We start from the raw sequence: 270,122 nt of genomic DNA on the forward strand, positions 1-270,122 counted from the left end.
AACAAGGTGCAGGTAAAGCATAAGGAAGAATGCGGTATCAAGCACGCAGAAAGATTTGTCCCATGCAAAACGAGGGTTGTATACCGTATACCCCTGTCCTGTGGCAAAAGCTACATCGGACAAACTGGACGTTGTATAAACGTCAAACATCAGGATCACCACGCAGGAGAAGCCGCATTGGCGAGGGGAGGGCATGTGGCCGACCATTGTCGCCACTGCCGTGGTTGCACTCCTCGGTTCCGCGATACCACAATCCTGAATAACTTCGGGTCTAAACTATGAAAAGAAGTGTACGAGGCCTACAGTATCAAGAAGGAGTCCGGCTCGGGTGTCAGAAAAACCTCGGTAAACCTGTCTGATAAAGAGTAGTCACATCTAGATTGTATGATATCTCGTACACGCCCTCGCACAAGTGTAACGTGATGATCGTTTTTCACGTTACAATGTGGTTACGATGATTCTATAAATGTGACGCACTGTTGTAATAAAGCAGTTGATGTTCCGCGCTCTGTCCTGTTGGTTTCTTCCTCGTCCCTTGTCTTTTTTGCGTGCTTTCAAGATGCATTCTACTAATGGTCACCAACTAGCCCGTCTCTCCCTAATATACTGCCATGCATGTTCCTTCCGATTGCTGCAACTGGGAACACGTTCTTCCTCTCGTCACCTATGCTTAGAATTCTGCTGCTGAATTCGCCACAGGATTCTCTCCATATTTTCTCCTGTACGGCCGTGGGCCTTCTTGCACAATTGACACCATTCTACCGTACCGCCCTGACGCTTCCGAATTTACGACGCTTTCTCAAGCCGCAGCTTATGTCGAAGAATGCCGACAGCTTGACCGGTCCTTCACTTCTCACGCCCAGCAGCAGCAGAAAAGCACCCGTGGTCACTCTGTACTTCTTCCCGCTTACATTCCTGACTCTCTGGTCTGGCTCTGGGAACCCTCTCAGCTCTCGGTCTTTCCTCCAAACTTGTTAGCAAGTACGAGGGACCCTACCGCGTTACTAAGCAGACATCCCCCGTCATTTACCTCATTGAACCTTTTACGTAGTGCACTGATCACCGTCGCCGAGGACATGAAATTGCACACACCGTCCGCATCAAACCATTCAACGACCCCGCCGTCGTCATATTGGCCCAGGCCGCCAGGACAGCGCACGCCTTTTCGCCCGGGGGAAGTTGTAAGACAAGCCTTCTGCTCCGGAGCCTTCAGTGGCTGGCGTTTAAGGAAGAAGACAACAACAAGCGCTGAACGCTCCTACCCTCATGCGTGCTCTCGACTGACCGCTGCCGCTGGTCTGGATCTGGACTGTACCGCTAGCTGTTCGCGACAGAGCGCCGTGTAAGGCATTCTTCATTATATTAGTTATAATATTTTCTTGGGCCGTCCCTATCTTAACCTCCATCATCCAACGATCGCTTTGTGCTTTAATTTTTGTGTCTTCGAGCTTCACCTCCAAACGTAATAAGTATTGCCAGTACGTATTGTATTTTCTCTTCACTTTGGCTGTCCCAACGCAGCCCTTTTGGCTGCTCTCTACTCCCTCGATTCCTTTAGAATAATTTAAATTGCCTATTTAATTAAGAGTTAATTGAGCAGACCTCCAGCCCCTTATGATGCCGAGTAGACTAAAATTAGATGGGAAGACGCGTGATCGAGTGATAATAAGTCATATGACTAGCTCTCGCCGTAAAACGCTGCGAAAAACCTGGGGCGTACTGCAAAGTCTTTACCGTAGAGGCAGCTTCGAGGGGGTTGTTGCTTAACAGAGAAATGACCGTCGCATTCATACAGCAAACACAAAGTAGTGCTGCTCTTGCTCAAGAAACAGCAGTTTCCCGCAGATGATGCAGCAATCACTGAATGCGACCAGCGCTCACGCTCCTCTGATAAACTTCCTGGCTTCAGTGGCTTCGCTTTATTCGGCGTGTGGTCTCCTCACTGGCGATCACCACAGGGCGCACTCATCGGCATAACTGAATAGAATACTTGTCCGCCAGTGCAATGCGGATGGCTTCCGCCGTTTTACCAGAAAAATAGAGCGCTGTGACTCGTTCACAGAGTTCCTTTAAAAAAACTGCAAGTTCCATAAATCACTGTGTCTCCCAGGAAGCCCTTGAGCGACTTTCAGGACAGATTTTAAAGCCTTTGTAAAGCTGTTGTGAAGAGCTATGGTTCCGAAAATATTTGGCGTAGAAAATATTATTTACCGGAAAAGCGACATCTTGGAAAAGTGTGAAAAACTGACTCATGCAAAGAGAATTCCCTCATAAATGTTGTTGAAACTTCATATAAAGAGCGTCGAGCCACCAAATTTGTGTTAGCAGATGCAATTCAGCTTCAAAATAAATAAAACAAATGCGCAGTTATCACCTTAAATTGCCGCTATGAGGGAAAACTTTAATGCAACGATAAAGCGCGCTGCTCGCGTCGTTGTAGTAACAAGAGCGGATACTAGTAAGCGCGGGGTTCCGCATTTAACCTGACTGCCAACAAGAAAGTCGAAGTGCTCAGGGAGCAGTCCCAACTGTGCAGTTGTTGCTCAGCCACTTAGCACTCATACGCATCGCGAAGACTGGATTAAGAGCGACTAACGCAAAAAAAAAAACAAGGCTGATTTCCGCGGAATGCGAAGAGAAAACTTTTCCTCGTCTCAAAGCTATGCAGCGCTGCTATATACGTCGCATTTGCGCCCGCGATGTCGTCGGAAATTTACGGGCGCTTCGGTCTGGCTAATTAGGGCCGCCCAGCCAGCTCGGTTCCGACAGGACACACGAAAGCCGGACCGTGGAGAATATTTCATTTCAGCAGAAGGGGCGCCGTCAGGAGCGCGCGAGCTCCGTCTACGCAGCCGCTAGTGTTTTACGACGCGTCGCACGCTGCGCCGCTTAAAAACGAGCCGCCCGGTGGCTTCCTCGACGGGATCGTGGGCCGATCGGCGCAAGCTGCCTGTGGCACCCGAGTACGTTTGTGGCGCCTCCTTCCCAGTAGACGTGGACGCGGTACACTCACTCAGCATTTCGCTACTTTCTTGCCGCAGGCATTGGTCGCTGCTGCCTTACCTCGTCGGCGACAAGGTCGACGTACCACGCGCTCCAGCCAATAGACGGAGGGTGAGTGCACAGGTGAGGGCGTTTAAGTGGCTGCCTGTCATTCGCTTATACCGTAATTTTCTGTGCGCAGTGCGGGCTAAATTTTAATTTTTTCTCTTTGCGGAATATCTGCAAGTGCTTACCATGCACTGCAGATTACATATAGTTCACAGCTGTGTTCTCTTCATGGGGCTAACCGGCTTAGCGTATGTCTTCACATGGGTCCTCCGGACTGCATACCAGTCGCGGCCTCGGCATGAATTGGCCAAGGCAGGGAAGAAAGAAAGCGTAGCTTAACAAGGTGTGTGTTTGGGCTAGTTGGTGATCCATGTGCTTGTCGTAGTGTCACCTTTAGGAACCGAATAGACCGTTTAGGTACGACGCTGGCTACGACTTGCAGTGTAGCTGTGAGAATGGGGCACGTGAACACGACATCCTCCGAAATGCGGATCACTGATTTGGCTCCTCAGCTGTGCCCAGGAAATGAATGAATGAATGAATGAATGAATGAATGAATGAATGAATGAATGAATGAATGAATGAATGAATGAATGAATGAATGAATGAATGAATGAATGAAAATGTAAACATGGCGATCAGACAACTTCAGCTTCGAAAGGCAAGATATAGACAGCTGAAATTGAATTCTGCTCAACCCGTGGGAATGAAAATTCCTTTAAATCGAATAACGCATTGTATTCCAAGTGGCCGCCTATTCTTTTCGCCATGTTGAGGTGTCCCCAGAACTGTGTTGCTCGTCACTACTTTCGTATAGAATCGAGAGAATCGGGCGTGCATACGTGACCACTCTTTGGCACGCCATATGAAGGAGCTGAGCAGAGTTCATTTTGGAGCCATTTGGTGATCCATATTTAGATTCCGCCCATCTTTCATATTTGTCTGTCTCGTCTGAACTACGTGTGTGTTTTCTCGATAGAAATCTTAAGAAGCGTCGGTACCCCTATTGGTCATTTTTTTCGTTTTCATTGAAAATTTTATTGCGCACTGGCGCAAGATATGTCATCGGTGATTACTCATACTTGAGTTCTAATTCGTTAAAAGCGCCTTTTTCGCGACTATTACGCGGGCCTTATTATGTACAGCCTTTGCCAAAAGTAATAGGGCAACGATGGTTTGTTTCTGAGCAGCGTAGCCCATAAGCTCTGAATCGGTGCGAAGTAACGTGAACCCTTGTCCTCACGTTTTGACGCCTTTCGCTCTTTAGGGATGCCGTATAGGCTCCGTTATACGGTTGAGAAGGAAAAACCTGTTTTTCTGTTACTTTGGCAAGAGGGGTTCGTCTCCTTACAAGAACCCCACACGCACCGAAACTGGCAGGATTTCGTCAGAATCTGTACGTCTTTACGAGAAACTGGCAGCACAGTGCGTGCCGGCGTCCCAAACGTTCTGAATTACCCGTGATTGTGTCACAGATGGAGAGAAAATCCCTTCACTACGAGCAAAGGTCAGAGAGAGCCCTCAGTCTAGGGCCCCATTTGCATAGCCATCTGGGTGGCGCGGGCGATCTTGTTACGCTGGTCGTGCAGGGCTGTGCAGGGTCGTTAAGGGTCGTACAGGACTGGACGGCTTCTCATTGGGACATGGAGGGGTAGTTTATGAGGGTACTGAGGGAACATTGGTGCATTCCCATGTTGAACGGTGGAGAGTTGGATGTGCCCCGAAAAAGGGAATTTTTCGGGGTAGCATGTGGGATAAAGTGTGTGCCTAAGCGCAAGATGGGGGATAGGGTTAGTATGGATTTGGCGCCGGGAGGCCGCCTCCTCTCGTCCGAGTTTTTTGTGAGCTGATGAGTTTGTTCTGCGGGCGAGTCAGTTATGTTGAAGTATATGAGAATGGGTGAAAGGGATAGGCTTCGCCTCCTCTGGGTAGGGATGGCCTTCCAATGGAGCTCGGAGGATAAGTTTTCGGGCGGTCACATGAACGCGCCCATTGTATCATACATTCGGTGCCTACGTAGGCTTGTTTTATAGCTGTTCTGTTTTGGCCACTGGGCTATTTCATTATACGCTTTTACTCTTTTCTCCTGACAAAATTTCGATAGACATACATCGAAAGAGCGCTGTGCTGCATCTCCTTCGTTTCAGTTGTCTTTGATATAGCGCTTACAGTCCGGCAAACTGTGCGCCATCTCGCCTGAAAGAATATTCTGGCTAGTTCAAAACTCAAGTTCATTTCCTATAATAACGTTCTTGAATGCATGGTTAGAGTGAAAGTTTTCGTGAAACTCAGAAATTCACAAAAATTAAAAATGTCAGTGCCGGTTTTAACTGGGTGAAGCCACTGTCATGTATCAATAATACGCATTATTAAGTATTTATTTTATTTAAAAGCTTCTGGAATTTCATTCATTTCATTTGTTTTTCCCTTAAAGGACCGACGGCATTACATAAGAGGGCAGCAAAATCAAGATTTTTGTAACAACAATAACATATCAAAACAGAGAAATAATAATTTAATTAAGTATAGAATAATGATGTTATGGCGGCACTTTTGATGATTTTTTTAAAGTTATACACTGGAGCGCCATCGCGTAGTTGTCCCATTCACCAGCTGTACGTGAGAAAAGATAAAATTTGGACGAGGTGACATCTATTTGAGGGTGAGGGGGTCTGCAGCGATACTGTGGCCGCAGCTGGCAAAGGACAGGTTTAACTGGAGAGACATGGGAGAGGCCTTCGCCCTGTAGTGGGCGTAGTCAGGCTGGTGATGTTGATGATGATGGTGATGATGAGACGAGGGAGGTCTGCAGAACGTAAGTGTACGGCGTTGGGCTGCTTGTATAGTACGCTCATATTCGGAACAGCGCAGTCAGTAGGAAAGCAGCAGATCAGGAAGTACATGTACATTCAAACAATGGTTCTTTTCCCGAAGCGCGCTGACGAAGGTTTGTAATAAAATGGAAACAAAACCACCATCACAAGAACAGTGCGAAAGTGCTGTACAGAGAAATAAAAAGGCGGGGGGGGGGGGGGGGGATGGCAAGTGCTTCGCATGGCGAGGGAAATGGTGAAGAAGGGAAGATTATGCCCAGATGTTCTCGACAAGCTCGTTTTTTCAACGTGAAGTTGTTGCATTGCAAGAATCGAGCATTCCGTCGACATTTTCATAACAGTATATTTCAATATTCCACAGTTGTGTCAAATTGTCATATTTACAGTGAAAAATGCATCTCATTGGTTTTATATGGCAGTGTTAGCTACTGTGTGCCGGGGCAAGACAAAAGTTATAAGGAAGATTTTGCTGCTCATCGGAAGATTAGACGATTCCGATAAATGCTGATAACAGTATCTTATACTATTTCACAGGGGGCTCGCAATTAAAACGGATGTCCAAGAAAGCTGTACCTGAGTTTAAAATTGTGCAAAATCTCAATTAAAATAGGTGCTAAAGAAGCAACAGAGTCACTAGAAAGTAGGTTCCTACTACAGAGAAAGGACTAAATGCGAGCGCATTTAAAGACGAAACACGTATGCATAAACAAATAAAAGGCGTGAGTGACCGTGCAACCCAACACACAGTCTGTGAAAATTTAACCACATTGCAGACAATGCTGGCAAAGAGCGCAATGTCCCAAAATCGCCATCTTATCAGGCAACAAAGGCCAACTTGTTCGCAAAGTCATCGTATCGTCAGCCATACATGATAACGGCGACGAGTATGGCAGCGCCCTACCTATGAGTATTGCAGACAAGAAAAACCGAGTCGTGCGTACCACACGGCCCACAACATGGTCACTGCCGCCACGTGCCGTTTTTCTGCCGTTGTGTTTCGTCTTTTCATTTTAGCATGCACCTCTTTTAATGCGATAGCATTAGAGTTGTCGCATAAGGACCCTGCCGATGTCCGAGACGAAATTCGCTGATTTGTCGAGATAGGTCAGGTGACCTTGTGATGTCATCACAAGTTGCCCTGATAGGCCATCCCGATTGGTCGAGAGTGGCAGGTGACCCTGTGACGCCATCTCAACCAGCCCATTGTGGAGGTGGCAATTACATGTCAAGAAAGGTCTCGTGACCTTGTGACGTCGCCACAACCTGTCCAACAGATTTTCAGCAACCTAGTTTTTAGACAGAAACCTAGGTAGAGAATCGAAATTTAAAAATCTGGAAAAAATTTTATATATGCATGCGTCAGCACCGTCACAGCATAACGAATGTCTGCTATACTGCCGCTAGCAGTCTGAATATGGCGGTTTATGGAAAGGCAATTGCAAAGAAAGAGACGTAAACACACAGAGAATTTGCGACAGAAGCTGCGGCAAATATGAAATCTGATGCTAGCACATTCCACGTTTGAGGAGACTGTAGCGTTCCATAGTTTTTTTCTTATATTCAAAACGTTCATCTTCAGCCAAGACATATATTCTTAGTTCTGCCCCGTACTTCGCTTTTCTCTTTTTGTCTCTTTTTCGGCTATTATGAAATTTTTGACTCAAGACCAACCGTCTAAGTTCCAGCCCCTAGCACACTACTCTCTCGACCGCTGTGTGCGTCTTCGGGCATGCTTTTGACTTGTTATCCTGCGCCCCATTGTCGCTATGCGTGGACACATTTTAGTCTTTTCTCGCCCACTGAAAAACTTATTTTTCATTGGTCGCCAAGTAGATGAAGGAAAATTGGCGGCTGATAAATAGACGCCTCAAAATTGAAGCTAGTATTTATATGGAGACTGCATTTATATGTGTAAAATATTTCTTTGGATGTGGGTGCAAGAAGCCAGTGCTTAGTTTGTGTACTGGAGAAAGTCTTTCAATCTTCTCTCCTCTTATTTCCTGAGAGTCAAATCGGCAAGACCGCATCTTGGATCATGCCCAATTTTATCATAAATGCTGCAGCCAGATTGACTGCACAATTTTTTGAAGCTTGGAAAAAAAATCCACCTTGGCGCAAATAATTTCACACAGACAAAACAAAAGAGACAAGGGGACAACGGACTCTTTCTTTTTGTCTGTGTGAACTTATTTGCGCCAAGGTGGATTTTTTCCAAGCTTCAAAAAATGCTAAACCAACGAGCCCAGCAACATTCCTTACTGAGACTGCATACAATGCACATTTTCCGGGCTTTGAAGCACATGTATGAATTCAGAGGAACTTGGTCGGCTTTTGGAGCACTAACTATGAAAAGACATTAAATAGACACAGGACAGATTTTGCATTATTCTGTGCAATCGCTAGGACTTAAATATGGTGGCATGGCAGGGAACCTTCATGTGAGGTATTCTCATTGAGCTGGCCTGAAGAACTGCGCCTGCCCTTTGAATGTACAGGTTTTAGTATGTTGTGTGGTTATTCGATTCAATGCGTATAATCATTGAAACGAATGCCCATTCGACCGTAAGGTGAAGGTGTCGCTTCGCTCGGGACTTAGCACCCTGAAACGACGACTGTCTTCTCGGACAATCGTTGAACGTATCGTCTTTGCCAAAAGTAAACAGACAGATCAATTTATTTCATAGCCGTGTGGGGGAGCTCTTACAGCACCTCTGGACACCCATAAGGTCTCAAACGGGGATGACGGTGAAGGTTGTCCTTACCAAACACAGATTTGTAGGAAAGGGCTACCATAACTTGTCCCCGTTGCCAGGTTACTTCTCACAAAGGTGGCATCTGATAGTTCGTTGAAGGGACACTGAGGTAAAGTAGACCAAAATTCCATTTTTAGTAAATATTGATTGCATGGCTCACTCTGGCTATGATGATTTTTGTTCCACAGAAAGAAACGCATATATTGTTAACAAAGTTTGGTTTTAAAAATTTTCGCGTCATCTGAATCAGTTCTGGGTTGTCCACACCGAACACTACTCTCTGCTCATTGCTTAAAAGTGAGTTGCTGTGTAGCCTAGCTTCCTCGGCTCGTGTATTGTCATCGGTCGTGACGTCATCGTAGTTTCCTTGCTATACCAGTTGGTGGTGGCGAAACCTGTACTTCGTTTATATTTACCTTTCCTAGCCCATAGAAGCTCTGTATTGTGTGCGAGCAGCTTCTTCAAATTAGTTCTTAGTGTCCCTTTAACGCTTGAAAGTACGCGTTTTATATGATGACCTCCCTGTTGTGTACCTGTTAACGGCCCTTACTAGTCCTATAACTAATGCTGATGATGGTGATGCAACCGGATCTGCTATTCTCGGCCCGCAGACAAGCGCATCATGGGCGCAACGACGAACATCACGGCGGCACTTCTGAGGACTCTGCTGGCGCTGGCCACCCTGTACTGCCTGGTCGGTGCGCAGATGCCCTTTATGGGCATGGGGTTCCGACCTGGCATGTTCCCTGGAATGATGATGCCCGGAATGATGCCTTTCGGTGGAGGCCTCGGCCTGATGGGAGCGAGGATGCGCATGATGAGGTTTATGGGCTGAACATGACGTGCATAGGCGAAAATGCAGGCGGTTGCGAACACAGGCCAAATAAAGAGTTTGTGCTCTGAATGCGTCTCAGGCTGACATTCTTCAAATTTTCGAGACTCCCTTCAGGCTAGCTGTCATTTCACTTCGGTGCGGTGGGTCACCGACGGTGTGGTTTATACCTACGTGGTTGGCTCGTTAATTGGTTTGTTCATAGAAGGTTGTGGCCAAGTACTAAACTAAAGTGACCAAGTCCTGTTCTGGCGAGGGAGTGCGTTATCGGTTGTTTTCACCGAGATCAGGCCTCATTACGCGATTAAGTGAGATTAATAAGTTGGCAGGCAAAGGGTGGATACAGCTGGCAAAGGGCAGGGTTAATTGGAGAGACATGGGAGAGGCCTTTGCCCTGCACTGGGTGCAATAAGGCTGATGATGATGAAGATGATCGTTGGCTGGTGGGCGCATTAGAAAAGACTAATGGAGGAACCCATCGCCTTGTTTTGATTGATGTGGTATATTGATGGATTTTACCCAAAGCGACACATGATCTATGAAAGACGCAATGCCAGGGGGGGCTCTGGACTAATTTCGACCACTCGAGGTTTTTTGACTTGTACTGGCATCGTACACTCAGCACCTTTCGTTTTCTATGCGCTTCATTCGGGAATAACGGGTGAAAACTTCGGCGACACAAGTTCACCGTATGAGTGACTCGACAGGGTTAACGGGTCCTATGGTCGCTTAAGGTTCCTCTGGCGCACCCTTCCGCGGACTTTGACACACTTGTCCCCATTAAATGCTGCTTTATTGAACATCATCGACCGTATTATTGGATGTCACAAATTATTGACCACAATTAGCTTTGTGTTCCTGCAATATAATTCACCTACTTTGCGAATGTCAGGTGCTCGTACAACGTCTTTATTCCACTGAACGAACGTTCCTTACTGGTCTAGAGCAGGGACCCTCGAACAAGACCCAATAGGAGCGGTCGCCACACCAACCCCCCCTCTCCCCCTCCCCCCTTCCCGTCTCGAACTGCTTGCACTCTCATAAGATTTCCGGCAAAGCTTTCATTCTTGAACGTTAATAATGTAAAGCCAATGGGGCTGAGCTAGTTCACTTAGTAGCCAGTCGTAATGCACTTCGTTTCATGACTGTGTGACTCATGTTGACGAGCACGGTTATCAGAATTCAAACAGACTATACGCAAACTTTTTTGGTAGAATTAATCACTTCACGTTAAATATATCTTTATAAAGCTGCCCATTTCATTTGATGCTGTATACGTCTTAATAAATATACCTTTCAACAGTGCAAAAAAAATAAAATATAATGAAGAAGTATAAAATGTATTAAATAAATAAATCACTTTAATCTAAGTAACAAAACAAAAACGATGTCTTACCCACCCACTCGACAAAGAAAGTTCCGAAGTCCATGTTGAAGAGGCAGCGTGCCGGGCTCCAGGTCCAAAGCAAAGCGGTTAGATTCCGCTTGACCACCTTTTTTCTTTTCAGCGAAACTGCTTTTCTACGGCACGGCCCTCTCAACCAATGAGGATTTTCATGACACAACGACGCCGACGCCGTGTTTTCCGTCGATCAGGGCCTTTAGCACTAACGCGTTAATTACTGGCGAACTTGATATGATGGATTCAGACCTGCGTGTTTGGTTTGCAGGCACAAGCTACAGGCTACATGAGTGCAGGCTACAGGCGGAACGCTTTGCTACGTGACGTACGGTAGTTGATTTGTAATAAAGGAGCAATTAGTAATTGGCATCCACCGAAGCGTAGCCGTATGGCTGCTTTTGGGTGTATGCCAATGAGTAATTGCTCTCTTATTACAAATCTACTCAAACGTAAAAGTTTCCCAAAAAACATATGACCAACACTTGTCTCACTTCGAGATATAGATCAGTTCGCTCTAGCCTTACCATAAGCTTGCCCTCCACGTTAGCTCAGTTGGCAGAGTGACTGATCCGGTGCAGCGGTAGTCCCGGGTTCGAACACCGGAGTTAGACCGACATATTACAGGTGAGTATACTACTGACAGGTGAGCAAGACCGGCACAGCAACGCGGTGTGTCTAAAAATTAACATGCAGAAAGCTAACGTTCAACAGTACTGCGAGGGAACGCCAGTTCACAATTGGTAGCGAGTGCTGGAAGTGGTAAGGGAGTAGGCCCAATTAGGGCAGGTGGCGCAGATGTGCAGCGATGGCGTAGAGGTAGACCGTCCGCCTCGCGTGCAAGAGGACCGGGGCTCGAATCTCGATGCTACACAATTCTCCACCGGATTTGAAAAACAAAAAAAACTCCGCGTGTAGATGGAATTGCATAAGCAGGCCTGGGGTGCGGCCTGACCTCGGTGACCAGAACCGACAACGCACTCCCTCACCAGAACAGGATTTGGCCACCCTGGTGCAGTACTTGGCCACAACCTTCTAGGAACAAACCAATTAAACATCGGCCCTCAGTCCCCAGCGGCTGCGGAGCAACTGACCGCGGCGGCCGGCAGACCTATGACGCAGCGGAGGGTGGTAAGAATTTCTGGCTCCGGACAGGCCGCCATTGGAATCTGAACCTGGCAACGTTTAACGCTAGAACTTTATCTAGTGAGGCTAGCCTAGCAGTGCTGTTCGAGGAACTAGCGGGAATTAAATGGTATGTGATAGGGCTTATTGAAGTTAGCAGGACAGGTGAGGTGTATACAGTACTAAAAGGTGGGAACATGCTATACTATCCTGTATTAGCAGATAGACGAGAGCTAAGTGTGGGATTCCTGATTAATCAGGATATAGCTGGTGACGTAGAGGATCTGTATAGTATTAACGAAAGGGTGGCAGCTATTGTAATTAGGCCAAATTGGAGGTACAAGCTGAAGGTGGTGCAGGCCCACGACGCGTCTACATTCAGCCATGATGATCAGATCGTTAAAAGCCTCTATGAAAACGTGGAATCGGCAACGAACAAAGTAAAATCACAATACCTGTACTGATGGTCGATTTAAATGCGAAGGTGGGCAAGAGGCAAGCTGGCAACCAGGCGGTAGGCGACTACGGGATAGGCTCAAGGAATAGCAGGAGAGAGCTATTAGTACAGTTAGAAATAATTTACGGTTCATGAATACCTTATTCCACAAACGAGAGAACAGGAAGTAGACCTGGAAAGGCGGAAATGGTGAGGCTATCAATAAAATGGACTTCATACTAAGCTCTCAACCTGGCATCGTTCAGGATGTCGACGTCCTCGGGAAGGTGCGTTGTAGCGACCACAGAATGGTAAGGTCTCGAATTAGCTTAGACTTGAAGAGGGAACGGAAGAAGCTAGTGAAGAGGAAGACCATTAACGAGTTAGCCGTAAGAGGGAAAGCACAGGAGTTTAGGATAGCGCTGCAAAACAGATATTCGGCTTTAACTGAAGAAGACATCTTGCTGTTCATACAATGCACGATAAGCTGACATCAATAATTACTGAATGCGCAGTAGAAGTAGGCTGTAGGACAGTTCGACAGGATACCGGAAAGCTATCTCAGGTGACGAAAGATCTGATTAAGAAGCGTCAAAGCATGAGAGCGTCTAAACCTACCGACAGAATAGAACTAACAGAGCTATGAAAGTTAATAAATAAGCGCGAGGTAGCCTAGTGGCTTGGGCGCCCGTCTCGGCTGCGGGAGGTGGTCGGTTCGAAACCCACCGCCGGACACCCACCGGTAAAAATGGGTACAAGCAGCCCCCAGCCTGGCGCCCGGCTTTCTTTAGGAGTGTTCGCTTGGGAGAAGCTCCGTAAACCCCGCTGCGCCTCTCGCGGGCTAAGCCCCAGTTTCGAACGACCTCGCAGCCTGCTAAAGGTGGTACTCCTGTCAACGTGTTCTCAGCAAAGCAACAGGAGGCTCTCGAAGCTACCGCTATATCTTGACCATAGTCGACCGCTTCACTCGCTGGCCGGAAGCAGTCCCCATTCCTGACATCACCGCAGAGACTGTTTCGCGCGCCTTCATTTCTGCGTGCGTATCTCGATTTGGTTGTCCTGGCACTGTGACAACCGACCGTGGACGCCAGTTTGAGTCCTCCCTGTTTGCTTCCCTTAATAATATTCTCGGCGCCAGGCATTGCCGTACCACTGCATATCACCCGTGTGCTAACGGCATGGTGGAACGCCTTCACCGCCAATTGAAGGCCGCCCTCGCTGCCTGGCTCAATTGAGCCTCCTGGGTCGACTCCTTGCCCCTTGTGCTGCTTGGTCTAAGGGCCGTCATCCGAGGAGACTTACAGTGCTTAGCTGCAGAGCTCGTGTATGGAAAAGCTTTGCGTCTTCCAGGCGACTTTACATCCCAGCAGCTTCCAGCCCAGCCCCAAGAATTCCTCCAACGCCTGCTGGACTGCGTTAAAGACCTCCGGCCTACTTCCCCACGTCCGTCCCGCCACCATACCATTTTCGTACACCCCGACCTGGCCACTTCGACCCACGTTTTTGTGCGCCGCGACGCTGTCCGAGCTCCACTCACACCGGCTTACGACGGACCTTTCCGCGTTCTCCGCCGCACCCCGAAAACTGCCACCATCCTCCAAAACGGCCGCGAAGAGACCGTCAGTCTAGACCGCCTTAAACCGGCTTACATGGAGACCGCCCTGGAACGACTCCCAGCGCCGCCTGACCTAGTGCTCGAGTGCCATCGCCGGCACTCCGTCCGTTTCGACTTCCAGTCTAGGCGGGGTAGTGTTCCTGTATATGCTCCCGCAGGGACCACAGTTGCGCGAAGGTCCGCCATTTTGTTCGAAGTTGTGCGGGAAAGCAGCTCCTCGAGCGCACAGGCGCTGGGATCATGATGGGGCTGGCGTTTTAGAGCAGTTCGCTTTCTTTTTTAAAAGCTTACAAATGGCGCTCGATTGCGGGCATCCTTTTTTTTCCTTTTACTGTCTCAGTGCTCAGGTATCGATGCTAAGCCCATCATACTTCGTTGAAAAAAACGTCGAAGAATAATCTGATTTGCCGAAAATATCATACAGCATGACTGAAAGATCGCGAAATGACAGCGATAGCTCGCAGTACGGACATTATTAGCGCAGAAATGCTTAGAAATGAAAAACATGCCTGAGTTGTGCGATGAAGAGAAGTGCGGTAATGCATCTCCCTGCAGAACCACATTGAAATACATTATTCTATAGGGTTGCGACCGTCGATGTCGCATGAAGCTTGTGAGACCACGCTGCATACGATGTGAATGCGGGCAGTCTAAAGCTATGCATTTTGCACGCAAGTAAATCTATCCCACCAAAGGCACAAATATCGCAAACTCGCGCGCTTATCTTTAACAAAATATACGTATCATTTCTTGCTCTGACTTCTAGCCCTCCATTGCATTTTTCCTCTGCCATGGTCATCTTTTCAAGCCAAACACATCACGTGCTGTACTTCTTTAATATCCAAAAATTAGAGAAGCCTGCCTTAAGTCAGTGCAGCTGGATTGTGTTATACGAGTTTCCGATTAAGGATCTCGAAAAGTGATATCTCCTTCCGGTGCTGTTTCTTAATTGCTCGTTTTCCCATAAGCACTATAGCGTTTTCTCTTGACCTACTTGAATTATATGTACCTTCACTGCATTATGAAATATCTTTGTTTTTGACTGCTCTATGCTTTTAGTCAAGGAAAAATAATTATATGAATATCCATTTTCGCTTATTCAAGTATTTCATGCTATTTTTGTTCCCCTCTCCTCCAGTGTAAACATCCTTGTCAGTGGAACCTTAAGTGTTTTTTTAACAAATAAAATAGTTAAAAAGCCTAGGCAAAGCTTGTTCTCAAGCTGAGAGACTGGCCTCCCATTTCTGTGTAGTAGACTGGGACTAGAACAAAATTTCACATACAGTTTGCTTGTCAAACATTCTTTATTTCACAAAACAAACAATTTCTGCAAAATGCTGGAGGTGGCAGAAGAATAAGCAGACAGGCTGGTAGCGGCTGCACATGAGAAATGCTCTGTCACGTGCAGCCAGGTTAGGAACAGAACTGTTGTTCAAGTTGTAGCGTTGGAGGAAAAATGAAGATAATTTGTTGATGGCAAACATGAGTCGCCGCATGGAGTTTGAGCGTGCCTGCTGAACAATTTGTGATTTATATTGAACTGTAATTTTTATCAGACTAGGCACATAGCCAAATGATGGTCGCAACGCCGGAGGGAGGTATGAGACAATGGAGGTTATGTGGCTAAGTTAGTCATGCAAATACGGTAAAGTTGTGCTGTTTATTCTCTTACCTCGCATATTCAAGTTCCTTTCGGGGCTGCTTTCACGCGTCCCGTACGCAAAAGCCAGCGCAGTCGCTGACGTACGACTGACCGTCCGGACGGCACTGCGTAAAAAGCTTTGCCGCTTTCGGTACGGTTATTGCAGTTTGGAGCACTGCACCCCGTCATAGTTGGAGGCTGCCGTCACTGCACACTATCAAAATATATGCAACCGGAGCGCACGGAAAAGGCGGGAATACACCGCAGCCTACCGCACCGGACGCGTCCGATCACGATGGCAGCCGAGAGGGTACTGGGGCTGGCGAGGAACCGGCGTTGCGCCTGGAAAGTCGGCTCTTCCACTTCAAAATGGAACAAACGTCGTCTGCGGAATCACGTGACGGCCGCTCGGCGAATGGCGTCAAGAAAGGCGCGAGGAAGCCAGTCGCGCAACTCTGCTCCCTGCGGGAGCATATACAGGAACACTAAGGCGGGGGCCCTGTAGCACCCTCTCTTGGGCGGCGCCGACAACCCGGATAGCGCGCGCCACCCTGCGAAGGGAATAAAGACGGCACCTGGTCGTGGCTCGTGCAGCCACGGCTGGAGTTCTGTTCTGGAGTCGGCTCGTAGCAGTGGTCTCGTTTCCTTTGCTCCTGAGGCGCTAAGCCTACACTCTGAAGAACGGAGGTAGCCTAAAAGCAGTGAAGAGGCAACTAGGCATAGGTAGAAACCAGATGTATGCATTAAGAGACAAGCAGGGCAATGTAATTAGCAATATGGATTAGTTAACGTAGCTGAAGAGTTCTACATAGACCTGTACAGTAGCAATGTAATCAGAGCATTAATGAGAAAGGCAGCAGTGCACAGCAATGCGTCATCCCGCCAGTAACGAAAGATGAAGTAAAGAATGCCTTAGAAGCAATGAAAAGGGGAAAAGCAGCTGGGGAGGATCAGGTAACAGCAGATGGGTTAAAGGATGGAGGGACATCGTGCTAGAAAAACTAGGCACCCTGTATACGCAGTGCCTTATGACCTCAACTGTACCAGAAGCTTGGAAGAATGCAAACATTATCTTAATTCATAAGAAAGGAGACGCCAAGGACTTGAAAAATTACAGACCGATCAGCTTACTGTCAGTCGCCTACAAGGTATTTACTAAGGTAATCGCTAATAGAGTCAGGGTGACCTCTGACTTTAATCAACCAAATAATCAGGCAGGCATTCGTAAGAGATATTCAACAATAGATCATATTCACACTCTAATACAGGTGATATAGGAATGCTCAGAATATAACCAACCCCTATATATGGCCTTCATTGATTACGAGAAAGCGGTTGTCTCAGTGGGAACCTCAGCAGTTATACAGGCATTCCGGATTCAGAGTGTAGATGAGCCTTATGTCAAAATACTGGAAGATATATATATATATATATATATATATATATATATATATATATATATATATATATATATATATATATATATATATATATATATATATATATATATTTCGATAGTATTACGACAAACGCGACTGTTCGTTTTAAAGGTTTATTGTGCCAACAGTTTCGGGAATGGTATTCCCTTCGTCAGGGCAGGCTTACAATGAAACAGTCTTGTCAATATAAGGACACAAAGCGGGCGAGGATGTATAAACTCCGCCCTCAAAGCAAACTTGAGAGTGAGGGCAAGGGGCCGTATAATGGACCGCGCAGCAGCTGTCACAGGGGCAGTGGCTAAATTAAACACAGAAAAAACGCAGAGCAAAACGGGGAGGTGGAAATAGTAAAGGAGTAGAAAAGACAACGAATTTGAACAGCGATAGAAAAGGGAAAGGAGCGTTAAACACGGCTCTCGGCGCACCGGGAGGCCGCACTGCCCCCCCCCCCCCCCCCTTCCTTCTCTACGACACTCCCGCAAGACGCCGCCGAGTCCGCGCCGCCGCCCCGTATCAGGTATCCTGAGACGCTTGCTGGGGACGCGCACGAGAGACACTTGTTGCGCGCCGCAGCGGCAACCTGCAGTGGTGTCGTATGCGTATCTTTGCTTCTTTTCTTCGCTAGGCCCTTCCGTCGGGCTTTTTCTACCAGACATCCTGGCGCCCTTCTTCCCATAAATAAACTAGGCCGTTTCAACCCGTGTCCGGCAGTGCGCTTCCCGTGAAAAAGTGGCAGCCGTGGGGGAAAAAGACAACAAATATTGAGCGAAGCCCGAGTGCGTAATGAGAAGGCAGAGACGAATTTGGGAGAGAAAACGAAAAGGAAAAAGAGCAGAAAAATTAGTAGCACAAGAGAACTTTGAAAGAAGAAAATATTAACACACACAAATATATATATATATATATATATATATATATATATATATATATATATATATATATATATATATATATATATATATATATATATATATATATATATATATGAATAGAATGGGGCGCCAAACAAATACCAAATGGTTAATGAGAATGAATAAGGCGCGGAAGACATTGCACAGAATTCAAGAAATGTATCGCACGGAAGTTAAAAAAAAGAAGAAAATAATAATAATACATGTGTGCGGAAACCGTGAAAGGTTTGCGGCCCGCGGGGCTGCCGCGTGGTCCCAGTGGGCTAGGTGATAAAGTTAGAATATAGGTGTTTATTCCAGATAGAACATGGAAGCTTGCTGTAAGTTGAACAAAGGAGATTACTGACAAAATAAACAATGTAAAATAAAATGAACAGCTACATTCCCAGCCATTTAGAGCGTGGTTGAAGTTGTCAAGAACAACATCCAACGTATTTTGATTTATAATGCTGTCCAAATCCTATGACGGGTGAAATTTTCTACGTTGCCTCCCTCAAGCAGGAGAGCCTCCCAGGAGTAGCGTTCATGCCATGGGAGAACGTGCGAAACTTGTGAATGAGGTATGACTCCCTTTGTTCCCTGTAATAGGTGCTAGGGAACCCTGTTTTCGGAACTGTGGAGTGGCGAACGCAGGTGCTTGGAAAGGGGTAAGCTGGGTAATGATGACACGTGAGCTTTGTGGTTATTAAAGCGGAAGCGAAATGATGTCTTGGTCTGACCAATATACTCTTGTCCACACACCTCACAATGAAGTTTGAAAATCACATTGCTTGAGTCGCAGTCGAGGTCTTCGCTTATGTGAAACACAAAGTTGTCGAACTTGGACTTTGCCAGTTTGGTGTCTAAAATGTGCGGACAGACTTTGCATCGAGGTTTTCCGCATGGGTGGCACCCAGCCTGGGTAGAGTTCTTCTTTGTTTTCGCATTGTTTAACGCTCCTTTCCCTTTTCTATCGCTGTTCAAATTCGTTGTCTTTTCTACTCCTTTACTATTTCCACCTCCCCGTTTTGCTCTGCGTTTTTTCTGTGTTTAATTTAGCCACTGCCCCTGTGACAGCTGCTGCGCGGTCCATTATACGGCCCCTTGCCCTCACTCTCAAGTTTGCTTTGAGGGCGGAGTTTATACATCCTCGCCCGCTTTGCGTCCTTATATTGACAAGACTGTTTCATTGTAAGCCTGCCCTGACGAAGGGAATACCATTCCCGAAACTGTTGGCACAATAAACCTTTAAAAGGAACAGTCGCGTTTGTCGTAATACTGTACTTACACTTGTAAACTGGCGCATTGGAACCCCTACAGAATACAATATATATATATATATATATATATATATATATATATATATATATATATATATATATATATATATATATATATATATATATATATATATATATATATATATATATATATATATATATATATATATATACAAGAACTGCACAGCTACCATAGTCGTCCATAAAGCCAGCAATAAAATTTCAATAAGGAAGGGTGCAGGCAAGGAGACACAATCACGCCAGTACTATTCACAGCCTGTTTACACGAGGCATTCCGAGGCCTGAATTGGGAACAGTTGGTGATAAAACTTTATGAAGATTACCTAAATATTCTGCGATTCGCTGATGACATTGCCTTGCTGAGTCACTCAGAAGATGAACTGTAAATCATGATCGATGAATTAGACAGACAGGGGAGTACAGTGGGTCTTAAAATTCAAATGCAAAAAACCAAAGTACTGTTCAACATTCTAGCAAGGAAACAGCAGTTCACAATTGGCAGCGAGGTGCTGGAAGTGGTAAAGGAATACATCTACTTATGGCAGGTAGTGACAGCTGATCCGGATCATGAGAGGTAAATAACTATGAGCATAAGAATGGGGTGTAGCGCATATGGTAGGTTTTCTCAGATCATGAATTTCATGTTACTAATATCCCTCAAGAGCAAAGTGTACAACAGCTGAATCTTACCAGTAATCGCCTACGGGGCAGAAACGTGGAGGCTACGGAAGAAGGTTGAGCTTAAGTTAAGGACAACACAGCGAGCCATGAGAAGAAAAATGATAGGTGTAACGTTCAGAGACCGAAAGCAAGCAGAGTGGGTGAGAGAATAAACGCGCGTTAATAACATCCTATTCAGAATCAAGAGCAAGATATGGGCTTCAGCAGGGCATGTGCTGTGAACACAATATAAAAGCTGGTCCTAAAGGGTAGCGGTTTGTTAATAGAAGGTTGTGGCCAAGTACTACACCAGGGTGGCCAAATCCTGTTCTGGTGAGTGAGTGCGTTGTCGTTTCTGGTCACCGAGATCAGGCCGCACCCCAGGCCTGGTTATGCAATTCCATCGACCCGCGGATTTTTTTCTTCTTTTTTTTCAAACCCAGTGGAGAATTGCGCGGGACCTGAATTCGAACCCCGGTCCTCTTGCACGCGAGGCGGATCCTCTATCTCTACGCCATCGCTGCAAAAGGGTAGTGATAATAATAATTGGTTTTTGGGGAAAGTAAGTGGCGCAGTATCGGTCCCATATATCGTCGGGCACCTGAACCACGCCCTAAAGGGAGGGATAAAGGAGAGAGGGAAAGAAGAAAGAGGTGCCGTAGTGGAGGGCTCCGGAATAATTTCGACCATCTGGGGATCTTTAACGTGCACTGATATCGCACAGCACACGGCCGCCTTAGCGTTTTGCCTCAATAAAAACCCAGCCGCCGCGGTCGGGTTCGAAGCCGGGAACTCCGGACCAGAAGCCGAGCGTCTAACCACTGAACCACCGCGGCGGGTTGCAAAAGGGTAACGGATTGGATTCCAAGAGAAGACAAGCGCAGCAGGGAGTGGCAGAAGGTTAGGTGGATGGATGAGATTAGGAAGCTTGAAGGCATAAGGTGGGCGCAGCTGGACAAGGACAGGGTTAATTGAAGAGACATCAGAGAGGCCTTTTCCCTGCAGTGGGCCTAGTCACACTGATGATAATGATGAACCAAATGATGAACCAAAATACGAAAACCAGACAGGTTTTCGCAAAGGATGCTCGACATTAGTCCATATTCGCAATATCAATATGGTGATAGAGAAATGCGCACAATACAGCCGACTCCTAAATATAATCTCAGAAAAACAAGCCCAAAAAAGGACATCGGTAAAGAAAGGAGGAGGACGACACGGACAGAGGCGTTACAACTTTATTTCGAAAAAAAACTATAGCAACGTATTTGTACAGTTTCCTGTCGGGGACAAAGACGCACAAGCAGACCAAGACGATTTAGATATGATAAGGACGCAGGATATAAAAGGAGCGAGAGAAAGCAAGCAAAAAACTACAAAGCTCTTTACTACGACACATCAAGAAGAGAAATTAAGCAATAAACGACCATGATAAAACATGATCAAAACGTGATAAAAACATAATCTTGAAAGCTATGAACGAAAAAGGTGAAAAAAGTATGAAACGGTGAAAGGCCAAGAAGTAACACGGCAAAAACTAAAAGGATAAAATGACCAATGAAGATTAAGACCAAGTTTTAGTTGATATCAACTGAAGGTTGTGCGCAAAAGTGATTAAAGTGCGAAAAACAGTAGAGGTGGTGGAAAGGTTGCACGGCTAATGCCTCGAATTGCGTGTCAGATAGGGAAGTTCTTTTTCTGATAGTCAAACAGAAGCCTTGCTTATGCATTTGTCCTTTAACTATAGTATCTTGACAGCCTCAGTGATTTCATGGGGCCCCGTGTTTCTGTCCCTTGCTATTACTTGTGTTTCTTCAAATTGGGGGAAAACAGCCTGTTTTCACAGGGTTACAATCCCAACAATGGATACCAGTCTGGAAGCACATTTGAACACTTGCGTTGTAGTCATGTTCTTTTAGTTTTTCATTTAAACAACATCTTGTCTCAGCAATATCTTGCTTTCCACAAGACAAAGGAATGGAATAGACAACTGAATCCGTACACTGCATGAAACTCTGCTGTTGCCTTATATTACAATTACTCGTTTTTTGTCGTGGTTTATTGACCGATTTGCAAAGCTGGGAAAGTCTCTCAGGAGCACTGAAGGCGACTTCTACGCCAACTCATTCCTCAATTTTCTTCATATTGTGCTAAATGTAATGCAGATAGGATATAACTGCTGCATTCTTTTTGGTGGTCCTATAAGACGTAGGTGCGGAACCATGCTGTTTTGATTTCTTGAGCATTGTAACTAGCCTTTTCCAATTTCGTTGTTTGTACTAAAAAATGGTTTCAATTTCGTGATAATAGGATTTCATTAACAAGTTTTTAAAAATTCCTTGGGCTACATTTCTTTTCACCAACTGAGAGTGGGCTGAGTCAAATCGGTTTTTTGCCCCTTGGTTCATAAGAATCAGCAAAGGTGATCCATCTTGAAATGAAGACCCAATTCCAACAATCTCAAAAACCATTATTCAGCAGTTAATGCGTCAAAGTTAATGATTGTAAGTATTCTGAGAAAGCGGCCAATGCCGTTGAGATTTAAACTTGAAAAGTTCCCTGATTTCAGTCAATAAGTCAAAGAAAGTAATCTACAAATCGAAAACTCTGTCACTTTTGTGCCCTCAAAAACGACTATTCCATTCTTAGCTAAGTTTAGCTAAATGCATGTAGCTAAATACAGAAGGCCTGGTTCTTCTGAGATCATGGCTTACCAACTAGCCCAAGTATCCGTATATATTGTCTTTATTGATTACGAGAAAGCATTTGACTCAGAGGAAACATCTGTAGTCATGGAGGCGTATGTGTCGGCTTTATGGTGGAAGATGCGCCCGTGGGTCTGTCTGAGATGTTAGGTACGGTGAATAGTTTGAATCCGTGTATTGCGACTAGTCTTTCCTGAACCGGCTTCAGTTGAGCCACCTGTATGCATTGGCTAGAAAGAAGCTTTTTTTTTTACACATGCAGCTACATTTCCTCTATCATACACCTGGTATAGACTGGTTGTTATGTGTCTCGTACAGAATGAAGCGTGGCGGGTGACAAGTGATGCAAAACTATCGGAGAATTTACTATCGATAGTATCGATAGTTTTATGAAGCTATCGATAGTGTAAAAAACTATCGATAGTGCTGCTATCGATAGTGCTATCGATAGTGTAAAAACATTATCGATAGTGCTGCTATCGATAGACTAATGATAGTACTATCGATAGTAAGACTATTAATAGTGAGACCGTCGGCAGTAACGCTATCGGTAGTGACTGTCGATAGTAACACTATCGATAGTAACACTATCGATATTCTTCTTTCGTTGCCCAGCGATATTGCCAAAACATTTGCGATATCTTGTTGGTTTCATGGTTTTATAAGGGTTAATTCCCGAAAGAGACTCAGGCTTTGAGGGGTGCGTTGTGCAGTTCTCCGAATGATTTCGACCAGCTGTGGTTCTTTAACGTGCGATGAAGAATGCAACAAGACGACGCAAGAAGAAGAAAGAACGTTAATTCCTGTGCCTCATGATACTATGGCACATGCAATGTGCAAGCCTAGTGCATTTTTCTTCTACACGCCTAGCTATATGCAGGTTAACCAATTTTAAAGATAACTGCCGGCGTTGTGAGAGCTTGCTAGAGTTAACATAAAACGACTACTAGTTTAAAGTGAGACGCAAAAGCGGAAAAATTCAGCTTAAAATGTAGCTGGGACAGTTCGAAAGTATTATCGATAGTGCTATCGATATTATATCGATAGTACTATCGATATTAATATCGCTACCACTATTGATAGTTTTCTTTTTACCATTGATAGTTCGACAGTGACACAACTATCGATAGTATCGATAGTACTCTCTATAGTCTTGCATCACTACGGGTTACACACAAGAATGGTCACATATGTCCCGTTTCGCCCTCTACTATGCCTGTGTTGCTTGTCACTTGTGCCTGAATAGCTCACATCGGTCGTTTGCACGCTATCTCTAAACTTCTAAAGGTTTCGGCTAGTCTGCGCATCGAAGAAGCGCCTTGTTTACGGAGGGCAGCCAGAGGTTACCATGCTAAATTGTTTCTTCCATGAGCGCTTCGGTGATTTTTTTTTATTATGCGGCATCCTTTGCGTGCTTGCTTTTAAGCACGCAATGTTTTCGCTAGAAACGTCTACAAGGAAGTCAACTTTGGCCGCCAGGAAATCCAGCTTGAATTCTGAATGATAAGAAGGGGTCGTGAGGGTGAAACTTAGGGTTCCTTAAAGCTTTTGCGTCAGATGGGTATACCTTAGCTAACCTTGGTGTTTTCTTGGGGTCCGAGATGCTGGAACGTATGCCGAAAACACTACAGGTTCTTAAAATGCTGGTCCACTGATTTGAGGGGTGGTTCTTTGGATTGCCAGGCTCATCTTTGGTGGATTTGGGCTAGAGCCCAGAAGCGGGGTGTCTTTCGCGAAGCTGGATGGTTCTATGACAGCATTTCTCTTTGCTTCGCTGATGCTTTCCTTCGTCTTCCGGTTTTAAAAGCGTCAAAACGTTCACAGGCTCGCTTAGGTGTATGCGGTGCAAGTGTACAGTATTGTGCGTTTTTATCGTGAAGACTTTCAAAAGTTTCCCCGCCTCAACCACTGGCTCATTTGCCGTGAAACTGCACACAGAGCTTGCGTATTATGGTAACTTTTGCATCGTAGGAAGTTTGACAACGGTACTTACTTAGTTAAGCCGTGCATGATGCGAAAACATAATCGTCTACGTAGAGATCGGCTACCAAAACCCGAATAGGACAAATTGCCGGGCTAGTTGGTAATGATCCATTCTTGTTGACAGCGCGTTAAAGCACAGGGACAGAAGAAACACAGAGGACGACGTCACAGGCGCTGAACTTCAACTTTATTCAAGAATCATCGAGACACTGCATATATACCCATGACAGAGACGCCACCAAGCGGCGAAAGTTTTTATGCGCTCGTGGAAACAGAGATGATAAGGCAGGTGGGGCAAAATGACAAAGGCTAAAAAAACCGAAAAAATTTGAACAGAGCAGGAAAAGCAGAGCAAGAAGATGCAAAAACTTTACCAAGTCATTTGAAAGAAACACTCCGACCCGTGAAAATAGTGGCGCAGATGACAGACAGAATTTTGAAGACGGTTCCCGAAAACATTGAACCGAAATATACGCGTAAAACAAAAATCAAACGTGGCGAAAAAAGAAAAGCATAGTGGCAAGCAAAAAACCAACAATGAAAAAGCACAGTGGTGATTGGATAGGCAAACGAAAATTTAACGATACAGGTGAAGCCTACAATTAACGCGGCTAAACACAGAAGATAAAATGCACTGGATAGATAAAACGATAAAAACTGGGAGGATCATGAAAGATGAATCAACAAAAAACACGGCTAAAGCTAAAAGATGAGGTGCATAAAAACAATAAAAGCGAAAAGGAGAGAATAGTGGGAAAAAAATTTTTGTTTGCCTCCTTTGTAAAACCATTACTACTTCAAACAGGCCCCGATAGAAAGATTAACTCTTTTTTCGACAATGAAACCGAGGGTGCACGTACACATTCACCCTCGTGCCTCGCAATCTCGTTTGCTTCCACTATTTCACGTGTCAACTTGTTCCTGTGCTTTTTTATCACAGTGGCTTTTTCGAACAAAGGATGGCATGGATTTTGTGGGTCACAGTTTCGGCAGTGGACGGGCAGATTCCTGAGTGAAGTACCAGATAAATCGTTCTTGTGTTCCCTCAGCCTATCATTGATACATCGGCCTGTTTGGCCGATGTATACCTTGCGACAGGACAAAAGAATTGAGTAAACGACGCCTTCCGCGCATGCCGTAGAGGGATCCATGTGCCGAATGGTGCAACCTCTTTTTCTTTTCTCTTTTTCATTTACAATCATACAGAGCTGCGAAAGGCGCTGAGGGGCGGAAAAAAACGACGTCCACTCCAGCTTTGCTTCCAATTTTTTTAAGGTTGTGTGAAATTTGGTGCATGTAGGGGATAACAGCAACCTTTTTATATTGGCCTCATGAAATGCGTTCGCGAAGCTATCGACAATCACGGCGCCATAACCTTCCAGAATGAGTGTGGTGTTTCGGTGGATGGGTTCTTGGAATTGCTCTTTGTATACCTAAAATCAACTGTTACTGAATGGAATGGGTCACGTTTCATTCAAAAGCAAGGAATCTGTATAGGATCATGCATTGCCCCCGTGCTTAGCAATCTTTTTCTTGCCATGCATGACAGAGCACTCAGGAACCAATTTGAGCATTCAAGAGTTCAAAAAATTTTACGCTTCGTCGATGATTTCTTAGTCCTTTTAGACTGCGACAACGAAGCTTTTATTCAGGAAGTGCCTCAAATTTTTAGTGTTTTTAAGGGTACTGTAGCTCCACTCGAACTAACACACGAACTGCCGGACAATGATTCCTTGCGCTTCCTGGATGTAAAGGATTTTCTTCACGCCCAATCATGTGTGCTGGGAATTTGAACCGAGGGGCAAAAAGGCCATCCTACCTTCACCTGTATCCTTAAATTTTCTATTTGCCTATCCAATCACCACTGTGCTTTTTCATTGTTGGTTTTTTGCTTGCCACTATGTTTTTCTTTTTTCGCCACGTTTGATTTTTGTTTTACGAGTATATTTTGGTTCAATGTTTTCGGTAACCGTCTTCAAAATTCTGTCTGTCATCTGCGCCACTATTTTCACGGGTCGGAATGTTTCTTTCAAATGACTTGGTAAAGTTTTTGCATCTTCTTGCTCTGCTTTTCCTGTTCTGTTCAAAATTTTTCGTTTTTTTTTAGCCTTTGTCATTTTGCCCCACCTGCCTTATCATCTCTGTTTCCACGAGCGCATAAAAACTTTCGCCGCTTGGTGGCGTCTCTGTCATGGGTATATATGGGTACCGGACCTTTAAACAGGAAATTGTCAAAGAAAATATCTATGATAATTGTAGGGGAAGTTCTTTGTTGTTTGAGGCCAGGACTGGAGTTTTGCGGACTAAGACGTATAGAGTCAGGTACCAGGAGATAGACACTTTGTGGATTGCGTGCGGAGAGGAGGAGGAAACAGCTGAACACTTGATACTTTTCTGTAAAGGGCTTCACCCTACAGTGGAAGGCAGCGGGGCTGACTTACCCAAGGCATTGCGGTTTAGGGATAGTGAAGGGAAAGTGGATTTTAAGAGGTTAGAAGTAACCAAGCGAAGGTTATCTGATTGGTGGCTAAAAGCAAGACAGGAGTAAAATTTCACAAGACATGGCTAGGTGGCTTGAGCCACCGCCCGATGTAAAGGGTTCAGCCGTATCCATCCATCCATCCATCCATATATGCAGTGTCTCGATGATTCTTGAATAAAGTTGAAGTTCAGCGCCTGTGACGTCGTCCTCTGTGTTTCTTCTGTCCCTGTGCTTTAACGCGCTGTCAACAAGAATGAACCAAAACCCGCAGACGACGCTTTTTCGCTGGATGGATGGATGGATGGATGGATGGATGGATGGATGGATGGATGGATGGATGGATGGATGGATGGATGGACGGACGGACGGACGGACGGACGGACGGACGGACGGACGGACGGACGGACGGATGGATGGATGGATGGATGGATGGATGGATGGATGGATGGATGGATGGATGGATGGATGGATGGATGGATGGATGGATGGATGGATGGATGGATGGATACGGCGGAACCCTTTACATCGGGCGGTGGCTCAAGCCACCTAGCCATGTCTTATGAAATTTTACTCCTGTCTTGCTTTTAGCCACCAATCAGATAACCTTCGCTTGGTTACTTCTAACCTCTTAAAATCCACTTTCCCTTCACTATCCCTAAACCCCAATGCCTTGGGTAAGTCAGCCCCGCTGCCTTCCACTGTAGGGTGAAGCCCTTTACAGAAAAGTATCAAGTGTTCAGCTGTTTCCGCCTCCTCTCCGCACGCAATGCACAAAGTGTCTATCTCCTGGTACCTGACTCTATACGTCTTAGTCCGCAAAACTCCAGTCCTGGCCTCAAACAACAAAGAACTTCCCCTACAATTATCATAGATATTTTCTTTGACAATTTCCTGTTTAAAGGTCCGGTATGTTTCTAGTGCCGATTTCGTCAGCATCCCTGTTTTCCACAAAGCTCTCTCTGTTCCTTTAACCTTTTTCTTAACCGATAATTGCTGATTTGCCCCCTTACTGCTGTCCAGATATTTGCTTGTCAATTTTCTAGTTCGCTTTCTCTATTTCGTGTCAACATTCTTTATATACAGGTATCTGAAAACTTTCCTAGCCCACCGCTTTTCCTCCATCCTTCTCAATCGTTCCTCAAATGCTATCTTACTGCTAGCCTCTCTGCTCTCGAAAGACGCCCATCCCATATCACCCTGTACCCCCTGTTTGGTGTATTGCTATGTGCTCCCAAAGCTAACCTCCCTACTCCCCGTTGCCTAATTTCCAGCCTTGCTTGAACATCTGGCCTCATACACAGGACCGCATTCCCGAAGGTCAGGCTAGGGACCATCACCCCTTTCCAGATCCCTCTTACCACCTCATACCTATTGTAATTCCACAGTGCCCTATTTTTCATGACAGCTGCATTCCTACTAGCTTTATTTATTACATATTTTTCATGCTCTGTCAGATACTCAACACTGTTATTTATCCACACCCCAAGATACTTGTACTCATTCACTACTTTTAGCACGAACTCCTGTATTCTATGCTCGCCGCCCTCTTCATTAAATGTCATGACTGCAGATTTTTCCTTACTATACTTGAAGCCTAATCTATCTCCCTCTGTACTGCATATGTCTAACAACTTCTGCAGCTCTTCCTTGTTGTCAGCCATTATCACTATATCGTCCGCATATATTAGTCCCGGTAATGTCTGTTTAATCAATTCCCCTTGCTTGAAAAAAGATAGGTTGAAACCTAGTCCGCTCCCCTCTAGCTTGGCCTCCAAACCTTGCAGGTACAACATGAACAACAAAGGGGACAGAGGACATCCTTGTCTAAGCCCCCGCTGTATCTCTACAGGCCCTGATACATTTTTTTGCAATTTTATGAGCACTATGTTACCTCTATATATATCTTTTAAAAGATTAATTACTCCATTTTCCACATCCAATGTGCCCAATATGTCCCACAAATGCTCCTGAGTAACGTTGTCATAGGCTCCCCTAATATCCAGAAATGCTAGCAATAAGGGCCTATGTTCCTTTTCCGCAATTTCTATACACTGTGTCAATGAAAATAGATTGTCCTCCAACCTCCTTTGTTTCCGGAACCCATTCTGTAGTTCCCCTAACACCCCCTCGTTCTCCACCCAAGCCTGCAGTCTATCCTTTATAATTTGCATCACCACCCTGTAAACCACAGATGTCACTGTTATGGGGCGATAGTTACTTATGTCTGCTTTGTCCCCCTTTCCCTTATATATCATGTTCATTCTACTTAATCGCCATTCATCGGGAACTTTCTCATCCACTATCATTTTGTTCACTACCTGTATTAATGTTTGCTTGGATTTTGGTCCTAACTTCTTTATCAACATACTCGGGATACCATCTGGTCCTGTTGATGTGCCACTAGGAACCTTCTTCTCTGCCCTTTCCCACTCTCCTAAAGGGCGGCAGTGGCGCCATCTGTTTGCGGTAGCGCAAAGCGTCACAAGGCCGTCGAGGAGAGCGTTGCAAGGAGCGCGGGCCGTTTGAATATGCCGTTCCTGTCGTTTCGTCTTCTTCTACTGAAGCGCTTACAACATTTTCGACTAATTAAGCGGAAAAATATCAGAACAAATGATTTAACGAGGCTTTACCTTTTAAAGAATATTGTTTGCAATGCTCGCCTCGGCGGCCTTGTCGGGACGGTTTCCACTGCCCAAAACAGATGGCGCCACTGCCGCCCTTCAGCGAAAAAGCGTCGTCTGCGGGTTTTGGTTGCCGATCTCTACATAGACGATTACGTTCTCGCATCATGCACGGCTCAACTAAGTAAGCACCGTTGTGAAACTTGCTACGATACAAAAGTTACCATAATACGCATGCTCTGTGTGCAGTTTCACGGCAAATGAGCCAGCGGTTGAGGCGGAGAAATGTTTTAGTGTTCACGATAAAAACGCACAACACTCTACATGGCTTGCACCGACGTCATCAACAGGAATGCTGGGATACGCGGCCGCCATATTCATGACCCACCGCCGCTCCGTGCGCACTGGAGTGGTCGCGGTTAGGGTGCCTCGATGCCAGCGCTGCGCCGTAGTCGCGGTAGTGCCAGCTCGTGTTGTTTTCCGCGTGTGCGTAAGCGTTGCAGTCTCAGCATGGTCAACTGCACCGTTGTGGGCTGCTCCAATCGCAGCGACGTTACAGGGAGAAAGAAAAGGCCAACTAGCGCGAGGTTTTTCTCTCTGCCGAAAGTGATCGAAAACCAGTGCGAGCGAACCAAGACTCTGAGTGCGAAGCGCCGCAGCTTGTGGTTAGCACGCATAAAACGTGCTAATTTCAACCACGAAAGCCCCAATGTGCGCGTCTGCGGTGTGCATTTCATAAAAGGTGAGCCCACTGTATGTATCTCCGTTTTATAGAAAAAAAGCCAACACGACTACGTGGAACGCTTTGAAAACAGTGTGATGACCCCCATAATGCGCAGGTCCACACGGGACGGAGAGGCAAAGAGACACCGTATGGCTCAGTTTAAACAAACAGGTATATTCAGTAATTACACATGATTAAGATTATACATCAGAGGCTGGGGCGTCCGAGCTTACGTGCCGACGACTTCATGGGGGCGATGGAGTGGCTCCGGAGTTCGGCTCGAGCGGTTGCTGGCAGAAGCTGCACGCCGTCGGGCTTCGGCGCTGAAGGCCCTCTTGGCGAACGATGTCGTCCTGAGCGTGTATGCAGTAGAATTTCAATAGTCGTCCGTTTCTTCGAGGATGGTTCACAAACCCTTCCTCTAGTGTCGTTCGGCTTGGAAGATGAACAGGAGGCGAGCTTGTAGATGATGACAGCAGAGCATAATTTTACAACATACATATACAGAGAGTTAAACTGGAAAAAAAGCAGAACTGAATTTACAAAAGAACAAACTTTGCACTACTTTACTCATCGACCGGGCAGGTTAGTGCCTAAGTAGCATCACATTACATGCTAAGCATGGAGCCCCAGCTCAGACTGGACTGGACTGCATCCGTTTACATGCGCTTTTAAGCACTTGATTAACAAAGGACTAAGGGCGGTCATTTTCAGTGGCCCGCCCAAGGCATCAATTCTCCAATGAAAAATAACATGCGAGATGGGGACAACCCCTTGGGTTGGGCTTAGCCTCGAACCCAGATTCTTGTTAACAATACAAACTAAATAAACAACAAAAACGTCACCACTCTCTCTCAAGTGAGAGTATCCACAGGCTCTCCCTTCGGAGCTAATCCTTGCCTCAGGCATGCATACCGCCACCCACCATCGGTCCGCGTCGTTCGTCAGCCACAGAGGAGGGGCGAAAGCGCCCTCGATGCTGCCGCGCTACCGACGGCGGGACACAGCTAATAATCATGAAGGGGTTCGTCTGTCGCTCCGGGAAACCAGATTAAGGGTCGCCCCTGTTTTCCCACATTCTTGGCGAGTCTTGCCTGTCCGCCATGACAGGTGTCCGTCACGGCCATCCTGGGAATGCGCTTTTTGTTCACTAGCGCCTGTCTTTCCACATTCTTGGCGAGTACTGCCTGTCCGCCATGACTTGTGTCCGTCACGGCCCTTCTGGGAATGCGCTTTTGTTCACGAGGCACGGCGGGAAGCTGTGGGTGCCTTCCCGGCGATAGCCCACGTCGTAAGGGGAAGGAGGGGGGGCTAGGGCTTTTACTTGGGCGCACAAACATACCACCGCATCGTGGTCTCGCCCCCCCCTCACGTGTTGAGTCAGAGGGAAAGAATGTTGTCTTCGCGGTAGCGCATAGCGTCGGCTGTGGTACGGCGCGCTCTGGATCGCTGACAGTTCCCTTGTCCTGGAATGTGCACGGAAGGGCCGCACCTGGAACGGCCACGCAAATTGGGGAGGATAAAGCCTGTTTCCCCGCGGCGGCGGCGGCGGGTCCGGTCGTTCTGGTCGTCACTCAAAGAGCATGGCTGGGTAATTGATGATGCCACTGTCACGGCGGCGGGTCCCTTCGTTCTGGTCGTCACTCAAGGAATGTACCTCGTAGCACACACAAGGAATGTCACAACAGCTTTACGTCCGCAGGAGAACCGTCCAACCTTTTCGACGAGACAAATCCAGACTGGGCCCCGTCTCTCAGTCTCGGCCACGGGACCAGGCATGCTGATTCCGCGCGGCACGATCGCACAGCAAAAAGACTCGCTCACAAGCGACGAGCCGATGTTGAAGCGACAGCAGTGGCATCGGAGGCGTCGCCGCGTGCCTGTCCCGATTCCCCACAGCCACCGCAAGCCGAGGAAGTCAGCCCCGATGAAAATGAGACAGGTCAGTAGGCATTTTTTTTTTCATAGTAATGCATGGTCATTTGTTTTTGCTTACGATGCATTCCAAGGCCTTTGGTGCGTCGGTCCGCTTACCTAGTGCTTGTGATGCCTAGCCAGCATGCAGTTTCGCTGGCTGCCGCTCTAGTTTACGAGCTTATAAACTTTTTTTTTATACAGGAATCGCTGTTCAAACCGACATGACCATGCAAGACATACAGGCACTGGAGCAGCATTCTGTAGTGCTGAATGAACATCTGTACACATTGCAGAAAGAGAAAAAGCAGCTCGAGGTGACTGAAGACTCACTGAAAAGTTGTGAAGCAAAGGTGCGACTGTACACTGGGATGCCAAACTTTGCTGTTTTATTTGCTGTGTTCGAAGCACTAGCAAGCTTCATTTCACACAATGTCAACAATAAGCTCACAAAATTTCAAGAATTCGTTCTGTTCATGATGAAGCTAAAAGTAAATCTGCAAAACGCTGACCTTGCATTTCGGTTCAATATTTCAGAGGCTACAGTATCGCGCATTTTCGACAAGTGGCTGCACGTGGCGTATTGCAGACTTAAAGATGAAATAATCTGGCCCACACGAGATGCTTTGTAAAAGACAATGCCACAGGCATTCTACGACTCGTTTGGTGCGAATGTAGCAGTCATCATCGATTGCTTCGAAATCAAGATAGAAAGGCCATCATCGTATCTTCCAAGATGTGAAACATGGTCCCAGTATAAAGGTAGCAATACAGCCAAGTTCCTGATTGGGATTGCTCCACAAGGTGTTGTTACATATATATCCGAAGGCTGGGGAGGCAGGGCAAGTGACAAACATATCACCGAACACTGTGGGTTTTTGGACAACTTGGTGCCTGGAGACGTTGTACTCGCAGACAGGGGTTTCACCATCAGCGAAAGCGTTGGTTTCTACTGTGCAAAGCTTCACGTGCCAGCGTTTACCAGGGGAAAGAAACAACTTTCAGCAGAAGATGTGCAGAGCACAAGAAAGCTCGCAAACGTGCGAATACACGTGGAAAGAGTAATTGGACTCATTAGGAATAAGTTTATTTTTCTGAAGTCTGTCGTGCCAATCGATTACGTTGTGCGCCGGCCAGGAGATGAAGTCGCACCACTCGACAAAATTGTAACTGTGTGTTGTGTGCTATCTAACTTGTGTGCATCAATTGTTGCTGCACCAAAGGACGCCACTGGACAGCAGGCTTCAGCCTCAGTGGATGAGTGATTGTGAATCCTGCTTCAGCATGTCTGAATAAAGCACTGGACAGCAGGCTTCGGCCTCAGTGGATAAGTGATTGTGAGTCCTGCTCCTGCATGTCTGAATAAAGCAAACTCAGAATCTGCTGACGGCATTGTCATTTCTCAACGCCAGATTTCAGCGTGTCCCATATGGGCCACGTGTGTTCCAGCCTCAAGACGCACTTCCAAGGTTGAAACATGAGGCAGCTGTCCAAGTTGTGTTACAGGTTGCTTAGCCTTTGGGTCCTTTGCACTCTGGACAAAACCACAGTGTAGTTTTTGGTGCTCGCTTGAGTGCCACGCATGAAAAGTGGAACCATTTGTAGTGGCAGGATGCGTTGTCGCAAGCAACCATCTTTCCAGTTTCTGGTCCACGGCAAAAACAGTAGACATCACTGGGAGAGTTTACCACTGGACCAGCATGCTGCCTGGTGAAGTAGGTGCTGAAAAGCTCGGGCAGGATTGCATGAATGAAGAATTTTCTTCCAGCAGCCAGAATTTCCTCACAAAAGTGCCTGTCTTTCTGTATTCTCTCCACGTGCAACAAATTAGGTGTCCACACCACGAAGTCGCACCACTGAACATCACATACAGCCATTTGTGTCTGCACTTGGTAGAAATATCCGTGTTGTCGCCGTAGCTGGACTACACCATTGACAGTTTCCAGGCAGGAACCTGCAGTAGCCATCTCTGTAACGTCCTTCACTTCCCTGAGCGAAAATGGGCACTTAAGTTCAACAACACCCTTCCCACAGCATGCGCAACAAACAAGACCGTCTGGTGTTGCTCCAACAAACGGATATCTTGTACTCAGGTGCAGCCCCGACTTGGAGCACTTGAACATGTCGTGCTTCTCGGCTTCACTGGTTTGGTATGCCCTGAAGGCACGGGGCTCATTTTTCACTCCCCATGTGATGGCAGGCGTCTTCAGCGACTGCTTTTCAGGATAGCATATCAGTTTCAGCAGTGATATGCTAGGGTTATCAATGCTTGTGTGGCACACCCTTTTCATTACAGAAGCAGTCACCCTGCCCGCTCGGTACAAAAACCAATTAGACGAGCTGCTCTGTTGCCTTGTCAAAGCTTCAACGGCCTTTACGGTCTCTTCACTTATAATTATTGATGGCATGACATCATTGGCTTTCTTAACCAAAACATCCAAATCATGCGCCAACATTTCTTCGGAGTAGAGGTTTCTCAAACGGGCATCATGCATCGGTACAGGATTTTGAAAGTGTCCATCATATCCGGGGAGGACTGAAAAAATTGAAGGAGCAATGCCGGCATCCTGAATTGAGCCGTAAAGCTTGGTACGCTCCTGCTCTGAAAGTGGCGGGACATGAGCCCGCTCCTTGACTGGACCTGCCTCAAAGGAATTGCTATCAAGCTGCCGCTTTTTCCCTTTAGATGATGTGAAGTTTATGTCCTTGAGTCGCTTATATTGTACTTTTTCGACATAAGCGGGCAGCCACATATTATCCTTCTGGGTGCAACCTCTTGACTTCATCGTTTTGATGCCGGTCTCAACTGCAAACAAACAGGCTCGAACATGGGAGCATGCTTCCCCTGCTCCAGCCATACATGTGCAGTGCGCAGTGATCACAGCGCCATCCTTCTTGCACAAAATCCCCACTTGGAGAGGTTTGTGCCCCAGCCTCTGTGAGTGGTTCACCTGCGAAGACAACTAGAAAAAACGTCGGCTTTACTGACCTATCGTTTCAAAATTGCTGCGGTTCAGTTGCGCTTTGCCTAGGGATGTCGTCTTAGAACAAAACATTTGAGACGTTTTTTTTTTCAGAGTTGCGGTGCACGAACTTGTCTGTCTGAACCTGCTCATTTGCAATGCCATTCAGACTGTGCAAAATAAAAACAAAGGCACATAATGGGAGCTGCAACTCGGTTCTTTTAATCTGTGGGAGACTGCGCTGCCCAGCTCGGACTTGGCTGTTCAACGCCGGGTCCTCGAGCGAGCCACCGAGGTCATCACGAAGCAAAGTATTCTGATCACCTAGATTTGACCTCAAGTTCCGTTTTTCTGTTTGTTTTTTGGAACCGATAAGGTTTTTCCGCCTCCTTTCACGCTTTGCGGGCACTTCACGTGCTCGCGTACATATATACATAACCGAATGTCGCGCTTCAGATGCGCCGCACAGAGCGCTTAGCGCAAACGGCGTACGGACCATTCGTCACAGCTTTGCTCATACAGATTAACAAGGTTTGCAATCATCAAATGGATTCGTAATGCTTACCTCGCCGAGCAGGACAACTTTGCCGTCCTGTAATTCCTTGGCAGAAGGGTGCTTCACCCAGCCGCTTGTAAAATAATTGTGGGACTCCAAAGCTTTGTACGCTTTCATGTTTTCCAAAGTCACAAAGTTCGCGGAAAACACAAGATACGTGACGATGTCGCCGTGCGAAATCTCGGGGAAGCCACTCACATCGGCACTTGTGTCCTATCCGGGCCGCAGCGTGTATGGATCGATATCATCGCACAGTTTCAACTTGTCTTCGTAACGAAGGCGAATACTGCCGATGAGTTCAGAGTAATAAGCCGCGTTTAAAGGTTCATGCGGCGCCATAGCAGGCACAAATCGAATGAAGAAGAGCTGTGAACGGTGCCGGTGCCACGAATTTGAAAGCATCCGCGGCAGCACAGCACTGAACGAAGAGTGAGCGATTGGGTCACAAGCATGGTCGCCGGGTCAACGAGCAGGCGGATGTGACGTCACGTGCAAGCCATGTGTACTTCCAGGTGACTTAACTAAACGAATCCCGGAGTCGGTATCGCTATAGCTCTGCGCTGATGAATATAGTGTCTTTAAAAAGTCAATTGTGTCAGAGGTCACGAACAAATGCAAAATGCCATAATGAAAGTAGAACAGAAGTGCGAAATACCAGGCATGAATTGAGATGTTCGAAAAACTGCAGCGTTAAAAATCAGAGGGGAAAAGAAACGCAGCTCTTTCCAGTATAATGTTGATAACTCCCATATAAAACAAGTAGCGACCTATAAGCACATGGGTGTAACCCTCACCAGTGACCTTTGTGGGAAAACAGACATCACATGGATATGCTTTCCATCGTTTAAAAAGCTGTGTTTCCTAAAAACAAAGTGATACCGCACCCCATTTGATGAATAAACTTTTAACTTATCATAACTTTACCAGACCAAACCTTCAGAAAGCGTCCATCGTGTGGGACCCACGTTTAAAAAGGAATATCGAGCGCGTAGAGAAGATTCATAGAAAGGCGGTCGGGCTTATTTTAGCAAAAACAGACTGTCTTACTCCCCCACTAAGCTCATGATATCTAATGACATTCCAACATTAGCACTACGCAGCAAATATAATCGCTTTTTGCACAACCGCACATTTTGACCAGCAAGATAAACATGCGGGTACCTTTTTATGTGAAACGATTAAAAACACGTGTATCATGTTATTATCACTAACATTCTATAGGGTGTATTTCTGCAAAAACTAGCCAACAAAATGTAGTTTTTCCGCGCACCACTGATGACTACAATTTTCTCTCAGAGAAATTTTCCTGATGCCAATAAACTTAAAGAAGCCTTGTAAATGTACCGGTCACACTGATATTATTTTTGTATAGTTTTATGTATATGCGGTGTAAAGAAATTTCGTGCTTGTTTGAATTGTATTTTGTCTCTTCCCACTCCTGCTTAGCCTAAATAAGGCAGGCAGTCCTGTGAAATAAAGGAATAAATGAGGTTCACAACGCTAAATTTTGGCCACATCTCAGGTCTTGTGTGCACATGTATCGTGCTCTGAAACCAACGAAGTTTTCCTTTAGGCGTTTACTTTTAGCTGGCCAGCCTGTCTGCTGGCTCTCCGGTCGGCTTGCTGTTCAGTAAAGGGGGGGGGGGGGGGGGGGGGAGCGTGGGTAGATAGGTGCTCCGCAGTTGAGACAAAGTAACTCACACGACTGCGCCTTGACCAGCGGCCGACTTCTCTTGGCATGTGGGTCTTGTAATGATTCACAGCTTTTGGGGCGCACGTCAGCGCGCTTTCCAGCCTAGCAGCGTAGCGCAATAAGATGTTTCGCGATCGGTACGGAAGCAGCGCGAGGCCAAGCGACTGCAGAAGCTTCTTTTAGGCTACCTTGGTCCCTCAGCACTAGGTAGAGGGGTGGTAGATGTGCCGTCGAGGGGCAAATGAAGTCTACCGAGCCCATCCTCCAGAGCATGGAGCACCCCGCACACCAATACTAAACCGCCTCCTTCAATCGTCCACCACCTATCCGGAGGCAAGACCCCTCGTAGAAAAAAACCTTCGCCAACCACGCCAACCATGCGAGCACTTCACCCACCGCATGGTATCATCCTTATTGACAGCCTTGTTCTCTGGAAAAAGGTTTTGCTTCGAAGGTTACGCCTCCGTGTTACCCTCACCCCTCCGTTAACCTGGTATTGGCTGTCTCATTTTCATGCCCCCTTCGGCGTATTCTGCACCTACTGTCTGTTAGGTGGACACTGGACACCTGCACTGGACGTGTCCCTCTCTATACGCATTCTGTTAGAAGCACCTGCTTCAGTGCGGGCCGCGGCCACGTCGACCGCCGGATGTAGAAGGTTGGATCTCGTGGCCCCACCACCAGACGTTCCTGGCCTTCCTTCGGGAATCCTTCGTGTATCTATATATTTAGGGTACTACTTTACGCAGAAACCATATGGTCGCAATAACAAAAATTTAGGAAGGGGAGGCACTTAAGCTCCGTATTAAGGGTATGATGTGAAGGGTTCCTTTCAGCGGCAAGGTAGTGGCATAAAGCCCCTAAACTATTGCACTGAATGAACGTTCCTCAGCGGTTGAAAGGTAGCGCGCCCGGCTGATGACCTAAGGAACAACGGCTCCAATCCCGATTCGACTATTTTTCTTTCATGCACAACTGCTTTTCTTTCTTCAGAGGCGCTAAGTCATGGTACTGGAATGACGTTACGACTTCTAAGACCAATGACAAATTTGTGATGGTTGTGGTGGAGTGTTCGAATTGCCCGCGCGAAATCGTTTGGTTATGACGTCACTACCCAGTAGGCCAATCCGGTTTTTCTGCTAGCAACATTGCACCACAAAGACCACTCCAGGTTTTCTGCTGAAAGAGAAACGTAAAAGTATCGCCTCTTTTTATAAAAAAAAACTCATGATTTCTTTCTTTGGCACTGACGCCGCAATGTCACGATTGACTTTGCGTGCGTTTGCTGCATCAGCTTCATGTTGTGTTCAAAGGTGGTGCCGCTGACCTGAATACGTGTTATGCGTAGGAAGTTCACATCAAAGTCCATCGGGAAAGGGCGCACTACGAATAGGCCGTTCTACAGCTACCTCTGTGAAGACCCTCTGCAAAATGATAGGGGTATCTGCAGCTCACGTATCTCCCACCATAGTGCAACACCCTGAGGTCAACCCTGATCATGTGACCACAGGAGGCACAACCCCTAGAGAACCGACGCCCGGCAAACATTCCCATGTCCACCTCAACAACTTCAGCTTATGCAACGACGACGATGACGACCCCGGAGAAAGTATCCCAAAGCGCTGTCACTGCAAACATCGCCGAGCACATAGCCAAAACCTCCGAGACAGCGAAACGAGCAATAGCCAGCGAAGATTTTCTTGCCCACACGCTTCCTCATGGGTCCAGGCCCACGGTTGACCAGCGCATCCAATCGACAGAAGCGGGCACAAGATAGCCATAATAGAGACTTTTTGGGGGTTTCGTCGAGAAACTGGGCTGCATTTCTTCCCGTGACTTTATCTGCTACGTCCGCATAGCTTTCCTTGAGTTGTGCGCAGTGACACATTCGCTCAATGATGAAAATAGGCATGCGAGGGGGAGCAGTGCGCTTTACCCATCTTGAAAAAATGAAGGAAGAAAGAAGAAGACGTGCTGTTGCTCCTGGATACGATGGGGTCTCTATAGGTATCTTGAAGTCTGTTGAGGAAGTCTTTACCTCTGATGTTTTGCATATTGTGAATGTGTCCCTTGAGACAACATGGCTCCTTCATCAATGGAAAACTACGAAAACAATCTTACTTCTCAAAGATCCTAAGAAGGGTTTCGTAATCGATAACACTCGGCCAATTTCCTTCTTGTCTAATTTAGTAAAACTTATTGAACGCATTGTTCACAGCCGTCTTACAGATCACGTTATTGCATTACAAGCCTTCAATGCTCCTTAGATTGGGTTTCGTCGTTGGTGCTTGATCTGGACTGCTCATTTAGATTTGGAAAGCAGAATTAGCGTTGCAATGGAGAAGAAAGAGGTCGCGGCTTTAGTCACTTTCGATATCGCTAAAAAATATGACACCGTTGAGCATTTTATACTATTGAGAAAGTTTGACGAAATTCGACCGCTTTTTACATACTTGTATGGGTACAGGAATTCTTAAAAAGAAACGTTTCTTCTGTGGTTCCTTCAACTCCGAAACTTTTTCTCAGACTAGAGGTGCGCCTCGGCGAGCGGTTCTGTCCTCTTTTTTGTCTAACATACTTATGCGGGACACACCTATTCAAAGTGATATCAAAGTTTAGGCCCATGTGTATGCGAATGACATAGCCTTTTTTGCTTCTCCTAAAGCCATTCATTCACTATACAAGCTAATGTAAGCCTACCTCAGGGCCCTGGAAGTATGACTGGGTAAGTTTCATTGAACAAATCTTCCGTTCTCGTTTTTCCTGCAGCGTCTCCTCTTTATATCTGTCTATTGTATTGTGGCGCTCAAATCCCGCAAGTTGTATCCTTAAAAAGTACCTAGGTGTAATATACGACCCTCATCTAGACTGGCAACGTCATATCACAAGTATAGTCCTCAAAGGTGAGTGAGCTCTCGGTCGCCTGACGCGAATCAGCAATAAGAAATTCGGTATTCGCAGAGACACTCTCTTATTTCTCTATAAGACTTCCGTAAGACCAATTTGGAGTTCGGTTGCATTCTGTTCTCTGAGTGTCCTAGATACAATATTCAACCTCTGGTTCTTTTGGAGCGGCGTGCTCTACGGCTTTGCTTGGGTTTGCCAAAATCAGTGGAAAACTGTGCCCTCTTTCTGGAAGCCCGTGTACTGGACTTGAACTCTCGCTTCCATCTTCTCACAGTGCTCACCTTCTTGCGGGGACATGAGCATAACCCTGGAATGGCTCCACCAATTTTAAAACGAAAAGCTTCAGTACGCTATAGGTAAATCAGTCATCGCGTAAGTCGGGAAATGACCTTGAACAACCTTCAGCCCAGCCACGTTGGCCGTGTGTGGCCATATGTGGTACAGTTATGGTGTCGAAACCCTGAACTTGACCCATGACCTTTAGTTAACCTTTGACATTGGGTGGCCTTTGGGTTGGCCTTTGACCCTGAGAACATGCGATGGGGTAATGTGAATCCACGTGATAACATCCGATCGGCGTGCCGTAAGACAGTGTGATACCACGTCATAGCCACGTGGTCGTGTGGCCATATATACTTTTGTCCGTAAAGTTTCGAGACTGATTTATTTTCGTCTCTAGAAATAATTCCCCAAAACAAACGTTGGCGCATATGTGTAGCGCCATCTTTTCGGGCTAACCTGAATATTTGTGTTAATTCCTGTCGCAGCCGCTAGATGGCGCTACATGTACAAAAATACGTTGTCACTAGTCGTCTGCGCATTCTACTTTGAGTGAATGTGGAGAGATGGACGTCCACCTCGAACGGCGTGTAAACATAAAATTCCGCGTGAAGCTTGGCAAGACAACCACACAGACGAATCAGCTCTTTCGTGACGCTTACAGCAACGAGATATCGCGGGTGCAAGTTTTCGAGTGACACAAGAGGTTCGTTTCGGGGAGAACGTCGGTGGAAGACGACTCAAGGCAGGGCCGCCCTTCAAAATAACGTGGCTCGGATCAGGGAAATCGTACAGCAAGACCGCACCATTACAGTCCGCATGCTATCAGATGCTCTCGACATTAGTAAGACAACATGTCACCAAATTTTGCGTGAGAACTTGGGGAAACTAAAGCAGAGTGCTAGACTTGGGCCGCACTCCCTCACGCAAAACCAGAAGGACACGCGGGCATCAGTGAGCGTTGATTTGCTCTCCGAGGCAGAGCAGGATGCTGCATTCATCGACAGCATCACTGCTGAAGACGAAACATGGTATTTGCAATACTAAAAAGAGCTTCAAATGGGCCTAGTTGGTTTGTAATCTTCGATACTTTTATTGCGCTACTCAGAGTTTACACAAACAAGAACGGCACATGTGCCCTGTCTGTATGTGTCGTTCTTGTTTGTGTAAACCATGAGTAGCGCAATAACAATGTCGAAGATTTTCAATACGATCCTCAAACAAAGAGGCAGAGCTCTAAATGGCGGTCCACAAGCTCTCCGGCGTCGTGAAAGGTGCGGCGACAGAGGACCAAAAAAAAGACGATGCACCACAGGCGTGATGCACTGGGACACCGTCGCCCTGACTTATTGTCATCTGGACAATGGAACTTTCTCCACGATAACGCAAAGCCGCACACTGCTCTAAGCGAAGCCAAATTTCTGGCCAAGCACAGCATTCCTGTACTTCCCCATTCGCCATACTCGCCTGACCACTCCACATGCAATTTTTTCCTGTTTCCTCGTGCGAAGAGAGCCAGAAAAAGTTCGGTGGATGGAGAGTGTGGAGGCCATTCAAGACACCACGACAAAAGAGCTGAAAGCTAGCCCTACCAAAAGAAGAGTTTTCCAGCTGTTTCCATGACATCAAGAAGCGTTGGAAGCTGTGTGTAGACTGCAATGGAGACTATTTCGAAGGGGTGCTGCTCAAATGAGTTCAATGTTAAAGGCATTTTTTTAATAGACTCAGTCTCGGAATTTTACGGACAAAGGTCAGAACAGCTTTCGCGAGCGTGTGGCGGAACTGCCATGGTCGAGCCTCAGGCGCTTAGCAAGCGTGCTTGCTTTTCGCTGAATTTCAAGGTTAGCGAAGTTAAGCCACTGCCAATTTTTTTTAATGCCGAGCTTTGTTTCTAAATAAACATTGCCGGCTCTACAAACTGCCTCAATTTTTTTTTACAGAGCACCTGTTGTCTAGAATTGCAGTCTAAATCAGGTACGTGCAATGCGTTAGCAATGCGCAGGCTGCAGTAGCGGTTTTCTTCGACCATACGCTGCCGCTATATGCGGAGCACTTATCTGTCAATGTGTTAAATGGTCTCTTGGAGGAACAACTGTTCCAGCATCCAAGCCATGCTGCTATTTTCACAGATGCCTCTCAAGAAGGCGAAAAAGCAGCAGTAGGTGTTCATTCCCACGCACTGGATTGGTCTTAAATATTCTATCCGGGTCCCTGATTATACATCATCTCTTGCTGCTGAATTTCTCGCAATTGGTATAGCCCTTCAAAACGTTCCTCGCAATATTACTCAATTAATCATTCCTTGGGACTGCCTCTCAGTCTTGACAGCGCTTGAAAGCTCGGAAATTAGTCTCTTGTACCGATCCCTAATGTACTTTGTGCCCCTTCATGTGCAAGAAGTGTGTTTACAGTTGTTCCCAGGGCACTGTAGCATTATTTCAAATTCAATGTCCCATTTCTTAGCGAAATAAGCCATCAATGGGCCTGTTGCTCATGTCGTTCCGAACCTCACCCTGCTGACCACGACCCGTTATGAACGGTACCAAATGCACCAGTACCTGAGCCATGAGCCGCTCCTTGCTACAGTAGACTTTGAACACTTAAAATTCCCGTGGAACATTCGTTCATGCGCTTCAAGGCAATGTGAGGTTTCCATGACGCTGTTGCGCTGCAGGATTCCTCGTCTCATTAAATATTGAGACGAGGAATCTCTGGGTTCACGCCACCGCTCTGGGTTCACACCATCGAATCTATGTGCGTCGAGCGGCTACGTTGAAACGATAGATCATTTCATCCTCTCTTGCCGGCGGTTTGCAGGGAAGAGAATTCAGTTTTTGTAAAATCCTCTCGCTCATTTAGGGCTGCCGTTTACTCTTTCTGTCCTCCTCTCCTTCGGTGCAACCGTCAAAGGGCATGGCATTAGGCAGGTATGTGAGCTTCTTCACAGGTATGTCAACGAAACCGGAAGTATTTTGTGTTAACTTTGCGCTGCCTAACTTTTCTCACAAAATTATTTTATTTATGGTTATTCCTTTAAAATTTATTAATTTGCGCTTTGTTTCTTCGATTTTCATTCCGATTCCCTCAAGTTCTTTCAAAATTCGTTACTTATATTCACAGATTCCTCTATTTATATGTATCAGCCAATTGAGATAAACCTCGATGAATTTTCTCCTGTTTAGATCCGCACCAAACCCTGGCCAATCCCCCACCGTGGGGATGCGCCCTCGCTTTTGAGGCAACAACAACAACAACAACAACAACAATCAGACATTCGCCGGTGTACGAACTTCTATTTTGCTCATGCATGGAAATATGAGAATAATTCGAAAACGCGGGCTCGATCCCGACCACGGCGGTCATATTTCGAGGGAGGCGAAATTCCAGAGGCCCGTATACTGTGTGATTTCAGTGCCCGTTAAGGAACATCAGGTGGTGAAGATTATCCGGAGCCCTCTACTATACGGTCTCCCTCATAGCCAGAATAGCTTTCGGGCGATAAAGACCATAAAATCATGAAATTAAACGAGAAGATTTCTGAGGACTGGCAAGAGCAGGATAAAAATTAGTCATTTCCGTTGCTTCTTTGGCTTATTTTATTAGTGTTGTATTTTTGAACGCGTAAGCAGCGGTTCGGATACACTTTTTACTGCTACTTCATATAAGTCTATTTTTTTCGAGAAGCACTAACAGCACCCAAACTGTTTTCCATTTACCTCTGGATGTGTGTTTCCTTTTCTGTTGCATTCTTCGAGGCTTTTGAGTCATAATCGCCGCTTAAATCACTCATTCCAGATTAATATTCCACTCGTAATTTATTTCCTAAACCAACGTTTACCTGTACGCAAATAATCTGCTATTCCCAGCTTCAGTATACATATAATCAATGATCATGTTCTAGGATATTATCTATCACAAAGATAATGTATAATCTATCAATATTCTCTCATCTATTGTAACCTTTTAGGTTTCATTTGAAGATGTTTTTTATGCAAATTCACAATTTAAAATCTTTCATATGAGTGGGGAGTACTGTAGCGTTGCACATACACAGAACACCAGATCGCGCGTCGGCAAATGCCAGGTTCTCCTCTTAGCCCATGCCGGATAAAGATGCAGGAAGCTTTTCATCATCATCACCGCTGTGCCGTCGTTCGTGTGACCCACGTGTCGACAGAGTAGAAGAAAGAGAAGAAGGTGGGGTCGCATCACAAAAATCAGTGTGCGAAGAACGGGGTTAGAAGGAAAAGAACAAGTTCCAGACCTTCTAGGTGAGTGATCTTCTGATGTCGGGAGAAATCTTTCTTTTCCTGTGGTAGATCTGTGAACAACATTTCTCCAGGGCTAATGGTCCGAATATTGATTTATATCGCAGCAAAAACATGCCGCCCTCACCCCTTCGCCCACGGTTATGTCAATAAAGTGGGCCGCTGGCAGAGCAGCTGCTCGCCTCCAAACGTGCCCTTCCGGTGCGTCATATATGAATTGTTCCTATCGAGCGAAGATATGACACATGTACTGGGCACCGACCCACCATGCCGCACCTTCGGCTGGAATGAAGCCCAGAAGATGGGACTTTCTTTCGAAAAATTTCTTTACGCGAATAATAATAATAATAATAATAATAATAATAATAATAATAATAATAATAATAATAATAATAATAATAATAATAATAATAATAATAATAATAAATTACATGTAAAATGCATGAATGGGGATGACAGAAGCCAGCAGCCACAGAGGCCAAGGAGCAGCAGATATTTTTTTTGCAATTTTTGGTGTTGATCATTTTTTAATTTGTGATTATGATCAATGAATGGGGATGAGTTTTGCGGAAACATGCGATCGCAGGCATGCGTATCTTCCTCCTGACGTTCTTCCAAAGTAAGGTGCACAAATTACCGCTTTGCCAAATCATAATGAGTTCCGGTCCGACTGTGTCTTGTGTGCTGCAACAGTGCGCCGTCAAAGGAGAATGTCTCAAGTGTCCTTTCAGAATGTGGTGCCAACCACCGGCACTGTCGCGTTGGTTGGCCCACTGCAGGGATTCACAGCTTCATCTTCGACACAGTACGATGCAGTTCCTCCTGGACTTAGTCACGGTGGTGGCGCTGGGCGTGGCGGTGAGGGCATCGCAGAGGCCACACGTCGTCATCATTGTCGCCGATGACCTGGTGAATATCCTCAGCCCATGCTTTTTTTTTGGACGAGAATACTGTGCCGGCTGCCGACAAAATAACCACCAGTGAAATTTGCCGGCAGTTTCACCCCATTGGCTGACTCTGATCACATGAGGACACACAGCCAATAAAACGACACCGCGGTATTCTCTTCTTAGCTGTTTTGGTGGAAATATCATCATCATTAGCATAACCATATGCCTGACTACGCACAAAGCCCTATCCCATGTCTCTCCAATTAACCTTGTCCTTTGCCAGCCGCACCCTCTGTATGGCCGCAAACTTCTTAATCTCCTCCACCCACCTAACTTTCTGTCACCCCCTGGTACTCTTGCCTTCTCTTGGAATTCACTCCGTTACCCTTAAGGACCAGCGGTTATCTTGCCTTCGCATCCCATGCCCTGTCGAAGCCAATTTCTTCCCCTTGATTTGGACTAGGATGTCATTAGCCCGCGTTTGTCCCCTCACCCACTCTGCCCGCTTTCGGTGTCTTGACGTTACGCATATCATTTTTCTTTCCATGCCTCGCTGCGTTGTCCTTAACTTGAGCTGAATCCTTTTTGTTAGCCTCCACGTTTCTGGCCCGTAGGTGAGTACTGGTAAGATACAGCTGTTGTATACTTTTCTATTGAGGGATATTGGTAAACTGCCGTTCATGATCTGAGCGAAGATGAGATATGCTCTCCACCCCATTCTTATTCTTATAGTTATTTCCCTCTCATGATCCGGATCAGCGGTCACTACCTGCCCTAAGCAGTCATATTCATTTACCACTTCAAGAAACTCCCTACCAATTGTGAACTGCTTCCTTGCTACAATGTTGAACATTACTATGGTTTTCCGCATATTAATTTTTAGAACCACCGTTCTGCTCTGCCTGTGTAACTCATTTATTATGCTTTGAATTTCATCTGCTGAGTGACTCAATAAAGCAATGTCAACAGCGAATCGCAGAGATTATTTAGGTATTCTCCATTTACTCTTATCCCCAACTGTTCCCAATTCAGGCTTCGGAATACCTCCTGTAAACAGGCGCTGGCGACATCGTGTCTCCTTGCCTGACGTCCTTCCATGTTGGAATTTTATTGCTGTCTTTACGGAGGACTATGTTAGCTGTGCAGTTGCTATAGCAGTTACGATAGCAGAAACATTAATAGAAGAAAAAATACAAGGATGCCGTCCGGAGATCTGTCGATATATTCATTGTTATAGTGAAAACTTATATGAAAAAATAGCTTTCATAAGCGATTTGGTGCTCATGAACGCTTTTGCCCAGAATTGTTGGGCTTGATTCTTCCGGCTGCCGGCATCCATTTTCTTACCTTTTTGCCGGGTGGTTTTATCATCACCATCGTCATCAGCCTGACGAAGCCCACTGCGGGACAAATGCCTTACCCATTTTGTTCTAGTTAATCTTGTGCCAGCTGATGCAAACTTATCCGATCTAACTTCCTAATCTGAGTAGAACTTGTCGGGCCAGTTGGCCCATTATGAATGCAAAGAAAGAACTGCACAAACAAATCAAGGGCGGCGAAGAGGCAAAGACGGACTGCTCTTGTGTGCGTCTTTGCCTCTTCGCCACCCGTGCCTCGTTTGCGCAGTTCTTTCTCAACTAATCTGATCCGCCCACCTGATTTTCTCGCTACCCCAGATACGCTTACCTTTTCTAAGAATCCACTGCGTTACCTTAAGAGAACATCGGCAATTTCCTTCCTCTTTGCATTACAAGGCCTGCTGCCCACACACATTTCTTCTTTATTTCAACGTCATTAACTTCAAGTCTTTTGATGATTACTGCCGAAAAAATTTTAACTTGGCTACAATGTTTCTAGATGCGCTTGGTATGCCACAAAACTAATCGGGAGGGGTGCCCTTGTTACAGGAGTTTAAAAAGTCCTGTAGCAGATGACGCGTGCGCCCGGTTCCATGCTGCGTATTAGCCAACTTACCGGATATGACGTAGGTGCGATGTCCCGAGTAGCATCCTCAAGCCGGACCCACTGAAGTGACGGATTACGGATGACATGCAGGAAGTGAAATTCTGGAATCTCAAATGCGGCTTGGCGGTCCTAGCTTTGGGACTGCGGCAAGGTTATAGAAATTGTAGGCGTGATTAATATGCTGAAACGCTATGTAGCTGTCGGGGGCACAGACACGCCCGCTGTATAAGTAAGCGCACGCCACTTGCGTTTCAAAATTACTGTGGACAGTGGGCGTTGTGCGGCATATGGCGCCTTTTCGTTTCACTTGGCGTATTGGTGGGCTCACTGCTTGCTTCGGTCGGAATTAATCGAATGTCCGCGTCGGCTGTGGCGGTTCCGGTACAGCGTTGCTAGCTGCGACACAGCAACTGGACTCCTTCGAGAAGTTCTCAACACAGGGGAAAAAAGCGTCGTTGACTATATAGCAACATGCCGATGTCTTCGGAATTCGAACGTCAGAGCAGGAAGGCAGAAAGTTCGCACTAAGTGGGCAGTAATGGCAGTAGGCACGCTCAGTGGAAATCTTTCTGCTGGGAAGAACCTCCTCTGCGCGGCTGAAATATCCAGTGTAGAAGATCCAGTTTCCTTACTTCTATGAGCATATAATTTGCGCACGTGCCAGCGTATCCCCTGGCACGTGTAAGCCATAGAGAAACAGCAAAAAAAAACGGATGAAATTTCACGGCTTACCAACCTCTTGAAGCAGAATAAGCGCGCACCATAACCTCTGCATAATCCAGCTCTATAGCGCAGATACATCCACTGCGCATTGCCAGAAGGCTGTGGTTTGGTTCACCAGCTGGCTATCAACGGCGAGATCCGGAATAGCATGACTCACCCGCCACAGTGGCTCAGAGCTTATGGCGCTAGGCTGCTGATCCCGAGTGCGTGCGATCAAATCCTGGCTCCGATATTCTCGTTCCGAGGCAACAAAATACAAATCGCGCTTTGTGTTGTGCGATACTAGCGCACGTTAAAGAACCCCAGGTGGTATAAGTTCATCCGGAGCCCTCCACTACGGCAACTCATTATTGCTTGCTTAACTCCCTCTTTCATTTCCTCCCTCATAGTTTGCCTTTGCCTCCTTTGGCGTGGAAGTTCTTGTATCCGCACTAGAGATTCGCGTTCCGTACCCTACGTTTCCTTCTTTTGTTTTTAACTTTAACCACCACTGAAGCGCATGAAAGCTCGATGCGAAGACGAGTTCAACAACAAATCACTTCACTCGCACACTGTGCGATGTCTCTCTGGAAACAGCAATTAGAGCGTGTCCGAAGACAATAAGTCGATCACCCTTTATTTTATTTAATCCTTAAATGCCGTTACTCCTTAAACAGGCAGTGAACAGCATTGGTGAGATCCTGTCTGCCTGCCTGACGCTCTTCCTTATTGGAATTTTACTGCTGACTTTATGGAGGACTATGGTAGCTGTGCAGTTGCTATAGATATCTTCAAGTATCATAAGGCTCTTCTACACCCTGATTCCGCAATGCCTGCATGGCTGCTGAAGTTTGCACTTAGTTAAATGTTTTCTCGTAATCGATAAAGGCTATATATAGGGATATATCCTTTTAAATTAACACTCACCAGTCATAAAGGAAAAAAAATAACCGTAAGAGAATTGACGTTTCGGCACCACTACGGGTGCCTTGTTCACAATGGGATGAAAAACGAGACGGGCTGCTGCTTATGTACAGAAAACGTTACGTATCGTGCGGACGTATATCTCGGGTAGATTGCCCTGTGTCCTGTTAATCACTTGGCTTGTCATTTGTATGTGAAGGGATTCCTTGAGCAGACGAGTAGATAATGATTTTTCTTTCTCAAGTATGCGCGTGGAATCCCAGTCAATCAAGTGGCCCGTGTTTTTGCTGGTGTTCGGCGAGAGCGTTAGAAGTCACTTTTTTGTTTTTGACGTCACGCTGGTGTTCTTTGAATCATCTCCTGTAGTCCCCTCTTTCGCCTATATAGGCTGCACCGCATTCTTTGCAAGGAATTTTGTAAACTACCCCTGGGTAGCTGGTCTTTTCTAGCGGTTCCTTTGATCGTACCAAATGGTTTCTGAGCTTGCTGGATGGGACATGGGCAACTTGGATGTCGTAGTCAGCCAGTATCCGGCATAACGTCTCGCTGACACCAGGGGCATATGGGATGGCTGCACGTTTTTTCTTATTGGCTGCTTTTGCTTCGGATTGAGGGGCCGCAGCGTGTCGTTCTTGTGATTGTAGCACTTGACGCGGGTATCCGTTCTTTGAAAGCTCCTTTCTTATGCGGCGGACTTCACGAGTTCTTTTGCATGGGCTTGAACAAAGCTTGAAGGCACGATTGTAAAGCGCCGCGGCAACGGAGCGTTTCTGCCCTATTGGGTGCGCAGAATGGAAATTCAGGTACTTCCCTGTGTGGGTAGGCTTCCTGTACACGCTCGTCGTGACGCCGTTTGCTGTTCGTTCGATGAGGACGTCGAGGAAAGGGAGGCGCCCATTGCTCTCTTCTTCCATCGTGAACTGAACGCTCTCTTGAAATGAGTTCAGGTGCCGTAGAAATTTTTCCGCATCCTGTCGTCGGATGATGCAGAAACAGTCGTCGACGTACCGCAGGAAAAACCTAGGTGGCGGGTCGAACGACGCAAGCGCACGACTCTCTATCGTTTCTAGGGCCAGGTTGGAGCAGACTACGGAAATGGAGGCTCCCTTTGCTGTGCCGAAGATCTGCTTGTACATTGTCTTGTTGAACACAATGTATGTGTTTGACAAGCAGAATTTTAGGAGCCGGCACAAGTCGTCTGTCTCTACGGGCGTACGTTCTGGCAGAGACAAGTCGTTCTTCAGGGCATTCCTGCAACACTCGACTGCGAAGTCCACCGGCACGCAAGTAAACATGGACCTCACGTCGAATGACACCAGAATGTGATCATCGCCAAAAGTCGCAGTCTTCACTTTGTCAATGAAATGTGCCGAGTCTTTGACGTGCGTAGGCGTGTTTCCTGCCAAAGGCGCCAGTACCAGGTGGAGGTATCCCGACAACTTGTTCAGTGGTGACCATGTGAAGTCAACAATCAGGCGAAGTGGTACCTCCTTCTTGTGTATCTTGGGCACCCCGTATATAGCTGGCGCCGAGCCGTTGTGACAAAGTAGGCGATTGTAAAGATAGCCTTTGTCGGGGGGACGAACTTGAAAACATCAGTAAGAAGTTTTTGCACCTAGGACTCGATTTTCTTTGTAGGATCTCGCACCAGCTTGGCATACGTCGTTGTGTCCTCTAGAAGGGCGTACATTTTTCGCACATAGTCGGTGCGGTCTAAAACGACAGTGACGTTACCCTTGTCAGCAGGCAAGATGACGATGTCTTTGTTCATCTGCAGCCTGGTCAATGCTGTTTGCTCTGCGGGTGTGATAGTGCGAGTCTTGCTTTTAGCAAGCTTAGAAAGAGCTCCAATGGCCCTTGAGCGTGCTTCGCTTTGTAAGCTGGGGGCGACCTTGCGTATAGCCTCTTCAACAGCGCAGGTCATGTTAACAGCAGTTGGAGGAGCGCCAGTATTGAAGTTGAGGCCTCGGAGAAGTAGGCTGCGTTCATGCGGATCAAGCGTGTGCGAACACAGGTTGCATATACTGCCTGTCACCCCGGCCTCAGGCGGACTGGCCAACAGCTGCTTCAACTTGGCATTTTGTGCCATATGTTTCAATTCTTGATTCTTGGCGCCCTCGCTGTTGGCATGCAGAAGAACATCAAAGAAGTCCGCGGGAATGAGCTTTTCCAGGAACTGTTGGGCGCAATAAATGTCATTCTCCAGGCGTTTGATTGTGCATTTTGTCTCGAGGATCCTTGCCTGCAGTAGTCGCATTCAGCTTGAGCAATGGTTTGTCTTCCAGTTGGCGTACGCACGAGGATCGGTAGCCGCAGAGACTTGGGGATCAATCCATGTGATTTGCAACGAAGATTGAACTGGAGGTGGCTTTGGAACGAAGTCAGCCTTGTCTTGAGGTTGACGAATTGTCGAATCTTGGTAACAGCAGGCGGCCCATGTTTCTCGCGAAGAGCAACATAGTTGAGGGTTCGACGGAAAGCCGTCTGGCGAGGGAAATTCAGCATATCCTTTTAAATGAACACTCACCAAAGTCATAAAGGAAAAAAAAATAACCGTAAGAGAATTGACGTTTCGGCGCCACTACGGGAGCCTTGTTCACAATGGGATGAAAAAAGGAGACGGGCTGCTGCTTATGTAGGGAAAACGTTGCGTATCGTGCGGATGTATATCTCGGGTAGATTGCCCTGTGTCCTGTTAATCGCTTGGCTTGTCATTTGTATGTGAAGGGATTCCTTGAGCAGACGAGTAGATAATGATTTTTCTTTCTCAAGTATGCGCGTGGAATCCCAGTCAATCAAGTGGCCCGTGTTTTGCTGGTGTTCGGCGAGAGCGTTAGAAGTCACTTTTTTGTTTTTGACGTCACGCTGGTGTTCTTTGAATCGTCTCCTGAAGTCCCCTGTTTCGCCTATATTGGCTGCACCGCATTCTTTGCAAGGAATTTTGTAATTTTGTAATTTTGAATTTTTTTCCTTTATGACTTTGGTGAGTGTTCCTTTAAAAGGATATGCTGAATTTCCCTCGCCAGACGGGTTTTCGTCGAACCCTCAACTATGTTGCTATATATAGGGGTTGGTCATATTCTGCGCATCTCTCTTTCACTTCATTGATAGTGCGAATAATATCTATTTTGGAATATCCTTTACCAAGGCCTGCCTGATCATTTGGTTGATTGAAGTCTAAGGTTGCCCTGACTGTATTAGCGATTGCCTTAGTATGCAACAGACAGTAAGCTGATCGGTCTCTATTTTTTCGAGTCCTTGGCGTCTCCTTTTTTATGCCGTGGTAAAAACAGCGCAGCGACGACAGACACAGAGAAGACAGAAGAAGACGGACAAGCGCTGACTAACAACTAAAGTTTATTGGAAAAAACACAGGTATTAATACACTCCTAAAACAACCAGGGAACACGCCCCTCTTAACATCCTTCTAATCGTGCGAATCTAGATACTTAATCTCACATTCGTGAAGAAGCACTGACGGTGTGCTGACGCATGCATCACCATTCGCGTGGATGCGATACGCCTCACACAGTTCCCTTGTCAATTTATCCCTGTGCCTGCAAACAACTTTTGTCTCATGGAAAAGAGGGTTGCACATTTTTTTGTCGGGGGAACCTGGGATATTATTCAGGGGGCAATCTCTAAAATGTAATGCAAGGTTGGACGATGGGGGGCCATTTAACGAGGTATGATGCTGACGAAGACGGGTGTTCACACATTTTCCTTTTTTATGTATTAAGATTATGTTAGCGTTCTTCCAAGCTTCTGGTATGGTAGACGTCATAAGGCATTACGTTTTCAATGTGGCTAGTTTTTCTAGCCCAATATCTCCTCTGTCTTTAAACAGATCTACTGTTACCTGATCCTCACTAGCTGCTTTTCCCCTTTGCATTGCTCCTAAGGCTTTCTTTACTTCCTCTTTCGTTACTGTTTGGATGACGCATTGCTGTGCGCTACTCTCTGTATTATTAACGTTCTGAATACATTGGCTACTGCATAGATTGTGTATATAGATTTGTGTAGAACTCTTCGGCGAGTGTAACTATCTTATCCATATAATTAAAGACATTGCCATTCCTTGTCTCTTAACGCATACATCTGGTTTTTACCTATGCCTAGTTTTCTCTTCACCGCTTTTAGGCTACCTCAGTTCTTCAGAGCATGTTGGATTCTTTCCATATTGAACGTTGTTATGTCGGCTACCCCCCTTTTGCTGATTTATTAACATCGGTAGCTCTGCTAATTTTAGTCTGTCTGTAGGTTTAGACGCCCTCATACTTTGGCATTTCTTAATCAGATCTTTCATCTCCTGAGATAGCTTGCCGGTATCCTGTCGAACTATCGTACCGCTTACTTCCACGGCACACTCTGTAGTGATAGCAGTGAGATTATCGTTCACTGTTTGAACACTAAGGTCGGCTTCCTCAGTTAAACAGAATGAGAGAAAGAAAATGACGGAAATTTTATTCTTGTGTGCGTAGAAGAATTTATTCATCCCTACGGCAGAGGTTAAGTGAATGTGGATGAGAGGCTCTTACTATACGCTGTCCACGAGCTGACCTGCATGAATATGTCTCTTAGATGCCCGTGTTAATTGCAGTGTACCCGATGTTTCTTCTCTATATAATGAAGCCAGTTTGGCAGCAAAAATTACACTGTTATCTCTCGTGCCTAAGCGGTGCCGTGTGGGATGGGCGCAGGGTTGGGCAGACGTGGGTCACCATGGCTCGAGGCAGGTGCTGACTCCCAACCTGGACGCCCTGGCCGGCGATGGGCTGGCGCTGGCCCACCACTATGCGCAGTCCGCCAGCACGGCCTCTCGAAGCGCCCTGCTCACCGGCCTCTACCCCATACACACAGGTGGGCTGCTGCTACACAGGTGCGCCCTTCGGCCGCTTCGCCTCTGGCCCCGCTTGCCCTGTTTCACCGGGGAATGTCTCAAGTAATCCCTTTTGTTTTTGCTCTTTTTTGTAAATTCAATCCAGTTTTTTTTTCTCATTATAATAGAAATGAAGGCGAGGGCCCGGAGCAAAACTTGCCGCTTGACAGCTTGACAAAGTCTCGCATCCCGTTTGGCAGCTACATTTGGACATAACTGAGCAAAGTGGATCACTTCTGCTCCTGAACACAGGAGAAAACAGAGAGGGAAGCTCTTGTATCTTGATAATGATTAATGTGCAAACATGGGCACAGCGAACGCAAACGGGAAAGAAATTACAATGCTCACTGAAAGTTCAAGCAATTAGGCTGAACTTCTTTACCTTTTAATTCATGGCCACTTTAATATCAACACAAGACACTATTTTGCAATACACCCTAATGAGACATCAAGCCATCGCCATAGCATATATATTCCTGTGCCACGCTCTCATAATGATTGATGAAAGTGCAGCTTTTTTTCCTCGAGCTATTAAAGAATGAAACATGCTGCCTGATTTCATTGTAAAAAATGACTCCCTGGATGCCTGAAACCATACCTGGAGCGTAATACAGCAATATAATAGTTTTGCCTCTGCACGTGCGTTTTCTGATTTAGCGTTTGATTCTTGTTTCTTTATGTCATGTGTATCCTCTAGTGGTTTGTGTCGGATATCATAGTTTAAGAATTTACCTTCTTTTGAATGTGCATTTATTCAATTTTTCCGCTCCTGTAATAGCCTGAGAAGGCTGACAGTATCAATAAATGAAATGAAATGAAGAAGTCCAATAGTTTAAACATCTAACGGAATGAGAGGTAAAGATTGAATGCAGAAAAAAATATACTCTAACACGATCAGGAAGGCTGAACGGGTTGTTGCATGTTCCCAGAATGTAATATTTTGAAGAACATTGTTGCTGTGTACGACGTTGTCAAGACTTAGGCGTAACCTATTTTCCAATGTTTAATCATAGTATCAAGTCCCATTTTTTCAGCGCGGGAAAAAAAAATAAGGAAAAGTGTCAAGTACATAAAACAATGCAATCGGTCAAATTATGTTACGTCTTTCGCTCGTATCCTCGTTTTTTTCGCGCTTTTAAAAAATTGAATACATATCTTCATTCTGAGTTTTCTGTTCTTCTTAAACATAAGAGGTCCTGTAATTTTCCTTGCTCTGCTGCTGGGGTGGAGCGCATATGGCAGGTTCTCTCGGATCATGAATGGCAGTTTACCAGTGTCCCTCAAGAGAAAAGTGTGCAACAGCTGTATTTTGCCGGCACTCACCTACGGGGCAGAAACGTGAAGGCTAAAGAAAAAAGTTCAGCTTAAGGTAAGGGCAACGCAGCGAGCCATGGAAAGAAAAATGACAGGTGTAACGTTAAGAGACCGGAAGCGGGCAGAGTGGGTGAGGGAACAAACGCGGGTTAATGTCATCCTATTCGAAATCAAGAGGAAGAAATGGGCTTAGGCAGGGTATGTACTGCGAAGGCAAGAAAAGCGCTGATTCTTAAATTAAGGGTAACGTAGTGGATTCCAAGAGAAGGCAAGCGTAGTGGGGGGGGGGGGGGGGGGGGGCGGCAGAAGGTTAGGTGGGCGGATGAGATTAAGAAATTTGCAGGCAAAGGGTGGATGCAGCTGGCAAAGAACAGGGTTAATTGGAGAGACATGGGAGAGGCCTTTGCCCGGCAGTGGGTGTAGTGAGGCTGAAGAAGATGATGATGATGATTTATTTATTTATTTATTTATTTATTTATTTATTTATTTATTTATTTATTACATACCGCCAACTTCCTCTTGGCTGTCCAGGCAGGAGTGAGTGAGTACAAATCGGGCACTACAAGTGAAAATAACAAAAACGTGTTCTACAACGAACCATGAGAAAATGCTTAAAAGGCAGCTTATACAAAATTACAATAAAGCGGGCACTGACGTCATGAAAAGAAAGAAAAAGAAGTAACACATCAATGCAATGTTCAAAAACAGGAAACTGGTGAGCCTAAAACTAACGCGCTTCATTTCAAAGATTGCGCGGCAGACACAAAGGATTCGGCCGAGGACGTACTCGCGACTTCTTGAGGTAGTGCATCCACTGTGTTATAGTTCTAGTGAAAAACGAGAAGCGATAAGCGGTAGTTTCAGTCTGGGGCATCACAATTGTTTTACTGTGCTTGCCTCTGGTTTTTCCTGGTTTATTAAAATTGATGTCGATGTCGGAATTCATTTTTGTTCGTTTATTAACGATATTAAACAAAGTTTGTGAGTGATGTAGTCTGCGCAGAAATTCTAGCGATGGGAGGCCAGACCGTGTTCACAGGTCAGTGATCGAGGCTCGTCTACTATAAATATTATAAATAAATCTAAGAAGATTCTTTTGCACGCTTTCAATGTTGTTGACGTCGGTCTTTGTGTGGGGATCCCACACAGCATCGGCATATTCAAGCAAATGTCTAATTAGTGTCAGGAGGTATGATACAATGATATATCACTGCTCAATATCTATCGTTCTGTAGAGCTAGCTGCAATATGAAGTGTAACAGGGGAGCACATGGCCTCCGCGCGTCGCCAAGCGCTGCCGCCAAAGGCCGAGGAAAACAGGCGACACTGGGCACATGCGTGGGAGGAGCCGGCACTCCTTCTGCGCGTGCGGCTTTGCTGCCGATTCTCGCCGGGCAGCGCTTCGCTAAGCGCGGAAGCCATGCGCTACCTTTCATATTGCCGCTGCCTACACACTGAATCTCTTTTTTTCTAGCCCACCTAATCTTGAATGCAAAGATGTATTGTTAGAATTTTCATGATTTATACTATTGCGCAAGCAACGGTCGTAGAATTTGTTCATTACTGAAGAAAAAGGAACGCCGACCAAAAGGTTGTTGTTTAAAACGAAGACGTTTCGGCTTCCATACGGAAGCCTTGATCACTGGGGATACGGAAGCCTTGATCACTGGGCGGAAAGCCCAAAGCACAAAGCTTAAGTACGTCGCAGTAATCGCCCCAAGCATCTTGCGTACGTAGGCGGGAGATTGCCTGCGTTACGGTTAAGGGTTTTGTCTGTAGTTTGGATTATCAGGGATTCCAGATATCGACGTGACAGCCAATTCTTTTCTCTTGCGATGACTGATGCTTCTTCCCAAGCTATATTGTGCGTCGCGGCTTCCACGTGTTCCGCAAGTGCATTAGATGCAATCTTTTTGTTCCTGACGTCGTTCTTGTGGTCCCTCAATCGCCTTTCGAAATTCCCGCACTCGCCGATATAGCAGTAGTCGCAGTCTGCGCAGGGAATCTTATAGATGACGCCAGGAAACTTCTCTTTCTTTATCTTGTCTTTGGCGGCCACCAGCTCATGCCTCAGCTTGCACGCAGGAACGTGAGCGACGTGCACACCCTAAGTGCGCAGAACGCGAGCCAAATACTCGCTCACGCCCGGCACATATGGGATAGCGGCTCGGGATCGGCAAGGAGGACCAACTGGTTCTGATGGGCGTGAAGACCGTTGGACAGAATCCACGAAGTGCTTGGGGTAGCCGCATTCACTCAATTCTCGGCGCACTTGGCCTAGGTCAGCAGCCCGATCTTCTGGCCTTGGGCAGATGTTTTTGGCACGTCGGACGAGGGAAGCCACGACGGAGCGTTTGTGGAAAACCGGGTGGACAGAATTAAAATGAAAATACCGGCCTGTGTGGGTTTCTTTTCTATAAACTTTGAAAGAAAGGCGGTTTCCACGGCGTTCCAACAAAACGTCCAGAAAAGGAAGACGGCGTGCAGCCTCCTCCTCTACAGTGAACTGAATGGAATCTTCCATGCTATTGATGTGATCTGTGAAAGATTCCATTCCTTTCCCAGATCCCAGAAGACTGCCGCGCACGCTACATTCTCTCGCAAATAGTGCCGTTCAGTCGGTGGCTATCTTCATAGTGAAGACAGTCTTCAAACAGCACGGTAAACAAACCGCGCACTGTATAGCGGACGGTTAACGCCCCATTCGCGTCAAAAGACGGCGATTCGCCGTCCGGTGGAGTAAGGGCCGAAGTGGCAAAAGACGGCGAAACGCCGTCCGACTGAAAACCGTTAGTTATTGCAATAAATAAGAGATGGCGCCACATAAAAATGTTTCCTGGTTTTTGTTTACTAATTTTTACACCAGGTAGAGATAGGTGTCTGCAAGATTCTCAAATATTTGCAAGGAGAAAAGTATTTTCCACGTGGTATTTTCCAAGCCCGCATTTCTGAGTCAAACATGGCGACGCGGCGAGGCAAGGCTCTCACGCAGGCAGAGATTGAATCGGTTCTATTTGCGAGTGATGATGAGGACAGCGACGACACTGTAGTTGTAGATGACCTGCAAAGCAGTGATTCTGAAAGTGACTCGTCCGACGACGATGTCGGCTCTGACGCCGAGTCAAACTCATCAGATGTGGATTGCGCGCCGCCTGCAAAAGCACCGAAGTTAGAAGACTGGAAGTGGAATCCGACTGACAGCGACAAGAAAGTGGAACAGTGTTTGTTCAGTGGGAATTCAGGGATGAAGAGAACTGTTCAGTTAGCCCTCTCTGCAAATCCGACAGCTTTGATGTCGTTCAACTGCTTGATCGGCGAAGACTTCTGGCAGATGATCGCTGATGAAACGAACGCATTTGCTGTTCTGAAACAGGCTTCAGCGCCCGATCGCTCTTGGTTTCCCACAACACCAGGTGAGATGAAGGTTTTCTTCGCCGTCTGTGTACTTATGGGCCAAGTCAAGAAAAACACAATTCAGTCATGTTGGGCACACAGATCGGTAATTAGCACACCGTTCTTCCCATCCCTGATGCCAAGGCAGCGTTATCAAGCCCTTTGTAAATACCTGCATTTCTCGGACAGTAGCGGCCAAGCACAAGGGGATAAGCTGTGGAAGTTGCGCTCAGTGTTAGAGTATGTCTTGGAAGCTTTCTCCAGTTCCTATTATCCAGAACAGCAGTTGGCAGTGGATGAGAGTCTCATGAAGTTTCGAGGCCGACTCTGCTTTGTGCAGTTCAACCCGTCGAAGAGAGCACGCTTCGGTATAAAATTTTACAAGATCTGCGAATCGACCAGTGGATACTGCCTCAAATTTGCGATATACACCGGAAAGAGCGACAAGTTGCCTGCGACGGCTGGAATGTTGTGCAGCGAGGCCGTTGTTATTGAACTTGCAAGCGAGTACCTACCAAATGGCCATACCATTTTTGTGGACAATTGGTATAGTTCTCCGGCCCTGTTTCTGCGTGTCAAAGATTCAGGATCCAATGCTGTTGGTACAGCGAGATTGCACCGAAAAAACATGCCCAAAGATTTCAAGAAATTGAACTTGCAATGGGGTGAGTGCTCCACTGTGTTTTCCCATGGCATCATGGCTGCAAAATGGCAGGACAAAAAGCCAGTGACAATGCTCTCAACTGTCCACGCTGCTGCAGACTTCACTGACTCGTCGAAAAAAACAAAAGATGGTCAACCGATCCGGAAACCTCGTGTTGTGCTTGACTATAATAAAGGCATGGGAGGCGTTGACCGTCATGATCAACAGCTGGCTTCCTTCCCTATAATGCGCAGATACGCCAAAGGATACAGGAAAATTTTTTTTATGTTATGGATTTAGCTGTTTATAACAGCTATATCTTGTTCCAAAAAGCAACCGGGAAAAAAATGTCCTACGCGGATTGGAAGGTGGACTTTGTCGAACAGATCGTCGAAGAAACTGTTTTGCCAGGATATCAGCGCAGAGGGAAACCAGCTGTGGCTCCATCACCGATGCGGCTAGAAGCTTCTGAGTGGGCGCATTTTCCTCGCCAGATACTCCCCAATGCTGTGAAGGAAAATCCATCTCGAAGATGTGTGGTCTGCAAAGCACAGGGGAAGAGAAGTGAAAGCCGTTGGCAGTGTGTAAAAAGGAACGTCGCACTTCACATGCCAGAGTGTTTTAAAATTTATCATACGCGAAAGAATTTCTAATTCCGAAAATGTGTGCGTGCTTTGAGAGCAAAATAAAACCATTTTTTTTGCGCTATGACTTTTCTAGCGCAAGTTATCGCGGTTTGTTTGCAGCGACATCGGTCGCGCCGCGCGCTCAAAAAATGTCGCGGATGGCAGCGCGCGGAACGCGGATGAAGCGGCGGAAGCGAATGGGTTAACGCCTTGATTACACTCATAAGTGACGCTGCCAAACGTCGGAGCCGGAGGCGTCTGGGCCGTCACCTGGTATACAGTGCGCGATTCTATTTCGTGCTCTTTCCGGGCCATTTGAGAATCGCTTTTTCAGGTAATGCTGTCAGGCTCGAAGGACAGTATTATAGTGATCAAATGAAGTGCACACGGCAGCATGTCAGAGTATATACACGGGAAGCTTGCGTGATTCGGCGGAAGACACCCAGCGGATAGAGCGCCTTTCGGGCGAATGTCCGGCTTCACAACACACTTTTATCGTGACATTAATACGATTGCGTCGAAATAATAATAATAATTGGTTATTGGGGAAAGGAAATGGCGCAGTACCTGTCTAATATATCGTTGGACACCTGAACCGCGCCGTAAGGGAAGGAACAAGGGAGGGAGTGAAAAGTCGAAATGACGCAGAATGCTTTTTAATGTCTTCTTCAAAGCACTGCCAAACTATTAACAGCCACTTCCATGAGTACTCTATGAAGCGAGAAAAGTATTTATATAAGTTTTGCTCACGTATGTTTCTAGGAGCCGCGCTCCACTTCCGCAACCCCCCCCCCCCCCCCCCCCCCGCAGCCGGGAATCACCGCCACGCGCACTTAACGCGGTGTCTTAAGTAGATATCGCCTTCAGAATGACCCCCCATACTTTCAGGATTTGTTCTAGGATGAACTTTGTTGTTCTCCACCAAGGTACAACATTGTAGGCGCCCTATGAAGTCAGAAAATTTTTTGAAAGCCTTTGCTTCAATGTGTTCTTATATGGGGGCTAAGCCTACTTTCAACCCCCGGCTTTGCCCCAGACGTCCCAGCCGGCGACAGCGGCGCCACCACATCTTGCTTAAGTCGCAGATCGGTGTTGGCCTATAGTACCCCTCAAGAGGAAAATATAAACATTTGTATATTAGGGGGGCTCACCTATGGGACTGAAACGCGGAGGCTAACGAAAAGGCTTCAACTTAGAGTGCATTAAAGAGGAATCTGAACTCATCTTTTTACCGCGGAAACTCAGTCTACACGTTCCTAGCATTCTTATACCCTAGTTACACGGCCGGCTTAACCGCGGTTAAGCGCAACCGTGGTTAGGCGGAGTTAACCTTGGTTATCGTGAACTGCAGTTTGGTGGTGTTACACGCGGAAATTTGTTCTCGGTGTGCGCAGTTGTGTCGGTCACGTTGTTGCTCCAGAAGAGAAATCTGCACGGCTAATTTAACGCAAGTGGTACACAAAATCTTACCTAAAACACAAACGTAGGAAGTTTTCTTCGAACGAAGTTTGGTTACATCTGTGCAGGGAAATTTGTTGTCCCGAGGTTATTGAAAGTCAGACAAAACTTAAGAAAGTCTTTCGACATTGGGTGCAGTCGACTCAGCAGGCGACCCGAGAGCCAAGTCAATCCCGTCTGCTTTGGCTCTCTCTGCGACTTGCCGCCCGTCTTCCTGCCGCGCTCCACGTTTCATTTTACCAACTATTTTCCTATTTTAATTGTTCGCTAGAATAAGTGTTATTTTAAATTCTCTTCTATCATCTCTTATTGTGGTTTGCGTGTGAGTGCCGTGGCGCCGTGCGTCAGCGCGAAGTCATACATCGTGATGGCTCACAGCAAGCCCGTGCCGGACGCTGTGGACAGAGGCTGCGGGTTCCTGGCTATGTTCGCCGCCTGTCAGACGGAAATGCAGCAGCGACGTTTGCGGCAGCTCGCAATTCTCGACGAGCTGGAAGAACGGCAAGCTGAACAAGAGCAAGCGGAGAGAACGTGCAGGCGTCTGCAAGCCTTAGCTGCAAGGCTGTGCTCGCGTGAGCGTAGTGTGTGGACTTACCCCCGGAAACGTCGTGGTATGAAACAACTCTCCCGCACCTTCCGGAGAGTGGCTTCAGAGAAAATTTTCGAATGACCAGGAGCACATTTCAGTACATCGTGGGTGTGTGCGAGTGCATGAAGCGGCGCGATACGAACATGCGCAAGGCGATACCGCTGCGCAAACGTGTGGCGATTGCCATATATCGCCTAGCCACCTCAGCAGAAGAGAGGACGGTCGCAAATGTGTTTGGAGTGAGCCGCTCATCAGTAAACAATATTGTGAGGGAGTTTTGCGACACGATGGTGGAAGTGCTGGAACCTCGGTATATAAAAATGCCGAGGACGCACGAGCTGGCCGAACATCTCCGGCAGTTTGCAGCAGTCGCAGGCTTCCCGCAGGGCGTAGGAGCTGTCGACGGCTGCCACATTGAAGTTTGTCCACCCTCGGAACACGCTGTGGGTTACCACAATTATAAGGGGTGGTACAGCACAACTCTTTTGGCTGTCGCAGACCACCGGTACAAATTTTTGTACACGAACACTGGGTCTCCTGGCCGAAACCATGATGCTGCAGTTTTTGAAGTGTCGCGGCTTCCAAAGATTCTGGACAGCGATTTGTTCAAGAGGGAAGTGAGAGAAATTGAAGGTGTGCAGATTGGGCCTCTCTTCCTTGCCGACCAAGCTTTCCCACTGCAGAAGAATGTAATGAAGCCCTTCCCACATTCCGGCATTATCGGTTCTGATGCACAGGAATTTAATTTTCGCCTTTCTAGTGCCAGACGTGTGGTGGAAAATGCTTTTGGGCGCCTCGAGGCACGCTTCAGAATTCCACTGAAGGGCCTGGAATGTGACATTGTTAATGTACCCTATGTCATTCGAGCATGCTGTGTCCTTCACAACATATGTGAAGAACTTACCGACAGCTGTGACTCTAACTGGCTGGATGTGGTGCATGTAGAAGACAGGCGACGGCCACAGCCCGTCTGCACAAGCAGTCAAGTGGAACCTTCAGGGGTGGCCGTAAGAAATGCCCTGGCAAAGCACCTTGCTTCAAAGTGAAATGCCTTGCATTTACTGCCATGTTGGTGCATGAGTTTATTTCAGTGTGTTTTGTGGCATACAGGTCGAAAATATTTATCCAACTGTGCATATTCCGGATGTTTCAGGGAAGGTGATCACTAATTTTTCAAAATAAGGTTTTTGAGGCAACGAGAAGCAATTTGCGGCATAGTAGTACGAGTGTTGGCGGACGTCAAAAACAGGCGGACGTCAAAAACAGGCGAATCATCTTAACTAGCAAAGTGCGTAACTAAGTTATAATAGTTAGCTTTTAACTATTACCAATAGGCACTTGATCGCAATTAGAGGTTTGTAGCCGGCCATTAGTAATAGCCATATCAGTTTTTGAATTTCAAAAATGCCATTTCTCTCGCCGCTGTGGCACAACAAAATTTGGCTATTTCGACTAGTTACGACTCCTGGAGGGGTTGCTTTGCCTACATACTGTTCGAAAGTGCATGTATTATAGCACGATGTAGCCAAATTCTGTCGTGCCACAGCACCGAGGGTAATGGCATTTTCGAATTTCTAAACTGATATGGCCATTCTTAACGGTCTGCTACAAATCTCTAATTGCAAGCAGGTGTCTTTTGGCAATACTTTAAAAGTTAACTATTAGAATTTAATCACTTAGCTATTTAACATGATTCACCTCAAAAACCTTATCTTTAAACATGAGTGATCACCTTCCCTGAAACACCAGGTATGTGCTTTTAAGCTGCTTTTGGTTCATCTGTGTTCATTTCTCATTTTCATATGTGAAATCTTTGCAACCGTTCTGCAGTCTGAACAGGAAGTGACGTCTCCATTCCATGTAGGAAAAACAACTGCGCTTAACAGACGAAGACAGAGGCAGAACATAGACATAGTCTTCGTCTGTAAGCACGCAGTTGTTTTTCAAAGAGCATGAACAAAGTATCTCATCAAAAAGTTCAGAAGACGGAAATTGTGGCAAAACTTAATCGCTCAGCAGTATAAACATGCAGCCACAAACTGCAGTGTGTGCCTGCATAATCCACCCCTCAGTTCATGGCTTCTGTTCTATATGCAGTGAGGAAATTTAGGTGCCTCATGATTTCGGTGTGCCAGAAACGTTTGTGACCACTTGTACATTAGTAACTGTACACAAGTTCTTGCATTGTCCATGTCAACTTTGAGGAATTCTAGAAAAGTTGAAACAGGTTTCTGCATAAGCATTGTCAACAGCATATCATTACTGGCAGTGCCTTGCTTGTTACAGACAGGACAGAATCAATTATTCTTTATTCTCCTTGGATTGCAAATAGTCCTTCATCACCTGTAGCATGCCCTTCTGCACCTCATTGCTCTCTTTCTGGAGCTCGATGAGTTGCTTTCGCAGCTCGCTGCTTTCCTTCGCAGCCTTTGCTGCACGTTCCTCAGCCTGTTGATGCATGGCCATCAGCTCACGAAGCAGTGAGCTGGAAGGCCGCTTCCTGCGAAGATTGGACTTTCCACATCGCTCCCCACTTGTCCCCTGCTCCCTGCCTGCTGGCTCGCTGCCTGCCGTGCTGTCATTACCCTCTTCCAGAGTGCAGGGAATTGTAAAGGGGACGGGTATCAAGTTGTCCTCGTACTCAAAGACAATCTCTTGCCCAGTGTGGGCTGGATCCTCTGGCATCTGTGAATGGAGGAAAAAAGAGAAAATGACAAAGATATGTCAGCCACTAAAATACAGAATCATATGATAATTGGTAGGCAAGTAAAGCCTTGATCACAGACTCTTGAAAACATAACAGGACAAGATACAGAGAAATCGCAGGGGGATAAGAGAGCTTCCTACTCATTAGTAAAAACAGACTGTCTTACGGCGCAAACTTTGCATTGCCTCTTGTCCTTGTGTAACTCTATTAATTTTTGAATGTGAGGAAATCCTTGTGCTGGAGCACCATGTCAATTTTACACTGAACACAACATGGCTGCCACATGTTGTGGAAAAATGACTTATGATGGCCGTGCTGCTACATACGCCACTCATGTCAATAGTGGCACGCTGTCCAATCCCTGCAATTAATTTCTTGTACTTAAACTTTTCTTGTCAAAGAGCATATATGAAGCCTCACTGAAAGAGTCTGGGCCGTCACATTTTGAGATGCATTGCACATTGTGCCGAGAGGCTCAATTCTGTGTTCTGTGTATGATGTCCAAGCACAAAAACCATTTTGTAAGGAAGCTACTGAAAACACTCTATAGGACTGTGCGTAAGGTCCTCCTTGTCACTTACTCATTTGCCACATTGGTTTTTAATGTTTTTGTTGGGTTTTCGACAACTATGATTTCTTTCATGTGTTCTTGCTTATATATACCTTGCTGTTATGTTCATATGCTTATCTCTTTCGACCATGCTCATTCTATTCTTTTCAATAAAAACACGTCAAGTTCTGAGTGAGGTGGCTCTTCGCATTGTTTGTGTAGTTTGCTTTTGGTGTCGTGTAGTGCTTCGATGCAACCTAGATCGACATCAATTAGCCCTTTGTAAGCAACGATGCGGTACGACACAAATGGAGAAGCAAAGGCATGTTTGCACACATGATATTGCTTTCAACTCTCTGTTTATTCCTTTTTCCGTACTGTTCCTCAAAAACTTTATAGTGGTTTCTGAAAGGTGTCTGCAAAGAGGAATGGAAAGCAGGCACATAGCATTCACTACGCTGCTACCAGGCTGAACTGTGCTACAGGCAAAAAAAAAAAAACATTACCTCCACGCTCTCCTGCATCAGGTCACTGTCATTTACTGGCAGTGTGCCAAGAAAAGAGTGCAGCTGTCAATAAAAGGGCCACTGCACTCCTTTAGATCCAGTGGACGATCCAGATCGCCTGAGCTTCCTAGAATGAAAGACAGTATTAGTCCATGAAACTGTGTCACGAAAATACCCAAGGTACAATTACTTTTAAGAGAAAAATGGAGGAAAGGTGGCACTCGTGCTATTGAACACATTCAGCGAATAAAGCTGTACAGCTCGAGTAGCACCTGTATTAGCATGTCTACATGCAGCAGTTTAGCCTCAGCTAGTGGAAAGGTACATTGTTGACCACCTACCATAGGTCAAGCTATGCATGCATCAAGAAGGAAACATGTTGAATTAACACTCTCGTCTGGGCGAGTTGGTTCATTTCTAACAAATAATGAACTTGCGCAAAGAAAACAGGACACAACAAAGTAACACATACGACAAGAACAGAGCGCAACTTCCAACTAGATTATTAAGAGCAGGCAACTTGAATATATAGCAGTGTTAGCCAACAGAAAGATTACAAAACCAAAAGAAAGATAAACCACATGCGCTGTTAATACCAGCAAGCCGCTGCCAAGGGTACAACCAGATATCATTCTGTCAAACTGATATGATACTCCATAACAATCAAAACATAAAACCAAAAAAGAGAAACTGAAGAATCATGAGGTGAACAATGAACACAGGGAATATGAGATATATTCACCTCAAGATTCTTCAGTTTCTATTTTTTGGTTTTATGTTTTGATTGTTATGGAGTATCATACCAGTTTGACAGAATGATATCAGGTTGTACCCTTGGCAGCGGCTTGCTGGTATTAACAGCGCATGTGGTTTATCTTTCTTTTGGTTTTGTAATCTTTCTGTTGGCTAACACTGCTATATATTCAAGTTGCCTGCTCTTAATAAACTAGTTGGAAGTTGCGCTCTGTTCTTGTCGTATGTGTTACTTTGTTGTGTCCTGTTTTCTTTGCGCAAGTTCATTATTTGTAAGAAGGAAACGCGTGTGTGCTGCTGGCGCAAGCCATTTGTGGCAATGGCGAAGTCTGCCCTTTACACGCTGTCGATGAAACGTTAAAATACGGTTTGGTTTGGTTTATATGGGTTTAACGCCCCAAAGCGACTCGGGCTACGAGAGAGACCGTAGTGCACGGCTCCGGAATTTCGACCGCCTGGGGTTCTTTAACGTGCACTGCCATCGCACAGTACACGGGCCAGCAGCATTTCGCCTCCATCGAAAAGCTACCTCCGCGGCCGGGATCGAAGCCACGCCTTTTAAGTCCACAGCTGAGCACCATTACCACTGAGCCATTGCGGTGCCTAAAAATATGCACGCTACAAAGGAAATGTACGCGGTCAGTGCAACCAAGCTTAGTTCAGGATCACACCGCACCACGTACAGGAAAGGACACGCAACTCGTACTAAACTGTGTGTTCTGCTCACGACCGCCAGCCGGTCGAGGTTCTGCTGAACGCTACGAGATTGGCAGTCACTCGGACGAGCCAGGCTACGATAGCGGCTGCCGCTCGTCACACACACACACTGGTGTTTACACGCGGAACCAAAATAGACGGTAAACATCGTTACTTGAGAAGGAACAACAAAAGATTTAGTGCTTACCGGTATTGCTTGTTCAAGATTTCAAGCTTCTGCCGCACCTGCTTTGCCGTGTACGGTCCCTCGCCCGACGGCAGGCCCGCGTTCAACAACTCTGCCATCGCATTATATATGCGCGCATTGCGCGTGTTTGAGCGCAGTGCGCTAAGGTTGTCCTCCCAGATTCGTATCAACGCCTCTGTAGTCACAGTAGGCCAGTTGACACGCTTCTGGGAGGACGCTTCGCTGGCCATGGCACTGGGCTCGACCGACATGGTGGCAGCCATCTTGTGAGTTAGCAAGGCTTGACTGAGGTGGCCGACCTCAGTTTACGATGACCATGGTTACCGAAATAACTGCGGTTAGATTGTCCGTGTGACTGCGCATAACTATGGTGTGTATTAACTGAGATAAACTGAACCGTGGTTAAGTCGGCCGTGTAACTAGGGTATTAGAAACATTGCATTATGGTCCTGTGCGGCCGATATCCCTAATTCAAATCGGATTAAACGCCCCGGCTTCCTCCTTTTTTTTTTTTTGAACTCAACGCTGAAAGTAGAAGGAGCCATCCAACGCGTGGAATGCCTTTCAGACAGTCCCGTGGCGGCCTCGTTTTCGCTTTTATTTTGTTTTTTAGGCTTCTGTGAATAAATATATTTTCAGTCACAAACAACATAGCCGCATATTAGGCCCGCGGAAATAACAATACGCGTGGACTCTTTGGTTTACGTATCACTCCGCCGATGGCAGAGCAGTAAGCCGCCACGGGACTGGCTGAAAGGCAGTCCACGCGCTGCTTGACTCCTTCTACCTTCAGCGTCGAGTTCAAAAAAAGGCGGGATCCATGGTGTTTAATCCGGTTTAAATTACGGAAATTGACCGCACAGGACAATAATTCGAAGTTTCTAAGAATGCTCCGAACGTGTAGATAGAGTTCCCGGCAGAAAAAAAAAGACGAGTTTGGATATCTCTTTAGATACCTCTTTAAGTTGAGGACAACGCAGCGAGATATGCAATGAAAAATAATAGATGCAATGTAAAGAGACAGAAACAGGCCAGAGTGGGTCAGGTAACAAACGTGGGTTAATTACATCCCAGTCGAAATCAAGGGGAGGAAATAGGCTTGGTCGGGGCATGTAATGCGAAGGCAAGATAGCCGATGGTCGTTAAGGGCAACGGAGTGTGTTCCGAGTGAAGGCAAGCGTAGCAGGAGGCGGCAGGAAGTTAGATGGGGGGATGTGAGGAAGTAGTCTGTGGGGATAAGGTGTTCACGGCTTGTACAGTCACTGTTAATTGAAGAGAGCTTGGTGAGGCTTCTTCCCCTGCAGTGGGCGTAGCCGGGCTGACGATCATGAATGATGACACTGAGCGTGTTGCGAAACGACATCAGGTGTCACGTTTCCGCTGCCTACGCTTCGCCCGAGCCTGCTGGTGCAACATGCGAGATAATTTAGGGTCTCAAAGTTCACCAATAAAATTAGCCCAGCTTCGCTGAATTAACGTCGCGAACGCTGGTGTTAAGAGTGAAACTGCCTGGCGTTCCCTGGTCGCGAGGTTAAGCTTCATGGAACTTCTCAAAGCAAGCGGATCGATTGCCTGCGTGGTTACCTACCCATGACACACTCTCTCTCTTTTCCGACCACTAAAGCATTTTTTTCCGACCGATACTGCTGGGTTAATATTTTATTTTTTAAAACACTCGTAACAAGCTTTTGTAGTTCAAATGTCTTCGGTATCCCTCGCGCAGGCTTCTGGATTCACCCGATGACGCCGTGCCCGTTAGCGCGCAAACTCCCGACTGGCGGCTTCTTCTTCCGGATAGCGCGCGACTTTACCCATTTGCGCAGCATTCGAGAAATGACTGCCAAGCGCACTCGTCTATAAATGCACGTTCTTCCGAACTAAGTCCGAACCATCAGTTGGGAGCGCGCTCTCCAACTGACCTGGACTCCGCCCACCTGCGCTCGGCGCGGGCTCTCACACGCGCCTTGGCTCCGCGCACCTGCGCCTGGCGCCTGCTCCCCCTCCCCCCCACTACGCAGCACCTGTGCTTGGCGCTTGCTCTGCCCTCGCTAAGCTATGCCCTCTACACAGCGCTACGGCCGCGTTACCACGCCTTGTCCCATGAAAGCCTGAAGCCTGAACGCTGTTGAAAAAATGTGTTTTGACAAACCACTGCTGGTACTGTGTTTTGTATACAGGCACCATCACTAAGTGTGCCGGAAAAGGGGGGGGGGGGGGAACCAAGCAGTGTGAGTGCTCGCGGAAGCCGCCAAACCAGCTCGCGGAGTTTCCGCAGAACTCATTTTCAGAGCCCCTGCTTCAGAGGAATAATCGGTCCGAAGCAGCGCTTCCAGCTGCCCTTTCACGTGCACGTGCGGGCACGTAGAGTGATGAATGAAGGTTAGTGGAGCACTTTCCTTCATCGGCGTAAAACCCGCCTACCGTTCCAGATCCTGTAGATGCTTTCTGGCTTTCCACTCATCCAGCCCCGGCCGCAGCTCTTATGGCACCGGTAGCATGTGTACGCGCGGAAAGATTGCGCCAGGAATGAAAGTGACCGATTACGACGACGTTGGGTGCGATGAATGACAAATGGTCCTAAACCCGACAAACACACTTTTAATGAAAATAACCAGAAAAAGAAGTACATCCAATTTTTCATACAACATCAAAAATCAAGTAATCCAAAAGAATATGATGCATAAGTAATTAGGTCTCATTTTATCCTCGATCTTCATTGCAACACTCACATAGATTTTTGTGTGCTGGGAAGCTCGAAAGGCACTCTGGAGCCTTGAGCGAAACATATACCATGCAGCCACTGAAATAAGTCCAGGATATAACACATTCATCAGAACGATCATAGAATATGCGAAACTTGTCTGGGAACCATACATGAAAAATAATTGCTCAAGGATTGACAAGCTCCAGGGTCTTGCTGCCAGGTTCATATTTAACAAATACCGACATCATACCTCGCCGTCCAATCTCTGTTCACAAGCTGGCCTTCATACGTTAGAGTCGCGTCCAAAGCTTGACAGGCTAAAATACTTGTGCCTAATCATCCGTAATCAAATTCATATCGATAGATCGCAATCTTTTTTAATTCGTTCTAACGAGGCGTCACGGCATCGTTATACTATGTTTATTCCAGCCCCTTCTTTTGGCATTCATTCTTTTATGTACAGTTTTTTTTTTCAAGAGCGATTAATGAGTGGAATTGTCTACCTGATACTGCTGTCTGTCGAAAAATTCATGACAAGCATTACACACAGTCTTTTTTCCAGCCACTGAGTTTTTTTAATTTGCAAGTGCGGCTTGAGTTGTGTGTCAGCTATGCAATCTTTTAAGTTATTGTGTGCCAACTGCAAATATTTTGTATCTAACCCCAAGTGTTGTCAACAGCCTGCTTTATTAATATTATTAATGTCTGCATTGGTATGTGCTACTTGTCATTCACTTTTTTTCCACTCCTGTAAAATCCCCATACAGGGCTGACAATATCAATAAATAAAAATAAATAAATAAACGACAATAATTAATTTCCATCCCCTTCGCGCACTGCGGCAGGTGTCGCCACCGATGGTTCCACGCAGTTACTACAGCAGCCTTAAATTACTGTCATTTGTTACCAATGCACGCAGCTATTCTCTAGCGACTGAGAACTCCATGCTACAAATACGAATAAAAAACACCTCGTTTAACGTTGCGGCAATGTGCGAGTTATTCTGTGAGTGCGGCCACATTTTCGTAATGCTCCGCCTTTGTTTCAAATTTAACAAGGAGTGATTGGGGAATTTTTATGTGATACTCTTTACGTGGTTATGAATACGTTCATGGAGCGAATTTCGGCGAATTATTTGGTTTTGGTCTGAACGTCGAATTTGCGGCGATTTCAAGCGATACTGGGTTGACAATACCGAAAATGTGTGGAAGAAGCGTTTCATCCTTAATAAATAAAAGATGTCTTAAGGTAAGAAGTTGGGCTAGTTGCTACGCATTCATGGTTAACGAGCGCAAAAAAGACAAAGACGAAGAGAAGAAGACGACGACACGACACAAGCGCTCACTCGCAACTGAACGTTTATTGGGAAAAAACGTTTATTGGGAAAGCATAGACATTGAGACGTATTTTATTCTCTCCCACACGATGCCCTGCTGGAATGCGTCCAGCTCTGCATATTTGAGGACAATGATGAAATCAATTTCAGATCAAATTGTGGCACGTCGGTTGAACATTTCGCTGAACTACTGTCTTTTTATCTGCGGTCAACCTTTGTGGGTTGGTGCAACAACTTCTAGGTCCAAAGTTCTGGTGTATGCATTGGCTCTTCCGTTGCGCCCACTCTTTGTGATTCTTCTTAAAATCGTATTGACAGAAATGTATAAGCGTGCCTCAGTGACCTTCACCTTCGCATATTTAGGTATGTTGGCTTCACAAAAATAGACAGCTTCAATCGGCGCGTTGGTGGCATTTTAAATGTCTCCAAAGAAAATAACTCTGGACTGTCGTTCCCTTTCGAACTTCCAAAACAGCAAAAGCTGCAGTTTTTAGATCTGAACTTGCACTTTTTGCCTGATCATATCTGCTGGTGTTACGCGCCCAGAAGTTCAAAACCATTGATGAATTACTCTTCTGCGCAGTCGAAAACTATTAAACATGGTGTAGCCGTTTCTTCTCTGAGATTTGCTTTGGTAAAATTATGTCTGCACAATGCTCAAAAAGTTTTTCAGGAACAGGTAGCTAGGCTGAAAGCATCAGGGTTCCCTGAAGCGGCCCTCTCAAGTCTATGTGAGAGTCTAGTAAGATCTATTAGGTCCCACACTGCCAGCAGTGGGCACAAGCGCGAAAAAAAAAAGGTTGCTGCCATCCCGTATGTTCAAAAACTTCACATTGGCTGAAAAAGGTATACTGCACACTGGTTATGGCGAGGCGTCCCGCTGGCGCATCTTGACCACCACACATCCTTGAAGAATCTTGCCTGGCGCGTCCATTCACTTCGAAGAATCTTGCTCTTCGTGTGCCCCGTGGATGGTCTCAGCCAACCGCGAAGTTCCTGTACATCCTGAGAGCAAATGTCTTGCCGACCGTGCCACGACGCAGTGCGTGCTCGGCAGATACACACAGCTATAAGCGGAAATAGGACCGCTGGGTTAGACCGGTCCAAATTGTGACGCACAAAAGACGCCCATGTAAAAGAAATAAACTCTAGAAGAACTGCAGAATGAGCTAGTTGGTGTTGATGCATAATGTGTTGACGCTATGATGTTGACGTCATTTTCTCCGCCCCTGCCAAGCTTTCCCGTCTGTGCGCGGCCGTCCAAAAACGAGCGGACGTAACAGCCCGCCCCGTTAGCAAAGTATGCTGTATCAAGCACGTCAGCAAGTATTTTGAATGCTGTAAAAATGTAGTATACAAAATTCCGACGATATGCGGCCGTGCTTACATCGGCCAAACAGGCCGCTGCTTAAACATATGCCTTATGGAGCATAAGAATTCCTTCAATCAAGACCGCTCTAACCTGTCTGACCACTGCCGGGATTGCGACCAGCTAGGAAAACGCAAGCGATGTGCCCCAAAATTTGATAACACTACTGTTGTTTTCACACACCATAATCAACTCAAACGCAAGCTAAAGGAAGCGCATTACATCGCAAAGTATATAGACACGAGCACTAGCACCCCTTCACTGACCCTAATAAGCCATGAAATAGCTTTCCTTGATGACGCTTGATTTTTGTCTCGTGTATTTCTTTTTCGTGCCGATGTTCACTGCATTCCTTTAGATCTCTTGTTGATGCGCGTGTAATCCATTCCTGATTAAGATTCCTGGTGCGGCGTCAGTGAACATTAGTCTCTTGCTTCATTGTATTTTCGCATTTTTGTGCACATATTGCTGGGTTTTTTTTCGAATAAACGTTCAGTTGCGAGTGAACTCTTGTGTCGTGTTGTCTTCTTCGCTTCCTCTTGGTCTTTTTTGCGCTCGTTAACCATCAATACGAAATAAAAGATGTCCAGGTTCTTCCAATACATAGTGGGATGAAGTTCAGCTCCCATGTCAGCCAGCTTTACTCGCTATCTTGTCCGCTGTTTTCTCGGTTAGAAATTGACAGATCGGCGTGCGATGATCTCATATTAACGCTGATATTTTTTTCCTCTCAGGCATGCAGAACGACGACATCAAAAATTCTGAGCCATGGGGTCTGCCGCTCAAGTTCAAGATTTTACCCGAACACTTCAAAGACTTGGGTTATTCAACGCACGCAATCGGCAAGGTAACTGTGCACTTGTTTGAGCGCCACAGGCTCATGCAACGTTTACCGTGACATGCACTGGCTCTCGCAAAAAGGTGATTGCCTGCTTAAGCCCGGCTTCTTTCAAATCGGCGAGGTCCGGAACGGAAGCCAGCATTGAAAATTTCTTTTAAACAAAGGAAGACAAAGAAATAATTGGCAGAGGCACTTAAGACTGCTTGCGTGCGAGAAGCAGTAAGCCCTCCCGTTCACTTTGTGAACGCTATCGCCGCGCGCTGCCGCATGGCGTAACATGGTGCCACGCAGCTGGCAATTCTTAATCCGCAAGGCTCTACGCAGCCACCTCGATGCCACCGCGCCAATTCCGATCTGCGCGCTGATCCGCCTTAACGGTATGACGGTATAGCTAATGGGTTAATGCCCATATATTCCTAGCTCCCTATAGGAGTTCTCATACTACTCCTGGCACAGTGATGCGCCACTGCCCTGGAATGGCAGGCGCGTGGCACCGGTGGAATTTGTCCGAAACAGGTTGCTCTATCTGAGCAACCTGGCGTGAGCAATCATTAATTCAACCGCCACCTTCCGGGTTGCATGTGGACACCATCTTTTCACACACACGGATTTTTTCTTGATGGCGCAAGCTACGCTTACACCTTAATAAAGGCACCCCAAAGTGTTTCCAGTTATCGATACCAATTAGGTGCTGCGGGACCGCTCGCGTTCGGGACCGCAGTATAATAAGGTTGCATAGCGTCAGGAGATCACGAAATCGCCTTCTCACTGGAAGCCAGCGATGACGCCGAATCCTCCTGCAGCTAACGGCACTGGTCAGCGCAATAGTGTCTCGAAGCGCAACAGTTTCAGCCCATCGCGTCGCCCTACCGCGATCCACTTCTGCGGGAACAAAACCGCTTCTGCGGGATCCACTTCTGCGGGTACAGAAAGCTGTATGATTTATTAAGAGAATAATAAACTCGATCCCTAATTTTCTTGTTTTCATTTCAAGGGTTGTTCGCTTCTACAAAGGTCCATAATTTCAGGGATGGCGATATTTATTCTAGACTACCTAACCGCTTTCCTGTGTATCCTGTAAAGATTTCTTATGCTATATAAATTTGGCACATTGATCCCATGCTTTACATGGATATTCGGCACATGTTTACATAAAAAAAGATCACAAAGGAGATAACGTTATCAGGGCATACTTTCAGGCTGTGTCTTGGCCAGCGCGAGTTGGAAAAGGTGGCCTATTGCAATTTTATTTGAATTAAATCACTAATAATAGTGATAATATTGACGAAATATTACTGTTATAGAAATTCAAGAATAGGCAGCTGGTTCCAGTTACAGCCAAATCTTTATTGTTCAAAACATGATCAAGAATTTTCCGGCTGCACCTCTACGTATGGTTTGTTTCTGGTATAAAAACGCTTTTTTTAGCTTAATCAATCCATTTTGCACGAGTCACGTTATCTCGGATATTTGATCACAGGAGTGTTGCTGCCAAGTCTATATTTATATCTCTATCTATGTGGTTCTATCTAGACAACCGCGCTCCTGTCCGTCTCTCATTCAGTGCTTCTGTCTGTCCGCTTGTCTTTCTCTGCCAATTTATTTGTTTATTTTTATTTTCGTTCTTTATCCCGCAGTGGCACCTGGGCTTTTTCAGAAAGGAGTACACTCCGCTGATGCGAGGCTTCGACCACCACTTCGGGTTCTGGACGTCCCACAGCGGCTACTACGACCACTGTTCACACGAGGCACGTCTCTCCAACTGTCTCGCGCGCAGCAAATTTTTGCCACTGCAATGGAAGCCTTCACGTAGCCAGGATTTGTTTTAGGGACCTGCCCGAAGCATTTTCTTGTATCGGAGGGGAGGATAGCTTGATTTCAGGGGGCCCCGGCGCCTATTGAACAAGGGCCTGAATGGAACATTGGGGGATTGGCTCAACGAGAACTATGAGATGCAGATGTTCGCGAACGTAATTTGATTATTGCCCTTCAATCGAGGCTTAGACATCTTCCAAGTAAGGCCTCGATCTCACACCTGGTGTTTTCCCTGGTACGGAGAGAGCTTTAGAACCGACTGCTCCCCGGAAACGGGCGGTGGCGTTGGCCCCTCTGTCATCTCTTGCATTCCAAACTTAAAGCCTGTAAGAGGATGCCAGACTAGTGCGCGCTTGCACACACTAATAACCTTACCACGAAGAGCGCTTCCTATTCATCTTGAATGCTACCTGCTATCGTTGACTGTCGTCCCTCATACGCTTCCTGGAGTGCCCTCTGCAAGTGCCGTTTTTTCCACACCGTATTTTTTTTCGGAAAGTCGGCTTCCTCAACCAATAATCGTTCAATACCTTCAACCCTGGCTCCTCACCCAGGGCATCGAAGACGTGCTGGAAAGGTGGTGTTAGGTAGATGGATCATCCTAAGGCACCGCCAGACTGATTCGCCCACGACTGAGAGCGCCCCGAACGGGGGGCCCGAAGAAATAAATGTTCTTTCCTCCTTCTGTGACCGGAGTGACCCTAAAAGAAAGATTAAAATATTTAAAACTATGACAAACAGGGCATGGACTACCAAGTAGGACTACTTAACCTACACGAATCTGATATTGACTTCAGACAGCCAATCAGAGCTTTTAAACGGACATATCAAGAATTCTTGTTCTCCTCAGATATATTTTAGAGCCATGAACAAACTACAAGTATCACTACAAGCCTCTGTAGATAGCTATCATGCAGTCTGTAACTGAGATTTCTTTTTTGCTCTACACATTATAAGACAAGGCTCAGTTCTACCAGATAGTATCATTAGAAATTTTCAGTAACGTCTTTTTAGTTTTTGGCTTGGATTATATCGAGTGTTAGTTTCGGTTGTACATGGATGTACCTGTACCCTCTTACCTTAACAAAATCTCTAAAGTGCATTTGTGTTGTATTGCTGTACTATATTGCTGCACTCCTCGTGTTGTATTTGACAGTGCGGAAATATGTTTGTGCTATTGTAACCTCGTAAGTTTTTTTTATCTAAAGAAAATGTGAATCTGCTGCTGCAGGCTGTAAACAAGTGTATGGGGGCTAAGGCCTCGTCAGGCTTCCGAGCCTTTAGCCTTACGCCACCCGCAGGAATTAACTGTATTACTTCCTGCACAATAAAGTTGCTTACTTACTTCCTTAAATATCCTTCCTCTATGCATATTCATTCATCTACAATGCGTACATATCATGCAGCCAGTGATGAATTTAGGAGAGATATCCGGCTGAGAGGAGTATGTCTTTCACTCTCACCGCGCAAGCAATATTCATTAACGGGGTAGGTAGACTAAAGGAAAAATAAAATTTATTTATTTATTTGAACATACTGCTGGCCTCACATTTGAGGCCGTCGCAGGAGTGGGACATCACATACACTAAAATAACACAGGTCAAGTAAGTGCCAACACAAAGGCGATCGTATTCCAACAAGGCAATATGCATTATACAAAAGGTAAAACAAAATAGCAAAACAGGAGCAAGTAGCAAAAGAAACAGCGGGAAACATGCGGAGCAACTGCTGTCCCGTTCTTTGTTCTGCTCTGAAGTTTTTACAGCCAGTTTTTTATCATGTTGACAAATTTCTGCGCAACGCAGCCTGTAGACGGGCTGTCAGTCCTTTGGTTAATCACTACTGAGCAGACAAGAAAAAGCAAGGGGGGGGGGGGGCTCCTAATGGCATACCTATGAAGGAAGCCAACAGCCACCGAAAACGAGGATCCAAATGAGGGTCTTGTTATGACGTACATATGAAGGGAGACAACAGCCACCAAAACAAAATAAAAAATAAAATAGAAACAATTCCCTATGCTCCTTGGTTGCGGTGGCTGTCGGCTTCCTTCACTTGCCCAGCTTTCTACGCTTAGACATTTATTCTTGACTGGCGCTATCAGCGCATAGACAGATAAGTCTGCCTACTCTTACCTGCTAGCCTTCTGGCCTGAGGCACAGTTAACGGGTGGAAGTATCCCTCGGTGAGCAGCATTCGCGGTTCTCTGCGCGGTCGCTGCACACCACCCTCTGGCGCACAGACACGTGGGCAGCGTATGCTATATATAGAGGCAGGCGCCGTCCGCTGCGGCTGGGGCCATGTTTTCTTACCGTGGGCACAGGTAAAGTTTTGCAGGGCGACGACCGGAGCACCACAATAAACAATCTGTTATTTTTTACCTACCACTTTTCTACGAATGTTTGCCTACAGCAGGGATGTGACCAGAGGTGGGAAACCTCATGATGTCGGGCTCAACCTCGCGTCGTGAGGTGATGTTGAGGTGAGGTCGGTGACTGCTCGAAATTTTGTGAGGTCAGCAAATCAGACCTCAGCAAATCAGACCTCAACCTCAAGCGTGAGTTTGAGGCTGAGTGAGGTCGTCATTCAGTGCGGTCGAAATTTTGAGGTCGACTCTTTTTGTAGTTGCTGCGTCTTACTCCGATGAGTGTTACTTCCGAAGCGGAGTTGGAGCGCACCACCACAGTGTTCATGCAATGAGGCTTGGTGTTCGATTTCCTCTTTCTTGACAACCGGATGCAGTCGTCCGCTCTTAGCTTTCTGTGCTGCGCCGTAATGTCCGTTCAGCCCGAGCTTACAGAAGGACATATACCCTGGTCTTACTGCAAGGAGTGCTGTTGTCACGGCACGCCACTCTCCGTGCCCCTTCCTCCGCTGGCGTAGCAGCCGTAGCTGCCTGCCGGTCGGCTCAAACTCTCGGGAGCGCGTAAAGCATATAACTCACGTTGACTCGCGTTAGCTTTGTCTGATGCCGCAAACAAATAAGTTCAGTCCAACAAGCACGCGATAAATTCGTCGCAGCGCGGATGCCCCTAGCAAAACTGCTTCGTGTTCACGCTCGTTGCCGGCGCTGACGTCACGAGTCTTGCCTTGCAGTCGAGTGAAGGGGATCCTGCTGCACATTACAAGCTAACTTAACAGAAACTGGAGCAGACGGCACTGGCGAGGCAATGTGATTCAGGCGGTTGCTAACAAGGACTCCTGCTGATTTTATTAAAAAGAGAACGAAGCCAGAAAAACCTGTATAAGAGCGGCCAAGCTTTTTGTCGGTTCCTTTCAATTTCGAATCTCCCACTACTTCTGTGTATCCCCGTTCCGTAATGCTAGCAGATGCAAATGTATTTTCAGTTTTAAATCCTTCCGAATAACCTCTCTTCGGTATCCGGTTCCTTGTTCTTTCTCAGAAATTCACATAATATGCCTAAACACCGCAGCACGGGGCGAACGTACCAGCATAGTGGTGTTACAGCGGTGAAAAAATGCTAAGCTATAATTAATATATAGTGATGCGATAGCTGATTTCCTTTCCTTTTTTAATGAAGATGTGTTAAGAGAAGTGTAGCAGACTGGGCGAGTTGGTGTTCTATGGTAGCAATACAATTTCAAACAGCGCTAGACAACAGGACCAGAAAGAGGAGGAGACAGACACGGCGCTGACAAACTCAGCGCCGTGTTTGTCTCCTCCTCTTTCTGGTCCTGCTGTCTAGCGCTGTTTGAAATTGTTGTGTTAATAGAACTGATTACGTGCTGGTACTGTGCTGCTGCGTCGCTGTTTCAAACCTTATAATATGACGTTTAGTGGGGCACAATGTTGTTCGCTTCTGTTTTTAGTGTGCGATTTTTATTTCTATGTTCGTAATCATTGTTTTTTTTTCTCGTATGGAATCGGTTAGGTTGGCGGCCTGCTTTGCAGACGACCAGGCACTGCTCACACTTTTATCTTTCCTTTAACTCTTTTCCAGAGACCCATCGTTCACCTTAAACGGCTTCGCAGAATGGTCGCGCGGTGCTCGCGGGTAAAAAACGTCGAGGATGCTGATGGTACCATTGATTAGTTCAGTTTTGAGGGAAGACAAGTGGTTGACTCAAACCAGCTTGTCTCAGACTGGTTGACGAAATGGTACCCAGAATTCTCTTCTGGTGTATGGGTATTTAGGAGGTGTTTTTTTTCCGAAGGGGGGGGGGGAGGCTGGGAAAACGACTTCGCTGTGGCGAAATTTGAACGGAGGGCCGTGGTGCTCCTGACAGAGAGAGCGGTTCACGCTGCCCACTCTAGGTCAGTCATTTTGACCCGTGCGATCTTAATAGTCGGAAAAGTGTTCGAAGACATAATCTAGCCCTTTAGTAGAGTGGAGAGCTGGGCGAGTCGGTACATGATTGAAGAAGGAAACCAGCGCAAAAGACGAAGACACGGGAACAAGGAACAGCGTTGTCCTGTGTTCCTTGTTCCTGTGTCTTTGTCTTTTGGCTGGTTTCCTTCTTCAATCTAGCCCTTTCTTGCAAAATTCCGCGGGATCACCGAGTCATCGGAGAATTCGCAGGATTTCGAAACCATTACCATCGAGACCTGGAGGGAAGTGGCGGAAACGGGGGAGGGTCTTGACCTCCTAGGAACATCAACATCATCATCCTTAATTATTAGCTGCAGGTATACCTGTTTTCCCGCATAATAATTGTGTTCGGTTGCTGGATATTGTACAATATTTAATCAGTATTCTGGCAACTTTTAAATCGGTAGCGGTATATCACACTTCCCCGGGCTCATAAAAATACACTATTAGTATTCTAATCATCATCGCCATCATCTCGAGGGTCAACGGCATGTGTCGTTCCATGATCTTTGCAGTATGTCATACATGAGAACTGGCACGTTTACCTGTCTGTCTGTCTGTCTGTCTGTCTGTCTGTCTGTCTGTCTGTCTGTCTGTCTGTCTGTCTGTCTGTCTGTCTGTCTGTCTGTCTGTCTGTCTGTCTGTCTGTCTGTCTGTCTGTCTGTCTGTTGTGACATTCCTTGTGTGCTACGAGGTACATTCCTTGTGTGTGCTACGAGGTACATTCCTTGTGTGTGCTACGAGGTTCCACGTTCGACGGCGCGGCGTAGACGGAGACCCAGATGACAGGCATCATCAATTACCCAGCCATGCTCGTTGAGAGTGACAACCAGAACGAAGGGGTCTAAGCCCAACCGGACCCAACCGGACCCGCCGCCGCCGCCGCGGGGAAACAGGCTTTATCCTCCCCAATTGGCGTGGCGGTTCCAGGGGCGGCCCTCCCGGGCACATTCCAGGACAAGGGAACTGTCAGCGATCCAGAGCGCGCCTTACCTTGAGGAGCGAGTGTCAGTTGATGGATGAAGAATGGAGGCCGGTGACCCGCGGGAACTGTCAGCGGGCCAGAGCGCGCCGTACCACAGCCGACGCTATGCGCTACCGCGAAGACAACCTTCTTTCCCTCGGACTCAACACGTGAGGGGGGCGAGACAATAAGTGCGGTGGTATGTTTGTGCGCCCAAGTGAAAGCCCTAGCCCCCCCTCCTTCCCCTCCGGCGTGGGCGTCCTCACCCTAGGGAGTGCGGAGAAGAGGATATAAAAATCGAGAAGCAGTACGGAAGAGGCACGCTCAGGACGACATCGTTCGCCAAGAGGGCCTTCAGCGCCGAAGCCCGTCGGCGTGCAGCTTCTGCCAGCAACCGCTCGAGCAAAACTCCGGAGCCACTCCATCGCCCCCATGAAGTCGTCGGCACGTAAGCTCGGACACCCCAGCCTCTGATGTATAATCTTAATCATGTGTAATTATTGAATATACCTGTTTGTTTAAACTGAGCCATACGGTGTCTCTTTGCCTCTCCGTCCCGTGTGGACCTGCGCATTATGGGGTCATCACACTAATGTCAGAAGTGGGGTCTCAAAAGCAAATGTCCTGTGAATGCTGCGACAATCATGACTTCAAAATTGTAATCAAAAGGGAATCACGGGACTGATTGTGGGACTTTTACCCCCATTTGAGAGGCTTGAGGCACCGGAGGGCTTGAAAAAAAAATGTCTTTATCTGAGGGAGCTCCCACTCCACAGCCGTCGCTCGGAGCAAGCATGCTGGCATTAGGAAGCGTCATTCCGACGTTTACAGGAGATAAGACAGGGGTTCCAATCTGCGATTTCTTTTCCATGCTAGAAGAGATTGGGAAAATGGGGGGATGGTCCGATGCTCAAATGCTGGGAATGGCGAGGTGTAAGATGGCAGGAGCTGCTCATGATTTTGCATGGCGAGACGAAAAAGTAAAATCCACAAAATCATTTGCGGAATTTAAGAAGCTCGCGTTTGAGCATTTCGACACTGAACCACGTCACGTGCGGGTACAGAGGTTCCGTGACGCCGGACAGATGGTAGGGGAGGACGTGCGAACGTTTGCGTCGCGGCTTCAGTGCTTAGCGCGCGATACGTTAAGCAGGGAGGAGGAAGGAGACCAGCTAAAGAAGAAATACGCGGACGATATACTTAAAGAGGAAATGACCGCTTTGTTCGTGGCTGGTCTGCAAGACCCCGTGCGCCGGTTCGTGCTCTCGCGCAAGCCGAGCAATTTCGACCAAGCCGTGGAGGCCGCATTGGATGAGGAACGAAATGAGGCGTTAACGACAGCCGCAGCGAGAGTACGCGTCATAGAGAGAGCGGTGCTCAACCCTGAGGTTGCTCTCTTGACAGAGCTATTAGATCGCTTAGAACAGCTGCTATCTCAGCAGGTAGAACGCCAGGTTGAAGCGCGCGCTCAACAGCGCTCATTCGCTGGAAACCGGAGACCGCCACAAAGCTACAGGCGCGGTATGCGAGATTTTGAAGAAATCGTATGCTTCGCTTGCCAGGGTCGCGGACACATCGCCAGGTTCTGCCAAAACGTGCGCCGTGGGGAGCCACAAAGAGAAGCAGGCGAGACACGCCCTAAGCAAGCCTACAGCGGGGCTCCAGATACCGAGACAAAAAACTAGTTAGTCCTCCCCAGCCTGAGGAGCGTGGGGAGGGAGCAGTGGATGATGAGGTGGTGGTAGTTTGTGTGGCCGACGAGGCATGCCCTGTTGTGCGTTGCAAGTTAAATGGTTGTTGCATGGAATTGTTGATAGATACGGGGTCAAAGGTGACATTGCTTAAGGAGAGCAGTTTTAACACGCTTCGAAGGAAGGGGGACCGCGAGGTGTTGGAAGCGTCTGGTGGTATGGCAACCAAATTTGTAGGCATAACGGGGGATCCTCTTGGCATAAGTGGACTCTACCGGTTACACTTCTCTCTCGGCGGAATTGCATTGGAGCACCCCTGCTACGTATGCCCGGACACGGTGTCTCTGCCAAACGGAGTGTCAGGTATATTAGGGCAGGATTTTTTGAGAAAAGGGAAGGTAGTAGTCTCATTCTCTGAGGAAGAGGTTAATGCGGGCGGATCAAAAGTTCCGTTTTTGAACAGGAGAGGCGCTGAGATTCGCATTACCGATATTGACACCCGTCAAACAGTGGGATCATTGGAGAAGGTATATTCGCGGGTTGCCGTCAGGCTGGTCGATGAGGCGGTCGTCCTTCCTTGGTCGGAGCACATTTTGTACGCGTTTGTGCCTTCAGATGTAGAGAGCGGCGCCGTGGGAGTGCTTGAGCCGGTCGACTCTCTCAGCAATGGCCTGAAGGCAGCCGCGTGCCTCGTGACAGTTAACGACGCCCACAGAGTGCCCCTACGGGTGGTTAACTGTAGCCAGCAGCCACTGAGACTTCCCAAGAACAAAACATTGGCTTTCTTCACCTCTGCGATAGAGAAACGTGAGCCCACCGATACGGTACTCGCAACGGTAGAGCATGCTAGTCCTTCGGCTGCTCCAAAGGTGTCGTTCGATCTTTCTCACGTAAAATCCAGGGAGAGGGAGGCTCTGGCTGGTTTGCTGAACGACTACTCGGAAGTATTCGCCGCGTCCAACCTGGATTTGGGCTGCTGTGGCATTATAAAGCACAGGATAGAAACCGGCACTTCATCGCCCGTTTACCAGCGTGCGTACAGGATTCCTTACTCCCAACGTGAGGAGATGGAGCGGCAGGTGCAGGACCTGATTGATCGCGGCATTGTCGAACACTCAAAGTCACCCTGGGGAGCACCAGCACTATTGGTGGAAAAGCCAGATGGCTCGTATCGATTGGTAGTGGACTACCGCAAACTAAATGCCGTAACTCGCATCGATCCATACCCCATCCCCAATATACAGGAGACGCTTTCTCAGCTGGGCTCTGCCAGGTACTTCATGGTAGTGGACATGGCGGCGGGATTCTGGCAGATAGCAATGGATCCGGCAGATGCCGAGAAAACGGCATTCAACACGCCCTCAGGGCACTATGAATGGAAAAGAATGCCGATGGGTCTGGCCAACAGCCCTGCTGTCTGGCAGAGAACCGCTGATGTTATCCTGGCAGGTCTTCTGGGGAGGCTGTGCTTCGTGTATATGGATGACATTATCATATACAGTGAAAGTTTTGAGAACCATTTGCGCGATATTGAGCAGGTTTTGGTGCGACTAAGAGGAGCGGGTCTCAAGCTGAAGCCCTCTAAGTGCCAATTCCTCAAAAACGAGGTGAAATACCTCGGGCACGTTGTTTCAGCTGACGGCGTGCGACCGGACCCTGAGAAACTAAGGTGTGTCTCAGATTTTCCATCCCCGACTAGCGTCCGCCAGGTCCGGCAGTTTCTCGGCCTGATCGGTTACTACCGAAGGCACATAGAGGAGTTCGCCAAGCTTGCTAAGCCGCTCACCGCCTTAACAGACAAAAATGTCGCCTTTCGCTGGGACTAAAACGCGGAGAATGCTTTTGGGGCCCTGAAAAGGAAGCTAATGAGTGCACCGCTGTTGCGCCACCCGGATTTTAATTTGCCCTTCGTTATGGCCACAGATGCGTCAAAGTTCGCAGTTGGTGCCGTGCTCTCTCAGGTTATCGAGGGCAAAGAACATCCCGTTGCTTTTGCTAGCCGACAGCTGAGCCCCACAGAGCAAAAGTACGGAGCTACGGAAAGGGAGTGCCTCGCCGTTGTCTGGGCAGTAAAGCACTTCAGATGCTACCTTTACGGCCGCAAATTCAAGCTAGTCACAGACTGCCATCCTCTGAAATGGGTGATGAGTGTCAGGGACCCTAGCTCGCGACTCGCTAGATGGAATCTACACCTGCAGGAATACTGCTTTGAAGTTGAGCACAAGTCAGGAAAGACGCATCTGAATGCTGATGCACTCAGCCGCACAGCTGCCGTGGCAGCTATAGATGAGTTTGTCCCCGTAGTCGACCCCGCCGAATTACGCACAGAGCAGTGCAAAGATCCTGACCTGAAGCGAATAATCGAAAGCTTAGAGGGCGCACCGTCTCACCCCGAACAGCTAGGTTATTTCATTGGCAAAGACGGCACCCTGTGTCGGCGCACGAGGCCAACCAGGAAAGGGAGACCAGAGAAAACCGCTTGGGAGAGAGTCGTCATACCTCGGTCGTGGACAGAAAGGGTTCTTCGCGCGTTTCACGATGCGCCATGCGCCGGTCATTTTGGCGTAGCGAAGACACGCAGGCGTGTGGAGCGTTTGTACTTTTGGAGTGGCATGCGACAGGATGTTAGAGACTACTGTGCGAAGTGTCATTCCTGTCTCGAAAGAAAAACACCCAAGGGACGAAGACCAGCTCCAATTCAGCCGTTCCCTGAGGTTTCGGCTCCCTTCGAGCGGACAGGTATGGACATAATGGGCCCATTGCCCACGACCACTTCCGGAAACAAGTACATTTTAGTATTTGTCGACCACCTTTCAAAATACGCGGATGCGGTAGCACTCCCAGATCAGAAGGCAGACACGGTTGCAAGAGCATTTGTCGAACAGATCGTGCTCCGACATGGACCCCCGAGGCAACTCTTGACAGATCGGGGAACGAACTTCGTGTCGCAGCTAATGAGGAGAGTTTGCGAGCTGCTTAAGATCGCTAAGAAACAGTCAACACCGTACCATCCGGCTTGCAACGGCGCGCTGGAGCGACTGAACCAAACCGTGGCCGGGTTCCTGTCGCATTTTGTTTCGCGCGACCAGCGGGACTGGGACTTGTGGCTCCCGTATGCAATGTTTGCCTACAATTCCGCAGCACACGAGAGCACGGGCGAATCGCCATTCTTTCTTCTCTACGGCCGAGACCCGGACCAGCCTAGTGAAGTGCCAGAGGGCCCCCGTCGTGTCCCATACGCTTCACTGGACGACTATAAGGTGGAGCTAGAATCGCGCTTGCAAGTGGCGAGGGACATCGCAAAGGAGGCCTTAAAGAAAGCGGCGAAGCGCAGGAAGGAGGTGCACGATCGCAGTGCTAGAGACGCGCCATTTAATGTGGGGGACAGCGTGTACATTGAAATTGCCAAAGGCAGATTGGGCTAGCTCGTAAGTTCCAGACGAAGTGGAGCGGACCGTGCGAGGTTGTCGAGAAGCTTTCTCCGGTAAACTTCAGAGTCCGAGACGTGAACCGGCGCTTGATAAGGATACACGCAAATCGCCTCAAGTCGGCACCGGTTCAGTATTCACGAAATGAGGAAAGGGAAAGCGCGGATTTTGATGGGGACAGAAGTGAAGCGGAGCGCGCAGATAGTTCGCAAGAAACGCCCTCTCCTGCATTTGTTCGGCAGGCGCCAGAGGTGACGGCCGGAATGCCACCGGATTTACTTCATGCATTGCTAGAAAAAGAAGCGCGCGAGGTTGCCGCGCAGATAACGCCAGGAGAGGCTCCTGCCACGAGCCCTCGCGAGTCCCAAAGCAGACAAAGGGTCACAGACTTACTTAGTATGACTCATGAAGGCCGATATCCGCTGCGAAATCGGAAAGCTAAGTCGGACTAATGGTGTAAACAGAGCGGAGTTGTGAACTGGTCAGAATTGTGTAATGCCGCAGCTCATAACATTGCTATATGCGTATGTGTTAAGTTATCGGAGTTAGTAGTTAAACCTTTCTGTCATTAAGTAACACCTTCACAGGAGAGCATGCGGAGCGCATGCAGAACCTGCCCTACTTCCTTTCGTTATCTATATTTTTGTCTGTGCCGTGATCGTGCTAGAAGTGGGAGCTCCTTTGTAACTGTGGTAAATTTATTTCGTCCAGTTTGGACTAGAAAGGAGAGGCTTGGGTGCTGAGTTTCATGTTTATCTGTAAAAGAAGATCAGTGCTGCCCCTGGAGACGCCAGTTATGACAGCGGAGGCATATGGTGTTGTGCAGTGGTGTTGAGTGCAGCGAAAAGTGTTTTGTCGGACGCACTGTGCGAGGCGATTCAGAAAGACAAGGGGAGCTGCAGGGACTCAAATGTTCGGAGAACATTCTTCTGGAGGGTGAGCGAGTGTGACATTCCTTGTGTGCTACGAGGTAGATTCCTTGTGTGTGCTACGAGGTACATTCCTTGTGTGTGCTACGAGGTACATTCCTTGTGTGTGCTACGAGGTTCCACGTTCGACGGCGCGGCGTAGACGGAGACCCAGATGACAGGCATCATCAATTACCCAGCCATGCTCGTTGAGAGTGACAACCAGAACGAAGGGTTCTAAGCCCAACCGGACCCAACCAGACCCACCGCCACCGCCGCGGGGAAACAGGCTTTATCCTCCCCAATTGGCGTGGCGGTTCCAGGGGCGGCCCTCCCGGGCACATTCCAGGACAAGGGAACTGTCAGCGATCCAGAGCGCGCCTTACCTTGAGGAGCGAGTGTCAGTTGATGGATGAAGAATGGAGGCCGGTGACCCGCGGGAACTGTCAGCGGGCCAGAGCGCGCCGTACCACAGCCGACGCTATGCGCTACCGCGAAGACAACCTTCTTTCCCTCGGACTCAACACGTGATGGGGGGCGAGACAATAAGTGCGGTGGTATGTTTGTGCGCCCAAGTGAAAGCCCTAGCCCCCCTCCTTCCCCTCCGGCGTGGGCGTCCTCACCCTAGGGAGTGTGGAGAAGAGGATATAAAAATCGAGAAGCAGTACGGAAGGGGGACGCTCAGGACGACATCGTTCGCCAAGAGGGCCTTCAGCGCCGAAGCCCGACGGCGTGCAGCTTCTGCCAGCAACCGCTCGAGCCCAACTCCGGAGCCACTCCATCGCCCCCATGAAGTCGTCGGCACGTAAGCTCGGACGCCCCAGCCTCTGATGTATAATCTTAATCATGTGTAATTATTGAATATACCTGTTTGTTTAAACTGAGCCATACGGTGTCTCTTTGCCTCTCCGTCCCGTGTGGACCTGCGCATTATGGGGTCATCACACTGTCTGTCTGTCTGTCTGTCTGTCTGTCTGTCTGTCTGTCTGTCTGTCTGTCTGTCTGTCTGTCTGTCTGTCTGTCTGTCTGTCTGTCTGTCTGTCTGTCTGTCTGTCTGTCTGTCTGTCTGTCTGTCTGTTGTTGCCAGGAAGAAAGAAATGGAAAGTGCACAGGCCTGCACACTGGCTCAAGCCGAGCCACAATCGCATGTGTAGTAATGTCGGATCTCATATGGATCTTGAAATTGGGGTGGGAGGGGTGGGTGGGGCCTGCTATGATGTGAAATTACATTGTTGACACGTGACAGTGTGACGTCATATTACTTCGTCATCACGTGACTAAGTTTGACGTCACATTACATGGTTATCACGAGACCTGATATGACGTCACACTCATATGATGCCATCTTTAATTATACTAATTAGTATTAGCGTTACCTGGTTACATTATTAGCATTAATTAATTATGTAACGTCATCGACTTCGTCGCGTGACTCGTCGGCTTGTGACGTCACATGCTGCCGTTTCTTGCTGACATTTTTTTGCGTATACGACATTGACAGTCCGCTATCTAATGCTTTCGCATTAGTAAAAGAAGCCACTCGCTTTTACACAGACAGAAATACAATGCGCCTCTGTTGGTCTACTACAATCGAAGCTTAAGTGTTTTCGAAGGCAGCATACAGAGGACTGAAAAGAGCGTTTTCTGGGTGACAGAATTATCTACGCTGAGTCCTGTCGGTATGCCGGACAGAGCTAGAAAATCGAAATATACTGATATGCGTCTGCGTAGCCGTCGCATTAGAAAGTGCATCGACGACCAGTTTCTTTACATTCGCTATTGTCGAGTCTAAAAAGAGTATCGCGAATACCTTCCCCCGCCTCCCAATTTCTGGTGGATGGCGTAGAAGGTTTGTCAATTGCCGGTTCGTGCATGAATGAACGAGAAGCATTCAATAGGAACAAGTATATATATGCATACACGAAGCAGGTTGCCGAATATTTACACAGGTAAAATACTCACCGACGTACTAATGGTAATAGCGTATGGGACATCCCTGCCCGCAAGCCATGAACTCTGCAAGGGTTCATCCCAGATTAAGCTTCTCCTATACTGTGTGCATATCAATAGTGTTTGTACACACCTTATTAAATAACACCATCATCATTTTGGCTTTCCTGTCACACAGGATTCTCAGAACTATTTTAACTGAAAAACTTAATCGCTTTTTGTTCTTTTGTTTGTTTTCTGAGGTCGGGCAGCCAACCTCAACCTCAAGTTTTGTGGTTGAGGTGAGGTTGAGTGAGGGCGGCAGTGGCCTCAGGAAAATTGAGGTGAGGGTGTCTCAGGAGACCTAAACCTCAACTGATGAGGTTGATGTTGAGTGAGGTAGGCAAATGTTTTTTTTGAGGTTGACGTGAGGTCGAGATTTTTCAGATCAAATACCCACCTCTGAATGTGGCAGTGCAAAATATGCAGGGACACCATCTTTCGCTTTCCTGGACAGACCCTGAACAGCTCGCTCTGCAGCACTGAGCGCCCAATGTCTTCTTGCAGACGTACACCCTTCATGGAAAAACGCTGTCTTCCTGGGGCCTGGACCTGCGCCGTGACTTCTCTATCGTCAGTGACAAGGCCGGCCAGTATTCCACAACCTTGTTCACTGATGAGGCAGTGGATGTGATTCGTTCTCATAACTACTCAAAGGTACTTGGGGCACGCGTCGATGGTAATTATAGCTCGGTGGCCGCCCTGCGCATCGCGTATGTTCGAACCACTTCTGGTAAGGGTGTAACTGTCCCGCATGAACTGGACGGATTCGGAAAGAGGAATATGTTCTAGCCAGTGAGTATGCATGCAGCGAGTGGAAGGAATTTCGAAATGTTTCTCTTATTCGCCCTATATATACCAGGTAAATGCGCAGCTCAAACCTGGGTAGCACGTCACCAGCTCTGGCGCATGGCCCGGGGTACGGCGCCAGCGGTTAAAGCTGCTCGCTTCACGGCGCTGGGCCTTTTCTCCGATAACCCTTTACGCATGTTCTGCCCATCTGAAGCTAACTCAGCCGAATCAGAATTGTCTTGTGCATTAAAAAGCTCGATTTCTTTAGTGCCATCTCTGCATGGTTATGGTGATCTGTGTGTTTACTGAGGTCAGGCTGAGCCTCCGCCATTATTTATTCTTTAAAATAAAAACAAAATTCAGCGTACCGCTCAAAGCTGGGTCTAAATGCCTTTGATGTGCGCACGGGAGTTGGTAGCTTCCACCGGCATTTTATCGGCTGCTGTAAATCCGCAGCTTGCTTTAGCTACTAGAAATCACTACATATGGGGCTCGTCACAGCACTCAGTGTTTAACGCGTGTCAGTCGTCTGGCAGCTGTTTATTATCTGCTCCATGTTCAGTGTTCCTGATATTAGTGGTAGTAAGTCGCCAAAAATTCCGAGTTAGCCATGGACGCAACCTGTCATTGAGAGCTTGTAAATAGTACTGTTGGGTTTTACCTCCACCATAGCCTTAGAGAATAAACGCGTTCGACGTTAAAGCTAAAAGGAAGACAAAGGGGAAGTTGTCCTGTATCGATGAATTTCCGCATTCTAACGACAAAGCGACTACTCATTACCAGGAATTAGGGACAGCGCCGCCGCTAAGCCTAGCTGCCATTCACACCCAGTTTCGCACCCGTTCTCTTTCTTAGTCACGGATGATGTCAAAGCGTTTTTCTTTAATGTTTCAGCCATGCGCCACGTAGTAGCAACCAAAGGAGATTGAAGAGTTTCTTCCGAATTGTTTATAATGTTCATTGCAACGGGCTCTTTCGAAGGCTAGAAGAGGTTTAAATATGAAATGCAGGTGTCAACGCCACCGGAGGTTCTCGCCGACAAACTGGGATCACGTGGCGGCACTGTTTTGCGAGCACATTCCCGAGACTAGGCTACACCAGCATTCACTTCGTAGCGGTGATCGAAAATCCATATTCGGAATCGACATCAATGTTCGTTGGCGCACGCGCGCAGCCTGAACAATTGAATTACAACTTGTAAATAGTGTATATATGCCCTCACCCCTATCTCTTTCCTGCTATCCCCTCACCTCTTTCGTTTCACTTCTTCAAACTGCCTGCTATCCTTTATTTCCGCAACCCCAGCTCAGGTGCCGCCGATTAGTGTTGGCAGATGCCGGGGTGAGCAAACATCTTTTACCTTCCTTTTGTTATTTTAAATAAATAATCACTATATATAATCGACATCACGAGATTGGATCGCGTGGCGGGACAAAAAAAACTCACAGGACGGTTACTGTTCAGGCGTTTAGTTTAGTTTAGGCGTTTAGTCACGTGGCCACTGGTGTAGTGGCCACGTGATGCACTCCTGCACTGGCCGGCGGCTGTTCCAAACAGAGCCACCCGTAGGCTTATGCGACCCGCCGTTTACGCCGACCGCGACGAGAAAACCAGGGATGGGCGCCTAACAGCTATCGCTGTAAAATATTCGTTTGAAATCTACTTTTCCTAAGGAAAAGACACATGAAAGTAGCCAGAAACACCCGGACAATCGGCGTGTATTGCGAAAGAAAGCTGAACGGGGGGGGGGGGGGGGGGGTAATCAGTGTCTCTCTCACGCAGTCTAAAGAGAGTGCCAGCTTCGGCTCGGCTGCCTTTGCGGATTCGTGCGAGGCCTACACTGACTTGTTCCTGTTCTTTCCCTGTTCAGCCGCTGCTGCTGTACCTGTCCCACCAAGCGGTTCACGTGGGCAACTCCTATCACCCGCTCGAGGCGCCCGCCGAGAGCATCAGGAAGTTCGAGCATATCAAGGACCTCGATCGACGCCTGCACGCCGGTGAGGACGAAGGACTGCGCGCGCGCTGCGTAAAGCCGGGACCTTTTGGCCCTTCCAGCTGCAAAATTTCCCGCAAAGCCGCCTCTTGCGCTACCTAGGGGGCGCCGCCAAAACAGTGCTAAGGAGCGCCCCTTATACTTCTGCTGGGTGATACAAAGCTTTCGGTTGTGCTGAGGCATGGTTTGGAGGGAATCCGAGAATGATAAGCACTGAAAGATTTTTTTCTTGTTTTCACGGTGCGGAAGGACGATAACTCATGTGAGTTAAACTGCACATACTACGTACAGAAAATCAGCCGACAAGTTTCAGCACCCTGCCTGTCACAACTCAGGCAAGTAGCAATGTGAAGTGGACCTGCACGAAAGCTCTACGCGCAGCTACGAGGCGCCAACACAAAGGAACGTTTCAAATAAAGAAAATCGCAACAGTGATAGGAAAATGAGGAGTGTCATACGCAAGCGCTTTTGCGTCAGCGCACGACTCTTTTCGGCCGGCGTGCTCTGGCCTTCCTTGACTGCATGAACGCCTCCCTGATGGTGTCGAGCCTGCGGCCGCAGTTGACTGTATGCCACTAACAGGGGTGGGCAAATGCTCCCATTTTTACTTTTCCTCCCTCACCCTCAGTTTTGAATCCATGGCCCTCCCTCGCCCTCATTTTGAAAAGTTATCCGCCCCTCCCTCGCCCTCACCCTCACTACCAGTCACTTTAAAATTCTAACGAATAGCGTGCGCTAACAGGACGAACCCTGGAAACCTTGGAGAAGAGGAAAGAAGCGCAAGGTTTCCTGTGTTCGTCCGGTTAGCGCACGCTATTCATTAGAAATGCACCAACTAGCCCGTCAGAAACTTCTCTTAAATTTCGAGCCATATTTTCTGGTCTGCAACTGCTAAAGATATTACTGAGTAATATACATAACAGACAAGCCCTCAAGGCTCTATTTTACGAGAGGCTAGATGCTTATACTGTTGTGTGTGTGCGAGTACGTGTGTTTGAGCTGTTTGAGCTAATACGTGGGATCAAACCGAGACAGTTACGAGTTGGGCCCTAGAATATCACACTTCCTTTCCTTCTGGCACGCACTGCATGCGTACATGTGCCCTGCACTTATAACATTTCATTGCTATCTGTATTTATTTTGCTTACACTTTAATCACCACTGGGGATTTTAGCAGGGTGGCATACAGGTTAAGTAAACACAACGTAAAACACGGGCAATGAGCACAAGAACCCAGAATAAGGTAGCTTGAAAATTTTGGAAAATAAGCATACACAACTGATTTTTAAACAATACTGAAAGAAATGTCGATATAGATGATTTTCAAAGGTGGTCATTGGTTAGGAGATTCCGTTAAATTACTATTCGTGGAATGAAATAATATTTAAAACGGCTATTATGCGTGGTAAATGGCGTTACTGTGCGGCTATGTCTTTGCCAGTTGTCGTAAACAGACGAAAAAGAAATTAATCTCATGAGATCTGCCGTATAGTGACCGTTAATAAATTGAAAGAGGAATTTTTGTCATGACACGCGGTTTCATTGCGCTAATGGGGGCAAGTCCGCTTTTGTTAGTTCTGTCACTGACGTAGGTCCAAATATATTATAAATGAAGCGAACTGCGTTTCGTTGCACCTTTTCTACCTTATTCATCATCATCATCATCATCAGCCTTACTACACCCACTGCAGGGCAAAGGCCTCTCCCATGTCTCTCCAATTAACCCTATCCTTTGCCAGCTGCATCCACCCTTTGCCTGCAAACTTCTTCATCTCATCCGCCCATCTAACCTTCTGCCGCCCCCTGCTACGCTTACTTTCTCTTGGAACCCACTCCGTTACCCTTAAAGACCAGCGGTTATCTTGCCTTCGCATCACATGCCCTGCCCAAGCCCATTTCTTTCTCTTGATTTCGACTAGGATGTCATTAACCCGTGTTTGTTCCCTCACCCACTCTGCCCGCTTCCGATCTCTTAACGTTACAGCTATCATTTTTTCTTTCCATGGCTCGCTGCGTTGTCCTTAACTTAAGCTGAACTCTTTTCGTTAGCCTCCACGTTTCTGCCCCGTAGGTGAGTACCGGTAAGATTATGCTGTTGTACACTTTCCTCTTGAGGGAAATTGGTAAACTGCCACTCATGATCTGCGAGAATTTGCCATATGCGCTCCACCCCATTCTTATCCTTCTAGTTATCTCCCTCTCATGATCCGGATCAGCTGTCACTACCTGCCCTAAGTAGACGTATTCCGGCACAATTTCTAGGCTGTCGCTGCCAATTGTGAACTGTTGTTCCCTTGCTAGACTGTTGAACATTACCTTGGTTTTCTGCATGTTAATTTTTAGACCCATCGATCTGCTCTGCCTGTCTAACTCGTTGATCATGATTTGCAGTTCACCTCCTGAGTGACTCAGCAAGGCAATGTCATCAGCAAATCTCAGATTATTTAGGTATTCTCCATTTATTCTTATTCCCAACTGTTCCCAATTCAGGCCTCGAAATACCTCCTGCAAACATGCGGTGAACAGCATTGGCGATATCGTGTCTCCTTGCCTGACGCCCTTCCTTATTGGAATTTTATTGCTGACTTTATGGAGGACTATAGTAGCTGTGCAGTTGCTATATATATCTTCCAGTATTTTGACATAAGGCTCTTCTACCCCCTGATTACGCAATGCCTGTATGACTGCTGAGGTTTCCACTGAGTCGAATGCTTTCTCGTAATCAATGAAAGCTATATATAGAGCTATATATATACCTTATTAGTGTAAGCTTTAGTGAAAGTGTCCCAAATAACGCACTCATAGTCTAGTATCGACAGAATTACATTTTTGTGTGCGAGCAGTCAGACAAAAGGAGTAGAAAGTCTCAAAGCTCTCCTCAGAAAGAACTTGCGATAAATATTAGCCATTATGTAGTCAATGTGCTTAGTTCAAGTGAAGTCATCAGTGATCGAGAGTTCGCGATACTTATAATCAATCTCGAGAAAAGCTCGAGAAAAGCTTTGATAGGATGAAAATTAAGGTCTTATCTAAAGCGTCGGTCTGCAGTAGTGAGCAGTACAGCTTTGTGGTCTGATATTCCATCTACTATCTGGCTATTTGTTTTGGCAGTAAGTGATCCGCTAACAAATAAAAGGTCGAGCATTGTCCTGAAGTATATATTTTCTTCTAGAATTTCCAATAAGTCGAAGGTAAAAGCAATGTCAAACGTAGCTGTATGTTGGGGGTCATGCCTTTTAACTGAAAAAAATTGAACAGTCTACTTCATTCAAATTAAAATATCCTGACAATATAATACTATTATCGGTTTTAAAATTCGTGCACAAATATTGTTCCAGTTCGTCTAATACGGCAACGGTAGTGCTAGGGGGCCTGTACATTGCTCCAATAATATATCTAACGTTTCTATGGTATGTTGTTCAAAAAATGCAATGTGCAAAAATGCTAAGGCATTGGTAAAATTCCCACGAATGATTTAAGAATGCTGACATCTCCACCTCCATCATCAAGATCTTTTTGGTAAGAACTGTAGCCAATGGTAACGAACTCACTGCCAAACACTGTATTGTTAAGGCAAGTTTCTGCGTTAACAATACAGAGCCATGCAAAAGCAGAAGAGCCTCTAACTGATTTAGTATTTAGTATTTTCAGGGTCTGAGATCTCTTATGTCCGCAGTCAGTTCGATTTCTTTCTAAGCCCAAAGCTAGGAGCTCTTGTTTCATCCCAGCCATACAGTACGCTTATCATAGATTAGCTTTAAAGCTTGGCGCATAGATTAGCTTTAAAGCTTGGCGCCCTCTTTCCCTTTTCTTCAGAGCACTTCTACTGTTGTTTCCGTATTTCCTTTACTCGTTTAGAAAAGTATTCAGTTAATGATTTCGAGCTTTTTGGTGCTTGCATTTTGAGTTGTTTTTTGTCTTTTTGAGTTAATAGCCTAATGGCAATATTGAAATTTTTTCATAGAAGTCCAGGAGTTTCAAAACGACTTGTCGCACCTTATATATTTCCGTTTTACCAACCCTGTGGCATCTTTCCACACAACTCACTGTTAAACCGTGTTCAAGAAAAAAAAACACCATCAATTACTTTTTTTTTCCACTTCTTCGCTAGTCCCCTCGCTAAGTTGCTTTATTCCGAAAATGATCAGTTAATTTCTCCTGCCTCTGTATTATAAATCGTCTATAGGCTTCCTAACGGTACTACGCTGTTCCTGAAGTACCGATATTGCCGATTCCATGTCTTTTAACTTCGTAGCTAACACATTTAGTCCAGAAAACTGTCCCTCAGTGCCATCAATTCGCTCAGTGAAACCGGAAAGTTATTCTCAGTTATGTCTTCGACGCCTGCAGGCCCCCCTTTGTTGGATTAATCTTGCTCTGGCCTTCTAGCAATTCCCATAGCATTAGTTTTTCAATCGGGCAAGAATTTGTTTCAACACCGCCACAAGACAACAGATCTCTTGATAATGCAATCACGAAAGAAAGAAAACGCTGAACACACAGTGGGCAGCGCTGCAGTACTAGCAAGCGATCATCACTCCTGTAGCAATTTGCCGATTTGAAATCACTAACCTGGATAGCAAAGCAAAAAGGATTGCTTAGCATGCTGCCTCGTTTGCTGCTGCCATGCCCACTGCTAAAATGGACTGCTAAAATCAGTCAGCGCGTTGTTCTGTCTGTTTACAAAAACTAACGTACGCCAACAGTAGAATAAATCAATTAAGTAGCGTTTACGACGATAATTACCATAAGCGCTATGCACAGAATAGACTCAGAACAAGAAAATTTTGTAGGTCGCTTAATTACCATTACCCGATGGCATTGCGATGGCACTGGGTCATCAGAATTTCACTGCTTCTAATCTCTCGCCATTTCGTGCGATTTGCTGCATGCTCGTCTGATGACGCCTCCCCGCGCACGGATGGAAGATGATGAAGACCGCTCTTTCAAACTAAAGCGTGGAAGACTGGCACTTTCAACAACTATCGTGAACGCAGCTACGTCACGAAGACGACGACATTGCAAGCGCAGCGCGATAGCTTGGCAGTTCGCGCAAGCAGGATGTTAGGATTTCTCCCACCTGATTGTTCAAATTAGGGAAGTGTATGAACCGACCGACTTAAAACCGGAGTGGCACTCATTGGTGATGCGCTCAGCCTATTCCTCGCGTCTACTGCTCTGCTGCTGTCTTTTTGCGATGTGTTTCGTAGCGTATTAACGCGACATTGTGAAAAAGCGCGTGTCGCAGAAAAGCCGGTGTGGTCGGCGTCAGCATCGGCGTCTTTGGCCGTGAGCGAAAAATGGCGCATCTCGGTGGACACCTAAACAGCGCCGTAAGGGAAGGGATTTTAGCGTAACAGCGTTAAGGATTGATTGATTGATTGATTGATTGATTGATTGATTGATTGATTGATTGATTGATTGATTGATTGATTGATTGATTGATCGATCGATCGATCCATCGATCGACCCTTACGACCCGGTTCGCGTGTCCGCCGAGATATGTGAGACAGGCGTCCTTTCCTTAAATTGTCCAACGGGCAACGCGTCGCGCCGAACAGGCGGTGGCGTTCCGTGTACTCCTCGGCAACGCTACGACACGCTGTCGCGTCTCACTCTTAAAGACGAAGCTTAAGCGTCCTCCAAATTTTTCTCAAAGGTTTCTAAATAATTTAGTTAATGTAAATAGAATATATTTTATACCTTATAAATGTCACGTTTAAAAAAAGCTGTGGCGACTGCGTAGTGGTCTGAAGTAGCAGCCAGCGGAACTGATTTTTTAGTGCCGCCACGAGTTCGCATCCCGCTCCGCCAGCTTTAATTTTTTTTATTTCTTTAGTGTCTTCCCTCGGTACGGTGCCGGCTTTCCGCTGCAGTGGGGCTCTTATCCGGTCGCTTAAAATAAAACGTTGTTGAGGCCACTTGAAAAACAAACGGCTCGCTAAAGTGCAGCATTTGGGCTGAATAATAGTAATCACTACTTCCCGAGTCGGGAGTCAACGATTCCTGAGGTTGCCATTTTAGTGCTCTAGCGCTTCCATTCCGCCGGAAAGTGGTTGCTGTCTGTACGGAGCCTGCTTCTAGCACGTCACGTTGGCCCCATTGGTCACGTGACGTTGTGACGTCATAACAAGCTGCCCACAGGATTGTGAGCCCACCTTGGCAGTTGAATTTAAGGATTAGTCGTGAAAGATTCCTCAGGAACACCATAGGTCTCACAAGCCCCACCGATGGCAGAACCTGCCATCGCAGGGCAGTGGCGCGTAGCTTAACCGCTGCACCTCTGCGCCTGGAGCGGAATTAGTACTCCCAGTGATCTGTGAATGTAGAGAATGACCAATTCTACCGCAGTACAAGTCTAAAACGATGCAATAAGACCCAAACTTATATCATATGAAGTATCAACCTAAGTAAACATGTTCAGGCTACACAATAGCATAGAAAGTCAAGATAAACCATGCGAAGCAGAACTAACGGTGCTAGACAACGATAATTAATGGTTAACCCCAGCGAAACCGCCCGTGTTTTTTTGCTTGCGCGTCTACGCTTAACTCAAACGCTGAGTATCAATTCCCTACTATGCCTGCTATAAATTTGGTTGATAAAATCAGACGCGCGATTACGCGGTAACAGGTCTTACCAGGGACAGAAACAAACCAAGAGATGTTGATGGTATTTGGAGAGCAGTGAAATTTTTTCTTTTCTAGCACATCGTACATTGCAAGGCGGAACGAGCGATGATTCAGACCAAGGTGGTCACGGTGCTGCTTTATTTTCATTGTTAGATTACACTGGTCGCCTTTGCCCACCACAATGTGGGACCCCTTTCCTATACCGCAGTTCCAGAGAAAATAGAATATACACAGAAGATATGACTATACTGAACTACTCACAGCGTGAATTAAAAAAATCCACACCAACGCCGCCAACAGGCTTTGATTTGACAGTGCAATTTCGCAAAAGCATTTTTTGCACTGCAGCCGATTCTTCGAATCGTCACTGAGCTGAAATCGGGCTTCGTTCCGGCAAAGAAGGCATAAAACATGGGAATTTAACAGCCTTACTAGGTATAATCTCAACGTGTTTTATTCTACACTCTGATCATGCGACAGACTCGGGGCTGATAATGAAAATGTTGACGGCGGTACCATGGTTACCGCTAGACTGGAGGCACGGCCCGGCCAGTGGCCCCTTGCTAGCGCACTATACAGGGTGTTTAAGCGAATACTTAACACCATTAAAAAAAGGTTTTTGATTTTGAATAGCGTTTTTTTCGGCGGTGTAGTACATCACTGCGACGGAGAAGGTGTGTTGCACGCGCATTTCGTGTTTGACTCATGTACCTCCAGAGGGCAGAAGCAACGTCTTCCTCGGGATCTTCACCCTAAGAAGTAGCGCTTTAAACGGGAATTCATAATGGGTGGCACAGACAAAAGCGTTAGCCCGGAGTACGGTTCGGGCGACCACCTTCGCCCTCAAACAGTGAATTCTGCACTCCCTCACCCTCACCTCATCATGTCTTCCCTCCCTCGCCCTCACCTCATCATGTCTTCCCTCCCTCACTCTCGTGCTCACGAATTTTCATCCTCCCTTACCGAGTGAAATCCACGTGAGGCGAGGGTGAGGACGTCCACATGAGGGTTCGCTGTCGTGAGGATTCCCATCTCTGGCCACTAAGCGCTCTGCGACTCACGCGCTTTTGAAAAATATAAAGTTGTATTTTTAGCAACTGGAAAGAGGCACATAAAACCCGTATGAGCATATTCCAGCGTTCGAATCGGGCGTCAACGTGAACTGGAGAGTTTATCGGTAGAATCTAGTTTTGGGCGGAGACGCGCGAATGTCGATCTGTTGCTCCTTTCTTTTGACATTAATTTTATGCACCCTTTAACACCGCTTGCGACGTTTGCGTAGTGGGGCACTTGACATAAAGTTCGCACATCTGGAGTTACTTAGAATGGACTGACTTCAAGCATGCAGCCACTTCAACATTCCGTACCGCTCGAAATGCAGCCATCGCGGTTCGGTATTTAATCATTAATGCGGACTCCGTATGCAGCTGTTTCGGCTTAGGCATGTATTGCTGGCAGCGGTAGATTGAAAGTTAGGTGTTCTACTGAGCACACCGTACCGCTCACCTTTTGTTACTTGCCGCGGTAGCTATTACGTCCGTGGCTGCTGACCAGGGTGCCCTCCTGGCCGATTTGTCTGACGGCTTCAGCTGAGCGCGGCTTGGAAGCTGGTTCGTCGCCGCACATTTTTCAGCATGCGGTACGGCGGAGCAGCCAGCAAAGCGCGAACAACGCGCTTCTCTCGACCAGTGCGTCGTCAAGTGCCCTTATCCAGCGCTCCCGTCACCCACATTCGTACTGTTTGCAGGAAAACGGCCGAATCCAACGCTGATATTCAGATGACCTTGCTCACAGCAGCTTAAAGGAGCTCTGAAACACCCTCTGGGGAGGGTACATAAATTAGCTCATTCATTACATCGTGCTGTCATGCACAACTGAGCCAAATAATGCACTTCTACGCACGGCAAAGAATACACAATCGCGCCCGAGAGGTTGCGAGCCCTTTCCGGAAACTTTCGGAAACTCTCGTTCTCCTACGTGTGGCATGTCTACGTACAGTGTTGTGCGTTTTTGTCGTGAACACTTAAAAAAATTTCCCCGCCTCAACCGCTGGCTCATTTACCGTGAAACTGCACACAGAGCTTGCGTATTATGGTAACTTTTGTATCGTAGCAAGTTTGACAACGGTACTTACTTAGTTCAGACGTGCATGATGCGAAAACGTAACCGTCTACGTAGAGGTCGGCAACCAACACCCGCAGACGATGCTTTTTCGCTGAAGGGCAGCAGTGGCGCCATCTGTTCTCGGCAGTGAAAAACGTCCCGACAAGGCCGCCGAGACGAGCGGTGCAAACAATATTCTTTAAAAGGTAAAGCCTCTGTAAATCTGTTGTTTTGATATTTTTTCGCTCAATTAGCCGAAACTATTGCAAGCGCTTCAGTTGAAGCAGTCGAAACGGCCGGAACGGCATATTCAAAGGGCCGCGCTTCTCGAAACGCTCGTCTCGGCGGACTTGTCGTGACGCTTTCGACTGCCAAAAACAGATGGCGCCACTGCCGCAGCTCAGTGAAAAAACGTCGTCTGCGGGGTTTGGTTCGCCGATCTCTACGTAGACGATTGCGTTTTCGCATCATGCACGGCTCAACTAAGTAAGTACCGTTGTCAAACTTGCTACGATACAAAAGTTACCATAATACGTAAGTTATGTGTGCAGTTTCACGGCTCATGAGCTAGCGGTTGAGGCGGGGAAACTTTTTAAAGTCTTCACGATAAAAACGCACAACACTGTACGTCGGCTAGGAAATGCATGATGGCTAGGCTCTTTCAGACATCACGCAGCTGTCATGGCCGCGGCCAGTCAGCGGCGTCACTCCTGTGTGTCAGGAAGCTCCGCCTCCCTGTTGGCAACCGGCCACGGGACAGCGTGGGCGAGGCCGGCGAAGCAGCGCCGATTGTTGTTGTTGTTCTTGTTGTCCTCAAAAGGATAATGGCGCATACCCACTGCGGGGGATTTGCAAAGGCACTGGCGGCGACTGGCAGCTGCTCAAAACATTAAAAAACACAAATAAAGTAAAACTAAAAATAAGAATGCCGATTTGTTGATTGAAATTAAAAAATCGAACATTGTGAGATTTCTGCCTGAAAAAGAGAACGGGATTAGCCGTGCCGTGTTTAGGAAGCTTTGAAGAGTTTTGAGATGAATTTTGAATACGAGTAGGCAGAAGATGAAATTCAGAAAAGTTTTTGGATGGCAGCCGTTTCGTGTCTGAAAGGAAAGTTTGAATGGCGGAGAGCATATCTTTGGGCATGTAAAAAAGAACAGGGGAGGAAAAGGCGTTTTTGACTATACTCATATTTTGACTATACATAAATACACTTCTCACAAAGACATGAAAAATTCTTTCTGGAGGACATTTGTCAAGCGGCGTCCTTTAACATTCCGGACATACCATAACTATATTGATAGCCTGTTTCAGGGCCCCTCTAAGGCGCAGTAGTAGCGACGGCGGCAATATTTCGAGAACGACGGCTGCTGGCCACATCGACGTTGCCGATTTCTTCGGTTTTAAACATCTCGTTCGATTTCAGAAAGTTTGGCTGCAACCCACTCAGAGTGGGATCTGTGAGCATCAGGAGTTTTTTGCACCTACGAAGTGACAGGAAGGACATCGAGTCGCTCAGAAAGCCGGCGAGATAGGCGCTGCAGCAAAAGCAGAGATGGTGTTCTATATAGTAACGTTCGTGTTTGGGCTAGTTGGCACTTCATGCTTGACACGAAGCGCGCAGAAAGCACAAGAAGCAGTTTTCTGTCGTTGTCACTCGTGCGTGTGTTTTCTGCTCGCTTTGTGTCAAGCATGTATTCTACTGCCCAGGCAACTTCTTATGCCTCCGCGAGGTGGCTTTACTACACTTTCAGATTCAAAGCTACTCACAACTACGGTTCCCTGAAATCGAGGCGCGGGCATCGGGGCACCCTATTCAAAACTATAATGCACAGAGCTTATGGAAATCTGACGGTGTGTCTGCGCCAATACTCGAAGTTTAGTAGGCTCGTCACTTATGTAGGAGCTACAACTAACTTTCTACAAGTTAAAAACTCTGAAATTGTTTATATTTAAAAAAACAGCGCTAACGTGGGACACCCACACAGGAGAGAGGATGGTGGGACAAGTGCTAACTTTCAACTGATATTTATTGTCTTCAAGTGACAACTTATACAGTCAAAGGTAAAAAAAACGCGCCGAAATGAGGGATGTCAAGTCAAGCCTGTGCGTGGGTCATACGAAAGAGTGGACTACGTTTTTTTCTGGAAATTATACAATGAAAGTAGTGAGTAGTACGCCTCCAACAGCAAACGTGCTACCATGCTTCTGCTTCTGCCTAGAATCTTGATACTTTCTAAGTGTGCAATAAATATCAGTCGAACATTTTTGCTCGTCCCATCAACCTCCTGTCCCGTATATGTCATTCTTGTTTGCGCAATTTAGTGTTAACCCAAGCCATGAACCAACTCGCCCAGCAAAAAGTGCTGTTAAGCTCCGAAACGGTTCATGACTCCAATGAATCCTGGCTATAAAATCATGGAAACAGATGCAGCAAGAACAAAAACTCTCAGATATGATAGTCCGACTAGTATATTACGAAGCTACAACAAGCAATGTGTTTCAGCGCATCTGAGATTAATGGCAACAGACGGCGACAGTATTTACTTCTCCCGCTCCTCGCTGACGCCTCAGTCTATATACCGACCTCCACGAAATGGCCACAGAGAACTCTCAGATTTTGACAATACCAGTTGTTGGGCGAGTTGGTGCTGACGATGATCCATAACAGCGCGACAGACGAATAATGCTATGAGGGACGCAGTAGTAAAGGGCTCCGGAAATTTCAACCACCTGGGGTTTTTTAACGTGCACTGACATGCACAGTACGCGGGCCTCTAGAATTTCGCCTCCAGCGAAATTCGGCCGCCACGGCCTGGATCGAACCCGCGTCTTTCGGGTGCAACAGCCGACCACCATAACCACTGAGCTGCAGCGAAAACCTGGTCAAGTTAGGTTTTGAGGCGAAGGTTTGCAATTATTAAGATTGAGGAGCTCAGGTGGTAACCGGTATGAATGCGGTTTCACAACTTTCTTCTACCGTAATTACTCGCGTACTGTGTGCAGAAGGCATTGCGCCGGCGACACACTGCTATTAAACCTTCAAGAAAGGGTCACAGCATTTAATATGTTATTACTAAATCAATTTTAACATCAAAAAACTCTTGTTGCCCTTAGGCTTTGTTGCTTCCCGTCGTGTGTGTGTGTGTGTGTGTGTGCGTGCGCGTATGTGTGCATGTGTGTGTGCGTGTGTGTGTGTGTGTGTGTGTGTGTGTGTGTGTGTGTGTGTGTGTGTGTGTGTGTGTGTGTGTGTGTGTGTGTGTGTGTGTGTGTGTGTGTGTGTGTGTGTGTGTGTGTGTGTGTGTGTGTGTGTGTGTGTGTGTGTGTGTGTGTGTGTGTGTGTGTGTGTGTGTGTGTGTGTGTGTGTGTGTGTGTGTGTGTGTGTGTGTGTGTGTGTGTGTGTGTGTGTGTGTGTGTGTGTGTGTGTGTGTGTGTGTGTGTGTGTGTGTGTGTGTGTGTGTGTGTGTGTGTGTGTGTGTGTGTGTGTGTGTGTGTGTGTGTGTGTGTGTGTGTGTGTGTGTGTGTGTGTGTGTGTGTGTGTGTGTGTGTGTGTGTGTGTGTGTGTGTGTGTGTGTGTGTGTGTGTGTGTGTGTGTGTGTGTGTGTGTGTGTGTGTGTGTGTGTGTGTGTGTGTGTGTGTGTGTGTGTGTTAAAAAGATTGCACAGTTAGGATCTTTACGATTTTTCTCGCGTTTGTATACAGGTTGATTTTTAATACGACAATATCTACGCAGTCGTTAAAAATATTCCAAAGTTCGAAATATTCCACAGCTAAAAGTGTTCCGCAGTTAGGAGCTTTACGATTTTTGTCGTGTTTGTACGCAGGGTAATTTTTATACGATACTTTTTACGCACTTGTTATCCCGTTTTCTGCTCCTCCTTAAATAAAATTCCAGATTGGCTAACGTCATCAGGGTCACGCGACCCAAACTGACTAATCAGAGAGCACCGCAAAATTTAAAATTCCCCTTAAATTCCTCAATTGGTCGAAAGAGGTTACTAAATAAATGGCGGGGCTGCGCGTGGTATCGTCGCCGAGAGCTTTTTACTTCTTCTACATCTAAAAATACACTAAAGGCGTCTGTATCTGATGCATAAGAATTGCGAGCGATGTCATTCTATAAATATGGTGGTGGTGAAAAACCTTATAAAGTAGAGCAAGCCTTAATTGTTACATCCTAGTGATGGGATTGCTCTTGGATGCGTGTCGTGGCCGGAAGGTGATGCTTCTCAGCGACTTCCAAAGCCCAGTCCACTAGCTGCCGTTGGGCAGCCGGGTCAGAACTGGACACCGCAGCCTCCCATCGCTCGAGGTCTGTGAGTTGCCAATCGGCCGGTGGCAGGAGCTCAGAGCAAGAATAAAGAATGTGTGCCAAATCCGCTTTCGGAGCGCCGCAGAGGGTGCATACTGGCGTGAACAGTACCGGGTGAACCAAAGCTAAGTGGGCAGTGGAGAGGAAGGTGCGGGATTGTAGTTGTCGCCACGGCACCTGCTGCAATTTATTGAGAGACTTGTGCGAAGGGGGATACGTTAGCCGTTGCTCACGGTAGTGTAGAGTGATCTCGTGATACGCGACCATTCGATCTCGAGCGTCTCCCCAGGCGTCGGCGGCTCCTGCTCGGCTGACGAAACCTCGAGCTAAAGAATGAGCCACCTCGTTACCTGGGTGGCCGGCATGGGCCGGGACCCAGAGAAGCTGAATAGGTCGGGTAGGGGCGAGAGACCGGCTTAGAAGCCGGAAAGCGGGTTCCGAGATGCGGCCTTTCGCAAAGTTACGGACCGCGGTCTTTGAGTCGCTGAAAATGTGGGTCGCCGATGTAGTAGCGATGGCTAAGGCTACGGCTGCCTCCTCCGCTTCCGCAGGAGTGGGGGCAATGACAGTGCCTGCCGTAATAGGGGTGTACGAATTGGACACTACCGCCAGGGCAAAGGCGGAAGAGGAGGTATAAGAGGCTGCGTCGACGTAGACGCTCTCCGGCTGTGCGCCATACTGTTTGTGTAGGGCTGCAGCCCGAGCAGCACGACGAGCCGCGTGATGCTCGGGATGCATGTTCTTGGGGAGGGGTGAATGGTGATGAGGTCCCGTGTGCGGAGTGGGAGGGAGAAGGTGTGGGTATAATAGCCAGGGGGGTGTAGGCCAATAACGTCAAGAATGTGACGGCCGGCTAGGGTGGAGGAGAGCCGATTAAATTCGGCAGATCGATGGGCCTCGGTGAGCTCGGCGAGGGTGTTGTGTACGCCCATCTTAAGAAGGCGTTCATTCGACGTGTGCTGGGGGAGGTTGAGGGCCGTCTTGTACGCCTGACAGATGAGGCAGTTGACACCGAGGCATGCGGGAACACGACCTCCGCCGCCTGATCCAGGCTTTCGTCCTTAGCCGGGTAGTATACTCCCTGCCCTATCTCTTCCTCTCCCGAGTAGAGGAGAACAAAGTCTATAAATATGCGATGCGCGAAAGCCAGCTCATCAAGTTTATAGTGGCTCTGGAACACCTTCCGAGGAGCGCACATCAACTCTCTCAATCACTGCACTGTGTTGTCAAGAACACCTGAGCCAAATAATTCTCAAGTTTCGTCGCCTATTGGAGGCGCCACTGGTAATCCAACATGACTGCCTGAGAGGTGCTCTGGTGGCCGCGCTACTCTTTTGCCGTTCTGCACTGCGCTGCCTGTAGTTGCTTTACAAATTTAAATGTTCGTGCGAGTGGGCTGCATAGAAGAAGCTTTCAAAGCAGGCGCTGTTTCGTGCTGTGGCTCAAAGATAGCCACGACATTGTCTCTCAGTGCACAAGTCTTCTGTTTGCAGGCACCGCAGGTGCGATAGAAGTTGTCCGACGTAGATGTGGCTGGTGTGGTATGGATGGGATGGATGGAAGGGAGGCGCGGCCCCTATGAAACAGGGTGATGGCAGTTGCCGCCATGCTCAGTTTTTTTTGCTTTATTTTTGTTTAACTGTGCTGTAAGTTGTTAATAAAATTCGCATTTTTCTTTAAGATACGTCTTCCTATACTCTTAACCTTATGTCACCTCTCTGCTTTTGAGCCACCAATCTTCCAATCGCTTTTGTGCTAATTTCCACCGCAGATTTATTTACATGGCCATTGTTATCTCTGACCCATTGGGCCTCAGGAACACTGACTGTGCCTGCATCGACATCAGGATGGATACCATCATATTTTAGTATACGGTGTTCTATTGTTTCTACAGATTTACCACACACACCACATGTGCCATCTTCTTCGTTAAATTTCTTTTTGTAGCTGCACGTTCTAAGACACCCTGACCGAGCTTCAAAGAGGAGGGCGCTGCCTCTTGAGTTGTCATAGAACGCTAGCTTCCTTCCTGATCTGCCTTTTCCAGTACTGATGTAGTTCTACAGTATGCTTCTTTTCCACTGAGTCTGTCCAATTTTTACCTTCCGCGTTTTTAACCTCTCGTTTAATGCTCTGTCTTTCTCCGTCCTCGTGTCTGGCATACTTACTGGTCAGCTTATTAGTTCTTTTCCCCAATGTGAGTCAACGCTCTTTCTTTATAGGTATTTAAATACCTTAGCTGCCCACCTGTTATCGTCCAATTTCCTCAGGCGTTCTTCGTGTAGTATTTTACTCTGAGCTTCCCGCTCTTCGAACGATGTCCAGCCCATATTCCCCTGCACTGCCTCGTTTGTGGTTTTCCCGTGGCCACCTAGTGCTAATCTTCCTGCAGCTCCCTCATTTACTTCTAATCTCGGCTGAACTTCTGTCCTTAAGCATAGAACCGCATCCCCGGCACTATTATTCCTTTCCAAATACCTCTCAGTACTTCATACCTGTTGTACCCCCACATTGTCCTGTGTTTCATTATTCCGGCATGTATTCGCCCTTTTGCTATGAGAGACTGTTCGTGCTTTTCCGTGTACATATGCCTTTTGTTTACCCATTCCCCGAGATATTTGTATCCGACCACTCGGGGTATTTCATGGCCCTGTATTGTAAGCTCCTGATCAGTTGTACCGTTGGAAAACCATCACACCTGAGTTAACTGCGCTAAAACTGAAACCTAGACTGTGTCCTTCGTCCCCACAGCGATTAACCAGAGTTTGCAAATCTTCCTGGCTATCTGCTAACAGTACAATATCGTCCGCAAACCTTAAACCCGGTAGTCGTTGCTCAACAACCATTCCGCCTAATCTGTACGACAGATTATAACCTACATTGCTTCCTTGCAGCCTTCTTTCCATATTTATCATATAAAGTATGAACATCAGCGGTGATAGAGGACAACCTTAAGTTGCCTTAATCCCTTGTGTATCTAGACAGTTGTCATCGAGGTACACAAAACATTCGGCTGCTGACAGCGTAGAGGAGAGGTTCTGCACCTACTGCGACGGCTCTATTCGGGGGAAGAAAGTTGGCGAGAACATGTGAAGGGCCGAGAAAAAACACGGATACGGGCAAAATTTTCGGCCTTGATTCTATTCACTGTACTCGCTTAAGGCAGCTTTAAAGATTAAGTGTGCGTTCATGCATCTATACCGAATTCGCACCTGATATACACCGAATGTATTCCAAATTCACAGTTAGTGGCTCCGTTTTTCACATAAATTTAGACATCCGCCGTCGCATTTCGCTTTTTAGGTAAGAAAAACCAAACAAATCTTGGCTTAGGCGCAAGAAAAAAGCGCAAATACAAATTAGCCACGATTGTCTGCGGTGAGCATTTGGACACCGCTGATTTATTTTGCAGCTTTACAGGTAGGCAAAGATATTTATTGGCGTAAATCGCGAAAAAGCCCTGGCGGAAACATTCTGCAGCAACGATCGCTTGACAAGCGAGGTAGCACTGCTTTTAAAGAAAAACCGTGCTACAAATTCCTGGGTGCCACAGTTGCGGCGGAGATACAACTCCACTTCGCTCTAAAGTTCAACAGACTCCGCATTTAGTGCGCTTTCAGCGTGTGCTGATTTCAAGCGCTGCGCACTATATGAACATGCAATAAATGCATTTTTTATTCCTTGATAAATAACTAACTGTACGATCAAGTAGTACACCTGCTGAGAAATGTTACTCTCAAAGGGAGTTGGTCACCACTGCTCACGAGTGGTGCGCTTTAGACGGAATATTTGGGCCAGAAATGCGCACTGCAATTTGTCACAATCTTGGTCACAGGTTTTGCAATGCCAGCCTTGATTATGCTGCAAATTACCAATGAATTATGTTTCGGTTGCTCCTCCCCTTACGTAATGCCCTAGCCTCATGACCTTTAAGGGTAAGTAAATGACGATGATGAATTAAAAGCAGTCCGCAAAAATGAGGACGATTGAAATAGCCCGCCAGCAGGACAGCCGTGGCGCTTGTGCAGTCGTCTGAGTTCCCGTTACATCGCGCTGCTTTTAATTTTCATTACGAGTAACCTACTCACCCCCACTGCGATTTTAATTAGCTTGATTGTCCACTCATTCTTGAGGTTCGGAATAAAGGGAACGCATACAGATTTATCTCGGCTTTGAATGAGTTGATGCACGGTGGTAGACACAAACTGCGATTGCTTTTGTGTTTTCTGCTCATATTGCTCGCTTTGTATATACTGCATGCTCTGTATATATTGTACGCTTTGTATTGTATGGCTCTGTAAAAACACGACTCGAAACCCAATAACACGCTAAAAGTGTTGTGTGACCTAAATAACAATACAGAATTAAGTAGGGCGGGAGACGTCGGCTCAAGCCGGGGGCCTTCCGCCGGTATCATCTCTTTCGCGATTCTGGAGGCTGCCACGTGGCGCCGACACCATCATTCACGCCCGAAAGTTGATGAGCCCTTTCCGGCGACTTGTTCATGCTCGTGCCCTTCTCCGTCGCTCGCATCTGTGTATGCCAGTTCAGAGATGGCTGTTGGTCAGAATCGTTCAGAAGTCAGGCAGCTACCGTGGCCTACCGTGGCCGCGACCAGTAAGCCACATAGCTCCGGCGGGTCAGGAAGCTCCGCCCCCGGAGATGGAGTCGACGGAGCGCCTGCCTTCCAGCTTGCAAAAAGTGGTGAGAGGAGAGGGAAAGGCACGAAGGCTCTGATATTATAATTTTGACTATAGATGGCTCAGCTTCTACAAAGTGCATTAAAAAGAAATCTTGCTGCTGGACAATGTTCATGAATCGCCGTGCTTTAACATGCAGGCATACCGCAACTTTATTAGAGCCCCTTTCAGAACCCATTTAAAATGCGTATTTTTTGACATACAATATTTTCAACTACATTACCGATTAAGAAACTTTAAAAACGAGCTCATCTGGAAAGACCAAGGCGACGAACTCCAGCAGTTTCTGAAATAAAATCTGTAAACGGTTAAACAAACCGCCCTGTATATAATTGTTTAATACGGTATTGTTATCTATACTTCTATGACATCATTGTTTCATGTCATGAGTAATAACGGTTAGCAGAATTGTCTCTTTTTTGTCTTATTGACAACTAAGTTGTCTTCCTTTCAATACAACAGAGCATACTTGTATTTTTAAGCTTATCACCCTTCCTCGTGCACTACAGAAAAGAAACAGAGTGTACATTCGCCTCGGTCCATTGCTTGTCGCGCCTTCCACGAATTTCCAAAATATTTATATGTAGTCTTATTGTGAGCTGCTTTAAACGTTTGAAGCGCTACGTACACTTTCGTGCACACTGAGAATTTGCAATGTTTTCCTGGACAGTGTAACAACTAGTGGTTGCTCCTTTGTTCCTTACGAATTTACCACGTTTGACGTCGCGACACCGCGGCCTTTTCATGTTCGCTAGCGAACGCACCTAATGCCACTTCTCAAAACGACCAGCTTGGCTGCACGTCCTTCGGTACATTAGGCTAAACAAGATTTTTCGCCAGTATTAATATTGTTTGTCTCGTGTTATCCGTAAGCTCTAAAAACAATGTGTGATCTCCTGGTGCATAAGTGCTCTGCTGACAAATCCTCCTGTTTCAGTGCTGCAACATCCGGCCGTTCTGACGCCTTTTACGAAATTTTCTGCAGGCCTGTAATAAAATTATTGCTGCTTTTTTATACAGCAAGCCCAATCGCTCTCTAGGAGCCCGCGTGAACTATTTAGGCGGAAAAAATATTTTCCGAAGAAAAACGGCGAGCGGCGCGGTAAACAAGAGACGCCGAAATGCATTGGTCAGCTCGTAAGAGCAACAGTAATAATAACAATAATTTCTCGGATCCTAAGTCTGTCCTCCGATGCTAATGTCCTGCTCTCTGCATTCCGTGCGTTCCGAAGAGTAGAGCGCCACCATGTGCGTGGATCCGAATCCGTGCACGAGCGGAGCTCATGTGCCAGCTCGCCAGGTCCCCTGTCGCCTTTTATCCGCGATGCACTCCCTCTTAGGGCCGTGATCTTCCTGTCACGTTGTACTCTACATTCCTCTTGCTGGCTGAACGTTTCGCATTATGTACAGCGTGTCTCGGCTTCGGAACAAAATCTCAGGTGGCCAGAATTCGTCATATATGCTATCAAATTGAAGAAAACAGCATGTCTACCGTCACACTCACACGTGTGCGGTCGATTCATCAGCCACGCTTGACCAGAGTGGCTGTCGACATAGCTAGCAAAAGTATTGAGTGCGCGTGTGGCCACCGCTTTCGCTCTTGAGCCAGTATACTCGATATCGATGGTGGCCTACACGACGCAGCGATGGTGTCGGCACTGGACGACTCGGTGGGCCGGGTGTTCGAGGCGCTAAGCGATCGGCGCGTACTCGAGGACACCGTGCTGGCGTTCGCCGCGATGGGCGGCGGCGACGCGTTCGAGCCGGCCGCCGGCTCCAACTGGCCCCTGCGCGGATCCAAGCTCTCCCTGTGGGAGGGGGCCACGCGCACCACGGCGCTTCTCTGGAGCGCAAAGGTGGCCAGGCCGCGCACCGCCGCGCAACTCATGCACGTCACCGACTGGCTGCCCACCCTGTACTCGGCTGCCGGTGAGATCGACAGCGACGCTTATTGCAGACGTTAATACCATGCGCTCTAAAGAACCGTGTGTCACGCTCCGCGGAGTGGCCGTTATGAACGCGCTGCTGCCGCGGTGCAGGAAAGGGATCGTGTGGCCACCACATGACGTCGCAGCTGCCTATCTCCTTTATGGAGTATTCATTACAGTATAGGCCGGTTTCCGCACGGGGTGCGTCATTATCTCCCGACATGCACGGTTACGGCGTTGATTTCGCGCATTGCGCCAGAAGCTCGAATCCTGTGCGCCTGGTGAGCCCTGAGCGACTCGGAAGGAGGCAGAGGCCAGCTGCCTTTCGGGAGTTGGGGAACGCGCAATACAGCGTTGATCACACGTGTGTAGTGTGCGCAGTGCAGAGTATGCATTTCGAAAGCACCTCACTTCGTGCTGCTGTCCGACTTAGATTTACCTTACGACCATGAAAAAATCGCATGTGCTATGCGAAAGTAGACGAACAGTAACGTTCAACACGGGCACACAGTGAACGCTAAGAGCCCTAGCTGTGTGCTGGTTGCTTTTGACAAAATGAATCGTGGTACCAGTGGGAAGAGACGCAGTAGGGGTATAGGCACCAAAAAGTATACAACAAAAGGGAAGACCACGGCGGCTGCGACATTAAATGTTTAATGGAAGCCAGCCTAACCGACAAGAATAACAGACTGGACTAACTACCAATGATGTTTCACTGAATGAAGTACAGTCGTGGACAAAACTTTGCGGGATGACAGTTCGCGGAAATTTTTTTTTTTCTGCGGTCGAGCGAAGCAGGTGAATGAAAAGTGTGATCCACAAAGGAGCATACGTAGTCCATTCACCGCATAAATGTGAGCAGAGAGACTAGAGAGGAAACGCAGAAATTAGTTTTTAGTCGCAAATCTGCAACATGCAAACTTTTCTCCACGACTGTACGTCTTTCTCATCTTTCCTCTTGTCGACTGGTGTCCTGGTTTCCAGGAAACGAACTCGGAGCCAAGAAGACGAAAATCACGCAAAAACTCCACAAAAAAGAGAAAAGACAAAAGATATCAACTAAACTGCCAAAGATAACTAAAGGAACGATGTGTGCATTTGTGGTCGCTCTATCGCGCTTCTGCAGGGAAGACTAGATTATCTAAAAGCAACCGTGTGCTCTGCGCTTACATGACAGCACGGTAAAGAGTTAAGGGACAAGTGGGAAATAGATAATCAGTTGAGGACACATTTTGTATTTCCTTTTTCACAAGCGCAACCGAGTGACCGCTAACGCACTTACCCTTTCTTTAGCAACATTTGTGTTTTTTTTTTTGGGGGGGGGGGGGGCGGGATGATTTTCGTCTTCATGCCTCCAAGCTATTTTCGTGCGCATGGTGTGTCTGGCACCGCCCAGGGCATGTTACGGATTTGGTCATGAGTAAAGTTCGGTTAAACTCCAACGTTGCGGTGTCGCCTCTTCCTTCGGTCTTTGTGTCTTCGCGCTGGCAACACGTTACATTGAGAAACAGTGAATGTATAAGGACAATGTTCAAATGCGCTAAAATAATGTTATCTCTTGCAGCACATTTTAGAGTTCTCTTACAAACGGTACATTTGACATATTACCGTGTACAGATCATGAACTACGGGCCGCACTTACTTTTCGCGATTTTGTAGAGGTGCTGCCCCTATTCAAAAGCGTCATTTTTCAGCTCAACTTTCGGGAAACTGCTTCGTTGTTCCATAGAGTCTGACGCTGTGGCGGGTTCCTGTTTGCAGGACTCCTTTAAAGTATATTCAGCGCATCGCTGCCGCCACTGCTTGGGCCAGGCTTCTTTCACTTTCACTTATATTCCCATAGTCTATTCATAGTCACAGTCACTTCTATCATAATAGTCACTTTCAATTTTATTCATTGCATTCCGAATTCGTGTAACTTTCAAGCTCTTTGCAACACCCGTGGACATCGCACGCCGGTATTCAGAATCCACGAGCAACGAGCTGCAGTGACGCTCTTCTTAGACGCTTAGTCGATGTCACTTTGTGGTCTGCTGCTGCTGCTGCCTATTCTGTTGCAGGCTTGTGAATTCTGCTTTGAATGACACACAGCTGATTGTGGAGCGTGCTGGAAGGACAATGGTATGGCGTTAGGAGGCAGCTCCTCGGGCAGCATGCCACGCAAGAAAATTTATAAGCACAGAGGACCAGTTGACTCGTTGCAGATTTCTTTTGTTTTTCTCAAATTGGTTGGGGGGGGGGGGGGGGGGGTTATATACTAACGTGGCTTTTAGTCGATTGTATACGGTATATATTATACCCGCTTTAGTGTTTGTAACCTTTCTAATGTGGGAATGGTGCAACAAAATATATTTTGGACCAAGATGAATTCAAAGTCTTCTTTTCCTCTATATACCTGACTTGGACATAACGTAACTCCGGGTCAAGATCCATGCGTAGATCACGCGAGACAGTTTGTCACCGCCATAAGGCAGGCTACCTGCACAGCGAGTCATTGTGCCTCGAGCCCGAGTAAGGTTGAGTGGGTGTCACCTCGTGAGCCTGAACGACCGATTGTGGCTAGTGCGAGTCAGTTCACCAAAGCGCGATTTACCTGGCAAGTAATAAAGTTTATGTGAGCGAGCTTCGAGGTGAAATATATCGGATAATTTTACCCTGGCTGCGTTTGCTCGTTCGGCCGAGGCCCTCTGAGCGAAACTGCGCTAAGCCTTGCGGCGGTGCTCGTGCAGATTGTGCTGCTTTCTGCTGCCGTTTGGTGGTGTTTTTGTTTTATTCATTTGTTTCTCATTTCCCTCTGTACACCAGTGAGGCTCCCAGTATATAGGAAGTATAAAAATGAAAAGATAAACGAATTACTCGGTCACTGCAATACAAAGCGCTGTGCTGGCTGGTGTCAGGAGCGGGGACATCACTGACCTCGGAGCCATCGACGGCAAGGACCTGTGGACGGTGCTGTTGACGACCGACCTTCTCCGCGCACCGAGGTCCTCTACAATATCAACTACCAGCGCAAGTTGGCCGCCATACGCGTCGGATGGCACAAGCTGGTCCTGGGCGGATCGCTTGGAGACCAACGCGACGACTGGTGGGTACACCAGGGTGGTCAGCTGAAAACACCCGACGGCTGTTTTTGCAGAAACCAGTTTAAGCACGGGGCCGCTTCCCAGGCACGCGAGGCATTAAAAGACACTGAGGGCAAGTTTAAGCTGGCCTCTATCGATATATTACGGCGCTCAAAGCTTTTTTAGCCTAGAAAATGTCCAAAAATGAAACACAGGTGTGGCCGCTATTGTATCTTTCAGCTGTAGCACACACAACCAGACAGCGCTATACACGCCAGTGTTTATTCAGGTAGAATGAACGCTCTGATGAGGCGGTGGCTTCGTGGTAGAGCACTCGCATCAGCTTCGGGAGGTGGTGTGTTCGAATCCCCCTGCCGGCCGGGCATCCCGGGTTTCTGAATATGGGTACAAGCTATGCCCTGGTCGGGTGCTCGGCATGCTATGGTGAGCATGGCTTGACAAAGGAGCCTGCGTTCTCAAATTCCGTCACGGTGGGCTTGAAGAGACACATCGAAAGATAAAACTTCGTCACAGGCACGTCGAAAAGAGGGCCACAGGTTCCACACAATTCATCCCGGAGCGGCATGGATTTTTCTCGAACTACGAAGTTTCTGTGATATTTCTAACGATTTCCTATATTTCCATATTCTGCATTTGTACATAGTGTATATTGCCACCCTACCCCTATCCTTTCTCACGATTGCTCCCTCCTCTCTTTCCGTCTCCCTGTCCTCTCTCAGCCCTTTTTCTCACGCTAGCCGCAGCTCCGGAGAGAGAGAAAGAGCGAGAGAAAAAAAACTTTATTGTCAGGTAGAAGATGGTGATCTTCTTGAGTCACTTCAGCCGCTCCAGGTGGCCGGCAGTTTAAGTCTGTCGGCGACCTGCTGCGGTCTTGCCGTGACCCGGGACTGAATGTCCCAGCTGGCGAGAACACCTTCCCATTCTGCAAGCGTGGGAGATGTGACTAGATCTGCCGAAAGCGGATACTCCGTGCAGTCCCAGATTATGTGGTATAAGTTGGCAGGCTCGCCAGTACGCTGGCCAGCTTGCCAGCTGACAGTACGAATTGGCGAAATCAGGAAAGTTGTTGGAATACGTCCGCGGGTATAGCTGCGACCGCGTTTGAAGCCGCCTCCACGTGGTAGCCTGTTCACGGCTGAGCAAAACGTGCGAAGGAGGCAGGCTCGCTGTAATCTCCCTGTAATAATTGGTTGTGGCCTGATATGTAATTAGCGTTTCGCCCCCTGGGGACATCCGGGTCCGAGACACTCTCACCGGCTCGGCGGAAAAAACCTTCAGCTTACTGGTGAGCGGCCTCACTCCCTGGAACGCCCGCGTGGGCCGGTACTCACACCAGATCCCCTTCTTTCCTATCTCTTGGCATCTTACGAATAATTTTGTGTGCAGTGGCGGAGATATGTCCCCTCGCGAAGTTGCGAAGGGTCGTTTTAGAATAACTGAGAATTGTGCGCCTTCATGAACGATACCTAGTGCTATTGCAGCCTCTTCGGCCTCTTCCACTCGGTCCGTGAATACCGTAGCCGCTACCCTGCGGGAGATGCTCACAGTCAAAGCGTCGTTGCTGGTAATGTTATAATGTACCGCATCAACATACATGGCACTATCGTCCCCTCGATACTTTTTGCTTAACGTCGCCCCCCTGGCCCTCCTCCGGCTTTCGTGACGGTTCCGGAGCTTCAGGTTTCAATGGCAGGTGCCACGGCTAGCAACATATCTTTTCAATCCATTGTTATTTTTGTGCGTAAATAACCACTAGCAACAACAAAGCTTTCCTTTGCAGCCGTGTGGCTGCAATCTACAATCTACAAATCTACTCTGTATGGTGTAATTCTCCTAAATAGTTCACCAATCCAGCCACATTGCGGGCGCGTTTCGATGGAGACTAAACGCAAAGGCGCCCTTGTGCTATGCGATGTCAGTGCACGTTAAGCAACCCCAGGTAGTCGAAGGTATTCCGGGGGCCTCCAATACGGCTCCTCTTTCTTCCATTATTTTACTCCCACCTGCTTTGCATCCCTTACGGCGTGGTTCGGGTGTCCAGTGAGATAAGTGAGACAATTCCTGCGCAATTCCCTTTCCTAAAAAACAATTTTTCAATTTCCAGATTCTGGCATAGAACAGACGGTCCCTCGTAAGCTCCTGCCAGCTCCCCCCTCCCCCCCCCCCCCCCCCCCCCCCCCCCCTAAGAGAGCTGGAATCAATTGTTGCTCAAGAAGGAAAAGACAACACAGGAAGCGCTTGTTAACTGGACTTTAGAGGTCACCCCTGTATGACGCTTACTGGGCGGTCACTTCTGCGCATTTTTGGGCATGAGCTGAATTTAGCAACAACAAAATATTTTTTCCCAAAGCTTCATTTTCGCGTCTTTAATGCGTGATATGGTCCGATACTGCTGCTTGACAGAAAAGCCTTACTTCAAATCAAAATTTAGAAGCTCTCTGTCCATTAGGAGCCCGCCGCGGTGGCTCAGTGGTTAGGGCGCTCGACTACTGATCCGGAGCACCCGGGTTCGAACCCGACCGCGGCGGCTGCGTTTTTATGGAGGAAAAACACTAAGGCGCCCGTGTGCTGTGCGATTTCAGTGCACGTTAAAGATCCCCAGGTGGTCGAAATTATTCCGGAGCCCTCCACTACGGCACCTCTCTTCCTTTCTTCTTTCACTCCCTCCTTTACCCTTCCCTTACGGCGCGGTTCAAGTGTCCAACGATATATGAGACAGATACTGCGCCATTTCGTTTCCCCCAAAACCAATTATTATTATTACTGTCCATTATAGTAGGTCGGCGCTATTCTTGTGACCCAAAATGACGTCTTGTGATTGAATTGTCAACATACTCGTAAACGGACGCCAGATTGAGCCGCCTATTGACTGAGAGAGACAGAGACTCCACTATGTCTTGCAAGTTAGTTTTAGTCGCCTAGGATGGAACAAGCTTGCTCCGCCGCCAACCAAGCACTCCAGGAGGATCAGGGTGAGTTATTGAAGTGAGGTGATTTTATGGCGACGGGGGATGTGGCGAGACATTGTTCCAGGTTTGCGTAAAGTTCAGAGTAGTTCAGGTGGCTGAGGTAGCTTTGAGAAGATGTAGGAAGGACCGGGCAGGGGCTTCTGGTATGTATTTATCTGTATTTTGCGGAGTATGCAGAGTGACGGTTTTGGTACCGCTGGGTGGATAAGGGGTGTCTAGAGGGCTTCCCTTACGTAGTCATAGTAGAAGTTTATGTTACGTTTCAACTCACGCATATATCTTCTCATGTCGGTGAGAAAGGCAAGAATATTGATACCGGTCTACTCCTGCGAGTGCAGGTACGAGACGCGTGGCTCCTCCAGAGCTCTCGGTGGTTCAGCCGAAGGCAATATGTCGAACACAGCGGAGGCAGCTAAGAACAGCGCCGTCTCCAAGGCGCTGTGGTCGATGGGCCGCGGCACCTCGCGGCGCGCCGGCGACGCACTGGTGACGGTCGACTGCGGTGCACGGTCGCCGCAAGCCGAAAGCTGCCAACCCCGGCGAAAGCCATGCCTGTTCGACCTGCAGGCTGACCCCTGCGAACGCAGGAACATTGCCGCCCTGCAGAAGAAGGTGAGAGCGAAAAAAGGGGGTTTTGAAGAAAATAAATGGCGCAGTAATTTTTCTTCTTTTGAATCGAAGTAACGCGAATTGCACGAGGCAAACGAGTTGCACCGGAGAAGTTTGACTTTTGCAGGTCATTTCCTGAGTGACTAAGCAAGGCAATGTCATCAGCGAATCGCAGATTATTTAGGTATTCGCCGTTATTTCTTATGCCCAACTGTTCCCAGTTCAGGCCTCGGAATACCTCCTGTAAACAGGCGGTGAATAGCATTGGCGAGATCGTGTCTCCCTGCCTGACACCCTTCATGGAAGTTTATTGCTGACGTTATGGACGACTATGGTGGCGGTGCGGCTGTTATAGATATCTTCCGGTATTTTGACATAAGCCTCTTCTGCACCCTGATTCCGCAATGCCGGCACGACTGCTGAGGTTTCCACTGAGACAAATGCTTTCCGGTAATCATAATGGTAATGAACGCTATATACCGGGTGTTTCAGCGAACACTTTCAAAAATATTCAATATTCAGCATCAAAGGCGAACCCATTTTTTAAATGTTTTTAGTCAGCAATGTCGTTCGGAATATCGGACACAAAAAATACATTCTTAAACATTGCCGATTTAGCCTTTGTGCGTTGCACATCTATAAAATTTTGCCTTAAAGTATAGTGTCTGTTGTCTCCGAAGTAACGTTCGCTGCTTGTGCTTCATAGGTACACAAAGGCAATCGGTATTTGCTGCGCTGGAAATGCGAGCGACTCCATTTTATAAACGTGCAACGCGGGAAAGCCAACTCAACGAGAGAGCTTTGAAAGGCACATTTTTGAAGCTCGTTATTTCGAACCCGAATACCGATCCTGATAATTTGAAAACTGATCTCGCATGGGCTCTGAAATAAATTTAAAAGTTTTTATCTAATCGTTCATTAACTCAAATTTGTGCACAATGTCCGCATATGTGTATAACCTACTTACCCTGACCACAGCGGCGTATTTCCCACAGTGTTTCAAACCAAAATATTTAATTGTTAAAACATTCACCCGGTATAACTTGTGGCAACCTACAGGAATCGAGTGCTGACAAGGAAACAACGCCACTTGAAGCCAACGCAGACAAACTCATACATTGCTGACAGGACCGCGGAAGGGTGGCCACCATGTTGCAACTAGCAATCGTAGCAGTATAACTTTTAACAAACCTATTTTGGGACACTGCCATCGCGTGCCGCTGTGCGAGCATCGGTAGGGGCTATTTTACGATCGACTTGTACAAGAACTATAGCATGCAGCGTAAGACTTGAGCTGTCATACAACAAGGACTACCACTGTCGTAATGTGAGCACAATTCCGCTTCTCATCCCGTGCAAACCTAGCTCAATCAGAGCAGAAAAACAAGGGAAAGATGGGAGGACGGGCTTATACGCACTGGCAAGGAATGAGTGAGTGCCCGTCAAATAATTCTGCACAATAGTCAGCTAGCTGCTCTCGCACTTTTTAAGCGATACGGCCCTTGCCTCGCGTTTGTGATGTTAGAAAGTGCGCCTTGTTTTTTATTTATGTTTTCATCTGCCTCCTCCCATCATCATCATCCCCCATCGTGTCCTCTTTTTTCTCCTCTTCCCGTTCCCCAGTTTAGAGTAGCAGGCCAGATATTATTTTTCAGGCCAACCTCTCTGCCTTTCCCGTCAATAAACCCTCTCTCTCTAGCTACGGCGCCACTTGAACGTAGTCTTTTTTTTCACTGTGCTCAAACAGCTTAGTCGGTGCCCGTCACAAGTATCGTATTTTGGCGTCATTGCCTAAGGGTTTATGGCATTTAATAATAATATAAAGATTATTTACTCTGGTTTATGCAAAACAAGAACCGAGAACGTCCAGGTTAACTAAAATAAAAAAAAACACCTGACGCGGTCACGTCATCCTGGACGAAAACATTCAGCCGCAAGTAGGACCGAATAGTAATGGCTGCACATCCCCGTCGCAGCGGTCGCGTTTCGATGGAGGCGAAATGCACGACTTTTGCCTGTGTTCTGTGCGACGTCAGATGACGTTAAAGAACCTCACGTGCTCAAAATAGTTGATCCGGATGCCTCCACAGCGGCGCCTCTTTTTCTCTTATTTTTTTCGCTTCCTCGCGGCATGGTTGAGGTGTAGTCCAATAAGTGAGAGATTACTGGTCCTATTGCTTTATTTTTGCCCAGTTTCATTATTAATGCGAAAGAATTACTTGTCCCATTACGAAGAAACCCGGCAGTGTGTGTATGTATGTGTGTGTACTCGAAGGTCAAATTTAATCAAATCTTTATTTTCGATCAGGTGCTACAGATGGAGGGGCTACGGAAGAAAACACTCGGCGGCTTGGCGGGTTCGCAGCCCCATATATAAGACATATATAAGGCATATATACGATGGTAAACAAAATCCCAACGATGGCAAGAAAAATAGGGTGCCATCACCAAGCGGCCATATATATGACGCACACAGCAAGCGGAGAAACGCCACTTCAGGCATTCCTACGCATGGCGTTCGTCTATATACAACATTTGTCCGTAAAGTTCCGAGAGTGCGTCCATTAAAAAATGCGTTTAACATTAAATCATTTATGGAGCACCCCTTCTACATAGACTCCCTTGCAGTCTATACACAGCTTCCAACGCTTCTTGAGGTCTTGTAAGCAGTTGCAAAACGCTTCTTTTGGCAGGGCTGTCCCTTTGTCGGCGCTTCTTGGATGGCCTCCACGCTCCCCATCCAGCGACCTTTTAGGGCTCTCTTCACACGAGGAAACAGGAAAAAATCGCATGGGGAGAGGTCAGGCGACTATGGCGGATGGGGAAGCACAGTAATGCTGTGCTTGGCGAGAAATTTTTGTCACGCTGAGAGCAGTGTGCGGCTTTGCGTTATCGTGCAGAAGGCTCCATTGTCCAGATGCCCATAAGTCAGGGCGACGGTGTCGCAGTGCATCACACGTTTTGGAGCACGCGGATATAAAACTCCTGATTTACCGTCTGCCCTTGAGGGACGAACTCGTGGTGTATGACAACCCTGGCATCGAAAAAACTGTCAGCGTCGTCTTTGTTTTGGTCTTCTGCCACCGCACGTTTCCCGACACCGCAGAGCTTGTGGACCGCCATTCGGCGCTCTGCCTCTTTGTTTGAGGATCGTATTGAAAACACTATGTTTCGTCTTCAGAAATGATGCTGTCGACGAATGCAGCATCCTTCTCTACCTCGGAGAGCAAATCAGCGCTCACTGATGCCTGCGTGTCCTTCTGGTCCTGTGTGAGAGAGTGCGGCACAAGTCTGGCATTCAGCTTTCGTTTCCCAAAGTTCTCACGCAAAATTTGTGTGGCATGTTGCCTTACTAACGTCGAGAGCTTCTGATAGCATGCGGACTGTAATGGCGCGGTCTTGCTGTAAGAGTTCCCTGATCCGAGCCACGATGTTTTCATTCTGTGAGGTTGAAGGGCGCCCCTGCTTTGTGTCGTCTTCCACCGACGTTCTCCCCGAAACGAACCTCTTGTGCCACTTGAAAACTCGCGCCCGCGATAATGTCTCGTTGCCGTAAGCGTCACGAAGGAGCTCATACGTCTGTTTGGCTGTGTTGCCAAGCTTCACACAGAATTTATGCGCTGTTCGAGGTGGACGTCCATCTCTCCACATTCACTCAGAGAATGCGCAGACGACTAGTGACAACGTATTTTTTAGGCTGTCTCGACGCCCGCTCGCCTCCGCTTTCAGGGTGAGGACACTGCCCGCGACGGCAACACGTTGTGTCACACTCTCCCGTTCGGCTGCATAGAGCGCAATGCGGTGGCGGGCCGTTCGGAAGGCAAAACTGCCACTACCGCGTGAAAATCCGCAAACCTGGTGTTCTATCCAGAAAAGGTGGTACCAGAGATGTTTAAAACAGTGAAACGGAGTTAGTTAAGCTAAAATATGTCATGTTTCGCAGCTCATCTGCTGAGAAATTCGGCGCCTTGCGAACATTCGTTACATTCTCACAGCGGTTGTAACATTTCCAGCGCTATCTGTACACCCGGGTACTATACATATCGATTGCTTTTCCAACAGTCAGAATTGCTTATTTAGAGCTGGAGTTTCATAACTGCCAAGCACTGCCACTCGGGCAGTTCTAACGAGAATATCAAGCTTTCCTGTCAACGACACTTTTGAGGATGTTTGGGCCTTAACTTCCTCCTGTGTTGCTACTGCGACAACGCAGTGGTAGTATATAAGAGATAAATATATGAAAGCATAACAGTTTTCAGAAGATTTTGACATACACTGCTCACATCGTGTTTGGGGTGTTGTTGAAACAGACCAGTGAACTGTGTAGGAGTCTCACTGTTCAATGGTAGCACAAAATTGACTCGCGTTAGTTTATAATTTGTCTTGCTTTCAAGAAATGTGTGAAACGGTCACCTTTGTTGAATCGGCTACTGCGTGGTTTTCTTTCGTAGTCTACAATTAAATTGTGCGTGTCTATGATTCACTTTGCACAAGAGCGTGATAGCCATAATCACCTCTTAATCGCCATGAAATTTTGACTTCTGTTTTTGGGAAGGTTCAAGGCAATGCCAGCTCGCAATGAGCAGCCTGTCCTCTTCAGCAAAACGAAATTAAAAGATATATTTTGTGTGTCGCTACTCCAAGCTTCCGCACTTTTCGCCATCAGAATGCGGCGGACATCAAATGCACTGACCATAGGAGTCGGTGTTGCTGAGTGAAACACAGCACGTAAATATCAGAACAGCAAAGAATAACCCACTTATATACAATATAAATGATATTGAATGTACACATTCCGCTCGGCGTTCTAAAACAAAAGGCAACTTGTATTCACTGAAGGCCTGCGCATGCTACTGTTTTGCTCCAATAGGATCGATCAGGAAGTTCAGGTGTGTTCAGCAATCGTGCGAAAATATGAAGCCTAAGGGACACAAAACGGTCAACAAGTTTCTGGAAAAATTTCTGAGTGCTGTGTGCACGAAACTTGTGGGAGGGCCACACTACAGATAATCATTTATCTTAGTGTCTTCATGGGCTTTGACAAGACTAATATCCCTTGTTTCAGAAAAAAAAATTAATGCCCTTTCGCACTGCTCAACAATTTGCAGAACTTCTTGGCTTGCGTAAGCTAAATGTTTCCCACCTTGTGCAAACTCTTTGAGCTGAACTAGTTTGTGCTGTTCTCCGGGCTCTTCCGCGGTCAGCATGCGCATGCAGACCAAGCAATGTTCCACAGTAGACAAAATTGGCCTAACTAAGAATCCTGCTGAATGAGAAAGTATGTCGCCCTCGATAGAAGACACTGGGTGCAGATCGACATCAATGACTTCCTCATTTTCGTCAGATTCTCACTGCCTCGCATGCTGTATTTCTGGGGAGAGAAAATCAGCTAGATAATCACTGTCGTCAATTTCGTAGCCAGATTTTTTTGGAACCTTTAGAAACTGTCTCACTGACACAATTTTAAGGGCATTTTTTAGATCATATGAGCTGGCCACAGGTGCCCGCATTCGGATTACGGAAAATGAATCCTCCAAGCAGTCTTGGACAAGCCTGCCAGTCAGGAGAAATTTCTACCCACAGTCTTTCAGGAGGTAAAGGTGTAGCTTCAGGACAACATATGTCGACATGTAAGGCCACGAGAGAGGACTGACCTTTTTTCTCTTGTTAGGGCCTCTGTTGATAGATTAATGATGTTATGCTGGAGACTAAAGTCGGTGCTTGTAACCAAAAGATTATTAGTAGCTGCTTCCGTTCCAGATCGTTCTACGCGTGTTTTTTTTAACTGTTGATGTTTGTGCCGCTCTATTGGATTTGTTGTTGGAGCGTACTTTAATAGGGGGTTATTATTAGTAGCTGCCTCCGTTCTTGATTCTTTTTCGCTTGTTATTGAATTTGACCACGCGAGGTGTGGAACCCCGTTTCGAATGAATTTTTGCGTGTGGTCTCGCGTACCTCAGTCGCTCTCTTTTTCTCAAAGAGCATAAGCTCGGTGGCCTCAGGCGCGGTAAGGGGAATTTGTTGTCGAGCACGACTCTCTTCTATTCTCAGAGCCACCAACGCCTTCTTGAAGTGGGCAATGGTACCTACAAGCAAATTTAAAGAGGCAGATTGTAGTATACGATTCCAATTATCCTTCTCCTCTCCACACAGGTCACACATTGAAGGTGTTAACTAGACTTGTAAACCTTTTGGTACGATTTTTGATTGAATATAAGCCTTTAGGCTATGAATATGTAGTTCGTGCCTAACTCTTTTATCCACAATTTTTCTTAATTTAAAAGATTTGGAGTTATTTGAGGAAGGCTGTCGGTAGGATGAGCGGATGAGCGCCCATCCGCTTACAAAAATTTCCTCATCCCCCACCCCTTCCCACCCTACCTTCCCAGTTCAAGCACCTTGCCGAGCGGGGGGCAATTGAACACCCTCCCTTAAATGCTCCCGCCATTCAAATTTACACCCCACATGACACTTTCCCGAACTCAGATATTTTGCCATCTTTTTCCTTTTCTTTTGTGTGTGTCTGGGTGTTTCCATGCACAGTTCACGTGTGCCTAGTTTCTTTCTTTCTTTCTTTCTTTTTATTTGTTGCTTAGACGTTTGCCTAAGAAGGGGCTGAGGCTAAAGGCACAATGTTGCCTGACAGGGCCTCAGCCCCCTACTACATGACAAACAAACATACAAATTACAAATTATAACAGTCCGGCGGGCCGGTAAAAAAAAGTAGGCCAGATGTAAGCGTTATACAGAGGAAAATACATACGGAAGAAAATACATACAGAGGAAAATACATACACACTCAGAAAAAAAAAAGACAGAAGCACGTGACAAAAAATTTGCATAATAAATGTACGATGAGTATATAAATAAGAAACAAGGACCAAGACATACATGAAACACTACATCAAATAACAAAGTTCTACTTAAGGCTTGTTCTAGCCTACTGAAAAACAAGACATTATGTACATATAAACACAAAAAAAGAGTACAGAGAGGCGAACACAGAATCAGTAAAAAAAAGAAAAAAATAGACCACAACTTGCTCGCATAAGAAATTTCAGCGATTGCTATAGGTGACATCGCTGCAGAGAAGAGCTCCCTTACATTCGTTTTTGAAAGTGGAGAAGGGTTTACTGTAATTAATATTTATATCTCTTCTATTGAGAATTCTGATAACTTGAAAAGAAAGTGCTTGACGACCATAATTTGTCCTTATCCTCGGCATCTCTATTTTCGGGTCTGTGATAGCGTACAAGTTTATTCTGTCTGTGGATGTGACATACAAGCGATTTTTATGTATCCATTGTAGCAACTTAAAGTAGTATACCTTGTCTGCCCTCAGCATATTGTACTTTAAAAAAAGTGGATGCGTTCTTAGTTCTCTATTTTCGCCATGATAATTTTCGCATATGCGTAACACTTTCTTCTGTAAAGTAATTAATTTTTTGTAATTAGTTTCAGTTGTCGTACCCCAGACTAAAATACCATAACTAATTCTAGAATAGAATAGAGAATAATATAATGTCTGCTTCATCCAAGATGGAATCAAGTGCTGGATTCTGTAAAGACAACCAATGATCCGTGATAAATCAGACTTAAGGCAACTAACATGGGCGTTCCAGGACAGATCACTGCTGAACCATACACCCAAGAATTTTTGCTCAGTGACCTCCTCCAATAGGCTACCTTCATATCTGATGCTAATAGGGTTCTGATCCCTAACGCTTGTCGGTTTAAAAATTACGTATTTAGATTTTGTTGTGTTTAGAGTAATGCGATTGGCTTGTAGCCACCTGGAAAGTTTTAATAAGTAATCATTGACAGATTTTTCAAGGCATGTTTTTGTTGTTCCTGTAAAAAATATATTCGTGTCGTCAGCATACATGATTAACTGGGGGGATCCTGGTATCATAGTTATATCATTCACATATATAAGAAAGAGTAAAGGCCCCAAAATTGATCCTTGAGGGACGCCGTGTTCTATCTTCATTTTACTCGAAGTGCGATCGTTTATGACTACATACTGTAATCTGTCTTTCAGGTACGTTTGCAACAGCCTCAGCGCAACGCCCCGAATCCCGCAGATCTCTAGCTTTTTTATCAATATGTCATGTTGCACAGTATCGAACGCTTTCCGAAGATCTATAAATAGACCAAGGGTTAAGAGTTTCTTCTCTATGTTTTCAATAATTTTGTCTTTTATATGTATAAGAGCTTGTTCCGTAGACTTATTTGCTTGAAAACCATACTGTGCATCAGCTATTATTTTATGTTTCTGAAAAAAGCTGTTAAGTCTATCATTAATGACGCGCTCAAATATTTTTGAGAATACAGTTAGAACAGAGATTGGCCGGTAGTTATTCATATTTGTTGCACCGCCGCCTTTATACACGGGTACTACTTTAGCTATCTTCAGGTCATCCGGAAACTCCCCAGTAAGAAGCATTAAGTTGATTATATAGGACAACACATGACTAATATGATTTGCAACATGTTTAATTGGCAAAGCCTTTATACCGTCATCTCCAGGCGCTACGTCACTTTTCAAGCTTCCGATTATTTTGCAAATTTCAGTTGGATTGCACGGAAAAAGCGAGATAGAGCTCATTGGACTGTTTGCATGTGTATAGTAGGACATGCTAGCAAGTTGGCCTGTATATTTCCCTGTGCTAATGAACCTAAGATTCATTTCTTCAGCAAGCTGATCATAAGACAGACGTTCGCCATCGACTGTGATATCTGTTACACAATGGCTTGAGCGCCTTTTGTTCATTAGGTCGTTAACCATCTCCCATAACCTTTTATAGTCGTTGCGAGCACGAAGAATTTGAGCCTGAAAGTACTCGATCTTTGCTTTTTTCAGGTCTGAGATCAATTTGTTTCTGTAGGATTTAAATTCTTTCAGTAACTGCAGATCACGACATTTAAGAAAAGCATGAAACCTCTTGTTTTTTTTTCTTATTCGTTTAAACAAGTCAACAGTCAGCCAGGGTTTCCGCATTCTTTTTCGTTTTGTTTTATGCTCGCGCAAGGGAAAAGCTGCATCGTAGCACTGTAGCAGCCTACTCAGGAACATTTTGTAGGTGACTGTAGCATTAGTTTCCTTGTAAACGTCGTCCCAGCTTTCTTTCTCGATTAGGCTGCAAAAATGTCGCAGGCTTTGGTCATTAATTGTGCGATACCAGGTATTTTCTTTGCTACTTTTATATTTACCAGTCACAGGGGGTCCCAAGCAGAATACTGGAAGGTGATCACTGAGGTCGCATATCATGACTCCAGCAGAAATATCCTCACAACTCATGTTGGTAACACAGATATCCAGGGACGTTGCGGTATCAATAGTCACCCTTGTAGGTATTGTCACAACATTAGTGCAAGCGTACAGGTGCATAATGTCGCGGAATTCGTTTGCATTCGTGCTGTCCGATATTGTATCAATATTCACATCTCCGAGAATAACAAACGACTTTGTAATGGCTCCAACATAACTCAGTGCACTTTCTAAATAGTCACAAAAATCGGACATGATACCAGATGGCGGTCTGTATATGGCTCCAATGGCCGTATCAGATATTTTAACAAACAAGCTTTCTGTGTTTTGGTCACTCCTGGTCAAGTTATCTAGAACTTCATACCGCATACTTTCCTCGATATAAACAGCTACTCCACCTCCCCTTTTTTCCTCCCTGCATACGCTTTCGCACGTATAACCTGGCAAGTAAGGCGGAATGTCGTCCTGTAGCAGCCTACTCAGCAGCCTACTGTAGCAGCCTACTGTAGAAGCTAAGGGGCCCGCTGATTCGGCCTCGACTCTGTCATGGCTCTTCCCGGAGAATACTCGGACCGAAAGAACAGACTAGGTGACAGGTGTACCCACACAGACGCACATTTAATACACCCTACGTAACACACACAATAGAACGTAAGACTAACAAAACTAACACAAAACACAAATAATAAAAATACACACAACCCGGAAACACTTCTACCAGCGTCTACTATTACAGTTCTACTGTTAGTGGTCGGCGTTCGTGCTCACGGTTGGTTCGGTGCGGCTGCGGCGTTGTATGGATCCAGTAGCCGGCGTCGAGGCGGCGTTCGACGTGCTTGGGATGGCGTCGCTGGCTGCGTCGTATAAGCTCCTTGTCCAAGAGCCCGTGGAGGTGATGCCGGTGGTGTTGGCGTTGGGGGCACCACCCGGATGGGTGGCAACAGCGCTGGACATACCCCTGGGCGTAGCAGGTGGTAGCGTCCTCCGTTGACTCCCCGGAACGGGCTCAGGCACGCAGGAAGTCCACGATGCGGAGTCGTAGAACGCGAGCTCACTGGAGCAGTAGCCGGCGTCGCTCTCTTCCAGCCAAAGTGTCCCTTACCCGCCGGAGCCTCCGCTTCTCTGCTGTTCCCCCCCGGGCCTCGCTCTCACTCGCCCTTTTATAGCCTCGGTGTTAGTCCGCGTATGCCTTGTCTTCTTCTCTTCTCCACCAATCATCTCTCTCTCCACCTCACCGAATGCTTCTTCTTCCTCTTCTTTATTCTTCGGTTATTCGCGTCGTCTTCTTCACACCTTTTTCCTTTAAAATTTAATTTAGGCTCCTTAATATATGTGACAAGGGCCCCCTCTCTCAAAAGTTTTTCCATGAAAAACTGCTCACGTCACCCTCATCTTCAAGCCATGCAGCCAGCCGACTATCTTCTGTGGCGATTCTGCACTCAGCACACACCACACCGAAGATGTCCAGCACACACCAAACGCACACCACTAACACAGCACGCCAAACTGCGTTTTCAGAACGCTAACACACCACTGCCGCCGTCCGTTCAGAGTCCTTAGGTCTCCTCGATTTGGCTGCACTTTCCGCACTAGTTCACAAAAGTGCCGTGTCAGTGCAGTGCCAGTTCTTCCGGCGCGAGTGTAGCCCGACACTAGTGCTGTCGGTGCAGCGGCCAAATCGAGTGCAAAAGTGCAGAAACTTTCGTCTGCTGCGGCCATGTACGTGTTGGTGATTGTCGCGTGTTTTCACATATGCGCGAGATTGTGCTAGCTGCATTGCACGCTGTGTATTTGCTCCAAGTGGCACATCTCGTGGAGCGGCTATGAACTTTGTTAATTCTAAAAGTGGTGAAGAATTTGACACCGTTCATTCCGTTGCGTTGTTTAAAGGGGCGCAGGCCGGTCAACCGTCACTGATTCAACGGGTACTTGGAAGAGGCAACAATTAATTAGACAGGTTATTCAGTCTACCGCTCGAGACGATCTTTTACAGTCCATACGCGTGATTCAGGCTGCTTCCGTCCTATCGAAAAGTGACTACGGTTGTCCGCCAAGAGTTGCCTGATCTATATTTGAACTCAATCGCGTTCACTTTCGGCGGACGGTGACGGCGACGTGACTGTCAGAGGCTAAGTGGCAGGCGAAGGTGTAGGCTGACGGCGACCTAAAGCCCAGTCGCTGTCGTAAGCGGAGGTACTGATGTCGCAGCGAGCCACAAACGTTGCGATCGCCCACGTATTATAAAACATCTCACAATCTGCCTCTTATGGAAGCGCTCCATCGTGCTGCGTCTATAATAATAATTGCACACAAAAGAGAAATGGTGTAAGCAACGACGTGCGAGGCTGGACAGAAAGATGCGGACCCATACGCAGTACGTACTTCCGTACGTGCGCCATGCCAGCCAGTCGCTTACGCGCGTACACAGACACGCGCACACGCGCGCGCATACACACACGTATACGCGCACTGTCATTTCAGCTGTTTGGTGAGGGCCCGGCGCAGATGCCGCGTCTTTCACGAGTACGCGGCACTCTCAAGCATGGTCTCAACACCGCTCACAAAACAAGCATGGCCGCGGAGCCGTCTGCTAGGAGCGCGCCAAGCACCTTGCACTACTTGCACGAGAAGAGAATTCGCCGGGAGGCTAGTGCAGCAGTGCAGAAGAACTCGTGCAGCACGAGGCCAAATCGAGTGCCGAAGTGCAGGTGGCACTAGCTGCACTGTCAAATCGAGGGCGAGAGTGCCGCACTTCCTGAACTGGTGCAGAAAGTGCAGCCAAATCGAGGAGACCTCTTAATAAACACGTTCGTGTCCACAACACACACTCTTGTATAATCACATAACACCAACAATAGCAACAACAACAACAAGGTAAACCCCAGAGATACATTAACACAGCAACAACAAGATACATCCCAGAGACACCCAGAGCCGACCAGTTAGCTCTGTCTCTATACAAGTCTAATTTGTAACATATGACCTCAGTTTTGCTTGGCCCATCCCAAAACGTCTCCCGCTTGATTTGCAGTAGAGCTGTAATCCTCTGTCTGCATTCAAATTGGGCTTCTCAAGTACCTCATCCCCTCCTGCGTTTTTCTTCCCACTGAACGTGGACACCTGGGCAGCATCACCTGTCTCCTCGGCCACTACCGGACAAGTTGCCCTGGGGGCGTACCGCCGTACGGGACCTCGTTCTTCATATTTCTTAAAAATATTAACATGGAAAACCCTCTTAGTGCCACCTATCACTACCTCATAATCCATGTCCTTTTTCTTCCACGTCACAAGGTACGGGCCCTTCCACTGCATCATTAACTTATTATGATCCATGGGTAGCAACACAAGAACCCTGTCGCCCGGATTCTGATTTCTGTATATGGTTTTCTTTTCATAACATCCCTTGTGGCGTTCACGCGCCTTTTCAAGGCTTTGATGTGCAAACCTGCATGTTTCCTTCAACCTATCCCGCAACTCAAACACGTATGTGTATGTTGTCTTAAGATCTGATGAAATCTCTTTATTAGCCCACAGATACTTGAGTATTGCAAGTGGACTTCTAACGGTTCTCCCATATAACATCTAGAAAGGCGAGAAACCAAGACTCGTTTGCGGTACTTCGCGGTAAGCGAACAAAACAGCTGGGAAATATCTATCCCAATCAGTAGGTCTCTCCTGGCACATTTTCTTGATCATATTTTTGAGGGTGCCATTGAACCGCTCTACAAGCCCATTACACATGGGATGGTAAGCCATCGTCAGTAACTGCCTTACTGAAAAAAGGCGGTTCACCTTCTTCATTAGTTCCGATGTGAAGTTCGAGCCCCGGTCCCTCAAAACTTCCCTCCGGAACCCATAACGCGAAAACATATCCGCGAGACCCTCCGCCACTTGGATACTGTCAATAGTTCTCAGTGGAATAGCGTCAGGATAACGAGTGGCCATGTCAACTAGAGTAAGCACATATATATTTCCTTTGGCGGATACTGGAGAAATTGGCCCCAAAATGTCAATAGCCACTCGCTGAAACGGTAGGTCAATGGCTGGCATCTTTCCCAGAGGTACGGGACCAACTCTTCCCTTCAGAACTGTGCGCTGGCACACATCACATGAGAGAACAAAGCGCTTAACGTCACTCTGAATGCCCGGCCAAAAGAACTCCTCGGTGATCCTTGACACCGTTTTTTGAACACCCTGGTGTCCGGCCATAATGGCGTCATGTCCTAAGCGTAGCACGGTCTCTCGCATATCTCTGGGTAACACCAGCTGCTGCACCCGCCTTCCTGAACTAAATATGCACTCCCTGTGCAGAAGACCACTTACTAATTGATATTCGAATGACGTCCGACTCTTCTTTCTCTTCACTCTTTCCCCGACTCTTTCGAAGCAAGTCTTCAAGCTCGGGTCTTCCTTTTGCCTAATTGCAATTTCGCCCGGTGTTACGCTAAGGCACATCGTAACAGGAGCAGAGAGCGGACGCTGCGTTGCTCGGGCTGTCGCTTGAGCTCTTGCCTCCACTGCCGACGAAAAACTGACTGCACCCGTCTGAGCTGTCGCAGGCTTTTCCTCCTTTGGATGTTCTTCACCGTCGAGCATCCTCCACTCTAGATAGGGGTCTTCAACGCTTCTTGCACCCGTAATGTTTCCCAAGATGAGATTGTAGATGGGTTGGTCTACGCATTTTGCCACTACCTGTCCAGTATAATATGGCGTGGACACTAGGATCCTGGCTGCAGGAAGGTACCTCACTGTGCTATCTACGAGAGTGACGTCCGACGCTTCCCCTGTAAGATCCTCGTCCTTCACCAGTCTTCTACGAACCAAGACTGTGTTGGCTCCGCCGTCTCTAAGCACCAATATAGGACGGTCCCCTGTTTGCCCAACCACAACTGGCATTCCTGCTTTCGACTTGGGTGTCCCACTCACTGCCTCATTTTCCAGCGGCGTTTGCTCTCCTTTCAGCTGTGGTACTTCGGATGGCGTGACAAGTTCTACCCTAGAGTCGACAACGCATGCAGCTCGGTCCTGCGTTCTGTATCAGCACTCATCCAGAGTATGACCCCTCCTCTTACAACCTTGACACCCAATCTGCGTTTTTTGGGCAGCACTACTAGTTCGACAGTCAGCTGCACGGTGTCCCACCTTGCCGCAGAGAAAACACCTTACTGGCGCCTGATATGCACTGCCATATGCTATTGGTTTTGCCGCATCTGTCTGTAGGGTCTTTTGAATTTCCTCCTTTGCCTTACTCAAATTAATTAACCCTTGAGCCTCGAGGAATTGGTCAGCAGTGTCGGCGAACTCTTCCAACGAACACAACTTTATTTCCTTCAGGAATAGCGCCAGCTTTGAGCTGCAACACGCTAAAAATTGCTCTGTGACCAGCTTGTCACGCACACCTTCAAAACTCTTTTCTATGTTTGACATATCAAGCCACCTATCCAAATAGTTGGTCAGCCTGAAAGAAAACTGCTTAGCGGTTTCCGAATCCTCAGGTTTCGCGGTGCGAAGTCTCTCACGAAAACCCTCTGTCGTAAGCCTGAATCTTTGGAGGAGTGCCTATTTGACTTTCTCGTACTCCATGGAATCAGCAACAGGCATCCTACAAAACACATTCAGCGCCTTTCCGACTAAACACGTGCTCAATGCCGTGGCCCATTCACAGCGCTCCCAGCCTTGCCCCTAAGCTATCCGCTCGAATCGTTGCAGATATGCATCCAAATCGTCTCTCTAGTCATCAAAAGGAGCCATCAGCTTTTTTGGACAAACTCTGGCCGGTCTAGGAGATTCTGTACCCGCTAAGGAACGCTGATCATTGTCCGTGATCTCCTCATATCCTCCCGCGACATGCACCTGTTTCCACAAAATAAACTCCTTCTCCCGTTCTATCCTTCTTTTCTGCTGTTCTGCCTCACGAGCGTCTGCGCGTGCTTGCGCCCTTTCCTCTCTCTGCCTATCTGCCTCCACTTTCTTCCTCTTTCCCTCCTCGTCATAGAGGCGCATCGCCTCTTCCTTGCTTAACCCTAGCTTGAGCGCCAGTTCTAACGTTTTTGCCAAATCCATACTTTCTGCCGTCGAGATATCGAAAAAATCTGAGACAAAGCAAAAAAGAGAAAAGAAATGAATCCTGGCAGGCTCGCCACTTATCTTTGTCACGGATCTCTCCGAACACTCGGACCGAAAGAATGGACTAGGCGACGGGTGTACCCACACAAACGCACATTTAATACACCCTACGTGACACACACACTAGAACGTAAGACTAAAAAAACTAACACAACACACAAATGCTATAAATACAGATGACCCGGGCACACTGCTACCAGCGTCTACTACTAGCTTTCTACTATTCGTGGTCGGTGTTCGTGCTCACGGTTGGTTCGGTGCGGCTCCGGCGTTGTATGGATCTCGTAGCCGGCGTCGAGGCGGCGTTCGACGTGCTTGGGCTGGCGTCGCTGGCTGCGTCGTACAAGCTCCAGGTCCAAGCGCCCGTGGAGGTGATGCCGGTGTTGTTGGCTTTGGGGGCACCACCCGGATGGGTGGCAACAGCGCTGGAGATACCCCTGGGCGTAGCAGGTGGTAGCGTCCTCCGTTGACTCCCCGGAACGCGCTCAGGCACGCAGGAAGTCCACGATGCGGAGTCGTAGAACGCGAGCTCACCGGAGCAGTAGCCGGCCGGCGTCGCTCTCTTCCAGCCGATGTGTCCCTGACCCGCCGGAGCCTCCGCTTCTCTGCTGTGCACCCCCGGGCCTCGCTCTCACTCGCCCTTTTATAGCATCGGTGTTAGTCCGCGTATGTCTTGTCGTCGTCTTCTTCTCTTCTCCACCAATCATCTCTCTCCACCTCACCGAATGCTTCTCCACCAATCATCTCCCTCCAGCTCACCGAATGCTTCTTCTTCCTCTTCTTTATTCTTCGGTTATTCGCGTCGTCTTCTTCACACCTTTTTTCTTTAAAATTTAATTTAGGCTCCTTAATATATGTGACAGAGGCACCCATGTCACAGGTCACACAGAGTACGCGAAGAGAGATCTCCGAGCAGAGTCGTATGAGATGAAACACAAAATCTCTTAACGTATCACCAGAAACGTGAGCACCTGTAAAATGATAAGCTATCACTTGCTTCCAACTGCTGCTCATGCCTCTAACCATGAACACAAGAGCATGATTAGCTCTTTGATCAGACTCCGGCAGAGTCGTCGTTCCAAGAAAAACATCATAACGGTGATCTAGCTCTAGCCCTTTTCTGATCTCCATTTCGTCCAGGAACAATATGCAGTCTTTTTCAATATCGCCCATCATGGATACCTTGGTCTTCATTATTTCAAATATTTCAGTGAGCATGCACGCCTAGTTGAAATGGAAGACGCCGTAGCCTTCTGCAGAGTGTTCTCCTTGACGGCAGCGGAATGCCTTGCTCAAGCAGAAAATCGTATCCTGTAGAGCCACAAGCAAACTTCAGCTGCAAAGCCTTCTTTACTGTCGCTGGGCTCCATGAACAGGCCTTTCTGTTGTACTTCTGCAGGGTGACTTTTTGATCTTCGTTCAGAAAGCTGAGATTTGAGGTCAAAGTAGACATATCTTTCTGAAGGCGTTTTGTAGTTCTGAGTTTTCTTTCCAGCTTTTTTTTAGTCAGAGAGCATCGTTCCCTAAAAATCGAGTTCTTATTCTAAAGGTCTTGTAGTTGTTTCATGAGCTCAGTTGTGGACATAGAAAACACATCTGCTGTTCGTGCTCCACTCTCCCTTGCATCTTGATGCTCTTCGCTCACATCACTGTCAGCGCTCTCAGAACAGCATTCTTCTGCGGCTGATGAGCTCTGGTCACTATCACTGACAATGGTAGCTGGGAACGTTTGTTGACAAGGCGTCTTTCTGTATTTAGGTCGAGCTGAATATGTTAAAAAAAGCAGAAACAAATTACATTGAGGACACAAAGCACTGAAATTGTCTTGAATTTCGCATTTGCTTTTAAATCGTTCCCTTCATCGGATTTCGAACGACATGCATAAGCTAGCAAACAGAGACCCGTGATCAGGACCCGACATGCTTTATTCCGCCATCTGAACTGGAGGAATTATGGGCCAAATCAGCGAGAAAATGTCACTATTATTCCTTCCGACTTTTTTATGCCATCAGCATTCGTTATAGAATCCTTTCGCAGTACACAAAGACACTGCTTGGAGAGTTTTTAAATAGCATCAGCATAAGTAGAGGTCAGTGACCCGACATTTCTGAGTCGAAATGTTTACTTTTGAGAAAGTATATATTTCCTTATGCCTGAATTCAAAAATCGTTGGCACAGCTGTGGATTTAAGCAGGCGCCGTCCATCCTGCCGATTGGCTTGATGTCGGTCTTGGTCAGAATGAAGCTGAAATAAAGCAATGCATGGTAATACGAGGAACTGGAGCCTTTCATCAGTCAGATGTGAGGCTAGTGGCGTCATCAGCTCGACAAAAAGCAGTGAATGATAAATATAAATAATCTTAGAGTATCGTGTCAAAAGGTATGCAATAGTAAATTCATAAACAGTACGTTCACTATTAACGCAGATATATGCAACACCTTGACATGCTAGCAAATATATATATATATATATATATATATATATATATATATTGTAATAAGAACACAGCACACACAGCAAAGCAAAGCACAGTAATAAAAGCACAGCACAGTAATAAGCACAGCGTCACGAACAACCAGCGGAACCGTCCAGGCACAGATCAGAGACCGCGTTCAGTCCAGAGCACGCACGAGCGACCGAGCGTTCGGCGCTCGAGGTTCGGAGTGTTCGGCGCTCGAGTTTCGCAGTGTTCGGCGCTTCTCGTCGTCTTCTCCGTTGAACGCCAGCCTCTGAAGATTCTAAAGCCCGTGTCCAGTCTTACAATTCTCCCCGGGCGGAAGGGCGCCATCCTGGCGGCCTAGGGCGATGTGACGACGGCGGGGTCGTAGTAAGGTTTGAGGCGGGTCGTGTGGACAATTTCGCGGCCTCGGCGGCGATCATCAGGGGATGGCGTAAGGGGTTCGATGAGGTAATTGACGGGGGATGTCTGCTGAAGAATACGGTAGGGTCCCTGGTACTTGCTAACAAGTTTGGAGGAAAGGCCGGGACCTGAGGAGGGTACCCAGAGCCAGACCAAAGAGTCAGGAAGGTAAGCGGGAGGAAGTGCAGGGGGATCACGGGTGCTTTTCTGCTGCTGCTGGGCGTGAGAAGTGAAGGACCGGGCAAGCTGTCGGCATTTTTCGGAATAAGTTGCGGCTTGAGAAAGAGTTGTAAATTCGGAAGCATCACGGCGGTAAGGTAGAATGGTGTTCATTGTGCAAGAAGGCTCACGGCCGTACAGGAGAAAGTACGGAGAGAATCCGGTGGTGTCTTGAGCAGCGGAGTTATAAGCGTATGTGACAAAAGGGAGAACGTGGTCCCAGTTACAACGGTCGGAAGCAACATACATGGCCAGCATGTCACCGAGGGTGCGATTAAAACGCTCAACCATGCCATTTGTCTAGGGATGGTAGGGGGAGCTGGTGCGGTCAACGATGTTGCATTCCTGAAGGAGAGCTTCTACAACTTCTGAGAGGAAGGCCGGACCTCGATCACTGAGCAGCTCTTTGGGCGCAACATGGCGAAGAATGATGCGATGGAGAATGAAGGATGCAATGTCGTGGGCTGTAGCGGATTGTAAAGGCGATGTTACAGCGTAACGTGTAAGGTGGTCGATGGCAACGATGATCCAGCGGTTCCCGGTTGATGTGCTTTGAAGAGGGCTGTAGAGGTCGATGCCTACACGCTCGAAGGGCTGCGCTGGGCATAGGAGCGGCGGGTCGACGAGGTGGATGTTTTCGTCGCTGGCATGCGGTGCAGGACTGAACGAACTGGCGGACGTAACGGGCCATCCCACGCCAGTAGTACCGCTGTCGTAGACGGGTGAAAGTCTTCAAGAATCCGGCATGGGCGCACAGGGGATCATCGTGGTAGGAAGAGCAAATGAGGGAGCGCAGATGTGTCGGAATGACGAGAAGCCACTTGCGACCATCCGGGAGATACTTGCGGCGGTAAAGGAGCTCGTCTCGGATGGTGAAATGGTGGGACTGGCGACGGAGAGCACGGGAAGGAGGTCGAGACGATGGGCCAGATAGGAGATCAAAAAGGCAAGTGATCCGCGGGTCTTTGCGTTGCTCGGAAGCCATATCAGCGAACTCCAACTTCAAAGAAGGCAGGGCGGATATACAAGGCGCTGCGTCATATGGTACAGGGGAACGTGAGAGGGCGTCAGCATCGGCATGTTTGCGGCCGGAACGATAGATAACGCGAATGTCGTACTCTTGGAGTCGCAGAGCCCATCGCGCCAGTCGACCAGGGGGATCTTTCAAAGAGGACAGCCAGCAGAGGGCGTGGTGATCGGTGACAACGTCAAAAGGGCGCCCGTACAGGTAAGGGCGAAATTTGACGATCGCCCAAAGGATGGCTAAACACTCCTTCTCGGTGACAGAATAGGTGGGTTCAGCTTTTGTGAGTGTCCGGCTAGCGTAAGCGACAACGTAATCGTCAAAGCCTTGCTTGCGTTGAGCGATTACTGCACCGAGGCCGACGCCGCTAGCATCGGTGTGGAGATCCGTCGGAGAACGAGGGTCGAAGTGACGCAGAATTGGTGGAGTGGTGAGGAGGCGAAGGAGTGTCGTAAATGCTTCATCAGAGGCTGGCGACCAGGCCGAAAGGTCGTGGCTGGAAAGGAGCTTGTTCAGGGGGTCGACGATAGTGGCAAAATTGCGGACAAAGCGGCGGAAGTAGGAGCAGAGGCCGACGAAGCTGCGGAGGTCTTTTACAGAAGTTGGCTTTGGAAATTCGGCCACAGCTCGCAACTTGGCCGGATCCGGGAGAACGCCATCCTTCGACACGACATGGCCGAGAATGGTGAGCTGCCGAGCTCCGAACCGGCACTTTTTTCAAATTAAGTTGGAGGCCAGTGGCGGCCAGGCAGCGAAGAACAGTCTCGAGGCGCTGGAGGTGAACACTCTCAAGGTTCGCTTACACGCAAAAACATAAATACCCACGAAAGCAGCAGATTGGGCAGCCGTCGCTGTAGCTCAGTTGGTAAGAGCACCGGACGCGATATTCGGAGGTCGTGGGTTCGGATCCCACCGGCGGCTTGGTTGTTTTTTCTGCTGCTTCATAAATAATTTGCTTTAAAGGCAATTGATTGGCACCAGAAATTAAAAAAAAATAGAAAAATTCCCCTATGCACCTGGGTTTTCGGGGACTGTTGGTTTTCCTTAAAATGTTTGTCAAACGAGCCCCTCATTTCATTTGTTTGTCTGCTAATATATATATATATATATATACATATATATATATATATATATATATATATATATATATATATATATATATATATATATATATATATATATATATATATATATATATATATATATATATATATATATGCGCAACTTTTCAGTTGTGCATTATGCCTCCGCCCCAGCAAATATTGTTCTGAAATGGAAGCGTTTCGCATGCCTTACATTGCATACTTTGGAGTTGTCTGTTCGTTTCCAGCCGTCTCGTTTGACCTGCATTTCCCACTTTTTTTCTGCGCGCACTGCCTCGAGGAAAGCGAAATAGCCGCTGTCCTTTTCTAGTGCTGGCAGAACACCCGGGAACACAACAGCCCGTCATAGCTTGATATGCGACTGCTTCATCACACACACAACCTGAGCTCACTTCACACACACAACCCGAGCTCACTTCAAGCAGCCGGATCGGTAGTGCCACGAACAGAGCAAGACCCCTTCCGCTGACTGGTCGCTCCCGCGATCCGGTAAGGATCTGTCAGAGTGGGAGCCTCTCTCGCTCTTAGCGCATAGCCAGACTAGTCAAGCCAAATGGTCAGCGAGTTTTTAGAGCGGAAACTCAGGAGGCAGAAGGGGGACGTAACTTCCGGAACCACTACGCGGCACCGCTGCTGATGTCAACAGTAGCTGCACGTAAGGTCCCTTGATTACCTTTAGCCACACGTGGCCGCACACAGTTTGCATCGCGGTCGCCGCTTAGCCTGTATCGATCGCTACCCCGGGTCTCCGTCCCACGAGACGCTCATTTTTCGAACATAGACTTGTGGACAGCACTGTCGTCCTCGTCTGAGCTGCTGCTGAAATCACTGTTGTCGTGCGACAGCAACAAAGACGGCATTCCAAGCGTAGTCAACCGGCGCCTCTTGGACATTTTTTGTTTCACACAGCGCGGCCCACGCAGAACACAACACAGCAAGGACGCTACAACTGCGTGACTACACCAAAAGCCGACACTTGCTTCTGCCTACGAGTAGGGGACGCCGCGGTTAACTCGCACCGCTTTCGCGGCGTAGTGGAAGTGGCTCTGTCACGCGAACACTTCTTGGAGCCGCTCCGACTTTTTTCTCGGAGCGCGTCAGAGCGCTCTGAGCTGGAGGCGAGCGCTCAGAAAGAACCAGCCGAATGTAGTCAGAGCGCCCGGTTTCGACCAGCCGAATGTGCGGTCGCCTCTCAGAGCGCTCTAGAGCGATCTAAAGCGACCAGTCGAAGACACCATGACAGATCCTTACCGGATCGCGGGAGCGACCAGTCGAAGACACCATTAAATAGACGTCTCTCGATTGTAAATAACGTGGCGCCAAAGGGGCGCGACATGACGCGCAAAATTTTTCACTACCGCCTTGGCTTAGCATGTTTGCAGCGTTCCCTGCCGCCTTTATCCTCCCGATTAGAGACGCCTCGGTACAGAATGCACCTTCTACCCCACTTTTTCGGAACTCACTTTTTCCGAACCCCCCTCCCTCCTCTCCCCCATCTACTTCTTGGCTCCAGTTCACCCCGATTATCCCGGCGCCGTACCTACCTTAAGCGCGTCAGTAAGCAATAGAGCATGCGTGACGAATTACACTGTAGTCAAGAAGAGGCGCCTTATTTTTGGTATCACCTTTCAGTAAATCCCTACTTAGGGAAATATGCTACTTTGGTTGCCGTCACGTATAGCCACGAGATAAGTAATTCGTCACTCGTGCTTCTGGGCAGGCATGTCCTGGAGCTTACTTTTTTTCCTCTTTCTTGATGACAGCAGCAGGGATGGGAGCTTGCCTGCCGCGCGTCTTTCTGCTCAACATGAGTCAAATCCTCTCCTCGTGTCCCTTCACCTCTTTCATTTCATTTCTCCATTCTGTCTGCTAACATTTATTTCCGCTGCCCCAGCTCAGGTGCTTCCGCATCGATGGCAGATGCCGGGGCTTGCAGAAATCTTTTCCTTCCCTTTTACTATTTTAATAAATCCACTTACTGCAACTAGCCCGGACCAGTACCTAATGAGTGGTCTACTGCTTTGGCCAGCGACTATGGAGTAGGGCGGCAAGCCAGCATCTTTTGGCAACTGGAGCAGACAATTCCGCTGAAGCGAAAAAGGCGGCCTGTGTTGCTTCGACTCCCCTTAGTTGAGTTTGGCGTGAATAGTGGAATTGAAATGGAGCCGTAATCTAGAGTTGAATTTTTATGGTTTCTTTGTGAATCGGTCACTTTAATTGTTTTTCCTTCATGCTTTGAACAGAAGGAAAAACTAACGTTTTTGTGTATTTAGCAACTGAAATTTGTGGTTGCTATGTTTCCTTATTCAATTACAAATTTCACTGTACCTTTATTTTTAATTCTTTCCAAGAAAAACCAATATAAACGACAGATGTCTTGCTGAATGATCAGCAAGGTGTCGCATCGTACTATTAATCAACGTCTATACAACACTATTCAGAGGGAAACTCTGACCATGTGCATAGTTTTTTTGAGGAACAAGCCTTTAGCAAACGAGAAAATATGAACGTATTGTTTCAGACATGTCCTTAGTTGTCCGCCCCAGAAGAGTGTGGCGACGAATCGCTTGGAAATTTCCTATGACTGCTTGGAATCCTTTACATATTGCGGAGTAATAAGACAAAGGGATCCCAGTTAATGTGGGACAAGCGGGTGTTAACCACGCAAAAAATAGTTATGTTCGGCAGATCATCCTCCGCGCTGCTGGCATACCTGAGAAACTTGGGATCAAGTAAACAGTTTTTACGTTAGAACAGCAAATGTAGCATAATCCAACAGCATTCGGCGACCCTGATACTGTAAATTATGACTACGAAGGAGGCGCCAATAACAGCAGGCTCTTTTTCAGTGTAGCCAGTGAGTGGGGAACGCAGCGGCCAGTCATAACTTTTCGATCGGCGTGCATTCGCAGCGACTGCATCATGTAAAAACATAGAAAACTGGCAGAACATTGCTTTCACGTGCGAAACAACCACGTAGCGTCAATTTACAGTTTATTCGAATCATTGCAGTCGCCACGCAACCGCACAAAAACGACGCCACATGCATAGCGCGCAGAATACGCGACCGGCGCGTGCGACCAAACATGCCGCTGCGGGGGGGGAAACGGCGGCGCGGGGTGCTACAAAGGGTGTCCTCACTCTGAAAGCGGAGGTGAAGCTAGCGGGCATCGAGGCACCCTAGTATTTTTTAGTGTTCCTGTATATGCTCCCGCAGTATACCCGCAGGGACGGGAGCATATACAGGAACACTAGTATTTTTCTACATGTAGCACCATCTAGCGGCTGCCACAGCAATTAAGATAAATAGCTCAGGTTAGCGGCGAAGGGCATCGAAGCACCCTAGTATGGATGGATGGATGGATGGAAGGTAGGAGCGTCCCCTTTGAAACGGGGCAGTGGTAGTTGCCACTATGCTCAGTTTTTTTCCTTTATTTTGTTTAACTCTGCTCTAAATTGTTAATAAAATTCGCCATTTTCATTAAAATACGACTTCCTACACTTTAAAACTTATGTCACCTCTGCTTTTGTGCCACCAATCCTCCAATGTCTTTTTGCTAATTTCCACCGCAGATTTATTTACATGACTATTGTTATCTCTAAACCCTACAGCCTCAGGAAGAGTGACTTTGCCTGCATCGAGATCGGGATGGATACCATCACATTTTAGGATGAGGTTTTCTATTGTTTCTATTGATTTACCACACACAGCACACGGTAACGCTCCCCCGTGGTCTTACCCGTGCAGAGGAAAGGCGGAACCGCATGGCGCGATTTCAGGCGCGATTGACGCGCGGATGGTGGGACGCGCGCGTCATTTTGACGCGTGCCCAGTATGATCCGTCACGAAATCGCGCCGCCGCGTGCTCCTACTCGGAGGAGAAAAAAACGCCTCGCGCGGCGCGTCCGGGGCGCGTCCGCCAATCAGATTTCAAGTAAGTCACGTGGTATTTGGTCACGTGGCATTTTTGGTTTTTGGTTTTGCCACTAGATGGCCCTACTCTCTGCGCATCTCGACGGAACCTCTTCGGCGCATTTTTTTTTCGCTCTGCAGAACCGGCGCGCACGTGAAAAACACGTGCTACTGTTTCGTGCGCGCATCGTGTTCATCGAAAATGGAGAAAGCAGTCTTCAACGAGGCCCTTATCACGGAAGTGGAGAGGCGTCGCGTCCTGTGGGATATACGCGACCGCCTCTTCTGCTCTGTAGTAAGCGCCCGACACTCCATTTTCTATGTCGAGTTGTAAACAAGCAGCGGCCTCTTGGCATGCAGAAAGTACATAGTCGCAGTTTCGCACACACTCTTCCTGCTTGAAATTAAGCTTGATAAATATACTTCGGAAAAAAAATGTCGTTGTGTAATTACACTTAGATTATTTCTATTGCAGTGTTGTGTAAGTTTAAGGGCATATTACATATGCGGTAGCAGGGACAATTCATGTCGTTGGGAGTTACGTTGTCTGGCAACCCGGAAAACGCGCCGCGAAGGCGCCGCTCCCCTTTTTTCGTGCGGGCGCTCGCGCGTGGACGGCAACGCGGGCGTCCACCGCGCGTCGCGTTTTTCGCTCGCGGAAAACGCGCCATGCGGTTCCGCCTGAAGTTGCGCTTCGGAGGATACGGGTCGGGGTTGCCCTAACTCCAGTTGTGACACGCAAGTGGCCGCATTTCAAAGATTTGTATCCCCGCCCCGGGTGTCCAGTCTGCAAGAACAGAGACTGAGGCGGATATCCACCACCTGTTGTGGTACTGCCCGGCGCTGAAGCCGACGAGAATTGACCATTTGCGGAAAAGCGAGCGCCGCCTGTCGTGCAAACAGAGAAGCTCCGCCGGTACCTTTCGTTGGAAAGGGGCTCTCGAGCAAGCGTGCGCAAGGCAGCGTTCAGCAACTCACGTGCGCTTGTTTTGTTGTTTTAGTGTTGTTTATCGGCCGGAAACGTGTGTCAGCTAACGAAAGAGTATGATGGAAGAGGAGAACATCCCATTTCCGTTTTTAGAAACAGGGTGTAGCGAATTATTTTCGCGTTGTAGCCTGAAAAACGACCATGTGTGGCAATACCTGCACTCTGCTACCTCAACGGAGCGCCGAATGACCAAGTGAAAATGTGCGTGAATGTGCGCCTATGCGCGGGCGAGTGTGACAGTATAATGGGATGCACTTTCCTAATGCACACAGACGTTTACTTTTGCGCTTCCTTGATAGGGCAGGAGTTTCTGCTAACTTAACACAACACCTTTTGCCTCAGGGCACACTTAGCTGATTATTAAAGGACCCGTTGTACAATCTCAATCCCGGCTCGTGCTGATACGGCAGAGCGTTGCTTTGCGTGCTAACGGGCCGCGGGAGCGTTAGAATGCGCGGATATACGCGAGGCTGCGCTCGGCCGTGCTCCCGCTGTTCAGGAAGCACATTGTAGCATTAATGGTGAATGTTCATACTAGTATATATCATTCGGTTTTCCTGCGTCGGTGGCAAAACTCTTCTAGAACGACCGAGCAGTGTGTACTCGGCAGTAAGCGCGAAATAAAGCGGCAACACCCGTTTCGAAACGTGCTGGATGTGCGCATTACTGGCCCCATCATCAGGTTCGTCTTTTGCGCCTTGTATGCCGTCGCGGCCTTTATTACGTACAAGTCTCGCTGTTGCAAAACACGTGGTTAGCTTAGATAAATCGCGTTGCAGTTACATGTCAGTTGCGTGGAAGTTACAGCTCACATCAGTCGTCGCACTACAGCGCAGGAATGCACGGCTGGCTCATGTTTTCCAACCAAAAACCAAACCGCCCAGAGAGGGCGCTGCCTGCGCCTTCACCACGCATGCGCAGAAACTTCTCCGCAAATGGTCAATTCGGCACCTGGCGTCAGTGGGACTCTCACCGGACAATCCGGATTCATATATTGCATGGACACAGGGTCCATATCATCGTTCACTTCTTGATTTCATCAGATCAGCTCAACCTTCTTCATTTATTTAAGCATCTTACTCATCTCTCACTTCATAGTTTTTATGCCCTGAGGCAATAAACATCGTTTCAAAAAAAAAAAAAAACATGCCATCTTATTCGTTAAATTTCTTTTTGTACCTGCGCGTTCTAAGACACCCTGACCTAGCTTCAAGGAGGAGGGCACTGCCTCTTGAGTTATCATAAAACGTTTCCTTCCCGATCTGCCTTTTCCAGCATCGATATAGTTCTACACTATGCTTCTTTTCCATTGATCTATCCAATTTTTACCTTCGACGTTTTTAACCGGTCGTTTAATGCTCTTTCTTTCTCCTTTCTCGTCTCTGGCAAACTTACTGGCCAGCTTTCTAATTCATTTCCGCGACCGTGTGTCAAGGCTCTTTCTGTACAGGTATTTAAATACCTAGCTGCCCACCTGTTATCGTTCGTCCAATTTCCTCAGGCGTTCTGTAGTTTTCTACATGTAGCACCATCTAGCGGCTGCCACAGCAATTGAGATAAATAGCTCAGGTTAGCCCGAAAAGATGGCGCTAGACATAATAATAATAATAATAATTGGCTTTTTGGGGAAAGGAAATGGCGCAGTATCTGTCTCATATATCGTTGGACACCTGAACCACGCCGTAATGGAAGGGATAAAGAAAGGAGTGAAAGAATTATGCGTCCTGAGATTTACTTGAAGCCCCTCCTAGACATACGCACCAAGATTTGTTTTTGGGGAATCATTTCTAAAACCCGCCGCGGTGGCTCAGTGGTTAGGGCGCTCGACTACTGATCCGGAGTTCCCGGGTTCGAACCCGACCACGGCGGCTGCGTTTTTATGGAGGAAAAAAGCTAAGGCGCCCGTGTGCTGTGCGATGTCAGTCACGTTAAAGATCCCCAGGTGGTCGAAATTATTCTGGAGCCCTCCACTACGGCACCTCTTTCTTCCTTTCTTCTTTCACTCCCTCCTTTATCTCTTCCCTTACGGCGCGGTTCAGGGGCGCGATTACGGATCAGTCTCAATAGAAATTGTCTCAAAAAGTATATCATTTGCCTCTCTCCTATTGGTCGGCGGCCATTTTGATTTTTTTCGTCACTGACTGACGTCGTAAATGGCGCAGAAGTGGTGACGTTCGCCATCTAATTATGCGGGCAGATTGAGACGATTTTTTGAGACTGGAAAAAGTAGTATCAACACGTTTGAGACAGAAAATGGCGGCTGTTTACATCGTCGTATACGCGGGTGACCGCGCGAGCAACGGTGTCGGAGGGTGCATGAAGACGACTTTGACGCGTGGGAGAGTTATTTCGAGGAGACTGCGCAGTGTCTGTGCGACGAACTCGCCGTTGAACTGGGAAGCGCGCGGGTGAGTGCGCTGTCAGTGGAGCGGCAGGTGCTGTGCGCGCTGCGCTTCTTCGCCTCCGGTGGGTTTCAAGGCGCCGTTGGAAATGAAGAAAACGTCGGCGCAGCCCAACCGACTGTGAACAAGCCTTTGCGGCGGGCAGCGGAGACCAATGTCAACGTTGGGTAACAGAAGGGGGGTGTTTGCTTTCCGAGGAGACCCGAGGAGAAGGCGGCGGCGAAGGAGGGCGTCCTTTGCCTAAACGTTCGCCGCGGCAGCATCTCCGGCGTCGTCGGGTGTGTCGATTGGGCACTCATCACTATCAAGGAGTCTGGGGGCAGTGCTGCGAACGAGCCGAAAGCGGTTCTACGCTGCGGACGTAATAGTGAGTATACCTCGGCCACTGTTTTTGACCGCATGAGTTCAAGTGCTACAAGTGCATGAGCTACAAGTGCGGGCCTCGGCAGCGAGAGTGAGTACGGGCTGTGCTTGTTTTTTCTCAGATCTGTGGCGCGAACATGTGCATCCTGGCCGTGGACTCGCGCTGACCCGGATCCTTCCGCGACGCGTTTGTCTGGCGGCATTCCGAGGCGGAGGAAGGCCTGCTGGACGACGGTGATTTTTTTTCTGGGTAAGCAGTAAAATAGCCGTGTCACCCGTCGGGCGAACTCAGTCACATCTATTGAGCTCCAGCACTATGCATTTGGCCGGATCTGCTAAAGCTACAAGAATCAGTCTGGACAGTTACACAAATGCAGACACACTACAGTATGATACAATGTATTGCCACCCTTTCCTTTTGTTAAATATAATTGCAGCAGAAACACAGGACACATATTACATTGTTGAAATGCATAGCCTTTCCTGTTGAAGAAACCAAAGCAAAATGCACCTGACAGCGCTTGTGTTTTGTAGGCAATCATAGCGCATCATTTATATGAATATGGTGGTAAAAGACTGACCTTACAGTAGTGCTCACTTATACATCTAAATCCTGCATGTATGTATACTCTTGAATGTCATATTCAGCAAAGCCTGGATGTGGGCTACTTGGCGTGAGTCTTCTACTGTATAGCAGAGTGTCCTGTAATGCTGTTGAGATCACTGAGAAAGGACATGCTTAGCCGCATCATTTTTTGTTATGCAGGAGACTATGTCTACCCACTGGAGCCATGGCTGCCTGCACCAGTTGCACGACATTACAGACCTGACTCAGCAGAAGGCCTGTACAACACGCCACATGCTTTCACACAATTTGTGGCTGAGCGCTGTATTGGTGAGCCGAAGAGCTGCTTCCGTTGCTTTCAAGGGCACCGGATGCACCAGTGCCAGTGGAAGTGGACAGTGCGCATCATCACCGCACGTGCTGCACTTCACAGCCTCTGTTTGGATGTGCCCATATCAGCAGAGGGTGCAGGCGACACTGCCTCTGACCCAGATAACAACGGGCCACCTCTAAATGGTGGCTGCCTCGTACAGACGGGATCCCTCCTCACCTGCCTCCTGAGAAGAGCATGCGGTGCTGTACTTTTGGCCTCTTTAGGACGACCCGTCTCCAGAGGAAGGCGTACCGAGGGATGGTGCAGCGGCAGTTGCGATGGAAAATCTAGCGTCCAGAGACGACTCACCATGCTGGCATAGAGAGTCATATCAGGCACTCTTCCCCTGTTGCCACTATCATTTCCTTGTGTCATTGCACAACACACATCTGCAAGTGTGTGAGCAATTGTGTGATGTGGTTGTGCCCTTGGCCAACCTGTGTGCAGCGAGAAGCCAGCAGTGACAAACAAGTGCCCCCCACCGGCTGCCACTTCATTTTCAGTGTGTTTGCTAGTATATCTTCCAGTCCCTCAGCAGCGTGTTGCACAGTCTCTTCCTGAAGTCGGAAAAGGTGTTGAAGCAGCTCGCCCAATTTATGAAAAGCATCATTTTGAACTCTCTTTTGTCAATGCTTATGTTAGCCCACCTGCCCCTTCTCTGCTGTCTCCTTCCAGCTTGGTGGAGTGCCTGTGGTCATTACCTGTGTGACGAACATGCATGAACCAAACGTGTAGTGCTGGAATAAGGCATGAAATATTTGTGATGCTTGTTGGAATCAAAAAGCTGTTTTTTATTGCATCATACATTCAGTAAGCGCGTTTATTTTTTTAGGCACAGCATTTGACACGAGTGTTTCTATTGCAGAAAAGGCAGTGTACATACAAGCATACTTTACCTTGATGTACAATTACCGTATGGCATTTCTGAGTGCAGTTAAGAAAAAAATCTGAACAATTGAGTTCAAAGTGCATGTTTTCTTTCATACAGAGGCTACCTGTACAATAAATATGGCATAGTACAGTGTACATGATGCATTTTCCGGACTACAAAACATTTTGGCACATATAAGTAGTGTAAATACCAAAGCTAAGCTTTTAGCGTAATGGTGTGTGGCTAGGGGTTTCGCTCTGTGCTAAAAGCTGTACCTACTGCAAGGAAACCGCTGTACAACAATGCATAATAAAGATTGTAAGGTGCAGTGGCTACAATGACTGCTGAATGACTAGTACATCTTCACTGATAGACAAAGATGTGTAACAGACACATCATCAAGGAGATGGTGTGTGATTAGAGGTTAGTTTACAATTACAAATCATGCAACACCTTTACTGGAAATGCTCTACAGCTCTAAGAATATACAGGCAGCTCCATTGTGGGAAATTTTGAGCACTCGGTTATTGCCCCATAACTGATACCTAGCTTGGTTTGCGTAACACAGGGCTATGAAGTCTTGTCCATGATGACACGAGACGGTGACAATGCCGAATGGCCGGACAAGCTCCTTGTGCTATCATATAATATGTGTGATAAGTGCAACTGCTTTCAAGCTACTTTTCGCCTAGGTATTTAATGTCCTAGTCATTTTCAACTGGCTGTTCCCTTTCAAACTGGAGTGGCCTGTATACAGGGTGTCTCAGATATGATGGACCATAATTTAAAAAAAAAAAAGTGGTCTTCCGACCTGAAAGGAAGTGCATGTTAGAAGCTATGCAAAGTATTTAAAGCCCTTCAAACACTGCCCTCACCAAACCCAATTATACCAACATCACTCCGCCTGCTGAGCAAAATACAATATTACACATCACTGCCCTGTCCTACCTACCTCACTGCCCTGGATCATATGCAATTCAAGCGCTGTGTACCAGCAAACATGAACAAACTTGCTCAACTTTCTGCCCAGTTGCAATTAGCCTCTATACAAGCAAACTACTTCTTTCCTGGTTGACCCTGGATCTACTACATGATCAGTAAATAACGTTAATGGAACAAGCTCGTTCTCTCCTCGGTGACAATAGCAAAGTTATCAAGTCAAGTGCTTCCTTTCTCTCTAAACAAAGTGGAGCATAAACATCACAATTTCTGCATCTTGCACAGGAAAAAAAAGAAACTACGGCAACAACTGAACATAAACCGAACGGAGCTACAAAAATACAAACGGAACATCAAGTGCTTAGCCCGATGTGGGCGGCAACACTTGGTTACGAGGCAGAAGAGTGCTGCCACAGAGGCAGGCCGTGTCGGCTCTCATTTCCCGCACCGAGATTGCAAGCTATCAGCAGCTGCACCTGTCTGTCGGCAGTTGCTTCTATGTGATGATTCATGGTTTTCTGGTATTTTCTAAAGAAAATAAACAGAACCACACGTCACTCGGTGATCGATAGGCGCCGACCGAGAACACAGACTAAAGTTGTCTTCGTCGATTTTCGAGCCGAGCGCTGCTTGTAAGTTGATCTCGGCAGGCCCGTAGCATTCACTGCCTTCAATCAGATTTTTCTGCGCACTTAAGACATCCGCAAAGTACCTTGATTTTAGACGACACGCGAAAAAACAGGAACTAGCCATGGAATCAGCTGTTTTCTTGCAGGCCGCCATGTTCACGTTATGCCGCTGCCAGCGCGCCCTCATGGCAAAAGAAGTTAACCTGCAGCAAATTTAATTGCAAAACTGAGAATGCCTCTAATTTTCCCTCGTGTTGTTGAGATTGCAACTCAGTTTACTACCAAAATAAAACATTACTTGTTTTCTTCATTGCGTTTTTGTTCATTTTCAGACTAACATGTTCACGCTATACCGCTGACAGCACACCTTCGCGGCAAAAAAAGTGACTGAACAGCAAACTTTATTGCAAAAATGAAAACACTGCTTCTTTTGCTTCGTGCTGTTGGGTTTGAAATACAGTTACTTAGCAAAATAAAACATTACTCGTTTTTATTCACTCCGTCTTTACTGCAAAACATTAATCTACGGTCCCTTGTCGTGCGAATAGTGGTTTCGGGCGGAGCCCACCGCCTCCTTGCTCCGCATTGGCCGATTCAGCGGTCGGCATTTCTCGGTGTCGTCATTTTGACGTCACTCTCTCAATATTGAGACAGTTTTTTGAGACTGATCCGTAATCGCGCCCCAGGTGTCCAACGATATATGAGAGAGACACTGCGCCATTTCCTTTCCCAAAAAACCAATTATTAATTATTAATCATTTCTAGCGAAGAAAATAAATCAGTCTCGTAACTTCGGTGGCAAGGTTGTATACACGACACTGGCCGACCGCCATGTGGTGTCAATTTCCCCGGCATTCGTACCAAGATTGTTGCTCAACTGTTTGTCGTACAGTGTTTCCGGTGGTGGCATACGATTTCTTATCGCACATAACTTGCACGTGCTAGTCTAGTTGGTCAAGTTGGAGGCTGGCTTGCAAAACTGTGTTCCAATCGTTTGTCGTACAGCAGAAGAACGGCAGATTGGGGGAGTTGGCTTTGCATAGTTGCTTATAAAAAACTGGAGAGCATTGCACTAAGCTCCAAGTCATCGTTGTCACGTGACACTTATCACTTGACCCTGGATGACATCAGCAATATTTTTTGCAAGTCATCGTTGCAAGGCATCAGTACACATTCCCAACACACTTCACCGTCGTACACGCCAGAACGCGCTCAATTCGTGCCCCTCTAACACGCTTGAACCGATGACCCTTCGTGGCGTATGCGTTGCTTGCCCGCCTGGCACCCAGATTGCCCGAATCAGAACCGCAATGCCGGGTGATTTTTTTTTTTTTGAGTGGTCATTTTCGTGCGGACACGCTCTGCCGACAGGTCCTGTACACACCACTCGTGAGACCAGAAATGCCTTCGCTTTATAACAGCGCTACGGACACACGACATGGAAAAAGGGCACACACGGCGCTGACTTTCAACCGGGTTTAATGAAAAGATTATGCTTGCTTTTAAAGCAAAACATTGTGCGTGCGCGTACGCGCGTTGTCAAAATATGCTCTTGTCCGAACTGTGTGACACATCGGGTTTTTTTTTTTTTTCAAGTGTTTATGGCGCTCGGCTGCCGGGTCGAAAGACGCGGGTTCGATCCTGGCCGCGGCGGTCGAATTTCGATGGAGGCTGAACTCTAGAGGCCCGTGTGCTGTGCGATCTCAGTGCACGTAAAAGAACCCCAGGTGGTCGAGATATCCGGAGCCCTTCACTAAGGCGTCCCTCATAGCCTGAGTCACTTTGGGACGTTAAACCCCCATAAACCATAAAACAAACATCGGTTTTCCTTTACGATTCTGAGCTGCATGGTTTCTATCGCGGCCACTTTAAGACTATTTACTTCCATGTTGCCTTGTACGCGCGCGCATGCGCGGGGGGGGGGGGGGGGAGGGGGGGGGTATATATGTCGATTGCTTTCACTCTCATTAAACAGTGAAAGTGAGCGCCCGTGGTGTCGTCGTCTTTCCTGTGTGTGTTATTTCGGCACAAAAAATCTTTTTAGTATGCACTTGTCAGATTTAAAATTGCTGTACGTGGACGCACGTGTGATTATCACAGTTGTTCAGCCCTGGTCACTTCCTCCGCGGCCCTGGTTAACAAGCACATTTCCTTGGATGACAAGGCGACCGAGGGCTGACTAACACATCAAATTCCTTTCTCAGAAATATGAAACGCTTCTGCCACTTCTTGTGATGCGGTCATTGTGAGCACGACTTCAGTGCAAACAAGGAACGGTATGCACTGACACTCAAAAGAGCGCTTTGCTAAGCTTGTTCATCTCTTTTCTCAAGAATTTTAAGACTTGAGCCTTTCTTGGCTCATGAGTGGTGTGGACGGAAGTTGCAGCCGTAAGTTGTAGACAGAAATTGCAGACGAAAGATGTAGACAGAAGTTGCTGACAGAAGTTTCTGGACGGAAGTTGCTCGCACGAACTGTTCCGGAACAGTTGATAAGCAGAATATATCTATAAAAAATACGTAAAAACTGCATGAAAATAAAAATAAAGCGAAAGAGAAAAGTATAAAACAGAAAAATGAAAAATTAACTGAAAGAAAAATAACAAAAAAGATAATAAAAACCGTAAAATGGGGGGGGGGGGGAGAAAAAATTGTCTGTGGTTTAGCTCTGGTTAACCCAAGTCGAATTGCGAAAGCTTCGTTTCCTCGGCACATCGTCTACCAGCGTGTTATTCCGACGCTCTCGAGAATTCAAAGCGGTCTCTTCCGCAGTTGAAGAGTGTGGGGATTGGGCCTCTTGAGCGATCGGAGTGCGCGCCCGCTGCTGCCGTTTGCTCGTTAGAGACCCCCCGTGGGGTGTCCGCGAGCGGAATGCAGGCGGCCGCGCTGGTTGTTCTCCTTTCCAAGGGAAGCACTGTTGAAGAACCGCTGTAAATCACCCTCCCTTCCGTTCTTCCCGCTTCGACCTCGCGTCCCCATTGGGTCACTCCCAGTGACAGCGGCGGGGCGTTGTTTCGGCGAGAGGCCCGAGCGGGAAATGAACGGAGAGATCGCCACCGACTCGGGCAGCAGAAAGGTGCGTAGATTTCACCTCCCGGGGGCCCCGGCCTTTGCCGGGGGACCAAGAGCGCGGGTGGCGTAACCTTGCGCACCTAGTATGTACGCTTGAGTACAGGCCCGTGCCTCCGGAGTCCCGTCGCCCGCCTGTGCGGCGCTCCGGATTCGGGAGGGCCTGGTTTGGCTGGTTCTCCGTCATCGCCGCCCATTGCCGGTGACGACGCGCGTTGAGCCATCGACGTGCGACCTGCGTCGTCAAGATGTGCTCCGCGCATTCCCCATCCTCCCTCGTGTTGTGTCGCGCGCGATTTAACCATCTGGTTGGCCGTGCGGCATGCTATCGCCCTTGGCTGTGCCGTCACGCGCGTATGTAGTCTGCATTGCGCGCGCGGCTCCGCGGGCCCGCTTTCAGGTGTTGCGGCTGGGCCATGGGTTTTTACTGAGCTCTGGGGATTAGTGCAGTGTTGTGTAATGCAGCTTCCTGTGTAACAAACACTTGTGTTCTATAATAACTGCGCCTTCCTTCCTTCGGAGCGAGAGCGCAGCCGCGCGGCGAACGCTGGTTATGCCCTAATCTTGCTCTGTCCCGAACCCGCGATATGTGGGTGAAGTGCCACTCAACACTTCGGCACGGGTTCGTTACCAACTCCACATAATTGGCGCATCAACGTGGGGCAGTTCCTGCCTTTGCAGTTACTGCATTTAGTTGCAAGCTTGAGGGCCAGTTAAACCAGCCGGTAACGCGCACATGAGACGCCTTTCTATCCTCCGTTGCGGGTAGCTAGGGTATGTCAGTAAAGTTGCGAATTTGCAATTTAGGGTCGATGGGGTGCGCGAGAAAGGAACCTTTATTCGATGTCGAAGCAAGATGCATGCATCCAGCCGCCTTTTGCGTGTATGCTATCGCGCTGACGCCGAAGGGGACTACGTGTAGGAGCAGCCCCGCGCAGCGCCGAGGAGTGGCAGAGCAAAGGCTTGGCTTGGTATGACGCTGTGTAAGGGCGGCAAAACTGGCCGGACTCCTTGGGAGCAGCTAGGATTATTTCCAGCCCTAAGAGCGTTTCAGGGCCCAGCGCGGTGACCCCTTTCGCGTTTAGAGTTCACGGTAGTCTCAGGGAGACAATGCGTCGGAACGTCGCTGGTACTGCGTCGCGCGCATGAGGCCGTGGAATTCTGTCTCTTGAGAGAGACCTGGTGCCGTAACGCTAGCTCGTATTGCAGCGTGCGCCGAGGGGCCGAAGCCAGATGTAGCTGGCGTCCCCGGGGCTTGCCTTGGTGGGTCATGACGGCTCGTGCTGGAATATCAAGTCCACCCAACAGCATCGCAGCATCTCTTTCTAAATTAACCAAATTCCTTCACGACCCACGGCTGTTGACGAAGGTCAGTAAGGCAGTCTGACCGCGAGAAGGCACTCACGCTCGCTTTCGAGGCGCTGAGAGCTGATCCGCAGAGTTCTCCCCTAGCGATACCCGTTAACCTTTGTTCCGCGGTGAGAGACAGGGTCCAGATGGCGCGAAAGGATCTTTCCGCTCTACGCGCAGTTTTTCTCTTGGCTTGTTCGTGCCCTCTGTAGCGCGCGGAGAAGTCGGGTTACGCTGCCTACTTGATCGCTTACTGTTGTGAGCATGAGAGGTGTTGATGAGGTCCGTTGATTTCACGTTTTGGCAAGCGGGCACGACCGAAGCAAAAGACCGCCTTCGGTTGTCTCTTCGGTGCCTCCTCAGACGACATTCACCTTCGTGTTTTGTCCCATGCTTGATATCGGACATCTTCGGCTGACAGCTGAGCTCAGGCTTTACCAGCCTTCGCCACGGCGAGCCCGTTCCGCGGCGTTCCCGGAGCGAGCTACTTCGCTGAGCCTTCAGCCCCATATGTGTGTGGAAGAATGCATGTTACGTTTCTGTATAGTACTGGCAATGTTTCAAAGTGTATTTTTGCGTTAAATGTTTCCCGTCTGTATAATATGAGTTTTGAAGTGCTTTGTTTTCTCTCCTATGTACAGTGTAGTATTGTAGATAATTAAACGTATTTCGGTTCGCTTCAGAAGAGGACCTTCTTTGTCTCATTGTGGCGCGAAGGGTCGTTTGCGGGGTTTCCTTTTTTCCCGGGATGCCCGGGAGGGTCTGTTGCTGTGGGGGTGAAAAGCTTTCTTTTCCTCCGTGCATGAGCCAGTGCCCTCCTTTCCATTGTGCCTGGTCGCCGCATGGCTGCTATCGGTTACGCTTCTCGTTCGCCAAGTGTGTCTCCAGATGTCGGAGAGGCTGTGTGCGGGTACGAATCCGTTGAGCGGGGGCCATGTGGGAAGAGAAAGTAAAAAAGAGCATGCAGAGTAGTAGCTGAGGGGCATGCCTGTTAGCCATGTTTCGGAATGTATGTGTGCTTGCAGGAATACGCGGGAAGTCAGTGTCCACGTTGCTCGAGATCCTTCTTACCCTTGGCCATTGTAGCGCCGTCGGGCGCGCGCCTGCTTGGGTGGAGAGAAGTGCGTTTGTTTATGAATACTTTTTCTTGTTCAGTGGCTTTAGTGCCATCAGGGACCTTGCAGTGGACAAGGGCTGCGGCCTTGGAATGTTTATTTTTCTTCACGCCTGTCGCTGAACCATGGTGCTTTGACTGTTTCGGAGTGCGCCAGAGCTCCGTGATAACCGGTGCGTGCCAAGAGACAATGGGGCCTTCCTTGGCTGCGGACCTCGACGAACAGCACTGGGCTGCCCATAGCGCCGCCTTGCTATGGACACCATCTTCACAGCCTCGGGTTCGTGGCGAGCCTCGCGGCCACAGCTGGACGACGACGGTGAGCTGGTTCCGGTGATAGGTGGTTGCTGCTCATCATGACCGACTCCCGATTCCATCGGAGATATCGCGGCTCCGGCGGTTAGTTGTGCCGAACTTTTGCCGGCGCGCTGTCGTGCGCGTTCCGAGCTGTTGTAGCAGCGCGGAAGTGTGAACTCAGTTTTTGAGCAGAAGTAAGATTACAATGTTGCATATTTGTGCTGTGTATAGCTTCGAGTGATCCTATTTTGTAATCGCTATGCCGCGAATGCTTTTGTGAACTTCGTGTGCAATGCCGCATCTTAGTGATTTATAGTTGTAGCGTCTGTGGGAATGCTGTGTAAGTGTGTTTAAGGGCTGGATGCATGGCGAAAGGCTGGTAGCTCATTGATGCTAGCGCAGGCAGTTTTGTGCTGTGTGTAGTGACCGTAGCTCTGCATTCAGAGCGACGGGAGCATTTAAGAAGAGGGGGATGTGGGGATTGGGCCTCTTGAGCGATCGGAGTGCGCGCCCGCTGCTGCCGTTTGCTCGTTAGAGACCCCCCGTGGGGTGTCCGCGAGCGGAATGCAGGCGACCGCGCTGGTTGTCCTCCTTTCCAAGGGAAGCTCTGTTGAAGAACCGCTGTAAATCACCCTCCCTTCCGTTCTTCCCGCTTCGACCTCGCGTCCCCATTGGGTCACTCCCAGTGACAGCGGCGGGGCGTTGTTTCGGCGAGAGGCCCGAGCGGGAAATGAACGGAGAGACCGCCACCGACTCGGGCAGCAGAAAGGTGCGTAGATTTCGCCTCCCGGGGGCCCCGGCCTTTGCCGGGGGACCAAGAGCGCGGGTGGCGTAACCTTGCGCACCTAGTATGTACGCTTGAGTACAGGCCCGTGCCTCCGGAGTCCCGTCGCCCGCCTGTGCGGCGCTCCGGATTCGGGAGGGCCTGGTTTGGCTGGTTCTCCGTCATCGCCGCCCATTGCCGGTGACGACGCGCGATGAGCCATCGACGAGCGACCTGCGTCGTCAAGATGTGCTCCGCGCATTCCCCATTCTCCCTCGTGTTGTGTCGCGCGCGATTTAACCATCTGGTTGGCCGTGCGGCATGCGGTCGCCCTTATATCTGTGCGGTCACGCGCGTATGTAGTCTGCATTGCGCGCGCGGCTCCGCGGGCCCGCTTTCGGGTGCTGCGGCTGGGCCATGGGTTTTTACTGAGCTCTGGGGATTAGTGCAGTGTTGTGTAATGCAGCTTCCTGTGTAATAAACACTTGTGCTCTATAATAACTGCGCCTTCCTTCCTTCGGAGCGAGAGCGCAGCCGCGCGGCGAACGCTGGTTATGCCCTCATCTTGCTCTGTCCCGAACCCGCGATATGTGGGCGAAGTGCCACTCAACACTTCGACACGGGTTCGTTACCAGCCCCACAAGAGTCACTAGGGGAGGTGTCACTTCTAGCCGCATCTGCGTTACGACGCTTCTCGAGTCTTGCGGCGCGTTCTTCTGGCGTCTCTTGAGCGCGTTGTCTCTTGCTCGCTTCGTTCTGTCGTTGTTGCGTCTCTTTCGCGCTCTCCATAACGATTACAATATGCACGCCGTTTAGCTAAACGTTGTTCCCGCTCTTCATCCGTTTCTTCCGCACGCCGCCGCTTCTTAGCTGCAGCACATCGTTGCAGCATCACCTTATACACATCATCCGACATACCGTGGAGGATTCGCTTGGACGACTGCGACGAGCCGAGTTTGGGGGCCGCTTTTCCACAGCTGGCATGACGTCACACATAGGTCACGCTAAAGGTCAATGGTGGATTCTCCGGGACGAGGGCCAAGAGCGGAAACCTCGAGCAGTATTGCTTTCGCAATAAAAGAGGACGACGAAAGGCTTTCGTATTTCCGCCTATAAGCATACAGGTGCGAACCTGCCATGCACCCACCTGTCTCTCCTATATGTACAGTGTTCCGTGTGGTGTCTTACGCGTGTGTTTGTGGGTGGTGTCGTACATCGCACCACCGGAAACGGCGCAGACAGTGCAGCGCACTCCCTGCGGCACGCCATTTCGTCCCTGGATTTCACTACGGCTGGTTGTGTGTGTTCCCGTGCAATGAACAGTGAACCACCAACGCTTTCTTATTCCGACAGGCGAACAGTGTTCAGTGTCTCTGCCGAATTTTTGTTTCCTCATATGCCCTGTCGGCGCAACGACATATCTCATATCCTCAGCCTTCTGACCTCGTAGGGCACCGTGCGTTTTCCGCAGGTGCTGGCCCGTCTTTTCTACAGGCTGCAGGAACTTCAGGGAAGCGGGAAGCCGCCCCTGAACAAGGCCCCGTCGGCGGCCGCTAACCCGGCGCTGCACTGCAACGTGTGGGTTCCCTTCATGGAAGGCGAGATTGGCCACGCTATGCAGGGTCAGCGCGATGGCGGCCGGCTGCCCACTCCCTAATGGCTTCTGCACGGGTGGCAGAATGATCTGCTGAATCCGTGAGATTTAAGCGGAGCGCTCGATTACGAAAAGTACTGTATCGCCTGTTCTGAACAAGAACAGGAAAGGGCTAAAATAAAAGGACTAACGCCTCAAGCAATCTGTGTTTTACATGACCTTTAAGTGATACAAGAACTACAGCTATAAGCTTTCTCTATTATCGCTACCCACTTAAATAAGATTATCACGGAAAAGTAAGATCTGAAAGTAGCAACAGTTATATGCTTAAACAAATGCTTTCTCATTGTGGTACAGGAAAACATAAACAATACAGATAGTTGAAGTAACAAGTCATTCCCATTCACCGTTATTCCCCGCCATCATGGTGTTAACAAAGTGATAACCGAATTGAACTCTTAGCGGTACTATAGCACGAATAAAATTCGCATTCGTAATTGTACGGATATTTTCCGGAAAAGGGAGGAAGCAAAATAGAGTCCGCAGAGGGGATTTCTCGCTTAACTGTGGCGAATAATTTAACGTCTTGCGATGGTGCTCGCCATTTCTACTGCAAATATAAAAAGAAGCATTTCTCACCTGCGTAGACTATGCGGACCTAAAGGGCGCCTTTTCATTATGAAACATGATTATTGAACTTTTTACAGTACATACCTCTACAGAAAGTGTCACGACAGACGCAGAGTTGCAGAGTTGCACATGTGAAGAAAATAGGCACTCAAGAGACCAAGAAAAAAACTTAATTTGGAGTCTATAGATAACGCGAGAATATAGAACGCACAGCGCGTCTCAGCGACGTGCGCGCAGTTGCATGTATCGGTTGTTTGCTAGCTCACTGTCATCATTTACACGTTGTGTGAGGGACAAACAACTTTACTTAAACACCAGTCAGTGAAGCCAGAAGAGAAGTCCGTCTTCCCCGTCGCCCCTAGCCATCGTCCGGGATCCGTTGGGACGCAGCAGCAGCAAGGGCTTGACTGGTGATGCTCAGCTAGGCGTTAGGGTCTGAGATGCAGAGCAAAGCCTCCCCGGATTCTAAAGTGCGCGAGCTATTGCACCTAGTCGGGCATGCCCACACCATGCGAACCAAGGTTTCCGCCTCGTCGCAAAATTCGCACTTCAGGATGCCATTTGCTGTAGAGCACTGTGTTGGGAAAAAAACCCCGTCTGATATTTTCTCCACATGACCTCCTCTTCCTTATTAAGCGTTCTGTCTGCTGGCGGATAAATTTGTCGCTTTAGTCTGTAGTACAGTGTTATTTCCTGGTAAGTGTGCATATCCTGTCTGCTGTTTACAGTTTCGGTGACTTGGGAGGTTCCAGGTGTCGACCGGCAAGTGAGACCTCAGGCGGCCCAATGAGCCGCCTCGTTTCCTTCAAGTCCTTAGAGTGCTGGTTCCCAAACGAGCAGAACCATTTCTCTGGGTATTCCTTCCCTGTTTAACATACAGATGGCAGTCTCCGTCACCCTCCCCGATTCGCAACTTCTTACAGCGTTTTTTTAGTGGCTGATGACCGCCTAGACCCCCCCTCCCCCTTGGCTGACGGCCAAGCCTGTGGCCACTTCCTCCGCTTCTACCGTGTCCACACCACGGACTGCAGAATGCCACCGGGGTTCTGTCTTCCCGAACCACCACGGCCGCGTGCACCCCTTTGCTCTCGTATACTGCAGCGTCCGTATATAGCACGTCCTGTCGACCTGCATACTTAGCTTGTAATGCCTCCGCTTGTCTTTACGTCTGCCTTCGTGAAAGGCAGGGAGCATGTTTCTGGGCAGTGGAGGGATTTTAATCTTGTCCCTGTTTTGTCATGTATGTCTCTTGAGCGCACATATGCTCCTGCTTGGGCTCATAGCCCAATCTCTCTCAAATTTTCCTCCCCGTTTTAGATCTGAGTAGTCTTTGATGCTGAGCGGTAACGGCAGCCTCAATCACCTCCGTGATCGTGTTCGAGACCCCTAGGTTGATAAGTCTGTCAGAGGAAGTTTTTTTTTGGGGGGGGGGGGGGAGCCCAAGACCGACACTTTTCTTGATAATAACTTCTAGCTTGTTCCGTTACACTGTGTAGGGTTCCGCGTACACTATCCTACTGATTACGAAGGCTTGTGTGAGTCAAGAGATTCGCCTCCTTCATCCCGGCGTGCCTGTTCGCTATTGGTCCGATAAGACGACACGCTTGATTTGCGCTGGCTTCTAACCTAGAAAGTGTTTCGTGATCCTTCCTGTTCGCCTGAATTCTAAGCCAGAGGACGCGGATACCGTAGACCGCGGGGTTCTCTCCGCCGTTTACGTACAATTGGATGTCTTCCTCGTGCTTTTGGTGAAGCCGCCGTTTACCGGGGGGAAAGAGGAACAGTGCTTCCAACTTTTTGGCCGAACATTTAAATCCTTCGGGTTTCAGGCACTCTTCAATGATGTCAATTGCATTTTGCAGAGAGCTCTGAATTTTTATGTCACTCCCCTTGTTTATCCATAATGTTAAATCATCCGCGAGTATGGTGTGGTTTAGATTCTCAATTTCCGCCAACTGTTCGAGGAGTCTCTGCATCGAAATGTTGAAGAGGGTTGGTGATAATACCGAACCCTGTGGCGTCCCCCTGTTACCCAGTCTAATGTCCTCGATGGAGTCTTCCCCTAGCTTGAAAATGGCTTTCTTTTTCGTAAGCAAGTCCTTGATGTAGTTGTACGCTCCCTTCCCGACAGTGAGTTCAGATTCTCTAAGATCGACACGTGCCTCACATTGTAAATGCCTTTGCGATATCCAACCCCCCGATCACGTTTGTGTCTCGTGTTTGCTTGTCTATAATTTGGTCCTTGAGCTGCAGCATCCCGTCGCATGCCGACAGCTTTGGTCTGAAACCGATCGTGGTGTCCGGGTACAGCCCATTGTTCTCTACGTACTTAATGAGCCGCGTCTGAACGACGTGCTCCATACGCTTACCCACGCAGGAAGTGCGCGATTTCGGCCTGAGGTTCTCGAAGCCCAGTTTCTTCCTTGACTTGGAAATGAAAAAGAGTTTTTCGAGTTTCCACTCCTGCGGTATCGTCTCCTGCTCCTAGCAGTCCTGCATGTACGTTGCGAGGTTGGAGATGGACCTGTCGCCTAAATTACGCAACATTCTGTTGCTCACTCTATCCGGCCGTGCTGCTGACTTAGTCCGCAATCGATCAATCCCCGCACAAACTGCTCCAACGGAAGATCGGGGCGTCTGATTCCGAACTCTCCCCCTCCTGTTCCTAACTTCCTCCTAGAGTTCATTCTTAGTGCCGGCAAATATATGCGCCATTCTTTGCAGCTGTTGTTTGCACATGACTTTGTGCTATCCGGATCTATAATGTGGCGAAGAAGCCGGCATGTCCCCACGGTACTCATATTCATCTCCACCTAATCGCAGACGTTCCGCCAATTTTGCTTCGTGAGCGCGATTGCGTGCTCGTCAACTTCTCCGTATACAGCTGCTATCTGTTTCCTGATATTTTGGTCCCATCTCCTCTATCGAAGTCAGTCCTCCAACACTTTCTTTTTCTTCCAGAGATTTTTAGTCCTTTATCTACAGCTTAATTGTCCCTTTCAGTTTCCACAGTTTCGGTAGCCTCTTTAACAGTCCGCACCACCCCGTAACTCCACTCCGCATTGTCAGAGATGGGAGCAGGCTCGTACCTGTGTGCCCTGAAAGCGTCCCAATTTAAAGCCTCTACCTTCCGTTTTCGGGTGGTTGCCGGGCCTGCTCCTACCACCATTTCGATGATAATGTGATCGCTGTCCGCATCTTCGTTTGTATTGCACCACGTGGCTCTAGCCCCGCTCCCCGTCAAGGTGAGGTCGAGTGTTGTGTCAACCGCGACACTAGTTCCCTTCCGTATGGGCTGCATCGGGTCGGTTATTAGATCCCGATTACGAGTTTGTATGTCTTGCCACAATTTTCTGCCCTTATTTGATCGAAGCCTGTTTATAGCCCCATGCCGTGTGGTAAGCATTGAAGGCCCCACCATATAACAGAGGGTTGCTCATGCCCAACCATAATTCACCACGCCCGACACGATGGCGAGCTCCAAATTTGCTGTAGGTAATTTCCACAAATTTGGCCAAGGCGACCCCCGAAATTTGACCTTGGACAAATTGGACGAAAATCGATGCCCAACCATAATGAGGCATGCGCGGCATCATGGCGACTCAACCAGGCCGGGCCCGGGCCGCCCCCGAAGAGGTAGTTCACGGCTTTGAGATTTAAGCCATTTCGTTGCTACGGCGCTGATTGTGGCGTCACCGTTTGCGTCGCAGCATATTCGCGCGTCACACATCGGTTTAAGCGGAGTTAAACGACAAATAATTTTTGCATTTCACCTCCATCGAAACGTGAACGCCGTAGCCGGTTTCGAAACCGGGAACTCCAGCTCTGTAGCCGAGCGCCCTAACCATTTTAGCCCATATGAGGTGAAGGTTTGCAAGGCCCGTATCCCGTATGCAATTTAAGTAGATTCAATAGGCTGGGAAGGGAGTCCAGCCTTGTTCGACGTTCCGACAGGCCTCTCAGTAGGGTTGGCAGGAAACGAGGCAGCAGACGCAGCCGCCCGCGCGTTCTTTCGCCGGGCTGTTTTATCCTCCCCACCCGATTAGGAACCCGATTTTAATCCGGTGTATACCTTCAAACATATCACAGCATACTACCAAATAGTCGTCGCCTTTACCGCCGCCCATGTAAAGGCCTCAAGAAAGCGGATGATGGTGCTGAAAACATTTATTGGCTATAAAAGTGACAGGATGTATGCTTAGATTAGCAGGTAAGGGACCGGTCCTTACAAACACTAGGTGGAGGTCCCTAGTCTGAGACTCGCAGCGCGGGCGCGCCCGGCTAAGACTTGTTCGGCCTGTAAGTCGTTGAAGCCGAACAAGGTCGCCTCCCAGTCCTCCCGGTTTAGGTTGGCGATGGGGGAGAATCGACGGGTTGGAGGGGCAGGCCCACACCATGTGATAGGTGTCCGAAAACATCGCTCTATAGTGCGGGCAGCTGCCGCTAAAGGAGGGTAATAGTATTTTAGGGCTGCTGGGCACAGCAATGTATTGGTCAGAAGGTGAAGAAGGAGCCGCTCATCCGAAGAGGTAGGCAGGTAAAAACATTATTGATGTACCAAGCAAGGAAAAACGTTAGGGGAGGCTTGGTTGGCTTGGTTCTTAATCCCGGGTGGCGGCCATCAGTCCATGACTTCTAGCGACCTTCTCCGCCCATTACACCAGCGCCTTCTGTGAGGCCGGTTCAGAGCTCCCGACCTTCTAGGTCTGTGAGCTTCCAGCCAGATGGTGGTTGGAGTTCTCGGCATGTGAATAGTATGTGTTCGAAGTTTGCTCTGTGAGCCCCACAAAGAGAGCATTCGGGTTTGTAATGTCCCGGGTATATTAGTGCCAGATAGGCCGGTAAGGAAACGTTGTGGACTTGATTTGCCTCCATATAGTCTGTTGTTCCTTCGTTAGAGTGTGGCGTGGTGGCGGATATGTGAGCCTTTCCTATCTATAGTGCAGCTTGATTTCATTGCAGAGGATTAGTCGGTCCCTCGCGCAATCCCTTTTGACTGTTTGGCCTGCTCGGTGCACGTAAGCTCGAACAATAGAGTGCGCCCCCTCGTTTCCGCGGTTGCCTGCATGGGCTGGCACCTAGTGAATTGGCCTGGGGTCGTGGGGCTTGACTGGAAAATTTTGTAGGTGGCAGAATGGATCTGTCACTTTTCAAAATTCCTGATTAGGGTTTTGGAGTCGCTCGTTATGAGTGTGGCAGTGGAAGATACTATGGCCAGTGCTATGGCCACCTCTTCCTCTTCGTGGGAAGTGGGTGACCTTATCGAGACCGAGGCCTTGTGTTTGAGGTCGTATGACACCACGCTTATGGCGTAGGTTGGGTTGCATGGATATTCTGCCGCGTCTGCGTATACTGCGTATTCGTTGCCCGCGTTTTTATTATAGAGGGCATTGGCGCGTACTTCGCATCTTTCCCGATTGTGGGTTGGGTGTACACTCTTGGGTAGTGGGTGGATGATTAGCTTTTCCTTGATTTGTTTAGGAATGTTGTGAGTGTTGTCTGGAGAAGGACCCGTTGGTTGAATCTTTAATGTGGCTAGAATGCGTCTGCCCATGTTTGTGGAGGATAGTCTGTCCGACTGTGCTGTGCGGTGTTCTTCAGTCAGTCCTTGTAGTGTTGTGGACCCCATGCGGAGGAGTCTGCTGCTTAAGGTCCCTAGTGGGAGATTTAGGGCTGGTTTGTAGGCCTGTCTTATTAGCGCATTTACTCTTTCCACTTCTGTCTTTGTGAGAAGAAGATAGGAGAGTGAGAATATCATTCTGCTAATCACGAATGCTTGCACTAACCTCCTGAGGTCATGTTCTCGCATGCCTCGGTGCTTGTTTGCCATTTTTTTTATTAGCCTGATGGTTTGGTGTGTGTCATGACCGTGAGTTTGGAGATGGTCTCTGCATTGAGGCCATTGCTTTGGATGAACATTCCCAGAATGCGGAGTCTTTGTACCTCCGGTACTGGGAGGCCGTCAACTTTCAATTGTATAGAGGGGTTCCCCAATTTGTGACGGTCAGCGGTCGGCTGGAGCAGCAGGATTTCGCATTTGGTCGGCGAGCATGCGAGGCCTATACAGGCCGCGCACTCCGCTACCGCGACCAATCCCGCTTTGAGGGTTTCCTCCATTTCGGCGACATTTATCGTGGTTGTCTACAGGGTGATGTCATCTGCATAGAAGGAACGAGATAGATGTGGGATGCGCTCTAAGAATAGTGGAGATAAAACTGAGCTGTGGGGTGTGCCCGTGCTTCCTAGGAGGAAAGAAGGGGGGGGGGGGCGATTCCGCGGACCCAAACCTTATTTCAGCCGTCCTGTTATTCAGAAAAGCAATTATATAAGCGTGTCTTCTAGTTCCGAAGCCTAAGTCAGATAGGGCGTTTAGTATGGCTTTGTGCTGGACGTTGTCAGATGCTTTCGTGAGGTCTAAGGCTAGCAGCTGGTGCTCTCGTGCGCTTGCCGTGTCTTGAGTGTAGAATTTCTTCTGAGATTTGAAGCATCACGTCCTGCGTGGACAGGTTGCTTCTAAATCCCAGCATCTTATGAGGGAAGAGGTCCTGTTCGTGCATGTGGGTTTAGAGACGGCCGAGAATAACGTGTTCGAAGAGTTTTCCGAGTCATGAGGCGAACGAGATGGGACGGAGGTTCGCCAGTTAAAGTGGTTTTCCAGGCTTTGGAATAAAGGTTACTTTAACTTGGGTCCACTTTGGCGGGAGGGTGCCCTCCCTCCAGTGTTTGTTGAACAGTTTGGTTATGGCCTGGACCGAATTTTCGTCCTGGTTTCGTAATGTTTTATTCGTGATTTATCTGCGCCCGGCACTAACGTGGTGCACATTTTGTGCATGGCTGCTCTCAGTTCGCACGTCGATATGTCTTCGTCGAGCTCTGGGTTTGGAGGGCCTGAATATTGGGGGGGGGGTCCGGCTGTGGTTGTGAGATACCTGTTTTTTAAGTTTTGGACCACAGTGCTGTAGTCCACATCTAATTTGTGGACGATGCGGGTTAAATTACGTTGTTGGAAGTCTTTAGTGTCTGCCGGTTCCAAGAGGCAATGAAGAAGTTTCCACGTGTCTTTCAGTCCCAGATTTCCTTTCATGCATTGCAAATCAGGCCGCACTGTTGTTAGGTGGGCTGCATGTGTTTCGATCTTTTTTATTAAGGCCGCTATCCTTAGTTTCAGAGGTCTGTTGTGTTTGTTTCTAAGCCATCTTTTTCGCACAGTGGAGTGTGCTTTTCGCATGTGGAAAAGTCTGCTACCCACGATTTCCGTTTCCCAATTGCTCGGGACTTAGGACATGGCCCTCCCCACGTCCTTCGTGAGCGTATCACCCAGTTTGAAAGGTGTTCTATCTCAGTAGGGGATTCCTTCCGGAGATTCCGCAATTTATCCTAGTCTGTGTTTGCTAGTTGTCTTTTCACAGGGAGGGCGATTGACTGCAGTGCAAAAGTTGTTTGAATGATGTAGTGGTCGCTGCCTAGAGAGTTCCTCGTGTTGGTCCCCTGGCATTGTGCGATGTTTTTGGTGATCGTGAGGTCGGAGATGTGTTTACCTGCACGCTGTTTCCTATGCGCGTGTGCTGCTGCGTATCGTTAACGAGGATTAGGCCCTCGTTTTGCATTAATATTCAGTGTTTTGATCCTTTTCTGTAGTTATGCTTGTAGCTCCAGCTTATGTGCCTCGCGTTAAAATGATTAGTAGCGGATATTTCGAGCTGATCTTCAGCGCTTTTCTAATGAGCGCGAGGAGTGGGGCTCCACTGCTTTTTGGGGGCGTTGTACATGTTCAGGATAATAAGCTAGGGCTTGTTCTAGTTTTGGGAAGGAGCTCTATCAAGTGGCAGGCTATTTTCTTGTTCGATTGGGTGATCTGTAGCGGTGTAGGCTCTGTGGGCAAGGGTGGTTATCCTGTTGGTGATGGATGTGTTTGGTTTGTGAGGGGTGTAGTTGAGGAGTTTGGCAGGGCTTTGCGTTTCCTTGCGGGTGGCTTCTATCATGGATTAGTTTGGCGGGGGCGAGTGGGTTGAATTTTGTTTGAGTGGAGGAGAGTTTGCCTAGGCTGCTCTGATAGTGAGCGATCATAGCATGTGCACTCATCTTTTGCTGCCCAAGTTTTGGTTTCCTTGGACATGTTTTTTATCTTCTCTTCGAGGATACTAATAGCCCTAAAGATTGTCTCGAGAGACATTGCGCTGTCGGGTGTGGTAAAGTTCGGTTCCTCGGCCTTCAGTTTCACGGGGAGGCCTTGTGTGTGGGTGCTTGGTGTGCTGGCTATTGATGAAGGTGTAGAGGCGTCTCTGGGGGTATCCATCTTTTCTGGGGTGGTTGATATTTGCATCAGGAATTAAATATGTTTGCTAAGGTTTTCGATTGGTTGGCTTTGTCGCTGGATTTGTTTGCTCTGCTTTTCTAGCTGTGTCTTTAGCTGGTTATTCTCCCGGACCAAGAAGGGCGATCGCGGCTCCAGCTCACTTGTTTTTCAGATTCGGCTTGACCTCCGCTGCCCAGGGGTGGGAAAGACAGTGACCTGCTCCTTGTTCCTTTCGGTGGGGTAGAGCTCGTCCTCGTTCCGGACTTGAAGAATCTGGAGCGGGAGTTCGCGCGGCCTCTCGAGTTTGACCGCTGCCAGCTGCGTGACTGTCGGTGGGTCGGCGACTGCTTCCCCTCCGTTTCTTCTTTGCTAGAGTTGGCGGTGATGCCTGGTTTCTTGTTGCTCGGGCGGTTGCAGTGAACCTTGCATTCCTTGGAACCCGTAAAGTGTGATACGTACGTTGCACAGGATGCATTTGACCTCGCACGTGGGTGGATCGGCCGATGTCCGCTCTGATGTCCCGGTTTCCGGCAGTCGAAGCACGCTTCGGCTTTCGCCAAGAAAGAGTAGCAGTTGTAAATGGCCCAGTAGAATTTGAATTGCTTGTGGACCTTCTTGGTGTTGATGAAAGTGACGAGAATTGACTGTCTCGCCCAGCTTCTTCGCGTCTGAAATGGTGAGGGAATCGCTCTTGTCGTAGGTTTGGAGGTCATAGGCGGTCTCTTCTGCCTTCTGGTAATAGATGGCGTGGTAAAGTACGCCTTAGATAGAGTTGTCGGTATGGGCGATGTAGGCTCTCACCGGATACGTCGTGTCTACGACGAGTTCGGAGGTGATCTGCACGTAGCGCGCCGTGCGCTCTTCCGAGGGCGTACTGACGGTGAACCAGCTGTTGCAGGTACTTATACGGGTGATGTCCTGTTGACGTACCGTTTCCACGGGGAGTTTCAATATGGCGCACAGAAAGTGTAGGATGAAGTCCCCGCTGTGCGTGCAAAAATCTAGGCCTTCGTTGGGGCAGAAAACAACTTTCAGGTCTAGGGTGGGCAATTACATTAGCGGAGCCTGTCGCTTGAGTTTAGGTGGAGTGAAAAAAGACGGCTTGCCTTTTTGGGACATGGCCGGAGTGGCGAGGCCGGCCAGTGGCGAAGACGTGGGTAGCGAGCACGTGGCAGATACGGCTTGCTTGGACGCGAACGAATTTTGGTGCGGTAGCTTGCGGGCCCTAAATGCCCGGGTCCATCTCGGAACGGTAGCAAACTCTTCGGGCGAGATGTCTTCCCCTTTAACATGGCAAGCCATGCTGCTGCAGGCAGGCTTGGCGTCGACAGAGACCATGGCGATGCACGGGTAGGAACGTTAGACCTAGACCAGCCAAAGGCGTTGGGTGGTCGAGCTATGCCCGGCGCGAGGCCAAGCGAGGAGTCTGCCCCACGTCTGGAGCAATACTCGAAAATTTCTCGCAAAATTCGGGCTCGAATGTCCCCAGACGTAAATGAAAAAGATGCTAAAGAGATTTATGAACGGATTGCAGCAGCTTTCAGGTTATGGGTTGTCGAAAAACCACACAGAACCACGACACACGTTCGCTCGCTCCGGTGGCCACCCGGCGTCACGAAGACGGCGGATGGGCGGCTTCTTCGCCTTCTCACCAATACACTGCTGTGCCAGGCAGCCCCTAACCACTAAGCAACCTCGGCGGGTAGCAATATATGGTTTGGTTTTGGATGTTTAGGACAGGAAATGGCGCACTAATTGTCTCACATCTCGGTGGACACCCGAAACGCGCCGTAAGAGAAGGGAGGACGGTGGCATTGAAAGAATGATATAAAGTTTAATAAGGAACGTCTTGCAAAGCACTGCGTCGCGAACAACCAGCGGTACAGTCATGGTACAGGCTAGAGGCACCGGTCAGTCCAGAGCACGCACGAGGGACGGAGCGCTCGGCGCTTGTCGTCTTCTTCGTTAAGCGCCAGCCTCTGAGGATTCCGGAGCCGAAGGCCAGTCTTACAATTTCCCCCGGGCGAAAAGGCGCCATCGTGGCGGTCTAGGACGATGTGACGACGGCGAGGTCGTAGTAGGGTTTGAGGCTGGTCGTGTGGACAATTACACGGCCTCGGCGACGACGATCAGGGGATGGCTTAGTAAGGGGTTTAAGGAGGTAATTGACAGAGGATGTCTGCTTAAGTGTACGGTAGGGTCCCTGATACTTGCTAATAAGCTTGGAGGAAAGGCCGGGACCTGAAGAGGGTACCCATAGCTATACCAGAGAGTCAGGAAGGTAACCGGGAGGAATTTCAGGAATATCACGGTGCTTTTCTGCTGCTGCTGGGCGTGAGAAGTGAAGGAACGGGCAAGCTGTCGGCATTCTTAGGCATAAGCTGCGGCTTGAGAAAGAGTCGTAAATTCGGAAGCATCAAGGCGGTACGGCAGAATGGTGACTATTGTGCAAGAAGGCTCACGGTCGTACAGGAGAAAGTACGAAGAGAGTCTGGTGGTGGCTTGAGCAGCGGAGTTATAAGCGTAGGAGACAAAAGGAAGAATGCGATCCGAGTTGCAGCAATAGGAAGCACCATACATGGCCAGCATGTCACCGAGGGTGCGGTTAAAATGCTCAACCATGCCATTCGTCTGTGGATGGTAGGTGGAGGTGGTGCGGTAAACGATGTTGCATTCCTGAAGGACAGCTTATACAACTTCAGAGAAAAAGGCGGGACCTCTATCACTGAGCAGCTTTTTGGGAGCATTATGGCGAAGAATGATGAAGGACGATTGAGAATGAAGGATGCAATTTCGTGGGCTGTAGCAGATGGTAAAGGCAATGTTTCGGCATAGCGTTAAGGTGATCGATGGCTACAATGATCCAGCGGTTGCAGGTTGATGTGCTGGGAAGAGGGCCGGAGAGGTCAATGCCAACACGCTCCGAGGGCAGCGCTGGGCATGGCAGCGGCTGCATAGGAGTGGCGTGTCGGCGAGGTGGGTTCTTTCGGCGCTGGCTTGCAGTGCAGGACAGAACGACCTGGCGAACATAACGGTACATCCCACGCCAGTAGTACCGATGTCGTATGCGGGTGAAGGTCTTAAAGAAGCCGGCATGGGCACACTGGGGATCATCGCGGTAGGAAGGGCAAATGAAGGAGCGCAGATGGGCCGGAATGACAAGAAGCCACATGCGACCATCCGGAAGGTAGTTCCGGCGGCAAAGAATCTCGTTTCTTTTGGCGAAATGGTGGGACTGACCATGGAGATCACGTGAAGGAGGTGAAAACGATTGGCCAGATAAGAAATCTAAGAGACAAGTGATCCATGGGTATTTGCGTTGCCCGGAAGCCATATCAGCGGGCTCAAACATCAAAGAATGCAGAGCGGATATACAAGGCACTGCCTTAGATGGCACAGGGGAACGTGAGAGGTCATTAGCATCGGCATGTTTACGGCCGGAATGAAAAGCTGCGTGAATGTCGTACTCTTGGAGCTGCAGAGCCCAGCGCGCCAGTCGACCAGAGGGATCTTTCAAAGAGGACAACCAGCAGAGGGCGTGGTGATCGATGACAACGTCAAAAGGGCACCTGTACAAGTAGGCGCAAAATTTTACTTTCGCCCAAAGGATGGCTAAACACTCCATCTCGGTGACAGAATAGTTAGCTTCAGCTTTTGTGAGTGTCCGGTCGGAGTAAGCGACAACGTATTCGTCAAAGCCTTGCTTGCGCTGAGCGAGTACTGCACCGAGGCCGAAGCCGTTGGCATCGGTGTGGAGTTCCGCCGGAGGACGAAGGGCGAAATGACGCAGAATTGGCGGAGTGGTCAGGAGGCGACGGAGTGTTGTAAACGCTTCATCACAGGCTGGCGACTAGGCCGAAAGGTCGTGGGCGGAAAGGATCTTGGTCAGGGGGTCGATGATAGTAGCGAAATTGCGGACAAAGCGGCCTAAATAGAGCAGAAGCCGACGAAGCTGCGGAGGTCTTTTACAGAAGTGGGCTGCGGAAATTCTGCCACACCTCGCAACTTGGCCGGGTCCGGGAGAACGCCATTCTCCGACACAAGATGTCCGAGACTGGTGAGCTGCCGAGCTCCGAAGCGGCACTTTTTTAAATTGAGTTGGAGGCCAGCGTCGGGCAGGCAGCGAAGAACAGTCTCAAGGCGCTGGAGGTGAGACGAAAAATTCGACTAAAAGATCACAACGTCGTCTATGTAACAAAGGCCTGTGTGCCATTTGAGCCCGCATAGTAGGTTGTCCATCACGCGCTCGAATGCGGCGGGTGCATAGCAGAGGCCGATGGGCATGACATTAAATTCATAGAGCTCGTCGGGTGTGACGAATGCAGTTTGCGATCGGCCTCTGCCATCGGCACCTGCCAGCATAGGTCGGCGAACTCACTCAGGAGTGGACTAACACGGGCTCAATCACGCTCATTTCAGATCATGATCAGAGTCGTGAGTGAGTCCGGACTCGCGTTCAGACCACGATCTGAGTCGTGAGTGAGTCTAGACTCACGTTCAGATCATTGTCTGAGTCTTGAGGCTGGACTCACATTAGGATCATGATCTGAATAGCGGTGAGTCCTGGCTCACATTCAGATCACGATCTGAGTCGTGACAAGCCCGGGCTCACATTCAGGTCACGATCTGAGTCGTGAGTGCGTCTGGACTCACATTCAGATCATAGTCTAAGTCGTGAGTCTGGACTCACGTTCAGATCATGATCTGAGTCATGGTGAGTTCTGGCTCACATTCAGATCACGATCTGAGTCGTGATGAGTAAGGCCAGTGAATCTGTGGTGCCGATTATGCTTCTGGTCGAGATAATCATGTACAGCAGTTTCATATCAGTATTGCAATTTCATATTTTATTTCTGTGGTTCTTGCATCCGCGAGAAAAGTTTATTAGTCGCAGCGCTCGGTCTCGTTGGATATTAGCTCTGGCTTGCTATATCGCAGGGGATTCGTGGGATATTAAAGCGGCAGCTAACGGTTCGCGCTGCCTACAGGGTTCTGGGAATAAACTGGGAATCGTACTGGATGATCTCAACGCGCTCCGAAGGCCGCGCGGCAGACCGCGCAACCGCGGCAGAAAAATGGTGAGTCCCTGTGCATACATCGAGCAGATGGGCCTTACGTCTCGCTTCGTTACCGCCAGGACGCTGTGTGTGTGCAGAATTTTATATGTAGTGTTTCTATGTTGCTGGGCACTCGAGCGTGGTTATAATTGAGACAGTGCCTGGAGACTCGCACGCAAGCAGTGCAAACTTCGCGATACTTTAATAGCTGAAAATCTTGTATCAATCGGGTTGTGAAGAAAAAAGCTTATTTTTTTGGGTCATTTTAGGTTTTTCGTGCCCTTTTTTGACGCAAGAGGCAATTTACTACATTCGCTACAAGCGGTCGTATTTGCGCGCGACGTGAAGTGCTAAAATGCGTAAAATTTTCATGAGCATTAGTAATGACAATCTGCAGTGAAGAAATTTCTAATCACTTATTCTTGTAGCAACATAGCATAATTGGCGAGTTGGTATCGCATCTTAAGGAACGAAACAGTGCAACTAAAACGAAGGTTGTCCGTGTATCTCCTTGTCTGGTCCTTCGCTTTAGTTGCGCTGTTTCTTTTGTCTGGTGGTGTTTGATACCTTATAAACTCTGGAAGGTCTTCAACCAAGTCTTTTTAGTATGAAACCCAACGTCTCGAAGCCGGCTCAGCTCATTCCTGGCGATGACCGGGATCTGTGATTTGCGTCCTTTAAGTATGCATGGTGAGGCAGCAAGGGGCCGAAAGAAGGAAAGTGGAAGGGTGCGGGAGGGAGAGAAAACATCTACACTGAGGGCTAAGGCTGTGAGTCACGCTGCCGGGCTGCGCAGTGCTGGTCGATGGTGCCTTTTGTTCTTTTCTTGCCCTCTCTGCTGTTGACGTTGTTTGGGGTCGTTTTAATGTGCCAAGGTTCAAGTATGAGACTCTTTTGGTAATTTGTTTCAGTTCCGAGGATGGTGGTTACCTCGAAGCTGATTCTATGGTCTGAGACTTCGCAATGTGTTCTGCTGCCATGCTGCGGATGCCGTTTTTGTGTTGCAGAGTAGGCAACATGCATTGTATTTAGCGCCTTCTATAATATAGCGCGTAGTTTCGAAACGAAAAACTTCGATTACCGACGGAAGTTTCGCACTGTTGTTCGAAAAGGAAGGGAGGAGATTTCTCTATCTGTATGAGAGGGAAGATGTTGAGCTTTCCAAAGAATCCAAAATTCCAACTGACTCTAGGGCGCCATGGTCGCTTCCCCTCAGCAGCACTGGTCGCTAGCTTATCCAAAATAAATACTCGCTCTCTCCCCTTGTGCGTTGAGAACGGGGGCAACACCCTCTAGAGAACAGAGCGTGTTGGAAAGGGTGCGAATGTCAGGAGCAGGTCGAGACAGCCAGAATGCACCACTGTACCCTTTCGACTACACTCGATCTCGAAAGCCGATGGGGCTTCAGGTTCACGCAGACTAAGGGGCACCCCCTGTCTCCTTTTATAAAAAGAATGCAATGAAGGGCGACTGACTCATCTTCCCTCGCGCTAACTCTTTATGTTGGCAGAGCAGGAAATGAAAATGCAGTCTGTGAATGGTGGTTTTTGGTTACAAGTAGTTTCCTGTGAGTCAACTTACCTGCAAGATATTTGATAGCTCACTTGCCGTGGCTGACATCACTTTTTTCCTTCTTGTATTTTTTGCAAGAATAAACCACTACTACTACTACTACTACTACTGCTACTACTACTACTACTACTACTGTTACTACTACTACTACTACCACTGTTACTACTACTGCTATTACTACATCGACGGAGCACAGCAGAGGCACCTGTGCTCGTCGTCTTCTCTTTTGTGTGTTGTTCACGTAGAGCCTTGTTTAAAAATTAACGTGCACAACCAACTAGCCCGGCATTATACGTTAAACAAGAAACGCATGTCGGAGTTTCCACAAAACATGAAAACATGATTGCGCAAAAATAAGCGGGACACATAAGCTATATACCTTTAATGGTATGACGCGACAGCGTCAATGACCCCCTAAGCGGTTTACTTCACACACAGCCACTGTTATTTGTTTATAATCAAGTCTATCACTTTTATCACAACGCATTTTCCCAATTCTTGTCCTCAAGCTCATCCACACTGCAGTTTACACACATAATTTCATTTCATTTCATTTTATTACGTTAAAGACCCACGTGGGGTATTACATAAAGGGTGGGTACATATATTTTGCTCAGCAAGTGTTAACACAATGAAACATGACTGGTAATATTATTGGCAAAGTTGGATGAGCACGTGATGGCTGCGATGTTGTTGGGTTGGTCGTTGCAGCCTGCTGCAGTACGGGAAGAAAATGAAGCGGCGAAGGTGGTAGTTCGGGCACGAGGTCATTTCATTTTGTTACCTTAAAGACCCACGAGGGGTATTACATAAAGGGTGGGTACATATATTTTTGGTGAGCAAGTGCTAACACAACGAAATATGACTCTAATATTGCTCTAATCATTATCTCACTATTTATCACACTACTAAGCTTCAAAATAAGCCAGCATCACACACACACCACCCCCCTTTGTACCTCAATCAAGTCAACATGCCTACCTGGCCTAGTGTGTGAAAAGACAGACTTTAAACTGGAGTGGCGCTTCCTCTCGGTGGCGTGCTTAGTCTTGCCACCTGTCTAGTGCTCAGCTGCTCTAGCCTTTTTATGAGATCTCTTCTGTGCAATTCCCGAAAAGCTTTGTAAATAGCTCATATAAATAGAACATAATTTCATGGTAATAAACACCTTGCTTAAAACAAAAAAAATGAGCCCACGTGGCCTGACTGACGTGCCTGACTGACAACCCAAGTGTCGTGTGTCTAAATCGAGACTAAAATTTAGGAAAATATGCATTAAATAAAATGTGTTATTTTATAAAATCAAGCCTTAGGAGTCATTCGCCGACCTTAAGTTCACATTGCAAGTCCTGAATTTCAATAATTTGCATTTGAGACACACACATGTGACGTCACGCGTTACATGGGTATTTCGCAGCACAAGCAGAGTTTTCCGCTGCGTTGGAGCCTTAACGCTGTGGCGTTAGAAAGGAAATAAATTGATGTTAAGCCTTCGAAAACTAGAGGAAAGTTAGACGCATACACATCTGCCACGCTTAAGAAACCACAACCACGTGTATTCATTGAGAAAAACCACTGCTCACTGCACCATTTAAGGAAGCAACTATGAAAACAGTGAAAGCTCCATGGGGAGGATTAGGAATGCGAAAAAAGAAAATGGACAACTTGCAAAATATCGAGTGCATTCTACAATTTTCCAACCAAAACCCCTCTTCCGCAGACGGCAATCTCACATTTTTGTTCGAAAAGGGTGCGTGGGAGATGTTCCTTTATTTTTATCAGAGGGAAATTGCTGAACGGACACAATAGACCAGGGGTGCTAACGCGAGGAGTTTGTGGAAATAGGTACTGGTCAAGGGAATGCATCATTGTAACCATTCGACAACTTCCCCTTATACACACTCTCGAAAGCTGGTGGTTACCGTCGGGGCAGCCCCCCTGACCTCTTCGAAGAAGGATACAGTAGAGGGCGACTGACTGAACTCCCCTCGCGCTAACCCCTTCAATCAGCAGAGCAGAGAAAACAGGGTCTGTGAACGAGGGTTTCTAGTTGGAAGAAACCTTCCTCTAATCTTTTCTGGAATTCTGCAAGTTGTCCATGCAGGGAGAGCTAGAAGGCCGTGCATCATGTGATGACGCCAACGATGGAACTGCCGCTCAGCTTCCAGAGCAGCCACGGAGCTATGCTTATATTCCGATTTGTTAGGCCGGCCTCTAGAGGGGTGTGGTGATGATTTTTCCACCACGGCTCGTTTACCAGGCGACACGTTCCGAACCAGAACTGAGAATGTTTTAACTATGCACAAGGCTCTTAAAAAATTCCCAGAGCACATGGTATGCTTTTCAGCATAAGACGCCTATGAAGCTACTATGGTTATCTGGGCTTATAATAAGGCTGTCGTTACCCTGTACAAAGATTTTCAGGTTTGCTGGCATTGTAATTCTTACTACATGGTTTTTTTTTTGCCTTCGGAGGATTGGCACAACCTATGAATTTTTCCACGGCAGTGAAAACGATCGTGCAGGGGCGGCATGGGCCACTCTTGAACGGGGCGATTGGAGTGGCGCCCCCCTCCCATTCTTTTCGAGCCAATCGCCGACCTTCGCGCTTTTTCCACAGCTTCGCGATCGCACAAATAAGGCAAAGCAAGACAAAGAAGCTACAAACATGAGCACTGCTCTCGCACTCCACTCGTCCGCATTTAAAAAAATAACCAGTTTCACTGCACCCAAACCCTCATTGTCAGTAAACTTTCCGACAGTGCCACCGCCTCCTTTTAGATAAAGCAAAAATGCGAACGCCTGAACATAACATTTTCGCCCAAACTTCAGAGGAGCAAATACGTGAAATCCAACATCAACGCCATTGGTGTCTGCTTGACCCATCCGCTTTTTTGGTCTCAGGACGAGCATACAAACTGCTGGCGTGTTTTTTGTTCATTTCACTATTCAGTTTCTATTGTTTTTAAATTACTCGGCTGGATAGCAGGGCTGCTGTTTGGAATCTAACACAGGTAATGACACTTAATTTTTCGCGTCTAGCGTTCATTTAGCGGTAACAACAACTTGTTCCAGTTAGATATATTGTCAATGTGGAGACACGTATTGGGAAGAGAGCCAAGCAATGGCCCAGGCGGGCTGTGCTCGAGTTCCCGCAGCAGTGACTCAATACCACTCGAAACGCACAACTGCACTACTCAATCCTATGATCTTACTATCTCACGGAGCCGCTGGCTTGTGCGTTTAGTTTTTTTTTTCCTCTAGCGGCAAAGTCTGTAGTCCTCAATAGCCAGCTAGCTGAGACGAGTAATGCAAGTCAATGTTAATGGTGTTAAAAAGCATCAGTTGGCCTACTTCGGTCGTTTTTTTTTTTTGTTCGATTTAAATCGAAGACTCCGATTCCTACACGTAGCCTGTGTGTCGCTTAGGAACACTGAACTACCATTACCATACCACACACAATACCATACCGTGCCATTCAATACAATTCCATACAACACCATACCTCATCATACAATATCGTAATATTATAATCTTATGCAAGCAGTAATTAGTGATGTAATTTTATTGCATTTGCACAAACTTTAGGAGAGTAACTGGCATTTGAAATGCTTTCCAAGAGTAATTTTACCAAGTGTGCAACCGCTGCCCTTCGCGACCGCTCGCCAGTCTTCCGCGGCGCACTACCCTTTTGCATTGCATCACCTGAGGCTATGGAGGCAACAGCCTATTTTAAAATACTGAGAGGGCGCTACGGGAAGGGGCGAACATGTGGTTAAACACGTCACTGTGCTGCAGACTGCAGCTCCGCCCCGATGCCACAATGAACGACTTCCATTGGACCAATCTGGCGGGATTTCAGACCCTGTTTTTGGGTAGTGTGTAAGAGCGATGCCCAGAGAGATCCCTCCTTGAAAGCGGAAGGTTCGTACGCTTCCATTTGCCCGCCGGGCAAGCGTTACGACGGCCACTTGTGCCCGGAAAGTGCCTTCGCCTGGTATCAAAAATCGCTCCCCTGTTCTCCCTTCGCCCAGCGGGGGTTGCCACGGGTGTATCACGAATGAAGAAGGGCTGATGGGTTACTTGTGACCCTCGGACAAAGCGCTTTCGGGCGCCAGGTCCATTTCACTTCCGACAAACGGAACTAGGATCCATTCTGACAAGTGCATACTCGAGTTTGCCTGTGCGGGACCAGTGATTTCGAGTCCGACGCGCGTACCGTACCTTGATTGCCCGCTCGGTCTCTATTATACGGCCCCATAGACACCGTGAGAGAGATCACAGCACCCCTGAAGGGAACTCGCCTTCCAGAGCGGTGTCACTGTTCACGTCATCGTGAGCGCACCGTGGCCCCTGAGCGCGCCGTGGCTCCTTGCTTGCTCCACGTCCACAAAGCAAGGTGATTGATTCTTTCGCTAGAGGAGGACCGCAATAAACAAATCTTTTGTGAACTAGAGCGCCTGTTCTGAGGAGCGCCTCTCTCTCCCTTGCGGAGGCTGTGCGCGCGCCGCATTGCTGCACAAGTGTGTATGTGTAGCCGTGGGGCATTAGGATCTTCGGTTATCTTGAATCTTGGACTCAAATCGTTTTTTCGCTGATCACACGCATGAAGCCACAAATTTTACTCGTGTTCATGAAGTTCGGACAAGAAAACTCTAGAATATGCAACCCTGCCAATGAGGCTGAACCATAGACAATGTTTAGTACATTCGAATCAGTGTGAAAGCAATACTTTTGGCTGCGTTGATGACTAATAGTGCTGCGGGACGGAGTGCTCGATCTAGGCCAGCTGCGGACACGCAAGAGACGACTTTCCTGTGGTTAGAACCACCTGAATAGTGCAAAATCGAGGGTGTAATAGATGCTCTAAAGACTGAAACAGCTCAATTGAAATTCGATAAGACTTATTCTAGACCAAGGACAGCACAGAATAGAAACAAAAGAAGACCACAAGAAAAAAGAGAAAACATCCACAGAAGATTTGATTTATAACGTTGCTCAAAGTGGACAGTGATTGGTAAAGTATTAGTCAAAACCATACAAAGTACTATAAGTAGAGCCCTATCAATTTAGCCTACGTTTAAATGCCCCTTTACGCCTAGCATGGGCCGTTGGGCGTACTAGATTCAGCCGTCCGATGTGTGAGATGATAGGAGTCGTGAGTCATGGTGAGCGTGGCGGAGTCATGAGATGGACGAGGGAGCTCAAATGAATGAGGAAAGATGAGCCGTGGCTCCTCAGACGAAATGAATGAGGACAGTTGGGCCGTGAGTAGAATTCAGAGTGAGTCCAAATGAGACGTGAGTCAAAATGGGTGAGTCCAGGTGAGTCGTGAGTCGAAATGCGTGAGTGCAGAGGAGTCGTGAGTCTATATGAGTCGTGAACCGACATGAGCAAGTGAGTCCAAATGAGTCACGAATTAGAATCAATGATTGAGCCCAGATTTGTGGGTCTGAGTGAGTTATGAGTCGTAGTGAGTGGTTCACCCTGGGTGATTAGTGAGTTTGAGTGAGCCAATTGAGTTGCTAGCCCAAGTGAGTTTGAGTTCATGAGTTCGATTGATCCCAGGCCTATGTGAGTGTGAGTACGAGTGAGCCTGTAGGTTGACCAAACTTTTTTGAGTGAGCACTTGTGATTTTGCCGAGGTATGCCTGCCAGTAACCGGAGTGCAAGTCCAATGAAGTAAAGAACTCAGCGCCCTGCAGGCAATCGAGGGCACCGTCTATACGAGGGAGAGGGTAAACGTCCTTGAGTGTAATCTTGTTCAGTCGACGCGGTAGTAGACGCAGAACCGGATGGAACCGTCTTTTTTCTTGTTCAGGACCATCGGCGATGCCCACGGGCTGTGCGACGTCTGTATCACGTGGCGCTTGAGCATGTCGGTCACCTGCCCGTCAATGATGCGGCGCTCAGCGGCTGACACACGGTACGGACGTGAGCAAAAGGGGCATGGTTGCTAGTGTCAATACAGTGGGTAACGGCGGTCGTGCGGGCCAAGGAAGGTTGCTTCTAAGCAAACGAAGCTTGAAAACGCTGCAGAACGGCGACAAGCTGGTCTCGTTGGGTAGACGTCAGGGTGGCGTCGAATGAACGGCGAAAAATGTCGACAGAAGACGGATTAGTGATGGGAAAAGGCGTAATGGCGCTGACGTGAAGGCCGGCCGTGCTATCGACGAGGGGGTATGCTGAGGCGAGATCGAGCAACGCAACATTACCAAGGGATTGGCCGCGGAGTAAAGTGGTATGGCAGGAGAATGGGCTGGCCATACAAATAGCGCTTGAGCCACGAATAATTCTGAGCACGGCATGAGGCATCAAAACAGATTTCTGGTCGGCGCATCGTAAAGAGGGCGTATAAGTGACACTTGCGTCGCAGAGAGCAGCACAAGAAAGAGGCACCAGCACTGAAGAGAAAGGCGGAACGTCTGTGTCCTCTGAGACAACCACAATAGCGGCAGCAGCACCGGGTACGCCCAAGGCAGCGTCAGTGAAAGGCGATAACTCAAGCTGAGGACGGGCGCAGTCAATAACGGCGTGATGTGTGGAGAGGAAGTCCCAACCAAGAATAACGTCGTGAGATGAGCGGGCGAGGACGATGAACTCTATTGTGTTGGGAACGTTCTCGGTAAGCAGGCGGGCGGTGCAGGGGGCTAACGGTCGAAATTCCTGAGCGTTGGCGGTGCGGAAAGAAACGGCAGGAAGAGGCGTCGTCACTTTTTTGAGTCTGGTACAGAGGGTGTGACTGAGAACGAATACGGCTGCGCCAGTGTCAATAAGTGTTTCGACGGCGACTCGCTCAATGAAGAAGGTATTATTGACAGACACAGAAACCGGTCTTGAGTGAGTCGCTGGCGCCGCAGTTCTTGCCTCCGGAACTGCGGCCGTTAGTTTTCCGCGTGGACGGCGGGTTGGCGGCGGAGGAACGGAGAACTGGAACGGCGGCCAGGAGACGGCGAGCGGTGGGAGAGCAGATGGTAACCAGGAGATGAATCCTGAGGCGGCGCATGTAAGGCAGGCGAGGATGACGGTGGCAGGTCGTACATCGGCTCACCCCTATAATCGTAAAGACGGTGGTCACGACTGCGACACAAACCAACCACGTGGCCAGCGACGCCACAGGCGTAGCATATAGGGCGGTTGTCTTGTGTGCGCCAGGGGTTGAGTATCGGCGGCTGTGATCAGGGGCGGTCAACCGGACAGTAACGTGCGGTTGCAGGTCGCTGGGGCTCTAACTACCGGGTAGGTGGCCTGTAAACAGGGGCAGCAGGTGAGGGCCGCGACCGCACCACGGCATCGGCTTACGTCAGCGGAGACGCGATAAGGGGTGGCTGAGGACGAGGTGGCAGGACTTCAGAGGCCTGCTCCTCGATGACACGCTGTCGGTTGGGAGTGAGCGACGGCGCAGGCGGAGGCGGGCAGGTAGAAAAAGATAGCTGGCGTGTGACTTCCTCACGTACAAACTGCTGGATGCGCTGGAGGAGCGACTGTTGTTCCAGAGCACCATCCCCTGGAAAAGCCAAGCTAGAAAGTGTGGCCTCCTGAAAGCCAGCACGCCGGGTATAAAGGCGCTGTTTGCGCAGCTCATCGAAGCTTTGGCAGTAGTCGATGACACCGGAGACAGTCTGGGGATCCTTGGCGATGAGCATCTGGAAGGCATCATCCTCAATGCCTTTCATAATATGTTTGATCTTGTCGACCTCGCTCACAGAAGGGTTGACACGCTTGCAGAGCTCGACATCTTCTATAAAACTGCTGAAGTTTTAAGCGGATTGCTGAGTCCGATTTCACAAGTGTTGCTCTGCGCGAAGCTTACGCACTGCGGAACGGACAAAGACTTCTGTGAGGCTGGTTCTGAGAGCTGCCCAGCTGGAGAGGTCAGCCTCGCGGTTTGGAAGCCAGAGATTGGATGCGTCGCTCAAACAAAATATAACATTGGTGAGCTTTAAGCTGTCGTCTCACTTATTGTATGCACTTACGCGATAGGAGGACAACCAATCCTCCACATCCGTATCACCTGTGCCGCTGAAGATGGCCGGGTCACGCCGTCGCGCGGCGCCGGAACAGAAGACAGCCAACGGAGGCGGTGAAGCGGTTTGGGAGACGGTCTTAGGCATTGCAGAGGCGGTAGGCAATGCGCGGTTGCGAAGCTTCAGGTCGGGGAGATCGTTGGAACCTCCACCCCTTGATATAAGCAGTGCAAAGCACTGTGTCGCGAACAACCAGCGGTACAGTCCAGGTACAGACAAGAGGCAGCGGTCAGTCCAGAGCACTCATGAGTGACGGAGCGTTCGGCGCTTGTCGTTCTTCCTCGTTAAGCGCAAGCCTGTGAAGATTCCATAGCCGAAGGCCAGTCTTACAAAAGAAAGGTAGAGAGAGAGAAGGAAAGAAAGAAAGAAGGAAAGATAGTAAGAAAAGAAGAAAGAAAGAAAGGAAGAAAGAAAGAAAGAAAGAAAGAAAGGAAGGAAGAAAGAGAGGAAGAAGTGCGGAAGCGAAAGACTCCGGATTAATTTCGGCCACCATGGGATATTTAACGCGCACTGACACCGCGTAGCACACGGGCGCTTTTATGTTTCGCCTCCATCCAAACGCGGCCGCCGTGGCAGGGTGCGAGCCCCGGGAACTCCGACTCAGTAGCCGAGCGCCATAACCACTGAGCCACCGCGGCGGGTAGCATTAAAACCTCTATTCTGAGAGTTCGCCACTGTTAGCCTGCTCGAAGCCTTTCTTCGTGACCTTGAGATTGCTGCCCCTCCAAACCGGCTAGTCCCCCATCCCCAATCCAAACCGGGAGGAGAGGAAGGAGACCCTGCTTGGCTGCCATGACTTACAGGCCCAACAAGCCTTAGTCGGGTGCGCTCGGGCGGCGGCCACTGCCACTGGGGTCCAAAACTAGGGACCTCCACTTAGTGCTTGTTAGGACCGGTCCCTTACGGGCTGATCCAAGCATGCCTCATGTCTCCTGCATATCCAATAAATGTTTTCACCACCACCACCACCTCCAAACATGGGGTCCGAAGCCCCACCAGATATAGCACCTGCCATCGCAGGGCAGTGGCGCATCGCTTAACCGCTGCACCACGGCGCCATGAGTGGTATGAGGACTCCGAGCGATCTATGAATTTAAAATAGAGAATGGCCAATTGTGCATATATAGATATTAACCCATAAACGCTAACTCATCACGCCCTTAAGGCGGAGCATGAATCTGATTTCCCCTATCTTTATCTGAAGTCTACTTTAAAACCCGAGTCTCGAACCGAGGCCGAAATGAAAACCGAAATGCTGGCGCACAAGTTTTTGGTTGTTGGGGAAAGGAAATTGCGCAGTATCTGTCTCACCTCTCGGTGGACACCTGAACCGCGCCGTAAGGGAAGGGATCAAGGAGGGACTCAGGAAAGAAAGGAAGAAAGAGGGGCAACAGTGGAGAGCACCGGAATAATTTCGACCACTTGGGGATCTTTAAAGTCCACTGACATCACACAGAAAACGGGTGCCTTAGCGTCTTGCCTCCATAAAAACGCAGCCGCCGCGGTTGGGTTCCAAACCCGGGGACTCCGGCTCAGTAGCCGAGCGCGCTAACCACTGAGCCACCGCGGCGGATAAACCTAATCCGCCTTTTTCTCAAGGCCGCGTTGCTCATGCGCGCCTCTTCTCCTCCTGCTCCAGTGGTTTAAAATGAAGCCGCGTGCTCTTACAGCGCATGCGCAGCTTATGTTAGAGACAGGCGCATGCGACAGATGGCGGCAGCTGTCAAGCACAACTTTCCATTTCGCAGGCGCAGCTGGCTCCTCGTTGAATAAGATCGCGCCTGCGTATCCCACATGCTTTTGTCTTAAACCAGTAGCAAACGAATTTTTGCCACTCCCAGAAGGCGCCACATCTTGTGAAAAAGCCACTATAATAATTCGGGCGCTACTTTTTTAAAGCCAATTTTCTCAGCAAGAAATGCGATTAAATTTTGCTCACAGATAATCATCACTAATTCAAGAAACAACTGAGTCCATTTTGACTGAGGACAAAAATTAGCTGCAGTTGTACTCAGTGTCCTTTCAATATGAGTAAATTTATAGAGAAACAGTTTCAAATACTGACCGTCAAGACATCGCTTTTCATCATTTAAGTTTCTAAAGGCATTCGAATCATTCACAACTTTCTTCGTTTGTGTTACGCTGCAAGTATTCGAAAAAAAGAAAGCTGACTCCGAGACGTTAGCTCTCGCTTACGCGGTACCAAATGTCTCACAAACTGCGTTTCCACGTAACCATTCGCAACTTTCTCCACCTATGTGCTGCAGCATTCATTGTTTGGGATATTGAAAGGTAGCCTCGTAGACAATTGCTACAGAAAACACGGGCTGTTACCAGCTTTTCTGTGAGCCTAATTGTTCCGATTATTTTCGCGAAGAATTTGAGCCGCCGCGGTGGCTCAGTGGGTATGGTGCCCTGCTGCTGACCCGAAAGACGCGGGTTGGAACCGGGCCACGGCGGTCGAAATTCGATGGAGGTGAAATTCTAGAGGCCCGTGTACTGTGCGATGTCAGTGCAGGTTAAAGAACCCCAGGTGGTTGAAATTTCCGGACCCCTCCACTACGGCATCCCTCATAGCCTTACTCGCTTTGGGACGTTAAACCCCAATAAACAAAATTTTTCTGAAGTTTTGCGGCGCTGTCCCCACATATTTCCGGCAAGCGTACGACAATCATCGTGATCGTATCGACTAAGCGCGTGACAGTTTCGTCCCCCTCAAAAGCGCTTGCATGTGACGCTGCGATTGCAGCCTGCTGGAGGCGGTAACCTGTCCACCGCTGGCCACTTGACGTTGAAGAGTTCTCTGTGTTCTCGCGAATGCTTCCACTTTCGAGTGTTTTCAAGTCACATGTGCGGGCAATTGTAATCGAATGCCCGCCTATCAGCGAGGCTGCGTTCTAGCTAGCTGCACCCCTTGTGACGCCCAGCGGCGGCTGCGTCGTGATAAGAATGCCGGCAGATAAGTGCCAGCCGACTCCGGAAAAGCAGGCGGCAGCGGCGACAGGCGCGTCAGTGGTCCGTAGCAGACGAGGGAAAATGCGGTCCGTCTGCTTGGCTCTCATCGTGTGCGGCTTAGGCCTGGCCGCAGCCGACACTCCGGCCAACTGCACCTACGAGGAGACCCGGGGATGGTGGACCTTCACCGAGGGGCCCCGCACGGGCGACAGGAGCATCGACTGCAACAACTGGACGCCAGGTAAGCGAAGGCCCGCGCGAGAGTGTCTGGCCGTCCGGGCCCAAATGCCATATTTTTGGAACACTACAATTGCGAAGATATGAAAAAAAAAATGTTAGGTGCGCTTTGATCAGAAAATAGCTCTTCATCCTTTACAGCGTCAGCTGTTATAACATGCATCGACCCAGTCGTCGTGGCTGTTGTCTGCATGAAATGGCGTCATCACATGTCAAGGTCACATAATTCATTGTCTAGCCAGCAAGATGGTAATGAGGGAAGCTAAGGCATAAATGGGTGACGAATGACGTCATCAGGTGGCCAAGTCATGTGATCTGTCGTCTTGTCCCTCCAGGGCATTGGTTCTGGTATGTGAGGGATTACATCGTCCCCCTTAGACGACATCCCGTTTTTTTATTTATTTGATATGCAAATGAGTTTCTAGACACTGTATGAAGAAATCGACGCGAGCGAACGTCAGTCTCTTCGACGCCGACGAAATGAATAATAGCACGAAATTCTGCGACGCTGTTATTGAGCTCGCCGTTCTTCGGAAGTGTGTTCGAGGGGAATAATATCAGGCTATTTTCTTGCTTCCGTCGTATGCCAAGTTTACCTTCAACTCTGGAACGCGACGAACAACGCCGAGTGTGCAGTAATTGGCATCGACCAGGTGGTGCGGAAACATCCCGGATGCAATGCATCTCGAAACATCCCGGATGCAATGTATAGGTCGGCGGACGCCATAGTCATGCATCTACGGCGTGGTTTCTTCTCGCCATTACGTCCACACCTTGAGGGCAAGAAACGTACTTCTCTCTTATGTATTCATACAGGTGTCAGCTACTTCTACCTCAGTAATCTTTCTAGAGCGAAATAATTTACGGCAAATGTATCCAAAAACAGCGGTGACGAAACGATGGTGAGCTACCAACCACATTAGCATCCCAAAGCAGAAGGAAAAAACTAGCTCTCCCTTTGGTCAGCCAACACGACCGCCTGACAGCACGGAGAGACAACGCGATCGATCGCTGCCTTTCCCACCGCATTCTCTGGTTCGCAAATTCCCAGTGCGATAGTTTGCCTGCTGTCTCCGGACAGTGTCCCACCTGCTGAACATCGCTGTCACTGCCCCGGAGTTTCTAGGGGCACGGCGAGGGCCGTCAAACGATTTGCACGCTGTCGCTTCCATTCAGCGAGTTCTTCTCGAGGGAGCTCTTCCCTGTGGCGAGGCATTCGTGTCGGCTCACGCAGCAGAAAGCGGCCATCTAAAAATGAATCGGAAAAAGCGGAGACCTCCTGTCTGGCATCAGACTGCGTTCGCGGTCCCTGCCACGTGCAGATATGGCACGGGAAATGGGAGGGCAGAAGAGAGACGACTGAAAGGAAGAGGGTAGATTAGATGCGCGTCGCAGCTCTGATCCCTCGCGCAGCGGCACGGCGTCTCGCATACTTCGCAAAACGTTGGCGGCCTCAGAAAGAGGCGCTAGCGCATGTCTGTCTCTCTGTTACTGCCAGGAAGAAAGAAAGGAAAGTGCACAGGCCTACCCACTGGCTCAAGCCGAGCCACAATCGCTACCACGTGCAGATAGTAGAAGAGTAGCGCATCAGTGGCCAGCACCCCGTCCTACGGGAAAACGCCGTTTTGCGATGTAGACGAGATGCAGTGGCACTGCTGCCTCCGTTTGGGGGCGTAGATTGGTTCTGCACCACTAACAAATGTATGCAAACAAAAGTCGGATAGGGTGTACGTGCCTTGGGATCCTTTTTTTTTGTTTATGCACGGAATTTCGGCCATGAATGGGCTACAACTGCAACGTTTGCACATATAGTAGAGCCTACCGAACTAGACATAAGAGTTGTCATTGAGAATCATATGTAGCAAAAAATGTGCACCAATATATCTTACATCGCTTGCGTAGGATGGGGTCATTCGCGAGTAGTTAAACAATATTTTTGAGGAAAGGGAAGGGCGTAGTAACCGACTTTTGGTAAACAATGGCGCCGTGGGGGAAGGGATGAAAGAGGAAGTGAAAGAAGGAAGAGAGACAGAGGCGCAATAGTTTAGGGCTATGAATTAATGCTGACCACCTGGGATTCTTTAACGTACGCTGGTGTCGCACAGCCCACGGGAGTCTTAGCATTTCGCATCCATCGAAATGCGACCGCTGCGGCCGGGATTTAGTACGTGGCAGTGACAGTGGCCCAGCAGGGCCACTGTCACTGGCGCAGTAACAAACTGCTCGATGGACACCTCAAACGCTCCCTTAGGGAAGGAAGGTAGGTGGGAGAGAAATAAATAAATAAAGAAAGAAAGAAACAAAGAAAGAAAGAAGAAAGAAAGAAAGAGGTGCCGTAGTGGAGGGTTCCGGAATATTTTTGACCACCTGAGGATCTGACATCTAGCAGCACATGGGTCCCTTTGGCGTTACGCCTCCATCGAAAGGCCGCCGCCACGGCAGAGTTGAAATCCGGGCACTCCGGCTCAGTAGCCGAGCGATAGGTGAAAGAAAATGCGCACAATAGAGTTTTTGAACGACGTTACACAAGCGACTGCCGCGAAAGAGGAGGAGGAGGTTACCAATAAAGGAAAACCGCGGTAACTGCCTCTTCTCACCGGGTGCTAAACACGGAGCGGCGAGGGCTGCTGGCTACCTCTGCCCTATACCGCCTGCGTTACTCCGGGCCGCGTAATGCGCATTGATGCGGCGGTATCTCGTTTGCAGAAGATGGTCCTGCCATGAAAGAGAAAGGCGGATGGACGCAATGCTGGTGAGATAGCTGCCAGAGCGCTCGGACAGACTGAGAAACGTGGGAGAGATAGGCTTCGCGAACAAAAGACCCGGCTTGTGTTGAGATAGGCTGAAGCGTACATGTCACATGATTCTCTGAACGGCGGCCGTTTGCTGTAACTCTTCAAAATGGTTTTCTCATTTCACAGTCCTCAGATTAACTTCGGTCCGTTGTTAACAACTACCGAGTACAGACTTTGTCAAAAGTAAGCAGCCCAGGAGGTTTTGTTCTGATGCGGCGAGAACGAGGGCACCTCTCAAGTCCGAAAGGTTCGAAATGCTGACGGTGTGGAACAAGCTACTCAGCATGGTCGAGAAGTAACTTCCTTGACCTCTGTGCTTTTGACAAAGCGCGTTCGTATTGGATCAGCCCGTCAAACCCTGCAACAGTTTCTGACCGTTATAGTATTTTAGAATTCCTCAACGTATGCGCGCTGCGGCGTCAAATATGTATCCAATACCTTGTGAAGAATGTAAATAGATGCATTCTTGAATTGAGGTAGGCACAAAAGTCGCTACCAGCGCGAAAAACCACTTTCCGTCGTGCGTGCGCTTCCAGAGCTATTTCCAGTACATGTACAGGAAATAAAGAACAGAAGACCCAGTGAGGAACTTGTTGCTATTTGGTGTGCCACATCAAGCGCACAGGAACCCGCAAGACATAACAGCAAGAAGTGGGCGCTAGGGTTTCTTGTATACTTTCTTCCAACGTGTTTGCCCTAGCCGATGTAAGAGGACTGCTACAACGCTCGTGAGTATACATTGACGACGATGTCGCGCCTTGTTTAGAATTATTGCAGTCGTGAAGAGAGCGCGGTCATTCTCATCGCCACGAGTATCGAGTGCATATGTTGCAGGCCACGTATTCTCGCCCGAATAATTTTCTTTGGAAGCCTTCCTCCGTCTTTGCGCCACCCCAGTGCCGTCGCCGCCCGTGATAATGTGCTCAACACTTATTAGTCAGCAATGAAGAAAAAAAGCTTCTCTCTTTCAGGAGGGTGGCATTGCCGAAGTCTCGGTACTATTTTCAAACAACGAGGCACCCCGAAAGGACACTGCAATCGTCTTACAGAATCCCGGCGTGAAAAACAGGTGTAAAACGACTTATGCCCAAAGCAGCGTGAAAGCTGCCAAAATATCTATGAAGACACCTAAGTGACGTTAAGACGCTTTAGTGTTAGCGTCTAACGCTGTTATAAACTACAGCTCAGACATGGTGGGCATCTCTGAACAAGCTAGGGGACGCCGACGAGAGCAGTGCGAGAGCATTTGACAAACCTTTGTAAGCCTGGTGCACGCAGACACAAGTAGAATGCTTGCTGTCACCGTTCCCTTGGAGAAATTCGGACGAATACCCGAGCAGCTGGTGCTCAGAACCATCCATTTTTGCGCAATAATTGGTGTAGTCTTAGAGGCGCAAACCCGCCATTGTTAACATGTTAACAATATTTCCCCGAAAGTTACACTGCATGCCCTGTTAAGAGCGAACGGCCTTACAAAATGGGATCAATATTCTAACTATTGTGACACTGAATATGTATGACATTAATCGGTGTTTTTGTTACGGAGTATGAATTACAACAAAAGTAGAATCCGCAGCTAAGGTAAGTGGTTGTTTGCCTGTTTTTCTGTGCTTAAACCAAACCTTAACAACCGAGAAAAAAATTAGCCTGCAAATTTAATACAGCATATTATATGTGGCAATCTTTGTTCTTTTATGTACAAGAATTTAAAACCATCATAAGGTAGTGTTTGTACAATAAGAAAATGCATGTGAAGATCACCAAGACTATATATGGCTTATGGGGGTTGAACGACCCTAGCCACTCCGGCTATTAGGGGCGCCGTAGTGAAGGGCTCCGGAAATTTCGACCACCGAGGGTTCTTTAACTTGCACTGACATCGCACAGTACACGGGCCTCTAGAATTTCGCCTTTATCGAAATGCGACCGGCATTGAACCCGCGTCTTTCGGGCCAGCAGCCGAGCGCCATAACCACGGAGCCACCGCGGGGGCTTGAAGTTACAAAGAATTCCTTAACATCCTTGGCCAGCATATGCAGACAGTTTTCCTTCTGTACGCATGAAGAAAAAACAGAAAATCCGTAAAACGATGGATAGGCTCCGATGTGACAGCTAAAATGCACGAGACTAAAACAGACTGTTTGGCAAGTTATTCCAGATAAGGATCGAGAGACACTTTTTAAATGCAAAGCCTACAGTTATCGTTTAGACAAAAAGTGCAAAAGTGCATGAAGGCAGCTTTGAAAATTTACTGAGCTTGTTTTCTCGATGCACAAATGCTCTGTGAAAAAAAAAGCTGACCTTCGTGGGATAAACGACCTTGAAATGTTAAAATGATTTAATACGAGAGATGAATCACATTGGCACTTAGTTCTCAGGCAAAGCGATAGTCAATGCTTTTAAAGATAATATTGTTAGTGGTACGGGGCATGTGACAGTAAGTAACAATCTACAAGCTTTTTACGATAGGAGCTCCGCTTTCCTTGATGCTGAGAGCGAAGCAGGAGATGTGATAGAAACCTAAATAACAGCAGCGCAACAGCAACTACGCTTGGTCCTCCAGTGTGGGTATGTGCTATTTGCTGTTGTGACCAGAACAACACTCTCGGCTTTTATGAGACGCAAGTGAACACTTTAAAACATGTTATTTTCTTCCTGCAGCCCTGCGTATCTTATATATAAAATTTGTCTTAATCAAGCGAGTACTTCCGCACCAACTGCAAGTCCTGGTCCAAATGTAAATCCCGGTCTTGGTTCAAAGGAGTCTTGTGCTCGTGAATTGTTTCAACAGTGGCTCTTGGGCCAGAATAAGATGGCTGAGGATGTGGCAGTACTTCGTATAATAAAAACTATCACAGAAAAAAAAATGTGGCCAACTAGGGGACCTGGTTCACAGAAACAATAAAGCTCTCGGCACGTGTGGATCTTAAAGGTCCGCTGAAGCCCTTGGCAGCAAAAATAACTTAATTGCAGAAGTAAACCGACAATTTCTGTTTTTATTAATTCAGACATAGACATAGGCAGACACTGCATTATGTCGCAAATTTCGAAGTGACGCTTTTTTTTTTCTAAAAAAACTTGAAATCACGTTCAAGTCTGCCAGCACAGTTATCACTTCGTAAGCTTGGCAAATAACGAGCAGTCATTTTGTATTTTCAAGATTGTATACGAAGGAAACAGCTAAATGTGATAAATTATTACGAACTGCAAAGCACCAAAACATCTCTGCCAAATAATTACTCGCGAAATAGGCTTAGGAAGCGTAGGCTTTATGAAGCGACAGCGATACTCCTCCCGTTCTTCAAGGTCATGTCGGTATGAAAAACGACCTTGGAAGGCAGCGGAGCCCAAAATAGACGTAATAAAATAAAAAAAGAAAACAAGAGTAACATGAAATAAGGAAATGAAATAAAATAGAACTGAAAACAAAAATAAAATAAAATAAAAATAAAACAAACACAGTAAAGTAATTTATTAACATGCATAAGTAAATACAGATAAGAATTGCACAAATTAATGTCTCAAGAATTGCAGAAAAGCAGCTTTCGCTCTGCATTAATGTTCGACAGAATTGCGACGAATGAGTCGTTCTTGTCTGTGTAAACCTTGAATAGCGCAATAACAATGTCTAAGATTACAAATGATATAGGCCCATTTGAAGCTCTTCTTAATAATAATAATAATAATAATAATAATAATAATAATAATAATAATAATAATTGGTTTTTGGGGAAAGGAAAAGGCGCAGTATCTGTCTCATATATCGTTGGACACCTGAACCGCGCCGTGAGGGAAGGAATAAAGGAGGGAGTGAAAGAAGAAAGGAAGAAAGAGGTGCTGTAGTGGAGGGCTCCGGAATAATTTCGACCACCTGGGGATCTTTAACGTGCACTGACATCGCACAGCACACGGGCGCCTTAGCGGCTCTTCTTAGGGGCAATCTTCTTTTCCTCTTATCAAGAACAACACTCACCACCCAAATTTTTTATATTTGCGTGCTGCATCTTTCGTTCACAACATATTTCTTTATCGTTCCAGACCTAATCCCCAAACGGACACCTTTTTTTTAAGTGGTACCTAAGTGGTGATTTAGTACCCGTGGCGCCATCTGTCGGCAAAGCAAACAAGTGCTTTCTCAGAAATAACGCAACAAGCTGGACTAGTAATGATCCAGATATGACAGTCGGCTTATGACCAGCTAGCTGGTCCAAATCCACCGGGGGCTAATCTTGCAGGAATTAGCTGGATCGTAATTCTTGCGGTGAAGTAATGCCACGTGTTAGTTGCCGGCGTAATATAAATCATTTGCCACAATTTGCAACAATTTATGAATTGGCTGGCGCGCGTTCATACTTTTCCGTCATTACTGCTGGATCAGCTTCGATTAAATACGGCGTTGCTAATCGCGGAGTGGTGGGCCTTTCGTGTCACTTGAAACAATGCGAACGAAAGGATACAGAACTGTTTTTATTCAAGTCTTTTCACATGCAAGCGACGAAATTGTGTTATTTGCCCGAATCTCCGAATCAGAACCTTCCATGGAGACAACGTAACCGCGCTTTGGGACAGGTTCAAAGGTGTTTGCACTTGCTGCTTCCAGGAATTTGTTCCACGTGAAATAAAGAGAACAGCGAAAACGAATTCACTTCGTGAGAAAAATAAAGCGCTTAAGACGACAGAAAGCCTCTTGAATCGCATATCAGAATGCACAAGCAACATTAAACCTTCTTAAGGGCACATTAAATGGCAACATTTAATAAGTGTTTGTCGAATTCTATTCGCGCCTCGCCTAAACCAGTCCAGTGTAAGAAAAACAAACCATATCAGCAAATAGTGAACGATGGCAATTTTGTCGTCTAAACGTTAACTACTTCTGCAAGCATAGCAGGCGGCGGCAAAAAGTTAGGAAGAAGTTTCCGGGGACAATGCGGCCGCGGTTGGCACAGGGCAAGGTTAAGTGGAGATAGGTGGGAGAGGCCTATGCCCTGCCGTGGGCGTAGTAATGCTGATGGTGATGACTACTGCGGAGCATTTCAATTCATGTTTGTAACTGGCAACGCAAATTAATTTTAACTGTTTCACCATTGTCCGATGTCAACTTGATACTTGTAGATGTCTCGGGCATAGTTTCAATGCTCCTTTACCTAAAGATAAGTATACCTCCAGACGCGCAACTACGCCGCTCATTTTTCTTCGCCAATACGAAGAAATGCAGTCCCAGTCCCTTTTAAATATTTTCTGTACATGGTTACCCTCTACAACTCTTCATTCGTACTGGTAAACAGCACCAGCGCCGAATAAGGGCGTCCTTACACTCATAAGTGACTATCGCTTTGATAATGCTGCCTTAGAGAAACATACTTCGTAAAGAGCGGGCACTCCCGTAGGGCCCTGCGGCCGAGCTACTGCACTGCCGCCAGCGCTCCGAGCGGGTGGTCAGACCGCTAATTTCGTCCTCCGAGATTTTAGACGCGTGCTTTAGCTCTGTTTCAGTTTCGGTTTCGATAGCAGTGTTTTCGATTCTGGTTTACGTTTGGCTATTAACATATTCAACTACATCGTCCAAGTGAACCACAAGGGCTTTAATATTTCATTTCTAAGCATGCCATACATATAGAGATTATAAACTCTCGGATCGAAGCCCTTTATTCGAAATACCACCTAGCTTCTCAAAGTAGGCAAGCTGAATTAGCTCATGCAGGTTAGAATAATGCAATCAAAGCTGTTCTTTAATTTTGTGTCGTCATTTAGCCCCCTCTTTCAGTTGCAGATATACAAGGGAGTTTATTTTTAAACTGATACAAAGAGTTTATTTTTTCTTGTTTACAATTTGAACTGTACAGAAAAAATGCTGGATCACACACATTTTATAAAATACATCAGAATACAAAAGCAACAGGAAATAATTTATGGTAAAGCGAATAAAATCATGTCACGAACAAAAATATTGCACATGCGCTCTGCGGGTTTGTCATCTAAAACATCATCCGTGCGAACAACAGAACTGCAGTTGTCAACAGCTAGACACAAGTAGCGTGTTAAAGAGGTACGTATATCGCGCTGGATTCCTGCACGTCAGTAGCTTTGAGCAATAGGCATAGGTTCATAGGCTGTTGAGAAATACGAGTACAACATATTCAATACACCATAGCAACAATATAGCTAGCAAGCTTGCACTCTTCGTAACAGGCGATTATTGCGATTTTGGTCAAGGTGTACACACCACACAAAAAAATCCCCATTTGGGCTGCACGTTCTTGCTCTAAAACAAGACAAATATGGACAAATGGCAAAAAACAATTGGTAAATCGTCTCTTCGAAAAAGGCTGCAGTTGCCTTCGAGAACAATAAAGAAATACAACTTTCTGCAAGCATTGTCCCACATGTACAGAATTAAGTCCGTATCTTTACTAATCATCGAACCTAGCAAAGGGAAGGAAAGATGCAATGAATGATCAGCGCAATAATGACCATAGCGACGGATATATATAAGCGAACCCTGTGTTCTATTGGCAGCGATTTAAATTTGTCCAGCTGTCTGCCAGACACTGATTTCTTGAAGCGAATGCTATCTAAGTTTCTATTTATGAAGCGTACATGCCAGAAAAGGCAAATTCTGCAGAACATCCTCAGAAACCTTTCACGGCACTGCAGGGAGCAAAAAGGAAAATCGCAAACATTTGCCATGAGCTCATACAGTGTGCCACAGACGTGGCGTACATGGGATGTTTCCTCAATTACAGACAAGAGTCGAGTCTACAGTTCCTGTATAAATGCAAAAGCTGCTTGAGAAGGAACTGTCAAGTTATCAAAAAACCTACCCGGAATATGGCAGGCTCTGAGAATGGTGAAATACTGGTGCGGTTTGTTTAGGCCACAATTCTCATCTTTGAGCACTTCGGAGCATGTGCATTCTTCTGTATTTCTAAGAAATTGCCTAATTAGATATCCACGACACGACAAGCGCACACTGAAAATGACCTTGAGCGAGCTGACAACGGCAGTATCCTGTGGGCTGAACAATAGGAATAGCTGTCTTCTTCAGCGAAGTCATCCCGGGGTCCATGAAGTCATCTGCGGTGAAATGGTCCCCGCAGATGCGGTACGTGGCGTACCGCTGGGTCGGCAACATTTCTAACAGGTCGCCCCTTTTGGCACACTGGATCCAAGCCTTCCACCTGAAACAATTATGACGCAGTATAACCTGTAATTATTCGGTTGACTGGCTGACTAAAAAAAAAAACATGCGCATAGTAGCCGGTTCTAACAATAGATTAGCAGCACTGTTTTATATTTTCTTTAAAGTACACAGAAAAGGCGTCAATAACCTGCTGTCACGAGGAATGCGGAAGAACTTCGTTCCCGGCTTCCTTTGACTTTGCCCATTGTTCCCACACCCAGTAGCTCCCGTAATTTAACCCGCTCCGTGGCATATCAGTGTGGGCTTGTGTACAGACTGTAAATATTGTTGCAGTCATCAAATGACAGAGTAATATGTCGCAGCAAAAAAGATAGAAAATAAAAATAAACTCGTTGATGACAGTTATTTGTAATATGGTTGCAGGCAAGCATGTTAACATATCGTTCATGAAAAATTCTATTTAGCTTCAATCCTTTGCGGAAGCGAGCTGCCGTAAACTGATTTTGTGTCTATAAAGCAGTGACTGTTGTCAATTGTTCTCTCTATGGTTTTCTTACAGACCGTACCTATATACGATACGGGCCAGTGATAAGCTTTCATTTTACAGGTATCGCACACTGTCGTAATGATTGTGTAGATCGCAGTATCCGCAACGATTTTCTTATACCCCTTTACGTGGGCACTTTCGATTGTGATCGAGCCCTCGACCGGGATACGACTTTCAGTCGCGATGGAAAATGATCGTTGACATAGCGGTCCAAGGATCGGGAGTAAGAACAACCCTAGCGCAAGAGATGTCACCAAGTGGGTCTGAAACAACCAACAAAATTTGCCAAGTTGGCAGAAAAAGTCCGTTTATATTACTTTTTCTAGAAAAAAAAATTCAATTTGGCTTTATGGCTAAACAAACGTACCCATCAATGCCGATCACCTGAAATTCTCTGAAATACATCACGTCGGCGGAAATTGACACAGATATAAGAAACGTAAGAGTGGCAGATCGGGCTAGTTGGTAATTTTCCATAATGCGATACAGCGCGAATAAAGACGGGGACGAAGCGAGACAAGACACCACAGCGCTGACTTCAGTTGAAGTCAGCGCTGTGGTGTCTTGTCTCGCTTCGTCCCCGTCTTTATTCGCGCTGTATCGCAATAAGAAACGTATTAGCATTTGTGGTACTGAAGTCTAAAACAACCTTTTTTGTTTATATTTTAGGCTTCTCTTTTTTTCTGTTCATTTCCTAGCACTCTATGACACCTAAAAAGCACACAGTAAGTTTCGAACGCAATCGGGCAGCTCGATTGCGATGCTCCGATGGCAGTCAACTACACCTGATCGCGGCTCAAACGCAATCGGGCAGCTTGATTCCGATGCTCTCATGTCAGCCAACTATTCCTAAACGCGGCTCAAATGATATCTGGGCATATTGAGGCCCGGTTAGGATCTGACCGAACACGATCAAAACTGCCCGCTTCCCATGTGACGAAGGTATTTTCACGTGGTCGATTTCAAATGTGCATTACGCTGCTCGACCCACGCCATATAAAAGGTTTGCGTTACGACACGGGTGGACCATCGATAAATTCAGAGTTTTAAACCGAACGTGCTGCGAGTGACTTTTCGCAAATTACGCTTACGAAGTAATGCACATGCTCTTCCTGAAAAGACAACCAACGGATGACACACGGCTCATATTATATGCTCCACGTGCAAAATACGTTCACGCAGCGTAACAAACGACTTCCTACAATTTTCTTAGCTCAAGAAACATCTAAATTAATCCTGCGGGCAAAAGGAAACAACTTACCGGAAAAACGAGGCGACGCGTTGAATAGCGCGGTGAGGTGGGCGTAACCAGCGGCACATGACCGGAGCAGCACAAACTTTCATATGGAAATTGAACGCTTGGATATAACCCTGTGGACGTGTGATAAGCTGTCGACCTTTGAAGTAGAGTGGAAGCAAACATGGGCGGCCTGGAGGATGGCCATTCCCTTTTTTGCTCGGCCGCGAAACGGCCTGAGTGTCCGCTTTTTACGAAGTATGTTTCTCTATGATGCTTCTGCAATTTACTGGCGTACTTTATAGTCAACATCATTATACAAAATTATTGAGTGGTAACAGGGCGCTTTCGCGTGCGTAGCATGGTTTTTGAAAAGTTTTTCAACTGTCACCCAATAAATGTCATTCATCTATTCCTTTGCCAGTATTCTAGGCAAACCACGCCATGTGGACGTTATATTGCCACGGGCCGTTGCGGAAACCTGAGAAGGCAACCGGGAGATGGGCCAGGCCGCCCTGAACTAGAGGCTTGGCGAGGGGCGAAGCGGTCGGCACTCAATTCACGCGCACTCCACACGATCCTCTACTTTTTCGTCGCCGATCTGCCCCGAGCAGTCAGCTGAATGAATAGGTGGAACGCATGACAATATATTTAGGCTTCAAAAAACAATTTCACTTTTTTGACGCTCGAAACTCATTGAAAAACTTACACGGATTACCCTTCCTTCTTCATTACTAATTAGGTTGACGAGTTTCTCCCTATCCGGTCACATATTCTGAATATCGACACATACCATTGTCAAGATATCGTGGGCGGCTGTGGTGTTGGTTGGCGCCGAAGTTACAATTAATCGGGCCAACCTGCCCACCACTGCACTCTCCGTAAGTTCGCAGGGGGAGGAGCGACAAACTTGTCCACCCCGCGTGCGAAAGATTGTGATTCGACTGCTGACCGGCAATAGGGGCCACGCCTGATTAGTCGTTGACCGGAGGCATGAGGCGTAGGCAAGTTCCGTAGCGAATTAATTTAATTAGGCAAACAAAAACCAAGTATTACAATATGCCCGACAAGGTAGCGCCGTACACTGACGTGACGCAAATAACACAAGCACCAATTGAACACATTAACACAACAATTAACACAAAGAAAGAGAAACATCAGGGCGATTGCTATACAAAAATGTTACGAGACGGAAATACAGTACAAAGGATTACAACGAGAAACACAGAAAACAAAAATACAAAGATAAAAGACTTGAAGTGAGTGGTGAGAAACGATGGCTTAGCTGCGGAGTGGCAAGGTCCGGTCGCAGGGAGCGTCGGGCTGCGGTTGCTCGTCGCGGGGCTGAGGGGATTTGCAGACACGGGCGAACTTGGGCCTCGCGTCTTCGGGACCACCGTCGCCGCGCTCTACGCGTCAGATCTCCGCCTAGGCTCCTTGCCGACCACTTCCCTGGCTGACCTCACTCACGACCGCACGCACCGAAATCTCCAGACCAACTGCCAGCGCGCGGCGTTCCCGTCGCCCCCTTCGCATGGCAAAGAATTAAAAAAAAAGGGAAAAAACTCTTCAGGAGCCACGCACAGAGGAATTTAGCTCCCAAAAAGAAAAAAAAGAACAGATGAAGGAATGTGGAAAGAATTCGGCACAATGCCTTAATCCCACAAGGAGTCATTGGGGGCCGCGAAATGTGCCGGGGCATTCAATCCGCTTCTGCTGTTCCCAACACGTGCAAGCGCTTGCCACCTGTATGGCAACAATGCTAGGAGGGGGGGGGGGGGGGGAGTAGTTTTGAGTGACCCCTCCAGCGCTGTGGTGAGAATGCCGTTCCCCCGCGGGGGAGGGGGAAAAAGTCGTCGACGCCGCTCCGCGACATGTTTCTGGGAAACAAAGGTCAAAGCTGGACAGGGCAGGCATGAACTTTGTTACACAACCCACACGAAAAGAATGATATTCTCAATAACATTCACAAACAAAACACAAATTTCGTGCATGCACACATGCTCCTGGCGGACAGGCCACCTCAGATGAGAGACGCGCACATCACTGCCACCAGCGCGCACCACCTCGTCGTATCACCAGTTTTCCACGAAGGCTCACAGGATAGCGCACCGACACACGCCTCACGCACTGCCACACCTCACGCAGTCACGTCCCAGTTAGTCAAAACAGTTCGACACTGCACATTCGGTCGTAACAGCCCAACACTGAAACACGACCACACGCAAACATCTTGCACTGCATAACATTTCAAAACACTACCAACAATGCACAAAATAAAAATAAAAAGAAATTTCTAGCTAAGGGTGAAGCTGGGCCGTCGCAACGCGTTTAGTTCGCCTATGGCTATTCACACCCGGCTGAGGTAGTCTGCGCCGACGTTATCTTTTCCCTTAATGCTCTCGACCCCGAGGTCGTACTCCTGTAATAGCAGCGCCCAGCGAAGCAGGCGTGAATTCATAAACTGAGCCTCGTTCAGATATTTCAGTGGCTGATGATCTGTCTGGACGGTGAATCGTTTGCCGTAGAGGTAGAAATTGAAGCGCTTGATAGCCCATACAATGGTCAAGCACACCTTCTCAACTGCTGCGTACGCCTTCTCTCTGGGAAGTAGCTTGCAACTCGCGTACGCGGCGGGATGCATAAGTCCGTCCTTTTCCTGCAACAGTACTGCCCCATCCCCTTGATCTGAGGCGTCGGTACGGAGTACAAATGGCTTGCTGAAATCCGCAACCTGTAGGATGGGGGCCTCTGAGAGCAGTTGTTTCAGGCTGTTAAAGGCTTGTTCTTCGTTATCCCCCCACCTCACGCTGTTTGGTGCGAGTTTTTTGGTCAGGTCTGTCAGAGGTGCGGCAACAGTTGCGTAACTCGGGATGAATTCACGATAGTATCCCGCTAAGCCCAAAAAGGCTCGTACTTGGCGTTTGGTTATCGGTCGTGGGGCTTGGCGGATCCTGTCCAGTGTTGATTCCATCGGGCCAAGGGTCCCCTTTCCAATCGTGTGACCGAGAAAACACAGTTGATCGACGCCGAATTCGCATTTCTTCGGGTGTATGGTCATCCCGGCTTCCCGGATTCGCGTGAGAACCTGCTCCAGTGCCTTGACATGGTCCTCCCACGACTCGCTCGCTACGAGCAGCTCGTCGTAGTAATTATAGACGTTGTCTATCCCGTCTAGGAGCTTCCTCATCAGTTTAGCAAAGACGGCTGGGGCGGTCTTGATGCCGAAAGGCATGTTCCTGAATTGGTAAAGGCCACTGGGAGCCGAAAACGCCGTCTTTTCCCTTGAGTGATCGTCCAGGGGGACCTGCCAATAGCCCTTCGCGAGGTCCATCTTAGAGAAGAACTTTTTGCCTCCCACCTCCGCGATGAGGCAGTCAGCGCGGGGGATCGGTTCGGCGTCGGCGACCAGTACCTCATTTAATCTCCTGAAATCTACGCAAAAGCGGTTCGAACCGTCGGGCTTCTTTATGAGGACTGTTGGGGCACTATACGGTGAGCGTGACTTCTCGATCACGCCCATCCGCAGCATCGCGGCAACCTCCCTCTCAACTTCCTGACGCACTGCGAACGGAAGCGGGTACTGCTTGACCTGGATGGGCTTGTTGGTGGTAGTGGTCAAGTTGCACACGGCCCACGTGGTGTATCCGGGCCGATCGGAAAACAGCTCCTTATGTCGAGAAATGAGGGACCGCAGCTCCTGTGCCTGTGGTGGGGGCAGTTTCTCGGACGCAGCGACATCGCGGTGGTCGGCTTGTTCCCCGAGAGGCCACACCAGCGCCCCATCGTCTATATTGGAGGCTACCGCCACCGGCACGTGAGAGTCGGTTTAAGGGGCCCGGCTGAAGTATTTCTTCAGCATATTGACATGGAATGTTTTTGGGTTGCCCTCAACATCTACCACGTAGTCGACTTCTCCCTTTTTCCCTTTAACCACATAGGGGCCCTTCCATTTCATCGTGAGCTCATTGTGCTCGGTGGGGAGCAGTAAGAGCACCTGGTCTCCAACCTGTAATGCCCTCGATTTAGACCCGGGGTCGTAATACCGCTGGTATCGCTCACCTGCCTCTTCTAGAGCCTCATGTGCCATCTGACAGGTCGTTTCGAGCCTCTCTCGCAGGTCAATCACATACTGGTAGGCCGTCTTGGTCTCCTCTTCCAGTTTGTCCCCCGCCCACAATTTCTTCAGTATAGTGAGGTTGCCTCGCACGTTCCGCCCGTACAAAAGCTGGAACGGGGAGAACCCAGCGCTTGCCTGGGGGACCTCCCTGTAGGCGAACAAAAGCGGCTCGATGAACCGATCCCACTCCTTGGGCTGTTCTGTGCACATGCGGCGGAGCATCTTCTTGAGCGTCCCGTTGAGCCTTTCCACGAGGCCGTTGGCCATCGGGTGGTAGGGCGAGGTGGTCTGCAGGCGAAGAGACAGCAGACGGTCCACTTCTGCCATGAGTTCCGAGGTGAAATTCGACCCTCGGTCGCTCACCATCTCCTCCGGAACACCCACTCGGGCGAAAATTTGTAAGACAGCCTCGGCCACCCGCTCGGTCTCGATGCTGGGCAGGGCGACGGCCTCTGGGAACCGGGTCGCATAGTCGACTAGCGTCATGATGTAGCGATTCCCCTTCCAAGTTGTGGGCTTGAGGGGTCCAATAATATCGATAGCCACCCGGCGAAACGGCGTGTCAACCATAGGCATTTTCTCAAGGGGCACCTTTTTGACTGATCCCCGTGGGGCTGTCTTCTGGCAGCTGTCGCACGACACCACAAACCGACTAGCGTCACCATGCACGCCGGGCCAGAAGAAATCAGCCAGAATGCGGTCACAAGTCTTTTTTGTGCCCCAAATGACCTGCCATCAGTCCACAGTGCGCGAGGCGGAGAACCTTGTTTCGGTGCTGAAAGGGGACAACCAGCTGTAAAGTACCCGAGCCTGACTCTGGTAGGAACTGGAGATAGAGCATGTCATCTCTTATCAGAAACGTGTACGAACCCCCTCCCTTGCACCGGACCTTTCCCTCTTCCCTCTGCATCTGAAAACAACGCAGGAGGGTCTCGTCCGCTTGTTGGTTTCGGCTAATCTGCGTCGGGGTGACTTCTGCCATCGCGGTTGGTACTCGTAACTTAAGGAACGTCTCCGACGATTGCTGCCTGGACTGTTGACGGGTGGTCACGGCCGCCGCGGGTGTGGGCTCGTCTGGGGTACTTGGCTGTCCCTGTACGAGATCCGATGCACCCGCTTCGGCCCCTTCGATACTCAGGGCTATTCCCCTCCAAGTCGCGTCGGGCTCGGACGGATGCTTGACGCCGTCGATATTCCCGAGAATTAGGTCGAACAGTGGCGATTCCATACATACGGCCAGCACCTCTCCCCTATAGTAAGGTGTGTCAACTTGAATTCGCGCCTCGGGTAGCGTTTTGACCGAGCGGTCCACCAGGTAAACGGCTCGGTGTCGGCCAGTAAGTTGGGACTTTGTTACAAGGTCTCGGTTGACAATAACAATGTTACACCCCGTGTCTCTCACACCTTTATCCTCTGCCCAGCAATGAGGCCTTCAACGAAGGGAAGGACTCCGGACTATTGGGCCCTGCCGAGGTTCACCACTGGCAGGAACTGGCCATCTTTCAGCTCTAGATAGTCGTTTTGAATGCCGGCCGACACGTCCTTTGCTCCAGGGCGTCCCCGGTTGCCCTTCTCAGGATTTCTCCGGCTCTCTTTGCAATGCGCCGCGACGTGCCCCGGTCGCGCGCAAATGTAGCAGCGTGGTGTGGATGATACTGCCGCGGGTAGCGGTTTTCCCTGGTGGCCCTTGCGGCCAGCGTCGGAGGACTTGTCTACGGGCCGGTCCTCACGTTTCAGTTCACGCCGGCCAAAGTATGTGGACCCCCCAGCAGTGACATAGTTGTCTGCCCTTTGTAGCAGCTCATTCTAATCGCCCGCCGTTTTCTCCTTCAGGAAGGTAGCTATCGACGGCGTGCAGTTCTCTAGAAACTGCTCCCTCAAAAGCAGGCTCTTGATACCCTCGTAGGTCTGCTCGCACGAAGAGAGCTGTACCCACCGCTCCCAGTAATTCTCTAATCGGTAGAAGAACTGGGACGGGGTTTCGTGCTCGTGGGGGGCTTCTGTCCGGAACTTCTGTCGAAATCATTCCTCCGTCAAGCGGAAACGAAGCAGAAGAGCTCGCTTGACCTTGTCATAGTCTACGCATCCGCTCCCGGCATGCGGCCAAAAACGCTCAACGCCTCTCCCGCAAGGCACGTGCTAAGGGCAGTAGCCCACTGGTCTCGCGGCACATCTGCGCCTCTGCGACTCGTTCGAACCGTGTCAGGCAGGCGTCCAAGTCGTACGTTTTATCGTTAAATGGCGCCATTAGCTTATGTGGACTGACGACCGTGAAATGCGATGTAGGTTCGCTTTGAACCGAAGCGGAATCTGAACCAGCGCTCCCGCCACCCTCGCCTCTCGCGTGGAGAATTTGTAGTTCAGCGTTCAGTTCGAGCAATCGACGAGCAGAGCGCGCCTTGTCCCTTTCTTCCTCCTCGAGCAGCCGCTGCTCTTCTTTCATGCGCTCGCGCTGTTTCGCGCGCTGATCTCTGAGGAATTCCTGGAGGGCGACCCCCTCGATGCCTAGCTGCTTCCCGAGAGCAATTATTTTTTCTAACTCTGCCATTGCACCAACAGTTCTTTGTTCTCAGTTCTGACAGTACGTGAGATATTACTTGAACGTTATGCCTCGCGGTCACGGCCAATCGTGGTCAGCAAGTCCTGTCGCGGACGCCAGTTTGTCAAGATATCGTGGGCGGCTGTGGTGTTGGTTGGCGCCGAAGTTACAATTAATCGGGCCAACCTGCCCACCACTGCACTCTACGTAAGTTCGGAGGGGGAGGAGCGACAAACTTCACCCCGCGTGCGAAAGATTGTGATTCGACTGCTGACCGGCGATAGGGGCCACGCCTGATTGGTCGTTGACCAGAGGCATGAGGCGTAGGCAAGTTCTGTAGCGAATTAATTTAATTAGGCAAACAACAACCCAGTATTACAATATGCCCGACAAGTAGCGCCGTGCACTGACGTGACGCAAATAACACAAGCACTAATTGAGCACGTTAACAAAACAATTAACACAAAGAAAGAAACAGGGCGATTGCTATACAAAAATGTTACGAGACGGAAATACAGTACAAAGGATTACAACGAGAAACACAGAAAACAAAAATACAAAGATAAAAGACTTGAAGTGAGTGGTGAGAAACGATGGCTTAGCTGCGGAGTGGCAAGGTCCGGTCGCAGGGAGCGTCGGGCTGCGGTTGCTCGTCGCGGGGCTGAGGGGGTTTGCAGACACGGGCGAACTTGGGCCTCGCGTCTTCGGGACCACCGTCGCCGCGCTCTACGCGTCAGATCTCCGCCTAGGCTCCTTGCCGACCACTTCCCTGGCTGACCTCACTCTCGACCGCACGCACCGAAATCTCCAGACCAACTGCCAGCGCGCGGCGTTCCCGTCGCCCCCTTCGCATGGCAAAGAATTAAAAAAAAGGGAAAAAACTCTTCAGGAGCCACGCACAGAGGAATTTAGCTCCCAAAAAGAAAAAAAAGAACAGATGAAGGAATGTGGAAAGAATTCGGCACAATGCCTTAATCCCACAAGGAGTCATTGGGGGCCGCGAAATGTGCCGGGGCATTCAATCCGCTTCTGCTGTTCCCAACACGTGCAAGCGCTTGCCACCTGTATGGCAACAATGCTAGGAGGGGGGGGGGGGGGGGGAGTAGTTTTGAGTGACCCCTCCAGCGCTATGGTGAGAATGCCGTTCCCCCGCGGGGGAGGGGGAAAAAGTCGTCGACGCCGCTCCGCGACATGTTTCTGGGAAACAAAGGTCAAAGCTGGACAGGGCAGGCATGAACTTTGCGACACCATTCCCGCGAATTTGCCGTCGCTGTGGCTCAGTGGTTATGGCGCTCGGATGCCTATCCGAAAGACGCGGGTTCGATCCCGCCGCGGCGGTCGAATATCGATGGAGACGAATTTCTAGATGCCCGTGTACTGTGCGATGTCAGTTCACGTTAAAGAACTCCAGGTGGTCGAAATTTCCGAAGCCCTTCACTACGGAGTCTCGCATAGCCTGAGTCGCTTTGGGACGTTAAACCCTCATAAATCAAAAACCATCCACATGAGCTCCCATTTGCTTCAGGTGTGCTTGTTTCATAGGCTTATTATCTTTAATCTGTGTTAAAGGCATTGTGAGGGTTGTTTATGAAGCTTTTAAAATCACGCTGCTGACGATTTTGCGCTGCTTCACTCAGTGCCCTGCCGCAGTGATCAGATATCGATGAACGTCAATCTTCAAAATGCCATTTCCTGGTACAGTCACAGGAGTAAGAACAGAATGATAGCAAAGCATTGCATTAAGCCATTCGGAAGGACCACCGCATAACGTGTAGCCAAAAATGCTGCACACTGTGTGCTAGATTCCTTGAGCGTTCCACCTCTTTGACATTTTTCGAAAGAGCTAAAACACGGACAAAGCAGGAACAGACAGGGCCGAGCGCTACTCCTCTGCACTTCAACCCCTTGTATATCTTCATCAATTTTTGATGTCAATTTCCCGTCAGTCTTAATACTTGTATTTGGTCATTCGCCGTGGAAAGATAATCTATTTTTTTTTGTTTTTTAGCAAATGTCTGTTCTCGGCATAAATTCCGGAGAGTGTTTAGAGATAACATGGTTTTATTCCCTTTTCCTCTTCCCTGTGGCCGGCAGGGAAGGGCTCCAGCAAGGTGCGAGTGTTCCTCGAGTTCCCGGACCTGGCCACCGACGAGAACGGGAACAGGGGGACGTGGACGCTGATCTACAACCAGGGCTTTGAGGTCATCATCAACTTCAGGAAGTGCGTCCTTTCGTCTCCTTTCAACGCTATTGTGAGGCGGAGCGAACGGGTGTTTCTTTCTTACTAATAACGGCTGTGGTTTGTTAACTGCAGATAAATGATTTCGTACTTCAGTTATAAGTTATGATTTTAATTAGGCCTAATGTGGCGTAAGTAATGCTAGCCGCTTGCTCTGGATGACCATAAAGAATGCTGCCTACCTCTCGCGACAAGGGCCAAGTTTTTGCTAACTATTCTTTCCCTGTTCCGTGCAAACGGGTCGATCAACTGGCTGTATGGCAGCAGCATTGCATGGTCGTAAGTGTGTCCAAAAAAATCATTATGAATCCTAATGGCAGCTTGGCGCTTCTGGCCTAAATTAAAATATGAATAACTGTTCTTCTGTTAGAGCAGCTGGGCAGCTTATGACCGAGATTGTAAAGCAATGACAAGCTTTTGGCAGCTGCTTCAAAGGTATTCTTTTTACTCAAAATAATCTAAATAATGCATGCCAGCATGTAATCGCAGAGGTGCATATAAAGTGCCAAGTGATGTGGGAAAATCGCTAATTGATGATTTAATCTCTAATCGCTAATCGCATGATCTTATTTAGATGACCCCGCCTTTGCCGTTATTAATGCAGAATTGTTGGCTGCTGGCAGGCAGCTAATAAAATAGTTTTTTTTTACTCTTTAAATGGACCTCTGCGAAATTCTCTTTCCCCAACAGGTTGTTTTATAGTGAGAATTATATGCGCAATTCATGTCGTTCTCAACTTAAGACATGCCTTATGGAAAGATTGAGTTGGACGAGTTGGTATAATTCATAACGTGGTTTCTTTTCTTGTCTTACCAGCACGTAAGATATGTCGAGCTAGTACTAATAAAATCACCTCGACATATCAGTCGAAAAAGGCGTGGACTGCGCTTATCTTTCCTGTTTGAAAAAACACTTGTTGAACTATTAAATCATATTATTATTATTAGCCCCTCAAAAGATGTAATAATTGGGTAAAATTCATTCAGGAGAACTAAAGAATTCGGAAACTTGTTCTTTGATTAAGAAACAATGAGTCGGAGCAGTTACCACTGACGGGTCGCCCTGTTCTATGAGTAAAAGGTCTAGCTTAAAATATGGATTCTGCTCTTTGATAAAACTCGTTGAATATTTCTTTGCCGAGAAAGTCTTTGATCACTGCAAGATTTCGATTCCCGAGGTCGAAGTAAGATTCTGCCCAAACCGCCACTTATCAGTACAGAAGGGCGGCGTCAAGTCATATGACCATGGTGTCAGCAGTTCGCACTCTACAGAAACAAAAGACCGCTGACAGTGGCACGAGCACCGGCTCAATACAATGGAGAGACACATCTTATCGGCAGTCAACTTTACCGATACATATTAGGGCCATACTGTGACCCATTCACGACTGTTGCCCAGAAAAAATTATCACCGGGTCAGGACAATGGAAAGACACTTCTTATCCGTAGTTCACTTTACTGATACATAATAGGGCCATGCTGTGACCCATTCACGACTGTTGCCCAGAAAAAATTATCACCAGGTCAGGACAATCGAAATACACTTCTCATCAGCAGTCCATTTACCGCTACATAATAGGGCTCCGCTTTGAGGCATTCACCACTCTTTCCGAGAAAAGATATCCCCAGTCAGAAACTGGAGACACTTCTTATCAGCATTCCACATTACCGATACATAATAGGGCCGTCCTGTGGTGCATTCACGACTGTTTCCGAGAAAAGATTATCACCCGGTCAGGACACTGGAAAGACGCTTCTTATCCGCAGTGCACTTTACTGACACATAATAGGGTCATGCTGTGACCCATTCACGACTGTTCTCCAGAAAAAATTATCACCCGGTCAGGGCAATCGAAAGACACCTCTCATCAGCAGGCCATTTACCGATACATAATAGGGCTCCGCTTTGAGGTATTCACCACTCTTTCCGAGAAAAGATTATCACCCAGTCAGAAAATGGAGACACTTATCAGCACTCCACTTTACCGATATATAATAGGGCCGTCCTGTAGTGCATTCACGACTGTTTCTGGGAAAAAAATATCACCCGGTCAGGACAATGAAAAGACACTTCTTAACCGCAGTCCACTTTACTGATACATAATAGGGCCAAGCTGTGACCCATTCACGACTGTTTAGCAGAAAAAATTATCATCCGGTCAGGACAATGGAAAGACACTTCTTATCCGCAGTTCACTTTACTGGTACATAATAGGCCCATGCTGTGACCCATTCACGACTGTTACCCAGAAAAAATTATCACCCGGTCAGGACAATGAAAAGACACTTCTCATCTGCAGTGCATTTACCGATACATAATAGGGCTCCGCTTTGAGGCATTCACCACTCTTTGCGAGAAAAGATCATCACCCAGTCAGAAAATGGAGACACTTCTTACCAGCAGCCACTTAACCGATACATAAAAGGGCCGCCCTATGATTCATTCACGACTGTTTGCGAGAAGAGGTAATCACCCGGTCAGGACAATCGAAAGTCACTTCTTATCAGCAGTCCACTTTAAGGATACACAACAGGGCCGTGCTTTGACTCATTCAGGACTGATTCCGAGAAAAGATTATCACCCAGTCCGGACAATTGAAAGACATTTGTTATCAACAGTCCGCTTTACCGATACATAATAGGGCTGTGCTGTTCTAAAATTGCATGTTCCAAACAGCCGGCACTATAAAGCCCTTCTTATTTTCAGCACGAAGTTTTCGCTCTAGCTGCATGGTCTTGTGAAACATGGGCAGATGGGATCGACGTGAGAGAAGGCGTTTGCATTCTTAAAATTCTCTAAATAAACTGTCAGGCGCTTATTCCTAGGGTATTGTGATTGAACACTTCTACATGGTTCGCAAAATGATTGACTTATGATGACGCAGTGCATTTGTACGAGTGTGGTGATGGTGGAAGATGACGATTAGGGGTACGTTTGATGCTGTCTGAGTGTCCACTTCTGTTCCTGTGTTAAGAGGAAGGGAAGAGGGCAGCAACTATTTCACTCCTAGGTGAACCGCGCCTTGAGGGATGGGATGAAGGATTGAGTGAAAAAATCGGAGTAGGCGCAGTACAGTCGAGGAGTCCGGAAGAACTTGGACCTTCGGGGGTCTGTAACGTGCACGGACGTCGCACACCACAAGGGTGTTGAACACTAACTGCGCTCGCCCAGGAGCAGAACTTCTAGGCACCCTGATCAGTCGTACGCACGAAGGAAATGGACTCCTGCGCGCAAGCCTTGAGGGGATGATGGAGAGCAGAGGACAGCGGAGCGGTCTCCACATCCGCTACAGCCAGATACAGTTTATCTGCGCAAGAAATGCTTCTTAGTATAGTGGCGGCGCTTGTGCGTGAAATACCGGAAGGCTAATATGCGTCTGTGAAGCAAATTTTAAGGTATGGATGGCTATCTTCTGCTCCTACAAACCGTAGTGTGTCCCAGAACGGAGTGACGTAATGGGGGTTTCCGGATTACTTTTTGTTTTGGCCCTGGTTTTTTCGGGTATTCTCGCTTCTGGTATCATTTTTGGTTTAGTTTAGTTTATGGGGGTTTAACGTCCTAAAGCGACTCGTTCTATGAGGGACGCCGTAATTGTGGGCTCCGGATAATTTCGAAGACCTGGGGTTCATTAACGTGCACTGACATCGCACAAGACTCGGGCCGCTAGCATTTCGCCTCCATAAAAACTACATTTTCCTTCATGGTATATCACATATGACAAAATAACACAGAACTAAATTCCATGCAAGACTGATGAAAAGTGCGTAAAGGGCCTTCAAGATCTTTAAAACCTGGGCTCATCCAAATGGCCTTTGCTCGATAAAAGGCCAGGCTAAATCTGGATACGGCGTGTGCATGTGAAAGTACACTGTTCACTTCTACTTCTGTAGCTGATAAGAACAGCATGGAAACATTTTTCCAAATGAGCGCATTACAAGCGAACTTTGTCACCACCGATTTGACAGCTTTTCTACTAATAACAATTATAGAAACACAGAATTGGCGGGCTCTCAGCTCGCCGATTTTCGTCGCTGGTCTGACTGCCGACAAAACTATCAATACTGTACGTGATGCATGTTGACGTACATGAAATCTAAAAGGAGCTCCTCCATGCCATTGGTGGCACGTTCTTGCGAGCGGGCAACGCATACCTTCCAGTGCTGAATATCCCTGCTTACCTGCGCTCTGTGTGTGGACTTGGCTCCGAGGCGCGCACCCTTCGCGAACCTTATTCGTAATAAAGTCACTTGTGTTGCAGTTTCCACGACGGCCAGTCTCCGCTTCCTCGTGGTCCACGGGAGACAAATAAGGAGTTCATGCTTTAAGTGCATAAATTTTCAGTCCGATAAGCGGCCTTCGAGCAATGCTCGAGCAACTGGTCTTGGTCGCAGTAACGTCCGCGGTCCAAGATTGAGCCCGGTGCGACGTGGCGAATAAAGCCAACATTCATAGATTGCTACCCTACACGCATTCAGTGGTGGCCTTAGCTTAGTAGCATGAGTCTGAAATGTGCTCTGATCACAGCTGTCGCAGCTGTTCACGCGTGCCGGCGTTTCCGTAGCAAATGTGAGTATGAGCACAAGAGTTGCACATGAGTTAGCCCCTAGGAGCCTTAGGGGGAGAGCAGATACCATAGTACCAGGAAAGACGAAATAGTACCACCAGAAATAGCGCAAATAGTTTTGTTGGCATGGCTTAATCCCGACCCGTGGAGATTCACAATGCATTAAATGCTAACGGGCTTCCATTAGACTGCCCAAGTGCGTCTGCTATTCGACGTCCACTCTTCATTTCTTGACTGCGCCGGCATGTGTCGATTGGATTGTTTAATCCACGAACAGTGCGACATATCGTAGAAACGTTCCCTGTCATCAAAAGTGCACACGTGCGTGTAAGCCATTATGCCGCAGCGTTGATTGCGCACGGGATTGGCCTGTTGGAGCGATTCAAACCTGTAGCACAACGAGCGTGGTTGTTCGGATGTCTTAAAATGAAGTGTCCTTGTCAAGTTATGACGCAATGCGTGGTCTGCGGCGGAATAGTGTTTAAGTGTGAACTCTTCTCATTGCAACGCCGGTCGTAAGTTCAGAGCACCGTCTGTCGCTTTTATGTCTTCCCTTTTCCATGATTTTTCCGCGCTGTTACCGTCGTATCATGAAATAGCACTAGGCCCCTTCGCTCTGTCGTGACGCATGTACACGATTCAGATGTTCGCGGGAGGTAGCTAAGCAAAGGGAATTCTTGTTAGCATCATGTCGAAGGCATGATACACAACCTAACCCGCAAAGAACGATTAGGTCGCACTCAGTGTTGCACCGAATGAGCGGATGTATGCCACGTGTCCCTGCACCGTCTTGGTCTCGGCAACGCTGCCTTCCGTGTTAAGTTTGTGTTAACTTCTCGAGCGTTTTTTTTTGTCAGCGTCCACGTTGCAATGAAAGAACCATGGGACGGTGTTTTCTTCGCAGGTACTTCGCCTTCTCCAACTACAGCGACAGCGAGAGTTTTTGCGGCGGCACAAAGGCGGGCTGGGCCCACGACATCCTGGGCAACAACTGGGCCTGCTTCGAGGGACACCGGGACGATGGCTTCCGGGCAAAAAAGCCGCTGCAGGCACCGCCGCTCAGGTGCGCCCATCACTGCATGCGTGCGCGGCCCAGTGTGCCTGCATGCGAGTGTGCGAGGAAGGACTGCCAGTATTGGCAAACCTTACATCGGCCGAACTGGGCGGTGTCAGTGAGCACCTGCAAGAGCATCGCAGGGCAATGGACGCCATGGTTATTGCATTAGAGGATATTCAGCCGAACGCGTTTCCCGTTGCTCGCACAAGACAGCATGCAAGGTGTTCTTCAAACTAACTCGCGTGTTGCGCAAGTTCAGCGCACAAACAAAAATCCAGGAAATTATTGAAGCTTCCTGTATTCACAATTAAAAAGATGTATGTGTCAGGGTTCCTTCTGTTGTAACTCAGAAAAAAGAAGTAGGTTACCTGAAGGATAACTTGTCCATCGTGTCAGGCACGTAAAGAGGAGGATAAATATGCAGATGTGATAGAATGAACGTGAGTTGCCGGAAACGTAAACCTTCATTTGTTTCTTATCGCTTATCCTTTTGCTCCCGAAACGAATTCTTGGACTAAAAGTCACCAGCGCCTACTATTGCATAAAAGGGCCAACTTTTTGTGGGATGAAATTTATTTGAAATTTAGCGTCCGTGGTGTCTTCTCTCCCTATGTCATTGTGTTTTATGTGCGCTGGAAAGACGAGCCCTACTGTCACAAACCACCAATTAACCCAGCAGTCACGCCTTAGTGACGTTTTTTTTATTCACTCTCCCAATTAGCATGTCTTGCATTTGGAGGTACAAGTGTCGCGGTAACCTCTGCTGTGTGTTTTCTGGCTCTTACCTTTCCCAAAATGACACTGTTGCCATACGTCACTGACCGTTCGCGTCTGCTCCTCCTTCGCAGGCGGGAGCTGGGGGACACCGTCGACCCGTTCAACACCGAGGAGTTTGTGGCGCTGGTGAACCGGGCGCAGAGCTCCTGGACGGCCCAGGTGCACGAGCCGTTCCGCGGCAAGACCCTCAACGAGATGATGAACATCCGCGGCGGGCACCGAAACAGGAACTTCAGGTGCGTGTACCGTTGCAGCGACGAGGGCTCGTTCGTCCCAGCGCAGGACGTGCACTATGTAGAAACTACAAGAATGTGACACTGCGCTGCGAGACCCCGCTGCGTTGCCACGGCAACCGCGTGCCTTTTCGCACTGCTCCACCGCGTCCGCTGCCTTGCTTGATGCTAGCAACGCGAGGCAGTGTTGGGTCCTTCGTGTACCAGCGTTCGAGTTTGCTCTCGTGCATTTCGTCTGCGCGGCCCGTGCGACACGTCCCGGGGCTCTTCCCAAGCCCGTGCAGCCGACTTGGATCCCATTACCGCGAACACAATGTTCCCAGTGGCTAGACCTGTACGGCATCCTTTCTTCCGGGATCTATTGATGCGTGATTGGCGGAATTTTGAGTAACACAAATCACGGAGTCAGAAATCAGGATTCGTAGCACCTCACGTGTCAGCGTGTGGAAGACGAGGAAGTAGAGAGCGCGTCCAGTGGACGTCCATGGCTGCCTCGCAGAGCTGACGCGTCCGTCAGCTGGCCGCTGTCTTCGCCAAGCGTACCCGGGCCTCCATCAATAAATGTGGATCACCTTCCACAGATTCTTTGGGGGAAGCCTTCTCCTCGAAGTACCCTTAAACCAGCTGATGATGATGGTGAATTTTATGCCGATATGTATACGGGGTGCTTCATGAGGATCCATAGCGCACACAATTGAGGGGACACAACACGAGCGCTGAACTTCCACTGAATGAACTTTATTTGGCGCTGACAGCCTTATAAAGATCACATAAGGTACAGGCTTAACTTACTAACAATGATTATCTTGTCAAAGTCATGATGTGTCAAGAGAAGTGATCAAAAAAGAAGAATAAAAACCACCAATCAGTGAGCAAGTTTCACACTATCGCCCACACCTTGAATCTAAGAAAGCTATGTCTTTCCTTGATACTAACACCCTAAGGATCACTGATACAATTTTCTAATCCCTGTTTTTCCATTGCTACAGCTTCAATTATTTCCCTTGTTTTCTGATCGCTATTTTTTCCTAATACTGAACACTCCTAGAAGTTTGGCGTGCACTTGTGACTACGGCAGTGACGAGCCAAATTACCTGGCCCTGATCTCTAACATTTCTGTGGTGCTCGCTGAGTCGCTTATTCAGGCACCGGCCTGTCGCCATATATACAACTTGCCACATGAAAGCGGCAACCTGTAAATAACGTCATCGCTGGAAGTTCCAAAGGGATTCTGATGACGTACAGAGCAGGCCTTCCTATCCTGCTTTTCTGGACATGTGTTCTTATACATGCGGGATAATTTTTCTAGGGCTGACATGCAAATTTTAACATCAACTTGTGCGCTATGGATTCTCATGTTGACTACCCACTAGCCCGAACTCTTACCCTTCTAAGGGGTGTTTCACCTAAGACCACAATTTAAAAAAACGGGCTTTTTCAGTTAGAAAACCGTTTTTTTTTTCACCGTAGCAATGTCAGCGGTGTACTACATCAGAATACAGCTAAGATCTGGTAACAAGCGGGTTGGTTAACTAATACTGTATTGGTAACTTTTAAACTATTACTGCTAGGCTCCTTAATTATTGAGAGGCGTGTTGCACATTGTAACTAATATCCATGTCAGTTTTTAGAATTTCGAAAATGCGGTTACCCTCGCCGCATTTTACGCAGGTACGTAGGTTACAGGGGCTTCCGCCGGGAAAAAGTTGAAGTAGGCTAGCTAGTACTTCTCAGTGATGCATTTATTGTGAACGTTTGGGCCGGCCGAAACCCTGCTATCTAATATCACAAAGGCCACGTTTATTTTCGCAATCACCATTGCTGGCCACCTTTTATAGTTGTTTTTCATTGAGCTTTTTTTTTAAATATTCTTGTTGTGAGAAGTCGTTGAGAGCAGTACTCAACAATTTCAAAAATTTTTCGGTTTCTAGAACTCCATAATTCCCGTTATAATGCGCCTTCGTTAATGCTATTGCTCTGTATTTAGGCTATATTCAATTTTGTATTTGCGTATGAAACGGAATACATATAAATATACAAAATATACAAAATGTGCTTTTAATGTGAACTTACTGAAACAAGTTATTACCAAGGCAAATTCCAAGCCCCCAAAGCAGTCCTCTGCGTTCCTGACCGCAGCCACCTTGTTTAGTTCTTGCATGTAAATAGCAAAATCCGAAGGGAAGGCGTACTGAAAGGCACGTTCTCATACAGAAACCCGCCGACGGCGCCTGTGACGGAAGAACAGCGGAGGCTTGCCAGCGCCTTGCCAGAGGAATTCGACTGGAGAAACGTCAGTGGAGTTAACTACGTGTCGCCTGTCCGGAACCAAGGTCTGTACAGCTAAATACACTTCCGTGGACGGTCGCGCAATATGGTGTGTGGCTCAGCTGTTCTGCTCCGCCACACACCATCTCATTAGGCATGGGTACGAAATTCTCACCATCGAGTGCACCTAGTTTTGCCAGGTGAATAGCGGACATTTTATATGCCGTTGTTCGTTGCAGTCCATCATATGCAGTCGCGATGGTGTACCGGGACGCAACATGTACTAATGGTACACTTAGGTGAACGTTTTCCAGAAAACAGCGCCTGAACACCTGAGAGGTGGAGATGAAATATTATTGGTTTTCTCAGCTCTGGCTAATGGCAAAAATCATTTATCTTTAGAAGTCTGACGCACCTCGTTTTGTTTGTCTTTCTTTTTGAAAATATTTAGCGGTACACACGGGGACAAGACATGTACAAGAACGACACCGCCATCTTTTTTTTTGTGCATGTCAATGATCCACTTCTGCACTTTTGTTTGTTGACAAAGTAGAATTTCAATTATTGTTTAGCTTAAACTCCAGTTTCTCTTTCATTTGGCGTCGTGCAAAGCACTAAGTATTTTTAGAAAGAATCAGTTTTCAGCTATCCCAACGGTCCGGCTAAAACCGCGTTGGAAGAAGTGATAGAGAACACAGGACGCGGTGTTGACTGCTGCAACGAATGTTTTTCTAAAAATAAAAGCAGTATTTTGATACTTACCAAGAACCACCTTGATCTTCGAGAGAGCATTTACGTTAGCCACAAGAACCCCACAACGAGCCATTAAATGCTAACGCATTTCAACGCCGATAAACGCGTCAATATTGGCAGCACTTTTCTTTTACTCGCCTGTCCTTGACAATGCTGCACATTTACACCTCCCACAAACGTGAGCATACGCCGCTATGATTTGCGCCAGCCAACGTAAACAGCCTGTAGAAGATCCAAATGTGAATTTTTATGGTGTGAACATTTGGTGTGGATAACGCGGTACACAAAAACGACAACTGGAACGGGGCACACAGGACAGCGCGAGCTGTCGTTTTTGTTAGTGTGTAGCGCGTTATTCACACCAAATGTACAACCAACTAGCCCGCATTGCTGCCTCGCTTATGAATTCTTAGTTTTCGTCGTATGAGTGTCAGCTTGTCCGTCATTTCGGCACCTTGAAAACGTCCCGTACAATACACGTTTGATTAGCATGGTCGTCTTTTAACGCGCTTCTTGTTGCGGAGATGCTTGGCGCTCAACTTCTTGGAGATCGCAGAGAAAGGCCGACAGGCTTTCTTTTGCCCTGCTTCCAGCGTCATGCGGCAGCTGCTACGCCTTCGCCTCGATGGCGATGCTGGAATCCAGGCTGCGCATCGCCACCGAGAACAAAGTGCAGCGAGTTTTCTCGCCCCAAGACGTGGTCTCCTGCTCGCCTTACTCCCAGGGTACGTACGTTCTTGCGCCGTAGCTGGGAACATTCGAGATGTCAGCGGGGGTTCACTTATAGGAGCGCCTGTAAGGTGTGCCAGGTGTACTTATGGCGTCAGTAGCTGGAGGAGCTCTCATGCCGCTTTCAGACCAGCACTGGCTTCACTGCCACGCATGGAAAAATAAAAAACAAAAACAGCAAACTCTCTGATGAATTGCAAAAAATTAACAGCGGAAACGAAAGGTAGACACGAAGGGAGACAACAGACGGGACAGGCTCTGTACTCCACCTAACTTTGTTATAAAAAATGTCTTCCATTCGCGTTGCTTGTTCTTCATATGGTGTGAACCATCTAGACTGACAACTTGCTTTATTCAGCTAATCTGTGGGAAATCCAACGAAGTGAATCAAACTTGATTCGACCTTCTTCGCCCAACCCAGTTTGAGCATCAACTCCAGCTTTCTTGGACATTGGTTTTCCTTGTGAAGAAGCTGTGGAATAATGTCTGATACTGTTGTTGGCACATTGATGGGAATGGTGTAATATTCCCATGCGTAGCAAAATATTTTTCAAAGTTTTGCCCTGAGCTCGCACCGAGTAGTTTACTGTTACAGGAAACAAATGGGATGCGTTTTAGAGCGGAAGCTCTGCTCCTGCCATACAGAACCTCAAGGTCATATCGCTCCGAAGAATGACCTTCAAGTGGTGGAGCGGGGGGTGTGGCTTTGACGTCATACCATGCAACTCGCGGCACTTCGGCGCAGCTGTGGCGCGCGGAGCTGGCGGCGTTCGCTCGCCTTTGCAGCTGCGTTGAACGTGATTCGACGCTAACTTCACAGTTGCGCTGAACCACGTGACTCGCCGTTCATCTGAGATAATGAAAAGCGCGAAACGTTGCTTGACGTTCGCAGATATCCATGGAGGAGTCGCGCGCTGGAACCAGTGCTTCGGCTGTGTATCGGAGACAGCTGATTGAATCTGATGGTTCTTATGGTCGTCGACAGGACGCGTCGGCTAAGGATAGAGCGAGGAAACGTTAAACAACAGCAAACCATGTCTCACCATGCTTAATCGAACTTCCGCTCTGTAAACTTTGTTCAGCCGGGTCGAACCTCCGCCAATTTTTGACTACTGAAAATGAACATTGTGTTTTGAGGAAAGAAAATGGCGCAGTAACTATCTCGCATATTTCGGTGGACACCCGAACCGCGCTGTAGGGGAGGGGGTAAAGGGGGACTGAGAGAAGAAAAAAGAAAGAGGTGCCGTAGTGGAGGACTCCGGAATAATTTAGACTACCTGCGGATCATTATCGTGTACTGACATGCACAGCACACGGGCGCCTTGAGCACCCTAACCGCTGAGCTACCGCTGCGGATATTTTTGACTATTAAGAACAGAAAACTTAAGCGTCTGCGGGTGTAGGTATTAATTCTTACGGTTCAATCTTAAGACATTCAAAAAATTATGACTGGCGCTTAAAGGTTCACTACAGGGGATGCTAAACTCGTCTTTTTACCGCGGGAACGCTACCAACACGTTCCGGGCATTCTTAGAAACTTCGCATTATTGTCCTGTGCGGCCGACTGCCCTAATTAAATCGGATTAAACGTCCCGGCCAACGCCTTTTTTTAAACTCAACGCAGTAGGTAGGCGGAGTCAGCAAATGCGTGGAGTGCCTTTCAGCCAGTCCAGTGGCGGCTTCGCTTTCGCTTTTATGTTGTTTTTTTAGGTTTTTGTGAATAAGCTGTTTCTGTCACAGACAATATAGTCTCAAATTAGACCCACAGAAATAAAAATACACGTGGACTCTTTGATTTACGTATCACTCCGCCGATGGCAGTGCGGCAAGCCTCCACGGGACTGGCTGACGCGTTTGTTGACTCCTCCTACCTACCGCGTAGAGTTAAAAAAAGGTGGGAGTCGGGACGTTTAATCCGATTTAATTAGGGAAGTCGGCCGCACAGGACAATAATTCGCTGTTTCTAAGAATGTCCGGAACGTGTAAATAGAGTTCCCGTATTAAAAAGACGAGTTCAGATTCCTCTTCACTGTACCTATAAGACTACTTACTTGCTTTAAAGGCGAAAACATTTAGTTTTTAATTTACATTTTTCCTTCCTTCCTCCGTTACTTAGTTACTTACTTTACTTTACTGTACTTTACTTACTTATTTTCTTCCTTCCTTCCTTCGCTACAACACACCTACTCATCATCATAGAGTAGTAGTAAGGCAACGCATTCCCTACATTCAGCTTTATTCGCCCGGAAGCAACGCGATTTTATGACCTATGGGTTAGTTCTCACCTCGCAACCTGCATGTCATTCATTTAATTCCCTGCACCTTCGAAAGTAGTTTTTTCGTTTGTTGATGACGTAACTGCGAGTTTTCTGGGCCATTTTTTCTGGACGTCGACGCCGAATTTAGTTCGTATAATGGGCCATAAAAGATTTCTGCCTTTAGAAAGCTGCGTTCATTAAAACTTCCAGTTAAGAAAATGGACTTGTCCAGAAATCGTAGGCATGCTTTTTCTGGCTTCGGGCGGCCTTATTCCGTGGCTGGAACATGGCACATATTTCGGTCACTGCGAAAAGCTGTACGTGTACCACGGTAGAAACTGGCTGACCGCACCGGGCGCTGGAGGGGACTAATGGGGGCGGAACACGAAGAACAGGAAAACAGTTGCTTCGTTCTGCATTATAGTTGCCACCGTACGTTGACGTGGGTTAAAGTATAATGATGATTGTGGCGGTGGAGAGATTATGATGAAGATTAACCGCAGAGCTTTAACTTGTACTGGCGCTATGGAGCTTACACGGGCAGCGCTTAGTGGCTCGCGACGCCGGGAAAAGTCAAAGGTGCGGAGCGGTCGGCAATTCTCCGCGATGTTCCACAACCCGTCACCATGTTTCGCATCCACCCGCGCACCTGCTCCAAAAATATTTGATCAGGCGGACGCCTTCAGGGTTTCGCGGGTTCACGTCGGTGGCTTGCCGGACGAGCACACGCAATCTGCCGTTCGTAGATGGGCCCGTTGGCCGGGTTAGACCCACTGCGATTGTTCATGCACTGGGGATGACGCGCAATGCTGACCAAGTCTCACAGTCTGATAGTCGTTCACTCATGCCCAACAATTCTGGACAGAAGCATTTCTGAACGGGAAAGAGCTTATGAACGCATTTTTTAAATTTTGAGCTGGTACCGTTGTCCGTCCTTACAACGAGCGGTAGGGGAGGAGCTGCACATTCACGCGCACATCATGCTTCACTTGGTGAACTTTTTTAAACACATCGGGACGATGCTCTTTCTTTCCGGGGGGCCAGTGACACAGTGCATTCCGCATGTTCGCCTAGCGCTGACCTCAAGCACATGCCGCCTCAAAAAGAGGAAGTGGAAGTGACAGCGATCTGGAGAAGTGGTCAAGACGTTCGTCGAAGCCTGCCGCTGTTTTTTTTGATCTCCCTCATTAACGCGGGACAACATTTAGTAATATATAACAATGTTATATAACCATATATTTTAAAACTTTCGAAAGCGCTGCTACGGGGGACACCAAGAGAAAGAAGACGAAGGACAAGCGCTACTATCAAGTGAAGTTTATTGGAAAAAGCACATAAGGTTAAGTAGCTCACACAAGGCAGCCAGCAGCGCATGCGCCTACCCTCAGAATGACAAAACAAATCACTGTGTTGAATTAAGATACCGAATTTCACAATCGTGGATGGCAACAGATGGTGTGCTGACGCACATGTCGGAGTTTTTGTGAATATGAAATGTCTCAGATAATTCCCTTGTTAGCTTATTGGAATGCCTATACAGAATTTTTGTACTATTGAACAGATGTACACATGCATTTTTTTCCAACGGGTACAAAAATTCTGTATAGGCATTCCAATCAGCTGACAAGGGAATTATCTGAGACATTTCATATTCACAAAAACTCCGACATGTGCGTCAGCACACCATCTGTTGCCATCCACGATTGTGAAATTCGGTATCTTAATTCAACACAGTGATTTGTTTTGTCATCCTGAGGGTAGGCGCATGCGCTGCTGGCTGCCTTGTGTGAGCTACTTAACCTTATGTGCTTTATCCAATAAACTTCAGTTCATAGCAGCGCTTGTCCTTCGTCTTCTTTCTCTTGGTGTCCCCCGTAGCAGCGCTTTCGAAAGTTTTAAAATGATGTACCAACTCGCTCAACTGTCCGTGTTATAGCCATATATCGATCACTGTATATCCGCAGATCTCGCGAGGCTTGCATTTTTTGCTAGTAACGTTTTTGCTTTCGTCAAAAGCGCTCCCCATTGGTTTTATTCATCATCATCATCATCATCATCAGCCTTACTAAGCCCACTGCAGGACAAAGGCCTCTCCCATGTCTCTCCAATTAGCCCTGTCTATTGGTTTTATTATGGCACTCTAAACTGCTCTATGCTAGCGATGGAAACACTACAAAAGAAATATTTTGCTACGTATTAGAGGACTCGACTATTATCTTCAATATTTCTGTGCCAGTACTTTACACTTTTCCCATATTCAATCATTTTGTCCGAGAATATTGAACATAAGAGCCTTGTTAGTCGGTTATCATTGAGGGAGGAAAAGAGCCGGCGAACGCTTCACTGCGTAAATGACGTGTCATCGAATCTCGTGCGATGTTCTGCCGCACACCGCGATGTTGGCGCTGTTACAAGTCTGCGCGACAGCCGTCTTCCACCACCGCCAAATGACGGGGCGTCCTTCGCAGGCTGCAGCGGCGGCTTCCCCTACCTGATCGGCGGCAAGTACGCCCAGGACTACGGCGTCGTGGATGAAGAGTGCAACCCTTACGTCGCCGCGGACGGCCCCTGCAAGACGAGGCCAAACTGCACCAGGCACTACGTGGCCAAGTACCGCTACTGTGGCGGCTACTACGGGGCGTGAGTGTTGCACCCTCGGATGCATGCATGCAAGCTAACATACCGCTGCAACTACTGCGTTTATGCCGCCGTATTTAAGCCTAGCCTCTTCGCTTTTATCCACCGCATGTTTACGATACGTGCTCGAGGGATTCGGAATAAGTGCGCGTAAGACTTGAGTAAACAGCGCAGCGCAGCAAGGTAAATTGTAGGCGCAACGTTAAGCGGCAAGAGATAGTAGGGTGGGTCACGGATAAAACTCGAGTTGATAATACCATTGCTGAAACAGGAAAAAAAGGAATGTGGGTGGCCGATTGCAATATTTATGCTTGCAATATGGTGAAAAAAATTGGGGACACTTAAGTTCACCTGAATTGTCTGAGGCAATAGCGTCCAAAGGTCCCTACGTTCGCTTAGGGGTCCCCTGGTGCACACATTCGCATACATTGACACGCTTGTTTCCATTGCATACTGCTTAATTACACATCATCGTCCACATTAATTGTTGACGCTAATTAGTAAGCCTAGCTAACGAAGTGTTCCTGTAATGTAATTCGCCAATAGCGTGGTGAAGAGCACATGTACGAGGCCCCTATCTATCCTTCTGAACGAACCTCCCTCGGTAGTGTACAGGTACCGAGCCCAGCTTCCGACCGCTGTTCGATTCAGCAGAATGGGAGTCCATGATACTAGAAAAGCTTCTTTTTGTAATTACAGATCCGCTGAAGCACCCGAAGTAAAAGGCGTCCAAATGACACCTGACATTGCCTAGCCATCTTCACGTACGCTGCACGGCAGAGAACGGTTTCATCTTCAGCCGGACCGAAATCTTTAAGCCTGGTTACATAAGTGTCACGGTGCAAACGTGGCCCGACATAGCTTCAGTAAATCAATTATCAACCAGGTTACGCGACGCCTCGACTTCGTGTTCGCTTACATCGACGATCTCCGCGGAGCAAGTTCATCCGGTACTGAGCACGAAGCTCATCTGCGCGCCCTCTTCCACAGTCTTGATGAATATGGGCTCATCATCAACCCGAACAAGTGTCTCTTTGGCGTAACTACAATAGAGTTCCTAGGCCACCTTGTCACACCTCAAGGTATTCGACCTCTCGACATTTGTTAGGTTGGGGCAACCTAGAAAGAATGAAAAATAATAAGCCCTGCCTGCACCACTGACTTACAGTAGGGGACAAAATGCTCTGGACCACGTGTCCCTCAAACGAAGCCGATAGCTCTGCTATTAGCTATCGACTGGAGACTACACTCATGGAGATGAAAGAACAAAATTGTGACTTTCACTTCCAACAGTGTGGTCTCCAGTCACCTGCTAGACGTGCAACAGTCTTGATCCAATCTGAAAATAAATGAAAAGGCCCGAAGGCAATGATATAATTTTGCCACCCGTAGGTGGGGAAAATAGAAAAAAATTAGGGGGGGGGGCGGCTAGAAAGCTACATAACGAGCCACAGCCGGGGGAGTGGGCCCGGGGAGACTCCCCTGATCTCCCCTGGGACGTAGCGGAAGGGGTTGGATGAATGGGTTATGGGAATTGGGATGGGAATGGATACAGTGAGTCGACAGCAAAGTCAAAGTCATTCAAGATTTTCTCGCCCCCACGTCCCTTAAAAAGCTCAAAGAATTCTTGGGCCTCCTGAACTTTCATCGCCGCAATAGAAATTTCCTTTTTATGTCGCTACACCTTGGCCAATCCCCCCATGTGGGTATGTGCCATGTTTTAAGAGGAAGAAGAAGAACAACAACAAGGAGCAGCTGACAACCAACAATACAATTTCACGTATTCTTGGACAACGCCGACAGCGCACACTACAGAAGAAGTACAAGTGTTAAGGTTGTAACACTGCAACAAAAATACAGCAGAAAGCGAACACATAATTCTAAGTTGACTACCTTTTTCTTTTCGGCGAAACTGCTTTTCTACGTCACTACTCTCTCGACTAACCAAGATTTCCCATTAGTAGTTACGGCGTGGTTACATCTGACGGAAGAACGAAAGCGGATAGAGGATATTTATTATTGTGGAAAAGACGAAAATAGAGGAATTAGAGTAAAGATGAAAATAGAGGATATAGAGGAAAGAGGCAAATAGAGCATATTTATTATTGCGGGCCGAACTTTCAGCTTTTCTAATAAAAAAAGCCTCTATTATGTGTATACAGGTGCGTGTCACGCCTCTGAAGCACGATAGTATCACCGCAGGCTGGTATATCCGTATGCGAAATATCCCGATACAGTGGATTCGTCTGGTTTCAGAGTCTGGTACTAAACAGATTTTCTAGTTTTCTTCCCCACAGTAATGCCAACTGTAGTCCGGTAATTAATAGGCACACGAAATCACCGACTCTTATCGTTTGACGAGTCCGGCGTCGGCCTTACGAGCGAAAAACCACGAGCATGCATGGCTCCGGCAGGTGGAAGCTAACAGCTGACATGGCCGGGCACAAATTAGTGGTAGGGGTGTGCGCCTTCACGTGACATAGCCTACTTGGGAGGAGCTGCCAACTCGGGCTTCGCAAATCAGATGGCAGGCTAAGGGGAACCGAACCCTCCAGCTCACTTCTATTCCGAATCGTAGACATGCACACTGAACGCCACGCAGGCACGGTCGTAGGGCTTCTTCAAGCGGAGTTTTATATGGGTGTTAAGCCACTAAAGCTATCGCGCCATACCTTTAAGGCGAGCTTAAGTGCCTGCTCCGTTTTTTTTTCTCTCTAGCGCTTATGAAGGACCAGAGGCAAGGAGATAGACAGATAACGTTCATGAAGCAGCAGTAGGGGCAATAGTTGGCAGTATAGACTCGATTAAATTAGAGCGATACAAGAAGGCTGGTCCCACGAGACAAAAAAGGAGACCTCCCGGGTTCGAACCCGACCGCGGCGGCTGCGTTTTTATGGAGGAAAAACGGTAAGGCGCCCGTGTGCTGTGCGATGTCAGTGCACGTTAAAGATCCCCAGGTGGTCGAAATTATTCCGGAGCCCTCCCCTACGGCACCTCTCTCTTCCTTTCTTCTTTCACTCCCTCCTTTATCCCTTCCCTTACGGCGCGGTTCAGGTGTCCAACGATATATGAGACAGATACTGCGCCATTTCCTTTCCCCCCAAAAACCAATTAAAAAAAAATCGCACTATGTGTTCTTGGTGTCCGTGTTCTTTCGTTGTAAACATCTTGCAGAGCCATCGTTGGTTGCGCGCTAATTGAGCACAACACACGTGTCCGTCCCGTCGCCCTCCGTCGTTCATACATAGTGCGAGAAAAAACAGACCCGGCCGTGTCAAAGATACAGCAGTCTTTGCTGTTTAGTCACGACGACTTATTTTTAATGTTTTTTGAGTATTCTTCTCTCGTACTGCAGTTCATTCTGTAGTACGTTTCTGTAGTCTGTAGTTCTGAACTATTTTTGTGTAGTAACTGCACAAAATTCTGTTGTTAATATACAAAAATTCCTGTTCCTGAAAGTTCATGGGCGGAAACATTACTGCAAATCTGTTGTGAGGCGTGTAAATTTACTGTTTTGTTTTTCGACCGGCAAAGCGGTTGAAAAAGAAATCATTTCGAGGCTGTTCACGCCTTGCGCAGCTCCAACGAGGAAGTGATGCGGCTGGCCCTGGTGCGCGGCGGTCCGGTCGCTGTGGGCTTCGAGGTGTACCCGGACTTCCAGGCATACAGGGGCGGCGTGTACCAGCACACCACGCTGCACCGTCGGCTGGGCGCCCCCTTCGACCCGTTCGAGCTGACCAACCACGCGGTGCTGGTGGTGGGCTACGGCCACGACGCCCAGAGCGGCCTGCCCTTCTGGACCGTAAAGAACTCGTGGGGCACCGGATGGGGCGAGGACGGCTACTTCCGCATCCTGCGCGGCGCAGACGAGTGCGGCATCGAAAGCCTCGCCGTCGAAGTCGACCCCATTCCCTGAATAAAAGACTGACTGCGCGCCAGCGCTGCGATGCACACTACCAGTCGGGATTTCCCTTTCGGGGAAAGACGCAGAACTCAGCGAGAGACATCGGTCGCTGCCGCTGTTGTGGCGTGACTGCGCATTCTCGGCCGGCACAAATATTTTCCACCTAGCAGACCTAATTCTGCCATGGGGAGGGGGGTCTCCAGGTCTGTCAACGTTAGTCCTATCATTCTTTCCATGGCTGGCTGCGCTCTGCTTAAATTAACCTGAACCCCTTTGTTAGCCTCCACATTTCTCCCCATAGGTGAGTACCGCTAAGATACAGCTCGGTTATGTAGCGCCTTGTGCATTTATTTAGGCCGAAGGGGGCACTGGAAGGGCGCTGCACTTAGCAAACTACCTCCAAAAGTTGGGGCTCACTTTTCAGGCGACATTCGGCTGCAGCTTCAGTAAATTCAAGATGGTCCGTTGGGTTCTCCGGAAGGGCTAAGACTCTCCCAAACGTTGTTATTCGGCGGTGATCAAAGATGATGTGCACATGTAGAAGGTCAAAAGAGGATTATATTTACTTCGATGTAGTACTGGAGACAAAGGTTTCCTGGACGCAAGTTCTATGCTAAATGTTTATTAAAGCTCCACGTCGCTTCCCAGTCGCCTGATCGATATTGTATGAAGGCGTTAAAGGCCTAAATGCTCCTTCATTTCTTTCACGCGACTGGGTAGCGAGGTGGATCTGAATAAACGTTTTTTCTAGAACTCACGTCCCGGAAACTTTTGTAACGATGGCTACATTACGGTAGCATTTCGATGTAACAGTAGCTTGGTTTGGGCTAGTTGGTAACAGTTCTTAGAAAACATAGCGCAAAAAGGACACGGACGACACAGAAGTGGACGGAACAGCGCCTGTTCCGTCCACTTCTGTGTCGTCCGTGTCCTTTTTGCGCTATGTTTTCTAAGTAGCATTTCGAGCCTGCAGCGTGGCTGCGCCGCCACGCGGTTGTTCACGTGGTGCGGAGCAGCTGCCGGCGACGCGGCACCGTGGCTGATCACGTGGTTCGTCATGTGGTTGGTCATGTGAGCAAGTTCCACTCAGCCAGCTGTAGCTATCGCGTCACTCCAGGTTTAACCAGAGCTAAACCACCGTCAATTTTTTGTACCCAGTAAATCCAGAAGGCAGGACTTCTTGTTTAGATTGAGAGGACATAGTAGTAGCGCTACAAAACAGGGGCGACAGAATAGCAGAAGACAGCACAGGCGCTAGACATGAACTGACTTTATTCTGAGAAATACCACGCATTTATAGACACAGATCAGGTGCTAAAAAATGGCCTGGCTTAGCTTATGGTTAAGCCTAAGATGCGAAGCATACGTCGCTTGGCAAGCCGTACTTCTCGTTCTTCTCCCGTTTCCGTGGCTCTTTGTAACTTGCGCTTTGCGGTCTGGCGAGCCGCCCTCTCCCTGGCCGACATCTCGCTGCTCAACTGACTCAACGAGTGCGTCGCCTTTTATACAATTGCGTGACGTCAGTATCTCTTAGCGGTAGGAGCGGGAGTTAGGCCGCCGGCGGAGGCTGCGCGTCCGCAAGCGAGCGCACGAGTTGAGCCCCAGCTTTCACAACTGTTGTCGAACCCGACCGCGGCGGCTGCGTTTTTATGGAGGAAAAACGCTAAGGCGCCCGTGTACTGTGCGATGTCAGTGCACGTTAAAGATCCCCAGGTGGTCGAAATTATTCCGGAGCCCTCCACTACGGCACCTAATTCTTCCTTTCTTCTTTCACTCCCTCTCTTATCCCTTCCCTTACGGCGCGGTTCAGGTGTCCAACGATATATGAGACAGATACTGCGCCATTTCCTTTCCCCAAAAAAACCAATTATTATCATCACAGCTGTTGTGACGTCATATCACGTGGTGCGCCAATGTAGGTCAAGTGGTAGCTACGCGGCCGCGCGCGGCGCAGCAAGGAAGAGCTCGGTTGTGCGGCGAGTATGCTTCGCATAAAATTTGGAGGACGCTTAAGCTTCGTGTTTAAGAGTGAGACGCGACAGCGTGTTGCAGCTTGCCAAGTAGTCCACAGAACGCCATCGCCCGTTTGGCGCGACGCGTGGCCCGTTGGACAATTTAAGGAAAGAATGCCTGTCTCAAATATCTCTGTGGACACCCGAACTGGGACGTAAGGAAAGGAAAATGAAATGGAAATTGGTTTAAAGGAAAGTAAATGACGCCTGTCTCACAATCCTCGCTGGAAACCCGTACAGAGCCGTATGGAAAGGAAAATCTCTTCCCTTACGGCGCGGTTCAGTTGTCCACCGAGATGTGACATATACTCCGCCATCTTTCGCTCACGGCGAACACCTCAGACACCGACAACACGGGCTTTTCTGCGACACGGGGCCCTTAACGCTGCCCCGTCAAAAATCTACAATCAAACCGCATGCGTGATGGCACTCCCCGATTCAAGAACTTCAGTTCCTTAGTGCAAAGATAAACATTCGGTTCGCTAACACACGATTGCCTTTCCACGTGTACAAGAAAGGATTCCATTACTTTCCCCTCCCTCTGGTCTGCATTTACATATATCGCACGTGTCTGCTCAAAACAAAATGAGGTACAAGTTTTTTCATTGTGTTCACGTCGTTTGCAGTGTGCCGCCAAGTGTTCAGGGCCTGACATAGCAGCTGCCGGAGTGCTGTGCTCAATGAGGCGAACTTCGATACAAGGGCTAGTTTGGCCGATGTAGGTTCCTCCAAAAAACTTTGAAGCTCCTTCCAGTTACAGACCCATTTAGAGTAGCTAATTCGTAGGTTTGGTTTGGTTTAAGGGCTTTAACGTCCCAAGGCGACTCAGGCTATTAGGGACGCCGTAGTGAAGGGCTCCGCAAATTTCGACCAACGTGGTTATTTAACGTGCACTGACATCGCACAGTACACCCACCTCCGGAATTTCTCCTCCATCGAAATTCGACCGCAGCTGCCGGCATCGAACCCGCGTCTTTCGGGTCAGTAGACGAGCGCCATAGCCACTGAGCCACCTTGGCGGGCCTAATTCGAAGGAATGAATTGAATTTTTCTCACAAGACTCTTTGCGGTCTAAGTGGGCCTTCTCGATTGACGTTGAAAATCTTTTCTGATCCAGTCCGCAAAAGGATATAATGACTTCCGCGGTGGCTCAGTGGTTAGGGCGCTCGGATACTGATCCCGAGTGCCAGGGTTCGAACCCTACCGCGGCGGCAGCGTTGCGGTAAAGGCGAAACTCTAAGGCGCACGTGTGCTGTGCGATGTCTGTGCACGTTAAAGATCCCCACGTGGTCGAAATTATTCGATACCACCACTTCGGCACCTCTTTCTTCTTTCCCCTCCTTTATCCCTTCCCTTACGGCGCAGCGCAGGTGTCCACCGAGATATGTGAGACAGTTACTGCGTCATTTCATTTCCTCAAAATGAATGAATGAAAAACGTTTTATTGATTCTCTTAGGGGGGTGGTAGTGGTGGAGGACGAAGTCTTCATCTTGAAGCTTGGGTCCACACCTTCTGAAGTTGTGGCAGACCCGACGGACTCTGGTTCGCAGATGGAAACGCCAACGCCTCAATCGTCCCTTGCGACTCCGCATATCACAGATCACGGCAGAAGCACAAGAGTATGCACAACACCTCTCTCAACAGAATTGGCAGGAATTTTACGAGTTACTACGCGGCACACTGGGGACCTCCCGCACCTGGGCGATCCTCCGCAGCCTCGTCGATCCGCAAACATCGCGGTCTGCCACTAACCGTACACTCAAGAAAATCGCCCATCTGTACCCCGGAGACGACGCGGCCCTCCTCACCGCCCTCAAAACCAAATACATTGGCGCCCCCATCCTCCCAGCACAATCTCGTACACGGGAGGCCCAAATGAGAGGCTGGACGCCCCCATCACCACTGCCGAGGTTTACGCCGCGGCTCGATCTGCCACACGCAACACGGCAGCTGGCGCGGACAAGATCACAAATGGGATGATTCGAAACCTGGCCAAGTCGCAGATCGAGGTCCTCACTACCTACATAAATGGCACCCTATGGGAGGCGGGAGAACTCCCTGCAGAGTGGAAACACTCAGAAATCGTGGCTATCCCAAAACCAGGCAAACCACCACGCCTGGAAGCATTACGACCCATCTCCCTCACCTCTTGCCTGGGCAAACTATACGAGCGCTTCAAGGTGAAAAACGCAGCGCAAAGAAACGAGGACACAGAAAGACGGACAACACACGGCGCTTACTTCCAACAAACCCATAAAACTGATGTTCCTTTCCGAGTTATTGTATCCGAGAATGGTACTTGGCAAAAATCGGTTGCCATGTGCCTACAAGAAAAACTAAAGCTGCTTTCTATTCAGGATCCCTTTCTTGTCCGTAATTCTGAGCAGGTTCTAGATTTTTTCAGGTCACATGAAGGACAAGGCCTATGCGCTTTCTCTGTGGACATAAAAGATCTGTATTATTCCATTCCGCATGATGCTTTGTTATCTTGTATTGAAGAATGTATAGACCAGCAAGGGCCGATTGCTTTTCAAAATGCTTCTGGCATCTCGGTGAATGGATTTATAGAACTTTTGAAATTATATCTCAAGTCAACGTTCATTGTATGGGATGAAAAGCCTTATCTTCAGAAAGATGGCATCTGTATAGGTTCCTGCATTGCACCCATCCTCAGCGATTTGTTTTTAGCCCGTTTGGATAGGTCGTTTGCTGATATTGTAAAAGATACCAATGTAATCAATATTTTTAGGTACGTTGACGACTTTCTGATTGTTCTTAACAGTAATGACAGTTCCTTTAAGGATGATGTTCTTAATGTTCTCAACATTTTTCGTAACCATTTTAGTCCTCTTGAACTAACGTTTGAACTACCTGAAAACAGGGTAATCCAATTCCTTGACATCAGCATCACAATGCATCATGATCGGACGTGCTGGATGTTCAAACCCCGCGGCGAAAAACCATTGTTACCTTTTCATTCAGCCCATTCTAAGCTCGTAAAAAGATCTATTGCTAGCCTTTCATTTTTTAATTGTTTGAAGAAGTCTTGCCCGCACCTCATGCATGAAAGTTTTTCTCAGCAATGTAAGAGGCTTGAGAATGCTGGTTACCCTTCCCATCTCCTAGTGTCTGTGGCGGAAGGTGTTTTGAAGAAAGTCTGCTATAAAAAAGGCCAGGATAACCAGGAAGCCATGAGTAAGAAAGAAAAAGTTGCCGTCATTCCTTATTTTCATAAGTTTTCTCATAATCTCAAAAAAATAGCGCAACGTTCGGGAGCCAGAGTGGTTTTTTCGGCGCCTAAGAGGTTGAGTCATCTGTGTACGAAACATTTCAAAAAATCTAAAAACGGTGTAGGTTGTACGAAAAAACATAGGAAAAAGTTTGTCCATTGTATTGAAAATGTCATTTATCAAATTCCTCTTTCCTGTGGCAAGCAGTATGTAGGGCAAACCGGCAGATGCCTGAATGATAGGCTTCGAGAGCATGGGCGTGACGTAGATGATATGCGTGGAAAAGGGTTGTCAGTCCACTGCCGGTCATGTCACTGCATACCGCTTCTTGAACAATGCATGGTTTTAAAAGTGCACAATAACCGGTTGACACGAGAAATCATAGAAGCGGAATGGATATCACTTTTGAAAGATGATTGTGTGAGTACCCCCTCTGTATCATTGATGGCGAAAGAGCTCACATATCTGGCTGATACGCTTTGCTAGCACATGGTTTGTCAGTGTGTTGGTCGTGATTTCGTTATAAAACCTCTTTTTCTTTCTGAAATAAACCATTGTTGGAAGTAAGCGCCGTGTGTTGTCCGTCTTTCTGTGTCCTCGTTTCTTTGCGCTACGTTTTTCACCTTGAAGTTATGAACCAAAAGCATATACCCTTCTGAAATATATTTCTAGTACAACGGGCCCTTTTATGTGTTCTGTGGATACTTCGACTGTCATAGCCATCATTGCTGTCGCAACCAGTCGCGCTAGGACATTCTCGTTTTGCTGCCGGAATAATCTTCTACCAGATGAGGTGAAGCGTCTCTTCGGTGGGTTTATCCCTTCACGAGGACATGGCGTCAGAGTGTGCAAGATTCTGAAGGCTGAGTCGTTTCGACAAGCTCGTCTCTACAAGGAATTGCTGCATCTTCTTGTTCACCAAAGGTCGAGCCAATCCACAGCAAGGAACAAGCTTCGAGAGTGCCAGCGGCTTGTCAGTCAGACTACGGACTTCGTTTGGCAGCGACAACTGAGCTCTCTCAGAAGTCAGCTTGGCAACAAGCCATCTTCACCCCGCTATGTCATCCATACCCCGCAAGGACTGGATCTTCCTGACCATGTGAAATGTGTTCTATCGTTGGGTCCTAAGTTTGCTCTGGAACCAAGTACGTCTTCAGCGGAGCGGCTCACGTTCGTTCACCAGATTTCCCGAATCGTCCCTGAACAAGAGGCTGACCGGTGTGTTTCGGCAGGCGTCGATACCTTGGTGAGATGTAAGTGGCAGCCTTCCAGACTTCCTGTAAATCGTGTTAAGTCGTATCTCGAGAAGCATTCATTGTGCCTCCTTTCTGCGGATAAAGAAGGAGGGTTTGCCGTGTTTCCGTCTGGTATGTTTAATGAAAAAGCGTGTGAAGCTCTGTCCTCCGCTTTCAACTGCCACCCAACTGTAAACATTTTAAAGAAAAAAGCTGAAGCGAAGAAACTGTGCAAAAAGTTAGACCTTGGTTCTGTTTTGAAAAGAATTATGGATTGTAAAAAGGACTTCCTTCACGTTTTCTTCAATGCAAAAACCCCTAAAACTGATGTCCCTTCCGAGTTATTGTATCCGAGAATGGTACTTGGCAAAAATCGGTTGCCATGTGCCTACAAGAAAAACTAAAGCTGCTTTCTATTCAGGATCCCTTTCTTGTCCGTAATTCTGAGCAGGTTCTAGATTTTTTCAGGTCACATGAAGGACAAGGCCTATGCGCTTTCTCTGTGGACATAAAAGATCTGTATTATTCCATTCCGCATGATGCTTTGTTATCTTGTATTGAAGAATGTATAGACCAGCAAGGGCCGATTGCTTTTCAAAATGCTTCTGGCATCTCGGTGAATGGACTTATAGAACTTTTGAAATTATATCTCAAGTCAACGTTCATTGTATGGAATGAAAAACCTTATCTTCAGAAAGATGGCATCTGTATAGGTTCCTGCATTGCACCCATCCTCAGCGATTTGTTTTTAGCCCGTTTGGATAGGTCGTTTGCTTATATTGTAAAAGATACCAATGTAATCAATATTTTTAGGTACGTTGACGACTTTCTGATTGTTCTTAACAGTAATGACAGTTCCTTTAAGGATGATGTTCTTAATGTTCTCAACCTTTTTCGTAACCATTTTAGTCCTCTTGAACTAACGTTTGAACTACCTGAAAACAGGGTAATCCAATTCCTTGACATCAGCATCACAATGCATCATGATCGGACGTGCTGGATGTTCAAACCCCGCTGCGAAAAACCATTGTTACCTTTTCATTCAGCCCATTCTAAGCTCGTAAAAAGATCTATTGCTAGCCTTTCATTTTTTAATTGTTTGAAGAAGTCTTGCCCGCACCTCATGCATGAAAGTTTTTCTCAGCAATGTAAGAGGCTTGAGAGTGCTGGTTACCCTTCCCATGTCCTAGTGTCTGTGGCGGAAGGTGTTTTGAAGAAAGTCTGCAATAAAAAAGGCCAGGATAACCAGGAAGCCATGAGTAAGAAAGAAAAAGTTGCCGTCATTCCTTATTTTCATAAGTTTTCTCATAATCTCAAAAAAATAGCGCAACGTTCGGGAGCCAGAGTGGTTTTTTCGGCGCCTAAGAGGTTGAGTCATCTGTGTACGAAACATTTCAAAAAATCTAAAAACGGTGTAGGTTGTACGAAAAAACATAGGAAAAAGTTTGTCCATTGTATTGAAAATGTCATTTATCAAATTCCTCTTTCCTGTGGCAAGCAGTATGTAGGGCAAACCGGCAGATGCCTGAATGATAGGCTTCGAGAGCATGGGCGTGACGTAGATGATATGCGTGGAAAAGGGTTGTCAGTCCACTGCCGGTCATGTCACTGCATACCGCTTCTTGAACAATGCATGGTTTTAAAAGTGCACAATAACCGGTTGACACGAGAAATCATAGAAGCGGAATGGATATCACTTTTGAAAGATGATTGTGTGAGTACCCCCTCTGTATCATTGATGGCGAAAGAGCTCGCATATCTGGCTGATACGCTTTGCTAGCACATGGTTTGTCAGCGTGTTGGTCGTGATTTCGTTATAAAACCACTTTTTCTTTCTGAAATAAACCATTGTTGGAAGTAAGCGCCGTGTGTTGTCCGTCTTTCTGTGTCCTCGTTTCTTTGCGCTACGTTTTTCACCTTGAAGTTATGAACCAACAAGCCCAAGCATATACCCTTCTGATATACGAGCACGTTATCCAGACCCGCCTCCAAAACTACATAGAGGACAACAACCTCTTTCAACCCACTATGATCGGCTTCAGAAAAGGTCTTTCTACGCAAGACGCTTTCCTCCTTCTCAAGGAAGAAGTACTCAGTAACATCCCGAGAGGCGGCGAGCACCTAATTATGGCACTTAATCTGAAAGGCGCATTTGACAACGTTTCTCACGACGCCATCTTGAAAAAGCTCAACGCCCTCTATTCGGACCCAAGACCTTCAACTACATCAAAAACTTTCTCAGCAACCGCACGGCCACGTTTGGCATGGGAGATGTCCGCTCCGGCACAGAGCAGACACCCAACAAAGGCACTCCCCAAGGCTCTATCATCTCTCCTCTCCTCTTCAATATAGCTATGATCGGCATGGCAAAAGCACTCGAGACTATTGAAGGCATCGGCTATACTATCTGCGCTGATGATATTACCATCTGGTCCACCTGGGGTTCCCTTGCCGACAAAGAAAACACCCTACAAGAGGCAGACAATTGCGTAGAAAGACCAGCAGCAAATTGCGGCCTCCGCTGCGCACCCGACAAATCCGAAATTATCCGCATTCAGGGCTATGCCTACAAATCTCCCGGCGACATTGAGGTTTACCTCGAAGGCACGAGAATAAAAGAAGTCCCTCTTATCCGCATCCTGGGCCTTTGGCTTCAGAGCGACAGGAAAGCCAACCACACGTTACAGCGTCTCCGGACATCTGCCCTCCAGATCTCCCGCATGATTCGGCGCATCACTCGCAACCGAAAAGGCATGAGAGAGAAGGATACAATTCGACTGATACAGGCTCTAGTTATGAGCCGCCTGTCATATGGTCTCCCATTCCTACCACTTCTGGGGAATGAGCGAGACAAAGCAGATGCCATCATCCATACCGCCTACAAAAATGCGTTAGGCCTCCCGATGTACACGGCCAACTGCCACCTCGAGGACCTGGGACTGACCAACACAATAGAAGAAATTCGAGAAGCCGTCCTAGCATCGTAAAAGAAACGCCTCTTCACCACCAAAGCTGGACGCTCAATCTTGAAAAGAGTGGGTTCCCCGGCTGACATACGCGCCATCCAGGACAACCGAGACCTACCCTCAACTCTGCGAACTCGCGTGTATGTAGCTCCACTCCCGAAGAACATGCACTCGGACTCACAAAAGGGACGACGAAAGGCGCGAGTGGACTATCTGCGCCGCACACATCGACAGGCACAAAATGCTGCATACGTGGACGCAGCCACGTACCGATTCAACAAACGCGGTGGCGGTCGTCTTGGACACCAATTTCAAGGAAATCGCCAGCGCCTCCCTACGAAACTGCTCTCCCAGAGTAGCAGAAACTGCTGCAATTGCCCTCGCAATCCAGCACGGCGATGCTACGGGAAATGAGTTAAAAATTATTACCGACTCCCAGTCCGCGTGTTGCCTCTTCCTCTCTGGCAGACTTCCACACTCCGTCGCTCCCATTCTGACAACCCCACAAGTTCAAAATTCCACATGCAATCACCAAATCACTTGGACTCCTGGGCACGAGGGGCTCGAGGGAAACGAGGCCGCGGACAGTCTAGCTCGAGGATATACTAACCGAGCGAATAACCTCCCCGACCTCACCCCTCTCCCCTCTACTTACGGCGAACGCCTCCTCCTTCTCCGAACACAAAGACAAGTCTATCCCCCACCACACCGTAAGCTAACGGCGGCAGAGGCGAGGGAATGGCGACAACTACAGACGAACACCTTTCCTAACCTACACAAGTACCACATCATCTTCCCCGACAAATATGACAGCAACTGCCCCTGGTGTGGCGGAATTCCAACCACATATCATGTAACGTGGGGCTGCTCCGGTCCCAAGCCCCCCGAACTAGACGAACATCACTCCGAGGAACAGTGGGAGTCTGCCCTGCTCAGCTCTGACTTGGCGACGCAGCGAAAGCTGATATCCCAAGCAAGAGCAACTGCGGTGGACATTGGGGTCCTGAAATAAGGACTCCACCCAAAATCTGTATTTTCGCCTCTCTATCCTACCTTTTTGCAATAAATGTTTTCTACTACTACTTAGGCCCTCCTTTGCCGTGGGTGGGCCCCTATTCCAGGGCTCCACTGAGTCGGGCCACCTCGCTTGCGTGCGCTACTAGGGCCCTTTGGACCCCGAGCTCGCAGCTGGTGAGCCGGCTCTCCCATTGCTCCGCACATGGTGTTTTGTGTTTGTGGAATGCATGATTTCTTTCGCACTCCCACGTGATATGGTATAATGTCGGTCGTGCTCCGCACCACGGGCAGTTGGCGCTATATTGTGTGGGGAACATCTTGTTTAGTATGTATAAGTTAGGAAAGGAGCCGGTTTGCAGTCTACGCCATACTGTGGCCTCCTCCTTGGTTAATGCTTTATGCGGTGGGGGATATTGGATTCTTAGCCCCTTGTATAGGTTTAGTAATTCCGAATAGCTGTCCCCACAAGCGACCTGAGACTCCTCCGGGTTTAACGACGTTCCTGCTCGGCTGGTCATTCCTCGAGCTAGGATGTCTGCCCCTTCATTGCCCCTGATCCCCGCGTGACTTGGTATCCAGATTAAACTTTGTGTTTGTCGTTCCTCGGAGAGCGGGGCTCCACCGAGGATTTTGAGCGCCGTACTGCTAATTCTGCCTCGGATATAGTTCCTGAACGCTTCATGCGAATCTGTTAAAATGTTAAGGGATTTCCCTGTTCTATATCCTTCTCTAGCTGCCAGGGCGACAGCTATCTCTTCTGCCTCCGTTATATGGGACACTTCGGCTGTGAGGCTCGTGATGTGTTCTACTCGGTTGTTTACGACTACCGCTGCGGTGTAGTTTTTGTGTGCTTGGGGGTAGAGGGAGGCGTCTGTATAGACTGTATTGTCTCTGTGCCCAATGTGCCTCTCGTAAAATTCTGCTCTGGCCTGTCTCCTGTTAACATGGAGGTTTGGGTCCATGTTACGGGGGATAGGTTGTATGCTTATTTTCTTTCTTAGCGGGTCTGGTATTGCGGCCCTACTGTTTTGCGGCTTTTCGATATCCCGACCCAACCTCGTCAGGAGCGCCCTTCCGGTTGTTGTATTGCTAAGTCTTCGTACTTGTGCCTTGAGCTGGCATTCCCTCAGTTCTTCAAAGGTGTTGCTAACTCCAAGTTGCATGAGCTTGTCGTTCGAGGTGTTTCTTGAGAGATGAAGGGCTGTCTTGTACGCCTTCCGGAGTATCGTCTCCGCTTGCTCCTTTTCTGCTTTGATGGTTACGTGGTACGACAGTGAATATGTTACCCGGCTGACCACTAGGCTGTTGACCAGCCTGAGTGTGTCCTCCTCCTTCATGCCGTATCGCTTGTGGGCTACTCTGCTAATCATTCGGCCCACCTGCTCCGCTGCTTTGCTTAGCAGGCTGAAGGTGTGGCTGCATTTCCGGCTTCCTTGCAGCCACATGCCGAGGATTCCAATCATATTTTGCTCCGGGATATTCTGGCCCTCTAGTTTTACTTCGAGTGGGGCATCCGTAGGGTGTCTGCCTACTCTGACGAGCTTGGACTTCTCCGTTGAGCATCTGAGTCCCCTTTGTCTTGTATATTCTTCGATGCAGGTGGCAGCCTCTTGTAGTGCCTCTTGCTTCTCTCCCAGTGAGCCTTGGGTGGTCCAGATGGTGATGTCGTCCGCGTACATTGCGTGATTGATCCCCTGGATTCGGCTGAGTTTCTTGGCAAGATGGATCATCGCTATGTTGAAGAGTATGGGCGAGATTACCGAGCCCTGTGGAGTGCCCTTGCTTGGCGTGGAGAAGGTGTCACTCCGTAGGTCTCCTAGGCCTACTGTTGCCGTTCTGTTTGTGATGAAGCTTCTGACGTAGTCATGAATCTTCTTCCCGCAGTTGGTGGTGTTTAGGCCTTCCATTATAGCGGCGTGGGACAGGTTGTCAAAGGCCCCGTTGATATCGACGGCCATGACAACGTTTTCCCCTTGTTTTGGCATTGTTTCCAGTACCTCCTCTTTTAGCTGTAGTAATACGTCTTGGGTTGACAGGTTGGCCCTGAATCCGAACATGGTGTTGGGGTACCGTCCTTCGTCTTCTAGGTGCGTTTGTATTCGTCGGTTAACAATTCTCGCGTACAGCTTGCCTAGGCACGATGTTAGCGAGATGGGTCTAAGATTTTCTATCTGGAGTTTTTTGCCGGGCTTGGGGATCGTGACGACGACGGCGTGTTTCCACTCCGCTGGTACCGTTCCTTCTTCCCATTGTTTGTTGAGGTATAGGGTGAGTTGATTGATTGCTTCGTCGCTTATATTTCGAATCAGCGAGTTGTTGATTTTGTCCGCTCCCGCTGCCGTGTTTTCTGTTGTCGCCCTTATGGCCTCGACGACCTCTTCTCTCGTAATGGGTCTGTCCGTGGTTGGGTTTTCCGCGCCCTGGTAGTCGCCTTGGTAGCCGTCCACCTGGTCCTTCCCATAGCATTTCTCCCGTACCGCTTGCAGCAGTTGTTCTTCTGTGCCTTCGTACTGGTGGATCAGTCTTTGGATGGATTTGATGCTTTCCGCCTTGTTTTTGCTTGGGTCCATTAGCGTTTTTAGAATGCGCCACGTTCTAGCTGTGCTGAGGGTGCATTCATAATTTCCTCAAAAACCAATTTTCAATGACTGTGACGGCAATGCAGCGATGGCGTAGAGGTTGAGTATCCGTATCGAGTGCAAGGGGACCGGGGCTCGAATCCCGGTGCCACGCAGTTCTCCACCGGGTTTGAAATTAAAAAACCGTGTCGAGAGAATTGCACATCCAGGCCTGAGGTGCGGCCTGGTCTCGGTGACCAGAATCGATAACGCACTCCCTCACCAGAGCAGTCTTTGGCCACCCTGGTGTAGTACTTCGCCAAAGTTTTCTAAGAAGAAACCAGCTAAACCTCGGCCCTCAGTCCCCAGCGGCTGCGCAGCAACTGACCAAGGCCGCCGTCAGACCTGAGAGGCAGCGGAGGGTGCTAAGAATCACTGGCTCCTGACCGCGGCCGCCATTGGAAACGAAACCTGGCAACGTTTAACGCCAGAACTTTATCTAGTGAGGCTAGCCTAGCAGTGCTGTTCGAGGAACTAGCGGGCATTAAATTGGATGTCATAGGGCTTAGTGAAGTTAGGACGACAGGTGAGGGGTATTCAGTACTAAAGGACGGGCACATACTGTGCTATTTTCGGATTAGCGGATAGACGAGAACTAGGTGTGGGATTCCTCATTAATCAGGGTATAGCTGGCAACCTAGAGGAGCTCTATAGTATTCACGAGATGGTAGCAGCTATTGTGATTAGGCTCAATAGGAGGTACAAGCTGAAAGGGGTGCAGGTCTACGCGCCTATATGCAGCCATGATGACGAGACGTGTGAAAGTTTCTATGAAGACGTAAAATCGGCAATGATTAAAGTAAAATGAGAGTACACTGTACTGATGGGGTGACTTCAATGCGAAGGTGGGCAAGAAGCAGGCTGACGACCAGGCGGTAGGTGACCATGGGATAGGTTCTAGAAATAGCAGGGGAGAGCTATTAGTCGAATTCGCCGATAGAAACAATTTACGGATCATGAATGCCTTCTTCCGCAAACAAAAAAAACATTAAGTGGACCTGGAAGAGCCCCAATAATGAGACTAAAAATTAAATCGATTTCATACCTTGCGCTCAACCTGGCATCGTTCAGGATGTGGCCGTCCTCGGAAAGGTGCGCTTTAGCGACCACAGAATGGTAAGGTCTCGAATTAGCTTAGATTTGAAGAGGGAACGGAAGAAGCTATTGAAGAGGAAGTCCGTTTTACTTTAAATACTCTTCTGTTGTTTTCATTGATACATTTTTCAAAATTCACGCTTGGTGCTAAAATTTTGTCGCGATATCCTATGGAAATTTCCATGTTTATGCCACTACACCTTGGCCAATCCCCCCATGTGTGTATGTGTCATGCCTTACGAGGACGAAGAAGAAGAAGAAGAAGAAGGAAGTCCGTTAACGAGTTAGATGCAAGAGGGAAAATAGGGGAATTAAGGATATTGCTGCAGAACAGACATTCAGCTTTAACTGAGGAAGACGAGCTTAATGTTCATGCAATGGACGATAATCTGACAGCTATCACTAAGGAGTGCGCTGTAGAAGTAGGCGGTAGTACGGTTCGTCACGTTACCGGCAAGCTATCTCAATAGAAGAAAGATCTGATTAATAAACGCCAAAGCATGAGGGCGTCTAACCCTACAGACAGAGTAGAACTAGCAGAGCTATCGAAGTTAATAAATGAGCGCAAGATAGCCGCCATAAGGAAGTGTAATATAGAGAGAATAGAGCATGGTCTAAAGAACGGAGGTTGCCTAAAAGCGGTGAAGAGGAAACTAGACACAGGTAAAGACCAGATGTACGCGCTAAGAAACAAGGAGGGCAATGTCATTAGCAATATGGATAAGGTAGCTAAATTAGCCGAAGAGTTCTACACATATCTATACAGTAGACAATGTAATCAGAACATTAATGGTAGAGAAAATAGCGCACAGCAATGCGTCATCCCGCCAGTAACGAAAGAGGAAGTAAAGAGAGTCTTAGGAGCAATGCAACGAGGAAAAGCAGCTGGAGAGGATCAGGTAACAGCAGATCTGTTGAAGGACGGAGGGAAGATTGCGCTAGAAAAACTAGCCACCCTTTATACGCATTGCCTTATGAGCTCGACCATAGCAGAAGTTTGGAAGAACGGAAACATTATCTTGATTTATCAGAAAGGAGACGCCAAGGACCTGAAAAATTACAGACCGATCAGCTTACTGTCGGTTGCCTACAATTCATTTACTAAGGTAATCGCTAATAGAGTCAGGGTAACCTTGGACTTTAGTTAACCAAATAATCAGGCACCCTTTCTTAAAGGATATTCTACAATAGACCATATTCACACTATCAATCAGGTGGTAGGGAAATCCGCAGAAAATAACTAATCCCTATATATAGGCTTCATTGATTATACGAGAAAGCATTCGACTAAGTGGAAACCTCTGCATGCAGTCATACAGGCAGTGGGTAATCAGGGTGTAGAAAAGCCTTATGCCAAAATACTGGAAGATGTATATAACAACCGCACAGCTACCACAGTCCTTCATAAAGTAAGGAATAAAATTTCAATAATGAAGGGTGTCAGGCAAGGAGACACGATCTAGCCAATGCTGTTCACCGCCTGTTTACAGGAGACATTCCGAGGCCTGAATTGGGAACAGTTTGGGGTAAGAGTTAGTGGAGAATACCTAAATAATCTCCGATTCGCTGATGACAGTGCCTTGCTGAGTCACTCGGGAGGTGAAATGCAAATCATTATCGATGAGTTAGACAGGCAGAGGAGAACGGTGGGTCTAAAAATTAATATGCAGAAAATTAAATTAATGCTCAACAGTTTCGCAAGCTAAAAGCACTTTACAATTGTTAGCGAGATGCTGGAAATGGTAAGGGATTACGCCTACTTAGGGCAGGTAGTAACCTATGACCCGGATCATGAGAGGGAAATAAGAATGGGGTGGAGCGGATATTGAAGGTTCTCTCAGATCATGAATGACAGTTTAGCAACATCCTTCAACAGAAAAGCATGCAGCAGCTGTATCTTACCGGTACTGGCCTAAGAAACAGAAATGTGGAGGCTAAAGAAAATGTTTCAACTGAAATTGAGGACAGCGCAGTGAGCTATAGAAAATAAAATGCTAGGTGTAACGTTAAGAGACCGAAAGCAGGCAGAGTGGGTCAGGGATTAAACACGGGTTAATAATGTCCTCGTCGATATCTAGAGGAAGACATCGGTTTTTGCAGGGCATGTAACCCGATGGCAAGATAACCGATGGTCCTTAAGGGCAACGGGTACGTTTAAGGACACGTTTTAATAGAGGAGCCTCTGATTTACTAGGGACATTCACAAGGTAAGGAACTCAGGGTACGACGTGCAGCGCATGATTGAGCACGTGAACGCGCAAAGCCCATCCGAAGGACAAAAAACGTGATGTAATAAAGCAGAAAAGGAAGACGTAATGTTCGGCACCCCGCGAAGAGATCAGTTCACAATTAGAAATGAGGTATTGCGTGGAAGTACATTGTCCAAGAAAGGGTAGCGAGGTGAGATATAAAGTACCAACAGCGCCCGTATTGTCCTCTCAGAGTGTCCTGTCTTGTTATAGAAGCCGCACTGGAGGAAAAAGCCGCCGGCGATCGCCTAGCGTCACACACACACACACACACACACACACAAAAATTGGCGGTGCTTTAGCTCTGGATAAACCTGGAGTGACGCGATAGCTACAGCTGGCCGAGTGGAACTTTCTCAGTTGAATTGCTAAGTCAGTCTTTCGCCGCTCCGTTTGATGATGATGTTGATGATGTCCTTATGCTGAATGGCACGTACCCACGGCGGGTGTTTGGCCAGGGTGCGATGCTGGTACAAACGCACACATGGGTAAGGAGGAAAGTAAAAGAATAATTTTGTGACGAAGACTCGAATTTGGATTAAAAAAAAGCGATAAAGAACGGAAATGAAAAAGTTTTGAATTCACATTCTAGCATAAATATCTATCTGATGCAATATATGTCCGTGAATAAAATCGCACACTGGTTTCAAGGCATGTCCCTTGGCGCTTGCGCCCAAGGAGAGAAGGATCGGAATAGACAGAGGTAGCCCCAGTCGAGCGAGGGGGCTCTCCAAGTATGTTCTACGGAGAGAAGCGAACCGCCGGCAAAAGAGGAAAAAGTGATCTATAGACTCTATTTCGCCACAAGACTCACAAAGGTTGGTCAGCGATAACCCTGATCGACATAAATAGAGATTTAGTCGCGGTGTTCTGCAGCGCAGGATGGTCATGGACACCTCACATTTCCTTGAACTGCACATCCGCACACTCCAAGGAAATGCCAGGTGTTGAGAGGAAGAAGTGTGTCCCTGCTAAGGTGGCTGCACATCGCTCTTCAGAAAAACCTCGCCATCCACGTAAATACGCGCCCTAATTGAAGAGAAGTGCATCATCGCCTTGTCAAGAAGCTCCAGACGCCCTCTCACCATCTGAGGCCTCCTGGGAACCATGCATGATTGCAGCTGAGCTGGGCACTGACGCTAGGCTTAGTGCCTCCGCTGCCACGCTGGCGGAGGTAGCTCTGCCGGCGTCTCTCGTGGCAGCACCCGCCACGCAGTCGACACCTGATCCGCGGCGCCAGGTCCAGCTTTGTGCTCCCGGTTCATCTGGCCGATGCGCCCCTCCTGCCTTCCCGAAATGCTGAACTGCTGCTAAGTGATCTGCCCCCAGGGCCCATGACCATAAACTCTACACTTCCGGATGGACCTCAAACCGCACGACATGACGAACCGGGCATTCCAATGAACTTATCGGCACCTCTACCCGTGCAATCGTGCCCTCGTGCAACTCACAAGCGTCCCTCAAACGACAGCCAACTGATTCCATCTTCGGCAAGTGATGGCTCCCAAGGTAAACGCACTTGTCTTATGATCGAGAACTCGGTGGAGCCTACACCCGGATCGTCTTCTTACAAAGTGACCATTAAATCACTGGCCAACAAAAGCCTCACGGATATATCGAACAAGATTTTACAAGCTAACTTGGACGCGTGCCTCGGAACCAAAGGTTTTCAGGGCTTCACAGCCAGGACAAGGTCCAACACCATTGCCGTGTGGCTTCCGACTCTGACTGCCATAGAACGGCTGCAAACGCTGGCCAGTATTTCACTAACAAGCGAAATCTGAGTGCCAGTACAAGTGTATTTAGTTGAAAGCTCCGACTTGAAGCGCTGCGTCGTCTACAACGTCGATATCATTGAGGGTCAAACTGCACTCCAGCGTGAGCTGTACTGTCCCACGCACCGTGTCATCCAGGCCCGACGGATGGGAAAGGGGCGCTCTTGCATAGTCACCTTGCAAAGCCCTCTGACACTACCAGCCCGTCTGTACTATTTTGGCTGTATTTTACGGCCTCGGCCATATAAACCAAGTGCGGTATATTGCTATAACTGCTTCCGTACAGGGCATATGCGCAAATCCTGCCCCTTCACTGCTGCCGGTGAAGGTACATCGGAAGGGAGAGTGGCTTATCGATGAGGCCTTTGCAAATACGACGACCACGAGATAACATATCCAAGCTCTCCGACAAAACAAAAGGACACACAAAAGGCTCGTCATCGAATAACTAAGCATTGGCCAATACATGACAGTATAACTTCATTGCAGATATCCAATCGGTTCGCAGCTCTATAGTGGGATGATGACGAGTGGCCGGTGCTTCCTGAGCACACCTTGCATGATCCTTCAGCTCAACAGCCTTTTAACGATACCATGTGCGAAAAGAACGCCTCCGAAAACAGCCAACCAAAGCAACGCAGTGTGCCTGAACTACCACAGGACGATATGGCCGCAGTGGACGAACAAATCGCACGACTTTTAGTGGAGGTCCCCAAGCTCCGGCAACACCGAGAGCTGCTAGCTCGACGTAGACGGGCAGCGGAATCATCCGCCACGTCTATCAATGGCGCAGCAACATCGCCTTCCTGCCTCCCACCAGTGTCATTTCCTGCCGCCCCTTCCCAGATTTCCGTAGTGCCACTGGACAACTCTGCGACTTCTTTGCTCCGGTTTATGGTCAACAAGTTGTCCAACCTGACGTCCGTGATACTACTGTGCTTGGGGCTAGTAACTAGAAATGGCAAGTTCCAGTCGTGCTGCTGTGCTGCAGTGTAACTGCAGAGGCATTTCCACGAAGGTGGGAAAGCTCAAGACCCGACTACAAATTCACAAGCTCCAGGTATGGGCCATGCTGCTACAGGAAACAAACGCCTTGCCATCGATTCCAGGCTTCAGTGCCTACATGTCTCTTTCAGTGATAGACCGTCGTGTACAAACGGCTGCTCCCCCGGGAAAGGCAGCGGTGTATGTGGACTCACGTTTTCCGCATGTACGCCTTGCTCTCGAAAACTGGTGCATGTCGTATCAAGAGGTAGTGGCGGTGACTGCGAATTTAAGAAGGGAACTGTTGTGGTTGCTTCAATTTACGTTAGACCAGCCGGTGGCGCTTCCTCCCATTTTAATATAGGCTGGTTAATAAGTGTCCGTCGGCATTATCCCGGGTGTCCGATTTCAGTCGGAGGCGACTTTAACGCCCCTCACAAGGATTGGGGGTACCCCACTTCGAGCCCTCGTGGCAGGCGTGTGCGGGACGCCTTCACGGATGCCTAGTTTGTGCTGCTCAACCATCCTGGGGCAGCAACACGGCCAGTGCGTCAAATTCGCAGTCCTTCCTATGCTCCAGACTTAACGTGGTAGTCGGGTCCGGGTACTTCCTCCTGGCACACGGAGCCAGATTGCTTGGGGAAGTGATCATCACCCTAACATCATCGGTCTTCACACCTCACATTTCCGACCTTTACTAATGTTCTGTGATCAACTAGGACAGTTTTCGCTTCTGTCTGGACAATCTCTCTTCAGATTCTTCGCCAATCCTTGTTGAGCGCATAAAACAAGTATACAACTACCACCTGAACTGATGTTGGTCAACCGGCACCAGACCTCGGGCTTCTTAACTTGTGGACGGCACGCCGACAAGCCGAGCTGGCTGCTACGCGAGACCCTACTTCGTCGCAGGCACGTACGCGATTGCACTATCTTACAGCTAAGGCATGCAAATATGAACGCGACCTTTCTAGACGGCAGTGGCATGCGTGGTGCGAACAACTTTCTCCAAAATCCTCGAATGCATCTCTCTGGCGAGCATTCGTGCAATGGAACGCGGTCGCCGTTCGACTGACGCAGCAGCAACCGCATGCTTTGCGGCTAACTTGTCGCCAGATGATTTCGCCAAAGAAGCAGCGCGAAAGTTTTTCCCAAAATGCAATGCTGTGCCTTCTTCAGCCGCTAGTTTAAGAATGGCAGGCATCCCAGCGCGTGTATATCAAATGCCGTCTGATGTCGACGCAGATGGAATTGCGTGTCCGTTCTCTATGCCTGAGTTGCTGGCTGCAATAAATGATGCGAAACTGAAAACAGCGCCCGGCCCAGACAATATTAAGTACGAGTTGTACAAAAACCTGAGTAGCGCTGCACTCCCTCAACTACTATAGAAACCATAAACAAAGTATGGCTGGATGGCGTCGTGCCCGAGAGTTGGAAATCCGCTGTCGTGATTCCTATCTAGAAACCAGGAAAGCCTCCGACGGACCTTGCAATCTTACGACCTATCTCCTTAACTCCTACGCTGTGCAAGCTGGCGGAGAAAATGCTAGCCACACGATTGTCATGGTGGCTGGAGCAGCACTGTTTTTATCACCCAGCACAAATCGGCTTTCGTCCATATATTGGTACAGAGGACGGGTGGGCTGTGTTGGCATCTGCAGTTTTGTCACCTACCCGCTGCCGCAATGTGCGTACCGTTTTAGCACTCGACGTTGAAAAAACATATGACAACATCAGTCATGCAGCCATTCTGAACTCCATTGGCATGCTTAATCTCCCTCTGAGAGTGCGTAGTTTTGTCCAATCGTTTTTAGAAGGCAGAAAATTTGCAATACGCCAAGCGGCGAAGCGGTCGGATCATTTGTTCCTCTCTGCGGCGTGCCCCAGGGATTAGTATTGTCGCCGACGTTATTTAATATTGCTTTCATCCCGCTGGCTTGGCGCTTACATGACATCCGTGACATAAAACTTCTTCAGTACGCTGATGACATCACGGTGTGGAGTACTTACCAAGATCTCCGTACTCAGGAGGCTGCCCTTCAATCTGCCTTAGATGTTACCTCTCAATACGCATCATCCATTGGAATTCACCTCTCCGTGCTTAAAACAACATACGCGTCGGTCGCCAACCGCTGGAGACGCCGTAAACTTGCTGCAAGTCCAATCGGTCTTTGTCTATCAGGCACACCACTACAGGAAAGTTCGAGTGTAAAAATCATTGGCTTAATGATTCACCACTCAGGATCAGCGACTGCATGGCTTTCTCAGGCAAAAAAAGCAAGCTATTCAGACTTTGGGTTTGATTAGAAGAATTGCTCTTAAAACGGGTGGCGTAGGCTCGTTCGTTGCACGGCACTTGGTGAGGGCAGTTCTGCAGCTACGTATTGTTTATCAAGCCCAGTTTCAACATCTTACAAGAGCCCAATGGGATCGCCTTGAAGCCGCGAACCTAGAGGCTATGAGGACCATCACGTGCGTTCCACGCATCACACCGGCCATAGCTTTACAACAGAATGCGCAGCTCAATACCATTGATGAGCTGGTTCAGCAGCGCCGTGATGCGCGCAGCCTTAAGGCCAGTCTATCGCACTCCACGCATGCACTGAGGACTTATGCAACGTCACACTCCATTCTTCAGCCGCCAACGCCAGTTCTTCCCCCATGGAAGTTTTTACAGCTCAGTGACAACAATCCAGCAGATAATCGCCGACCAACATCTGCTAATTCGGCATCGTTTCTTCGCCAAAAATTTGAGGAACAAGATGCTTACCTGCCTGAAGGATCAATTGTTGTCTACGTAGACGCGAGCATACAAGCCTGCGAGGCAACAACAGCAATATACTGCCCGTGCAGACCAGCCCTCAATCAAACCTCTAGGTTTCAGCTTACGGAACCCCCTTCGTCCTTTTGTGCTTAGCTCGTTACAGTTCAAGAAGCACTTTGCTCCGTGGCCGCTATAACTATGCTCCCTGCGGCCCGCGTTGTCATCCGCACTGACGCCCTTCAAGTTGTCCAGTTCCTAAGGCGTGTTAGCCGCTGTCCAACGATATGTCAGCACATCCACCGGCTCGCGGCACGCGTCCCGCAGCCAGTACGTATTGAGTAAGTCCCACGGGATCTGCTCACCTATCAAAGCCAGGCAGATTTAGCGACCCGCCTTGCGAATCCAGACTCATCACTGCCTCCGCTTCTTCAATAGGACAACTTTACCCTCCTTTCATCAAAAAAGCAACTCCTCCGGCGCCGCACACATGCTCTCATCCCTCCGTGTGCGGAAACCCTCCCCCGCGGTCTTACCCGTGCAGAGGAGGTTGCGCTTAGAAGGATCCGGGTCGGAGTTGCCCTCACAACTGCCGTCACTCGGAAGTGGCCTCAATACCGCGATTTATTTCCTCGGCCAGGGTGTCCGATATGTAAACACTATGACATTGAAGCCGATATTCACCACTTACTGCGGGACTGCCCAGCTCTCAGGCCTACAAGGATCCGGCACCTGAAGGTAGCTGGTCTTTCACCAAACAACCCTGCTTCATACATTGCCTGGACACAGGGACCGTACCATCGGTCTCTACTGGAATTCATCGAATCAGCTAGCCCTTTTCCATTCATTTAACCACTACAACATCTTTCATCACACCTTCAGCCATCATTGATGCCCTGAGGCAATAAATTTCGCTTAAAAAATGCGCCGCCACCGCCACGCTGAACGCTCGAAATGCTACTGTAATGTAGCTATCGCTACAAAAATCCTGATTGGCTGTCGGGCACAGTGACGTCACCAGAATGAAGATATCAGAATGGCTGCAGGGGTGTGACGTACCAGCCTAGCAGTGGCGTCACCAGACCAGGTTGAAACTGGTGCTTGAACCTGGGGCTCACAAGCCCCGCCGTTCACTTCCAGCAAAGATATCAACAGCTTCAAATGCTATCGCACTGCCAACGCATGATGCTTTTTACGCCACATCTCTATAGGTGCCTAGATGAGCAAGCAAAGCTGATGTAGGGCTCTAAGCATGCGAACAAACTTCGCAACCTAAAGAAGATAAGGAATTTGAGGGAATAAGATGACCGCAGCATAGCTGGGGAAGCAAAGAGTTAGCACGCGTTTGCCTGCAGAGGATGTAATCGGACTGATGATGAAGATTGCGGAAGCCGATTTGATGCAGAGTGCATTTGTTTTTAAAACCTTATTGCCGAACTTACTGTGGATTAGCTCAGATAATCCAGGATATACAAAGCGGAAGATGTCGGCGTTCACTGTGTTCACTGGCGTTGGCGTTGACGATGTTCTAGACGGCAATGGTTTTGAGCAGAGATGGACATCCTCACGAGGACGAGCCCTCATGAGGGCGTCCTCACCCTCACCTCATAAGGATTTTACTCGGTGAGGTGAGGGTGAGGGAGGAAAGACATGATGAGGTGAGGGCAAGGGAGGGCAAGATGCATGGTCTGAGGGCGAGGTTGATGTCTCGTACCGTACTCAGGGCTGCCGTATTTCGTTTGTGCAGCCTGTTATTAATTCACGTTTTAAAGCGCTAGTTCTTAGAGTTAAGGTTCCCTGGGAACACGTAGTTTCTGCAGTCTGGAGGTTCACGAGGCGAACAAGAAAGACGCGGAGCCGAACATCTTCTCGGGAACGTCGTCGCGATGTGCTGACAATGCTATGACGTAAAAAGCGCTCTTCAAACTATAAAAACCTATTTTAAGAAATTATGTAAAGATTTAGATGAAACACACTGTATAGTGCGCTAGCAAGTAGGCACTGATCGGGCCGTGCGGGTAGCCGCCGGTCCAACGAGAACCGTGGTACCGCAGTGAGAATTTCCATTATCCAGCCCCGAGTCTGTCGGATAATCAGAGTGCAGAGTAAAGCATGTAGTAATTGTACCTAGTAAGGCTATTGAATTCCCAAGTCCTATTAAGCCTTGTTTTCCGGAACAAAGGCCGATTTCAGCTTGATGAGGTTTTAAAAACTGGCAGCAGCGTAAAAATACTTCTACGAAATTCCACTGCCAAATCAAAGCCTGTTGGTGGCGTTGAAGTGAATTTTTTCACTCACACGGTGAGTAGTTAAGTGAAGTGGTATCTATATTTTCGCTGGCAGTGCTGTATGGGAGAGCGGTGAAGCAATGTGATGGGCAAAGCCTACCACTGTAGTCTTACCATGGAAATAAAGCTTTACCACGTTGGACGGAATCATCGCTCGCTCCGCGTTTCTATGTAAGATGTGCTAAAAAGGAAATAGGTGTACTTCTCTCTAAATAACAGGAAAATGTCGGTTTATTTCTGTCCCTGGTGAGACGTGTGACCACGTAATCGCGCGCCTGATTTTATGAACCAGATTTCTTGCAGGCATGGTAGGGAATTGACACTAAACATTTGGTTAGTGCGGAATGTGGAAGCAAAGAAATCACGGGCCGTTTGGCATGGGATTAACCACGAACTATCGTGCGCTAGCACCGCCCTGGTCTTGCACTGTTTATCTTGACTTTCCATGCTTTTTCTTGACCTGAACTGGCTTACTTCGGTTGATAAATCATATAACGTAACTTTGCATGATATTGCATCATTAACTGTTATTGAGCCCAAATGCTGGATTATAGCGACCCGTTTGATTTTCAAGAGGCATGAATAATGTTTTGTAGCGAAAGCTACACTGGCCACGAACTCGCAGTTTCGTCGTGCTCGCATTCCCACCGTGGTCGCACCGCACGTGACCAACACCATGACGAACCACGTGACAAGAACTAGCCAGACAACCAGACTAACCTGCGCTTGCAATTAAGATTAACCAAGGCTATAACCAAGCTATGCCTTAACTTTCGCTACGTATCTCCTGGCATAGCCGAGCTAAGCCACTGCCAATTTTTATTTTAGGCGACAGCATAAGAGCCTCACTGCAGCGGAATCCGGCATCGCAGGGGGGGGAAGAAACTAAAGAAATAAAAAAAATTGATTGTAAAACATTTTATTCGCCGGGAAGAGCTTGGCAAGAGGTCGCGTTAAGTGGTCGAGAGTACATAGCCCTCGACGACTTTGTCAGCCCACTCCACCGCCAGAACTTGCGTTCTGGGGTCAGAGCTAGCCAGCACGGTCTCCCACCACTCGAGAGAAGGAGCTGTAACTAGATCACCCGGAGGTGGCTCTATTTTGCAGTCCCACAGGATGTGATCGTAGGTAGCACGTTGGCCACAGTGTTTGCAGTTTGGGTTGTAAAGATCTGGATAAATGTGCGCGAGGAGTGATGGGGTGCGTATCGATCTCGTCTGTAGACGACGCCACGTAACCTCTTGTTCTTTAGTAAGTCTTTTGTCTGGAGGGGGGAAAATTCTCCTCTCTAGTTTAAAATGATTGGTGAGATCATGATATGTGATCATTGAGTCCTTCGTGAAATTCAGGGAGCCAGACTCATCCACTGCCCGGTCGACGAAACCTCGGGCTTTATTGTGGGCTGCCTCGTTCCCCGGATTCCCCGAATGGGCTGGGACCCATATCAATTCGGAATAATTTGGTGAGAATTTGGTTGCGTTAAGGATTCTAAGGGAGGTGTTTGTAATTCGCCCTTTAGCGAAATTATTGATACCCATTTTGGAATCGCTGAGGATGATGCTCCCTTGGGTATGTGCTAGGGCGAGGGCTATAGCCGCCTCTTCTGCCGTTTCAGAGGATTTCGTTTTGATTGTCGCCGAGACGATGTGGTCACCATTCTCGTTCACAACCACAACTGCAAAGGCATTGGTATTTTTGTATTCTGCCGCATCTACATAAAGTGTTGCAGCGCACTGTCTGTATTTCTTATGTAAGGCTTTGGCTCGTGCTTGTCTTCTACCCTCATGGTGTAAGGGGTGCATGTTTTTGGGGAGTGGTTTGATTAGTAGGGCCGTCCTATAGGCGCGGGGTAAGTCTACTTTAGCATCGTTATTCGTAGGTTGAAAGTTAATTCCGAGCCTGGTAAGAATACTCCTGCCAGTTCTGGAATTGGCTAATCGCGCTGTTTGAGCCATTAAATAGGCTTCTTTCAGTTCATTGTAGGTGTTATGTATTCCTAACCTCATAAGCCTTTCGGTTGAGGCATTTAGTGGGAGTCCTAACGCAGCCTTATAGGCCTGCCGTATCATGCTATCCAATTTGTCCTTTTCTGCTTTCGAAAATTTCAGATAAGGGGTGGCATAGAGTATCCTGCTCAGCGCAAAGGCCTGCACTAGGCGGCATAAATCTCTTTCCCTCACCCCTTGTCTGCGGTTAGCTATGCGGCGGAGTAATCGCGCCGTCGCTTCTACCGTGCGTTTTAGCTTAGTGAGTGTGTCAGTATTTTTTCCATTTGTTTGTAAAAACAACCCCAGTATTCTCATGGTCTCTACCTCTTTGACAGATCGTCCATTAACATAGACGTTTATTTGCGGGGGGGATGTCGTGGTACGCCTACCTCTTTGTTTACGACGGATCACGAAGAGTTCAGATTTTTGCTCAGAACAAGTGAGGCCGGAATCCCATGCGCATGCCTCGATGATGTCCACTGCTGCTTGGAGTGTGTCTTCTATGTAGCCTTCGCATCCTTTGGTTACCCAAAGTGTGATGTCATCTGCATAGAACGTGTGATGTAGGTCTGGTATTTGTGCCAGTTTGGGGGGAATTTTGATGAGGGAGAGGTTAAAAAGGAAAGGGGACAGGACGGAGCCCTGTGGCGTTCCTTTACTTCCTAGTTTGATTGGGGCAGACTCTATTGTTCCGACCGTTATCACTGCTGTTCTGTTAGTGAGGAAGGATCGGATGTAGTTGTACGTCCTTTCTCCGGGGTTGATTTCTGACAAGTTTGTCAAGATGGCTTTGTGGGTGACGTTGTCGAAAGCTTTAACAAGGTCTAAACCCAATATTGCTTCGTTCCTGTTCCCTCGTCAGCTTCAATTATGTCCTTGTTAAGCTGCAAGAGAATGTCCTGGGTAGATAGTTGGGCCCTGAATCCTAACATTGTTTCAGGTAGGAGGTTCATGTCCTCCGCATAGTTTTGTAGCCTATTGAGGATGACATGCTCCATGAGTTTGCCTAGGCATGATGTTAATGAAATTGGGCGTAGATTCTCAGTGCTGAGTTTCTTACCCGCTTTAGGAATAAAAGTGATTTTCGCGTGTTTCCACTCTGGTGGTATGTTGCCTGCATGCAAGTATTTGTTCATAAGGTCTGTAACCGCCGCGATCGACGTTGTGTCTAAGTTCCTGAGAGTCTTATTTGTTACTTTGTCTGGTCCTGCCGCAGATGTTGTCCGCAGTTTTCCAATTGCGTACCAGACCTCTGCGTCTGTGATGTCTGCGTCTAAATTTGGATTAGGAGTCCCCCGGTAGTCTGGTTGTGTGGTACTATCATCCGTGTTTAGATAACGTTCTGCTAGCTCTTTGATTAGGTCTTCAGTTGTACCCTCATATTTATGTATGAGTCTGTACAGTTGACTTTGTTGCACGGGACGTGTTTGTTCTGGATCGAGCAGGTGTCTTAGAAGATGCCATGTCTTCTTATTTCCGAGCTGTCCATTGACGCTTTCACATATTTGGTTCCATTGTTGTGTTTGGAGAGTAAGTGTATGTTCCTCGATTCGCCTCTCGATTTCAGCGATCTTTTTGCGTAGTCGCTTGTTGTGTTTTTGCTGCTTCCAGCGTTTTTGGTGGCCTTTTTGTGCCTGCCACAGGTGTAACAGCTTTGAGTCTGCAATCTGCTCCTCCTTCTCAACTGGCACCACAACGCTAGTGGAGCTGACATCCTCATTCAGGGAGATAACCCAGTCGCTAAGGTTAGAGATCTTTGGAGCTGTTTTGTCGCGAAGTTGCCTGAACTTGTCCCAATCCGTGGTTCGTATTTCTTTTGCTTTGTTTTTAAGTTTTGTCGTGGGAAAGGTGATGCTAAGGATGAAGTGATCACTACCAAGGTTTTGCCCGGTGTTGACCCACTTTGCGTCCTTGACGCTTTTAGAGAGGGATAAGTCTGGAGATGTGTCTACACATACACTGTTACCCATGCGTGTGTGGTCGCTCGGGTTGTTTAGCGTTGTGAGCCCTAGTGACTGTATGATTTGCCAGAGCAGGTTCCCTTTCGGAGTTGCTTTGGTATATCCCCATGCTGGGTGTTGAGCGTTGAAGTCTCCCACAATTAATAGTTGAGCCCTAGCAGCCAGCTTTACTGTGTTTATCAACAAGTGTGGGAGTCCATTGCCTTTGTTTCTGGGAGGGTTGTATACATTAAGGATGAAGAGATTTGAGCCTCCTTTTTGCCTTGGTACTATTTCAAGTAGGGTGTAATATTCTTCCGAATCATTTATAAAATGTTGAATTGCGGTGATATTTCTATGCACCAGAGTGGCTGTGAAGGAGCCGGCTGCGTTACTAGTATCATAATGAGGTGGCAGATATGCTTTATAGCCTGGCAGTGTAGCCCTGCCGCTAGCTTCTTGCAATGCAATCACGTCTGGGGTTGGAACAGACGGTGCTTGTTGGATGTGGAGCTGCAAGTGGGCCCGCTTGCGGCGGAAGCCTCTGCAGTTCCATTGCCAAATTTCAAATTTTTGGTGTGGTGCCATGTTGGGTTATAGATGGTTGTGGCGTCGTGGACAGATCCAAGGTGGGGGGTAGGCGGGCCTCGATAGTTGTAAGCCTATCCATTATTTGCTGCATGCAGGTGGCTATTTGGGATACCTGTCCCTCTAGTGTTGCAAAGCGAATATCTATCTCTGCAAATTTGGTAGTAACGAGGCCTTGGAAGGTTGCTTGTTCTGTTGATATAGCGCTAGTTCTCTCTGACAGAGTATTGATGTCTGCCCTGAGTTTGGTAGGCGTTTTCGACGGCTGCGGGCTGTCGGCTTCCGAAGCCTCGGCCTTTCTTTTGGATTCCTCGCCTTCTTTTGTAGGATGCGGTCTTTTAGTTGCTATTCTGGCGTCTGTGTCCGTCGCGTTATGGGCTGAAGACTGGGACGCGTTGGAGGGAGTGTGGCAAATAGCGTCTGTTTCCATCGCATTATTGGTCGAATCCTGGGACGCGGTGGGTGGCATTCTAGCCGCAGTGGCATTCTGTACCTGATGCGCTTGTAACAGGCGTTTAATGTCAGCCAACTCTTTTTTAAGGCTGGCAATTTCTCTGTCTCGGGATTGTAGTTGGATCTGAAACTCCTTCTCTCGAGCGTCAATAGATTGGGAGGCCTCTGCTGGCCAGCTCACCTTTTTATTGGAGCGGCTATCGCTGCGTCCGCGGCTTGAGCTTCTCTTGGCGTTCCCTGCAGGGTTCCCCAGGGGCGGGAAGGAGCTGGAGTTGTTCCGGCTGTGGCTTCCTCCTTTTCCGGTAGCACCGTGTTCCTTCTTCCTGGGCCTAGACTGGTGTCCGTGTAGTGATGAGTCGTTGTCCCCTTGCTTGGGTGTCTGGTTGCCATGGGGCGTTCCTTGTTTGTTCTTGTTGATCAGCCGGAATTTGCAGTTCCGGCTGCCTGTGTTGTGGCCCCCGTTGCAGACGATGCATACGGGTTGGCAGGTTGGCTGTTCTCCCTCAGGTGGAGGCGAGTGATTTTCTCCGCAGCGGCGGCAAAGGTTCGTTGTAGGTTTGTAGCAGACATCGGCCCGGTGTCCTACTCTCCTGCAGTTGTAGCATACCTCATGTTGCTCCCTGAAGGGGTGGACCCGAAAGACGCCGCACTGATAGATTACTTGGCTGGGTAGCTTCTTTCCAAAAAAGGTGATTTGTATTGTTCTGGATTTCCCGATCCTTCGGGCATCCACAACTTCTATTCCTTCGTTTCGGTTTCCGAAGCCTTGGCGAACCGCTTCGGGCGAGTCTCCCGCGTAGGCGTTGTAAATGACCCCTTTTACCGAGTCTTCGGGCGCCGCCACGTACGACGTTACGTTGTAGGTTTGATCTTGGAGGTTCAGTTTTTCAATATTGGCGTATGCAGTCGCCCGTTGACGATCGGGCGTGCATAGCGTAAAGGTGTTGTTGGCCGTATTGACTCTGATAATGTCTTCATTCTTCACCGTATCATACGGCAGCCTGGCCACCTCGCAGGCGCAGAAGAGTAGTAGTCCGGGCGCAAAGTCCCTCAGATTCCAACCTTGTGGTCGGCAGACGATTTTGTAGTCGTCGGTCGGTAAGCGCGGGAGAAGGGCTTTCTTGCTGAGTGCAAGTAGCTTCTTCCCGTTCTTTCGCGATGGAAAATTGGAATTAGACTTGCCTTGGCCGTGCCCCTGCGCAGGCTCGTCGTCGGTTGATGCGGGCCCTTTATTCTTCAGGCTTCGTTGTCGGTCGCGGTAACGAAGAATGGTTTCCCATTTTCCGGCCTCGAGCTCCGACGGTGATATTTTCTCGCCTTCCACGGCGTACTCCATCTGTGCGGGTCCCTGGGCGCTCAGTTCCCGGCGGAGAGGTGACGAGCTAGGTCGAGCTCGATGGCTAGGCCGGCAGTCAGCCGGCAATATGCCTAGGTGTCCGTAGATTGGCAAAATCCGGCTGCAGCAGGCACTGGACAATGGCCCGGATGTCGTCCAAAATATTCGAGCCCGAAGGCTGACTCTTTCTGCCGAAAAGTGGCTTCGAGGCGGGAGCCCATGCGAGACACGTCAGCACAGCTCCGTGGATTAAATAAAAAAACTCTATAGCTGGGTGAGCGGAATCGAAATCCGCGGCAGCGCCAAAAATCAGTTCCGCTGGCCGCTGCTTTACCCGCCGCGGTGGCTCAGTGGTTAGGGCGCTCGACTACTGATCCGGAGTTCCCGGGTTCGAATCCGACCGCGGCGGCTGCGTTTTTATGGAGGAAAAACGCTAAGGCGCCCGTGTGCTGTGCGATGTCAGTGCACGTTAAAGATCCCCAGGTGGTCGAAATTATTCCGGAGCCCTCCACTACGGCACCTATTCTTCCTTTCTTCTTTCACTCCCTCCTTTATCCCTTCCCTTACGGCGCGGTTCAGGTGTCCAACGATATATGAGACAGATACTGCGCCATTTCCTTTCTCCAAAAAAAACCAATTATTATTATTATTGGCCGCTGCTTTGGACTACTACGCCATCTCCACAGCTTTTATTAATCTTCTGTTTATTACTTTGAAAAAAATATTCTACTTACATTAACTAAATTATTTACAAATCTTTTAGGAAATGCCACGAAACACACCCCAAAAACATAAAGCAGCAGAGTAGACGCTACGTAAGGCTGAGCACGTCACCAAGAGGGAATGCCACTCCGATTTAAAGTCGGTCGGTTCATATACTTCACTCAGATGAACGATGAGTATTTCCCACGTGCCAAGAAAGCACTCCTGCCCTACGATTCTTCCCATTCTAAGACTATAAAAAGAGCCATTGTTTCGCACTGCTTAGAATCTGCGCTTCGTAAGTCGTGTTCGCACGAAATGCACGGTAGCTTCCATAATCAGATTCGCAGGCTATTGGCTGCAGACTTCCCTTGTTCGGTCCTAACGGCAGTCGCTGAAACCCTCCTAAAGAAGCTCGGACCCCGACGAACGATGGCTGGGACTGAACGCGCGAGGGCCAATCCCGAGGTGATGCCTTACATTCATAATCTTTCTCATAACCTCAAGAAAGTGGCCAGTAGGCACAATCTGTCTCTTATTTGCTCGGCGCCAAATAAGTTGGCCAAACTATGCCCCCATATCTGCGGGGAAGTTCAACGCGGTTGCAAGAAGCAACATCAAGAAGCCTTCGTCAAATGTGCCTTGGGAGTGGTCTACATCATTCCACTGTCCTGTGGAAAATGCTATATACGGCAGACGGGGCGCTTCCTCAACGACCGTTTAAGGGAGCATTCTCAAAACTTAATCCTACTAGATAAGCTCGCGAATTTAGTTTCGCATGTTCTGCCGTGCAAGTGCGAGCCCCGCTTTAAAGAAGCAAAGATTCTGGGCAGGAGTGCAAGTACAAAAGCCAGAGTTTTGCTGGAGGCTTTCTACATTAACAAAAAATCGAGTGATTGCATCAGCGACGCGTAAATAAGTTTATTCACCTCCGAGCGCGCTTTTCTGGAAAGGTTTCTGTAAGAATCCCACCGCCTCTTTCGTGCGTGCCTGTTTTTCGTTTTTTTCTGTAGGTTCCTCTTCATTGCTTGTCCCCCCCCCCCCCCTCTCCCTTCCCCTTTTTCCCAGATAATACATTTTGGTACTCGTTCTTTCTTCGATTGTAGATATGTATTCAATTTTTCCCCTGTTTTCTTTTTTCTTTTTCTGTCAAGAAGTCCAGAGCCACCCTAGTGTCATGTGCGCATGCGATGTGTACACGTATACATATATTGATATCTGTTACGGAAAATAGAGTCAGTTGTTAGTAGCGTTCGTCCTTGTGGTGTCTCCCTCCCGTGCTCGTCTCTTTTGCGCTACATCTTTTTTCAAGTATAAGCCACCAACTCGCCCAGCAACAAGTTTTATTGAACGATCAGTTGGGAGGAATCTTAACATCCTGCCTGTATGAAATGGCAAGCTCTTGAGCTTCTTCTTCTTCTTCTTCACCCCAGGTATATGGATGTGCTTGCAATGTCGTCGTCTTTCTCACGTACCCGTGTTCACGTGTGCTAAACTGCCAGTGTCTCAAGCTATAGGTTGATAGCGTGGTCTTCTTTATCTTCCATGCGTGCGCGTGGAAGTGTCATCAAACGATCGTGCAGCAAACCGCACGAAATGGCGGGAGATTAGAAGCACTGAAATTCAGAATACCCTGTGCCATCGCAATGTCATCGGGTAATGGTAATTACGCGACCTGCAAACTTTCCTTCTTCAGAGTCTATTCTGTGCTCAGCAGTTATCGTAATTGTTGTGGTAAAGGCAACTGCATTGTTTTCTAAATATTCTTGGCATACATTAGTTTTTGTACAAAGACCACAACGCGCTGACTCATTTTAGCAGTGCATATAGATAACAACAAAATTCTGTAAGTGCAGGGCGTATGTATGCATTCAGTGCGCGCCAGAAGTAAAGGCAGATTGATATTTTGGGGCTTAACTCGTAACTGTCTCGGTTTTGTCTCACGCATTAGCTCTAACAATACACACACATCTAAACTGACACACACGATATAAGGATCTAGCCTCTCGTCCGATAGTGACTTGAGGGCTTGTCTTATGTGTTTAATACCCAGCAATATCGCAAGAAGTTGCCGACTGCAAAAAATAACTCGAGTTTTAAAACGACTGTTCACGAGGGTGAGGGTGAAGAAGGGTCAATGATGTGAGGACGAGGGCGAAGGAGGGCCTGGAAATTTTTCGAAGTGAGGATGAGGGTGAGAGAGGGCCGGATAACTTTTCAAAATGAGGGCGACGGTGAGGGAGGGTCATGGTTTCAAAAATGAGGGTGAGGGAGGAAAATCAAAAATGAGGGCATTTGTCCACCTCTGGCTTTGAGCAAACAAAGGGCGCATAACTTGCTCCCTGGATATGCGGACGCCTCAGTCGTGCTTTGACACATGTGGCGGTGTTGATAGAGAGATGTGGCCTTAATGCATTAGCGCAGACAGCGTTGTGGCTGACATGCGGCACTGCAGCAATAGGTAGGCCGCAGCGTTCATTTGGTGATCACTCTTTAGCGATCAACTATTAACTGCATGCAACCTCCCAGGGTGGCAGAGAGGGCGCGCTGCCTATCCAGTGTCGGAACGCAATCAAAGCAGGCTTTTGGAGTAGTACAACAATGCCACGTACATGAAAGCGAGATTGAGTACTCCACTGACTCACGGAGCCGGTTGTGCGCCTTCCCTTCCGAGAAAATGAACGGCGCTTGCAAAGTTGTCAACGCCAATGAACTCTGTGAACGCCGTTGGCTCACTTGTTTGTTTGGTTTTTGAGGAAAGCAAATGGCACAGTAACCGTCTCACATATCTCGGTGGACACCCGAACCGCGCCGTAAAGGAAGGGATAAAGGAGGGAGAGAAAGAAGGTAATAATTGGTTTTTAATAATTGTTTTTTTTTTGGGAAGGAAATGGCGCAGTATCTGTCTCATATATCATTGGACACCTGAACCGCACCATAAGGGAAGGGTAAAGGAGGGAGTGAAAGAAGAAAGGAAGAAAGAGGTGCCGTAGTGGAGGGCTCCGGGGATAATTTCGACCACCTGGGGATCTTTAACGTGCACTGACATCGCACAGCACACGGGCGCCTTAGCGTTTTTTCCTCCATAAAAACGCAGCCGCCGCGGTCGGGTTCGAACCCGGGAACTCCGGATCAGTAGTCGAGCGCCCTAACCACTGAGCCACCGCGGCGGGTAGAAAGAAGAAAGAGAAAACTGAAAATTGAAAGTTGGATTTTGAGGACCGGCGCGTCGCTGCCCAGCAGCGGAACACCTGTGGCTCGGTGCTACTAGTGGCGCATGCGCAGTTTTGACTAGGGAGAGAGAGAGAGAAATGCGCCGTGTGTTGTCACTGCTCCTCGCGCATGCGCAACACGGCTCTCCAGGAATCACGCGAAACGGTTCAACCTGCGGTCAGTAAAGCTTTCGCTTTAATATCCGCGGCAAGGCGCACGTTGTGAGGTCATGTGCCTCCTCGGAGTACCACCACGGCGAAATCGCAAGTTTGCGGACAGTAAAGCTTTCGCTTCAATAATCGTAGGCCACACTCCGCTCATTTAGCGCACGGGTTTTGACGTATTGTTCGTTTTATCTGGAAGGAGGAGGAGGTAAACTTTATTAAAGAAAAGGCCTTTGGCGCGGGTTGGGGTGACGTTCCCCTCCCCGCGGTGGGCACCTCTTCTAGGCCGGACGCCAGGTGGCCGACCGAAGATGTCGCTCGGCGACCTCTTCGGCCCGATCCGTGACTCGGAGTTGAACCTCCGGGTCCGAGCTGAGCAGCGCGGCCTCCCACTGCGATTGGGTAGAGAGCTGCAGACTGTTCGACGGCTTGTCTTGAGGACATGAGTATAGGATTTGGGGTGTGTCTGCCTTATGGTGCCCACAGAGAGAACAGATGGGGCTGAACTGCTCTGGGAACCATATGGAGTACATGTACGGATTAAAGAAAGTGTTTGTTTGGAGCTGCCCTCAACTGACTTGCTGTGTTTTACTTAGAGATCTATGTGGGTCTGGGAATATTTGTCTTTCTTTCTTGAAGTGGGTAGTAATTTCTTTGTAGGTCGTCATTCGCTCCTTGGCCGACCTGAGCTCGGGGTAACGCACCTCCCGGTTAACTACGAGTCCTCGGGCAAATTGGTGCGCCGCCTCGTTTCCAGGATGGCCCGAATGGGCGGGGACCCAGATCAATGTGATATGGCGGGTATTGGAGATTTTTTGTAATATATTGATGGCTGCTGAGTGGGCCCTTCCTTTGCAAAAATTTCGAATTGCGGTTTTAGAGTCGCTGATGATGTATTTGGCAGTGGTGGAGGTAATTGCTAAAGCTATGGCAGCTTCTTCGACCTCCTCCGGAAATTTTGTTTTATCGATTGTCGCCGATACGACGGGAGAACCTCGATGATCGACAACTGCCAGGGAAAAGGCGTCTCTGTCCGCATGTTCTGCCACGTCCACATGCGCCGTGTCTTTCTGAACTGAAAATCTTTCGTGAAGTTTTTGTGCCCTAGCCTTTCTTCTGTCTGTATCATAGTGTGGATGCATGTTTTTGGGCAGAGGATGGACTATTAAGTGTTCGTGCACGAGTCTTGGAATTGGCAAGGTGTGTGCACGGATTCCTTCATATTGTATTCCTGCCTTCTTTCGGATGAAACGTCCCGTTTCAGTGCCTGATAGTCTTTCGTATTGTGCGGTGAGGTGTGCTTCCATCATTTCCGCTAAGGTGTTATGAATTCCTACCTGTATTAGTTCTTCATTTGGGGTATGCCGAGGGAGGTTCAGCGCAATTTTGTAGGATTGTCGAATTAGAGAATCCACTTCGTCCCTTTCTCTGACAGTGAGGGTGACGTACGGTGTGGAGTAGATGACTCTGCTAAGAACGAAGGCCTGGATTAGTTTCCTGGTCTTGGCTTCTTTAACTCCTCCTCGCCTATTCGCGATGCGTCTGATGAGGAAGGAGATTTGGTTGACGGTGTTTCTCAGCTTCTTAATTAGTGTGCCATTTTTTCGGTTTGACTGTATCAGCATTCCCAAGATTCTTAGTGTTTCCACTTCTGGGATGGCTGCCCCTTCCGCGTATATTTTGATCTCAGGCGCTTTATGTTCTTTTTTTGACGCTTTGGGTGTAGGATGAGGAGTTCAGATTTTTGGGGGAACACGCAAGTCCCGCTGCTTGTGCCTCCCCTACTACTACATCTGCCGCTTGTTGTAGCGTATCTTGTATCGTGCCGACACTCCCCTTGGCGGTCCAAAGGGTGATATTGTCCGCGTACAAGGAGTGTTCTAGGTATGGAATTTTGGCGAGTTCGCGTACCATTTTGATGAGGGTTATATTGAATAAGAAGGGGGAGAGGACCGATCCTTGCGGCGTTCCTCTGTCTCCTAAAGTGAAGGTGTCGGATTTGATTGCGCCAATTTGAATTTTAGCCGTTCTATCGGAAAGTCCTTGATGTAGTTAAACGTTCTTTCGCCTACATTCAACGGTGAAAGATAATCCAGGATTGCTTTGTGTTTGACGTTATCAAATGCTTTGGTTAAACCTAGAGCTAGGATTGCCCTTGTGCTCCTTTCTTGCTCCTGAGATAGGACCTCGTTTGCTAGTCTGAGCATCGTATCCTGTGTTGATAAATATGGTCTAAAGCCGAGCATAGTGTTTGGATATAAATTCTCTTTGCGCATGTGGGACTGCAGTCTGTCGAGTATGACGTCCTCAATAATTTTTCCTAAGCAAGAAGTAAGCGAAATAGGTCTGAGATTTTCGAGCGCGAGCTTTTTGCCCGGTTTTGGAATGAATTTAACGATGGCGTGTTTCCAAGACGCTGGGAGTTTTCCTTCCCTCCAACATCCGTTCGCAAAGTCCGTGAGGGCTGTGATGGAAGCGTCGTCTAGGTTTCTGAGTGTCTTTTTGTTAATGCAGTCCTCTCCCGGAGCGGATGTCGTGCGTATCTTAAGGAGGGCTGCTCTTATTTCCGCCATCGTTATCTCAGCGTCCAGGATGTGGTTAGGTTGTCCTTTATAATCGGGTAGGGACTGCGTCTCTCGGGTTGTGCAGAAGTATTTCTGGTGGAGCGTGTTTATAATATCTTGATCCGTGCCTGGGTCTGTATTTAGAATTTTGGTGATTTCCTTTTGAGTCGTAGCTTTGTTCGATTCCGGATCGAGGAGATGCCGCAGAAGATTCCACGTCTCTCTCGTGCCTAGATTGCCATTTATATTTTCGCAGATATGGTTCCACTGCTGTCTCCCGAGTTCTGCGGAGTGGTGTTGAATTTCTTCCGTGAGTGTGACTATCCTATATCTAAGCTTTTTGTTGTATTTTTGCTTAAGCCACCTTTTTTCTAGGCTTTGCCTTGCCTCCCACATGTGTGTGAGGCGGCTGTCAATCATACTTACGCCTAGGTCATGCACTACGTGTTTAGTGGCCTTTCCCACGTCTGATAGGAAGGTTTGTGTCTACTGTGCTAGGTCTGTGATCGGTTCCCGATTTTGGTCACGCATCGTCCTAAATTTGTCCCAGTCAGTGATTCTGTTTTTTCTGGGTTGGGGTTTCAGATTGCCAATGACGATTTTTGACATTATGATATAATGGTCACTTCCCAGATTTTGTCTGGTGTTGCTCCAGCTTAAGTCTGGGAGATTTTTGCCCATCATGAGGTCCGGGCACGTGTCCCTGTTCACGCTGTTGCCTATCCTGGTAGGCTGCATGGGGTCCGTACATTGGGTTAGCCCTCTTTGCTGGATAAAATCGATTAGGGCCGTGCCTTTCCTGGATATTGTTGCGTGTCCCCATTGCACGTGTTGAGCGTTGAAGTCGCCCACAATTAGGATTGGGTTTTGGCCTGCAATTTGTAGGGCTTTGAGTATAGCGGCTTTCGCTGGTCCAGCCTGTGCCCTGGGGTGGCTGTATGCGTTAAGTATGAACAGAGAAGAGCATTTTCAAGTAGTAAGTTTGTATTTCGCGCGCTTGCAAAACAGCTTCGATGTGTACAATGCAGTCTGTATGAACCTTGTGCAGAGCGCTTGGGCGGCGTACTGGGCGCACTTGCAAGCCAATAAAGGCAGAACTTCTCGCAGCTGCTATATTCCAGAGATAACACTTGCAGAGCAATAGTGTAAGATACACCCGCAAGCAAGTTAGACACAAAGTTACGAACACTTCTGATTTCAGGTTTTTAAGGGAAAAGCTTATAATAATAATAATTATTATTATTATAAGCTCTTACCTTTATTATCATTATAAGCTCTTCCCTTCAAAACCTGAAATTAGAAGAGTTCGTATCTTCCTGTCGTATCCCCTGTCACATTCGTTAGTGACTGCGACATTGCAACTAGCGTGGAAAGCACAAGGACAGAGGCAAAAGGAACAGACGAGACAGCACGCTAGACTTCAACTGACGTTTAATGCACACGTAACAGATTTTCCTTTCGGCGCATGCTCAGGAGACTAACGAATACGCACCAACTAGCCCAACTGTCTTCCATGGTCATGTAGTCACTAACGAATACACTCCAACTAGCCCAACTGTCTTCCATGATCATACCCCTGTCACAGGGCCAGTTTCACTGGCCATCGAGTCGAGGGCCTTCGAAATTCTCAATCGCCATCGAACTCGAAGGAGTTGTGTCGCTGCTACACGGCAAATCTCAATGGCCATTGAAATGATTCTCGTGTCTTACGCGAAGCTTGTGTGGCGCCGCAATCGCTACTTTGGATTTTTGCAAAAATAACAAAAAAATTGATAAATGTATACTAAATGCTTAAATACTCGCATACGCGCATAGACACTGCTGTAGCAACTATAATACAAGGCCAGCCAAAACAAAGCCAGTCCCACTGCGTCGGAGCGCTGCTTCGTCAGGCTTAACACCCGGGAAACCGCCTTGATATCTGAAAAACAAAAGCTTTTGTCTCTTGAAACTTTATGCGAGGGTAAGAATGCTCGAATCAAAGGCGAATAACGTTAAGTACGCAAGCAACGCAAAGACCGCAACGCAAAATTAATGCGCTTAAAACCAGTCTGATACAATTTTATAATCATTGTACAGATTGCTTGCATTAAAATTTAGGCGAATAATGTTTGTTCATGATTTTGTACCGTGAATGTATCGTGTAAGAAAATGCACTTGGCGCCGCTAGGATCAACGCTAGCAACCTTGGGCAGCGCTCGAAGGCCCTTGAAATCTCGATGGAGTTCCGGACTGCTCCGTTGACTCGATAGGCTATTGACTCGATGGCCACCGAAACTGCTCGTGGAGCAGCGCTCGATCGCCTTTGAGTCGATAGACTATCGGTTCGAGGGCCTTTGAAATGCCCGTGTGATAGGGGTATAACTTGCGGGTGTATCTTACACTATTGCTCTGCACTACGTACGCCAGCTTTTCGAGCAGTCAGCGGGGCCGCAAGTTGGACCTTGAATGTAGCTAGAGGTCAAACATGTAAATTACGCTTGTCTCACATATCTCGGTGGACACCCGAACCGCGCCCGCAAGGGAAGGAAAAGGAAGTGAAAATTGGTTTTAAGGAAAGGGAGTTACATCTGTCACATATCACCGTGCACACCTGGGCCGCACCGTAAGCGAAAGAAAATCAAAGTTGGCTCTAAGAACAGACCCACCGCGGTGGCTGAGTGGTTAGTGCGCTCGGCTGCTGATCTGGAGTTCGCGGGTTCGGACCCGTTCCGCCGCGGTGGCTCATTGGTTAGGGCGCTCGACTACTCATCCGGAGTTCCCGGGTTCGAACCCGACCGCGGCGGCTGCGTTTTTATGGAGGAAAAACGCTAAGGCGCCCGTGTGCTGTGCGATGTCAGTGCACGTTAAAGATCCCCAGGTCATCGAAATTATTGCAGAGCCCTCCACTACGGCACCTCTTTCTTCCTTTCTTCTTTCACTCCCTCCTTTATCCCTTCCCTTACGGCGCGGTTCAGGTGTCCAACGATATATGAGACAGATACTGCGCCATTTCCTTTCCCCAAAAAACCAATTATTATTATTATTATTCGGACCCGACCGCGGCGGCTACGTTTTCATGGAGGCAAAACGCTAAGGCGCCTGTGTGCTGTGCGACGTCAGTGGACGTTAAAGATCCCCATGTGGTCGAAATTATTCCGGAGCCCTCCACTACGGCACCTCTTCCTTTCTTCTTTCACTTCCACCTTTATTCCTTCCCTTACGGTGCGGTTCAGGTGTCCAACGATATACGAGAAAGATACTGCGCCGTTTCCTTCCCCCAAAACCAGTTATTATTATTATTATTATTATTATTATTATTATTATTATTATTATTATTATTATTATTATTATTATTATTATCTAAGAAGACGAAATGACGCCTGTCTCACATTGCGCCATTTCCTTCCCCAAAAAACCAATTTCCTTTTCAAATTGGCTCTCTGAGGTTATCTGGAAGGTAAGGGAGTCGTTTGGAATCGGATTTGGTTCTATATCTCCGCTTACAGCGAGCATTAATATAGCTATAAATATCACCGAAGCTATATTAAATTGATATGTCTTGTGTGAGCGCGTTTAATGTCGTCTCGAAGAAAGCAAGATAAAAAAAAGCCTGTGTGCGTGTGTCTGTCAGTATATATGGCTATCTATGGAAACCGCCAGTCGCTCGACCACAAACGTAGCCAGGGAGATGCGGCTTTTCGTTTTCGAGCAGGGTTAACCAGGGCTAAATCACCAGCAATTTTTGTTATCCTGAACGGACAGTTCAAGCGCTTAACAAAAGGATGACGCAGATTATACATCACGGTGACACTTCAGTGTAATACGTACACGACCAACACTAGAAAGTTGTACAGGACGCCGCGGACAGTGGCCCAGTGTTCTGTTTCTTCAAGTTATACCGTACTACAGAACTAAAACCGCATCTACTATGATCACAGGAGTGAGATATTCTGTAGAATTGTTCAATTTATAAGCAAAACAATGCAAAAAAAAATTCTACCGAGCTAAATGCAATGATTTTAAAAATACTATACTAAGTGTCATGAGTTGGGTTCAACCTAATAACGTTGGTATACGTTGTCCATTTCTACTTTGCAAAGAAATATAAACTGTAGCTGGTTATGGATAGATGAATTTTTCACCCAATAAATTCCTAGTTGTTTATGTTCGTAAGCTGCCCTGTGTGACCTAAGGGTCACCATGGTGAACAGTACCGGGTTAATACTGACACGCAGCGAAGTGCGTACTAGCGTTTTTGCATTCGCGCCCATCGAAATCGAGCACTCGACTTCGGGCTAAGTAGCATGACTTACATATAGGCAGTAACTGAATTGTCGCCAGTTATGCTTACTACGCATATACCTAACAATAATTGAGTCCTTGTGAAACGCTACTTTATTGGAAAAGATTCTGCACCGGTTGTAATTCAATGTTCAACTTACACTAGTGAGAAGCGTGTTGCAGCAGCGCTGCTACGAGTACAGTGTACTAGAATGGACCTCCTGCATGTTTGTAAACAAACGAGGTGGCGCTGCAGTCGCTAGCGAGCTCGTGGTAGGCAAAAGGTCGGAGAGTGGCGTCGCGGATAGGTGTTGAGCGCGGGTTTTCAAGGCTTGTAGGCGCGTTTCCAGTTCCTGCGAATCATAGCAATGGTTGATGCTTCCAACTTAGTAATTTGTCGAAGTACACGAGCTCGCGTTGTCCCCGTGCGGCCTATAAAGAGAAATAGTTTGCCACTGTGTATTGTATATATGGTTAGTAGTAAACATGTAGAAAGCGTTCCTGCCGTTTATTTATGCGCTAGGCATTGAATAAAACAAGTTTTGACACTCTGCACTAGCCCGAATGATTTTACTTCGGGACAGTAGTGAGGGGAAGTGCTGGCGTTGTTTCGTCGGAGCAGACATGCGCTCATCGTCTGCTGACATACGTACGTGTCGCGCTGCGCGAAAAGTGGGGACAGCGTCGTGTCCCCGATCTCCTGTCTCGCTTAGCGCTGTTTTTAGCCGCATGACCACGCACCAGCCAGGCCGACTTGTCCTCTTGTTAAGCTGATCGATTTGCTGAAAATTTCTGATTTCTAGAATTATTTCCTTTCCTAGCCCTGAAGTCTAGTTTCATGACGAAAAATTATAGCAAAATATTGAGTACAAATTTATAAATTACGCTTTTTAGAAGTGTGGTCGTCAAAAATTGTGAGGTAATTTCTTTGATTTCAGTGCCGCATTTCTTTGACCAAAGCGAAAGCGAAGATGCCATAAACGAGGGAATAAACTTTAAGGTTCGTTATGTGACCTCTCACATTTTCTGCGACTGGATCACTCACCTTCGTAATTCGCATGAAAATCAAATAATTCCATTTGTCGCAAACTATTCCTGAGACGTTGAGGAGCGTAATAAATCTCTCGATTTTTTCCCTACACGTGCAGTATTGTGTTATTTTTTGTAAGAAACGTTTTCATGTAACTATGCATGCATAAGTACTGATCATATAGAAAAAGAACTAATCGCGTCATCATACAGAATAGGGCTTTATGTACATGCTGGCATAAAAAAACTGCGCACTATCTACTCAATTATTTGAGACCTTGGGGGGACTTGACGACGGTGTTAATTATAATTACCCAGAACTGCACCAGGTATAGCTATGAATAAAAGGAATGACTGAAACTAGAGTAGGAATTTCATATTTGCACCAAGTTTAGTTACATATCGCATGCATGAATAACGAAAACACTTTTCATGCCGCGTCCCCTCTCAATCTCGCCACGTGTCTGTTAGTAGCACGCCTGCGGCTGCTTCTTTGCAAACAAGCTTCGCGATCATGTATTACCTCATGAAACATGACACATGCATGATACAATGAAAATAATGGCGTTTAGCACACTTAAGGTACGCTATTCTAAGCACACCAACGCGACCGCGCAAGATTGACACAACTTACCAGACTTCTTTCTACTCGAATGAAATAATTACGTCGTCATATCAAGAAACAGTTTCAAGTAAATAATAAATGTGATAAAACGCGCCATTAAAACATGGTGTGCTATTAACAAAAAAAACGCATTCCTTGGAGGCGAGTGAACCGGTCGGCGCCCCGTGCACTCCGGCTCAAGGTGATAAGTACGTGTGCAGCTACATATGTCTTTTTTTCCTTGAGCAATTATCAGCCTACTATCCTGAAGTTCAGGTGAATGAACGCAGTAACTTGCATGCTATTAAGTGCATTGAGTGGCAGTGCCTATCGACTCCCAGACTTCGCGCTTTACTACCGTGGCCCAATGCCTGTTAGCCAGTTTCCGAATGCGGCATTTATGCGCGAGAAACCTATCGAGGCTAATTTAATATTTTTTATGCTACTACGCGGATCCAGCAGTGACGCAGCTGGTCAATATATGCTGCTTCTGCAGTGCACAGGCTTGAAGCAGCCGCCGCTAACTGCGGCAGCTGCGGTAGGCACGGGCAAGCGGAACCTGTTTTGCCTACCATGCGAAAGTCGCTGCTAACATCAGCGCCACCGCATCTTCGTGACGTCGCGGGGTGAAGGAGGTCCATAGGGGCAGTGTGTTCAGGAGCGCTTGCCGCTGAGGCGCTTCATGCAGAAAGCACGAGATGGCGCTACAGGAGCATGGGCTGTACGGAACCAACGGCGCAGCGCTGGCGCTGCGCGTTTTTAGAAGTGTTGTAATCATCCTCCGCCTCGAACAGACGTGCAAATGCTCGGAGGATGTGGAGATGCATGCTTGGAACTGACGTTCACATAAGAGATTAATTATATGTGTACTTTAGCGCATCACAACGCTCATTAGACGGATTTATTAACAAACCTGACAGCAAAGGGTTTGGAGACACCGAAATAGTGGGGTAAAGCCGTTAAATCTGTTGAGCCACGCTACAACGTAACCAGAAGTTATTCGAACGTAAAAAAAACATTGATTAATGGGTTTAATATCCGCAAGCAACACTCGCGCTTCAAGTAGCACCGTAGTAAAGGGCTTCGATTGAGTTGAAGCAACTCGGATTCCAGGTGCATTTTCTTGCGCAGTTCGCACTCATAAAAATGCAGCCGCTGTTGTAGAAAACACAAAACTGTACACGGCCCAAAGCCAAAGGCCTTCCCTGCTTGGTATTTACCTTCTTTCGCGGTAAACATGGTAAACATTTGTCCCTCGTTCTATCCTCCGGTTTCGCGAATTACCCGCAATGACTGGATTTGCACAGTTTATTCGTGACTTTTATTTACGTCATGAAGAGCTCCCCAACGTCAGGCTCATGTACGAGTCTGAGACACACCAACATCACACATTTGAATGAAAGGAATAAAACAGGTAGGAAAGAGGCCAAGTAAAAGGGATTAAACACAGAAAAAGAGCGAGTACATTCCAATCCAAACAACGGAGACCTACAGCGGAATTAATGTGCTTAAATGAATTCCTTAATTCATTTTTGAATTATATTTACAAAATTGGCTTTGGAATGCACAAAAAAAAAAGCCGTGTATTTAGATAAAAAAAACGCAAAGGAGCGTCAGCATATGTGTTGCACAAGCCTGCTAAGAACAACGGCTAACTTTCAAGTGCAATTTCCTTTTTCGTCGTGCTTCTCTTGACTGATTAAGACCTTTAACGTAAAAGTGCAGCCTTGTTAAGACATAAAAGCGCACAACTGCTGATGTGAAATCATCAGCATGCAATTTGCACCCTATGGCATAGCCAAACTTGGCTTTCACTAGAATCATGACATCGACTATGCTGTCGCTGCAGAGCTCCTCTTGGCTGAAGAAGATTGTAAATATCCCCTCAAGTTTCTTTACTGCTTCAAAAAGCAACTTGGAGGGATACAGCAAGCCTCCCCTATCACAAATTTCTGTGAATTTTGAGACTCTGCTGCTGACATTTGAGTTCTGCAAAAGAAGAGAGCGGCAGTGCTCACATTTGTTGCGAGTAAGAAATTTCCGCGCAACATACCCTGCCATGTAATGAACGAGGCGGTCATCGCTCTTTTCCTCCACGTAAGCCCGGTGCTCAGCTGGAGTACTGTTTAGCCTTTGTTCTACCACCGTCAGATTTCCAGCTTCAACTAACTCATCAAGAGATGCAACGTTCCCTTCCATATCAGATTTATCAGGTGAGTGAAGTAGCGAGACCAAATCTTCATTGGCCTCAGTGTTGCCTGTTTGCATTGCTT

At 48.0% G+C, this 270,122-nt stretch overlaps 1 protein-coding gene, 1 long non-coding RNA gene and 2 pseudogenes across 3 annotated transcripts; all 4 read left to right on the forward strand.

Annotated features, from left to right (window-relative positions):
• The first annotated feature begins 2,860 nt into the window (after window positions 1–2,860).
• LOC144104991 (uncharacterized) lies at window positions 2,861–9,542 on the forward strand. The gene is made up of 3 exons (XR_013308680.1): window positions 2,861–2,963; window positions 3,042–3,126; window positions 9,250–9,542. It is a non-coding gene; the product is annotated as an uncharacterized LOC144104991 (long non-coding RNA).
• Window positions 9,543–12,657: 3,115 nt separating this feature from the next.
• On the forward strand, window positions 12,658–39,358 carry LOC144103243 (uncharacterized; annotated as a pseudogene).
• Window positions 39,359–45,012: 5,654 nt separating this feature from the next.
• Window positions 45,013–158,379, forward strand: LOC144103244 (arylsulfatase B-like; annotated as a pseudogene). Its single transcript, XR_013308279.1, has 12 exons — window positions 45,013–45,075; window positions 45,852–45,981; window positions 54,254–54,413; window positions 74,019–74,131; window positions 75,763–75,873; window positions 89,756–89,905; window positions 91,911–92,037; window positions 111,425–111,709; window positions 112,886–112,889; window positions 114,606–114,793; window positions 118,099–118,372; window positions 158,080–158,379. The product of XR_013308279.1 is annotated as an arylsulfatase B-like (transcript).
• Window positions 158,380–184,760: 26,381 nt separating this feature from the next.
• On the forward strand, window positions 184,761–224,826 carry LOC144105194 (dipeptidyl peptidase 1-like). Its single transcript, XM_077638343.1, has 8 exons — window positions 184,761–184,980; window positions 205,450–205,576; window positions 211,063–211,221; window positions 212,064–212,228; window positions 214,440–214,558; window positions 215,840–215,971; window positions 220,702–220,873; window positions 224,450–224,826. Exons 1-8 carry the CDS (start codon window positions 184,821–184,823, stop codon window positions 224,784–224,786), a joined length of 1,371 nt encoding a protein of 456 aa, XP_077494469.1. The 5' UTR covers window positions 184,761–184,820; the 3' UTR covers window positions 224,787–224,826.
• Window positions 224,827–270,122: the final 45,296 nt, after the last annotated feature.

The sequence above is a fragment of the Amblyomma americanum genome, chromosome 9 (genome assembly GCF_052857255.1).
Source record: "Amblyomma americanum isolate KBUSLIRL-KWMA chromosome 9, ASM5285725v1, whole genome shotgun sequence".
Classification (NCBI taxonomy): Eukaryota; Metazoa; Arthropoda; class Arachnida; order Ixodida; family Ixodidae; genus Amblyomma; species Amblyomma americanum.

What these genes read in the sequence shown, in the direction of transcription:
- LOC144105194 (XM_077638343.1), top strand. Translation starts at nt 184,821, where the DNA reads ATGCGGTCCGTCTGCTTGGCTCTCATCGTGTGCGGCTTAGGCCTGGCC. An exon ending in GTCGCCTGTCCGGAACCAAG is followed by an intron (nt 214,559 to 215,839) that starts GTCTGTACAGCT and finishes CCCTGCTTCCAG; the next exon opens with CGTCATGCGGCAGCTGCTAC. An exon ending in CTGCTCGCCTTACTCCCAGG is followed by an intron (nt 215,972 to 220,701) that starts GTACGTACGTTC and finishes CGTCCTTCGCAG; the next exon opens with GCTGCAGCGGCGGCTTCCCC.